Source organism: Cervus elaphus, chromosome 17, assembly GCF_910594005.1.
Source record: "Cervus elaphus chromosome 17, mCerEla1.1, whole genome shotgun sequence".
NCBI classification, from domain to species: Eukaryota; Metazoa; Chordata; class Mammalia; order Artiodactyla; family Cervidae; genus Cervus; species Cervus elaphus.
Window position 1 is genome coordinate 20,598,524 of NC_057831.1, and position 288,358 is coordinate 20,886,881.

The following is a 288,358-nucleotide window of genomic DNA, read 5'->3' on the forward strand; positions in this document are numbered from 1 at the left end:
TTCGAGTTAATCACAACAGTCAAATCCATCAACAAGTCAAAATCAGATCACCCCCGAGTTTACCATTTGCACGAGTGTTATCATTTACAAGATTCTTTCCTAATATAGTCTCCAATTTACAGCTTGTTTTCATAAAGTTAATTTGTAAATGGCTTTTTTTAGTATGCATTATACTTTATTTTCCATTAAAAACAAGATTACAGCTGGTGGTTATTCTCTCAGGCTAGTCCTCAAAAATGTACTTAATATTTAATATTATCTGAACTTCTAACACAAATCTATAAAGTGCTTCTAGGAGAAAGAATGATACAAGTTCCAACTTGAAACAATATCTCTATTTCTCTGCATGATCCCCTTCTATCCTTGTGGGTACAGGATTGTGAAGTGGGAGCATCAACAATCAGGCTGAGTTTGGAAGTTAAGCAAAAATCGACACTTCCCCAGGGGTTGGTGGCTCACTGACAGAGAAACAGATTTGAGGCTGAGAAGCTGAAACTACAGTGACTCGTGAAGAACAGAGTGGAAAATTGATGTTCGAAGTCCATGATACTCTTCATGCATGTGATGTCAGATAACTCTTCATAGAACACAAACACTTGTTAGTCTCAGGAAAGATATGTGGTGGAGAATCATTAAGGATTCAAGATCTCTGAGGCTGGAGTAGTGCTGTGTCTTCTAGTTTCAAAGAGGAAGACCTCTGTGATGTTCTTCCCTGAATTAGTTTAATTTGTATACACACACACACACACACATATATATATATATGTTTTACATAAATCCCTGAATGTGATATTATATATTTGACTTTTCTTTAGCAATCTTATATTTTGCTTTTTTCAGTTAACTTTTTTACCTCTCCTCCTTTTCAAGCAAATCAGTCATGACAGATAGGTCAACAAAAAGCATGGTATACACTACATTTTCTGCATGGCCAGATAATCACATACGTACAGTATGCACATACACATAAACAAATATAGGGTTTTTTTTTAAAGTTTTCATAGTATACGATTGTTTTTTTTTTTTAACATCACCTTATATAAATTCCTGCAACTCCAAAATGTAGCTTAAACTCACTGTTTTTAAAGGTTGCACAGCAGGATGTACATTTCTGGGAGAATATGTAACAAATTTATGTTAACTATTCCTCCATTTATATGCATTCCAGTTTTCTGCCATGCAAAGTCATGCTCCAACATGTTCCTGTACATATTTAATATTGATTTCTCTTCTGTAAGTTATGTTCCTAAGAGTGAGATTTAGGCTGTAGTATATATGCACTTTAATATATCTTTTAAAATATATCTTATGCAGTTCCTATTCATAAATGTCACAACAAACTTAATTTTCAACAACAGCATTTGAGAACCCTTTTCCTATATGCAGGCCATCAGTGTCATTATCTTACACATGAGCTTGGTAAAGAAACTCATACCTTGCTTACCGTTTACCTTAATTTGCATGTTCCAGACTACTATCTAATTAAAGCATTTTTATAAGCATGTTGTCATTTACCCTTCTATGAACTGCCTCTTCACATTATTTGTCCTTTTTGTCATTTTCTATTCGATCACTTCACACAAAGTTTCTTTGTTTGACAAAAGCTGTAGTCAGGCTCCTGAACCTGCCAAGCCAAGCCCCTCTGTGCCTAACTTAGTTTTGGTAAGAACCTTGCCAATAAGCCGGTTATCAAAATCTACCCACAATATCTCATCAGGTTCCTTGTCTAATCACCCTGGTCTGTCTTCAGCAAAGATTCTGTTGGGTGGGTTTACCCAGACACACTCTGACCCTTCCTTGTCTTCAGGATTTCCCTCTTGGTAATTTCCCAGCCTGTTCCTTGGCTATAAATTCCCACCCGCCCATGTTGTAGTCAGAGTTGAGCCCAATCTTTCTCCCTCACAATAAATTCCCATTCCAGTAGTTCCTATACCTATCTTGATGATTCTTTCTTATCATCAAGTGTCACTGAATATATTTCCTTTAACACTTCCTGCTTGGTAAGTAGGAAGAACTCTACATATATTACAGATATTGGCCCAGTCTTTCATGTTGTAATTTTTTTCAATTCTGTTATTTGTCCTTCAGTTTTGGTTATGGTAACTTTAGCCAACGTGAATTTTCTTTAGTCATACATTTCTGTGTACATGCTACAAAACAGTTTTAGATTCATTTCCTTGTAGATGGGTTACCAATGTGTATATAGATATATAAATATGTATCTTCTTTATTTCTAGATCTATTCTAGATTCTTAATTCTTTTCCATTATCTATTTGATATATAATACTATCAATACCATAATGACTTAATTCAAATGACTTTTATATCCTTCTTTGATATCTATGAGGGCAAGTTTCCCTTGTTCTTTTCTCAACGTATTTTCTGACTGCTCCCAGTCATTCATTTATATTTATTTTAGATCTCATTTTACTTAATTTCAAAAAACTTATTTTTCAGTGTATTTATGACAAATGATTTTATAATATTAAAAATGACATTTTGTAATGATTGCTCCTATCCAGCATACAAGATGTTTCTCCATCTTATGTTTATTATTTTAATATTACTGAATTTCTTACATTTTTCTTTTCCTTAGTTTTGCCCATTTGATAAAGTTGCTATTCAGTTTTTCCTCTCAATAGGAAGTTCTACTCTAATTTATATCCATTAAGAATTCTTTGTCTCTGAATTCAGAATCAAGTACTTACTTCTCTACCATTGTTTGGTAACAAAGTAAGAACTATTTCCCTAAGAACTCTATTCCCAGTGCATTATCCCCTCAACTTATTTAAAGACCTTTAGAGCACTTCCATTTCCTCCCTATCCTTTTCTCTTAACCTCATTTTTCCTATGGAAGAAGTCTTTGGAATGCTTTTCCTTTCCACTTCTTGCTAGATTTTCCTAATTATTTAACTCAGGATTTCCCCTTACAGATCACCCCATTGTATTTCAAAAGTCCCTTCTTAGCATTTACATCGAGCAATTGTTTACATTCTTTTACTTACTTAATACACAAATATTAGATGGTCCATTCCTCACCACTGTTTTCTTTTCCCTCATCTTCCCTCATCTTTCTAGTTAGTGCATTTTCCTGAAACACCTGCATTCTAGCGTAGTATTCCAGAGGCATTAATTCCACATATGGTCTTCCATGAACCACTCTGCAATAGCAATTCTAGCTCCTCATGATAATCAACACAGTGGATGTAGGGAAAAGACTGCTTAGTTGGTACTGGGGTTGTTAAAACATAAGATAGCAAGACACTGAAGCAAACGCCTGGCTGCTGCGCCACCTAAAGCCGACTGGCTTTTTCGGATGAGAGCACGTGCACCACCGGATAAACTTACACTGTCTTTGTTGCCAAGTCTAAGTCATGTCCTACTTTTGCTACCCCATGGATTGCAGCCCACCAGGCTCCTCTGTTCATGGGATTTCCAGGCAAGAACACTGGAGTGGACTGTCATTTCCTTCTCTAGGGGATCTTTCCCACCCAGGGATCAAATCCACCTCTCCTGCATTGGCAGGTGGATTCTTTATTGCTGAGCCACTTGGGAGACCCGTAAACTTAACAATACTGGAGATAATTACAACTCACAACAAAACAACCATGTGATCAGAATTTGCTCCAGGTAAAATAAATGTTTAGAAAGCTCATCTTTAGTACATTGCCACCTTTCCTATTAAGAGTCTGTAATTTATAATCTTTCCTCACATCTCTCCAGGTGGCCTGTCTGTATGCTATACTCACTTGGAAGATGAAAATCTCTACTAAACTTTATATGTGGAAGTGCTTTGAACATTTTAGATAACTGGAGGTTAATATACTTGACATTTTTGTGCACCTGGGGTTATAACCTCATTGGTACATACCATCCTAGAGAACTAGAAATTCACCTCTAATAATTCACCAGCTCTGACCCTTACTAGGTTTGTTATCTAGATACCATTAACTCAATTAGTAATTCCAGATTTCCTTTTTTAAGTTGTTTATCTATACTCTGCCTTTCTAAAAGATAACTTGCTTAGGTTTTCTCTTCTACTGATTTTCAGGCAGATCACAATTCTTTTACAAAAGGCTAATGCTTTAAGTGGCACTGTTATTTCCCAGATTCTCACTCAAACTTTAAGAAGTTTCCTTTCACAAGCATCTAAAATTTTTATTATCAATTCATATGCTTTAAGAAAAAATGTCATCCTTTTATATGAAAAATGAAGGCTATGGAAAACAGTTATTTCAACCAAAATCATTCTTTTGCTAAACTTAGTAAAAGTGACTTTTGGTTTGCATTTTTCATTAATCTTTTTCAAAGAAATCAAATTGTGTTGTTGAGTTTTGGATGACTTCTGCACTGTTCTTTCCAAATTCCCCAGGTGTGAAAAGTTGAGTGGGTTTTAAATTAACAAGTATCAGCCAAGTATCTTAGAGCTGAAAACTTAAGTGTATGCATATATTGAGAGTCTATCTCTACTGGGATATATGATGCTCTAATGAGCCCATTTACAGAAACAAATGTAAAACTTTGTCACAGCCTTGATGTGAAGGCTCATCATGTCAATGCCATTGTAGAAATGAGCAGACGTTAGTAACTGGTACTTGAACAACTCTACATGCATTATGCCAATAGGAAAGTCAAGAGTAGTAGTCAGCCTTTTCATTTAAAAGGATTATTCTTTTTTCCTGCAATTATTGAGCCCATGGCTTGTTTCTGCTGCTGTTGCTAAGGACAATAGCCTACCAGATAGGAAATGATGTTGATGAAGACATAAAATAACACACACATATTTTATTCAAAAATCCAGAGAATTGGGAATAGGGTATGTTAGGCGGGAGGTGGGAGTAAGGAAAGGGAAGAAAAAAAAGGGGGGACACATAAGGGTGAAAAAATAAAATATACAATAATCTGCTGAAATTCCAGATGGCTCACTTTCAACTAACAATTATTTCATTGTTTTGAGTCCTCTAATTTTTTCTTTTACTCCTATGAATTATCTGTGCCAAAATCACACAAAGTTAAAATCGTAAGTAGTTCAATAAGTAACAATGTATACATAAATTACCAATTCTTTTCCATTCCAAAGAGTTGCTATCTGAAGAAGATCCAGTTTTGTATAGAGGCATATTAGCCATCAGCAACTACCTTTCATTGTTATCATAAAACTTTGGGTTATCACGCAAAAAGTACTGCAAGTGTGTACCGTTGCAGAAGTGCTCCTGGTTTAAACACTTACTTTATCTAACCTACCTATTGCTCTAACCTGAGTGATGTCTTCACAGGCAGGCTTCTGGGACAGACGTCATCACAGGACCACACCCTTGGTAGCAAGCAGCACGTTCACAGAATCAAGGCACAAAATGGTTCTTTAGAAAGGCAACAGCCGCCAACAGCAGCAGCCTAGTTTTGCCAAGTGATTCTTCCTAATCACTTCCTCAGCAAAAAGAAAAAAACAAATATATATATATAAATTCTTTGTAACCACTCCAAGGGAGTGCTTAATGATCTCCTCTCCTTTTAAAATCTCTTAAATGCTCCACTAAAGGAGCTGCCCTAACCCCTTTATATGAACTACTGAAGTTTAGATTTTTTTTAAAATTTATTATCATCTTTCCCTACAGTTTAAAAGAAACAGAAGTTAAACCTCTCATTCAAATGAGAGAAATCACATTACTATTTCACTGAGAAAGAGAAAAGTAGACTATTAGTAAAATCTGTTTTATATCTTAGCATTTATGTAAATTATTGTTTCCTTGGGGCAAATGGCTGGCTTACCTCTAGGGAATAAAACTGACAAGACGTGTTGAAAGTACTTAGCTAGCTATGAAGGATTAAATTTTTTTACATATAATTCTCTAATAAAACCCATGACAGTAGACAGATATGGGCTTCCCCCGGGGGCTCAGTGAGAAAAAAATCTGCCTGCAATGCAGAAGATCCAGGTTAGATCCTTGGGTTGGGATGATCATCTGGAGAAGGAAATGACAACCAACTCCAGTACTCCTGCCTGGGAAATCCCAGAGGAGCCTGGTAGGCTACAGTCCATAGGGTCACAAGAGTCGGACATGACTTAGCAACTAAACCACCACCACAACCCATCTCACTTTCGTTAGAAAAGGAAATAGGCCTTCCTTAACTGAAATTTTGGAAAGCAAAGCTTTCTCCACAAAACAGCGATTAGCAATGTTACTGTTAGATAAGTTAACATTAATTTGCTTCACCAGTTTATGTTTTATATCTTGGTGATAGTTTATATAGCACTGCACAGCATTTAGAACCAGGACTTGTGTCATAATTTAAGTAGCCAAAGTATACAGCTAATACGGTGCACTTTGATATTCTTATATTTTTACAGGTACAACATATAACTTCCCTAGAAAATTCAGTGAGTATACTCATGCCCGTTTTAACACCCCTGTCATAAGCAATAGTGAGTTGCTCCTCCACCCAACAAGAACCTGAAAGGACAAGTGCTTTTATTTATGTTACACTAACACACAGTAGTTATTAACAGATGTACTGATTTCCAGTTTAAGAAAATTGCAAAACAATTTGAAACTTTATCAGTTACATTAAACCAGTGAAAGGGCATCAATGAACAGGGCTGACCAGCATCGAAACACCTAAAGCAGGGATTTCAGTGGAAATGTAGGGAGAGACGAGAAAGTTTCCATAAAGAATATCTCTAATAAGGGGAGAGATACTACATCTGGTACAGAGGAACAATCAGCTTTGTTGAAAGACAAGGTCTGTTCATTTCATACATACCAAGGTCTGTTCATTTCATATATACCAAGTAATCTTCTGAACAAGAATTCAGCCTCTCAGGACCTCTGATACCATGAAATGGGATAGAAGAGAACACTAGTTTCTGTGTAACATAATATACATCCTCACAATTCAATGAGGTAAGTACTATTATTACACCCATTTTACAGATGAGGAAAGTAAGGTATACAGAGGCTAAACAGTTGTTCAAGATCACACAGGCATTTAAGTTGTATAGTTGGAATCAAAACCAGGTAATCTGGTTTCAAAACCAGTATTACTAAGATCTACAGAACTGTCAGCATCTCTAAGAGTCATAAATACAAGTCCAACTTGCTAATGTGCTTATTAAACTTCATTGAGTTACTCTGAATATTTTGTAAATAGTATAAATGATAATTTACATGTTTTTTTAGAAAACAACAACAAATTATCTACTTGGTGGACACAGTGCTCTTGTATTCACAGAGCACTTAAAGCTCTTCATAGAAGCAAGGTAGAAAAAAATTTCCAATTTTATATTAACATGTCCTGAAAATGACTTATAAGAATAATACACACGGAATTTCTACATATACAAAAAGTTAGTACTGTCAATATTCACTATAAGATATACTGGGTCAACACTGCATGAGAAATTATCTTGGGGGAAGGTCAGCTTTTGTTTTTCCTGATTTAGTTTGCAATATATAAATAGATGCCAAGAGGCACTAGCTGTTTAGTCTGTGACCTAATATCATTTCCTACTGTTGAAATTCTTAAAGGGCTGAATATCAGTCAGAGACCACAAGAGTTATTTTTTATTGATTTTCTAAGAGGTCTCATTCCAGCAACGTAAGTAAAACAGAATTAACTTTTCTGTAAAAATAACAACTAAATGGGGTTACGTGGATAACTTGATTGAATAATGCTTTCATGTAACTTGAAAAATTGAGAATAAATATTTCAACTATCTAAATAGTTGAAATAGTCTTTAAATTGTATTAGAATTATTTATAGAAATGTAATATAATTGGGAAAAATCAGAAAATATTCATGAAGTCTTTTTCCTGGAAGAATGTACCTTGAGTACAAAACAACTTTGGAAATTCATTTGTGTTATCAACAAATGTTAATGATTCTGTTAATATTCAGATTTTCATGAAGAAGATAAAAATCTCTATGATGGTAACACGACTTAGCTTACCAGAACTCCATGGACGTAAATGAATACTTTTTATAGCTCAGCATGCAGGACTCTTTTAAACTTTTTTACTTTGTCTTTCCTTCTTATCATCAGCTATAAACAGCGACAGTGTTAAAATATTGTGTGTGATTTTTCCTTTAAAATAGATATTCCCACCTCCATAGATGCATCTCTTTTTTGGTAACTCAGTCATCATCTCAAGGTGGGTGAACTTGAAGTTCATAGTGCCTAAGTTAATTTTCATTGTTCCTACAATATCTGAAAGATAAGTGAAAATAGGCACTTGACATTTTAAACTTATGCATGTTAAACTTTTGGCTACAATTTATTTTAATATATACTCTTGAAATATATTTCTTTTAATGTGTTTAATATATATTTAGTATGATGGTACATGAAAAAATAAAATGTACCAATCTTAAATGTTCTTCTAAAGATAAAAGCTATAAATAATCTTCTATTAGGTATCTAAAGAATCTTTGAAGTCACCTAGGATAAAAAGTGGACTATTGCGTTTATGGTCAGTTTAATGGAAACTACATTAGCAACACTTTACAATGTGTTTATTCTTTAGAGTTAGTCAAGATTTATTACTATTATTATTTAACATTTTATTAGATGCAAAAAATAAGTTCACTACACAGCTGGAAGTTTCAGTCTTTAAAAAAAAATCACTGTCGCCACTATGGAGAACAGTGTGGAGATTCCTTAAAAACTTGGAAATAGAACTGCCATATGACCCAGCAATCCCACTGCTGGGCATACACACTTAGGAAACCAGAATTGAAAGAGACACGTGTACCCCAATGTTCATCGCAGCACTGTTTATAATAGCCAGGGCATGGAAGCAACCTAGATGTCCATCAGCAAATGAATGGATAAGAAAGCTGTGGTATATATACACAATGGAATATTACTCAGCCATTAAAAAGAATACATTTGAATCAGTTCTAATGAGGTGGATGAAACTGGAGCCCATTATACAGAGTGAAGTAAGTCAGAAAGAAAAATACCAATACAATATACTAACACATATATATGGAATTTAGAAAGATGGTACCGATAACCCTGTATGTGAGACAGCAAGAGAGACACAGATGTATTGAACAGTCTTTTGGACTCTGTGGGAGAGGGTAAGGGTGGGATGATATGGGAGAACGGCATTGAAACATGTAAATTATCATATGTGAAACAAATCGCCAGTCCAGGTTCGATACATGATACAGGGTGCTCAGGGCTGGTGCACTAGGATGACCCAAAGGGATGGGATGGGGAGGGAGATGGGAGGGGGGTTCAGGATGGGGAATACATGTACACCCATGGCGGAGTCAAGTCAATGTATGGCAAAACCAATACAATGTTGTAAAGTAAAATAAATAAATTAATTTAAAAAATAAACAAAATTTTTAAAAATCACTGTAAGTATACAAATCTGGGTTACTCTAGCAAGCAATAACAATAATGTTCAAATGCCATGTCTCCTAGTTTTTATGCTGTTTGGCTCTTTAGAATCAACAGATGGTCATTTTCAATACCATTACAATATGACTAGTTAATGAGCCTGACAGAAATTTTAACTTGTCTTTTTAAAGAGAAGACATTTATAATCAAGATATTAAAAAGCCAAGGGCTTCAAATTGCATGCAACATGTGCCTACAAATGAGAAACTAAATGTTAATCTGAAGTTTTCTAAATGTATAAAAAAAAAAGCAATGTGCTAGCTAACACAATCACTGAACAATAAATCATCATGAAACACAGGCAAATTGCTCCTTGTAGGCTCAAAAACTACAGGTAAAAATGTAGTGTTTCTCTAACCAATGGAAAACAATACATACCAGGTAAAAGACTACTCAAATCTAGAAGAGAAATAACCACAAAAATGAGCCAGTTATATTTTAGGTATGAGTGACAAATGTATTTCTTTTTATTGCTTTCTCTAAAGTATTTCAGAAACTGAAGTGTTTTATTTTATTCCACTGTTGGCCATAGTTTGAGCCCTACACACTCCCTTCCCTTTCACCTCAAAGGGAGCGCCTTTGTATGTAGCCACGCATACATCATTAGTGTAAAGATCAGGCTGGATCTGCTCCCAAATCTTCTTCTTAGGATTCAGCTCCTTGTCAGGCTCTCCTGTTGGGAGAAGGAAAATAATACATAGCTAACATATTAACAAACTGTCGTCAGAGATTTCTAGTGAATTGTCCTAGATACAATCTCTGATCTTTAGATATGATAAGAATCTCAACATTTACTTTTAACACTTACCTTATTTTTATGACATCAGCACTTTTATACTCTTGATTGGTAAAACATCTTGTCATTTCCTTACAAATGTTAAAGGTATTATTTTTTACTCTTTTAAGAAACAGCTGTATAGCTAATTTATTCCCCAAATGATTAGAATGAAAATACAAGATACTCATTTTATCACTACATATAAAAAAAGAAAGATTTTGAACAGATGAGAGCATAATTTGATGTGTTGCATTTTTATACATGGCAGAAGCAGCCTATGCTGTACTATATGTGTCTACAAAGAAATGACTAAATTGCTGCTACAGTACTTAAAGATATCCCACAGTGCTGGAATAACTAAGTGTTAGGGTTATCTAGCTACATATGGTAACTACTCTGAATTTCATCTGCTGCCCATTCTACTTGGCGAGGTAGAAAGAGAACCAGCTGAATGAGAAAAGACGCTTGCAAACAATTTGGCTGATAAGGTGCCGATATCTAAAATAGATAAAAAACTCATACCCCTCAATACCAAAAAAACACCCCATTTTTAAAGAGTAATTGGATCCAAAAGCTAAAGAGTCTTGCACTTATACATGCTTTGAGATTAACCGTCAACTCAGATTTATTAAAAAGACTCAAAACTAACTGGAATAATGATCTCAGAAAAGTCTGAATGTAAATTTCCATTTATTATGAGACTAAAACCAGTGCATTCTCAAAAAAAAAAGGAAAAGAAAGAGGAGGGAGTGTCAATGTCTTTGTCTTCTTGCTGTAATATTGTGTTCAAGTTATTTTTGGTTGATACTTTAGGGACTAGATATTGAAATAATTGATTTAGACTAAAAAAGGAGTGGGGAGGGGTTTTAGCCATTATTCTAAATATATTACGTGGCATCTTCTAAACTTTATGGAAGCAATGGTTTTGAAGTTGGAAAATCGTTATTCAAAGCCAATTAACAATTCAAAGGTTTGAGCCCTAAATGCAATTTCTATACCACACTTACTATAACATGAAATGTAAATCTCTAGACATTGAGCACATCAAATGAACATCAAAATGTACCAGCAGACACCTTAAGCTTTAAAATGTAAAACATATGCTGAAAAATAAAGTACGGATAAACCATGGCTCTCTCTGGGAAAAGAAAAAAAAATACAGTAAGACTAATGATCTGTTGCATACACAGTATTAACTGTTATTTCCTTTCAGATTTACTGCTACAGAAGCAGTAACTGATGTGCTTAAGCAGGATGAGAATTAACAGACCTCACGTCCCCAAGTTTATCAATTATTTGATGCTGTTCAGCTTGGTCAAGCATTTTATAAATTATAAGAGTATAATTCAAACAACTGCATGGGCCACTTAAATGTTAGGTTTTTCCCTTTCACTTTAGAAAATTTTTTATATGTTATCTACATATTCATTTACTAAAGCACAAGGAGAAACTATCAATACGAAAGGAATTTTAGACTGCAATGATGTAGATATAAACACACACCAACAGCCAAACAGATTGAAAGATTAAAAAATATGGTAAAGGCGACAGCCCACTCTGGGCTGTTAGCATCTCTAAGCTAAGTCACTGAGTATCTTAAAAAAACTCCACATGACTTAACAGTAATGTCCAGATAATAACAACTGATTCAAGTGCTGAAATATTTACCTGACTTAACAATTTACATAGAAAAATAGAACTTAAAATGCACTCATCTTAAATATTTAAGTAAAAAGTAGGCAAATAACCTGAAAAGACAAACCGAGATTTTTTCTTTTTCCTCAGCGTATGCTGAATCTTAAAAGAAAAAGTTCACTTCTATTTTCATTCCATTCCAATTTAGGAAAATAAAATTTCAGATGTGTCAAGTATAAACATGATATCCTAACCAAAAGCACAAGGTTTGGGGAAGTGTTTTGATTTCCCGGTAAGCAGTGGTGATTGCGTCCTCTTAGAACCAAAAGGCAATACAGTCTTTTAATTTCTGTTTTTCCTCTTAAGAGGTCTTCCACTTTTATGAAAGAAATGTTTATTCTACATCTGCGAAGCATCCTTTCTTTACTGCTTCAAAAGACCTATTTGGAGAAACTTTCTCACATATTAGGAAGCTTCATCTGTCTCAGGAGCACTTTACTAGAGAGAAGAAACAATATGAAATGAACCTTCCTTTTAGATTATTAAAAAAAAAAATGAATTTCAACTTAGAGATTTCCTCTAAATCCTAAAGGCTAGTAAAAGCATATGCAAGTATATTACTAGGTTGACTTTGAGAATTATACATTTTTGGCTCCCTGTCTGAACTTTTCATCTCTTCATTTTTCTGTTGCATTCTGAGATAATCTACACTTAAATGATTTTGTAGCACATTAACTGGTTCTCTATTCATATCACTCTTATGTAGGTATCAAAATTAGTATTTCACTTAGGGTACAATCTCTCTGGTGCTTTATGCAATTTGAGTGTTTTATTCAATTTGTTTTATGCAAATTGAGGAATAATTAGACAGTTGTGCTTAATGTACCATCTTATGTCAATCTCAATAAACAAAAATATCACTAACAATGCTCATTTAGTGTAGTCTTACAAGTCATATATAGGAGTGATTTTAAATTTAAACATTCCAAACATAGCTTTCAGAACCATGATTCCCAAACTACAAACAGTAACTAATAAATACTTACCAGGGAAAGCATCAAAAGTAATTCTGTCCCCAGGAACAGATCCATTAGGAGGTGCCAAGATTTCTACTTTCTCTGGTGAACTTGCACACATCACCATTGCCTGAGATACTACTCCCCTCATCTTTGCAGGTTTCAGGTTACAAAGTAAAACCACCATCCGATTTTGCATCTGTGTGAAATATACATTGATGATTAAAGATGTAAAAAGATTTAGAATAATCTTATCTAGAATACATTAAGGTACATCTAATATGCTAAATATGAAATGTTCTATTTTTGTGGCTGTTTTATCCTTATCTATGTCCAAAATCTTTTATGTTGTTAAAGAAGCCTTATATCAACATGAAAAAAAAAAATTCTACAAACTGACAATGCATTATAGATCAAACAGCAGAGGCAATCATATTTCACTTAAAAATAAAGAAATGACTGAGTGAAACAGATTTGGTTTTAAATTTCATTGCTAGTTCTCATGTACTAGCAATGAGACTCATAAAGTTGATCTCCCTGTTTCCTCACAAAATGAGGGAAATGATATAAAGATGCCACAAGGATTAAATCACAACATATATATAAAACATTTAGCTTAGCAATAGCACTAAAATAAATGCATTTTTTTTTCTCCTATATGCTTGATCACTTTCAATACTATGCAAGATTCATTTCCTAAATTAAAAAACACTGATCACTTAACAATTTAAGCTTTATGCACAGCATAACAAACAGTGACAGCTATTTCTATAATTTGTTACAGAAGTAAATAGAAATTTCTTTAAACTTCAAGAGTTGAAGTCTCAACTTTTTCCTCAATGAGCAAAAATAAGGGACACAGTTGTTTAAATTCTTTCAGTAGGTTTAAAACAAAATAACATACAAGAAGGGTCACTGCATGTGGGGAACAAGACACATTCTAGATGAAACATGGTTTTATAAATAAATGTTATATACAAATTTATCCCCCACATTCTAAGATTTAAAAAAATGAACCTAAGGTTCAAATGGAAAAGGCCCCCTTTTTGGTGATCTTCATGAATTCTTATTCTCTTCAGACATTAAATGACATTAAGATGCCACATATATGGGAATGTAATAAAAAAAAGTTACATAAAAAATGTACAAGAAAAACAACAGGGTTAGCCAGATGCAATCTGTTAAGAATCAGATGACAGCTGTAGACTTTTACCTTAGAAAAATAAACAAATGTACAAAATTTGGTATACAGTTTTAGGGAGCTAAGTGCAGTTACATTATAGACTGCTGACTAGTACTGACTTGATGGTTAGAAACAGATACGTATATAAATCACTTTGCATATGGCTGTGAATGACAGCTTTTGGAAGAGAAGAACTAGTCTGTAACTTAGGAGAACAAAAAAGTTGAAGCCCCAATGAGGAGGAGTTTTTTGAATTTTAGCTGGCTCAAGATCAATTGGTTCTTTCTCCAGGGCTCCACATGAACCTAACTTCATAAGTTGTTATGAGAGGGTCCTGGTCCTATACAAAATGAATGTTCAAAAGAAAAGGCACACACCAGTGTCGTCTATCTTTTTTCATAGATAAGAGAAATTTCTTCACTGATCTCCTTAATTCCATCTTTCTTCCCTCAACAAAGCAACCAGATGATAATATTAATATGTGAGACAGACCATATTACCCCTTAGCTCAAAAATCCTCCAGTGGCTTTCATCTCATTCAGAAAAAAAGCCAAGGTCTTTACAATGATCTGTAGGACCCTACAGCATTTGGCATCCTTATCTCTGACTTCATCTCCCATGACATTTCCCGTTATTTAGTCTGCTACAATGACACTGGCTTCCTGCTGTTCTTTGAACATCCTAGAATAACATCTGATTCAGGGCTGCCTGAAAATGCTATTCCATAAGACAGAACAATTTGTTTTCTTCATTTTCTTAGACCTTTACTTAAATACCACGTTGCTCTTTCCTGGCCACTTTTTTTCCCTAGCTTCAGTATTTTCTAGATTCTTTCCTTACTTTATTTTTTTCCTGATATCAACACACTACATATCACGGAAGTTCTGATTCTCCCATAGGGATATGAGCTTCACAAGGGATATGAGCTTCCCATAGGGATATGAGCCTTTTGTTTATTTTATTATTATTATTGGCAGTGGTGGGCCTTTGTTGTGGCACGCAGGCTCTGAGCTGCGGCGTGCTACCTTTAGAGCACACAGGTTTAGTAGCTGCTACACACAGAGTTCTTTCTAGTTGCCCCATGGATGTGGGATCTTAGATCCTCAACCAGGGATCAAACCTACATCCCCTGCATTGGAAGGCAGATTCTTAACTACTGGACCACCAGAGAAGTCCCAGGGTTTTCCTTTTTTTTTTAAACAAATCTATCATTCATCTATCTACCTATCTTGCTTTCTTTCTTTCCATTCATTTGCCTATAACAGTTCCTGGCTGTGCAGATTCGCAGTAACTATCAGCATCTAGAAATAAGAATGAATTAACGTAGGGATTCGTACAAGTTCACAAAGTCAATCAGCAACAGAGTTGGCAAAGAACCGAGAGGCAGAACTATTTTAATGTTGGAGACTATGGTCTTTGCAGTATCTCTGAAGTACCATGGAGCAGAGGAAATAGGTAGATGATGCAAATTACTATAGAAGATGTCTAGAGAGAGCAAGTTAAAAATTATTAATGTCTTTGACATTGGAAATATATTTAAATATCTAAATAATAAAATTTCAAAACATGCCATTTTTAATGAATAAAGAAATACCATTAAAAAATTCAAGTTCAATCTTCACAATCCCCTCTCCTCTTTCTTCTTCCAGTATGAAAATACTTGAGTTATAAAGATAAAAAGCTTGTTTTCTTAATTGTAGATTAGTGCTTTCTGAGCTTATATAATGGTGATTTTAAAATTAAAATCAGGGAATAAAATTCTATGATGGAACAGTGATGATAAAATAACAAACTAAAAATACTTTTAAAAATTGAGAAAAAATAATACATCATTTCTTCTTTCTATGGTCATGACTTTGATCTTAATTTACAGATCTTTTGCAAGTTTTTGATAGTTCTGTGCATTTTTTGGTGGATTTATCATATTCAAATAATCAACTGAATTAATCAATATTGACTCATGTTGTGTGGTCTGATACAAAATTATAGGAAAAAACATTAAGAAAGAGGGACTGACACTGAAATACATATGTAGAAATAATTTTAGTTATATAGATTACCTGTTCAAGAGGAACATGATTCACCAGGCCACTGACCACTGTTCTTGGGGCTGTTTCTCCAACATCTACTTCTTCTACATACAAAGAATCTGCATCAGGGTGTTTTCTGGCAGTGATGATACAACCAATTCGAAGATCCAGACGGGAAACATCAACAGGCTTAGAGTCAGCACTTCCTGCTACTGGTTGCTGTTTTTTCTCCTTTTTCTCTCCTAAAAAATAGTTACAAAGGGTAAATTTCAGAAGTAAAACAAAAATACAGTATGAAAATCTCCACAGTATTGATTCTGATGAGTTTAAAAGAAAAAAAAAAAGAGGGTTTATCTTCTATCTTCATTTAAGTAACGAAAAGAATTATCCATGTCACAACATCTTGAATCCCCTCTAAGCTATTTCTCTGTTGAACTATCTATATCTCTAGTTAAAGACACAGAGTTGGTAATCTATGGCTCAAGATCAAATCCAGCCTGCTGCCTGTGAAATAGTTTTACTAAAACAAAATCATGTTCATTAATTTATATATTGTCTATGCATGCTTTGGTACTCTGGCAAAGTGGAGTAATTTTAACAGAGACTTTATAGCCTATAAATAACCCTCTACAGAAAAAATTTCCCTTTCCCTGAAACAGTGGGAAAAAAATCCTTTAAGATTTACTGTGACTCTATAAGAGTGAAAAATTCTTTAGAAAGAATATCATAAGTAGCCAACTGACAGCATGAACTATGGTCAAATATAATTTCACTGATAAAATGTGTCTCTCACCACTTAAACATACAGTACGTATACAATGAATTTCTCCATTTCTTATACTCCTCTGAAGACTTAGTAGGAGTGTAGATCTGTCTACAGAAACTACTTGAGTGGAAGAAAACATTTTATTACAATTATGTTTTCAAAATTCTACTTTTATTTACATGCTGATAATATAACTCTTACAAGCATAAGCTCACTTTAGCCATTCAGTCAAAATGCAACCTGAATACAGTTCAAATTCCTAAACTTTACATTTATCTTCTCTGGCACAAAAAAAAAGTAAGACAAAACATAAACTTATTTACCTCCTAATCTGTAAGATATAAGCCGTTATGACTTGAAAGCATTGTTTCTTAACTACTACTTTGTTTCATCTTTGGATAAATATTTACTGAGATCTAAAGCACTGAAAAAAGTAAGATGAGTGGCCCACACTAGCCAGGCACCAACAGTCTCTCATCAGACAGACAGATGTGGGCTTCCCTGGTGGCTCAGTGGAAAAGGATCCACCTGCCAATGCAGGAGACGTGGGTTTGACCCCTGAGATCCAGGAAGATTCTCCATGTGGTGACGCAGCTAAGCCTGTATGCCACAACTATTGAGCCTATGCTCTACAAGTGAGCCTGCGCCCTGGAGCCACAACTACTGAACCCACAATCTGCAACTGCTGCAGTCCTGAGTGTCCCAGGGCCCGTGCTCTGCAACAGACAAGCCGCTTCAGTGAGAAGCCAGTGCACCAGAACTGGACAGCAGTGCCCACGTGCCACAACTAGAGAAAAGTCTGCACTGAAGACCAAGCATGGCCATAGATAAAATAGTGTTAAAGGAAAAAAAGATATACATAATGAACACGTGATAAACATTACAAATAAAAAGAAATACAGAAGCACAGGGAAGAGTAATTCTCTCTGTCAGAATTTCTCTGACAGAGAAATCACTCTGTCTGGAGTGGAAATAGATGATTTTGCATAAAAGACATTCACAATTTTCACAAAGATTGCTTATAAAAGAGGAGGTAGAGCTAGTTCAAAATAAATGACAAAATTTTTAGTCTCATTAGCAAATATTTTAAAAAATACCACTTTCTATGTAACATATCAGCAAAGATTTTTTAAAATAGTTAGAGATCTAATGATAAAGAAATATATATATATAATTACTACAAAAATCTTAATAGTTATCTTTGGGTAATAAACTATGTATTTATTTTAAAATACTACATATGGCAACACACTCCAGTATTCTTTACTGAAGAACCCCACAGACAAGAGGAGCCTGCCGAGCTACAGTCCATGGGGTCACAGAGAGTTGGACACATGTAAGTGACTAAACAACAATAACATACATACTACTGTAACAATATGATATAGCTATATTCATGAATTTTAAAACTTTAGTCTCTAGGCATTTGAAATACCTTTTCCAAAAATCTGCATTACACAGGTGATTGTAAATATGAAATTCCATACCAAGAACTTTGTTAGTCATCATAAAGAGACTTTAGAAATGCTTCATTAACAAATGAGTGATGCTCCTAAGTGTAGTCCAGAAAGACTGTATGGGTGCCAGAGCCCTTGCGAGAGCAGAATTCTGGAATCTGGTGACCCTGGCAGCCAACACTGATGAAACAGCCCTCTATCCCAGCACTGTCCCATACAGTAGTTGCTGACTCCATCATAGAGTTTTTAACATTTAAATTTAAAATAATTTAAAATTCAGTTCTTTAGTCATACTAGACATGTTTTTAAACATTCAGCAGCCACACATGGCTATGTCTACTGTGTCGGATAACCCAGCTATACAGAAGAGAAAGTTCTACCGAACACAGGTATTCGAGACCTAGATCTCCATTTGGTCTTGGATGCTCCCTCCTCGAATGGAAGACTTTGTTGTCTCATTTAACCACGAGGCTGACTGATCTTGCGGCCACAATACTGCATCCTCTTTGAGGCTGGACTTTTTACCAAACTTATAAAAGCAGTTGCATGAATGTTTTGTGCCTACTTAATAAAACTCATGAAAAGAATCAGTCTGACCTGCTTTCACTGTAACCACACCACCTAGTGGTGAGGTGATGTAGGAGAGGATGCACTGCACCGAGAAGCTATTCATGCTTATCAAAAGGAACTGACAAGAGTTAGGCGCTAAAATGGCTTAGATCAGTTCACCAATCCCTCAGCCCTTTCATATTTTCCAAAAAAATTTTAAAGAGTTTAAGTACCATGAGAAGCATGTGTAATGATTTATAAAAATGTATTTTTTGACATTTGGGAACATGAAGTCTAGAAAGGAATAAAGGAAAGTTAATAAATAAGGAGTCAGGTCCTTGGCTAAGAGGAGACTCTGCCTTGGGCCCGCCGGTGTAATAAACTGCACTCCACTATCTGCATTGTCCTTCTGAGTGAGTTTGTTTCCCGGAACGCGTGGCTATAACATTTGGTGCATGGGCCGGGAAACTCCTCACTTTGAGGAGACAGGTCTCATTTGAGGCCACCCCAATGCTTTGTAGCTTGAATCTCCTAGAGAGGGGAAGGCGCCTCGCCCCTCTGGAAGGATTCTGCTTCTCAACGCCCGGACCTTTCACGTCAGCAGGTAGTGGACGGCAGCAGGGGAACTGAGCGCTCAGTTGCAGGTATTGTCCCTTGATCCATCACACCAGAGCAAAGAAGGCATACCACACTGACCCGGAGGACGCCAAGTGGATCACCCAGAAGGACCCCACCAACCCACGGGAAACCAAGATCATTCTGAGGAGGAAGAAGAAAACTAGGTCCCAGACGAGCCCTCTATAGGATGGAGCTGGGTAAACGACTCCTGCTGCTCGGCCTCACCAATGCAATTCTGAACTTGGGTATGTGGGGCTATGCCCCTGTCAGTAATAGACAGACTCCCCTGGTGGGTATCGTCACTCCGTTATGGGGACTTTAACAACAGAAAGGAACTTTCCTCTCTCTCACCAACCATAACCTTTCTTTGCCCTCTGGTGTTAGAAGAAGCCATCAATGGGCCAGGGACATAGGGTTACATTTAACATGAACACCAGCCTTATGGAGATAACAAAGGCTTATACCTCATATATGAGAATTAAAGAGGAAAAGGGCTCCCTTACAAAAGGGGGACAGGCCTCCGGGTGCCTTGAGCAATACTACCAGGTCTGGGATGAATATTTCTGGATGACTCCTGAGAAAGGACAGTTGATTGCCCCTGCTACTATTTGCTGGGAACAAAAAGAACAGAAAGTTGGATTTGGAGACCATCCCCTAGACCCAAAAGAATTGTTATTTGTCCCCTGAACAAAGTAAACAAATCTTGGAAGTTACCTATCACCCCAATCAGTCTGCTCAGTGGCCCGGTTCCGACTGGAAATATAATCCTGGAATCCGCTGGGTAGCCCCCAATGGGACCCAGTGGCTCTGTGGGCTTAACTTATGGCCATGGTTACCAGTTGGCTGGGTGCGGCGTTGCACATTAGGATTTGCTTTCGCCCATGGCAGAATTAAGCCTAGCCTACACCAGCCTCCAGTAAACCTGCCTTATCTGCATGCAAGATGGACACGATCTGTGTTCCAATGGTATGACTATCTTGCTGCCTTGTTTATACCCTCTGTAGGGACAACGGATATCATGGTTAAGGTAGAGGCCTTAACTAATTTCATTAAACAGGCCCTCTTAGACAGTACTAAAGCCATTCAAGCTTTGAATGAAGAACAGATTCAGATGAGGAAGGCAGTAATTCAAATTAGGATGGCATTAGACATACTCACAGCAGCCCAAGGAGGGACTTTGGCGAATGCTGTGCACATCCCTGACCTGTCTGAAGATGTATCTGCTGCCTTGGAGGATATGCAAAATCAAGTGAAAGCCATGTCTAATGAACTGTTGTTATAGTAATCTTGATCATACTGCTTTGTGGGCCCTGCTTCCTACAATGCCTCGTGAATTTTGTAACCCAGAGGTTGATAGCATTCTCTCATGTGGGTGGCAGGAGGGCTAAGGTACAATATATCTCAATAAATGATGCTCGTTATGGAAACTAAGAGCATCAAGAGGGGGGAATGAAGAAGGAATTCATAGGGCCTGGACTCCATCTCAGGCCTGTCTGTGCTGATCGTGCGCGGCCACCTCTCCAGTGGACTCTGAACTCTGTGCTTAGCGCCTGTGGGAATGACAATGGAAGGATAAGACCCCCCTCTGGGCAGGGGAATCTTGAAGAAGAGAAAACAGACACTAATCACCCCTGCCTCCAGACACTATCTATCAGAATGTAAGCACAGGCTTATCGGTTATTAACTATTTGGAATGTAACTGCGGGCTTATTGATTATTGACTGTTTGAACACATAACATGTGAATGATGGGGTTATTGTAGTTGTATTTACCCTTCCTTTGTTTATGTAAGTCTCAAGGGAATTGGGGTAGTGGGTTTGGACGCGTACACATGGGGTATAAAAGATTTTCACAAATGCTGGTCGGGGTCCTTGGCTAAGAGGAGACTCTGCCTTGGGCCCGCCGGTGTAATAAACTGCACTCCACTAAAAATAAATAAATAAATAAATAAGGAGTCAGACTTATGATTAGAAAAATAGCTTTAGCAGCCAGGTAAGGACAAACTAGAAAACATGAGGCTTTAACATTAATTCAGATGAGATCACGAGAACCTGAACTACCTGGTGTCACACCGTGCTGAGTTGCTCCATTTGCGTCGGACTCTTAGTGACCCCATGGACTGTAACCCACCAGGCTCCTCTGTCCACGGGATTTGGAATACCAGAGTAGGCTGCCATCTCCTCCTGCAAGGGATCTTCCCAACCCAGGGATCAAACCTGCATCTCCTCTGTCTCCTACACTGGCAGGTGAATTCTTTACCACTGAGCTACCTGGGAAGCCTGAATTACCTGGTAGCACCTAACAAAACGCAGGCACAGAACTGGGCTCCAGATGGGTTCTGGTGGCAGGAATCACAGCCAAAGCTGATTTTCCTGTGCTTCCCTTTACCGTGCTCTGCAGATAACTGCATTATTCACAGACTGAAGGCTTGTGGCGACTCTGCATCAGGCAACTTTCCTGACACCTTTCTTTCAACAGCACTTGTCACTCTGTGTCTTAGTGTCACATTTTGGTAATCCCCAAAATATTTCAAATTTTTTCATTATTATTTTATTTGTTGTGGTGATCTATGGTCTTGAGATCTTTGATGTCACTATTGTAAATACTTTGGGGTACCACAAACCATGCCCATATAAAATGCTGAACTTAAAAATTGTGTGTGTTCTGACTGTTCGACCATCAGCCAACCCATCTGTCTCCTTCCCTTTCCTCGGGCCTAAATTAAGCCAATTAAGAACCCTACAATGAAGAAAGAGAATGCAAATATCTCATTTATAATTTCTATTTTGGTTATATGTTCAAATAATATTTTGAATGTATTAGATTACAATGTATTATTAAAATTAATTTCACTTTTTTTATATTAATGAGATTGCTCAAAAATGTTAAACTATATATACACTTCATGTTATATTTCTATTGGATAGAACTCTTAGAACATTATGGTCCAATAATACCAAAAATGAGTTTAAATGTATATGTTTTTGTTGCATAAAGGTATGACTAGGACATCAATACAAGACTCTGAAGTGTAAAAGCAACAACAAAACTTTAAAAATCTTTGTCACTAAAAAAAAAGAACCCTACAATGGCCTTTAATAAGTGATCAAGTGAAAGGAAGAGTCACATATTCTTCACATTTAAAAGCTAGGAATGATTAAGCTTAGTGAGGCAGGCATGTTGAAACCCAACACAGGCCAAAAGCTGGATCTCTTGTGCCAAACAGCCAAGTTGTGAATGCAAAGAAAAAAGTTGTTGAAGAAAACTAAAAGTGCTACTCCAGAGAAGACATGAATGATAAGAAAGTAAAACAGTCATGTTGATAATATTTAGAAAGATTTAATGGCCTGAAGAGGAAACCAGACATAATATTCCTTTAAGCCAAAGCCTAACCCAGAGCCAAGCCTTAACTCTCTTCAATTGTGTGAAGGCTGAGAGAGATGAGAAATTTGCAAAAACAAAAGGTTAAAGCTAGCAGCGCTTGGTTCATGAGATTGAAGGGGAGAAGTTGTCTTCATAACATAAGAATTCAAGGTGAAGCAGCAAGTGCTGTAAAAGCTGCAATTAAGAAGGTCCAGTTAAGATAATTAATGAAGTGGTTACATTGAACAACAGATTTTCAAGCAGATAAAAATGGTAAGCCTTCTATCGTAAGAAGACGCCACCTAGGACTTCCATAGTTAGAGAGGAGAAGTCAATGCCTGGCTTCAAAGGACAGGCTGGCTTTCTTCTTTAGGGGCTAATGTAGCTGGTGACCTTAAGCTAAAGCCAAGGCTCAGTTACCATTCTGAAAATCCTCTGGCCCTTACGAATGACACCAAATCTATTCTGCTTGTGCTCTATAAATCGAACAACAAAGCCTGGATAACAGTACATCTGTTTACGACATTGTTTACAAAATATTTTAAGCCCACTTTTGAGAGACTTTCACCTCACAAGAATGATTTATTTCAAAATGTTACTGCTCACTGGCAATCCACCTGGTCACCCAACAGCTCTAATAAAGATGTGTAGTGAGATTAAGCTTGTTTTCATGTCTGTTAATACAACATCTATTCTACAGCCCATGGATCAAGAAATAAATTTGACTTTCAAGTCTTATTCTTAAGAAATATACTTTTTAAAGCTATAGCTGCCACATATAGTAATTCCTCTGACAGAATGATGCAAAGTAAATTGAAAACCTTCTGGAGATTATTCACCATTAGAGTTGCCATTAAGAATTCATGGAAAGAGGCCAAATATCAACATTAACAGGAGTTGGGAAGAAGTTGATTCCCACTCTCACGTATAACTTTGAGGAGATCTAGACTTCAGTGGAGGAAGAAACTGCAGATTGAGCAAGAGATCCAGAATTACAGGTGGGGCCTAAAGATGTGGCTGAGTTGCTGCAATCTCATGATGAAATATTAGTGAATAAGGAATTGCTTCTAACGAATGAGCAAAGGAAGTCGTTTCTTGACATGGAACCAACTCCTAGTGAAGAGGCTGTGAAGATCGTTGAAATGTAATAAAGGATTTAGGACATTACATAAATTTGGCTGATAAAGCAGTTGGCAGGGTTTGAGAAGACTGACTCCAATTTGGGAAGAAGTTCTACTGTGGATAAAATGCTATCAAACAGAATTGTGTGCTACAGATAGTTTGTGAGGAAGATTCAACTAATACAGCAAACTTCATTGTTGTCTTATTTTAAAAAACTGCCATAGCCAGTCAACCAATAGCAACCATAAGCTTAATCAGTCAGCAGCCATCAACACTGAAAAAAGACTCTCCCCCATCAAAAAGATTATGATTTGCTAAAGGTTCAGGTGATGGTCACCATGTTTTAGCAATAAAGTATTTTTAATTAAGGTATGTACAGTTTTTTTTTTAAGGTATACTGCTATTGACCACTTAATAAACCACATTATAGTGTAAGCATAAATTTCATATGGAAACCAAAAAATTCTTGTAACTTGCTTTCTTGTACTATCTCCTTTATTTTGATGGTCTGGAAATGAACCTGCAATATCCCTGAGATATGACTATACAGGTTTTGGTAGTCAATTACATACGAAAATTGAGGAACAGTGTTAAGGGTGACTACAAGATTTCTACTCTAGTTGTCTAAGTGGACAGTGATATACTTTCTACTTCAGTTCTTACAGATTCCTAAAACGTTAACACCCCAATGCTAGTTCAGACACTCCACTTTGACTGGAATATTGTTTTCCTATCTTCATGACTACTTTCTACCTGTGATTTCTCTGACACTCTTCTCTACAAATACATTCAAATTCAGTCATACCAAACTACATATGGTTCTCTACTTTCTGGCTTTAGTTACGCTAGTCCCTCTCCTCAAGGCATGCTCTTACCCTGCCAACCTGGTCAACCTTTACACACCCCTGAGGGCCCACCTTTAATGTTCCATTATCCTACTGTTCTTAAACTTTATTCTAATTCATAAAAGTTTGAACTCTCTTCCTGACACCATTATAAACAATGCTGACATTTGGTAAACTTATCAAGTGCCAAATAAATTTAACTATTAAAAAATACCTTTCTTTTCAGTTTTCTCTTTCATCTTCTTTTCTTCTCCTTCTCCTCCTCCTTTTACTTGCTCTTTAGCACCAGAAGATATGGTTATTGGTATAGACTGTATCTCATTTTCAGAAACTGTGGAATCAGTTTTTAGTGGAGTACCAGATGGAAATGGTATTTGTTTTACTGACAAAGAAAATGAAATAATGTCATTTATGTTAAACGAACAGAAAACTATGAAACTGTGAATCATAAACTATTTTGAAACAAATATAGTTGATATACAATATTATATGTTACAGGTGTTCAATATAGTGATTAACAATTTTAAACGTTACACTGTATTTATAGTTATTATAAAATATTGCCTATATTCCCCATGATGTATAATATATCCTTGTAGCTTATCTGATACACAAGTATTTGTACCTCTTAATCCCCAACTCCAATATTGCCCCCCCCTTTCCCTCTCTCCAGTGGTAACCACTCTTTTGCTCCCTATGAGTCAGCTTTTTAAAATTGTATTCACTAGTTTGTTGTAATTTTTAGATTCCATCTATAATATTTGACTTTTTCTGTCTGACTTATCTCACTTGGCATAATACCCTGAGTCCACCCTTGTTGCTGCAAATGGCAAAATTTCATGCTTTTTTATGGCCGAATAGTACTCCATTGTGTGTGTGTGCGTGCGTGCGCGCATGCATACATATGCCACATCTCCTTTATTCACTCATCTACTGATGGACATTGAGGTTGCTTCCACATCTTGGCAATTGCAAACAACACCGTTGGAAAATTGGGGTGGATGTAATCCTTTCTAATTAGAGTTTGGTTTTTTGGATATACATAACTGGGAGTGAACTGCTGGGTCATATGGTAGAATATGAACTCTTCTTAAAAAAGAAAATTCAGCATATATGATTATCAAATCTCATATCTAAGACTGTTAAAAGGCTGCCAGGAAATTAAGTATATTTTAACCATAAAAGAATAAATGCATTATTCTCCTTCATTCACTAATGACTAAACTGAGAAAATTACAGATAACAAACACATAAACTAATATTTATTATGAACTTACTGTGTCCCAAACACTTTTCAAAATGCTTTATCTGAATTTACTCTTACAATTCTTATAAATACCCTAAGCAGTATCCACATTTATAGATGATCAACCTGAGCCAGAAGGTTGACCAGAGAGATTAGAAGTGCAGCTTTTAATTAAATCACAGAGATTAAAAGTGCATCTTTCTAAACTCCAATTTTGACACTTTCTGCATGATCTTAGGCAAGATCACTTATTTGCCTTTTCTAAGTTGCTATTTTCTCTTCAGTATAAGATGATAAATGCATGCCACCTTTCTCATGAGTAACCAAGCATAAAATCTAACTTAATAATACATGAAGTTAAGAAGCTGGTTCATCACATACATAGTGAATCAGGGATATAAGATTTTATACCCAGGCTGTCTGTTTCCAGAGACTACACCTCTCATGGTTTGGCAAGATGGCATGTTTTTCACTCAGGTTTTCTCTTAACCTGAGAACAATCAGTTGGAAAGATGTTTTAGTAATAGTCATTTTTATATCAGAATTAATAGACAGCAGCATTACTTGTTCATAATTTTATTTCAAAAAATGTTTTAAAGAACACTGCTCCAGCAATGTGAAAAACATATTCACTGCCTAGTAAACATGTGAGAATATAATCTTGTGAGGGATTATGATGTGGCTTATTTTCCAGCCAATATTCAAACCACTTTTCTGAGGTATTTGTAAAGTTCCTTGGAAGTTACTGCTTCATTTACTAATGAGAAGCTCCATCTATTCCTATTTTATTAATGTCATTTTATAATAATATGACTTTATCTAGACACTTTTAAAATAATTCAATAAAAACTTTCATTTCATTTACAACATATCAGGTGAAATGATAATTATCTGCCGATTTGGATAACTTAAAAAACAGTATTTGATTTCAGGCAAATTACATCTCTAAGCTTCAATGTATAAAACAAGAATATCTGTGTACATAAGATTTTAAGGATAAAATACATAACGTATATGAACCACTTGGTAGTGCCTGGCATACAGCAAAACTTAATAAATGTTAACTAAATACTATCATGGCTTATTTTCAACAACTATTCAATAGGGAACAGTGACGATTGAGTTTAACAGGGAATCAGTGATGATCACAGTAGAGATTAAAAGTGCAGCTCTCTAAACTCCAATTTTGGCACTTCTTGCATTACCATAGGCAAGATCATATATCTGCCTTTTCTAAGTCTGTATTTTCTCTTCAATGAAAGAGGATAAATGCATGAGAAGGGCAGCTGTGAGGATGAGATGAGTAATCAAACATAAAACTCAACTTAATAAAGAATGTAATAGTTATTGTTATGAATCAACCTATCATTTCTATAATTAATCACCTCCATTTTGAATTTCTGCCTTAATTAGCTCTTGTTTCAATCCTTCAATTTCCTTCTTCAATTTAGCATTTTCCACTCGAAGTTTCTTCTCTTCTCTCAAAGTTGCCTGCAAAACTGGGATCAAGAACCACCAGTTAAGATATAGCTGTGTTTTTTAAAAGGTTTCTTATGAATACTACTTGATAAAAGCATAGCCAGTATAAACAAAGCTAGAACCATGTTTCACCAGTTCCTTTGTATGAGTTTAATATTTATTAAAACAACATGATATTTAAAAGAGAAAGGGAGAAAATCTGTGAAGTAAAAACAACAGAAGAGGTTTTATCAATCATTTTCCTAGCTTTTATGAAAATGCTATGACAATGTAAGAACCTCATTCAGTGTTAGTAACAGATTAACTGAATGATAAATATCAGATATATTAAACTTTTTTCAAAAGTCTAAGATCTAATAATGATACCAAACAATAAAAAATTGTTCTCATTTCTTCCTTTTTAATCAGTATCTTGTGAAAGGAAATGAAAACTCTTTAATTTCTAATGTCTCAAAAGTAGAGCTGGTGAAACATTAAATGAAATGATTTGCCCAACATAGTGTGTTAAACGTGAGCAACAGGATATACAAAATATAAAAGACAAGTATTCTCAGGGGGGTTGGCACCGCTCTCTAGGTGGGACTTTGAAAATCTGTAAGGGAATTTTTGGCTGTCACGAATAATGGGAGCCAGTACTGGCATTTGGAGGGCAGAGGTCAGGAATTTTAGATGTTCTGCAATAGGTTAAATACTCCTGTGAAATGAAGAACTGTCTCACATCCTGCAGGGTTTTGCAGTGACACTGTACAGATGCACAGGTGAAACCCTGTTTATTATTTGAGCCTAATTTCTAGTTATTTTTTACATTTAAACATTTTTAAACATTTTCATTACACTCTGAGTTTCTAGGAATCAAGAATCATGCAAATCAAGAGTGGACTGTACTTTGTTTTGTTCAAGAATTCTACTAAAGAAACATCACTCATCATTTTGAGTAAGTCAAAAACATGACTCAAAGCTGATTTTGGTATCTGAGTTGCCAACACAAAGGCACACTATTATATCAATCTGTACTACGCCTGCTGCATTTTTGCTGATTCCCTGTATGCAAATCCCACAGCATGTGATTTTCTAGTGTCAACCAGTATAGTCCTGCCCATGTATTTACTTACATATAATATTTATTATGACTACTCTCCATAAATTACTTCCTTTTTAATTCTCTTCTATATTACATACATCTCTATAACCTCTTCATCTTTCTAATGGAAAGAAATATTAAGAATTTTAAAAAATAGTAAGAAAAATCCTTTTTAAATTTTAAGAAAAACAGTAAGAAAAAGTATTTATAAAATATTATAAAAATAAATAAAACAGTATTTAAAAAGAATAAAAATTTGATAAAGGGAAAAATTTTTAGATAGTAAATGTAGGATTCTGTAAGTCATTCAGTTTTATGTAGCAGAGAAAAGCATTTATTTAAATAAGTGATGGTAAAAGATTTTGGAATTTTCATAGCATTACCTAACTGGCTATTCAGAAATAAAATATACAAAAAACAACCTAAATTCTGGAAGCAGAAATTTAGATTTGATATTTTTTTGAATACATCATAGCAATTTCGAGGTAAAACGTAAGCACTGGAAAAACTATAAAAGTCAGTTCAGAAAATACCCGAAAAGAGAACAATGTGAAAGTAAAGATTTTCTTTTACATGAAGTTAAAGGAGATATTTGAGTTTCTATTTGATTTTACCCAGCTTTCTTCATTTTTAGTGTCTAGCTCTATACCAACTTATTTTAAATATTAATTTTTCTTTATTAGTCTTGAATTAATACCTTGTTTTCTCTAAATATTACGTGTTCACCATACACCAATTCTAACTTATCTTAATCCCAGAATATTTGTTCACTCACAATTGCAATATTAAAAGAATACAGAAGTCATCATCAAGACTGTGAAGTAATACTGTATCTGGTAAACATACTTTTTTTGCTGTCACTATATGAATTCATTTTAAGTATCTCCCTAGAAAACTTAAATTTTCAAATTTTCTTACTTGCTTTCTCCTTAAGAAGAGCAACTTGTTGCTTAAGATATTCAATAATTTGATCTGCTTCTGCACCCTTCTGCTCCAATCTCTTCAGAACAGCATCACTGGTTGCCATTTTTGCCAAGAAACGGCAGAAATTCCTAAATGAAAAAATGAAAGAGATACATTATACTGCAGAATGAGTAAGTTTATTGTATAGGACACCATGAACAAGCAGTCTGAAAGGAAAAACATTTTCTACTGCAATAGAACCATATATTAGAAAAACAAATCAATTAAGAGGCAGAAATGTTAACAGATTAATTCCTCACTCTGATTGGAGAAGAAAATCAATTTTTTCCCAAAAGCAGAAAATATGATATTTAATCATATTTCAGGTTGGAAAGTTTTAAAGCTTATGTCACTTTAAGACAGGAACACTAAGAGACAAACTAATAACAACCTTAACTAAGAGATAACTGAATACTATACCTGAGTTCCAAAGTAAAGACAATTACTGAATTTCTTCTTTATATGTTTCTTTTTTATATTTCTTATATTTTTATATTTCTTCTTTATGTTTCTTTCATATATATATCTTTCATTGGATATTTCTACTGTCTATTCAATTATGTACAAACTTACATGTAAGGAAGAACATGTAAATTAGGAAAGACAATATTAAAGGAAAAAGATCAATAATTAGGAAAATATCAATATTAATCATATACACACTGAGATATAATGTCAGTGTATATTATATATATATATAGAGAGAGAGAATTCTATGTACATAGACACTGACACTATATATAGAATTCTATATATTATAAAATTCTGTATGATAGAATACATTTTAATATAATATCTATTATATACACATACACTGACATGACATATATAGAATGCTGTATATTATATAATTCAATTTTCTTTTGTAGAATAGAATTTTAATTTTATAATAATTCATAGAAATTAGAAGACATCCTATCAGTATGCAGATAATGCATATATAAGCAAAATTCTGAGATTAATTCATCATGTTCAAAAGTTCAAACCTTTGAAGCCAAATTCATAAAATTTATACTGCCAAATATTAAGACAGTCACAATGACAAAAAGTTAATCATTAACAATATTAAAAATTGCTTTTTACCTAATTTAACATCAGTTTACAGTTCAAAGAATGACATAAACATTGTTGAAATAGTTCTAATTTTAAATAAATGATACACATTCAGTGGTGAAATTTTTTTATTAAAAAACTGTCTAATAGTGGACAAATAATATAAGATTGTTTTAAATTTCAAATTATTAGGCAAAGAATACTGAGATTTTTTTTATAAAAAGAAAACCAACCCTCAAAAATCTTTATGCTGACAGTGACAATGTATGATATAGAAGCAGTTTTAAAAACCCTATAAAAATAAAGTTGCTGGTAACAAAGAAAATATAAATGGGACAAAGGTGGTTAATCTGGAAAAGCCACAGTAAACTGCTCTAATAGCTTAGAAAAATAGAGGGAAAAAAATGTACAAGAGTGAAAATGAAGATATAACTTCTTAAATTCTGCCAATTTTTTTTAACCAAAAGTGAATACGCAATAACCCTGTTACTGTTCCTCAAATGTCTGCAAAGCCAGAATTTTAAGAGAAAAATACACAGACACATGATGAAATTTTAAAGTTAAAAAGTTATGTTTTTTTGAACTTTTAGGATCCCAGTTACAGCATTCTTTTAGTTTGACATCTATTTCAGTTTAACATAAGTAATAACCAAATATTACATATTTCAATAGGTGAAAACAGCTATCGCTAACGAAACAATGATTTGATTTGGCGTAAGTTATTTGGTGTAAGTTGTAACTTTTGCTTCCATACCAATGAAAAATTTGATGAGTGATACTAAGATAAATGTGAAATTAGTGATACACATTAGAAAAAACCCTAGTAAAGTTATCTTAACAGATATGAAATAAATAGATTTAAGTGTAAAACAGTTCTCATAAATTGAACAGTAGGTCCACAAAGTCATCTCATAAATACATCAAGTTGCTTAGAAAACCAAATATGAAACATGTGCCCTAACTTACAAAACACAGCTTCAAAACTTAGACTAAAAATAATTCACAAAATACAGGTAATAAATCCTAGTCTACAAGCAAAAATGATCTATAATTTTACTGAAATAAATCTATAAACTACCTGGAAAACATAGTTATAATAATGAGTTAAGTAAAATATAACTTTTGTGATACATAATGAAGCACAGGCTAAGTTTAGGAAAAGAGAATGCTATGTTTCAAAACACAGAAATACAAATAAGTTAAACATATAAATAGATGTACACATAAGAGGAAACAATGAGATAAAGGGAGATGAATGAATAATCCTCAAAATCTTTGTTGTCTAATGGTGAGAAGTTAGGATATATAAAGTGAAAAGACGAGCCATTCCAGGGAAACCAATATATTATTATCACAAACTGAAAACAGGAAAAAAATTACAGCTAGTTAAGACAAGTTGATAATTCATTTGGTGGAAAATGTTTTAACATCAGCTTTAAACATATCTATAAGCAAACTATTTTATAAGTAAACTTTAAACATTTTTATAAGAAAGTTTTTCCTCAATAAAATGTATGTATCTCTCACTCAAATACAAACAGATAAAACACGATCCAACTTTTCTTATAAATACTGCAGGACACTAATATACTATCCATATAAAGATAACATATATATGTTAATTTAGTTAATATATTATAAACATAAGTATAATTTATATCCTTAGCCATAAGTGTAAAAATACTTGCTTAGATTAAGGTCTAGTTTTAAATTGGTAAAAAGCAGAACTTGGAAACATAAACTACCTGAAACATTCAATAAAAATGAATTCTCTAACTACTAAGTGGATAAACAAAACAGGAGAAATAAGAAAGAAAAAAGAAAACAGTAAGAGACAGAAATGTTACTGGAAAACACTTATGTGAGCCATGAAATCTTAAAATACTTAGAATACAGAAGGATCCTATTCAACCATTCATACATAAAATAATTGTGGATGAAGCCATCTCGATTTTCTTCAGGTACTGGTCAAAGAAGCGACTGGCTACCCACTCCAGGATTCTTGCCTGGAGAATGGACAGAGGAGTCTGGTGGGCTACAGCTCATGGGGTTGCAAAGCGTCAAACACCACTGAGCAACGAACACGTCCACTTTCCACTTTCATGTTCAGGGCAACAGTGCTAGCTTAACAACATCACTGCTTTAAGTTCAGACAGATGTTTTATCATTCAACCCGGTGCTCATCTCACTGCCGTGTGACGACTGCTCCACAGTGTTCCATTTTACTCTGAGTATCCACTGGATTTCAAAATTTGAGGCCTGCTTAGTCTCCTCAGAGTTTTTAATATGCTAATACATATAGGATTTCTCACAGATGATAAAGTTAATAATAGGTAACTTCTGCAGAGCATTTATTGTGGGCTGGCTAAATGCTTTACACAGATCAGCCACAAATACAGTGATTATCTCCATTATATATAGAAGAAAAATAGACTTAAAATTAATTTGCCTCAGGTCATGTGGCTAGTTAGTAAATGAGGATTAAAACTTAGGTCTGATTCTGGAGTTAGCTCTTTTAATGCCCAAGCTATAATTTCAATAAAGGATATGATTATGAAGCACTTCCCAAAGTATTTAGCCATGGAATACTAACCAACGACAAGCTATTAAAATTTACTTGAACAAGTATTTTCTACAACAGTTTGGGAATGCTGACTTACTCTATGCCAAAATTAAAAAAAAAGAAAAGATTATGTGATTAAAATAGATATAATACTTAACTGCATGCACAGTAATTACAAATCTAAAACATTTACAGAGAAGAAAACAGTATACCCAGTATGTTAACTGTATTTGGATAGTAAGAGTCAAAGTTTTTTTCCCTTTTCCTCTACTAAATTTTAAAAAATAAATTTTTATGATAAAAAGCTTTGAAAAGTATTAGCTAAGTTACTCTGCCCTTTCACATTATTTTTTTCAACATAACCACCATATTTCATCAAACCTAAAATGCTGCTGTAAGATGTCACTAATCATAAAATCAGGTGAAGCTGGTTTTATGAAATACATGAACTTAGATTTTATCTTAATCATTAAAACACATACAAAAAAGATTATTTCTGAGATTCCTGTTTTTAAGCTTTTTTTTTTTTAACTGGACCAATTTTTTTTAAAAAAATTTTTTATTGAATTTGTTACAATACTGCCTGTGTTTTATGTTTTTTTTTTTTTTTTTTTTTTTGGCCACGAGGCTTTTGGGATCATAGCTCTCTGACTAGGGATCAAACTCACACTCTCTGCATTGGAAGGCGAGGCCTTAACCACTGGACCGTGAAGGAAGTCCCTGAGAGTCCTATTATTTCTAAACGGCTTCCCTTTACTTCAGCAACCTCTTTAGTAGTCTTCCCACTCTGATTTTACATTGCCAGTATTTTAAAAATTAACAAATCTTCTACCCCAATCTCTCAATGTTAGGAACCAAACAATCAAACAATTGCTTTGAAATGGAAGTTTTAACTGCAGATTTTCATTTTTACTTTATAGTATAAACAATTCCACAAAAATTTGGAAGTGATTCTCTATTTCTCAAAATATCTGATTTGGCTGTTTCAGAATTGCAATTAGCTAAAAATTTATATTCTCCTTAGACACTCTAAGTATTGTATCTCATCAAATATAAGATGCCGTCAATTGTAAAATGGCTCCAGTAATTAAGGAAAAAACCATAGCTGATTTAACTGATCTAACGCTCTCTTACATTTAGTCACATCCTGTATTATGTACTGAAATATCTGCTTTGAATTTATTGCTTTTGGCTTTCAAGTATGTGATCAGGGAATGAATTCAAATTTCAGCTCTGCCATACATTCCCTAGCTGTGACTTTATTACTGAAGTATAGCTGATTTACAATGTTGTGTTAGTTAAAGGTGCACAGCAAAGTAATTCAGATATACACAGACACACACACTCACACGTTCTTTTCTAGATTTTTTTCCCATATAGGTTGTTACAAAATACTGAGCATAGTTCCCTGCTATACAGTAGGCCCATGTTACTTAACCCATTTTATATAAAGTAGTGAAAGTTACTCCCAAATTCCTAATTTACAGCCCCCTGCCCCATCTTTCCCTTTTGGTAACTGTAAGTTTGCTTTCTACATCTATGAGTCTGTTTCTATTTGGCAAATAAGTTCATTTTTAGATTCTACATATAAGTGATATCGTATAATATTTGTCATTCTCTCTCTGACTTAACTTCACTTAGCATGATAATCTCTAGGTTCATCCATGGGGCTGCACATGGCATTATTTCATTCTTTTTTATGGCTGAGTAGTATTTCATTGTGCGTGTGTGTGTGTGTGTGTGTGTGTGTGTGTGTGTGTGTGTGTATGTGTGCATGCGCACACGTGTGTTTCTATACATACCATATCTTCTTTATCCATTCATCTCTTTGATGGACATTTAAGTTGCTTCCACTTCTTGGAATAAATAATGCTTAGGTAAACACTGGGGTGCGTGTATCTTTTCGAATTACAGTTTTCTTCAGCTATCTTCCCAGGACTGGGATTGCAGGATCATATGGTAGGTCTAATTTTAGTTTTTTAAAGAATCTCCATGCTGTTATTCACAGTGGCTGCACCAATTTACATTCCCACCAACAGTGCAGGAGGGTTTCCTTTCCTCCACAGCCTCTACAGCAACGGTAATTTATAGATTTTTTTGATGATGGCCATTCTGACTGATGTAAGGTGATAACTCACTATAGTTTTGATTTGCATTTCTCTAATAATTAGTGACGTTGAGCATTTTTCATGTGCCTTTTGGCTACCTGTATGTCTGCTTTGGAGAAATGTCTATTAGATATTCTGCCCATTTTTTGATTGGGTTGCAAGGTGAGCACCACAATAGTCCAGTTAACATCCTTTACCATACATAGTTACAATTTTTTTTCTTATGATGAGAACCATCAAGATTCAGTCTCCTATTTTCTAACATGCAAAATTATTATTAACCATAGTCACTATGGTGTACATTACATCCCTGTGACAATCATTTCACAAGTGGAAATTTGTATTTATTCTTGATTGTTTTTCTTTACTCACCAGAGACTTCTTCCCCTTTACGAATGAGGACACAGGGGATGCTGTAGGGCGTAAGGGATGGCTATGAGAATATGGCTAAGAGAAGACAGTCCATGTATTTCAAACACTATGGCCATTAACACAGAAAAGCTTTTTGTCCAGTGATATGTACATAAAATTTTAAAAGGGATATGTCTTGGTTTCCCAAGACCCTCTACCAAACAAGGTCATCTTTTATCTGGTCAGATTTTTCCCTATAGGATTTAACCAAACCTTTACCTTATAGGTGCACTCACCACTATTTTTTTTTCCATTTCTAATCCAAAAATACAGTTAATAATAGTAGCCACTATTTTAATGGGCCTGGCATATTACATACACTGTCACTTAATCTTTACAACCGTGTGACACAATATTTCCAGTTTATAGATAAACTCAGAGAAATTATGTGACTTGTCTAAAACCATTCAAATATCAAACAGTAAAGCCATGATTTTAACTTATGTTTGATACTCCTAACCTCACACTAGGAGTCATTTTAAAGTGCTCCCCAAACAAAATTTAAAAAGATTAACTCATCATCCATTAAAATTCTTGCATAACTAAATTATGAGGACTGAAAATCTCACTAGCCATTTCTTACCACCCCTAGTTAAGCCACCATCATATCTCCCCAGAATCTGTGCACAGGTCTCCTACCTGGTCTTTCACCCTATTCTCTCACCCTATTCTCTCCAGTCTATTCTGTACAGCAGCCAGAGAGGTCCTTTCAAAAAGGCAGTCAGGATATAACACTTCACTGCTCAAAACCCTTCAATGACCTAGATGCCCTTCAAAATCCTTCATGACCTGTTCCTGCTCGCTGATTCTTTCTCTAGCTTTAACTCCTTCACTCAACTCTGACCTACAGTCTTCCTTGCTGTTCAGGCGAGTTTCTGCCTGACGGCTTTTGCAGTGTTTGATCCCTCAGCCTGACTCCACTACCACAAAATACGGTTGGTGTTCAGTCACTAAATCCCATCTGACTCTTCGTGACCCTATGGACTCTAGCCCGTCAGGCTTCTCTGTCCATGGGGATTTTCAGGCAAGAATACCGGAATAATTTGCCATTTCCTTTTCCAAGTGAGCTTTCTGGACCAGGGATTGAATCTGTGTATCCTGCATTGGCAGATGGATTCTTTACAATTGAACCACTAGAGAAGCCCGCCCCCCGCCCCCCCAACTAGTCTTACAATTAACTCTCTTGTTTCTGTCACCTCTACTTGAGAGTGACCTTTTCAGTGAGACCTTCACTGGCCACACTAAAATTTCAAGCCATATCCCCCTTCCCTGCTTTACAACTTTTCTTTTCAGCACTCATTACGGCCTAAGACACGGTCATGTTTTAAACTTTGTTTAAGAAATGTCTTCCTCAATTAAACATGAACTACGGGAGAAAGGAATTTTTATCTGTTTTACCCAGTCTTTTTTACCAACGCCTAAAACGGTGCCTGGAACACGGTGGACCTGTGCAAAGAGCGAATTCCTATCACTGCACCCAGTGATCTCTCTCACACACAAAAGTAAACATGTTTGCGCATATACTTTTTCCACTAACATCCTTTCCCTCGGCCCCGCGTCCCGTTTTTCAAACTTGGCTCCTTCAAGAGGTCCCAAGCTCGTCCATGTTTCCTCAGGCCTAGATCAGCGCTGTTGTGCTGGGGCTTCCCACCAGTACCCGCAGGCCAGGTCCTATCTCCCGAAGGCCAGTAAGGGAACGAGGACTCCTACGATCGTAATCTGCCCTCCCTGGGACCTTCTGCGGACAACACTCACATGTATTGGTGGTCTGATGCACCTCAGCAGCCTCGGCCGGGAGCAGGTAAGGAGCGCCACCGCCTCACGGAGGCAGTGAGAAAGGACCCAATAAGGTGTCCTCGTTAAACGCCCGAGCGGTCTACAGAGTCCACTCCAAATTCTCTGTCCCCCGCTTTCCTGTGCGCAGCCACACCACATTCCCTGTCGTCCATTCCCTCAGTAAATAACGCCAATCATCCTGCACCTCTTCCTCGGTCTCTACATTTTCTCGCCAGGTTGGGCAAGAGGCAAGATGCCAGACGCCGGGGTCTTTCCTTAGAATTCCGTCGCAGAATCTGTGATGTCAGAGGAAAGGGCCGAGCTGAGGGTAGCTGGGAGAGCGGGGAGCTGTCAGCGGAGAGCGCCGGGCTCGTTCTCCTGGCCGGATTCCGAGCTGGCAAGCCCCGCTGACTTCGCTCGCGGGCAGAGGGCAGTTTTGGAGCTCCCGGAGCTCCAGGAGCAGCCTCTTTTGTAGAAGTACCTGCAATGCGCGGCCTGGTGCCCTAAGCAATAGCGGCAACGCCAGCCACAGCGACAGCTCTGGGGCCCTGTGTAGCAGCTCCATTCCCTTATCTTTGTGTCAGCCTGCGGCCCCAGACCCAGAGGCAGGTATTTGGGTTTCCCAGTTTTTTATGGGTGGGTGTGACGGGAGGTAGAGGAAGGTCAGGTGCAGCGAATGGCCCCGCACTTCCTGCTGTGATTGAAAGAGGTCACCGGTGCTGCTTTTGGTTACTGATCACAGTTTCCAATCCCCACCCACAGCCCTCCTCCCTACTCACCTGGGTCCGTTGAGAACTGTAGGCAGCTTTTAAAAGGAACTGCTGCCTGACTGTTCCAAAGGAAGGTTGAAAGAGGAGCTGAGAGAATGTGGATTCGGCTCTCCACTAGTCAACGTAGATTCGAACTCTTGCTTTGGAGTTTGTTTCTTGTTTTCAAAGGCTTAGTCAGTTATCGACATGTGACATTCATTTGTGAAGTGGAAGAATGTAAAAGAGTTGTCATTGGTTGCTTTTCAAGGACTCTTGCCCCTGTTTTTGTTTGGGCTAGAAAGACAACTGTTTGCAGAAAAGTATATAAAGTAAATGGACTAGTGTTATTAACCCATTAAAAATGTGTAAACATTTATAATGAAATAAGCATCTTTTGCCCAATTTTTGACCTTTTTTGCCTATGATACATTTCCGCTTCAGGTTCTTTGAGGGCAAATATTGTCGTGTTTGTTCACTGGTGGAGCAGAAGCTGGAAAAGTGCCTGACTTAAAATAGGAACTTAAGGATATTTGGTGAATGAATGAATGTTCAAATCCAGCTTCTTATATTGTTTTTTTTCTCTCTCTCTCTCAACTGATCTCTCATCTCAGCTGTTTCCCGCCCCCCCCCCCCCCACTGACCTTCTTCCACTCACCAAATGTGAGGAAATCTATGTGAGTGTATTTGTTGTATGTGAGCCTTTTTATGTATACCCAACTTAAGACGTTGTTGAAGCAGAACGTTGATGATATGGTCTGTGCTAACTAGTGTTTTATCGTTTTGAATTATTTGCGTTGTATTTGGTGATTTGATCTTTAGTTGTCTAAGTGATAGGTGTGTCTGATTGAAAATCAAAAGACATAGTAATAATAAAATGCAGCGGCTCAGTGTCTTCCTGCCCTCAGTCCTGTTCCTTCAAAGATAACCACATTTAATCTTTTCGAATTTTAGGTATGTATGTTGAATGATATGTTAAACTGCTCATTCTTTTTTTAAAAATTGACTTCTTAAGATAGCCCACACCATCCACAACCTCTCTTCTATAAATTTTTGAGTGGTTATCACAATTTTTAGTTTTAATACTGGTTAATTTCATAATTCCAAGTAATATGTAAACTTTATTTTTTCACATCAGCTTTTGAAAATACATATATTTGGCTCCTTGTTTAGTAAAACAAGGAAACTAGTGACTCTACCTTTAGATGGCAGAAACCACATCCACTCACTTCTGCCTTTCAGTAGATGGACTTTTCCTTATACATTGACAACCTTATTAATAGTTACAGTGTATTTAACTCCAATTGTTTTTTGCTTTGTTTATGTTTATAAAAACCAGTAAAATGTTACAATATATGGTTTTGTAAATAAAGTTCAGTGCATAGCCAAGAAATATGCCATTATACATTTTCTTCCAGGTGTTTAATTTCATAACCTATGTACCACACTAATAAGATTGTAATATTAATGTCAAATGGATTGTTCTTTCTTCCTCTGCAGTAACAAAAATTATGCCATAGTTAAGTGTGCTTAATTTTTTCGATTATATACTTCTTATATAGTTTTTGACCCTCCTCACTTTCACAGAGGACTTTGTACTTTCTTCGAGGGAAAAGATTCATGTGCTTTATTCACCAAGTCCTCTTATTCTTTGTATGAGAACCTCCCTGCCATTTCTCTGCTTGAAGACATTCCCCTTGGAGCCCCATTACTTTCTTTTTGATTTGAACAGATTACCTTCTGGTCCTATTGACAACTTCTATACTGAATTATATTCATTGAAATCTTGAATAAGGTACAATGTTACAATATTGTACAAAGGTACAATAAGGTACAATGTCTTTTACTACTTGGTTTTCTCCTCTGTTTTGGTAGAATACATCCTTAAAAAATTTATTCATAAAAATATATGGGTAGTGATTTTATTTTTTAATGTTTGCATAGTGTAAATTATTATTTTACTATTATGATTGATAGTTTGGCTGGGTATAGAAACTAAATTATGTTTCTTAAAGTTTTTCAAGGCGTCACCATCTTCTAACTTCCGTTGATGCTCTTGAGGACATGAGAATGAGTGTTGGATCTTGATGTTTTGATGCCTGAACTATTTGCTTTCTCTCTAAAATGATTAACATTTTTAGTTATACTTGAAGCTTTGAATATCTGTTATGACATGTTTTGTTCTAAGTTTGTTCTCCTTGCAATGAACTTATTCAGTGAAGCCTGAATAAATATCTCTGGTTAATTGAGTCTTCTTAAAATTGGAAGCCTCTTTAATTTCCCTTCAACTGTGGGTAATTTTCTCCTGGTCTTTTATAATTTTTTCCTCTTTATTTTTCTCTGTTCTCTTTTGTTGAAATTCCTGTAAGGTGGTTGTTGAATTCTTGGCTTGATTCACTGTGTTTGTAATCTTTTATGTTTTTATCTTTTGTGCATTTGCTTCATGTTCTGAGTAGTAGTCTCAACTTTATTTTCCAACACTTCTATCTAGTTTTTTAATCATATGTTTAATTTACAAGCACTAATTTTTAAAATTATTTTTCTCATATTCCCTTAATTTTGTTTCATTGTTCTTTTTTTAATGAGATAAAATTTACATATATTAAAATGCACTGATTTTAAGTGACCAGTTTGGTGAGTTTTTATACATGTCAACAAACTTGTAGCAATCACCACCCTAATCAAGATGTGAAACATTTGTACTACTCCACAAAGTTCCTCTCTGGTGACTGCAGCCATGAAATTAAAAGACGCTTACTCCTTGGAAGGAAAGTTATGACCAACCTAGATAGCATATTAAAAAGCAGAGACATTACTTTGCCAACAAAGGTCCATCTGGTCAAGGCTATGGTTTTTCCAGTGGTCATGTATGGATGTGAGAGTTGGACTGTGAAGAAAGTTGAGCGCCGAAAAATTGATGCTTTTGTGTTGTTGGAGAAGACTCCTGAGAGTCCCTTGGACTGCAAGGAGATCCAACCAGTGCATCCTGAAGGAGATCAGTCCTGGGTGTTCATTGGAAGGACGGATGCTGAAACTGAAACTCCAATACTTTGAGCATGAGCCACCTCATGCAAAGAGTTGACTCACTGGAAAAGACCCTGATGCTGGGAGGGATTGAGGGCAGGAGGAGAAGGGGATGACAGAGGATGAGATGGCTGGATGGCATCACCGAGTCGATGGGCATGAGTTTGAGTAAACTCCGGGAGTTTGTGATGAACAGGGAGGCCTGGCGTGCTGCGATTCATGGGGTTGCAAAGAGTCGGACATGACTGAGCAACTGAACTGAACTGAACTGAACAAAGTTCCTACCTTTCCCTTCCAAGACTGTTCCCACAACCCTCCTCCCCACCCCAGGCACTACATTCTCATTCTTATCACTATAGTTTAAAACTGTAGTTCTGTAACATTTAAATGGAGCCGTAGGATATGAACTCTTCTGTGTCTACTGCTTTCATCAACATAATATTTTTGAGATAGATCCATATATTGGCATATTTATTCCTTTTTTGTTTTTTAGAAATAGTGTTTCATTGGATGAATATACCACAACTTGCTTAGCAGTTCACTTGTGTGATGTTTACATTGCTTCCAGTTTGGGGCCGTTATGAATCAAACTACTGTGAACATTCTCATACAAGTATTTTTATGGACATTTTGGTTTTTATTGGGTTGATACCCAACAGGAATGGAATTTGAGTTGTAAGGTGTACTATTAACTTTAGGACAGTTTTTCAACATCCTTGTGTCATTTTAACACTACCATAAGCATCAGAGAATCAGCTCCAATTCGCATTTTTCTCAATACTTGGTATTGCCAGTCATTCCAATTTTAGCCATTCTGGTAGTTGTAAAATGGTATGTTGTGGTTTTAATTTGCATTTTCCCGCTGATTAATTACATTGAGAACTTTTTCATGTGTTTATTGTCTATTCGTATTCCTCTTTTGTGAAAATACACATTTCAGATTTTTACCTATTTTGTGTTGACTTGTCTTTCTTTTTATTATTAAGTTGTAGGCATTCTTTATATATTCTGAATGCTAGTGTGTTACCAGGGAAGCCCCATTATCATATATACAAACATACATGCATATGTATATGTGTGTGTGTGTGTGTATTTGATAAAAATGTCATACATATATATAGATAGATATGGCATAATTAACTTTACCTTGGATTTGTATTTTCTCAAGTGTGGCTTTTGATGTGCAATGTTTTTAATTTTGATGAAGCCCACTTTAGTTCATCTTTTTAAAAAAATTCTCATTGCTTTGTTTTTGATTGGCTCAGATGAGATCTGTTTTCATTTTAATTTCTATTTGTTTGTTGCTAGGACAGAGAAACAATAGATTTTTTTAAAGTATTTTTTTAAGATTTATTTATGTTTGGTTGTGCTAGGTTTTCATTGCTGTGCACGGGCTTTCTCTAGTTGCCGCAAGTGGGGCAACTCTTTGTTGTGGTACTCAGGCTTCTTATTGCTGTGGCTTCTCTTGTTGCAGAGCACAGGCTCTAGGACTCATGGGCTCAGCAGTTGTGGCTTGTGAGTTCTGGAGCTGGAGCTTGGTAGTTGGCGGTGCATGTGCTTAGTTGCTCTGCGTCATGTGGGATCTTCCAGACCAGGAATCGAACCCATGTACCCTGTGTTGGCAGGTGGATTCTTAACCCTTGGACCACAGGGAAGCCCCTAAAGTTCGTTTTTTATGGCTTTTCTTATCTTGCTTGAGAAATCTTTGCCTATTCTAAGGTTGCAAAAAATCCTCTTTTTTTTTTAATCTTCTTGTGCAGAAGACTTACAGTTTTAGCTTTTACATTTAGGTCTATAATCCATATCAGACTTCTGTGGATGTAGCAGTAGGAATTGAGGTTAATCTTCTTCCCATATGAACGTCTTTTTGTAGCACCATTTATTAAAAAGACTGTCCTTTTCCTATTCTATTCCTTGGCCTTTGTTGAAAATCAGTTCATTGTGTTTAAAAATGTTTTTCAGTTTAAAATGAAAAAAGCTTTCAGTTTTATGAAATATATTGTATATAGCACATATATATAGATAGGTGGAGATACAGAATGTGAAATTATGGAGAATAATATGAACACCCTTAACCCATCAATTAAGAACTAGGATATTACTTTGTATTTTTGAAGTTTCTTATGGATTCTTCCCTAATCTCATGACTGCGTTTCATACAATTGTGCAGTAGTAACCTTATCCTTGGATAGGAGGATAAACAACTTGCCAGTAATGGGGGTCTGGTGGCAAAGTTGTCTTCTATTCTTCAGCCTTTCAAATGCTATATTTCTCATTTCAAATATTCTTCTGACTGCTGTTGTTCACCACTGTTCCCTCCTTCTCTGAATCTGAAGCCTCTGATCTGAAGAGGATGAGCACAGCTCTTAACTATATCACAGATTGTAACCTCCTCCTCTCTGTTTCTTGTGGCAGTGCTCTTACCTATTCAGAATGCTTTATAGGAGTTTCTTGAAATCAGCTCACAGCCTCTTTCTGCCCTCTTCCTTATTATGAGTTTACACCTTTTGAAACAGTTCTTTTTAATGTTTTAATGAAGTTTCTGGACAGATATATGAAAAGCAGCCTATTGTCTTGATTTAGAATTCCAGGTTTTATTGTGAAACCTGGAAGGGAAGAATGCAGTGCCTGACCAATCAGTGTCTTTTTAGTGAGACACCTAGGTGAGAGAGATATTTTTTGTTGGGAGACCTTTTTTTATTGTGGTTGTCATAATGTGATACAGATTTTAAACTAAGCTTCTTAATCTTCAGGCCACTTCATGATAAAATACTGGACTCCATTTGCTTTGGAAATTATGCTGCTAGGACCCCTCAGGATCTTCAGGTAGAATATCTGTTTCTAACCTGGAGGCAATAACATCTGTCAAGATCAGTGAGGGCAGTAAAGCACCACTTGCAAAGCAAGCACCTGACTTTAAAACAAAAATTTATTAGTTATTTAAGTAACATTATAAGGCTGTTTGCTATCTAGTTTAATTCTTTTTATTTTTAAAAATTTATTTATCTTTAATTGAGGGATAATTGCTTTGCAATATTGTGTGGGTTTCTGCTATCAACATGAATCAGTCATAGGTAGACACGTGTCCCTTCCCTCTTGAACCTCCCTCCCACCCAATCCCACCCCTTTAGATTGTTGAAGAGCCCCAATTTGAGTTCCCTAAGACATACAGTAAACTCCCATTGACTCTATTTTGCATATGGTAATGTGTATGTTTCCATGTTCTCTCTCCATTCATCCCACCCTCTTCTTCCTCCCCACCCCACCCCATATCCATAAGTCTGTTCTCTCTGCCTGCATCTCCATTGCTGCCCTGAAAATCTGTTCATCAGTACATCTTTCTAGATTCCATATATATATATATATATATTAATACACATATGCATTAATAATGATATTTGTTTATCTCTCTCTGACTTACTTCACTCTATATAATAGGCTCTAGGTTCATCCACTTCATTAGACCTGACTCAAATGTTTTTTTTATGGCTGAATAATATTCCATTGTATATATGTACCACAGCTCTTTATCCATTCATTTGTCAGTGGATATCTAGGTTGCTTCTGTGTCTTAACTATTACAAATAGTGCTACATTGGACATTGGGGTACATGTGTCTTTTTCAGTTTGGTTTCCTCAGGGTATATGCCTATTAGTGGGATTGCTGGATGATGTTAGTTTGATTCTTAATACTGTTAGTAGAGTCCTTGATTATTTAAAGTTCTGGTTGGTGTCCTTATTTCCTCTTTCCCGACTCCTTGCACTATGAAAAAGAAAAGTACTTGTAGTCTGTGGTATATTCAAACTTTAGGTAAAGAGAAGAGCCTTATTAATATGAACGTACAATAACAAGCTTCTTCTAAACTCTTAAAATTGTCAGGCATCCTTGCAGAGAGAGTGTTCTATCTTTTCTTTTATATGCCATTGCAAATCTTTGATTTTGATTTAGAGCTGCAATATAAATTCATGATTGGGTGGTTTTTCCTCTTTGATATTATCTTGAAATTTTCTCACATTGATAATTTTGCTGTAAAATGTACACTTTGACATATCCCTCCAACTTATATATGGTTAATCATATTTAAGGTGAGAAAACACTGGCTTAATGCTTAGCTGATCTATCAAAAAATTCTCTCCTTTTCTAGATTACCAGGGAAGATTTAGGACTCCAAGAATGTTTCCCTTGAAGGATGCCGAAATGGGGGCCTTTACCTTCTTTGCCTCTGCTCTGCCCCATGATGTCTGTGGAAGCAATGGGCTTCCTCTCACACCAAATTCCATCAAGATTTTAGGGCGCTTTCAAATCCTCAAGACCATCACTCACCCCAGACTGTGCCAGTATGTGGATATTTCTAGGGGAAAGCACGGTGAGTTGTTTTCGCATATTTTGTGTTCTCTACCCTGTTACCCTGATTAGGTTATAATATATACAGTAAGTGTTAGTCACTCAGTCCTGTCTGATCTTTGCAGCCCGATGGACTGTAGCCCACCAGACTCCTCTGTCCATGAGATTCTCCAGGCAAGAATACTGGAGTGGGTTGCCATTCCTTCTCCAGGGGATCGTCCCAACCCAAGGATCGAACCTGGGTCTTCTGTACTGCAGGCAGATTCTTTACCATCTGAGACACCAGGGAAGCCGTAATAATAAATAGTAAACATATAAAGTAATCAGAGTGTGTATGTTTGCTTGCCAGTACTTTTCACTCCAGCCAAACAGTCATTTGAGTTTTCCTGACTGCATTTGAATGATTCATATTTCTCAGATCTGAGAATCAGGATTTTTAATATTCTTTTTCAGGGAAGCCCCTATCCTCAAGCATATTTCTTCATCTCTCTAAAAAGGAAATGAAAATTATAATGTTAGAAACTTTGTGTTCTGTCACTCGTCATGTCCAACTTGCTGTGACCCCGTGGGCAGTAGCCCACCAGGTTCCTCTCTCCATGGAATTTTCCAGGCAAGAAGACTGAAGTGGGTTGCCATTTCCTTGTTCAGGGGATCTTCCTGACCCAGGGATCAAGCCTGCATCTCTTGCATCTCCTGCATTGGCAGGTGGATTCATTACCACTGAGCCACCTGAGAAGCCCAATAGAAACTTACAGAATTGTTTATTAGAATGTATTTGATGATTGAAAGTAATAATTTGGGCTAAGTTTCTTCCAATGAAAAGAGGGTCACTAATGTTTTTACCTCTTCGTAGCTGCATTAGTCTTTTTATATAGGATTTCATTTAGTAGAGTTGAACTCTATTGGTTAAAAAGTCAGTATTTCACCAGGAAGAAGTTTACTGCCTTTTTAGTAGTATAGTCCAGGCTTTCCAGGTAGTAAAGAACCTGGCTGCCAGTGCAGAAGATGTAAGCGATGTAGGTTCAGTCCTCTGGGGGAGGGCATGGCAACCTACATTGTTATTCTTGCCTGGAGAATCCCATGGACAGAGGAGTCTGGCAGGCTATGGTCCATAGTGTCACAAAGAGCTGTATGTGACTGAAGCGACTTAGCATGCATGCGTGCAGGCGTAAAGTCAGGTTCTTCTATACCTTTATCTTAGCCCATTCTCCTTGCTAAAATATGACACTATAAACCGAGTGGCTTATAAACAAGAAGAGTCTGTCCCTCACAGTTCTGGTGGCTGGGAGGTCCAAGGTTAAGGCAATAGCAGATGCTATGTCTGGTGGGGCCCACTTCTTCCTCACCAGTCATCTTCTCCCTGTAACCTCACTTGGTGGGAGGGGAAAGGGAGTTTTCTCAGGCTTCTTTTACAAAATAAGAGCACTGGTCCTGTTTGTGAGGGCCTTACCCTCATGGCTTCCCATGTGGGGCTAGTGTCTGTCAATGCAGAAGATACAAGAGACTCGAGTTCAATCGCTGGATTGGGAAGATCCCCTGGAGAAGGGCATGCCAACCCACTTCAGTACTTGTCTGGAGAATACCCATGAACAGAGAAGCCTGGTGGGCTACAGTCCATGGGGTTGCAGAGTCGGACATGACTGAAGCGACTTAGCATGGACACCCTCATGATCTAATCGCCCCCCAAAGCCCCACCACCGGACACCATCAGACTGAGGGTTAGGTGTCAACAGGTGGATTTGGAAGGTGGGGCACAAATGTTCAATCCATAGCACCCCTGAAGGTGCTTATGGTGGCAATCTTCTAACTATTTTAAAATTATTTTTGAAAGCTTAATTTCGTGCTTAAAATTATTTTAAATACATTTCAGTGAAATATATTTAATTTTTCTAACAAAATGAATTGTGAAAGTTAACCCCATATTCTTACTGATATTTTACTGTTTTTATTCCCTTAAAAATCACATTTTCAGATGTTTCAACCTAATATTACAGGTGCTGAAAAAAAATGCAAACTCTTATTTCCTTAGTTTTGCTGAAAAACAGGCTAAATGATACTTTCAAGTAGTCTAGGTTATGCCTCTTGATAATAGTTTCTCTGAAAGTTTTATAGAATTTGAATAGGAAATGTTTTTTGTAATGTTATTAATGGCTAACATTTATTGAGTGTTTATTACTTATTAGGCAGTATTCTAAATGCTTTACATATTTTAATTAACTTAATCCTTACAACATTACCATGAAGTAGGAACTCCTACTGTATTCACATTTTACAGATGAGGAAACTGAGGCACAGAGCAATTAAGTAGCCTAGGAACTTTTGGCAAGTTTGTTGTTTACAAACAAGCAAATTTAAAAAACCTTTTTGCTAAAGTTTTTGTTTGCTAAAGAGCTTCAAGACAATAACTAAATTATAGATATCATTTGGGGCTTTTATATAACCAAGTAGTTGATAGATATTGTCAAGCCCTGAATGCCTCAAATACCACCCCACCCCCATCCAATTACAAATTCTGAAGAATTTTGGCTTGTGGAATTGGCCTAGTTCCAAAATCACTCCAGGATGGCCATATGGTAGATCATTATCATCTGTAATGAGTAACCGAAATTTGCTGTTGTATGTCTGGAAATTTGGACTATGCTTATCTTCCCAAATTCTTGCCACTTTAACTCAGTTCTTGGGAATTTTTCATTTCTTTTTTTTTTTTTTTAAGATTGATTGATTGATTTTTGGCTCTGCTGGATCTTCACTGCTACTCGGGCTTTTCTCTAGTTGGCAGCAGGCGGGGGCTGCTCTCCAGTTGTGCGCTGGCCTTCTCATTGTGGGGGCTTCTCTTGTTGCAGAGCCAGGGCTCCAGGGCACGCAGAGTTCAGTAGTTTCAGCTCCCAGGCTCTAAAGCACAGGCTCGACTCTTGTGGAGCATGGGCTTAGTCTCTCCTTGGCATGTGGGATCTTCCTGGGTCAGGGATGGAACCTGTGTCTCCTGCATTAGCAGACCAATTCTTTACCACTGAGCCCCCAGGGAAACCCAGGACTTCTTTATTCTTGTATCCTGAAGTGCCCTTTATTCTTTCCCACTGACTGGAAGCCTATTTGGAGCATCACTTCAGATGACTGGGGTCTTGCCTCTGTCCAGTTTTCCCTAGACTTTTTGGAATAGGCTTTTTGGGATAATTGACTCTATAGTCCTAGAGTCAAGAGTCTTGAGCTCCTTTTTCATCCTTCTACCTAAGTGAGCCTCTGTAAATACTGAACTAGGAAAAACCTTATGACATAATCTCTCTGGGGAACCCTACTGCTAACTGCATAGGAAACTTCTTTTTAGTTATAAATGTCAGGTAGGAAGTAATCTCCTTGGACACTGTTAAACTCTGTTAATGTTGAACCCAGCTCAACAATGTGGGTAGTCTCCTTAGGCCCAATCACCATATTCCTGGTTACTCTGTTTCCCCTGACTGCCCTGCTCCTAGGTCTCCACAGCCCTCTCTTCTGGGGACACACAGATTATGGATGTGTATAAGATTCATATATTTTAAGTTTGACTGCCTAGAATGAAAATGTCTGTTATTGTCAAAAGGTTAGGGAATTCGATTACTTTTTTCCCCCCCACTATTGGCAATCTTCCTTGTCCTGAAAAGTCATAAGCATAAGGAGTAACTAATGAAATTAGAGTAAGTGTTGTTGTGAAGGTCTGTTTGTCCCAAACATCCCAGTCATTTCAGTTACATTTAGTTTGAAAAACTTGAAAAGTCAACAATCTTCTAAGTGAACAATGCATATTTCTCAATGATGTAATCATTTTGGTTTGGACTGTACTTGCCTCCTCAAAGAATCTTGATTTTGGTTCCTTTATTCTGTTCTTGCTACACAGATATCTCTCATCTTGTCATTGTTAGTCCCACACTCTCCTCATTTTACTTGGAGTAAAGTGTAACACATGGTTCATTTTAGTAACATTGTTTTCACATGTTAGGTTAGCTCAGAAGTCAAGCTTTCACTGTTTCCAACAGATCATTCAGAACTGATTCAAGATGATATTAGTTTCTTGCTAACTCAGCAGGTTGAAGGAGAAGGCAATGGCAACCCACTCCACTACTCTTGCCTGGAAAACCCCATGGACGGAGGAGCCTGGTGGGCTGCAGTCCATGGGGTTGCGCAGAGCTGGGCACAACTGAGGCGACTTAGCAGCAGCAGCAGCAGCAGGTTGATGTATTTAATCTCAATAGTTTACATTCGAATTTTTGAACTTGATTTATCAAAAGAGAAATTGAGTAGAATATCTTTAAAAGAAAAAAAGGTCAGTAAAGCATGAAAATACTTAAGTTAGCAAACTTAATCTTTTTCTTTTGAACTTGAAATCTCAGCAGTTTTAGAAGCATAGAAATGATTATAAATGGTAATATATTCCAATTGATTTGGTATTGATTACTCAAAAATTTTTTTTATTGCTAGGAAAATCAAGAACAAAATTATTTTAATTAATAGATTTGAAATTTAGGTAGAGAATAATTGAATTGTTAAGGGCCTATAAGATAATTCTGTATCTCTAGCTGCATATGTATATTTCAACCTGAGTGTCTGTATCAGTTTAGAGTTCCATCAAAGAAATAGAACCAGTAGGAGATAGATGGCTAGATAGCCTGATAGCTATAGATTAATTGGTTGGGGTTCGTTTATGTGATTGTGGGGGCTGGGTAAACTAGCCTGAAATCCATAGGGCAGATCATCAAGGACAAGGTGAATTTTTATATAATAGCTGAAGTCATAGTCCCAAGTGTGGAATTTCTTCTCCAGAGAAGACTGGATTCTGCTCTTAAGGCCTTAGTAACTGATTGAATCAGGACCACCCAGATTATCTAGGGTAATCTTCCTTACTCGCATTAAACTAATTGTAGATTTTAATCAATTATTTAATGTCTTCGCAGTAACACCTAGGCTAGTGTTTGAATAACTGAAGACTATAGCCTAGCCTGTTGACTCATAAAACTGACCATCACAGTGACCTAGTAATGATAGTGTTTCTTTTTTTTTTATTATGATACTGTTTCTTAAGCCCAGAATTACCCTTTATCAGTTTGACTGTATAAATATTTATTTAGAGATTTTATTTAAAAGGTGATGAGCTAATCTCAGTTTTTACTGTGAAGAAAGAATGATGCAGTAACTGTTTTCTAATAACCTTTCATATTATCTTAACACATTCACAATTTACCTTTCTCTAAGTTAAAAGTTTTTTAAATCTTTCATTTAGTCCCTCTTTTTACTCAACTACTTTATTATCTGTCTTGCTTAATACTGTACTCTCTTACATTTCTTAGCCTTGACTTAAAACTTACAATTCAAACTGTATGTACACTACAGAGATATGTGACACTCATCAAATATTTCATATAGGGAAGATTAAGTAATGGTTCTTGTATGTTCTACTCTTTAAAGTTCATCTTGGTGTCACATTTGTTTTTTATAAATAATGCCACTATATTGCTGACTTATATTTGGCATATTATTCTCAAATATTTTTGTCATATTTTATTCTGTGAAACTATATTGTTTTATAACAAGCAAAAGTTATTTTCAAACAGTTGTTTAGAGTTTCAGGATGAAGTCCCTCTAATGATTTTTTGGGAAAAAAACCTGGTTCATATTGGAAACATTGTCTTGGTATATATTCCATTACCTCTGGGAGAATTTTTGATATTCTGCCAGGATTATGGGTCTGCTATATTAAAGTAATATTTACTTTAAGGTTCCATAGGGTCCTGAAGCTTTGGCAAACTCTAGTTTATGAAGTTTTGAAGGAGTTTCCTGAAAAAACTTGATAATTTTTTTTTTCCAAATCATTGTAAACCTGACAAATTTTATACTAATGTCAGACACTTTAAAATCTTTCATCGATATGGAGACTTGTGAATATCTAATTTAAAATTATTAATTAATGGAGTATGCACATTTTAGCATATTCTGATGGTCTTTTACATTAAAATCAGTATTATTGTGATATTATTATGCCTAGTTTACAGAGCAGGCATATGCTTTTCTACACAGGACAGATTTCTATTGAGAAAATGACAGTCTTTACATGAGACTTATTCATTTCTAATGGCCACATTGAGTCTTTGCTCAAGTTAACTAATTTATCATATTTTTAAGTTAGATGTGTATGTTTGAGATATCATTTTAGACACTGGTGATGCATTTTGAACAAGACCAAAATCTTTCCTGCTATCAGGAAATGTATTATCTAGTAAAGAACAAAGACATTAGGTAAAAATGTATACCGATCCTTAGGATTTCAAATGAATGCTACAAAAGAAAAGTACATTGTGAAATGGATTATATTACAGGAGGCGCGAATTGATTTGGGGGGACCAGGAAAGTGTTTCTGGAGGAAATCACATTTAACTGTATAGTAATAATAATAGCTAACACAGTGATTCTTGTATGCCAGGTCCTTATTTTGTATTAACTCATTTCAACCTCACAACAGCTCTATGAGGTAGGTCCTTATTTTTCCCTCATTTTGCAGAAGAGGAAACCTTGGCATAGAGAGGTTAGCAAACTAATGAGTGTTAAACCTAAAATTTGAGCCCAGACCAAATAGTCTGTGCTCTTAATCACTGTGTTTCATGATAGGAGTTCACTGGGAGGAAAACAGGGAAGATCATCTTAGGCAATAGAAATCCATATAATAGTACTTTAAGGTAGGAAAGGTGAAGGAAGACCAGTGTAACTGGCAGTTGGTGAGCAATACACAAAATAACAAAAAACAAGGCTAAACAGGGAGTTGCGTATTCAGTTTTATTAATTATTATTTTAGCACTTAGATTTTAGCATGAAAATATGTTGGAGGGCAGTAACAATTTATTGGAGATGATTGGTTAAGAGATTGTTTTAGTAATCTAGGAAGAAATGATGTTGGCTTGGACCCAGATTGTGGCAGATGAAGCAAACCACAGATTCTGTAGACATTTGAAAGATAGAAATAGCAATGCCTTTTCTTTGGATTTGAGAAATGGAGATTACTCCCAAGTTTGTAGCCTGAGCAGCTAGCAGGATAGTGGTACCATTTACTGGTACTAAAGGGAAAGGCTTAAGGAGCAAACTATAAATTCAGTTTGAGTTCTGTTGAGTTTGAGGTGACTTTTATATTAAAGTGAGGAATTGGCTATGGAGTTTAAAAGAGAACTCTGGGCTTGAGGTAAAATTTAGGGAGTTTTTCAGCCTTGGGAGTAAATAAGGAGAAAACACAGGTGAAGACCCAGAATCAAAAGTGGAGGAACTAGAAGCATTTAAATTTGGGTAGAGGGGAAATTCCCTGGTGGTCCAGTGGTTAAGACTCAGTGCATTCACTGCTGTGGGTCTGAGTTCAGTCCCTGGTTGGGGAACTAAGATCCCACAAGCTGCGTGGTGCAGCCAAAAAATAAATAAATAAATAAATAAATAAATTTGGTTAGAAGAGTTACCTGTCTACCGAGGAGACTAAGGAGAGGTGGCCAGTTAGGTGTAAGGAAAACTGACAGAAATGCTGCTTCCCATTTTGGTTTTCGGATGGTATTATTTGCTTTTTCTTTTAGATCTTCATATTTGTGCTAAATCACTTGGAATTCAACTTTGCATGCTCTTTTCTGTATTGAATTGAAGATCTAGACCTTTTATTTCACAGCTTTCTTTCCTATTAATTTTCCTTTTTTTCTCTTCATTTCATGGTCTTTCAAATTTAATTTTCTTTAGGTTCCTGTTCAGATCACCTGGAGCTTTATTTTTTTCCCCTGAAAGTGATGGTATTCATTTGTAGTAGTTTAAATTTTGTGTTTCACGTCATTCTATATAATGCCACCACCTCAGTTTGCGCTTCCAAGAAGTGATCCATACAGCATTCCGCCCTCACACTTCACATGGTTGCCTGTATACCATTGTCCATCATCTCTTCTCTCAGCAGGCCAAACCTGACCTTACCTTCAACCAGTGTTTACTGAGAGTATTTCCTTTTACTGGATCTCCTCCTCTGAAATTTTCCTGTCTTCTGCTCTCATTTTTCTACCTTTGCCATTTTTCATTTTCAGCAAACCTCTATGTAGTCATCACTATTTCCAGTCCCTTTTACTTTACTTCTTTTTCTTGTCTTAGTTTGCCATCTGAGAAGGAAATGGCATTCCGCTCCAGTATTCTTGCCTGAAAAATCCCATGGACAGAGGAGCCTGGTGGGATACAATCCATAGAATCAACAAAGGGTTGGACATGACTTAGCGACTAAACCACCACCACCATTTTGTGTTTACTTTCTTCCTTGTCTTTTAGAACTTATTTTGCATAGATATACATAGTACTACAATTTCTTTTAAAAACTTTATCTCTCCTGAAATAACCTTATCAAATACCCAGCCACTTGTGAGCCCAATTGTGCCTTTCTCTGGTTCCTCCTATGTTGTTTCATCTAAAAAGAAGGAGTTTGTTGATCTGCTACTGTGTCAGACAATGCGTCAGTCAATAATTAACTAATGATTACATTAAAAATGTATGGACGGACCTTCAAAACTGTGCGACTTATTCTTAGACAGTTGATCTGTTGGAAAATAAAAATTCCATCATACTATATATTGTGCTCATGAAAATTTTATATTATTACTAATCTCAGCAGGCCTCATGATATAAACAATCCCAAGTTGATTTTCAGTTCTTTCTCCATAATTGTGATTCATAACATTTCTACTTTTCTCCAGTTTCTGAATTCAGTTTCAGAGACCTTATGTTTGAGGTCAGACTGTCAAGACAGCTTGTCCCTAGATCCCAGTCTCCCCTTCACTTCAAAATTTCTTTATATCTTCATCCAAGCTTTTTCTTCTGCTAGCCTGTGTCAGAAGAAGGATCACTTCTTTTTGCCAAAGGTAAACCTTTCCAGCTGTTTTTCCTAATGCACAGGGGAGAAATCGTAGAGAAAAAAACAAAATGAAGATTGTTATTTGCTGTATTGTTTTCTAACACATTTATCTTGTTATTCTAGATATCTGATTTTTATGTAGTTAATATAGACTTTGAAAAGCTCTTTTCAAATATCATTTGTACTATATGTTAATATCTTTAGTGGAGTATATTGTTACTAAAACATTGTATTAATCAAATATAAAGTGCATTTGGTTTTTTCTTTTTTTTTTCACTCAGAGAGATTGGTGGTGGTAGCTGAACACTGTGAACGGAGTCTAGAAGACTTGCTTCGTGAAGGGAAACCCGTGAGGTACTGTGTGTAGTATCAGGACAGTTAAATGAAAAGCAGAAATTGACAAACAAAAAGGCATTTTACCTAGAACTACAGGGACTTAGTTTCTTCTGTTACTTTTCTAATGATAAAATCTAGTTGTAAATTTTCATATTAGGAAAATTAATTCATAGGCCTCATAGAAATTCAGCATTGACATCATCCAGTGTTCAGCTTTTGTAGGCATTCTGCAAAGTACTTGGTAAAAAATTACCTAAGAGGATATATGTGAAAACTTGAAATCTTTTTACTACTAAGCTTTTCTTTAGCATAGCTAAAGTTAAGAGTATTTTCCAGAGACAAGTACATGGTAACTTCTCACAGGGTACTGGTGTTCCTAGGAACATGGTGAACTGTATAAACTAAGGCCACATTGAAGAATAGAGAGAGATAATATTCATGGCTTGTGTGTAATCTAATCATACAGTTTAAATTCAGTTATTTTCAATGACATATGAAATTTGCTATCTATCTCAGGCATTTTGGGCAAGAAAAATATGTGGTCTAAATTTTATTGTAAATGTACTATTAAATGAGCTTCTTCACTGATTTTCTGAAATTATCTTAAAATTATGAAAAATATTTTTAATGAATAAAATTGTACTAAAATATGAAGATGGGTTGCCTTGAGCTTTTATATGATTGTAAGTATCCATCCTACATTTAAGAAATATTCTTATTCTTGGTCAATACTTTTTAATCATTGCTATATTATAGATAATGATACATCTTTTTCAAGGGAGGAAAAATATGTGTCTTAATAATTGGTAGTAATTTAATAGCAGCAAAAGAAGTAAGTTGAATAAAAGTACTTTCATTGCTACTTTAAATGGTTTGGTTTAAGTGGTCTCTGGAATGCAAGATGCAGATATCAAATCCACTATTGCCTCCCTTGCTTTTTTATAAAAATCTAATGTGACCATAGTAATAAAAGAGAATTTTCTGTTTATTAAACATAACTTAGTAAATATGTTTTTACAGATATAACTTTTTCATGTCACAAATCTTTGATTGTATTTGTAAAAGAGCATATTGCTCTTTGCTCACCAATTTAAATTTATACTTTAATTTGTAGGCCACCTATTCAAAATTTTTAAAAAAAAGAAAAAAAAGAAAAATCTTCATGAAAGTTCAGTTCAGTTGCTCAGTCACATCCGACACTTTGTGACCTCATGGACTGCAGCACGCCAGGCCTCCCTGTCCATCACCAACTCCCAGAGTTTACTCAAACTCATGTCTGTTGAGTCGGTGATGCCATCCAACCATCTCATCCTCTGTCATCCCTTCTCCTCCCAGCTTCGATCTTTCCCAGCATCAGGGTCTTTTCAAATGAGTCAGCTCTTCGTATGAAGTGGCCAAAGTATTGGAGTTTCAGCTTCAACATCAGTCCTTCTAATGAATATTCAGGACTTATTTCCTTTAGGGTGGACTGATTGTATCTCCTTGCAATCCAAGGGACTCTCAAGAGTCTTCTCCAACACCACAGTTCAAAAGCATCAATTCTTCAGCACTCTGCTTTCTTTATAGTCCAACTCTCACATCCATACATGACCACTGGAGAAACCATAGCTTTGACTAGATGGACCTTTGCTGACAAAGTAATGTCTCTGCTTTTTAATATGCTGTCTAGGTTGGTCATAACTTTTCTTCCAAGGAGTAAGCATCTTTTAATTTCATGGCAGCAGTCACCATCTCCAGTGATTTTGGAGCCCCCCAAAATAGTCTGTCACTGTTTCCAGTTTCCCCATCTATTTGCCATGAAGTGATGGGACCGAATGCTGTGATCTTAGTTTTCTGAATGTTGAGCTTTAAGCCAACTTTTTCACTCTCCTCTTTCACTTTCATCAAGAGGCTCTTTAGTTCTTCTTCACTTTCTGCCATAAGGGTGGTGTCATCTGCATATCTGAGGTTATTGATATTTCTCCCAGCAATCTTGATTCGAGCTTGTGCTTCATCCAGCCCAGCGTTTCTTATGATGTACTCTGCATATAAGTAAATAAGCAGGGTGACAATATACAGCCTTGACGTACTCCTTTTCCTATTTGGAACCAGTCTGTTGTTCCATGTCCAGTTCTAACTGTTGCTTCCTGACACGCATACACATTTCTCAAGAGGCAGGTCAGGTGGTCTGATATTCCCATCTCTTTCAGAATTTTCCACAGTTTGTGGTGATCTACACAGTCAAAGGCTTTGGCATAGTCAATAAAGCAAAAATAGATGTTTTTCTGGAAGACTTTTGCTTTTTCGATGATCCTGCAGATGTTGGCGATTTGATCTCTGGTTCCTCTGCCTTTTCTAAATCCAGCTTAAACATCTGGAAGTTCATGGTTCATGTATTGTTGAAGCCTGGCTTGGAGAATCTTGAGCATTACTTTACTAGCGTGTGAGAATAGTGCAGTTGTGCAGTGGTTTGAGCATTCTTTGGCATTGTCTTTCTTTGGAATTGGAATGAAAACTGACCTTTTCCAGTTCTGTGGCCACTAGAGCTGCATGGTGCTGGAACGAGTGGCATTGAGAAGATACCCCACGTCCAAGGTCAGGAGCGGCAGCTGATCCTAGCTGGAATGGGTGTGAGGAGATACCCCACATCCAAGGTCAGAGAAACCCCAGTAAGATGGTAGGCACTGGAACAGCTGTGAGGAGAAACCCAGGCCCAAGGGCAAAGGAGAAGCCCCAGCAAGATGGTAGGAGGGGTGAATTTGCATTTAGAATCAAACCCCGTTCCTGCCAGAGACACTCAGAGGGCTCAAACAAACCTCATGCACACCAGGACCCAGAGACCCCACAGAGACTAAGACTCCTAGGTAGAGGAGCTCCTTAAATTTGTGCCCAAGAGGTATCTCATTTGCCTCCTTGTAGTCCCAGCCCTGCCTTGGTATTCAGTCAAGAAAATGCGTGTCCAACAAAATATTTGCACAGGAATGCTTCCAGAAACATGGTAGCCCCAAACTGGGAAGGACTCAAATGTCCATCAATCGGAGGATAGGTGAGCAGATGGCAGTATGTTAATCAACAATAAAATGGAATCAACTACTGATATACACAACATGATGAACCTTAGAAATATTATGGTGAGCAAAAGGCAGATACAAAATCATATTCTTCTATTTATATGAAGTTCTAAAACAATTAAAACTCATCTACGGTGGTAGATATAAAAACAGTGCTTGACCCTGGTTGGGAAGTGGGAATACAGGAACTGATTCCAAATGGCCTTGAGAGAACTTGCTGGGGAATGGAAATTTTTGCATCTTCATTGGGGTATTACTTACATAGTACATATTCTTGCAAAACTTGTCAAAATTCACTGACATATATACCTTAAGAACTTGCATTTCACCTATGTAAATTATACCTCAAAAATTTTTAAGAGCCTGTTGAGATATTTACTTGACTTGGATTGTGAGTCTCATATAGCAACAATATTTATTGTTAATGAAGGTGCTTCATCCAGGAACATACTATTGTATTTTCTTGTTTCTATAAGAAGAATTAGTATGAATTAATTATTGTTGGATAACAAACTACTTCAACACTTAGCAGCTTAAAACAGTAATAAGTCGCTCAGTCATGTCTGACTCTTTGCAACCCCGTGGACTGTAGCCCACCAGGTTCCTCTGTCCATGGGATTCTCCAGGCAAGAATACTGGAGTGGGTTGCCGTTTCCTTCTCCAGGGGATCTTCCCGACTCAGGGATCAAACCCAGGTCTCCCGCATTGCAGGCAGATGCTTTAACCTCTGAGCCACCAGGGAAGCCCAAAACAGTAATAAGCATTTATCAATTTATATAGTTTCCCTGGGTCAAGAATTCAGGAATGTTTAGCTGAGTGGTTTTTTAGCTCAGGATCTCATGTCATTGCAGTCAGTGTATCACCTGGGGCTGTAGTCATCTGAAACCTCTATTAGGGATTCAGGATCTGTTTCTAAGTTAGCTCACTTATTTGGTGCCAGCTGTTGACAGGAGGTTTAATTTCCTCCCTATCTTGAGGGCCTTTCTACAAACCTCTTGGCTGAATTCTCACAGTATGGTGGTTGGCTTCTGCTAGAGTGAGTGCGTGAGCGATCTAAGAGATGAAAGGGAACAAAGTGGAACCTGCAATGCCTTTTATGACCTCGCCTCAGGAGCCACACATCACTGTATCTTATTGGATACAAAGCTCAGCCATTAACTCTATTCATTTGGGAGAAGACAACACAAGAATGTGAATCCCAGGAATCCATGGGCATTGGGGGTCATCTTAGAGGCTGGCTATATGTCACCCTGCTTGTTTAACTTATATGCAGAGTACATCATGAGAAACGCTGGGCTGGAAGAAGCACAAGCTGGAATCAAGATTGCCGGGAGAAATATCAATAACCTCAGATGCAGATGACACTACCCTGATGGCAGAAAGTGAAGAGGAACTAAAAAGCCTCTTGATGAAAGTGAAAGAGGAGAGTCAAAAAGTTGGCTTAAAGCTCGACATTCAGAAAACTAAGATCATGGCATCTGGTCCCATCACTTCATGGGAAATAGATAGGGAAACAGTGGAAACAGGGTCAGACGTTATTTTTCGGGACTCCAAAATCACTGCAGATGGTGATTGCAGCCATGAAATTAAAAGACGCTTACTCCTTGGAAGGAAAGTTATGACCAACCTAGATAGCATATTAAAAAGCAGAGACATTACTTTGCCAACAAAGGACCATCTGGTCAAGGCTATGGTTTTTCCAGTGGTCATGTATGAATGTGAGAGTTGGACTGTGAAGAAAGCTGAGGGCCGAAAAATTGATGCTTTTGAACTGTGGTGTTGGAGAAGACTCTTGAGCATCCCTTGGATTGCAAGGTGATCCAACCAGTCCATCGTAAAGGAGATCAGTCCTGGGTGTTCATTGGAAGGACTGATGTTGAAGCTGAAACTCCAATACTTTGGCCACCTCATGCGAAGAGTTGACTCATTGGAAAAGACCCTGATGCTGAGGGGGTTGGAGGCAGGAGAAGGGGACGACAGAGGATGAGATGGTTGGGTGGCATCACTGACTCAATGGACATGAGTTTGGGTAAACTCCAGGAGTTGGTGATGGACAGGGAGGCCTGAAGTGCTGCGATTCATGGGGTCGCAAAGAGTTGGACACAACTGAGCGACTGAACTGAACTGAATCACAGAAGTCTTGAAGATCATACAAGTATTAAAAAAATCTGGGGGTGGGGAATAGAAATGAAATACTAAGTCAACATTAACACTAACTGAAAAATAAAGTTCCCAAAATTATTCAGTACTCATTTAGAGCACTTGGGATGGAAGAAAGGAAGAAGTTTACACCAGGAAGAGGGGATAAACAAGGGAATATCCAGAAGTACCAGAGGACATAGCTCTGCTACAACTGGAATTGCTTTACATCATCTAAATTGATGTTACCCAAGGTCTTATGCTCCCAGCCATTCCTGAGAACTCTGTAAACCATGGGCAGAGTAGTTCTCTGTCATCAGTAACTGTAGATTACTGATGCTAGTACCTGTAGGATATTCCTTCTGATCTCCACGTTTCCTTCTCTACCCATATGCTGATACGTCCTTCTTGGACTTACTAAAAGAACTGAGGGAGAGAGAAGCTGGTGACTTAGAAGACAAATTTCCGTTTTCATCATTTTATCTCAACTCTGTCCTTTTACTTTATTTACACTTGCACTGTGTAAGGACACAATTACCATCGTTTTACCAATAAGATTAAATCCATTAACTCATGAAAAGTTTTACTTTTCTGTTCCTGTCATTGTTTATCCTGTTTTAGAGATAATAAATCTCATAACGTTACATACCATTAGTCTCAACAGTGTACAGGTATAAAGAAGTCACCTTTCTTTAATGCCTTTGTATATGTCTTCATGAGGATAAAATGTTATAGGTGGCTGCATATTCTTTGAGTAGTTAGTGGAACATCAGTAGGATTAAGTGCAAATTTCATATTGTCTTTCATGCCATTTACATCATCTTTCTCATTTATTTAAAAGAGAGTCCGTGATAGTCTTACAGGTCTTTGTAATTTCTTCAAGTAAGATATGTTTAAACATTTATGTAAAGTACTTTTAAAAATAATTTTGGCGCTAGTTAAAATTCAATATTTCCCTTGCTTGTTTTGAAATATATCATTCAGCACTTGCCACCTCTGAGTAAAAATGCTTCTGTCGGGTTCAGTTCCAAGTTGTTATCTGATCTATCCATCTAAATTAGCTTTGTTGTAAACTATTTGACTTTCCACATATTTGGATTACTTTTGTCTCCAGTAACAGAGCCATTTCATGTGCAGAGTTGATGTGCTGCAATTTTAATTAATTCTATAACTTGTTTATGGAAAGTGAGAAGATGTTCTTATGGCTTATAAATCAGTTCTTTCCCTTAACTGCCAAAAGTAAGCATCCTGCACCTGTAAGAAAGGCTGATGTAAAGTAAACAGGAAATCTATTTAGATGGGTTTGCTATTTGAGACCCATGATTTTTACTTGTCCATCTGTCTCTGTTGCAAAACTGTTAAGTTTTCACTTGTTTGGTAGCTATTTGCAGTTAATTATCCAAACTTAAGCATCATTTAAGGCATAGATCTTACTGGATTTATATTTTAAAGAATATTTTGCATCTTCTGTAAAATCATTGGTTCAGGGGATAGACTAATGAAAACTGGAAACTTAGAGTAAGAGTCTGGTGTCAATTTATTCACTAATTTTTTTCACAATAAATTTAGTATCTTTAAAGCAATATGTGTACCAAAACATAATGGTAGTAATTTGTATCACAACTGTATTATAATTTAAGACTATCTGGAGTTTTCAGATCTCACTAGATAATTGTGTTCTCTTTATAATTTTAATAGCCATAAAATGCTTTCGAGAATTCATGTTATCCAAACCAAAGATAATAATTTTGTCCTATGACTTGGAGCTAATTGAGTCAGTCTTTTATGAATTAATGTTATTTGTGAGGTTAGTTTGCTAGCTTGGCTTGAAAGAGAAAACTCATAATTTTCTTTACAATCTGTTCAAGCTTAAATCTAAGGAATTAATTTTTGGAGTTTGCTGCTCTCTTTTCAGTGGCTTTTATATGTTACTTGTGCCAGAGTTCTCTCTTGCCAGTATTCTCTCCAGTTTCAGTTAAATGATCAAAATTATTTTCTGGAAACATAGAAGCATGGAATTCAATTAAACTCCTATAACCAGTACGTTTCAAGGAAAAAAAAATAAATAGTGTTTGAAAGATTTGTTTGAAGTCATCTCATATCTAGTGCCTGTGAATCTATTTAATTGCTACCCTAAAGCCAGATTCAAGATACTGAAAAGTGGAAAATTTTAAACTATATCTCATTTCTAAAATATTTTCCAGAGAATGTTAAAAAAGAGATAACACCTTTGTCACTCCCATTAAAATGAGCATGAAGAAAATGGTTTGCCTTTTAAGTCTAGGTGTTATTTGGAAAGTATTTCCCGTTTGTGTTATTCAGATCATGTACTTTTTCTTAATCTATAAAAGCGCCAGCAAGTAGAGTTCATAGACAGATATTCAGCAGAGTTTTGGTGCTTGAGGTAAAGTTCCCGCATTGTCCTTAAATTTGCAAGTGAAGTCAGGGTAAGTAGTGCAGGCATATTTCTTTAATAAAAGGTAGTTTGTCATATGTTTTTAGGGTTATGGTTTTGAAAATTTACCAGAGAAACATCAGCATTGCAGAGGTTATACGTGAAACTTTGATGGGAAGCAGGCTATGTCTGCAGTTGTTCACTAGCTTGATGGAAAACATGATCTGACTTTCTCGATGAGTAAGTTTTATTTGCCCATATTAAAAGACTGCTTACTCACTGACTTAGATACTCCAAAAGTTTTTTGAACACATTCTAGAATATGTTCCACAGATGGATGAGTGAGCCACAGGTCATTGTCATCAGAAATAGGTAGTAGATACTTTTATTTTAGAATATAACCTGATAGTAGAAGTTAAGACTTCTGTATACATTTTTTGCCTTCAAGGGCCCTAGTTTCAGAATGCATTAGAAATTACAGTACAGTCAAGTAACTAAGCTGCTGCTGCTAAGTCGCTTCAGTCGTGTCCGACTCTGTGCAACCCCACAGACGGCAGCCCACCAGGCTCCGCCATCCCTGGGATTCTCCAGGCAAGAACACTGGAGTGGTTGCCATTTCCTTCTCTAATGCATGAAAGTGAAAAGTGAAAGTGAAGTCACTCAGTTGTGTCCGACTCTTCGCGACCCCATGGACTGCAGCCTACCAGGCTCCTCTGTTGATGGGATTTTCCAGGCAAGAGTACGGGAGTTGGTTGCCATTGCCTTCTCCAAAGTAACTTAGAGATTTATATAATTGATATATATATATTTTTCTAGGTTTACTTGTTTTGTTTAAAGACATATTCTCCAGGCAAGAATACTGGGGTGAGTGGGTTGCCTCCTCAGGGTATCTTCCTCCAGGGGATCTTCCCAACCCGGGAATCAAACCCAGGTCTCCTGCATTGTGGACAGATTCTTTACCATCTGAGCCACCAGGGAAGCCCAAAAGACAGAAAATAGTGCCCCCAAAAGATGCTTTTCACTCAGGCATGGCATCTTGCTGCTATCTTTCATTTTCTCTCTCTTTTGTACTGTTTACCCCATTTGTCACTGAGTATTGTTCATACACCCTTGGTGATATTTCTTATCACTGCTGTCCTCTACATTCTTTAGTTCAGGCCTTAATTAACAGAGTTTGGCTATTGCATTGCAGCATTCTCTCAACTGGTCTTACTGCCTTTAGTTTTGCCACACTCCAGTTGCTTCTCCTTTCTGCTGCTGTCAGAGCATTGTTAACGATGAGTTCATGCTACATGGCTTCCGTTGTGTCCAACTCTTTGAAACCCTGTGGACTTCTGCTTGCCAGGCGCCTCTGTCTGTGGGACTCCCCAGCAGGAATACGGGAGTGGGTTGCCATTTGCATTCCTGCTAAAAACATCTGGTGGCTCTGCGTGTGTGTGTTTGTGTGTGTGTGAAGAAAATGCATATTGTAGCCACTGGATTTGCCTTCAAACTCTCTAAATTATTTCCAAAGAGTGTCTGAGTTTCTCAAGTAGTTTTTACTGTTGCCATTATGTGATTGAAGAGATTGAGTGCCACAGAATTGAAATGTACCAAGAATACCAAGCTGTCTTTTTGCCCAGTGGTATATCTCCAGTCTTTGGCACAATGTACATAACACTTCTTCAAGTAATTCACTTACCTCTGTCCCCTTCTGTACCATATCACTGAACCAAAGCAAAAACTATGTTTTCTCCAAATTCTTTCTTTACATTGTATCTCTAATTGTAAGGTACCTTTCCCCTTCTAGCTTATAATTATTTTCCTGCAGTTGTTTAATTAAGGAAGGTATAGCTTCCTTTAATTTTCTGTACATTTTAACATGCATACAATATTTTTAAATTTTTCTGTTTTCCAAAGTTGTTAGCATAAGAGTTTACGTATAGTTAATGTGTTATAAATTAACTGTTGAATGAACTAATTTTTTAGTTTAGTCATGCAGTTGAATTCTGATTTCCGATTATTTTCCTTTTAATCGTGTATCATAATTCTGCTTCCCAAACAAATGGGTTTCGGTGAAAGTATGATATAAATGTTTCTTAGCAACTTATTATTTTATTGGAAACACATTTATTTCCAAGATTTATGGTTTTCTTTAAAAATGGAGGGCTTCCCAGTTGATGCTACTGGTAAAGAATCTGCCTGCGATGCAGGAGACATAGAGACGCAAGTTTGATCCCTGGGTCAGGAAGGTCTCCTGGAGAAGAGAACGACTACCCACTTCAGTATTCTTGCGTGGAGAATTCCATGGACAGAGGAACCTGGCAGGCTACTGGGGTCATAAAGAGTCAGACACAACTGAGTGACTAAATTTTTTTTTTACTGGAATGATCAGAGAAGACAAACTGTCGATTTCCTTTCTCATGACTCTGGAGAAGAATTCACTTCTAAGCTTATGCAGGTTGTTGGCAGAATTCAGTTCCTTGCAATTGTAGGACTGATTTCCCCATTTTCCTTGATTACTATCAGTGAGGGGCTCTCTCAGCTTCTAAAAGTCATCTCATTCCTTATCATGTGACTGTCTCCATCTCCAAAGCCAACAATGGAGAATATCCCTTGTATCACATCTTGCTCATTGCACGCTTATTCCCATTGTTGGTAGAGTTTAGTTCCACACACTTGTAGGACTGAGATCCCTGTTTCCTTGCTGGCTGTTGGCCTAAATCATCTTAACTTTCAGAGGCTGCCACCATTCCTAGGTCTCTAACCTCTAGATCCAGATTTCAAGGACTCCTGTGATGAGTTCAGCTACACCATAGAATATAACATGATCATTAAAGTAAAATCTACCCTATTCATCATCTTGGGGATTATGCCAGGTGGACATCAGAAAGTTTGCATTTGGGGAACCATTTAGAATCCTGTCTACCACAATTTTGTTAGTAAAAATTTGAGAAAAAAATTTTAATTTTATAGCAAGTGTCATTTGGCATTCTCTTTTGTATTAGTAAGACATTTTGGCTGAGATGGTGGGAACTGTGATGTGTCCAGGGTCACCATTTCCCAGCTTCAGTGATTCAATAGAAGCACTCGCAGAACTCAGATGTTATTTTACTCGTGGTTTCATTACACTCACTGCAGCAAAGCGGTACAAAGCGAAATCCAACAAAGAGAAAACTATAGGGCAAGATAATGGCAGAAACCAGGCCCAAAGCTTTCCAGAGTTTCTCTCCCAGGAGAGTTGTAGAAGATGTACTTAATTTCTCCAACAAAAAAATTGTGATAGTATGTGCAAACTACTGCCTATTAGAGAAACTTGTCTGAGCCTAGGAGTGAGGAATTTTATTGGTGGTTGGTCACAGAGGTACATAACACCTGTGTGACTGATTGCAGTTAATGATGCTCCAGACCCCCCTCCCCAGAAGGAAAGCAGGTGTTTAACATAAATCACAGTGTTTGCACATGCTATTTAGACAAGCCAGAGTGATTCAAGGCCTCAAATGGGCAAAACTTATCAGTTAAGTATCCCAAGAGCATAATTCCCTGAAGCACACAAAGGGCCAGCTAGGAAAATAGGCACCTTTGGGAGAATGTGCAAGATTTGAGATTGATGAGAGATTCCTTTATGGGGAAGTATTAAAGTAGATTTTATAGCTACTCCAGTAATTCATGAAATATGTTGTGACTGTAGACCAATGGTTGCTGGTCTTGCTCAGTTAGGGTTTGTGTAAAGACTCTTTTTTCACTCATCAGCAAAGTATTAGCTCTCCTTTGTTACTGAAACATATTGCCACAAACGTAGCTGCTTAAAACAACACAAATTCATTATCTCATGGTTCTGTAGATCAAAAGTCTGTTGGGTTTGGGTGGATTCTCTGCTTCAGGTCTGGCAAAGCCAAAATCAAAGTGTTGACAGGGGTGTATTTCCTCTAGAGGCCCTAAGGAAGAATCCATTTCCAGGCTTATTCCCGTTGTTGGTAGTATTTAGTTCCACACAAATGTAGGACTGAGATCCCTGTTTCCTTGCTGGCTGTTGGCCAGGAATTGTCCTTAGCTTCTGGAGGCTACCACCATCCCCTGGCTTATGGCCCCATTCCATCATCTTCAAAGCTAGTAGCATCAGGCCCACTTCTTCTGAGGCTTCGAATCTCTGATCTCTTTGGCCACTCTGTCTGACTTTTCTGCTCTGCTTTTCTACTTTAAGGGTTCATGTGATTACTGTGGCCCACCTGGAAAATTTGAGGTACTCTCCCTATTTAAAATTAGCTGATTAGCAACCTAATTCCATCTGCAAAGACCCTTTACAGCTGTATCTAGACTGGTGGTTGAATTAAAACCCTGGTGACAAGAATCTTGGGAGGATTCTGCGTACTACATTCTTTAAACAAGTAATTGCCAAAGTTTTCCCTCCTCGTTTGTATCTGAATTCCTATTGTATTCCTCAATTGTATCTGAGTTCGTATTGTTAATTATACCTCAATTTCTGAAAAGATAAATGAGGAAATTCCATGGCAGTCCAGTGGTTAGAACTCTGTGCTTTCCCTGCTGTGGGCCCAGGTTCTGTCCCTGGTCAGGAAAGTAAGATCCCACAAGCTGTGTGGCATGGCTAAAAAAAAAAAGATAAATGGTTAATTAATTAATTAAGCAATAATGCTTTCAACATGTATAAGCATGTTTAACTTCTATATTGTTGTCAAAAGAATTTTTTTCTGAGTCATTCAAGTTGTCAGTTATCTTAAGGGAAAAAAAAAATCAACCTTTAATAAGGTTTAAATTCAAACTTTATTATATGCCATTTTCTAGAATTATAGTCAAGAGTAAAGTAAACCCTTTGTTAATATAAAATTCCTTTTGTGGAGAGGGAGCTGCTTCAGTGTCTGTGTACAAAAAGGCTGGCCAGATACCATATAAATATGTTGATATAGAGTGCTGACCTGTTGTTTTCCATTAGAAACATTTTTTTAAATTTTTTAGACGAAATATATCTTCAATTGAAAGTTTTAGTGAAGTAATAGGTGCATGCTATTTTTTTTTTCACTTATTTTTATTAGTTGGAGGCTAATCACTTTACAGTACCACAGTGGGTCTTGTCATACATTGACATGAATCAGCCATGGAGTTACATGATTCCCCATCCCGATCCCCCCTCCCACCTCCCCCTCTACCCAATCCCTCTGGGTCTTCCCAGTGCACCAGGCCCGAGCACTTGTCTCATGCCTCCAACCTGGGCTGGTGATCTGTTTCACTATAGATAATATACATGTTTCGATGCTGTTCTCTCGAAACATCCCACCCTCGCCTTCTCCCACAGAGTCCAAAAGTCTGTTCTGTACATCTGTGTCTCTTTTTCTGTTTTGCATATAGGGTTATCATTACCATCTTTCTAAATTCCATATATGTGTTCGTATGCTGTAATGTTCTTTATCTTTCTGGCTTACTTCACTCTGTATAATGGGCTCCAGTTTCATCCATCTCATTAGAACTGATTCAAGTGAATTCTTTTTAATGGCTGAGTAATATTCCATGGTGTACATGTACCACAGCTTCCTTATCCATTTGTCTGCTGATGGGCATCTAGGTTGCTTGCATGTCCTGGCTATTATAAACAGTGCTGCGATGAACATTGGGGTGCACGTGTCTCTTTCAGATCTGGTTTCCTCGGTGTGTATGCCCAGGAGTGGGATTGCTGGGTCATAAGGCGCATGCTATTTTGATAGAAAGCATGAGCGAGTGCACAAGAGTAAGGAACTAGAGTGAGGAAGAAAGAGAAGACTGGATTTGGGATGGGGAATATTTGTAATAGAGATTATAAACTCATTTGAGGTCAGGCAGGTAATTTAAGTGAGTAAAGTGTACCGAACTTGAAACTGGGTTAAACTGGGAAGCAGGTAACATTGAAAAGAGGCATCTAATCTTCATTCAGGAGCTGCAGCCCCATGTTACCTTTTGAGAATGTGTCCTGGTGTTACCTTCTCTTTCAGATTTTCTAAAGGACTTAGATTCTGGATTCTTATATGAGAACCTCTGAATTTCTTAACATTTTCAACTAGTTAAAAAGTTTTGAAACACCATGATCCAAGCAAAACAAAGTAATAAGCTAAATTTGGCCAATGGACAGCCAGTTTACAATAGCTGATCTAAGAAGCTAAGTTATTGCTGGCAGATACTTTACGCTTTATCTGATTTAAATGAATGGGGGTCATGGTGAAAAGAAGGGAAAAGTACGGGGTTTTCTTTTTAACTTTTAAGAGTTAAAAGTTATTTAACACATTGGAAAGAAAAGGTGAAATATCTGGATTTTCTGATTTTACTAGTGTGGTGGGAATTATATGCTTGTAAAAGACTGTTTTTTCTTTTAATAATAGAATGATCTGAGAATGATAGGACCCATCTGTGTTGGAAATTATTTTCACCTATGAAAACTTTCTGCTTTAAAAAAAGTCTGTATAGCTTCAGTGGTCAACTGTCACAGCATTTTTCCCATTTACTCATTGTTTTGGCTCCTATTAAGCAAGTTAATTCCTTCAGTGAGTGAGGACATTTCAGTAAACTAACTCAGGAAATAGGAGTTACACTGACTTTAAGGGAACACCTTTAATTTTATTCTGTGGTATTATCTATACCCATGAAAAGCAAAAGAAGGAGCAGATAGTAATGAAATTAACCAGTCCAATTTCCTATTGGGAAATGTTTGAAAACCAGAAACTGCTGAGTTTATAAAGTTTATAAACTGCTGAGTTGATAAATTATAAGATGTCAACACAAAGGAAGACAAATAAGTCTCTAAGAAGCTCAGAGGGTACTTTTTATTGTCTTTATTTTTATCTTTGTTTTTTTTACTATTTTTTTAAAATGACTGTGGTAGTGGTTATAATATACATCCTTAATTTATCATAGTCTTCCATGAATTAATATTATGCCAGCTCATATATAATGTTGGAATCTTACATAACAATATACTTCTATTCACCGTTCTCCTATCCTTTGGTATTGTTGTCATACATTTTACAGTCTATATTAAAGACCTTGAGAAATGAGGAAAAAAATTCTTTTGCATTTAATCACATATTTACCATTTCCTGAACTCTTAATTCCTTTCTTTTGATCCATGTTTCCATGTGGTATCATTTTTCTTCAGTCTGAAAAACTTCCTTTAAACTTTCTTTTAGTTCAAGTCTGACATAGGCAAATTCTTACAGATTTCAGTCACCTGAAAATGTCTTTATATCACCTTAAATTTTTTACTGGTTAATATTTTATTATTAAAAATTTAAAACATAGCAAAGTTGAAAGAATTGTACAATATACCTATATCCTACAATTAACATTTTTCCATCTTTTGCCTCATCATATAACTGCCCATCACACTACCTGCTCATTAATTCGTTCTGTTACTTTGATGTGTTTCAAAGTCAGCTGCACTGTAAGTGAACTTTAACCCTAACTCTTTCAGCATGTGTATCACTGAGTGTAATTCAGTATGTATTTATGATTTCTTTTTAGGTAAAGTTTATACTCAGTGAAGTATGAACACTTGTGTATCATTTGATGGGTTTTGAACAATAAATGCATCTCTGTAACCCCAATACACATCAAGATTAGGTCACTACCATCACCCTAGAAATTTTCCTAGTGTCCCTTCCCAGTAAATCTTTGCAATTAACCCTACCCTTACCTCCCAGAGGCAACCACTTTTCTGATTTTTCCCCCTAAGATTAGTTTTGCTTATTTCAGCACTTTATAAAGTTAGAATTATACAGTATATACCTTTTTATGTAAAGATTCTTTCTTTTACCCAAATGTTTCTAAGAGGCATCTAAATGGTTTCATGTACTTATCTCATTCCTTTTTTTATTGTTGAAATGCATTATATTTTATTAATATGCATTTAGCAATTATCCCTTTATGAACTCCTGGGAAATTTCCAGGTTTTTGGCTATTATAACAAGTTGCTGTGAATGTTCTCATAAGTCTTTTTTTTTGTGGGCAGATGTTTTCATATCTCTGGGTATATATGTAGCAGTAAAATTGATGGCTTATATATGTATAAGCATATGTGTCTGTATATGTATTTATATAAGTGTATAATTAATACTATTAGAAACCACCAGACCTTTTCCCAAAGTTTTGTACCTTTTACATTTCTGCTTATGGTGTATGAGGGCTCTAGTTCCTCCATATCCTTGTCAGCAGTTAAGGTTTCATTCTTTTAGTCATTGTAGTGAGTATAAAGTGGCATCTCACTGTAGATTTAATTTGCATTTCCATGATGACTAAAGATGTTGAGCGCTTTTTGTGTACTTATTTAGCATTCATATCTTGACTTAGATATCTGTTCAGTTTGAGGGATCCCATTTTTAAGTGGATTATTTGCCTTTTTATTACTGATTCATAGTCATTCTTTGTACCTTCTCTATATTCTCCATAAACATGCTTTGCTAGATATTTTATGCAGGTATTTTCTGCCAATCTGACTTGCCTATTCTTAAGGTGTATCTTGATAAACAGAGTGATTATTTATAATGAAGTGTAACATATTGATTTTTCCTTTCATGGTTATTGTATTTTGAGAAACCTTTACCTCTTCCCAAGTCATAAAGATATTCTCATATGTTTTCTCCTAGAAGCATTATAGTTTTAGATTTTATGGTGGATCTTTGATCTTTCTCAATTTAATATTTGTATATGGTGTTCAAGTTCAGCTTTTGCCATATGGATGTACAGTTGTTCCAACTCTATTTGTTTAGAAGATTTTTCTTGTCCCATTGGATTGCTTTAGTGTTCTTATTGAAAAATAAATGGCCATGTAATTGTAGTTCTGTTTCTGGCCTTCTATTTTGTTTCATTTACCTCTCTTTCTATCCTTATGCCAGCACCATACTGTCTTAATTATGCTAACTTTATAGTAAATCTTGAGTCAGGACATAAAAGTTTCCAAACTTTGTTCTTTTGTTTCAAGATTGCTTTAACTATCTTTGGTTGTTTGCATTTCCAGATATATTTTATAATAAGTGTCTCAGTTTCTGAAAATGTCTGTTGGTATTCTGATTGAGATTGCATAGCATCTACAGACCAATTTGGGAACAACTGACATCTTAACAATATTGTCTTCCAATAAATGAACATGTTGTTTCTCTCCAAATTTTTAAGTCTTCTTTAATTTTTCTGAGCAATATTTTATAGTTTATAATGTAGATTTCTTGTTCTTTTGTTAAATATATTCCAAACTATCTTAGGTTTTGTTGTGATTATATTTATTACAAAATTGTTTTATCTTCCTTGTTCTGCTGACTCATGTGTAAAAATGCAAGCAGCATAGAAATAATATATAAAAATACAAACATGAAATAGGTCAAGAAAAACATAAGGCATGAAGATTGTAAAAAGAATGAAGCAGAGGAAGGACAAAAAGGGAAGGAAAAGTTGGAAACATTTCTACTTAATGATGATATAGTTCTTTATGTGGAAAATCCTAAGGAATTAAAAAAAACTACTCTTTGAATTAACAAGGAGTTTAGTAAGGTCATAGGAAAGAAAGCTGATATGAAAATATCAGCCATAAGATGTTCGAATATGTTGCTTGCTTAGCAGTGAATTACCCAAACTGCTTAGTCTCTAACTTTTTTCTTAAGTGTTTTCGATTAAATCTTCCTTTTGGAAGATTAAGGAATCCAATGAGGTAGGAAATGATTGTTTAATGTAGTCTTTGAATAATATTAAGGTCTAGGATAGATTCAGCTTATAGAACTTTGGTGAAACTATTTTAGATAGGGTGCCAGAAATCACCAAACTGGGCACGTGTACTGCAGCAAAGACAAAATTGACACACTAGTTTCTGTCTAGTGATCATCTGAGATGAGACAGTTGGAAAACCGAGATAGCCAGTGTGTTTGAAGATACTTCCTTAATGTTTTAAGAAAGGACAGTTATTTGTGACTGAATGGAGGGTGATCTTATCTCTTTGTGAATATGGGTTGCTGTCATAATTGCTAGGAGGGTCAGGACTTTTCTCAGAGAGCAAGCTTGGATCTGATCAATTTCTTGAATACATACTCGATTTGAGCCCCAGTGGATAGCAAAATAAAACATGGGATAAATTATCTTTGTTTGAAAACAGATTGAGAGTGGAAGCTGTCAAATGTCCTTCTCTCTCGTAGAATAAGCCAAATGTGTCCCTCATAAAATTTTAAAATTTGAGCAAGTCTGCAAGGGTGAACTTGTCAAAATAGCAAAACTATCCCCCAGATACCTAGAAGACTTAACTTGTCGAAAGGCGTTCTTTAAAATTATTCATCTGGATGTCACCTAGACTCTCCAAAACGATTTCAGTTTTGGCATAATTAAAGGTTAGAAGTTCTTTCAAACAATGATTGGCCAAAATTTCTTGAAGCTATTTCTGGATGGAGGGTCATGTCATCAGTATGTAAAAGGACCACTCTGTACAATGTCAGCAGGCACACACCTAGTTCACATAAAAGCTATTAAGGTTAAGAAGGGGAGGGCTATCCCTCGCTCTTTGTCTTTTTCTCTCAAAACAGATTTTTGCCCTGACAGAGTGGACTATTTTTGCTAATTCTTAATCTTAGGAATATATTTCCTTAAAGGCTTTTTGAAGAATGTTAAAAGTCTTGAGGTAGTGTTTATGTTGTACAGTCTGGCACAGAAGTGGTGATCATCTGTGTTGTCAAAAGCAGATGGTGTGTCAAAAAAATCAATCAAAAGATTTATTAACAGACACTGTAATAGACAGTAATTATGACAATGGTCAGTGGTATGGTAGTTATAACTTTTCCTTTCCTCCTTTAAATGTTAGCCTGTAAAAATTATGTCTTTAATTTTTAATTAATAGGCAAAAATTAATTTATAGCAAATTATTAGGTAATTAATAGGCAAAAAGTTTTAGGAGTCTAAATGAGCATTCTCTACATTTTTAATAGGATATGTTAACGCTTAACATCTTAACCCTAATCCTTGATATATACTGAGGGAATGATATATAAAGAGTTGAATAAGTTAATGTTGGCAGCACTTTTAAGAGCTTTGGGACATTCTTTAAGTGGGGCAATTTTAAATTTAAAACAATCATGTCATTCATAAACAAAAGGGATACAAAAAAGAAAAGGATACAGTATTTATTAAATATATACTATATTCTAGTTATTTTGCTACATACTTTTTATAGGTAATTTTAAAGTTATTGGGGCTTCGCTGGTAACTCAGAAAAGAATCCATCTGAAATGCAGGAGACCCGGCTTTAATCCCTGGGTTGGGAATATCTCTTGAGAAGGGAATGGCTACCCACTCCAGTATTCTTGCCTGAAGAATTCCATGGACAGAGGAACCTGGTGGGCTATAGTCCATGAGGCCACAGAGTTGGACACGATTGAGTGACTAACACTTCTACTTTTCACTTTCAGTTTATTAGTCCTGGTTAGTGAGTAATCTAAGTTTTATAGAATATGAAATGTCTGCTGAAGTCACAGTGTAGCATAAGTGAACTGTACTTCTAAAAGTCCTGTTCTTACTGTAGCCTTTCTTAGAGCAAGTAAACCTTACTTAATACTCCAGAATCTCTTTATGAGGGGTGCTGTTCAAAAAGCACAGTTTTTTGAGAGAATAAGCAATTTTAAATTTCCAGATTCAGCGAGTCCTGTCCATTAGTTATTAGACTATCTTGGTGGCTCTATGAGGATTTCTTTGTTTCCTGGCATTTTTATCAATCTGGAAACCAAAGAACCCTGTCTTTCCACTTTGTCACACAAAGCAGCAAGCAAAATTGATTTCTTTATGACAAAAATCGAGGTATAACTCATGTCAAAATGAGTTCTGTTGTAAGATAATTGGAGTGGAGAATGAAAACTGCATATACTACCAAAGAATATGCATATAGAGTTCATGAGTTTTTAATTCCATCTTGGCCTCCTCAGTCACCTATTTTAATAACTTATTCATGGGGTCGCAAAGAGACGGACACGACTAAGCAACTGAACTGAACTGAACAAATGCAAAGTTTAAATCAAATGATTTCTTTATCCTAAATTATTCAGGACCTCAAAGGGGAAGGACTAGATAAAAATAATAATGATGGTAACAATATTGCAGCACGTTGTGCTAGACATTAACCTAAGCACTCTACAGTGGTTATCTTTTTCTTACAGGAGCTCTATGATGTAGTTTATTAATATTCCGTTTGATGTAGGACGAAAGTTAGGCTCCTATGAGGGATCCTAGAAGTTTAGTAATTTTCCCTTGATCATAAAGCTAATAAGTTGTAAGAGTTCTAGATTCTCCCCTAATGATGGCAAAATGGTCATCTCTCTTAATTTCATATCCTCTCAATCTCCCAGAAAGGAGCAAGCCATTGTTATTGGTTGCTGTGTAAGACCTGAGATTTTCAATCAGAACGGTTATTATAGCCAGAAGATGTCTGGCTGCATTTTAAGAATAAAGTACTTGCTCTAAACTTCAGTTATTATCTCATTACCTGGAGCTCAAACTCTGGTTTGATTTCTCCATCCATGCTGTTAAACAGAAGCAGTATGTGTGGTGGTTAAGGCACGGACTGTAAGATCAACAGCTGGATCTGAGTCAGCTCTACCATTTACGCACTTCCTTGGGTGCCTCTGTGCTTCAGTTTTCTTACCTTCTAGGACAGTGGGGAGAATTAATGAACTAACAGATGTGAATTATTTATAATAGCATTTGGTATAGCATATAGATATTGTACTTGATATAATACAGATTATCTGAGTGTTCCTATTAGTAGCAGTAGTGGTAATAGTGTTGTTATTATAGCTACTGTGCATGTGTGCTAAATCACTTTAGTTATGTCTGGCTCTTTGCGACCCCATGGACTGTAGCCTGCCGGGCTCCTCTGTCCATGGGATTCTCCAGGCAAGAATACTGGAGTGGTTTGCCATTTCCTACTCCAGGGGATCTTCCCGACCCAGGGATCAAACCTGCGTCTCTTAGACTCCTGTATTGGCAGGCAGTTTCTTTACCACTAGCACCATCTGCGAGACTTATTGGATATTGTTATCAATAAGCCTTGCCTGTGGGTTATAACCTTTCTATGATGACTAATTATGATGTAAATTATGATTAATCTACTCAAGGATTATTCTATACTTCTTCATTAACTACGTATATATTTCAGATACTGGGGTAAGTGCTGGTGTGTCTGAGATGAAAATATAGTGTCCTAGTCTTTAAAGAGATTGCTAGTTAGTAAGCAGACAGAGTTGTAACAAACAGTTACAAAATATCACTTTTTGAGAAGTACTTATGAGAGGTATATGCAAGTTGTCTTGATAGACAGAGTTCCTTGCAACCAGGAGAATCCAGAAAATTTTTACTAAGAAAATAATGCTTGTATTTTTAAGGATAGTTAAGTTTTATCCAAGTGGGCCGACTAGAAGCACAGAGAAAATACCATGTGCAAAAAGACATTGATATGAATTGCAAGCATATGAATAAAGTAGGGCAGAGGGTCCTAGTAGCTAAGTACCCTAGTAGACGGTCCATGAGAAAGCAATGAGAGTGTTCTCCTTATTTTCCTTTATAAAACAGTTTTGGAGGGTAGGAGTGGGCAGTCTTGTTTAAGATGATGAGTCTTAAATATCGGTGCTATTTCAGACAGTGACTTAAGATGAAAAAGTAGTGATCATATGAAGAATGAGAGATTTCCTACTTATAAGCTCTTCCCACATTACCTAGAAGAGAGATTATGATTTTTCTCTGCTCTAGTCATCTAAATCAATGAGAGTTTTAGCTCTTTTCTATAGGCAGTCTAGTCAATGCATTTGATGTGAGCTTGCTATTAGTACCTAATTGTACTTTTTCTGTTCATATGTTAGTTTATTCACTAACTAGTTATTTTGTCAGTTGTCAGTATTGTTTGTCTTGGTGATAAGCCATAAAAAAATTCATTTCTGTTTTTTACACCATTTACCTCAGTTTCAAATGTAGATAAGTACTTCAAAATTGTCATGATAATGACAGAGCATCCCCAATTCTGGCACATACATCTTAGACAAACCTCAGATCCTACTTTTCATGTTCTGATATTCTTCCTTATTAGTTTATGCCCACAAATTTTAATTACTTCTCCCATAACAACAATTTTAAGAATATGAGACTCCTCAGAAATCTGGGACTCCTTCTTGTTCTTGATTTTCTTGTGAAATTTTATGTTTAATGTGTCTGCATTTTTCCTGGTAAAATACTATGCTGAGCTGTGAAAAGTCTGAAAGAGAAAATGTCCTTCATTGATGTCCTACAGATGAGCAGATAAATGTATGACATATCCACTCAAGTGAAGTACTATTCATTAATACAAAGAAACAAATTGCTAATGCAGGAAACAACATGGATAAATCTTAAGACCATCATGTTGAGTAAAAGAAAACAGGTTTGACACAAAATAATGCTGTATCATTCCCTTTATTTGAAATTCTTGAAAAAAAGTACTTAATCTGTAGTAATAGAAAGCAATTTGTTTTCAGCCAGGATTAGGATATGGGATTGGCTGGGAAGGGGAACAGGAGAACCTTTTGAGATGATCGAAATGTTCTGTTTCTTGATTGTGGTAGTGCTTATGCTAGTATATATGTTTGTCAAAACTGTTCTGATGGTACATTTAAAATGAGTATATTTTATTATACATAATTTGTATCTAAATAGGGGCTTCCCAGGTGGCTGAGTGGTAAAGAATCTACCTGCAATGCAGGAGACACGGGTTCAATCCCTGGTCGAGAAGATCCAGTGGAGAAGGAAATGACAACCCACTGCATTATTCTTGCCTGGGAAATCCCATGGGCAGAGGAGGCTGGCAGGCTACAGTCCATGGGGTTGCAGAAGAGTCAGACATGACTTAGCAGCTAAACAACAACAAAGTTCACTTAAAGAAAAGTGTCAAGCAGGAACCATCCTGTTACAATCATGCCATGATGAAGAAAAACAAGTCATCTTGATGTCCTGCACATCTTTCTAGCTAACTGTTTGTTTCCATAACTGCTGCTACAAATTCCCAAAAATTGAGTGGCTTAAAACAACAGAAATGTATTATCCACAGCCCTGAATGTCAGAGGCAGAAATCAAGGTGTTGGCAGGGCCTACTTTCTCCCTTTGGACTTTCCTGGGAAGAAGCTCTCCTTGACTTTTCTAGTTTCTGGTGTCAGTATTCCTTGGCTTCTTTTTGGCTTATGGCCACATCACTCCAGGCCCTACCTCCATCCTTACACCTCCTTCTCCTCTGTGCATCTCTCTCTTATAAGGACACTTGACATTGGATTTTTGTATGCAACGAGATAATCCATGATGCTCTCCTCAAATGCAAAGACCCTTTTCCCAAATAAAGTAACATTCCCAGTTTCCCGTGATTAGATTGTAGACAATTTGGGGGAAGGGGGAATACAATTTAGGCTACCTCAACTAATATTATTATTCATTAATATAATGCTTCTCTGTGGCTTGGTAAAAAATATAACTGTCTTCCAATTTCTAAACGGTATTCTCGGGTCATTATGGGATTCCTTGAGTGAAAGCTTTCTCTTACTCTCACTTCTAAAAACATTGTGAAATGAATCTGATCTTTCTTGCATCATAGTAGTAAGACCTGTGACTGTAGTTTAAGGTTAGGAGAGACAGACAGAACTGACTTATTTAGGCAATCTGACTTAGGACAAAGGAGTTAAGTAAGTAAACAGAGCTCTGAAGAGTTCCGTTAATACATTGAGTTTGAGAACAAAGCCCTGGCTATTAAAGTCATCATGCCTTGTTCTGTCTTCTCTATGGATGAAAAACCTTACAAAGTGATAAAAGTAGTTAAGAATAAAATTTGATTATTTTTGGATTCTTTGATCAAAATATGATTACTGTATCACTTCAACTTCTGATAAATAGGAAACTTTCAAAAGTCATATTTCTTATAATTTCAATGCAGACCAATGTAACATTGAACTAAACATTTCAGTTTGGTAAATTTGTGTTTGCAGCAGATATTTTATTAAAGTGTATACACAATGCAGGCCCTCCCCTGTACACTGGTGTGATGAATTGGGGGTGGGATGACAGATTGTCTAAAAAATGTGAAATGTTGATCCACTTAAAAAATGTGAATTGTTCTCAAATCAAAATTCTGAGCAGTAATAGTAATATATTCATTCTTTGTTCACAGTTATATGTAAATCAGTTGGAAGTTTAATTAAAAAAAAAAAGCCTTTGGAATGAACTAGGGTGTGTGCATGCATGCTAAACCACTTCAGCCGTTTCCAGCTCTTTGCAACGCTATGAACTATAGCCTGCCAGGCTTCTCTGTCCATGGGGTTCCCTGGGCAAGAATACTGGAGTGGGTTGCCATGCCCTCCTCCAAGGGGTCTTCCTGCCCCGGGGATCAGATCTGCATCTCTTAGATCTCCTGCATTGGCAGATAGGTTCTTTACCACTAGCACCACCTGGGAAGTCCAAACTACGGTGCAGATTCAACCAAATATGAACCATCATTGGTTCTGTCTTAGAGAAAAGTTACAGCTTTATATCATCCCAAATGCTGCCTGGGCTTGGCAAGTGGAACTTATTACCTTGTGGCAGTATCAGTAAACGCTGATGAAAAAAAAAATGGTTTTGGAGTTTTCTGTGTCAGGATAGTAAAGCTGCTTGGGAGAAGAAAACACTGATGGGGCAGAAATATACCCAGATCACCCTGGGTCCTCCAGTTCTGCTTATCAAATGGTGATTTTATTCTTACAGAGAAATTAGAAAAGCTTTCTTCTGATTGTGCTGTGTTTTGGAAATAATTGGTGAGGCCTGTTTATAATCTTTGTTAATTTATACAAATATATACGTAGATATATTGTAACAAAATGGTGTTATATAATTTATTATAAACACCCCAAGGGTGCTTGCACTTTGTTTTGTTCTACTTTTAAGATGGTCAGCATTCTTTGTAGGGCCAATAGTAGCTCACTGATTTCCATTTAGCCCCTGTTTGGTGTTATATTTTCCACTTTATAAATTTGCAAACTGAGGCAGGATAAAGTTGGAACACACTTCAAGCATAGCAAATCAGTGACAGAGTCTCCTGGCTTTATGTCTGAACCTCAAACCACTAAACTATGCTTTCCACATGTATTTTGATCTTCTCAAAGTAATTTTCTGCTGAGAAAGGAAAGTTATCTAGTATTCAAGTTAGAAAAAAAATTTCTCAATTTAGTGTAGCCCATTGAGAATTAGTCACATTCCAGACTTATAGCTTTCAACCTTGTTTTATTCTGGAGTGAGAATTGAATTATAAAGTATGCTTAGTCTCACAAGTTATGAACAACTTATGGACAGATGGACTTTTTTTTTAGATCTATTAAAAAATAATCTTTTGGTAAGCAGTTAATCAATGCAACTTCCTTTTCAAAACATCTGAATCTGAAGCAAATTAATTCTTAAGTTTTATATCCTTTTAGGCTCAAACATGTGTGCCAGTAGTGAAATGAGTTATTTCCTTTTTCAATTCCAAAAGCTTTCTTTTTTCTTTTTCCTTTAGAAGAAAAATTGCTGTTAAATGTTACGATATTTTAACAAAATTTTAAAATTTAGTAATTGATAAAAGACAAGTTAAAAGCATCAAATGCAGTAATTCAGAGCTGTAAATACCCCTCTCCAAATTCTGAATTTACACACCAGTGAATCATTAAAAATTCTGTACTAGTTGAGCTCTTTTACCTTGAAATTATAGGAGGAGAGTTTAGGTTAAAGATAACACAGAGTTATGCAGTTGTTTTATTATCTGAACATTAATCCCTAGTGTTTTATTTTTCCTTTCCATTTCTTAAATCACACAGTAGCTAACTATATTTCATCTGTGCTTCCTCTTTCTAAACATTTTACTTCAGGCTAATACCTAGTAAAGAAAGCTTTAGACCAAAAGGAAAATTTCTGTGGGAATGATCAGATTTTATAAGGTGAAAGAACATCTTGAACTCATAGAATCCAGAAGTGTGTTTCCTCCTTTGGTTTGCTGACAGTATGGGTATTTTGGCTTATGGAATGGCCCTTAAATATCATGGATTATGGATCTGAGGAAACAGCATGTGTGATTTTAGTTACCATCCATCTGTGAATCCAAATCCATGTCTGGGAGCCTGACCTCTCCTTCTCTTTCTTGGCCTCTGTTTCTTGCAATCTGAATAACATCTCTTCTTGGAAACTTTGCAACTACTGTAAAGAACTGATGGTTTGAGGCTGATAGGAATAAGACTTTCTCATTTTATTTATTTTTTAATATTTTTATTGGGTTATAATTAATATACAAGAAAACTGTAAATATTTTAATGTATATGTTTGGTGAGTTTGGATATATGCAGGCACCCATGAAATCATCATGATGGCTCTAAAGAATCCACCTGCAGTGGAGGAGACACAGGTTCACTCTCAGTGGGGAAGACCCCCTGGAGAGGGAAATGGCAACCCACTCCAGTATTCTTTTCCTGAAGAATCCCATGGACAGAGGAGCTGGCGGGCTACAGTTCTTAGGGTTGCAGAGTCGGACATGACTGAGCACACACACACTCACACATAGCAGAAGTTTCCTTGAGTCTTATTTATTTGTGTGTGATCTCACTTAACATGAGATCTACCCTCTTAACAAATTTTTAAGAGTGCAGCACAGTATTGTTAACTATAGGCATGATGTTGTATACCAGATCTCTAGGACCTAATGATGTTGCATAACTGAAACTTGAACAACTCCCATTTTCTTCTCTCCCTGCTGCTGCTAAGTCGCTTCAGTCGTGTCTGACTCTGTACTACCCCGTACACGACAGCCCACCAGGCTCCACCGTTCCTGGGATTCTCCAGGCAACAACACTGGAGTGGGTTGCCATTTCCTTCTTCAATGCATGAAAGTGAAAAGTGAAAGTGAAGTCGCTCAGTCATGTCCGACTCTTAGGGACCCCATGGACTGCAGCCTACCAGGCTCCTCCGTCCATGGGATTTTCTAGGCAAGAGTACTGGAGTGGGGTGCCATTGCCTTCTCTGTCTTCTCTCCCTAGCTCCTGGTAACTACTGTTCTATTCTCTGCTTCTGTAAGTTTGACTATTTTTTTAGATGCTTCATGTAAGTGGGATCATGCAGTATTTGTCCTTCTATGTCTGGCGTATTTCCCATAGCATCATGTTCTCCAGGTTCATCTGTATTGTCAGAAATGGCAAGATTTTCTTTCTTTTCTTAAGGCTGAATAATGTTCTATCATATGTATGTACCACATTTTCTTTAGCCGTCTGTTGATTTACATTAGGGTTATAAAAGAATCTTCATGTCATGTTTAAATCTGATAGAATCAGACACCTCATTAATTTTTCACCCTGTGCTCTCTTACATATTTTTGAATAGTCATTACTTATATCATATACACATAAAGGGACACAAAGAAACTTTTGAAGGTAATGGATATATCTATTGCCTTGGTGATGGTTTCATGAATGTATCCACGTCCAAACCCATCAAATTGTATATGTTAAATATGTGCAGTATTTGTATGTCAATTACACCCCAATAAAATTGCCTTTAAAAAATAATAAAACTCTGCAAGACACTAAAGTAGACTTGAACAAATATTAGCACTTCCTTTTTTCTTGGATAGAATAACTCAAATTCATAAAAATGTTGTCTCCCTTTGATATATGCAGATTTAATGTGAATGCAACTCAAATACCAAATACTAACAAGTATTTTTTTGAGCTAGAAAAATTGTAAGAATCTAACAACTTAGTCTAATTTTCAATTTTAGCTAGATGATAAGATTATTATAAAAGCCACCATATGGTGGCTTATTCTTTTCTCAATAAATAAAAGACTAGAGGGAGAGGTATATTCTTAACAAATTATTGATAGTACTTTTTGTGTATAAGCATTTTTGAACTTAAGCAATTCATGCTTTCTTGATGTACTGAGGAGTTATATACTCTTATAAATGAAGTTTACACTGTTAACCCATTACTAGGCTAACATACTTTTTTTTGAGCTGTTATTTCCTTAATGGTGATAAACTTGATCTTCACCCTCTTGTATCATCATGGATGCCACTGTATACATTTATGAAACACCTATTATTTGATACACATTTATTGAGCACATTCCTTATAGACACTGTGATAGGCATAGGGATTCCAAGGTGAATAAGCTTCAGTGTACTCAAGGTACCACTGCCTCAAGGTACAGCAAGAGAGACAAACATAAACAGAAATTATTACCATAGAATTAATAAACCTTGCAACTATGTATAGTTGCAGAATATAGAGATGTACAATTCTACCAGGGCTAGAGCCATTGAGTGAGAAGCCATTAAGGATCCTGGCCAAAAGAAAAAAAAAGTATTGAAGTTACAGAATAGATCTAGAATAAAGAAGGATGTAAAAAAAAAAAAAAGAATGGTTGAGATAACAGTGGAGGCTTAGAGAAAAGGGACCTCAAGGTCTTAATGAGATTAGAGAGCAGGTTCTCAGGAATGGGAAACAGAGAAAAATAAGATTTTAGTTGAAAATCAAGACTTTTGAGTAAGTAGCCATTGAGCAATGTCTCTTGACAAACTATCTGTATTTCAGGATATTGGCTGGAGTTAGATGAAAATCTGTGGCTGTACACATGTGAAGCTAACTAATCCTTATAGATTTTAAACGCATGGTCTTGGCCTCAGTATATTTTAACCAACTAAGCTAAACAGCTGCAGATAATTTACAGATTGTCTCAGAAGAGCACAGTATAAATTTCCTTTGAAATACATCTGGAAAGGGATAAACAAAACATACTTTGTATTGTACTAACTTAATAGATTTGAAATTCATTAAGCCATATTTAAAATCCAAATACACCCAAGTTGACTCATGCCTAGAAATTATCAACATTTGTTCTTGATGGTAGTGGTGGTGATGGTAGTCATGTTTTTCTCTTTTAGTTTTTAATCTTACTTTCCCAAAATTTATGATTTTGTAGGCCATTTTGTTCTAACCAATGTAATAAATAAATTTTTCTGTTTTCTTTTCCTCTCAAGATTGAGGAAAAGGATGATTAATTATCATCTCCTAACTTATCATTGAATTACAAGTGTATCAAAATTCTGTTGAATTCAACTATATTAAAATTGTCAGTTTTTAAATCTGTCTTTTCATTTGTGGAAGATCAGTTTTTATTCTTGGTGTTCATGGAGCCTAAAAATGCAGAGGCCTAAAATCATAATGCCAAGCAGATAATAGCCACTTAATTGACGTATTTGAATGCAAATAAAAGTATCTCAAAATGTCATCTTGCTTAATCAGAAATTATCAATCATTATTTTAAAGCTGTCTTTAGTCATATCTATGTGTTTATAACAACCAAGGATTCTTATGCTTATTAAAACTTTTCAGATTGTCAGAGACAATGGTAACAAAGTAAATGTTTACCCTCCCAGTCTCTGAAAGTGGCTAATAATTAGTAATTTCAAAAGGAAGAGAATATTTTCCGACCTGATTTAATTTATGTTTTCCAGGTTAGTGATAGATTTCTTTATTAACAAGGTTCAAACTTAGAAAATGTGTAGAATAAAGTCCTGTTATCCCCTACATTTTTTTTTAAATTGTACAAGTCCCATTCTCTTCATCCTAACTCTCCTTCTGTAGTCCGTTTTCAATTAAACTGTAACATATTGTTATTGAATGTATGATGTTTTGCTTTGTTGTTGCATTACACTGGCTACTTCAAAATAAGTTTTAAAAGCATTTCATAATTTAAGTTCTTGGCAGTGTTAAATACAGCTTTAAAAACAAGTAAGCATACAAAATTTCACAAGTACTGATTTCTTCTTCCCACTATAGAAAAGAGCATCAGCTTCTTATTCTCTTTTATACTTATATTTTAAAATAAATTTAAAAGTTAAATCATAAGAGTACAACAGGCAGAAAAGCAAATCTGATTTCCTGTCTGATTTAAACTGAAAAATACTGGTTCCATTAACCATAATTCATGTATAGTCTTTAGTAACAGCTAAGAAAAGATGTGTCATGAGCTTCGGTTTTATAATTCATACTTTAAAAAATTGTGTCAGTTGTAAATGCTTATCAGCTCAGTAATAGCATGAATGCTATTTGACATGCAGGTGTTTTCCAGTTATATCTTAGAATCAGCTAAAAAGCAGGTAGATTAAGTAGAAGATGTAGTCTTCTGTTTTCAGCTGTTTCAGAACTGGTTTAATAAAAAAGTCATTTTAGAGATTTGGTTTCAATCTCATGAGAAAGTCATCTGTATTGAAATAGTGTGCAACTGAGGCCCTCTAGTGTCGCAACTGAATATGGCATCAGCTTCTAAGATTCTGTGAAGCGTTAGGTGTGTTTGTCTGTGTGTGAGCGAGAGACAGAGACAGAGAGATACAGAAAGAACAAAGATGAGAGATTACTGCCTGAAAGCTGACTCAGACAAATGATCACAGGAAACTCTGTTCCTGTGTTTTATTTGTTAATCAACCTCAAGGAAAATTTTCCTTTGTTTTTAACAGGGGAGGGGTTTGCATTCTTTCCTGTGCACATTTTTATCAATATTATTGTAGTTGTTTTAAAGTTTGGAATCTTTTCGTTTTTGTAGTTGGTTTTTGTTTTCATTTTTTGCAGATGTTAATGAAAATTATAACTTCTACATTGTTCTTGTGCCACAGATTCCTTATTGCTTAATACTGGCTATTGTGGTGCTTTAACATGGGAGGAGCTATTTGATAAATTAAAATAGTTTATAGATCAGTTTAATAAGCATTCTTTATAAATAGTAAATTATATTGTTTTATTTACATACTTCATGTAGAATATCAACTTATTGCTTTATTCTAAAGTATGGTTGACAACTGGAACCTACCAGACATACAAGGGAAGAAATAGTTTGAGAGAAGGAGAGCCGAGGGAGAAAAAATTTTTTTAAAAAACTTAGCCCAGAGGAAATGAAGATAAACACACTTTTTTGTTTCCTAAATTAAAAATATTTCTAGTAATTATCCTCAGAGAGACTCAAAAGAATAATAAATTCAAAGCCAAAGAACGGGATGTACTGAAAAGGAACGACTAGAGACCAGAAGAGAAATCTTGGAAATTAAATAATAGGCCATGCTCATAGGAAATAAAACATCAAGTTGATATAATAAATCTAATTTTCATCTGCCCCCTAAGAGTTCTGACTAAAAGATACAGTAGAGGGAGAAAATAATCAAAGGTACAACAAATCAACTTTTCCTTGTTAATGTCTTTGTCTTGATGGAACATGAATTTTTAGATTGAAAGGGCACACCTAATACTTACAAACACAAATTCTCAAATGCCCACACACTGGACATATTGGACTAAATTTTTTATAGGTCTAAGAATATGAAGTGTAAAAGAATCCTGAAAGCTTCCAGAGAGGAATAACAAGGTATCTACAACAGAATTAAGATCAGACTGATATTACATATATCACTATCAATAAAGAACATTTGAAGACAAGGAGAAATTCTATGTTTAAATACAATAGTAAGACATTTTAAGACATGCCATGCTTTAAAATATCTACTCCTGCCACCCTTATGAAAAATTTTCTTATGAGTGTATTCTAGCTAAAGAAAAAAACACAAAAATGAGGTATAAAAATGGTGGTAGCTGATGATAATCTTCATGAATAGAGTTATAATTATAAAATTATAGCATCTAGAGTTATAATTATAAAATTATAGCATCTATTAATCCTGATGATGGAGATATCTCTTGAGAGCTAGGGGTTAAGTTGGCTTAAGTTTTTATTTCCTTCTCTGCTTAGTTCTACTGCGAATTTTTCCTGTATGTAGTAGAGTGGCGTCCCAATCACTTCCCATCTGTCTCAGAGTAAAAGCCAAAGACCTAAATGGCCTAAAGTGATCTAACCCTCTGACCTTGCTACCTCTGACCTCATCTGCTATCAGCCTTACCCTTTGCTCACTCTACTGCATACACAGTAGCTTCATTGTGTTTTTGATGTTTTTCCCCTAATTGTTACATTTGTTCTTTGTTCTTTTCTCCTTTTATTCTACCTGCTTTTAGGTTAACTATTTTTAAAATTACTTCATTATGTCTCTATTATTAGCTTTTTATTTATACCTTTTAAAAATTAATTTAGTAGTTACTCAGATATTAATTTGATTTTTTAAAGTATGATTTAAAATGTTAAAAAAAATGAGAATAAAAGAAATCTATACCCTAATATTAGTGATTTTGGGGATTGGGTTTGAACTAGTCTCCCCTACTTTTCTGTATATTTTTCCTAGCTTCCTATATGAGTGATGTTTTATTAAAAAAAAAAAAAAAAAAAAAGGACAGGGAGAGGGAAAGAGAGAGAGAGAAAAAAAGAAACTGGGCATCCCTATGGAAGTTGGCTTAAGAGAGCATAGGAAAAGAAAGAAATATTTGATAAATCATAAATTTCTGGACATTGCCTTGCAGATTGATATAGAAAGTAAGCTCATGTCTCTGCCATAAAATATAGCTGTTTTTCAGGGACATAGGTGTTTTTGTCTTGACCAGAATCCATGGTTTTCATTGATTTGGTTCTGCCATATATCTGAAATTTCCTGATAATTTGTTAAAGCCCAACCTGCAAAAGGTCATTTGCACCCTGCCAATATTAATCTCCCTTCCTGGAGAACGGGACTGCAGTTGGAGTAGTTTGGAAGCTGTAGGTTCTTTGTAAGATCAATTCTGCTGTAATTGTAAAATCAAATATGCCTGAGTAAATATTTTAGAAAATGTATAGAGTCTATTTTCTTTGATTAGAGGCGATACAATAAAAAGAAAACCCTTTGGGAAATTCCCTGGCAGTCCAGGTACTCCATGTTTTCCCTGCTGAGGGCCTGCCCAGGTTGGGGAAAGGGAACTAAAATCCCACAAGCTTCATGGTCAAAAAAAAAATATATATATATATATATGTGTGTGTGTGTATGTATAGGTAGATCTTTGAATTTTATCATTGAACCTTATTTTATTTCTTAAAACAGGTTCTAAAAAATAAAACAAAAAAACAGGTTCTATATCTGCTTTGTAATCAATCTATTGATCTGTGACTTTTTGTTTTCTTTGTAGCTATTCGAAGGTTCTGTGCATAGCATTTGAGGTACTTCAGGGCTTGCAGTATATGAATAAACATGGTATAGTGCACCGGGCACTGTCTCCTCATAATATCGTTTTGGATCAAAAGGTAATCATCAATAGTACATTAAATATTTGGTTTTTTATTTCAGGTTGTAGCCTGCTGAAAGAATTAGAATGTCTTAAGAGTATTCGTAATGAAAAGATTATATGAACGTTAATGTACTTGTGGTTGTTTAAAAAGAAAGTATCTCTAATTATATAAATCCATGTGTCTTTTACATGCACTATTCTTTTTTCCCTGGACTCATTTTCTGCCTTCATGTTTTATTTTTCCTTTCACTCATTTTGTGAAATACACATTGAGACTTCCCAGTCCACTCTTTCTGTGAATTTGCTTTTATCTTAAAAAAGATTCTCTGACTATTTACATAGAATATTTTTCTCATAGTACAGCTGAATTGTGTTTTCTCCATTTTATTCTTCTTTTCTACTTTCTTTTTTCCTTTGTCATTTATTTTCAAGAATTTTATTATTTTTTCATAAGCATATAAAATAATTTGAGGAAACTTTTTCTGCGGAATTATTTTTTATATCAGTAGGATTTTTCTTTTTCTTCTAGACTTTCAGTATATGCTCTATGGTATTAAAAATAAAGATAAAATGGTGCTTATAATTTCATGGTTAAGATAGTAGAGTAACTAATTGAAATTGTTTTTAAAATATAAATGTTTTGTAATTCTGGGAAATACAGCTCTTAAGCAAAAGAACTTCTAAACTGAAAAAAAATTTAAGTTCTAAACATCTAAAAGGGGAAAAACTTAAGAGATTTATACAATATGTATTTGCCTTTTAAGAATCTTACTTTTGTGGTATTTATGATTATTCTAAAACAATATAAAAATTGTTGGGAATAAAGCAGATTCACTAATATCTTGATTTGTGAACATGCCTTTTCAAGTTAAAAACTTTCATATCAAGTTTAAATCATAACGTTGTAAATGGACTTGCAATTCCTGTAAACAATTTCTTTTGTGAAAATCAACACAAAATATTTTAAGCAAGGATTCAAGACAACTAACAACATATTTTGTTTTTTAAAGGAGCTCGGGAAGTACAAGCAGCAACAATTTTTAAATGTTATTTATCGTTCTGATATATATATATATAATATGTTGTGTTTGTATATGTTGTAATGAACATAAAGCAGATGTCAAACACGCACAGATTTTTTAAAATAAATTTATAATAAATCAAAATATAATTTTCCTTAATGTATCTGACTATATGATAGTGTTACTTATAAAATGTATAATCATAATTTTCCCTGCCAGTAGTATTAAAATATTTTATGTGATTTTTTTTCTTCCTTTATTATTGTAGGGACATGTTAAATTGGCTAAATTTGGACTTTATCACATGACAGCGTATGGTGACGATGTTGATTTCCCAATTGGGTAAGAATATGTTTTGGGTTTTGTTTTTTTTTTTAGTTCTATCTTAAACTTTCTAATCTTTTATTAAGGGTGTATTTGTTAATTTGTTATTTTTGACATGAAACTACCTTTTTAAAATTAAAAATATCTTAATTCTCCATATACTTTTAAGAGATGACAATGAGTTTTTGCTAGCATACAAAAGTTCCCTGACATTCATATTTCATTGAATTAGTAGTGAGGCTAACAGATTATTGAATTTCTTCACTATATATTATAAAAATTAACTTTACTTCATTCAGAATTAGGTAAATTTAAGGCAAAAAGGCTGACAAATGATAATGTGTGTTCCTGAAAAGACTGAGAAAAATCACTCTCATGTTATTCTCTGATGTTTTTAATTTAAATCCCTGTTCTCTAAGATATAATTGGATATTAAGCCTCAAGTCAGGTCACTGTAACTATCAGTAATGGGGTGGATTCTATAACTGAAAGTCTATGTAAATTTGGAGAGTTTCTTTATATGGAATTCCAGATTTATATTGGCCTCCAAAAAGAGAATGAAAGTTTACTTCATCCTGGACTCAATTAAAGCTTTTAATATAGATATTTGTATTATATTTATTGTGTGGTTGCTTTTAAAATATGTTAATAATATAATACTTTTATAAGTGTTTAATTTTGACCTTATTTTAGGTACATAGAAGTTACAAAATAGTACAAAAATTTCCCGTATAGCCTTTACTTAGAATCCCCAAATGTTAACATTTCACAACTTTTGTTTTCTCTCTTTCTTTTATCTTATATATATATGTGTTGTTGTGTATAATATAATTTTTTCTGAATTATTTAAGAATTATTCGTGTATATAATGGCCTTTTACCCTTAAATATTTCAGTTTGTAATTTCTGAAGTAAGGAGTTTTCTTTCAGAACCACAAAATAATTATCAAAATCAGGAAATTAAAGTTGATATAATACTATTCTTTAAAGACCTTAAGAATATTTTTTAATTGCTGTGTGATATGCTTAATGATATGCATTTGTGTTTTGCCCTTTGGGCTCTCTAAAGTCAGTTTTTGTCACTCCATTATTGGAAATTGTGGTTTGGAGTTGTGGTGTATGTTTCTGCAGGAAATGTTGCTTGAAAACTTAAGTAGATGTTTTAAATTTCTTTTTTTTTAATTGGAGTATAATTGCTTTACAATGTTGTGTTAGTTTCTACCGCACAGCTCTGTGAATCCGCTGTCTGTGTACATATATCCTTCCCCTTTTGAGCTTCCCTCCCCCTCTCCATTCCACCATCTAGGTCATCACAAAACACTGAACTGGGCTCCCAGTGCTATAAAGTCGCTTCCCACTAGCTATCTGTTTTAGGCATAATAGTGAATATGTACCAGTGCTACTCTCCCAATTTGTCCCACCCTCCCCTTCTCCTGTGTCCACAAGCCCATTCTCTATGTCTGCATCTCTATTCCTGCCTTGCAAATAGGTTCATAAAAATGATCTCATTTATGAATTTTTTTAGCTCTACAAATTAACTTCTAGGTTTCTTAAAATTTTCTGTTTGAATATAGCTGATCTTAAATTGTTTACCTTCCTTTATTTATTAAGAAAATATTTATTAAACACCTTTTCTTAAGGCTTCTGGATATACGAAAATGGATAAGATAGGTCCCTAACTTCAAGAAGCTCATTATTTAATAGAAAATTTTCTGTTTTGATGACTTACTTATTAATGTGCATGAATTCATAGTTTATAGTTTTGAATATCATGTGGCTATAGGCAACAAATAGCTGTTCTCACAAGCACAAAAACGGTATTTTATAAAAATAGCCTATGCTTTATTTGTTAAAAGAAAGCCTTTTCAAATAATAAAGTTAAATTTATAGTAGCTCTGGTATCATCATCATGTGTGATAATTACCCTTTGAAATAGCTTTTAGGCAGCTGTAGTAAGCGTGATCCTTCATTTTGTCTAACTTTATATAAGTGAGAACTCCAAAAACAAGACAAACAAAAATTACTTTAATTTTTTATCTTTTACTTAAAGGTGCTTTATGTTATAATGATTAATAGAAGAAAGGAAGTGATTTTTTTTTAAAGCATATCAAACATTTTAAAGAGTTACATTTGAATTTAAAATGCTTGAATAGAATTGGTCTCATGTGCCATTTGGTTTGGCTTACTTTGAAGTCTTGGATGCAAAAGGTCTGACCAGAAAGTATCAAAGAGCAAAATGTGAAACTTTAGCCAGGAAAAATAAAGTGATCAAACAGCTAAGTCATGAAAGAAAATATTTACACCAGACGAAGCTTGCAGTTGATTCAAAAGACAAATATTAAGGAACAAAAAAGTAAAACATTAACATCTGTTTCAAAATACTGTAATGAGTTAGAAATTGGACATTCATTTCAGTTGGCCAGTAGCTTAATACCTTGTTAAAACATCAGACAGATGGTGAAAACCACTTATATTTATCTCACCAGTCATACTCATGGCAGAGTTGTGGTAGTTTTCTCTGAGTGTTAAAATGCAGTGCTAAAGAAGAGGCACTTGTTGGAAGGAGATAACCTATATTAAAAAATAAGCCTAATGTTTACTGTTTTTATTAATTAACTTAACATGTCCTTGATTAAAAAGGAATTTGGAGCATAAGTCACCACATATAAAATATGTGATAGGACTGGAATTAGAATACAGGCTTTATGATATCAAGGTCATTGCTTTTCCACTAGACTTCACTTATCTGAAGAGATTTCACACATTCATTTACAAGAGCAATGTGATCAACTAAGGGTAAAATGGCATCATAGTGCCAATTTTAGTCTATGGAAATGTGCCTCAACCTTTTTAGTTATCAAGGAAATCCAAATGAAAACTATTGTACAATGGTTTGTGAGTCTCACCCCCAGATGGCCAAACATTAGAAAGTCTGTCACTGCTGTCCAACAAGTTTTGGAGAAGTAAGCAATAGAATCTGTTGTACACCGCTAGTAGGAGTATAAATTGGTACAACCCCTCTCAAGAAGCATTTGGTGTGGTGTTATGAAGTTGAAAGTGCACATGTCTTATGGCCTAGAAATTCAGTGCTAGCTGTATACTCCTGGGGAGACTTTTGCTAGAAGTGTTGCTACACAGCAACATACTATGTGTAGAAATACACGTACTACTTCTAGCAACAGAGTTTATAGTACAAAAGAAAGGAAATAAATGATCATTGACATTTGAATGAATAATATATTCACAAAACAGACATAAAAATGACTTAAATCTACATACAGCAATGTGAATGGCTCTTTTAAATAAATAATGTTGACTAAAGAAAGCAAATCACAAAGGAATAATGGCAGCATAACTCCAGTACTATAAAGTTCAGATATGTGCTTGACTGGGCTTCCCGGGTGGCTTAGAGGGTAAAGCATCTGCCTGCAGTGCGGGAGACCCGGGCTCGATCCCTGAGTCAGGAAGATCCCCTGGAGAAGGAAATGGCAACCCACTCCAGTATTCTTGCCTGGAGAATCCCATGGAGGGAGGAGCCTGGTAGGCTACAGTCCATGGGGTCGCAAAGAGTCAGACATGACTGAGCGACTTCACTTTCACTTTCAAACAACATATTAATAGTTTTAAGGGTTACAAACATGGTAAAACTGTAAATAAATGGAAGACAATTATCAACACAAAAATAGGGACTTTTAGTGATAATTTCATATTCATTATTTAAACTGGTTGGTAGGTACATGAGTGTTCTTTTAAGCTTTATTCTTTATACCTTATTCATATTTAATAGTCTATATTTCATATTTATTAAAGTAATTTTTAAAAAAACACTTATGTTGGTGAAGGTTAAGGAAAAGAGGCAGCTTTATATACTGCTTATGAGAATATAAATTGCCATAACCTGAAAGGGCAACTTGGCAGTATATATAAAAATTTAAAATACATCTACCTTATGACTTTGTAGTACCATGTCTAGGAATTTGTCTTTCATCTATATATTTATGGGAAATGGGATATCTGTAATATATCCATCTGAGCATTTAAAGTAGTAGTCAACTTCCAAATAGCCTCCTTCAGAGTTGTATCACATAAATTAAGTGTATCAGTGCAATGAAATTATTGACAGTTTTCAAAAAGAATGAGACAAATCTATACTTATAAGAATGATCTCTAAAATATATTTTGAGTGAAAAAAAGTACAAAATAGTGCATATACTATACTTCCCTATACAGCAATGATGATAAGTGGTCAACTTTATTTGTGCATAAATATGTGTGAGTGACTGGTGTACAGAGATCGGAAAGAGTCTTATGTTTCAATTTATATGTTTTTACAGATTTTGACATTCCTACTATTCAGAAGAACAAATATATTTTCAAAGATAAAATTTAAATAAGAGTTAAGTATAAAGAGAAGATAGGCAGTAAGGAAGAAGGAAAAACACCTGGAAGCCTGGAAGTCTGAAAGCAGTGTGTTAATACAGAGGAAAACAAAGGAGCTGAAGGCGAGATAGGTTTAACATTCCTTGAGACTCGTGTATTTCCTCTTGATTCCTAGACATAAGGCCTGTATTATGGTAGTTAAGAATTCTTCCTAGCAAGAATTGTTCATTTAACCTCATTGAACTTTTGTATGGATTATACTGTACTGATAGTAAAGACGTGCCACTACATACATATTTCCCCCTTTCTAGCTCATAGTAATAAATTCATTCTTAAATTATACCATTTTAGGTATCCATCATACTTGGCACCTGAGGTAATTGCGCAAGGAATTTTCAAAACCAGTGATCATGTGCCAAGTGAGAAACCATTGCCTTCTGGCCCCAAATCAGATGTCTGGTCTCTTGGAATCATTTTATTTGAGCTCTGTGTGGTATGTATAAAGAAATATTAAACTAATAAAAATAGTGTGTTTATTAGAAAAATATTTTGGGGTAGGAAAGCTATTTAGTAATAGCATCTTTTTATCTTTTTTTTGCAAATTGACTAGATATGGGGATAAAAGGCTGAAATCTCAATTTGATTTTTTAAAAAATTCCTCTTGACAATTTACTTGTATATTATTTTGGTATACCTAGAAATATTTGTACCTGTACTAAGTATTAAAAACTTACACTATATTAAGTGTAAAAAGCATATTTAGAAATATTTGCACTAAAACTGTTACACATTTTGGTATATTCATGCTCTCTCTCCCATCTATGGTATTCTTTCTTCCTTAAATATCTTTTTCTCCCCTATTCTGTCTTCATTAAGACTCACTTATTAAGAGTTGGCTTTTTATGAGGCCTTCCTGAAATATCCTCTATATTTATTTGTGTAATAAAGACTATACAGCTATTGTAAACAAAGGAATTAAAAATGCAGTAGCTTAGAGAGTTCCCTGGTGGTCCAGCTGGTTAAAACTTCGAGCTTCCAATGCAGGGGGCACAAGTTGCATCCCTGGTCAGGGAACAAAGATCCCACGTGCATGCAGCCAAAAAAATAAAATGCCAATATCATCATAATAAAGATTTTTTTTAATGCAATGCCCTAAAGAACACAGATGTTTTTCTCCCTCATATAACAGTCCTCTGAAAGAGTGGGCTCTGTTCCACAATGTCATGCCAAAACTTAGGCTATCAGAGATCGCTCTGAAAGAGGCTGCTTTATCCTCCTTTTTAGCCATAAGAAAAGGAGAGGAGTGATTCTTGGTAACTGTCTTTAAGAAAATGATATAAAAGTTATAGGTATCCACTCTACTTTCCACTTGACAGTTTACTCGTGTGGCCATAGAGAGGTGCCTGGTAGGTAGATGAGGATGAGTTTGGAGGGACAGCTAATATTTTGTTGATTCTGCCTCCAAGTACCTACCATGGTTAGTCTCTGTTTTCTTTGCTCTCTTCTATTTTAGCATTTGTTGTATTTGTCTACTTGGGCAATGAGGTCTTTAGGGGCAGACAATTTTATTGCTTATGTGTTGTTCTGTCTTCCAGTGGATTTTTAAAGTATTTTTGAAAATATTAACTCATTGATCTTTACCATATCTAAGGATTAGGATGATATTATTTTCATTTCGTGTGTTTTGTGTACCAGTTCAACAGCAGCAGTAGTAAAAGCACAATAGTTAAGAGACAGGCTTTCATAGTCAGAGAGAACTTGGTTTAAAATCTTAGGCAACAAAGTGTAGTTGTGTGGCTTAAGGTAACTAATGTAACTTCTTAAGGCTTTGGTTCTACTTTCAAAAATAATCATATCTATATTGTAAAGCTATTGGAAAAATTAAATGAAAACCATATATAAAGTACTTAGTATAGGGTATTATATCACAGTACATAAATGTTAGCTTTTATTATTAACACTTAAATGTTAACAATAACTTGGTAGCTTATACATTGGCATTGTTTTTTGTAAGGGAAAATGCCAGACTTGCTGATTCTTTGCTGTCCTTTGTCTAGACCATCTTACTTTTCATTGGTATGAAATTACAGTAAATCTCATTTTTGTTTAAAATCATAGCCTAAATGAAGAATTTTCTTGGAATGTAAAGTATACATAAGTGTAAATGTGACAAATGTAGCTTTTCCTTTTTATTACCATTACTTATAGTTAAACTACTTATGATCTGGGTATTTCTTTTTTTTTTTTTTTTTCTTCTTTTTTTTTTTTTTTATTAAGCCGCCCCTGGCTCCATGTCCTGTCTGCAAGGGACCACACTGGAGGAGAGACTGCCCCCAGAGGCGTAGGTCTCAGGGGTCGGACTCTCAAGACCATCAGGACTGAAGGTGCCGGGGGGTCCCCACACAAGCTCCCGTCCTAATTACACCTGAGGAACCCCGGGTATTGATAACGGTGGGAGGCCAATCCATCAATTTCCTTTTAGATACTGGGGCAACTTACTCCGTGCTTACTGAAGCCCCTGGCCCACTTTCTTCCCGATCCGCTTCCATAATGGGACTGTCTGGACGAGCCAAAAGGTATTATTTCAGTTATTCTCTATCTTGCAACTGGGATTCTGTGCTATTTTCACACGAGTTTCTTATTGTGCCAGAATCACCCTCACCCCTTTTGGGGAGGGATATACTGAGCAGGGTCCATGCCTCTGTTTTCATGAATATGGAGCCCTCGCTTTCTCTCCCTTTAGTTGAACAAAATGTGAATCCTAGAGTATGGGCTGATGGAAAATCTGTGGGTCGAGCACAAAATGCTATTCCTGTGGTTGTCAAACTCAAAGACCCGCACTTATTTCCACATAAGAAGCAGTATCCCCTGAAACCTGAGGTTAAGGAAGGGTTAAAGCCCATCACTGAGAATTTAAAAGAGCAGGGAATGTTAGTTCCCTGTAACAGTCCATGCAACACTCCTATTCTGGGTATAAAGAAATCAAATGGTAAATGGAGACTAGTTCAAGATTTATGAATAATAAATGAGGCTGTGGTTCCTTTACACCCCGTGGTGCCTAATCCTTATACTCTATTGTCTGACATTCCTGAACGAGCCAAATATTCCTCGGTAATTGATTTAAAAGATGCCTTCTATTCAGTGCCTTTGGCGGAGGAAAGTCAATTTCTATTTGCCTTCGAGGACCCCACGCAGCCAGCTTCTCAGTTAACCTGGACAGTTTTGCCCCAGGGATTTCGTGACAGGTCTCACTTATTTGGACAAAGTTTGTCACGAGATCCACAAAACTTTAATAGCTCTGAAGCGGTGGTGTTACAATATGTAGATGATATTTTGCTCTGTGCTGAGACAGAGGAAGCTTGTTCACGAGCCTCAGAAGATTTCTTAAACTTTCTGGCAGGCTGCGGTTACAAGGCATCAAGAGAGAAGGCTCCTGGGTATTTCTTATATGAGTAATTCAGTTCAACAAATGTTGATGAGTATTTTCTGTGTGTATAATAATACAACAGGAATAAACTGTGATTAAAATGTATTGTCAAAGAGCCTATAATGTAATGCAAATCCATAAACTTTGAAGATAGGCACAAAGAACTGCATGAGTTATAAGAAAGGAAATATTAATTCCATAATAGGGGCTTTATGACATTTTAAGAGGTACTCAAAGTTTAGACAGTCCAGGTTTAGGATGGTTTAAATCTTCCTCTACCTCATCAAACCTTTAGATTTCATACAAGATATTAAATATAAATTAATAAGTAAAATGGATAGGAGCCATATCCTAGGAGACTTTGAATGCCATATTGAGAGGATTATTTTTATATAAGGTAGGGGGGACATTTAAAGTTTTTAAGCAAGCTGAAATCAAACCTGCAGTTTTAGAAGATTAGTTTTTTTAAAGGTGGGTCTTTTAAAATTTAATTTCTATTGGACTATAGTTGTTTTACAGTGTTGTATTAGCTTCAGGGGTACATCAAAGTGAATTAGTTATACATACACATACATCCACTCTTTTTTAGATACTTTTCCCATATAGATCATTACAGAGTACTGTATAGCACTTACTGTGTTTTACAGTAGGTCCTTAATAGTTATCTGTTTTATATATAGTAGTGTGTATTATATATGTCAACCCCAGTATCTCAATTTATCCCTCCGTCCCCTTACCCCCAGAAACCATAAAGTTGTTTTCTACATCTGTGACTCTTGTTTTGTAGGTAAATTCATTTGTACCATTTTTTTTAAATTCCACATGTAAGCAATATTATACAATATTTATGACTTTGGTTTCACTCAATATGGCAATCTCTAGGTGCATCCATGATGCTGCAGATGACATTATTTCATTCTTTTTCATGACCGAGTAATATTTCACTGTACATATCTTCTTTGTATTTCATTGTACCACATCTTCTTTATCCATTCCTCTTTCAGTGGACATTTAGGTTGCTTCCATGTCCTGGCTATTGTAAATAATACTGCAGTGGGCTTCGGGGTGCATGTATCTTTACAAATTATGGCTTTCCTGGGATATATGCCCACTTAACCATATGGTAGCTCTATTTTTAGTTGTTTAAGGAATCTCCATATTGTTCTCCATAAAGGCTGTACCAGTTTACATTCTCACCAACAATGTAGCACTGTTCTCTTTCCTCTACACCCTCTCCAGCATTTATTATTTATAGATTTTTTGATGATGGCCATTCTGACCAGTGTAAGATGATACTTCATTGTAGTTTTGATTTACATTTCTCTAATAATTAATGATGTTTGGCATCTTTTCATGTGCTTTTTGGCCATCTGTGTGTCTTCTTTGGGGAAATTTCTATTTGCAAATATTTTCTCCCATTCTGTGGGTTTTTTTCATTTTGTTTATGATTTCCTTTGCTGTGCAAAAGCTTTTAAGTTTAATTAGGTCCCTTTTGTTTATTTTTGTTTTTCATTACTCCAGGAGGTAGATCAAAAAAGATCTTGCTTCAATTTATGTCAGAGAGTGTTCTGCTTATGTTTTTATATAAGAGTTTTATGGTATCTGGCCTTACAGTTAGGTCTAGAAGATTAATATTGATAGTAATAAAGAGATTGAAAAGAGAGAGAGGAAGGGCAATTTGTTTTCAATGATCTCTCCACCTGTAGTTCTAATTTCATAAGACTTTAAGAAAGTTTTTTCTTCTCTATTAAAAAAAAGAAAATCAGAGCCTCTTTCGCTGCATAAAGACCAAGCTGTCTTCTTACACCTTCTCCTTCTAAGTCTTTTTAAATGATCATACAAGTTTACTTTGTTTATAATAATAGAAACATAATAATAGCCAAAATTTATGAAGCATTTTCTTTATGCAGAAAATGCTAAGCAGTTTTTTATACATCATATAACCTTCACCACAACCTACATGGCATGTATAGTTAATATTCCAATTTATAAATGAGAAAAGTGAGCCTTTAAGTGGTCAAGTAATTTACCCATAGTATATAACTCATGGTGGAAAGTCCAGCTTGACGCACAATAGTTGCTCAACGCATAATCATTGAAGTTGTGCCTGATTCAAGACTGTTTTTCAAGGAGCCCTCTGAAACCCACTAATAAGGAAACAACTAAAATATAACATATGTATCTTAAAATAAAGGAATATACCAGTTACTATGGAAAACACAAAGATGCTTGTCTTAAGTCATTTTGAGAAGAGGAAAAAATGTTGTGAATATTTCTTAATGGAGACAACAGATTACCTGGATCATGATATATAAGTAAGAATTAGTTGGGTAGATGAAAAGGTAATAAGACATTTTGGTCTCTTAATCAAATAAGACTCCTGGAGTCCCTCTAGACAACCAGATATATGTGGGTCTCAAAAATGAAGAATGCTTGAGATCAAACTAAAATGTAATGATTATTAGATATACAAAATGTTTAAATGGTAAGCATTATGCAACATTTAAAAAATGTATGTCACCAATGATTTTTCTTTAGAGGAGCCAATTCAAAAAAATCTGATAAAACCTCTGAAGAGAAATAGAGATAATTAAAAAATCATTTTCAGCAATGAAAAATAAAACCTCCCTGGGAAGAATATGTAAATGTTAACAAGAATTTCTTATATCTTTTATGTAGGGAAGAAAATTATTTCAGAGTTTGGATATTTCTGAAAGACTAAAATTTTTGCTTACACTGGGTAAGTGTCTCACAATTGATTATCTTTCAGTTATAAATATAATCTTTAGTGAGAGTAATTATGCACATAGAGAATGTGTTCATCAAAATAGTGACTACACTGAAATATCTTCACTTTCTTCAGTTTTCCAATGATCAGTGATAAGCATTAACAGGACAGTTTAAGCACCCTTGAGGTACTATAGGAGAGCTTTTCCTTATTCACTGTAAGGAATTATAATGTCCTGGGGTGTAATCTTAGCCTTATGATCTAGCCAACCAAACTAACTTTTGAATCAAAATATGAACTTATAAAATTGTACTTCTCTGTAGCAGTTACCTTCAATGTGCTATAACCTTTGAGCTTTCCATTTAGTGAATTATATGTAAGTAATGACCGAGGAAGAATGTTTATTTTTCCTTGTAACAAGCTCATATATTTCACATGTGTATAATCCAAATACTTGTAATTCACATTTATAAATATTTGTGTAATCCACTTTAGAGTAGACTAAGTTAAGGACGTATGGTAAAAAAAGGAGAGAAAAACAGTGATAGAGCACTTTGTATAAAAGAGTGTCAGATTGGTGTCCAGGTTAATAAAGTCTACAAATATGGATGTGTATAGAATAATATTAGTGAATATTAAATAACAATGAATTGTAAATAAAATTGTATAAAATTTTACAATTTTATCACTTTTATTTCAAAGATTGGTAATATGGCTATTAAGGAGTCTTGGAGATCTATAAATGGTGTCTATAGGCTAAACCTTATAGTTTAAAGACCAGAAAAATGTGTGTACATTCTTCAATTGTATTTAATAAAAGCAGTCTTATAATCATAAAAATAAAATAAAGCCTTTTTTCATTTATTAAAACATATAAGGAAACTTGACAAAGTCTCAAGCTTTTTAATATTCCAAGTTCCAAAATTGCATTATACAATTTAAAATAATGTTATTAAAGTTTAATTCCCAGTCTGGTAAGTTGTAAAAGCAGCTTTAATTCATGTAATTTTCCTCTTTTATAGGCTGTGTAGACGACACTATAATAGTTCTGGCTGAGGAGCATGGTTGTCTGGACATTATAAAGGTTTGTCATTAATCTGTTATTGAAAATTTATTTTGCATACTTGGGATCCAGTAGCAAACTATTTTAAAGCAAAGGCTTACCGAAGAAGTCAAAACTTCTTAAAGTAGAAAATGATGTAAGAAATATAAATTTTTAAGTGGATTGTTTAAAATAATTACTTTCTCTCTCTGTTTACCAGGAGCTTCCTGAAACTGTGATAAATCTTTTAAAGAAGTGCCTCACCTTCCATCCTTCCAAGAGGTTGATATCAAGATTTGGGGATTATTATTGAGATCTTAACATATAAGTACTTAATTTTTTAATACTAATGGATTAAATAAGAATATTAACATGTAATAATGTATGATTGATATTAGTATCATAAATGTTAGTTTTGGCTTTAATGTATGGTCATAAGAGAAGAAAAAAATAATTAAAACATGATCAGAAAGCTGGCATATACCAAAGGCAGCCACTAGTTCATTTTCTAAACTATGGAAGGTAGATATGCCCTAGATACAATGATACGAGAAAAGTGAGAACAAAAGTTTATTGCCAAATAAACATTGTAGAAAAACACTTAGTGAGTTAAGTTAATAATTGTTGATAATGTAAAAGGATTTCTTAGAAGTTTTATTATTTTCATTTGATGATGTCACTGTTACCCATTCATTTGTCCCTAAACTCTGTAAGTATGTAATATTTGGAAATAATAGATTCTAATTTATCTTTATGAAAACATCTTTATCAAGACATGTTCGAATGAGAGGAATGGTATTAAAAGCATAGTTTTGGGTAAATATACCACATGAATTTAACTCAGACCATTATATCTACTACTGTGGGCAGGAATCTCTTAGAAGAAATGGAGTAGCCATCATAGTCAACAAAAGAGTCCAAAACGCAGTACTTGGGTGCAGTCTCAAAAACGACAAAATGATCTCTGTTCATTTCCAAGGCAAACCATTCAATATCACAGTAATCCAAGTCTATGCCCTGACCAGTAACGCTGAAGAAGCTGAAGTTGAATGGTTCTATGAAGACCTACAAGACCTTTTAGAACTAACACCCAGAAGAGATGTCCTTCTCATTATAGGGGACTGGAATGCAAAAGTAGGAAGTCAGGAAACACATGGATTAACAGGCAAATTTGGCCTTGGAGTACAGAATGAAGTAGGGCAAAGGCTAATAGAGTTTTGCCAATGTTTCTATGACACACGGGTCATAGAAAAAAACACCCTCTTCCAACAACACAAGAGAAGACTACACATGGACGTCACCAGATGGCCAGCACCGAAAGCAGATGATTATATTCTTTACAGCCAAAGATGGAGAAGCTCTGTACAGCCAGCAAAAACAAGACTAGGAGCTGACTGTGGCTCAGATCATGAACTCCTTATTGCCAGATTCAGACTTAAATTGAAGAAAGTGGGGAAAACCACTAGACCATTCAGATATGACCTAAATCAAATCCCTTATGATTATACAGTGGAAGTGAGAAATAGATTTAAGGGACTAGATCTGATAGACAGAGTGCCTGATGAACTATGGATGGAGATTCATGACATTGTATAGGAGACAAGGAGCAAGACCATCCCCAAGAAAAAGAAATGCAAAAAAGCAAAATGGCTGTCTGAGGAGGCCTTACAAATAGCTGTGAAAAGAAGAGAAGCGAAAAGCAAAGGAGAAAAGGAAAGATATAAGCATCTGAATGCAGAGTTCCAAAGAATATCAAGGAGAGATAAGAAAGCCTTCCTCAGCGATTAATGCAAAGAAATAGAGGAAAGCAAGAGAATGGGAAAGACTAGAGATCTCTTCAAGAAAATTAGAGATACCAAAGGAACATTTCATGCAAAGATGAGCACAATAAGGCACAGAAATGGTATGGACCTAACAGAAGCAGAAGATAGTAAGAAGAGGTGGCAAGAATACACAGAAGAACTATACAAAAAGATCTTCACTAGCCAGATAATCACAATGGTGTGATCGCTCACGTAGAGCCAGACATCCTGGAATATGAAGTGAAGTGGGCCTTAGGAAGCCTCACTACGAACAAAGCTAGTGGAGGTGATGGAATTAAAGCTGAGCTATTTCAAATCCTAAAAGATGACGCTGTGAAAGTGCTGCATTCAATATGCCAGTAAATTTGGAAAATGCAGCAGTGGCCATAGCACTGGGAAAGGTCAGTTTTCATTCCAATTCCAAAGAAAGGCAATGCCAAAGAATGCTCAAATTACCACACAATTGCACTCATCTCACACGCTAGTTAAGTAATGCTCAAAATTCTCCAAGCCAGGCTTCAGCAATACATGAACCGTGAACTTCCAGATGTTCAAGCTGGATTTAGAAAAGGCAGAGGAACCAGAGATCAAATTGCCAACATCCTCTGGATCATCAAAAACACAAGAGAGTTCCAGATAAACATCTATTTCTGCTATTGACTATGCCAAAGCCTTTGTGTGAACCGCAACAAACTGTGGAAAATTCTGGAAGAGATGGGAATACCAGACCACCTGACCTGCCTCTTGAGAAATGTGTATGCATGTCAGGAAGCAACAGTTAGAACTGAACATGGAAAGCAGATTGGTTCCAAATAGGAAAAGGAGTACGTCAAGGCTGTATATTGTCACTCTGCTTATTTAACTTACATGCAGAGTACATCATGAGAAACCCTGGGCTGGAGGAAGCACAAGTTGGTATCAGGATTGCTGGGAGAAATATCAATAACCTCAAATAGGCAGATGACACCGCCCTTGTGGCAGAAAGCAAAGAAAAACTAAAGAATCTCTTGATGAAAGTGAAAGAGGAGAGTGAAAAAGCTTGCTTAAAACTCAACATTCAGAAAATTAAGATCATGGCATCCGGTCCCATCACTTCATGGCAAATAGATGATGAAACAGTGGAAACGGTGAGAGACTTTATTTTTTTTGGCTCCAAAATCACTGCAGATGGTGATTGCAGCCATGAAAGTAAAAGACACTTGCTCCTTGGAAGAAAAGTTATGACCAACCTAGACAGCATATTAAAAAGCAGAGACATTACTTTGTCGGCAAAGGTCCATCTAGTCAAAGCTATGGTTTTTCCAATAGTCATGTATGGATGTGAGGGTTGGCCATAAAGAAAGCTGAGCACTGAAGAATTGATGCTTTTGAACTGTGGTTTTGGAGAAGACTATTGAGAATCCCTTGGACTGCAAGGAGATCCAACCAGTCCATCCTAAAGGAAATCAGTCCTGGGTGTTTTTTGGAAGGACTGAAGCTGAAACTCCAATACCTTGGCCACGTGATGTGAAGAACTGACTCATTTGAAAAGACCCTGATGCTGGGAAAGATTGAAGGCGGGAGGAGAAGGGGATGGCAGAAAATGAGATGGTTGGATGGCATCACTGACTCAATGGACATGAGCTTGGGTGAATTCTGGGAGTTAGTGATGGACAGGGAGGCCTGGCATGCTGCGGCTCATGGGGTCGCAAAGAGTCAGACACGATTGAGCGACTGAACTGACTGAACTGATACCACATTAAGAGAGTAGGAAGAAAATCAGAAGATAGTATTGGTTTATAATTTTATTATTCAATTAGGATATTCAGTGAAGCAAGTTTATAATGGTCAAGCTGAATGTAAAAAATGGAGATACTCATATGTAATAATATTTGATAAGTTGTAAAGTACAAAAAGCACAAAAGAGCTAAAAAAGTCAGTATTTATTTATAATCATTTGATTCTTTTTTAAAGGTGTATATCTAGACTCTAATAAGGAGAGCTTTATTATTTTCTATGCTAATGAGGTGTTCATGACTTTTAATTATTCCCTTTTAGGTGTAACATTACTCAAGGAACATTTTAATGACTTTCATTCATGTGCTGTATTTTAAATGTGTTTCTTAAGGCCAACCCCAGATGAGTTAATGCAGGACAATGTGTTCAGTGAAGTGTTACCCTTATACCCTCCCTTTATCAAACCTGCCAGCCTGTTTTCTTCTTCTCTGAGATGTGCTGATTTGACTCTGCCGGAGGATATCAGTCAGTTGTGTAAAGGTAATGATAAAGAATACTAAGAATAGAAGCCATGTGTTTAAAGGAAGTACCCTTATCCTAATTTCAGTTTTGAATTTGTCAGCAATATATATTAATATTAGTGAGACTTTTTGGATACTTATCTGAGAATTAAGTAATTTTGGAAGTGGTTAAAATATAACCTAACATTTTAATCCTTTAAATTTAAATTACTTTGGAGCAAGGACTTCTAAGAATCAAAGAAAGGAAGTAGTATCAAACAAAAAATTTTTTCTTATTATGTAAACCAGGGTCCTAATCAGATCTGGTTTTCAATGGAATTTCTGTTACCTCAATATTTACATAGATTTCATAAAATTTATTATAAATTATCTAAAAATCATATTATTGTTAAGTGCATTATTATTATATTCCATGTTTGTAACAGAATACCACCTTTTCTCTTTTCATTCCTCTCTAAAAATTACAGCTCTCAAAATGTGTTTTTTAGTGACACCAGTTTATATAAAAAATTATCATGACATAATCATGGTAGGAAATACTAAATATTCATTCAGTCAGATACTTACTGAGTTTCTACTATGTTCAATACACTATATCTTCAAGTATCATTTGTGCCAACTGGGGAGGTAAACAGACATTCAATCACATAGTTTCTTTTGTAAATGAAGATCCAAGACTTCCTTGGCAATCCAAGTGGTTAACATTCTGCACTTCCTATGTAAGGGGGATGGGTTCAATCCCTGGTGGGATAACTAAGGTCACACATGCTGTGTGGAGTGGCCAAAAAAAAAATTAAGTGAAGGTCAGTATGAACATAGTACAATGGAATCAAAGCCTCTGTGAGACATCAAGACCTTTAAAAGAGGCAGAAATTGTCTCAAGACAAAGCATGGGACAGGGTGTGCTGGTTGCCTACTCAAGTGCTTTTTTTTGCCCCTATTTCTTTCCTGCAGGGCTTGGTATATCTAGTGTGTGTGTGTGTGTATCTCCCATATATATATGCCTATGTATATATATCTCTGATATAGAGGATAAAAATCACACTTTTTTCTCAAAAGAAGCTGGATGCACAACCAGTATGCATTTCTGCATTTAATCCTCTATGCATTTTGTAATATGAATATTGTAAAGGGAATCTTACTGTGTTCTTCAGATTTTACTTTTTTAAAATGTCAGCTATTATTGCCTGTTGCCTTTTAATAAAAACAGAAGGTGTAAGAGCTATTTTTAAAAATTTTCCATTAATAGATATAAACAATGACTACCTGGCAGAAAGATCTATTGAAGAAGTGTATTACCTTTGGTGTTTAGCTGGAGGTGACTTGGAAAAAGAGCTTGTGAACAAGGAAATCATTCGATCCAAACCACCTATCTGCACACTCCCCAAGTAAGGAAAGAAAACATCTCTTGGAAATGAGAGAAATCTAGTAATAACTTTTTTTAATTTGATCGTTTTTCCTTTTGGTAGGTATACATTCTAGCTAAGTGATTGTGAAAACAATTTGAAATCAATACCTTGCTTTCTTGTCAGGAATTTCTTTTTTTATTCAGTTTTTCCATTTTTTAAAAATTTTATTTCTTAATTGGTAGAAAATTGCTTTACAATTTAGTGTTGGTTTCTGCTGTACAACAACACAAATCAGTCATATTTATATATATATATATATATCCCTTTCCTCCTGAGCCTCCCTACCTTCCTCCAGTCTCACCTATCTAGGTCATCACAGAGCACCAGGCTAGGTTCCCTGTGTTATTTAGCAACTTCCCACTATTTTACAGATGGTAATATATATATGACAATGCTGCTTTCTCAATTCATCCCACCCTCATCATCCCCCTCAATGGACATGAGTTTAAGTAAACTCTGGGAGTTGATGATGGACAGGGAGGCCTGGTGTGCTGCAGTCCATGGGGTCACAAGGAGTCAGACACGACTGAGCGACTGAACTGAACTGATTTTCCCCTGTGTCCACAAGTCTGTTGTCTACTAGGTTCATTATTACCATTTTTTTTTTAGGTTCCATATATATGCATTAATATACAATACTTGTTTTTCTCTTTCTGACTTAGTTCACTCTGTATAAGAGGCTCTAGGTTCATCCACTTCACTACAGCTGACTCAAATTTGTTCCTTTTATGGCTGAGTAATATTCCATTATGTAAATGTACAACTTCTTTATCCATTCATCTGTTGATGGACATCCTGGTTGCTTCTTTCCTGGCTATTGTAAATATTGCTGTAATGAACATTGGGGTACATGTGTCTTTTAGAGTTCTGGTTTTCTCTGGATATATGCCCAAGAGTGAGATTGCTGGGTCATATGGTAGATTTATTCCTGTTCTTTTAAGGAATCGCCATACTGTTTTCCATAATGGCTGTATCAGTTTGCATTCCCACCAACAGTGCAAGAGGTTGACCTTTTCTCCACGTCCTCTCCAGCATTTATTGTTTGTAGATTTTTTGTTGATAGCCACTCTGACTAGTGTGAGGTGATTCAGTATATAGTTTTGATTTCCATTTCTCTAATAACAAGTGTGAGCAGCTTTTCATGTGTTTCTTGGCCATCTGTGTGTCTTCTTTGGCAAAATGTTTGGTAGGAGTTTCTAATTGCAGAGTTCTTATCAGTGCTTTTGTTATTTTTAAAACTACTGTTTTTAATAAATTATTTGTTTTATGATCTATTTGAAGTAAAGGTATTATTATGGAACATCTCACAATAGTTGGTGATCAATAAAAAAAATAGTACAAATAGAACGGTAATATTTAAGGGAGTTAATATACTAGGCCAGTATGCCCATTATGAGGAACTATTTTTTTTTTTTTTACTTCTAATGATATTTTAAAATGTACTGAGAGACCTCATTGCTTGTCCTAGAGATATCATGGTACTAAAGCACTGTTGAAAAACTGCAGAATTGTATAAGGTCTTAGACACAATCTTGTAAATTACTTAGAGTTAAATGACAATACAATGCTAAGAGCCAAAACTGTTAATTGTTCCATTGCTCATCATATTCGTTCATAAAAATGAGAACCTACATTTCTTTCCATCAGTACTTTAAAGTTTTAATTTTAGGTTTTAGGACTAGATTTGATCTTTGTAGGTAACTATAAAAACCATCTGCTGATCGTTTTTTTCTTCGTATGTAAATTTTAGGTTAATTGTTTGAATACGGCACTAATTCTGTACATTTCCCCCCTCTTAAACTGATTCTTAAATATTAACTTCAATTGTACTGTTCACGTGATGAATTAAGTAGAAAAATCAGAAATAAGATGATGGCAATTCCAAGAGCAAATGCTTTGAAGGATATAAAAATTAATTCTCTAAAATTCTAAATATGTTTATTACTCAGTAATCTTTCTCCTGAGAAGTTATCATCATTATCATTTTATTTTCTTCCTCCTTTTATCATTTTTTACCTATATAAAGTTGCTCAGGAACATGTTACATACTGTCAGTGTAATTTTATCATTGCACCTGCAGGAACAGTGTAAATCATATTCTTGTATCCCTAAAATGCTTTGTATTCATATACTGTATTTATAGGGGCCTCCCGGGTGGCTCAGTGGTAAAGAATCTGCATGCAGGAGTCTTGGGTTCAGCCTCGGGAAGGACCCTGAAGGAGGAAGTGGCAGTCCACTCCAGTATTCTTCCCTGTAGACATGGGCAGAGTTGCCTAGCAGGCTGCAGTCCATGGGGTTGCAAAGAGTCAGACACAACTGGGTCACTGGGCACACATGCACTGTGTCTATACAAACTCAACATATATTTAAAAATGATTTTTTTGGAGAAATTTCAACCACCAATTACAGATTTTATTCAGTCTAAAATTTCTTTCTTTCTTTTGATAAAGAGATTTATGATTTAGAGTGAATTTTATTTTCTAGAAGAAACAGTAAATTGGATTTCTGTGCTCATTAAACTAACTTATTTTTTAAATCTCTTTTCAGTTTTCTCTTTGAAGATGGTGAAAGCTTTGGACAAGGTCGAGATAGAAGTTCACTATTAGATGACACCACTGTGACTCTGTCATTATGCCAGCTAAGAAATGTGAGAATGGAATTTTGGCAAATCTGCTTCAGACCTTTTTCCTTCTTCCCTCCCTCCCTTAGTGGCTTCTTCTTCTTTTTTTTTTTTAATAAAACCTTACAGATACACATGAAGCCTAGATTTCTTCCTGGTATCATAAAATATGTGAGCATTTCTTTAAGATATGTGCCCAGGAGTGACATTGTTGGAAAATAGGATCTGCGATCAGTCTAGTATCTATTGTTGTGTTTTCTGTTCACAGAAATGATCTTATCACTTTATCTTTTTACCATCATTGGATAAGGGTTCTCATTTCTCCATATATGATCCACATATGATCTTATCAAATTCTTAAAAAATTATTATTCTAAAAGGTGCAAAATGGTATTTTGCTGTAATACTAATTTTTAATTACCAGATTATTGTACAGTTATGAGCCCTTTTATATTTTTTGTGATTTGCTTACCTCTTCAGTATATTACTAGTTTTTAATCTCTTGCCAGTGTTTTTGAATGATTTCTTATTGAGGATTTTAAAAATGTATTTATTTACATAGTCTTTGTTGGCTATACAGGCATACCTCAGTTATCTCACTTAGCTTTATGATGTTTCTTGCTCTAAAGTTAGTTTTGTTTGAAATTAATCTAGCTATCCTAGTTTTCTTTTAATTAGTGTTATTCATGGTATATCTTTATTCCTTTACTTTTAATGTATCTATTTATATTTAAAGTGGGTTTCTTTCAGATAATGTAGAGTGTGTCTTTCTTACTACTTTTGAAGGAAAATTTTGTTGGATACAAAATTCTAGTTTTTTTTTTTTTCTTTTATACTTTAAACATTTCACCCCACTCTCTTGCTTGCATGGTTTCTGAAGAGCTGTCTGATGTAATTCTTATCCTTTTGCTCTATAGGTAAGGTTCCTCTTTTAGTTTCTGTCAAGGTTTTCTATTTGTTATTTGAGTTTTTGCAGTTTAAATATGATATGCCTAGACATAGATTTTAAAAAAATTTTTCCTGCTTGATGGTCTCTGAGCTTCTTGGGATTTTTCATTTGGTGTATGTCTGATTTTAAAATTTCTGTCATTACTTCAAATATCTCTTCCATTTCTTTCTCTCTCCTCTTGGGTATTCCTGTCACACATAGGTTACATCCTCTGATTATTCCTTAGTATTTTCATCTTTCTGCTTATATTACCTACCTCTTCTTGCATGTGGTTCATTTTTTCCCTTATAACCTTTAGCATTTTAATCAGTTATTTTAAATTCCTGGTCTGATAATTCCAAAATCTCTGCCATATGTGAATCTGGTTCTGAAGAGTGCTTGGTCTCTGCAGAATGTCTTTTTTATACTTAGCATGCCTTACAATTTTGGGGGTGGGGGAGAATGCAACATGATATATTGGTAAAAAGAACTGTAATAAATAGATCTTCAGTGAAAGATTTCATGTTTATCTAGCTGTTTACTATTTGTGTAGCTTTTTTGTCAGAGTAAAATCCTCAAACGCCAATGTTCTTATCTTCCTTACTGTCTTTAGATTTCTCTGGAGACACAGAATCTGAGGCTTGCAGTTCTTTCAGCCGGAATTTCCTGTATCATACAGAAACTTTGTTGTTGCTCAGTCACTCAGGGTCCAACTTTGCAACCCCAGGGATTGCAGCTTGCCAGGCTTCCCGGTCCTTCACAGAAACTCTACATATGGAAATAAGATAGGGGAGGGAAAGTCGATTGAAGGGCTAATCCTATCATTAGGTCTCAGTGTTTTAGTGAGGCTGTGTCTCTGGGCTGTGGAACTCTCAGCTTCCCTCCTGTTACTTGAGGTGAGACAGGAAGGCTAGAGAGAGCAGTAATTGGGTATTTCTCTTCCCCACGTCAAGACTAGAAGGACCTAGAATTTTGTATTTCCCTTACCGCAAGTCATTTAGGCTCTGGTAAAATAGTTTCCCTGAAGAGCAGGCCTTTACTTAAGACAACAAGATACCCTAGGAGTAGTTCAAAATGGTTATTTTGCCCCTTCTCATGCAAGAAACAGGAGGGGATTTTTCTTAGACCTTCACCCTGAGAATATGTTGGGATTTACGGGGGTAAAACTCAAAGAAGTGTGAAGTTTCCCTTAGGTCTGGGCCTCCACAGGCTTTTATCTCTCAAGCTCCTATTATCTCTCAAATTGCTCAATCTGCAGCAGTCAGTTACCCTGCAAGTGTTTTACCAGGCTCCAGCAGTGGCTTCTGTTCCAGCTTAGTTGTGATTCTTTATATTTGTCATTGCTCCAGTTTTCTGGGTAACATTTTGCCCTGATTCTGATAGTTCTAAAGAAGGTTGTAATTTTCAGTTTTTTCAGCTTCTTTCTTGTTGTTAGGGCAGAAAGGATGACTTCCACGCTGATGGAGTATTGGTCTGAGGACCAAAATTTCTAGCCTTTTTATTTTTAATCACCTATGTGCATCCTCAACCGTGTCCAACTCTAAAGATAAAATAGGTAATTTCCCTTGTCTGTCTCTAGGCTAGCAGTTCAGCACCCTCTCCCCATGCACGCACGCGCACGTCCTCCCGGAGTTCTTTCTTTTCCTGGATGTAGCAGGGTCTCCCTCCAGTTTGACTGCCTGTGAATTAAGTGCCTGAGGCTTTATCCTGTTGTACTCTGAAACCCTTGTCCACAGTCCTCAGTGTCCTTTAGGACTAGCTTAGCCCCTTTCTCTCTAAATACAGTTTTGTGTCTTCTGTCACTGCATTTTCATTACTCTTATAGGCGTTTCCTCTCACTTAATATTTTAAATGTTATGGAGTAGGAGGATATTAGAATCTCTTTCCTGCTTAAATGCCAGCAACAGAAAATTAAAATATATAATTATTACATTTGATATTCTAAACTTACCATCCCTTTGAAGTGAAAGCCTGTGTACAGTGGATAAAATAAGTAGCGATGCAAGGTGGTAAAAAATAAAATGTATCCAAAATATATGTTTCAACTACTTTTATTTAACTCTCATTTTGTTTCTTTAATTTAAATCTGATACAAGTGATATGAATACAAGTTAAATGAATGTGGACTTTAGTTTTATTTCCCCAATTCCCTTACAATTCCACTTTTGAAATTTAAAATACTTTTTTCTATAATTATTAAGAGAAAATTTTAATGTTATTAATTTTTAAAATAATATGGAAATGAATAATAATTTTACCTTATGCTTCTCTGTGTAAGAAATTTTGCCTTTTGTAAACCTTTAATATGCTAAATTTTTAGCTAGAAAAAAAGCAGAAAAGATATTAACTATATTTATGACTTTCAGGACAGTAAAACTTAAAAATGTAAGTTAATAATACAGTAAAATTTGTGAAAATTTTAGTTTTCAACTTAGAATTTTAATCCATGAAAGAAATACCTAAACTCTTAAAAGCAAAATGGGAAATGCATGTTCAATTTTAGAGAAAGGCTAGGCATAAAGTCACTTTTTATCAGATTCATAGTGTTGGGGTTTTTTTGGCTTTTAAAAATTCTGGGAACAACTTCCATGGATGAGTGCATAGACGCTAATCAACTGAAGATCACAGCTCCATCTTCTACATCAGTCCCCAGAGAAGCAGATACTCTGCCTTCCAGTTGGAAGTTGAACTGAGCAGCAGACAGGATGGCAGTAACTTTAATCACCCTGCTTACAGTGTATCTAAGATTTTACTTTACTCTGACAGCCTTCTGTTTTTAAAGACTATCTATAATTCTGGCAATATTATTATTTGGAGTAACATTTATTATAATGACTTTGTGAAAAAAATAAATTGATTTCTGTTAGTTGATTTATCAGCTCTTTGAATCATTTATCTTCAAAGTATGATATGAGAAATTCTTTTGAATCCTTTTTATTATCCTCTTACTTTTGTCTAACTTTTTTATTAATGTCAAAACAAAAATCTGACTTTAAGTAATATGTATTCAAAAGTACCTTTTAAAATAATCTTCATATAATTTTTAAATAGTTATCCATTTGTTAAAATTTATACTAACTTTAGTATTTCTGAATACTTTATTTAGTATTTACATTTGGAAAACTTTTATAACAGGTATCTAATCTTTACAAGAGGTACCTAGAGGTAAAAATATCAAAAAACAAAAAGCAATTCTTCACAGATAAATTTAATCACTGGAGGCATGGCTTATTTTCATATTTGTGTTAGGAATGAATTTTAGACTCTATACTTTTCTTGTTACCTTTATAAATTCATATTTTTATGTTATTTTTTTCTTTTAAATATGGGTCAGCATTTCTGTCACAGATCCTAAATATCAAATATTTTCTCTCTCAATTCACAGAGATTAAAAGATGTTGGTGGAGAAGCATTTTACCCACTACTTGAAGATGAGTGAGTATATCATCTCCTTTTACATTTATTTTTCCTATCTGTTTATGTTATTCTGGTGAGAAGCTTGTACATTTTCTTTGCAAAGTTTTTCCTAAAATGAACACAAAAATGTGGTATTTTAATTTTTAAAAATTTTATACCTTTTGTCAACTTTTCTGCTTTTGTTTCTCTTTTACAGTCAGTCTAATTTACCTCATTCAAACAGCAATAATGAGCTGTCTGCAGCTGCCGCCCTCCCTTTAATCATCCGAGAGAGGGACACAGAGTACCAGCTAAACAGAATCATTCTCTTTGACAGGCTGCTAAAGGTAGAGATTCTAAAGTGTAAAGTGTTACAAGTGCCCGTATCCAGTCCTTTTCTTTTATTCATTCATAATTCTTAGGGAATCTTGATGTCATGAGAAGACTAATTCTTATGACTTATGTTTTCTGATTAATGTTAATTATAAATGATACCTGTTCATAGTATATAAAATTAAAAAGTAAACAAGATGCAGGAATCTATGCACAATCATATTAGATATTAATATCCTTACTATTTAAAGAACACCTAAAAACCAAAAGAAAAAAGCACTATTATCTAAACAGGGAAGTAGATAAAGAACACAATAGAAATACAACTAGTCAGTAAATCTATTAGAGAATGTATCCTTACTATTAATAGAAATGTAAAAAAGTAAAATAGCCTTTTCTTGCATACCAAATTAGCAGAGTAATTAAGATATATTAAGATTGGAACTCTCATTCTTTTGGAATAAGTGTAAGTTGATAGAAACATTTTGTACAATAATTGAAGGTATATATCAAGAGCATTAACAACATCCATACCGTTTATCCTAATATTTCTCTTCTAGAAATTTCTCATGACATACAAATTTACAAATAAATTTGTATGCAAAGATATAGGAGAAACTGTAATAATATATTTATGTAATACTTTCTGTATCATCAGATATTTTACAAAGAGCCTTACTTATATTACTTTACCTGTATGAAACTGATATTATTCTCAGAATGAGTCTTTCTTAATTCTTGCAGAGCACAAGATAGAGAGGTATGACTAAAAACAGTAGACTCAACTCCTCTCCTTGATTGTGTAATATGAGATTTACAGAAGATACAGAACTATTTCACTGCTAACTTTTATGTATTAATAACATCACAGTAATTTCAGGTACTTAGAAACGTTACAGTTCACCTTCAACTTTTTCACTGGTGTATTGAGAACTGGCTAAAGAGATGGCACTGGTAATTTGAGGTATTTTTCATATCTTTTTTTTTATCTGTAGGCTTATCCATATAAAAAAAATCAAATTTGGAAAGAAGCAAGAGTCGACATCCCTCCTCTTATGAGAGGTTTAACCTGGGCTGCTCTTCTGGGAGTTGAGGTAAAAAAGAAGAGAGAAGGTTAGAAGCTGATTAATAGTACTAGGAAAAAAGAATGAAAGTGCCTTCTGAATGCATACTTTTCAAGTTTTTAGAAAATTATTTAGTAAAATATGAGCATTAAGAATCTTTGGCAATTTTAAGTGAAAAGAATAAAGGAATAGACTAGATAGAGTAGAAAAACATAATTGAAAGTTTATTTACCCTAATAGTGTATTTAATGAACTCAAATTGTCTTGATTATTAATTTTAAAATCAGAATATTTTAAGAATATATATATCCATCATTTGTAAGTCTATAGACCTGCATATAAAGTATGTTCCTCTAGGAACAGGTTTGCCTATTTATAAGCAGTTCTGTCTAAGTTTGGAGAAGTCTTCCACTCTAATTTGAACCTTGTCAGAAATCATTAACATAATTTAGTGCCTTTTGACACATCTGTCTTGTCAGAAGCACACTGCTAAGAGAAGTAGCAACTTTATCTTGTACAATACCCTATCTGTGGCAGTGAGGAGAGGAGAGGTGGCACAAAAGTATTAGGGTGACTTGCAGTGCTCACAGAGAACAGCAGTCATGATAATGAGCCACACCCCGCCAGATTGTTCCCTTTTCTGTCAGTTTCCTTGGCCTCTTACCTTCATCTGTTCTCTTATAGATATCTTATGGCTGTCCATCACCTATTTTGTGTGTGTGAATTTTCCCAAATATTTTTAATCCTTTTCACTCTCTGTTGAAAGATTTCCTTTCTTCCTTTTTTATTCTTTTGGTGAGAATCTCTGAACACTTTTGAGTTTGGTTGCTTCTTTTATAAGAATGTCTAATGTTCTATACCATACATCAGTAGGTAGAATTGTAATTCTTTAAGCATATAAAATAACTTTAAGCATATAATGTCACTAAGGACTTCCAAGGTCCAAGTCTTTCATTAAATAGATGTACCAGAGAAGTTGATGCAGCACATAATGTCAGAATTTGAACCCCAAATTCCTGGCTCTTTCTCTACTGTTAAGGTTTACCAGACCAATAAGAATTGTTCTGTGCTTAGTCCTATAGAACATGACCAAAATTTTAAGTGGTTTATTCAATTGTTCTTTCTATAATGGTATAACTGAAAAATGTAAATGATTCCTCTAGTCTCTTAATGATTTTATAACTACATGATACTCCACTCTGATTCATCCCAAACTTCTGCTTCCTTGCGCTGAACTACCACTCCTGTAAACAGTTTCATTTTATTTTTGCTTTCATGACCAACTTTTAACAGGAATATTTCTTGTGGGATGAACCCCACTCCCTTCCCCTGAATTTAAAAAAATTTTCTCCTTGAAGTTTACTATGCGTGACACACAGTGATAAAGAACAGGAAGGCTGTGTTTTGTGTCATTGTGGAGGCTGGGAGATTGGCTAAGCATATTCATCAGCCACGTGACTCATTCAACATGTATGTCTTACAGTATGTATGATTCAGACATCTGCCTCAGCAAAATGGTAAATTGTTTCAGACTTTTATCACAAACTGTCAAAATGTAGAAAAGTTTTCTAAGGGTATACTTTGAGCTTGAGTGTGCCTGTCTATAACTGAGTGTGCTTTCAAAGACAGATGTTTTTAAGCTGATTTTGCCTAAATTTATAATTTATTAAAGGTATGATGAAGTCATTTATCTTCTCTTTTTTTATTTGCAGGGGGCTATTCATGCCAAGTATGATGCAATTGATAAAGACACTCCAATTCCTACAGATAGACAGGTATGATATAGCCTTTCTTTTTTTTTTTTTTTTTTGATATAGCCTTTCTTAAACAACCTAGATAAGTTTGCCAAATCTTTCAATTTTAGAAAGGCATGAGAAATTTTCTTCCTTTCATCATGAATACTCAGCAGCCTTTATATGCATATATTAGAGAAGCATAAGTCTTACCTCTCTCAGATATAGTCTTAATTTATTAGTGAGTCAGAACTATTCCTTTAAGGAGTTTAAGCCAAGTAATTTTTCCTAGTATGTACCTTTTTTGTCTGAAGAATTTGTGCTTTATTTAGACCAGATTGTAAAGTAAGATTTTTTGAAAACTAAATTAATATATACTTTTTCAAAAGAAATGATCTGCTTTTCTTATTTAAGTATACTTAAAACTTTTTAGTGTTCCTGGAGGATTAGTATAAAGTTCAAACACTTCAAAACATCAGGATTATTGTAGGCGGCCAATTCTTGAATTCATAATACAATTTCTCCTCTTCCTTGTCTTGGGATTTATTGGTGATCTGTCTATTATAGTTCTACCATATTGTTTTGCTGTTTCACAGATTGAAGTGGATATTCCTCGTTGTCATCAGTATGACGAGCTGTTATCCTCACCAGAAGGTCATGCAAAATTTCGGCGTGTCTTAAAAGCCTGGGTCGTGTCCCATCCTGATCTTGTGTATTGGCAAGGTAGCTTTTTCCCCCAATTACTAAGACTTTTTGAAGTGTTAGGAACATGTTGCATAACTGATAATTTTTAAAATCAAAACAAACTATCAAATTATCTTTGGCTTTAAGAAAAGTCAATAGTAAGCTATGCTCCATTTTTTGAGATGTTTATATGAGCACTTTTTTAAAAAACTTTGTCTAAATGTCTAGTGAATATCATATAAATGCATAACATTTAATGAGACAACTTGTCATCATGTTGATTAGCAAAGTATAAAGAATATTTTATACTGTTATAGTCTTTGTGCATACATTTTTAATCCTTGATGCAAATAATAAAATAATTTTGTACTGTAAATAATTTGGGGCTAGTTTATATTCTTGATACTTAATGATTTATAGCTTTTGCTTATCAGATTAGGATATTATTAGGTTATTAGGAATTGGGGAATATATATCACCCTGAAGTTCTCATTTTTTCTCTTTTTAAAAAATATCTATAATGCTCCATCTCCTTGATTTTTACCTTTTCTCATTACTCTTTTTGCTGTCATTGATAAATTCATGAGTGAGAAATCCATTCCACCTAGTGTTAGTTTTTAATTTGTTGTTATGAATAGTAATCTTTATATTTCAATTCTGTGTCTGTTTCTGGCCAAACTTGAAAATAAAGCTATTGTTTTTTTCTAGCTCTATTCATTTTAGAGTTCCATGTCTCCCTAACAGTTATAGATAAATTTATATACATTCTTTTAGCATGACAATGTGTGAATAGCATTATTATCAATAAAAGAAATGTCATGTATTTATATTTTACTTCACAATTTTTTAAAGAATTTTTTTTCATCTAATAAACATGTAAGAAGAGAAACATGTAAGAAAAATTTTCATCTCCTTGACAAGGAAACCTGTTTGGAGTTAAGTGATTACCAAGATCACACAGTCAGGGACTGTATTCAACCTTTCTATCATTTGTACATTTTTCTGTTACTATATTTCTCTCTTCAACTTATAATAACCTTAATAATAATAATGGTTGATTTATATTGGATGTTTACTATATGCTAGTCACTGTCGTTTACTCCTCACAATAACCCATAACATATTTCTGAATGGATCAAATGTATAATACTGAATCTATATGGAAGTAATGCAGAGATCTGAATAAGGTATGTATCTACAATTCTGCTGGATTATGTTTATTTTAATTTTTTCCCCAATCTCTCTCCATCAGGTCTTGACTCGCTTTGTGCTCCGTTTCTATATTTAAATTTCAATAATGAAGGTAAGCCTATTTATCATTTAAATAATTATTGTGTTTATTGTTCTAAAATATTTTATTCAAACATGAAAGCTTGCTCTCTTCCTAGTAGAGCCTGTAAATTTCTGTGAAATAATCTGTTGTGACTCATTTTAGAGGATGTGAAGGATTAATTTATTTCTGGAGGTTTTTAGCTATAACTAGAGATTTAGAGAGAACCTGATGGGTTATTCTAAATGCATTCATCTACTTTGGTGACCATTTTTATGAAACTTTGGAGAAAATTCTGTCCTCCAAAGAAGACTTTTTTAGAGATTAGTCTTCATTTATATATACTTTGTAAATGATTTGTAAGGAAAACAGTATTGATCTTGCATCCTCCGGAGTCTTTTATTTCACCTACTACTTCCTTTTTTTTTAAACCACTGCTTCCTTAATGAAGACTGAACCCTCTTGAGATTTGTATTTCCAGAAATTTGTCTTCTGTATGTTTCATATCACAGTTATTTATATACTAATTTAAATATATATTGAAGGACAGGGAAGCCTGGCATGCTTCATTCCATGGGGTCACAAGGGGTTGGACACAACTTGGCAACTGGACAACAGCAATATACTAATACAGTAACCCTTCTTTTGGTTAGTGGCTTTTTTCTTAATGACAAGGGTTTTTGTTTTGTTTTTTCTGTCCCCTGATATAATTCCTTTTTTATAGTAGTCTTTTGATAAATATTTAAATATTTATTATGAATATCCCATAGCATGAATCCTTAGAAACCTTAATCTCAGAATCTCCATCTCTTCAAATTCTGTTTCATATCAGAATTTGCATAGATTCCTGGAATTGAGTACTGGTAGCATAATCCCAGAGAACTAAAACTTCACTAAATGAATGCTTTTTAAAAATGCCAGTTCTCTAATATTACTTTTTAATCTAGACAAGAGGCCTTACTGTGTTTAGTTAAGCATAGTTCATTATGATACATGTTGATCTAAGAATGGCAAAGGATCTGTATTTGAAAGAACAATTATTACTAGTGTTTTTAAATCCAATGTTCTCAGACTCTTTTCTATGCATCAGTAAAAATTATGGATATTGAAGTTTATATAGCACAATAATGATTATTATGTTTAGAGATTTTAAAATGCATAAAGTTCTGATAATAAAGAATTTTATTTCTTGTAGGATAACGATTTCTGCAGTATTTTTTGTTTTTTGGTTATTGCTTTTTCTTTTTGCTGCTGCTACAGTAGTTTGAAATTGAAAAGTTACTGGAGTGGTTATCTCTTGTTGTGCACAATATTTTCTGTAGGGTTTCCCCCATATAATTTTGTGCTTCCATCAGTTATTAAGTAATTCCTATTTAAAAATAGATTCAAGGAATGTGTGCTGAGTGAGTGAATGACTGCTGATCTCTTACCTCATTAACTAATTTTTTATATTTGCCTTACTCTTTCTTAGCTCTGGCTTATGCCTGCATGTCTGCTTTTATCCCCAAATACCTGTACAACTTCTTCTTGAAAGACAACTCACATGTAATACAAGGTAAGGAAATGTTTCTTTGCCTTTTTATAGGGAAAGTTATATGTCAAATGTGATCAGTACTCAGTTAAATTTATGGTTTTGACTCAACAAAATATGGTGACAGTTTATCACTAAAACACATGAAGAAATAATTAAGTTTAATCTTTTCTCCAAGTCCACAAAATTATGGTGTTTTCTAATAATTGTTTAATATCTAATCTGAGTTTGGTTCAAATTCAGGTATGCCAGTTTAAGAAAATAAAAGTCCAGCTGTTTGTCTCTGTCACAATTAGCATTGCTAACAAAAAGTTTGCCATGGAACAAGCCTACTAGGAATTAATAAAAATGTAGTGTGAGCAATAATAATAAAATTTTCAAAATATGTAATAAAAAAGCTATGATGTAGGAGAGGAATAAGAATTTTAATATGATCTTATTAGAAGGGAGAAAGAGTATTCATTTTATATTTCATTGCAGAAATTTTTAGAAATACAAAGCTTCATTAAATCAGAAAATTGATGAGACATGATTGTGTGGCAAAGAACACCATTAAACCTCGCTTGAAATTTAAGTGCAAATTTCATAAATATCTTGATTCTTTTTTTTAAATGACTTTTACCCCAGATGGTGCAGTGTTAAAGAATCCCTGCCTTTGCAGGAATATCAGAAGACATGGACTCAGTCCTTAGGTCAGGAAGATCCCATGGAGTAGAAAATGGCAATCTACTACAGTATTCTTGCCTGGAAAATTCCATGGACAGAGGAGCCTTGCAGGCTGCAGTTCATGGGGTCACAAAGACTCAGACGCAACTGAGTGACTGAACACACACACGCTCACCTACATAGGTCACCTATCAGAAAATACTATTTTGGGAGATATTTTATCTCTTGATGGAAATTTTCATTATTATAAACCAAAATTAGAGTATTTTATGAACATTTTAAAAGATTCAGTAGTGAATCTATGGAATCTATTGTTTTAATTTTAGTACTAGTTTGTTTTTCAGTAGCTTCTCTTAAATTCTCTTAGATTGGTTTACAAATCAAAAGACACATGCATTTCAATTTGTTTCGTTTGTCCTAAGGAACTGTTAAATGCATTTTTGAAATAACTTGAAATTTGACATAATGCTGATATGACAGTGCTGGTATCATCAGTTCTGCCATATCTTTTCCTTTAAAGAAATTCTTCTGAATGTAACAAGCCATACTGTATCTCATTCTAAAGCCTATCCTGAGCAACCAAAACTTATGCCAGCCTTATAATGTATATTTACATATATGAAATAATATATGGTATATAATAATATGCAAAATAATTATACCTATTTTTGTGTGTATTATATATACACATATATATGTGTGTGTGTGTGTGTATATATATATATATATATATATATATTTTTTTTTTTTTTGGACATGAACTTGAGCAAACTCCAGAAGATGATGAGGGACAGGGAAGTCTGGCATACTGTAGTTCATGGGGTCAGGAAGAGTTGGACACAACTTGGCAACTGAACAACAGCAACGTATGTGCAGTTATAACACATATATAAATCCAGCCATCAGTGTTAGGCAGAACACAAGGAAAATGTTTTCATGATGGATTAGGTTTCTTCAGTAGATTCTTAATTAGCCATGTAATCCACCATAGTAGTTATCTTCTATCAAGCTCAGATAAGAAAGACATTTAATACACTGGACCATAGCTGTGGAGAATTGCCTGAGGTGTGACTTTCTGGTTTAAAATGAAGCGTGCGTGCATTCTTAGTCACTTCTGTTGTGTCCGACTCTCTGAGACCATATGGTCCATGGCCTGCCAGGCTCCTCTGTCCATAGGATTCTCCAGAAAAGAATACTGGAGTGGGTTGTCATTCTTTCTCCATTTTATTAATAAAAGTTAATAATCATATGCTTTCATCAACATAAAGTTGAATGTGTATGATTGTTGATGTAGCATACCTCTGGCTTCTAGGTAAATTGGGACTGTAAACATACCATCCCTAGCTGGAAAGAGAAAAATGAAGTTAAAAGTTGAATCCAGAAGTTCTCCCTTGGGATCTGTCCTGGATCTTCACTTTACTGGAACAAATTTCTATATCTGTATATGTAAATAAAATTGAGGTGTAATTATTCTGTATGTGACAGTGTTATTCCTTATTTCAGTATCTGTTTACAGTTTCTGAAAAAATGATAAATGTGAGACAGGTTTAATATCACTAGAGAAAATAATTTGTTGAATTTAATACGGAAAAAAGTCATTCATCATTTGAATAATTTGTGATTCAGGAAATGAACTGACAGCTCTAAAGGTAGAAAATAAGTTGTGACATAGCTTTTAACAAAAAGCTTTTCTTGTTTAATAATTAGCCATAAGTGATTGAAATAGTAACAAAACAAAATTATTTAATAAAATGTGTTTGCTTCGTGGAAAACTAAATCTAATTCAAAGTGTAAATAAAACTGTAATTTATGTGCATTTAATGTCTTCATTTGATATACTATGTAAAAGCAATGATTGTTTTAAACTTTATTGTCATTTCAGAGTATCTGACTGTGTTCTCTCAGATGATTGCATTTCATGATCCAGAGCTAAGCAATCATCTCAATGAGATTGGATTTATTCCAGATGTAAGTACTTGGTGCATTAATAGAAATGATGTTAGGAAAAAAAAAAAGCAGAAATTGGCAACACAACAGAATAAAACTGTTTTTAAAGTTTTGTTGTCATAAGAAGTCCATCTATCTAAACAACTATAGACTTTTATTATAAAATTTATATGGTTACGTACCATGTCTTCACTTAGTAAAGGGAAGTATCTTGTTTTTCTTGATGCTATCAAATTAATTTGAAAAACCTGTTAGTGGAATGTTGTATCAAATTGTGCTGTCAGCAGTTTTCACTTGGATTTTATGATATTCAGGCTTGTTTTGAAGAAGTAGGAAATTGGAACCTAGTGAATTCTTAAGTATTAATAGCTGCTTCTGTGTTTTGCTTGAGATATTACTTGGAAGCTTTGCCAGATTTTGGCTTACTTCATTAGCTTCTCAGGTTCTTTATCAAACCAAAAGTCAGAGCTGACTCTTGTTAGTCAGAGTGTAGCTTAGCCTGTTACTCACATGTAACTTGTGGCATGGAGTCAAACCTCTTTTAAAAGGCAGTTAGAGTACAATGTCATAGGTTTTTGTAAAACTGAAAAACAAATCCTTTCTGAGTTAGAGATCTCATTATTCCGTCTTAACCTTCTTTGTTTCCTATTCATACTGAAATGGGGAACTGAGTTCTGTTCACAGAGTCAAAGAATACCTTTCCTTTTAAGGCTTATATCCAGAAAACAGTATGTTGATGGTAAGATTAGGAGTGAAAATGTTTATATTAACACTATAAATGCAGCTAAAGTGTTAACACTTCAACAGTATAAATACTGGGTGATTTGAAGTTTAAAAATACTTTCATAAACATTTCATTTGATACTCAAATCAAATATGTAAGGTGTATAAAGCAAGTAATTTCATCATTTAATAGATAAGAAATTTAGTTTTTGAGAAGGTAATAAAACTAAATCTCAGGACATAAAATTTTAACATATCATTGGACAGCCCTCTGTCCCTAGTGTGGTTCATCTTTCAAGGGGAGAACAAAGACAAGACATAAGTGTGCTAATTCTAGCTCATTGCTCTGTGTGTTGTCCTGTGACTCTGTGGTGTGATCATCAGGCCTAAAGTAACCATCCTTAATATCCAGTGGGATTTGCTTCTAGGCCTGTGGAGAAATACCTTTTAGTGGAGTACATGGCTTATTCAATGAGGGCTCCAAAGTATATACACATATTATAAAACAAACAAATAAAATAAGATCAAACCCTACAATTATGTATGGTGATGAAAAACTATAAAAAATTAACCAATATAAGTATATATTATCATATTAAGTATTTATTTTTATATAACTCTGCCTTTCTTGCTTCACATTATAAATGTGATATATATTACAAGACAATACTAGATTAAATCTTATGGCTGGAATTGAAGAAATTACAGAGGAACTGATTGCCTAATTAGTAATGGTGTTAGATTTATGAGGGAAAAAAAACTAAACTGTAGACTTTTAAAAAGGGATTTCTTTTCAAAAAATTCCCTTGAAAGCACCACTGACCACTTGTGACTAAAACAGAAAACTATATTAATTTAGTTATACAGGTGGCGCTAGTGGTAAAGAATCCCCCTGCCAGTACAGGAGATGTAAGAGACATGGATTTGATCCCTGGGTTGGGAAGATCCCCTGGAGGAGGGAATGGCCTGGGAAATTCCATGAACAGAGGAGCCTGGTGAGCTATAGTCCATGCAGCCACAGAGTTGGACACAACTGAGCAATATACAAAAATATGTATGAAATTATAAAGACAATCTAATAAAATCCTTAGATAAATATTCTTGAACATAGGTAGAATGAAAAAAATCACATATGGAGAAATAGTTTATCTTAGTTAATCAGAATAATTAAACTCTGCAAGATGGTGGTATATGAGAGGAGGCAAGCAAAAAACAGTATCATTAAAAAAATAATACTGTAAACATAACTTAAGTGCTTACTGTGCACCAAACACTGCTCTCACCCTCTTGTAGCACTCACCTAATCTTCACAAGTTTGAAATCTAATTAAACAATGACTGTTAAATATTTATGCATAATATCGATTTGGGAAAGGCTAATAGCATGGCAGAAATAAAAGTCTAGATAACTATAACATGAAAGGTAAGAGTCATTGGCATTTCAACTTAAAAGTTTTCTAATGATTTTGCATCATTTGAGGGGAAATTAAATGTGCTCTTTGTAATATAGAAATCAAGTCAGGGAATCCTTTCAGATCTTGGATTTGATTTTACCCTACTTAAACCTAATAAACGAGCCTCTTACTGTTTCATGGATACTGGGAGAAAATCCAAGACTCCTTTGTCAGAGATAAAGGGCTTTCTCACTCACATCACAGCAAGCAGTGTGAGCATTAGCGCGTTTCTCTTGATTTCTCTGGGGCTCCCCTGGTGGTTCAGTGGTAAAAAATCTGCCTTCAATGCAGGAGGAGCCTCAGGAGACCGCTTTGGGTTCCATCCCTGGGTCTGGAAGATCCCCTAGAGGAAGGCATGGCAACCCACTGCAGTGTTCTTGCCTGGGAAAGCCCATGGACAGAGGAGCCTGGTGGGCTAAAATTCCGTAGCCTTCCAGAGTCGGACAGGATTGAAACGACTTAGCACACAAGCATGCACTTGATTGCTCTTGTTGCCAAGTCCCATAGAGATAACCCAGAAGATCCACATGCTACCTCCAGTTGCTGTGGATTGCACTACAGAGGGGAATCTTTATTATTAATTATTTAATAATTCACTAATTTTTATCAGTTCAGTTTAGTTTAGTCTCTCAGTTTAGTTGTTTGTCGCTCAGCTCTTTGCGACTCCCATGGACTATAGCATGCTAGGCTTCCTAGAGCTTGCTTAGACTCATGTCCATTGAGTTGGTGATGTCATCCAACCATCTCATCCTCTGTCATCCCCTTCTCCTCCTGCCTTCAATCTTTCCCAGCATCAGGGTCTTTTCCAATGAGTCAGTTCTTCGCATCAGTGGCCAAAGTTTTGGAGCTTCATTCAGCATCAGTCCTTCCAATGAATATTTAGGACTGATTTCCTTCAGGGTTGACTGGTTTGATCTCCTTGCAGTCCAAGGGACTCTCAAGAGTCTTCTCCAACACCACAGTTCAAAAGCATCAATTCTTCGGTGCTCAGCTTTCTTCATGATCCAACTCTCACATCCATATGTAACTACTACAAAAACCATAGCTTTGACTAGATGGTCCTTTGTTGGCAAAGTAATGTCTCTGCTTTCTAATAACACTGTCTAGATTTGTTGCTTCTCTTCCAAGGGGCAAGTGTCTTTTAATTTCTTGGCTGCAGTCACCATCTGCAGTGATTTTGGAGCCTAAGAAAATAAAGTCTGTCCTTGTTTCCATTGTTTCCCTATCTATTTGCCATGAAGTGATGGGACCAGATGCCATGATCTTTGTTTGCTGAATGTTGAGTTTTACGCCAGCTTTTTCAATCTCCTCTTTCACTTTCATCAAGAGGCTCTTTAGTTCCTCTTCACTTTCTGCCGTAAGAGTGCTATCATCTGCATATCTGAGGTTATTGATATTTCTCCCAGTAATCTTGATTCCAGCTTGTGCTTCCTCCAGCCCAGCATTTCTCATGATGTACTCTGCATATAAGTTAAATAAGCAGGGTGACAATACCTTGACACCTTGACATACTTGACATACTCCTTTCCTGATTTGGAACCACTCTGTTGTTCCATGTCCAGTTCTAACTGTTGCTTCCTGACCTGCATACAGATTTCTCAAGAGGCAGGTCAAGTGGTGTTTCTATCTCTTTAGGAATTTTCCACAGTTTATTGTGATCCACACAGTCAAAAGCTTTAGCATAGTCAATAAAGCAGAAGTAGATGTTTTTCTGGAACTCTCTTGCTTTTTCTGTGATCCTGCAGATGTTGGCAATTTGATCTCTGGTTTCTCTGCCTTTTCTAAATTCAGCTTGACATCTGGAAGTTCTTGTTTCATGTATTGTTGAAGCCTGGCTTGGAGAATTTTGAGCATTACTTTGCTAGCATGTGAGATGAGTACAATTGTGCAAGAGTTTGAACATTCTTTGGCATTACCTTTCTTTGGGATTGGAATGAAAACTGACCTTTTCCAGTCCTATGGTCACTGCTGAGTTTTCCAAATTTGCTGACATATTGAGCACTTTCACAGCATCATCTTTTAGGATTTGAAATAGCTCAACTGGAATTCCATCTCCTCCACTCGCTTTGTTCATAGTGATGCTCTCTAAGGCCCACTTGACTTCGCTTTGCAGGATGTCTGGCTCTAGGTGAGTGATCACACCATCATGGTTATCTGGTCATTAAGGTCTTTTTTGTATACTTCTGTGTATTCTTGCCACCTCTTCTTAATATCTTTTGCTTCTGTTAGGTCCATACCATTTCTGTCCTTTATTGTGCCCATCTTTGCATGAAATATTCCCTTGATATCTCTAATTTTCTTGAAGAGATCTCTAGTATTTCCCATTCTATTGTTTTCCACTATTTCTTGCATTGATCCCTGAGGAAGGCTTTCTTATCTCCTCTTGCTATTCTTTGGAACTCTGCATTCTTATATCTTTCCTTTTCTCCTTTGCCTCTAGCTTCTCTTCTTTTCACAGCTATTTGTAAGGCCTCATCAGACAACCATTTTACCTATTGCATTTCTTTTTCTTGGGGATGGTTTTGATCACTGCCTCTTGTACAATATCACAAACTTCCATCCATAGTTCTTCAGGCACTCTGTCTATCAATCTAATCCCTTGTGTCTATTTGTCACTTTGAATTCCATGGACTGTATAGAGTCCATGGGGTCGCAAAGAGTTGGACATGACTGAGTGACTTTAGCTTCACTTCAGACTGTAATTGTAAGGGATTTGATTTAGGTCATACCTGAATGGCCTAGTGGTTTTCCCTACTTTCTTCAATTTAAGTCTGAGCTTGTCAATAAGGAGTTCTTGATAAGAGCCACAATAAGCTCCCAGCCTTGTTTTTGCTGACTGTGTAGAGCTTCTCCATCTTCGGCTGCAAAGAATATAATCAGTCTGATTTCGGTATTGACCATCTGGTGATGTCTATGTGTAGTGTCATCTCTTGTGTTGTTGGAAGAGTGTGTTTGCTATGAACAGTGCTTTCTCTTGGCAAAACTCTATTAGCCTTTGTCCTGCTTCATTTTGTACTCCAAGACCAAGCTTGCCTATACTTCAGGTATCTCTTGACTTCCTACTTTTGCATTCCAATCCCCTATGATGAAAAGACAACTTTTTTTGGTGTTAGTTCTAGGAAGTCTTGTAGGTCTTCATAGAACCATTCAAATTCAACTTCTTCGGCATTAGTGGTTGGAGCATAGACTTGGATTACTCTGATACTGAATGGTTTGCCCTCGAAACGAACAGAGATCATTCTGTCATTTTTAAGATTGCACCCAACTATGCATTTCAGACTCTTTTTTTTACTATGAGGGCTGCTCCATTTCTTCTAAGGGATTCTTGCTCACAGTAGTTAGTAGATATAATAATTTTGATACAAAATCTTTATTTATGCTTCCCTCTCTATTATGACTTCCTTCTATAATTACTGGGGTATTTTTGTATAACATCTTGCAAAAGCTTTAATTCTAGTAAGGTAAAGTATTAGTTATTTTTATATATATATATGTGTGTGTGTGTGTGTGTGTGATTAGTCTTACGAGACATTCATAAGTCATGTTGGATGACGACAGTTCCTTGTGGGATGAGCATGTCCAGTATATGACAAATACTGAGCATCCCTAGCCCTTATCCCCTGGTTGCCTGCTAATAGCCCCTGATCATTATGACAATAAAATGCCTACATGTTATTTCTGAAAAATGACTACACGTATCTTCAAACATCCTCTAGGGAAGACTCTGTCACTATCGAGAATCCTAAAGTTAACAACAGAGAAGTGAGGGAAAGGAAAAATATCTTAACTTGGAAAAATCCCTTTTCTATGACTATTCTTCTGTCACAGAGAAAGGGCAAAATGAAAGATTTAACAAAGTTAAAATGTTAATAGGAAGGATGGTTTTTGGTTTTTGAAATCTTGATTTCTTTTATTGTGTTTTGTTGGCCTATTTCTCAGGTGTGTAGATAATATGAAAATGTTGAGACTATTTTTAAATTTAAGTTTGAAAACATTTTATATTTTTAATATAGAGATTATTAACAGTGAATAGTGGTGGGAGAGGTGTGATGAAATAGAGAATTTTTCTAACATTTTCATTATTCTGTTAATAATCACACACTTTTAACTGCATGTTACCAGTTTGTACATGCAGTCTTTCTTTCTCCTCCCCCACCAGATCATAGCCTTCAGTGCTCTGTCTGTAAGATAATTGTTTAAGTGAATTTCTGTACCTCCAACAAAACTACAGGCTAGAATTCATCAAGGGCAAGGGTGGGCATTTTCATAATGAGATCCCAAACTGAGTTTCCTACTGAATAACTAATCCTATTAAAGCAAGCCCTCATTAATCTTCCATCATTAAAATGCAGACTCCTATTGCAGAAAAGATTGTGATTTCTGGCTCCTTTCCATTTGCCTTGGGTCACAGAGCTCTGAATACTGAGTACTGCTGTAGCTTGAATAGTTGGGAATATTGTGCATTAACGTGATGCTTAGATTATATGTATCATGGTAGTTATTGCGATTTACGTATAAATAGGGTGAGAAATGTATATTTGGCAAAATTGGGGCTGCGGTGATTTTTATCATTTCTGTCTTGCTATATGTTCCTACTTCTGAAAATATATCAGGCCTTTGAAATGAGAACAAGAAAGTACACTTCTTCATTCTTCAGTTCAGTTCAGTTCAGTCGCTCAGTTGTGTCCGACTCTGTTACCCCATAGACTGCAGCACACCAGGCCTCCCTGTCCATAGCCAACTTCCAGAGTTTACTCAAACTCATGTCCATTGAGTCGCTGATGCCATCCAACCATCTTATCCTCTGTCGTCCCCTCCTCCTCCTGCCTTCAATCTTTCCCAGCATCAGGATCTTTTCCAATGAGTCAGATCTTCGCACCAGGTGGCCAAAGTATTGGAGTTTCAGCTTCAGCATCAGTCCTTCCAATGAATATTCAGGACTGGTCTCCTTTAGGATGGATTGGTTGGGTCTCCTTGCAGTCCAAGGGACTCTCAAGAGTCTTCTCCAACACCACAGTTCAAAAGCATCACTTCTTCAGCACTCAGCTTTCTTTATAGTCCAACTCTCACATCCATACATGACTACTGGAAAAACCATTGCTTTGACTAGATAGACTCTTGTCGGCAAAGTAACATCTCTGCTTTTTAATACACTGTCTAGGTTGGTCATAACTTTTCTTCCAAGGAGCAAGTGTCATTTACTCTCATAGCTGCAATCACCATCTGCAGTGATTTTGGAACCCCAAGAAAATAAAGACTGTCACTGTTTCCACTGTTTCTCTATCTATTTGCCATGAACTGATGGGACCAGATGCCATGATCTTAAGTTTTCTGAATGTTGAGTTTTAAGCCAACCTCTTCACTCTCCTCTTTCACTTTCATCAAGAGGTTCTTTAGTTTGCCTTCACTTTCTGCCATAAGGGTGGTGTCATCTGCATATCTGAGGTTATTGATATTTCTCCCGGCAATCTTGATTCCAGCTTGTGCTTCCTCCAGCCCAGCGTTTCTCATGATGTACTCTGCATATAAGTTAAATAAGCAGGGTGACAATACCTTGACACCTTGACATACTTGACATACTCCTTTCCTGATTTGGAACCACTCTGTTGTTCCATGTCCAGTTCTAACTGTTGCTTCCTGACCTGCATACAGATTTCTCAAGAGGCAGGTCAGGTGGTCTGGTATTCCCATCTCTTCCAGAATTTTCCACAGTTTGTTGCGGTCCACACAGTCAAAGTCATTGGCATAGTCAATAAAGGAGAGATGTTTTTCTGGAACTCTCTTGCTTTTTCACTGATCTGACAGATGTTGGCTGATCTCTGGTTCCTCTGCCTTTTCTAATCCAGCTTGAACATCTGGAAGTTCACGATTCACATACTGTTGAAGCCTGGCTTGGAGAATTTTCAGCATTTTTCGCTAGTGTGTGAGATGAGTGCAATTGTGCAGTAGTTTGAGCATTCTTTGGCATTGCCTTTCTTAGGGATTGGAATGAAAACTGACCTTTTCCAGTCTTGTGGCCACTGCTGAGTTTTCCAAATTTGCTGGCATATTGAGTGCAACACTTTCACAGCATCATCTTTTAGGTTTTGAAATATCTCAACTGGAATTCCATCTCCTTCACTTGCCTTGTTCATAGTGATGCTTTCTAAGGCCCACTTAACTTTGCTTTCCAGGATGTCTGGCTCTAGATTGGTGATCACACCATTGTGATTATCTGGGTCATGAAGATCTTTTTGTATAGTTCTTCTGTGTATTCTTGCCACCTCTTCTTAATATCTTCTGCTTCTTTTAGGTCCATACCATTTCTGTCCTTTATTGTGCCCATCTTTGCATGAAATGTTCCCTTGGTATCTCTAATTATCTTGAAGAGATCTCCCATTCGATTGTTTTCCTCTATTTCTTCATTCTTAAGTAAACTTTATTTACTTAATTTTAAATAATAAACTTTATTTACTTACTTATTTACTTAATAGCATTAAGTAAATAGCTATTTATAGCTATGAATAGCATTCAACCTGAAAATTATGAAAAGTTACCAGGTGAGCAGTAAGAAACACGACAAAGGCCGTATTCCAGGACTGTACCTGCCCCTGGAACCTACTGTCCCTGCTAAAGATGACGTCAGCAAATTCAGTGATAAATATGCTGGCAAAACCGTTGTCATTTCACTGCAGTCTTAACGGATGTTTATACCACTGCTGAGTTTCTCCTTCCTTAAAAGTTTATCACCGTCATTCTCCAAACTTCTATTTAGCTGAGTTTGTAGTAACTATGAAAGTATTTCTCAGAAATATTTATATAATTTATTTATTTGCTTGGTTTGTTCATTTGTTCCATCATTCATTCCTGGCCTTTATGTTATTGTTGCATAAAGAAATTTTATATTTTAATCTACAGAGATTGGTGACAATGAATTTTTTAGAATTTTTTTTTTTGTTTTTAGATTTTTATCTAGTGTGGTTACAAGTGGAGAAGGAAATGGCAACCCACTCCAGTATTCTTGCCTGGAGAATCCATGGACAGAGGAGCCTGGTGGGCTGCTGTCCATGGGGTCACACAGAGTTGGACCCAGCTGAAACAACTTAGCATGCATGCATGCATTGGAGAAGGAAATGGCGACCCACTGCAGTGTTCTTGCCTGGAGAATCCCAGGGACAGGGGAGCCCAGTGGGGTCTCGTCTATGGGGTTGCACAGAGTCAGACACGACTGAAGCGACTTAGCAGCAACAGCAGCAGCATCAGTGGTTATAAGGTAAATTAGAAAATTGCATCTTATTTAGAATCTCCCATAATAGGAGTCCCCACCAACCTGTCCTAGACCATCCTAGAGTGCTATGATGTGTCCTTTGGCTGCTGTGTTTTCCTTGTTGTTGTTCAGTAGCTAAGTCGTGACTCTTTACAGCCCCACGGACTGCAGCACGTCAGGCTTTCCTGTCCTTTACTATCTCCCAGACTTTGCTCAAATTCATGTCCATTAAGTCAGTGATGTTAATCTAACCTCTTATCCACTGCAGCCCCCTTCTCCTGCTGCCTTGAGTCTTCCCCAGCATCAAGGTCTTTTCCACTGAGTCAGCTTTTCATATCAGGTGGCCTAAGTGTTGGAGCTTCAGCTTCAGCATCAGTCCTTCTAGTGAATATTCAGGGTTGATTTCCTTTAGTATTGACTGGTTTGATCTCCTTGCAACCCAAGGACTCTGAAGAGTTTTCCCCAGCACTACAGTTCAAAAGCATCAATTCTCCAACACTCAGCCTTCTTTATGGTCCAATCTCACATCTGTACTTGACTACTAGGAAACCATAGCTTCCCTGACTTGACTCCTAACCCATTCTACTGACCTTGATTCTTTAAAGTGTTTGAATACAAAGGGCTTACTGAGCTCTCTTATAGTAGAGGTTAAATTACCTTTCCGAAAGCACTCATATCATAGAAGCCCAAGACTTACTAATCCCATAGGCAATGACAAAGTAATGTTTGGTATCTTCTTGCTAAGAACATATACATAGAAGTTAAGCATCCACCAGGTTTCCCTTTATTAAGTTCTTTTCTGCTTTCAATCTAATGTATCATTATACTGATAGACAAGTAAAAGGAAGTATATACTTAGTAAAATAAGTCAGACAAAGAGAAGTGCTGTATGATACCACTTATATATGGAATCTAAAAAATAATATAAATGAATCTATGTATAAAACAGAAACAGACTCAAAGAAAAAAACAAATTTATGGTTACCAAAGGGGAGAGAAGGAGCAAGGGAGGGACAGATTTTACAGAGTATGGGATTGATGAAGGCTGGTCACTATACATGAAATAGATAAGCAACAGAATTTACTGCATAGCGCTGGGGATTATACCTGATACCTTATAATAACATGTAATGGAATACACTCTGCAGAAAACAAAGCAAAGCTGAAACACTACTGTGTACCCTGAAACAAACACAATACTGTAAATCATCTAAACTTAAATTTTAAAAAAAGTGTATAATATGATGCAGTAGGTCTCAAACTTTTTGGTCAGTCTCAGGACCCTTTCACATTTTTAAAAATTAGCCAAGTATCTCAAAGAGTTTATAGGTAGGGTTATATCTGTCAGTATTTACTGAGACATTTTAAAAATTATGTATTAATTTTTTTAATGAAAGTAGCAGAACCATTATATGTTAACCAAATAAAATTTTTCAGAAAAGTAATTGCTTTCCAAAACAAAATAATGGAAGAGTAATATTGTTTTATATTTTTGCAACTTCTACTTAATAGAGGAAAGTTAGATTCTCATATCTGCTTCTAAATTCAATCTTATTGCAGTTCATTGTTCTTGTTGAAGTACATAAAGAAAATCTGTTGGCCCTACACAGACATATAATTGCAAAAGGTAGTTTCTTAATGCTTAATTGAAATATACAATCTAAAACTATGTCAGTGAACTTTTCATATTCTTTTATATTCAAATCTATCAGTCTGTCTTACACTTTGAATGGCCTTTTACCCATATGTGATATTGTGATGTTGTACATTGGTCATTTAGAAAATATCAGTGCATTGAATTACGCAGATCTTTCAACTATGAAATAGTTATATATATCAAAAAATCACATTCATTAATATCACCAGTGATCTCATCCTGAAATTCATTAAGTATTGAGAAGCTGCCAAGCTCACACTGGCAGATACAATTTTCCAAAATTCTAATCTTCACCTGACAGCTGGAATTTTTTATTGAAGTGACAGGCTCACTTCATTTTCGAGAAATGTCCACCAAATATCCAAGCATGTTTTTATTTTATTTTTTCAATACAACATTAAACTTGGCATTTCTTGAAAAAGTCACCTACAATGGCTCATAGCTCAAACCATTGCCCAAGTGCTTTTTCCTCCAGGCAATCTTTTTTTTTTCTTTTTGGCTGAGCCACGTGGCATGTGGGATCTTAAGTTCCCCAACCAGGGATCGAGCCTGCAACCCCTGCACTGGAAGCAGGTTTACCACTGGGCCATCAGGGAGGTGCTTTCACCTCCCTGACAATGTTTTACTTCAGTACACAGTACAGGTGCTTTATACATACTTCCCATTTTGTCTCATGGAACATTTTAAAAAATATTTTGCAAAATTAATCATTTTTAATTTTTAACCTTCACAAGATTATGACTTTTATACTTTAGTGCTCCTACTTTGATTTGTGATATTGTGCCAGCAGTTTTATCCACCAATGGTTTTGTACCATTAGCACAAGTATGAACATAATAAAAAAAAAAAAAGAGTAAAAACATCTTAGTATTGTGATAGACATAGTTTTGAACTTTGGGGCCCTGGCTCTTGAAGATCCCCAGGAGTCTGTGAACACAATTCAAGAATAAGCACTCAGACACAGGTGTGAAATGGACAGCGTTCTAGTCCTGACTCCTCCACTTAGTAGCTCAGCAGTTAAGTTAGTTTCTTTCATCCATAGTCCTCTTTAATGTTGATTATAATAAATCTTATGTCTTAAGATTATTGTGAAGATTAAATGAGATGATATGTGTAAACGGTTCAACACAGTTCCAAGTACGCAGTAAATTTTACAGAGTTAGCCATTATTAGTATTCTTGTTTTATTTATTAGAGTCTGATCATGTTGCACTGTTTCTTTGGTCATATTCATAGGATCTATATTTAGAAAAGCATTCTATTACAAACTTTAATAGATATAGTATTTTACTGTATCAGTTAGCAAACACTTTGCTGGGGTAAATAATGATACCAACAACAGTGAAGACTTTATTTTTGAGTTAGTAAGATTGCCACTCCATTTTAGATTTTAGCATTTTTTATTTGCTGTATTTTTAAGGTACTTTTCTGTCTCGCAGAAAGTGCTGCATAGCATGTTTTGTAGCCTTTTGAAGGCAATGGCAACCTACTCGGGTACTTGTGCCTGGAAAATCCCATGGACGGAGGAGCCTGGTAGGCTGCTACTACATGGGGTCGCTACTAGTGGGACATGACTGAACAACTTCACTTTCACTTTTCACTTCCATGCATTGGAGAAGGAAGTGGCAACCCACTCCAGTGTTCTTGCCTAGAGAATCCCAGGGACGGGGGAGCCTAGTGGGCTGCCATCTATGGAGTCGCACAGAGTCGGACACGACTGAAGTGACTTAGCAGCAGCAGCAGCACTCAAATTAAAATTAATTATTTGAAATTTTTAGAAAGTTTTTTCTTTTTTAAATGCTCAGTAAGATAACTGAAAGGTACTTTGGATGTATAGCTAATCTTTTCCAAAAATGATAAATGTGGATTTCAGAACCATTAAATTGCCCAAATGATTTTGTCATTGATTTCTATTTTATAGTTTTTTGGTTCAGTATTGTAAGTCAAGTAATAATTAATAGAGAAGGTATATTTATGCAGTTATTTTTTTTTTAGTATTATGGAAATCATTACTTACAAAAAATATAACTAATATAACCTTTGGTGTACAAGGGAAAACAAGTTAACCATTTAACATCTGGGTCCAATGGATCTTTTAAATTATTTTTGTATGTTTATTTTTTTGAATAATTTGTAGAAGTAGCATAAAGATATAGTAAAAACAAAATAACTATTAAAAATTTTAGAAAGCATTTAAACATAGAAAATCCCAAGTTTTTTTCCATATAATGAAAGTGTATGTATGTGATATGTATGGTGTCCTTTTCACTTACTCCTTGTCTGTCATGCATGAACCTGGAGCATATCTATCCTGTAAATATTGATTCTAGATTTCAGATAAACATCTTACAGGCTCTAGCTTATTTCTGGTTCTTCTTCTTGTACTTGCACAGTCCAGACACAATTAGAACAAAATATTGACAGGACTCTTAACTTTGCTGAAGAACAGCTAGTCTACACTTTAAATTTTTACAGTACTGTATGTCAATTGTATCTCAACAAAACTGGAAGAAAAAAAAACTGGAAGACTGTAATGATGTCTCCATATATTTATTGTATCTTCTTAAAAGATGATGTAACACTTTGGATGACATAGTACAAAAAATGAAATATGGTAATAATAATGATGTGTTTTAGTACTGTGAAGTGAAGTGAAAGTCACTCAGTCATGTCCGACTCTTTGTGACCTCATGGACTGTATAGTCCATAGAATTCCCCAGGCCAGAATACTGGAGTGGGTAGTCTTTCCCTTCTCCAGGGATCTTCCCAACCCAGGGATCGAACCCTGGTCTCCCATATTGCAGGCAGATTCTTTACCAACTGAGCTATCAGGGAAGGCCAACACAGATAAAAGCAGTAATAAATAGTTCTCTTTATTTAACAGTACTCTTGGTCTTCTATCTTCTTAGCATCTAGGGGAAAAATTCTTATGTACAAAATCTGCCTTTATGTCCTTTATGTCCTTTATTATCCAGGCAAGATCCCCTGGAGAAGAGAAAGGCTACCCACTTCAGTATTCTAGGCTGGAGAATTCCATGGGCTATATAGTCCATGGGGTTGCAAAGAGTCGGACACGACTGAGCAACTTTCACTTACCTGTATTATGTGTTTTTAAAATTTATGTTCAACCCTTTCCCATTCCACCTAATTTATCCTGATTTAGCATAACCCATCATCTTTGTTCATTTTTGAGAATGCTGGTAGTCTTTTGAAAATGAAAAGCACTTTGTAACAGTAAACTCTTATGGAACATACTCTTGATTTTCAAGAATTTTTCTTTGTTTCAACACATATTATTCTGTACATGGTTAAGAAGGCAATAGCAGTCAGATACAGACAAAATAAAGTATCTTCTAGAATTTGTAAAGTTGAGGGAAAAGATTTTATGTAAGCAAAGAGTCAGACACGACTGAGCGACTGAACTGAACTGAACTGAACTGAAGAATATTTAAAATTTTATGACCTCAGAGTAGCTGACATGGAATTGAGGAATATAGATCTTGAGAGCTAGCAGAACTGTTACTACTTTATCATTCATTGTCTGTGCCTTGCTTTAACTGAGTCTCCCTCAATCTATGAAACAAGTATACAGTTTCCAGTGCCCAGAATTCTTTTCTCTTTACCTTCTACTCCTGTCTCCTAGTTCCAGAACATATGTAGCTTTTGTTAGATGTTTTCATGAGTTTGACTCAGAATTTTGCATCAAAATACTTCAACAAAAGTATTTTGATGAAATACTTTCCTATTGTAGAAACTTCTGAGCTGTTATGAAGAAGAGTAATTGTACTTCCTATACTGACACCTGAAATATGTCACATCTTCTGCCAGGTGTTTTAAAGTCTTTAATTAATCTTCACAACAATCCTGAAGGTTTTCGAAGAGATTTGTAGCTACCAGATCACAAAGGTCATAGTTTCAGGAAAATATATGGTCTACTCTGATGCTTTGAAAATCTTGTTTTTCAAGAATCCTTTATTTGAATGGCTAGATGTCCATTGCCCTGTTACACAGAATCATTGCAAGATACTCAGCTTGCATTTTACAGAGGTGGCTGACATTAACTTAGATATAAAAGTGTTTCTGACTTGAGGTTAAGAGAAAATATGCTCATAAAAAGATAAAAGTCAATTAGAAGGTACTCTCTTCTGTATTAATAATTTTTATTATTACTATATGTGTGTATATAGAGAGGTGAGTGAACATAGTATGTATGTAAATAAACCCATTTGACAAAAGATTCATCTAGAGTTTTAAGAAATGTTTCCTTTTTTAATCTTTTACATTTTATACATTTTTAAGTTTTTTAACCATAATTTATGCTCTTGAAAGTCAAATTAATGAGCCCCTGCCTTTGTTTTTCCTATTGATGTTTCTAACATTACCAGACCTATAGAAAGATCTCATGAAATGGTAAATATCGCTGTTCTTTCTTGATATTGCTAGGGGGCAGTATTTACTCAGCTGACTCTTTAGCAGGCTAGCACTAAACCAAATCAACAATATGCAATTTTATGATCTGGACAAAATAATTAAAGGATGTATAATTTCTTTTTATTGGGTTTGTTTCCAACTTTGAATCAGGAAAGAGCTGATAATATCTCCAACTTAATTAAGACTAATTATATTTTTTTATATTTGTAAGAAAATATTTCATTATTTATTATTTTTAAAATTGAACCCTAAACCACCATACTATTCTGTATGGTGTCTTTTTGTGTATTACATTGTATTATGAACATATACCAATATGCTAAGAAATTATTTAATATGAAAATATCAGTTAAAATTTTAATAGGGAGAAATATAGAAGGAAAAAATAACAGGCATTCAGTCTCACAGAGGATATCACCGATTTATTTACCTGACTTCAGTTGGTAAGAGGTGACTGGTGTTAATGAGCACCTATGGAGAAAGCAATGGCACCCCACTCTAGTAGTCTTGCCTGGAAAATCCCATGGACGGAGGAGCCTGGTGGGCTGCAGTCCATGGGGTCGCTAAGAGTCGGACACGACTGAAGCGACTTAGCAGCAGCAGCAGTTGTTATATTAAAGAAATGTATTCTGCTTGAATTATTACTTTTCAGTATCCATTAGAATGTGCTTCATTTTACTAACTTCTAATAACTGTTTTCATAAAGGTTGTCAAGCTTTAGGTATTAGTATATAGTTTAACATTTCAAGTTTAATATTTTTTCAGTATTCACCACTATTTAATATGAAGGATAAATACATATATGTGCACGCACACACACACATACCCCTGCAAGGAAGATTAACTGATTTTTTCATTATTACATATTTATTAAAAATTTCTTAAGAAATTATGTAATCTTGTGACTAATCTTTTAATCTGTCCCTTTCAGTTATCTTTATTATATATTTCATTCTTTCTTCAACAAATATTTGATTGTACCAGACATTTTCCTAGGCCCTGGGTACGTTGATGGAAAAAGAAGACAAAATCTCTACCCTCATTCAACTTACATTTAGTGGGAAATAAAAAATAAAGATCAATATACTAGGTGATAGGTAGGGGTGAGTACTAAAGAAAAAAAAAAAACCAGCTTTAGCAGGGACATGGAGTTAAGTGATCAGGAGAAGAAGGAATTGAATGTTTAAGTAAAGTAAAGCCTCACAGGTTAATTTTTGAATAAATGTCTTAATGAATTGCTGTATTATCACATTTACTAGCCTTTTCTTCTGCAGTATCTGATCTGCTCTTAATCCAATTCATTTTATTTTTTGACTGAAATATTGTATTTTTCATCCCTAGAAGGATCTTTTTGGTTCTTTTTTTAATCTGTTCTTTCTCTACATAGCATATTCAGTCATTTCTTAGCTTTTTGAACATATGTAATACAGATATAGAAAACATTTTGACATCTTTGCCTGGTAATACAAACATTTATTCTAGTTCTTTGTCCATTTTGATTGAATGATTTTTCTCCTCATTATGATCATTTTTTTCCTCTTGCTTTACTGATATTTTTTAATAGATTTCAGTCATTGTGAATTACTTTGTTGCATATTGGATGTTTTATGTCCTTGTAAATATTCTTGGGGCTTCTCAGGTGGCTCAGTGGTAAAGAATAAGCCTGCCAATGCAGGAGACGTGTTCAATCACTGGGTTGGAAGATCCCCTGGAGAAAGAAATGCCAGCCCATTCTTGCCTGGGAAATCCCATGGACAGAGGAGCCTGGCAGGCTACAGTGCATGGATTACAAAAGAGTCAGACATGACTTACCCACAAAACAACAACAAAATATTCATGAACTTCATTTTGAGATGCAGCTAGGTTGAGATGCAGCTCGGTTACACTGAAACAGTATGATATTTTCAAGGCTTGCTTTTAAGGTTTGTTAAGTGAAACCAGGCAGCATAATTTGAGAGCATAATTTTGCCCCATTACTAAGGCAGTATCCTTGTGAGTACTCTACCTTGTTTATTACAGGGTTTTTTAAAATTCTGGCTGGTAGTAAGATGAACTATACCTGGCTTTGTGTGAGCCTGGCCTGTTTTTCCCCTAGGTTTTCAAGTGGTTCCTCCCCACTTTGTGTTTTTCCTCATATACATGCCCCCTTCGATATGTGGGGAAAAGTGAAAGTAAGTAACTCAGATAAGATTCGTAATGACAGTTTCCTTTGATCAGAAGAATAGAGGATAATATAATTTATGTTCTGTCCTTTAAGAAAAGAAAAGTTAAATAATAGTGTTGGAATTTATATCTACTCACTGTATGTTTAAATTGAAATTAGGCTGAAGAATTTAGATTTTGTCATAGTTTTACTGTTTTCTGCAATCCATTTGTTGTTCAGTTGCTCAGTCATGTTTGACTCTTTGCAGCCCCATGGGCTGCAGCACACCAGGCTTTCCTGTCCTTTACCATCTCCCAGAGCTTGCTCAAACTCATGTCCATTGAGTCAGTGATGCCATTCAACCAACTCATCCTCTGTCATCCCCTGCCTTCAATCTTTCCCAGCATCAGGGTCTTTTCCAATGAGTCAGTTCTTCACATCAGGTGGCCAAAGTATTGGAGCTTCAGCATCAGTGCTTCCAATGAATATTCAGGATTGGTTTTCTTTATGATTGACTTGTTGGATCTCCTTGCAGTCCAAGGGACTCTCGAGAGTCTTCTCCAACACCACTCTCACATCCATACATGACTACTAGAAAAACCATAGCTTTGACTAGACAGACCTTTGTCACCAAAGTAATGTCTCTGCTTTTTAATATGCTGTCTAGGTTTGTCACAGCTTTTCTTCCAAGGAGCAAGCATCTTTTAATTTCATGCCTGCAGTCACCATCTACAGTGATTTTGGAGCTCAAGAAAATAAAGTCTGTCACTGTTTCCTGTATTTCCCCATCTATTTTGCCGTGAAGTGATGGGACCAGCTGCCATGATCTTCATTTTTTGAAAGTTGAGTTTTGGGCCAACTTTCACTCTCCTCTTTCACCTTCAAAAGGCTCTTTAGTTTGTCTTCGCTTTCTTCCATAAGGGTGGTGTCATCTGCATATCTGAGGTTATTGATATTTCTCCTGCCAGTCTTGATTCCAGCTTGTTGTTCATCCAGCCCAGCATTTTCACATGATGTGTTCTGCATATAAGTTAAATAAGCAGGGTGACAATATAGAGCCTTGACGTACTCCTTTCCCAATTTGGAACCAGTCTGTTGTTCCATGTCCAGTTCTACCTGTTGCTTCTTGACCTGCGTACGGATTTCTCAGGAAGCATGTAAGGTGGTCTGGTATTCTCATCTCTTTAAGAATTTTCCACAGTTTGTTCCACAGTCAAAGGCTTTAGCCTAGTCAATGAAGCAGAAGTAGATGTATTCCTGGAATTCTCTTGCTTTTTCTATGATGCAGTGGATGTTTGTAGTTTCATCTCTGGTTCCTCTGACTCTTCTAAATCCAGCTTGAACATCTGGAAGTTCTTGGTTCACGTACGGTTGAATCCTAGCTTGGAGAATTTTGAGCGTTACTTTGCTAACGTGTAAGATGAGTGCAATTGTGCGGTAATTTGAACATTCTTTGGCATTGCCTTTCTTTGGGATTGGAATGAAAACTGACCTTTTCTAGTGACTTCACTTTCACTTTTCACTTTCATGCATTGGAGAAGTAAATGGCAACCCACTCCAGTATTCTTGCCTGGAGAATCCCAGGGATGGGGGAGCCTGGTGGGCTGCCATCTATGGGGTTGCACAGAGTCGGACACGACAGAAGTGACTTAGCAGCAGCAGTCCTGTGGCCACTGCTGAGCTTTCCAAACTTGCTGACATATTGAGTGCAGCACTTTCACAGCATCATCTTTTAAGACTTGAAATAGCTCAGCTGGAATCTCATCACCTCCACTAGCTTTGTTTGTATTGATGCTTCCTAAGGCCCAGTTGACTTCATACTTGCAATCCATACTGCATAGTGAAGTGAGTACTCCATACTGAGTACTCCATACTTCCATACTTCTGTCCTCCTCCCTTTCCCCACTTGTAGTGGCTGTGTCCATGTATATAAGTGATGATCTTGTATAGAGCAGTGGGTTTATTTCATATACAATACTTAGATTTTAATGTAGTTCGGTACACAACTGTACTTACAGTTCCTGACTGGCATTTAACAATGTAAATACTCAACTGTGTACAGTGCAAAGAAATATGGAACTTTAATCATAAATTCACAATTGATAGGTGCTGAAAAAACTATTCATTTAAAACCCCATAGGTAGTACAAAAATTTTTGTCTAGTAGGAGCCGCCATTGACATAAAATACAAAATATAAGTAGAGCTTTTTCAGATTTTTCTATAAATTACTATGGTTTTTGATACTTGTTAACAAAGGAGATTTTACTGTACTTTTAGAAATTAAGAATGAGTTCTTACTTCAAAATCTCACAAAATTAATAGGTGTGTGTGTGTGTGTGTGCTTCATTTCTAGATACTGTTAGGAAGATAAATTTGTCACCTTAAAAACCATATTATTTCATTCCTAGGTCTCACAACTTTTAGTCTCTTATGAAGCTTTCTGTTAATTTAGAAAGTGGTAATAGAAAATATAAGCTTCATAAAACCTTTTTAATGAGACATTTTGGACATTTTTCAAATATCATCTCATCACGTCTTAAAAAGTACTCAGTAAAGGTAGCTCAACGCTGATGAAGACTGTTCAAATCTCAGGAATATTTTGTTCCTAATAGCAAAAGTTCTTCTTTGAAAAGTATGCCATTGAAGTTAACGTGTTAATATTGTGTTTGGAATAGGCATTGTCTTGAGTGTATTCCTTGATGAAATGAAAATACTGTGTAGAATAAGTCTTAGCAGAAGGGTCATCTGCAACATTTGTAATAGATGTCATTATGTAATAAAGTGTTTGTGATAGTAATTATATTTTCTGTTATATTTTTCATTTTTATTGAAATACAATTGCTTTACAGTGTTTGTTGTGTTAGTTTCTTGAATATATATATGTGGGGGGTATATGTATAAATATTTTAGATTCTTTTCCATTATAGGTTTTTATTCAGTATTGTGTAGAGTTCTCTGTGTTGTATAGTAGGTCCATATTGGTTATGTATTTTATATATAGTAGTATGTCTATGTTAATCCCAAACTCCTAATTTATCCTCCTTCCTTTCCCTTTTGGTAACTGTAAGTTTGTTTTCTATGTCTGTGAGTCTGTATCTGTTTTATAAACAAGTTCATTGTATCCTTTTTTTAGATTCCACATCTGAGTGGTATCATATGGTATTTGTCTTTGTCTAACTTACTTCACTTGGTATGATCATCTCTAGGCCCATCCATGTTGCTGCACATGGCATTATTTCATTCTGTTTTATGGCCAAGTAATATTCTGTTGTATGTATATACCACATCTTCTTCATCCCTTCATCTGTCAGTGGACACTTGGGTTGCTTCCATGTCTCAGCTGTTATAAATAGTGCTGCAGTGAGCATTGGCGGAGCATGCATCTTTTTGAATTAGAGTTTTCTCAGAATATATGCCCAAGAGTGAGATCACTGTGTTTTTAGTTTTTTAAGTGACCTTCATTGTTGTTGTTGTTTAGCCTCTAAGTCATGTCCAACTCTTTTATGACCCCATGGACTGTAGCCTATCAGACTCCTCTGTCCATGGGATTTACCAGGCAAGAATACTTAAGTGGGTTGCCATTTCCTTCTCCAGGGGATCTTCCCAACCTAGGGATCAAATGCACGTCTCCAGCATTGGCAGGAGGATTTTTTACCATTGAGCCACCTGGAAAGCCCAAGGAAGCTTCATAGTCTCCATAGTGGCTATACCAATTTACATTCCCACCAATAGTGTAGGAAGGTTCTTTATCTCCACATCTTCTCCAGCATTTATTATTTGTAGACTTTTTGATGACTATTCTGACCAGTGTGATGTGATATCTCCTTGTAGCTTTGATTTATATTTCTCTAATAATTAATGATGGTGAGCATCTTTTCATGTGCTATCTGGCCATTCGTAGGTCTTCTCTTTAGAAAAATGTCTGTTTAGATCTTCTGCTCATTTTTTATTTTATAGTATTAAGCTATGTGAGCTATTTGTATATTTTGGAAATTAATTCCTTGACAGTCACATCATTTGCAAATATTTTCTCTTGTTCCATAGTTTGTCTTTTAATTTTGTTGATGGTTTCCTTTGCTGTGCAAAAGCTTTCAGTTTAATTAGGTCATGTTTGTTTATTTCTCTTTTTATTTTCATTACTCTAGGAGGTGGATCAAAAAAAATATTGCTGCGATCTACGTCAAAGAGTGTTTTGCCTATGTTTTCCTCTAGGATTTTTACAATATCCAGTCTTACATTTATTTTTATTTTTTAATTTATTTATTTAAATTGGAGGATAAATACTTTACAGTATTATGATGGCTTTTGCCATACATTAGCATGAATCAGCCATAGGTATACATGTGTCCCCCCATTCAGAACCCTTCTCCCACCTCCCTCTCCACCTAGTCTTACATTTAGATCTTCAGTCTGAGTTTATTTTTGTATATGGTGTTAAAGAATATTTTTAAGCAGTGGAATAGATTAAAACATAGAACTCGTTTTTTACAATTCAGTTTATTGGAAGTCATTCTAATTACCCCTTTTATTTCCTCTTTATCCATCCCCTGCATCCCTTTCTTTTTCCACTCACAGCTCTATGCCATCCCTTGGTTTCTTACCATGTTTACTCGTAAGTATCCTTTTCCATTTTCTTTCAATATTGTATTAGGAAAAGAACAGGTCCATTCTTCCCCAGGATATTATCAGATTTAATTACATAAGCATCCTTATATAATTCTAAGGTAATATAGTTGGGTAGAAAATTTTTTCAATAGTTCTGACTGGGGAATATCAAAAAGAATATTCTGTAGGATGAAAACCTGTATGTCATAACATTGATACAATCTCTGCCCTCTATTGAAACATAATATTAACTGTACCATTTACATAAAGTTTTAGAAGGCAACTTTTACAACCAAATCAGACTCAATTTTTAGAGACTGTCTAATAGCTAATACTTCTGTTATTTCCTAAAGTAGAATTCTTCTAGAAATAGAAAGTTAGTGTGAATATGTAATACTTTAATCTATTACACCTATTAATGCAGTAGATATCTGGGTTAAATATGCACATATGATAAATGAAATACTATACTTGAAGTAGATCTGCATGCACTGGCCTGGAAAGGTGTTGAGAGTACCGATAAATGAGAAAAAGAAAGTTTCAGAAAATAGAAAACTGTTAATCAGATTCTTTATGGGAATTTCAAAAAGTGGTTCTTAGAGTGCATAATAGAAATATAATGATACAGAAATTATAACAATACTAAAGTTCTTCTAAGTAAATGAGCTTGTTAAAATAATATAACCAGAAAATTCTAGGAAGAAATTGAATGTAAGAGCTATATACCAAGACTGATAATAGAGGGTAGGAAAGTCATCTCTTTGATCAATTAGATTATCAATTTTTTAAGCCTATCAATTTTACTGCCTTGGGAAGCAGTGAACCTACAGAGCCAAGTAAACATTTTGTAAAAATAGTTTTCCAATATTTGTTCTTTAACAGTTTTGACCATAAGGGAATTATCTTGACTAGTAAAGCAGCTTGTTGTTGATTTAATTTTTATTTTGTTTTAAATTTTTTTAATTGATTTATTTCTATTTGTCACTTTACAGATGTATTTCCACTGCACAAAATTTTCCACCTCTGGGATACCTTACTGCTTGGGAATTCCTCCTTCCCATTCTGTATCGGAGTAGCAATTCTTCAGCAGCTGCGTGACCGACTTTTGGCTAATGGCTTTAATGAGTGCATTCTTCTCTTCTCTGACTTACCAGGTATAGATATATAAAAATGGAATCACTAAGTGAAATTTAATTATGGGATAATGAGACATCCTTAAAACAATTTTCAAAAATAATCATCCAGATCTTCAGAATCTCTTCTGCTTGAGCCACATCCTTCCTCTCTGAACTCTCTCCCTTGTGTACCACCTCTTTAGCCGGACCAGCGTTGTAGATACAAAGTGGGTCATACTAGCTCACTGTCATTTATTTTCATGTCGGTGATGACGCCAAAAGGTGAAAGACAAGGGCATGGGAAGGGGGAGAAGGGAGCAGTGTGTGACATATTTGCCTTGCTTAGGATAGGCCTGTTTACCTTCAGCAGACAGATAGTAAATAAAGGCAACTTGGGAAGGTGTTTGAGAACCCAAGTTTTTACAAAGATGTAATTCCCATTGAATGTTGCTCTCTCCTATCCATAGTTAACTTGCTAACTATTTAATAGTTTAAAGAAAAGAAACATTGTCCTCTTGAGAGAGCAAATCATACTCCAGGGGAATTCTGTGTTATGCTGGATAGTAAGTAAAGTTATATATTGTATTCATAAATGAGGAACTTGTAAGTCTAGGAGTTGGTTAGTGTAGAAATATAGAATGCAGGTATAGTTTAAGCTTTTATGCTATGGCTGAAAAGATGGAAGTAATATGGTTGCATAGGATATAATTGTGGCAGAAAAAAGGAAACTAAACTACATTTTTGCAGAAACCAAAGTATTTTTCAAGTAGAAAAACTCTATTTCAAATTGCATTTCATTGGCTCCAACCCATCTATGGGTTTATTGCTATTCTTCATATTTGCAGGCAACCAAGGTGATTACTGAAAATAAACACACTTAAAATTATCCAAGAGATAAATTTGTCAAAAAAATCAAAGAATAAAAGAGGTCTTAAGATTTTATATTCAATATGTACTCTCAAAAGGAATAATAAACTGCTGCCTACCCCAGTTTTTATTTTTAGTGGCTCATCTGTACCTCATATTTCAGCATTTTTCTGTTGTTGAAAATCTTCATCCTTTTTGAGAAACTAATAAGAAACTTTATGGGATTTATTTAAAACTTCTCTTTCTACTTTCTTCCCAAACTAAAAGTATCACCATCAGCTTCCTAACTTATCAAATTTTAATTAAAGTTAATAACTTCTCATATGAACAAGTAGTTTAGTTCTTATATTTTTTTTCCTGGGAGATTCTTAATGTAAATCAAGTTATCTCTAGTTTTCCTGTTGATGTTGAACAGTTACCCAAAAAAAAGCTGGTTTCACAAACTACAAATACTGTCTGTAACCCTGCAGATGTTTTCTTCTTGTTCCTAACCTGCCAAAGTAAACAGAGGATGATTGATTAGGATGAAAGGAATTTTTCTGGTCATGTCTAAAAAATACATGTTAGAAATGATGATTGTGCATTTTTAAGTAAAGCAAATTTCTTGCCTTTCCAATTACATGCATAAATGTTCCAGTTATACACTGGTGAAGGAATCTATTTTTATATTGAACAGGCAGATTAGTCGTAACTCTGCATGTATATTAAAAGTCATTATTTCTGAAATCAAAACGTAAGAATGTGTGTTGGTTAGCACTGACTCATTGAAAAGGAAAACACTACTTAGTTTTGAAAGTAGGATAGGATGCTTTCTATTGATGTGATTTGCATGGATCCTCAGTGCCATTGTTCTGGCTCATCATTTACTTGGCCACTGTATATGATTCCAGTTGGGAAAGAAAAAAGTTTATAAGAAAAAATGTGAAAAAGAAAAAAGAAGGGCAGAGGGGTTAAATGTAAACCTTGCCCTTAAGTATATCTATGTTTCTTTTTATTTTTAATCACAGTGCACTTATTTGGGATGTCTTTCCTACTTAGATTTAAAAGATGTCTCTTTTCATCATGTTGAGCCCCCTCACTATACCTGATGCTTGAAGAAACTCAGAAGTGGTCATGGGAAGGCCTAAAAAGTGAATCTGGATTAATATACATACAAACACACTGAATATGCCTTTTCTAATCAAAATATTATGTGACATAAACTTAAGACATATTTGAAAGGAAAAAAAGCCATTTTCTTAAGACTGTAAAAAAAGAAAAAGAATAGATAGGCTAGCTCTATATTTTACCTTAATTCTTGAGATAGACTTTGTAGATAAAGATAGGTTAGGATTAAACATTAATTTGAACTCGTTAAACATATTGTGCTTTACTGAAACCCCTACTTAACTGTGTTTAAAAACATAAGTAAGCAATCAGAACAAATTTAGCTAAATTCTTTTTTGAAGCAGATTAGCAAATTCACTGTTCAAAACATCTGTTGACAGTAATATAACGGAATCACCATCCAGTTGGTAACCTTGTAAACCAAATGCCCTTGCAATTTTTTTTTTAATTGTCCCATTCTAGTTGCTTCTTTCTACAAAGAGAGGTCCAAAAGCCTAGTGACTAAGAGCATGGAATGTGGAGCCAGATCATTTGGGTTTTAGACACTAGCTCTACCACTTTCAATTGTATAACCTCAGGGACCTGACTCAGCCTCTTTGTATCTGTTTCCTTAGCCCTGATTTTATGTAGATGATAATTGTACCTACCTCACAGGATTGCCGTCCTAAGTAAATCAGTGCATCTAAACAACTTAGAGCAGTCCTTGCAAAGAGCAAGTGCTATGTAAGTGATTACTATTATTAATGTTATCATCATCATTATGATTTCCCTCACTTATTCCTTTCTATCCTGACTGCTTTCCTATTGATAGAATAAATGAAGCAACCACCCTATTTGGCTTTTTCTATAAATTGTTGAGATTGATATCAATCATATAGATTTCCTTATTAGCAAAAGCAATTGAGGAATTACCTGAGAAGCCAAGTAAGCCTTCAGTCTATGTGTATGTATGCATATTATGACTAAGAAGAGTATCTCTTTTCATTGCTCAGAGAGAACATAGTCTAATGGATAGAAAGCACAGTCTTTGGAGTCAAGACATAAGAGTGTGAGTCCTAACTGTCCACTCACTACCTGTGTGATGGGAAACTTTCAGTGTGGTTCTTTTGCTGAGAAGAGTGATATGTAGAGTGAAATAGATATGAGTTCACCCCCCAACTCTGGCATATATTAGCTGTGTGAACATGAACAAGTTGTTAATCTCTTTGGAAAGAGAATCCTATACGTTATGAAAGCTTTAGCAAAATGAAGCTAAAAATATCTGTTTTGGTGTTAGAGTGAGCACAACGGATAATATGCATAGTGTACCTGACACAAAACCTGATACCAAATACTCATAACTATGTATAGCTTTTAATGCTTAAACATACAAAGAATGTGTGACATTCAGTCTTTGTAAATTCCCTCCCTTTTCTTCCTCCTTTCCATAACTTTGTACTAACCTTTTAATTCTTCAAGAGAGAACACAGGAGAAAGGCATTATTATTTTTGCCAAAAGCTGCTTCCAAATTCTTTCCCCTTTAGTAAATGATATAGTGTGATGTCACATTCCAAGGAGGTACAAGTGGTGCTAGAAAATTTTGCTGGGAGTTTCTAAATATGTATTGGTATGTGTGTCTTTTAAGTACTCAAGGAAGTAACCATGAGAGCAGTATATTTGGCATTTTTCATACAGTCTCAAAGTAGTAGTAGTAGGGTGTTTTGGAAGAAATACTGGGTTTTTCAAAGCACCGTTCAGTACTGGATATTGGCCACTGGTGTTAAGAGTATCGTTTCCAAAGCTACCACCTGTTCAACCCAACTACAGGATGAGGTCTGTCAGCCTTCACCATATTATTCTGCTATCGTGTCCATCTAGCTGACAAAATAATTTCTTTGAGGATACATCTAAGCAGTTCCCAAGATGAATATGACAATCTGACTGAAACCAAAATGGTAATAATTTTAGAGTGGATTTGTAATAGCTCTAATGTGTAATTGCTTTTTTGCTTTGTTGGTGTATATCCTTTTTACGGTTAAAAATTAATGCAACATATTTATGTAATTATGGTTGAAATAAATTCTCAGAATGCATAACTTTGTACCTCTGAACATCTTCAAAGATAGGAATCTTTTAAAATAAGACGTTTTTCTTAGAGAATCTATAAAAGAAATTAGGAAATCTGTATGGAAGAACACTTCACTTACCCTCAGAGATTAAAATGTTTACCATTGAAAGAAATAAGTATGTATAAAGTATTTTGAAGGAAATACTGTATATATTGAAGGAACTTGAATGTGTGAAAAGTAAATCCTTTTTGCAGGAAGAAATCAGCAGTTGGTTGAAACATCTTAGTTGTCTGATGTATGTTTTATTACAGAAATTTAATTAAAACATTTTAAATAAAACTTTAAGATGTTATCTCACTATTACCTACATACTTTACAGTAGGATTCAACACATACATGAAAAATACTGGTAGTGTCTATCATGTACCACTTCACTGGTTCCTCAAAAATATTGTAGCTCAGCAAAGTTTGACTTAAAGCAGTTTTGTAATGCAGTCTTTAGGGTTATTTAGCATAGCAAAGAATATGTCACGAAAATCACACTTATTTTGAGCAACACAGTTATTTACCAGGTTACCTAAGATGTATGCTGAGAAATCATAGCCATTTATTTCAAATAACATGCACATATTTTGAGACCGAGGGAAATGTTATTAAAGTTATTAAGAACTAAGAAATAGAGCAAAGTACTAAAGTATGTAGAATCCTTAAAGCTATGTCTTATTATTTTCCTGTTTGTCCACAAGATGAAACTGAAAATCAATGATAATGAGAGAGTGAGGAGGAAATTCAATTTAGTTTATGAAATCATAGATTTAAGGTACTGGTGATAGTCCCTGTCATAGTAAAGTGGGAAAGAAGATCAATAAGAACTGATCTGGGTTTTTCTTTCTTTTGGATAGGGTTCAATGAATAATTTCTTGCTTTCATTTAGGGATAAGTATAAATTAAATAGGGTTTTCATAGTATTTATGTATAATCTCCCAATTGTAAACAGTGGCCCAGATTTTTTAAAGCTATACTTGTGACCCCTTTATTAAATAAATAGTTATAATGGCGATAAGTGCTACAGAAAGTAATAGGAATTTATCACAGAACACTACCAAGTCTGAGGGAGGTAAAGAACCTTCTCTAATAGAGTGATGGTAAAGGTAATATCTGAAATTAATTGACTTTGGGAAGTAAGAAGTGGAGAGAGGGGAGCATCTTCTAGACAGAGGAAAGAAAGTGCTGCGAAAGCCCCAAACAACTCAAGGAACTGGGCTGATATCCTTGGTGCAAGAAGGAGAGTGGTCAGAATGGAGAGTGAAGAGGTAGACAGTGATCAAGCAGGATCTTACAGGCCACGTTAGGGATATCTTTCAAATAGGTCTGTAGAGGTATTTTCTTTCTTTTCACTGTTTTTAAAAGAATGAAAAGTATCCTTGAAAAGATACTTTTCCTTCAATACAGCATTCCCAAAATAGAATGCTGTACTGATATTTGAGGAGCATTCTAGTCTCTGAACATTCCTTTCAAGAAGCTCTATAGTGAGCAAAAGGCAAAGGATTCTTAACACGAGTATTCTCAGTAGGTATCCATAATTCCTTTTTTTCTGGCTCGTGGAGAGCTGATGAGATGAAAAAGTAGAGCAATAATAGTATCCAGTTATTCAGTGAAGGTTTTGTATCGTCAGCCCTCTAAGATTTTATACTGTTTTACCTGAAGCTGAGAATTCATAGTTGTTTACATTTTCTGCTTGTAGCTATGTAATGTTAATGCATGTCTATTTCTAAGCACATCTTCATGGAATTGCTAAAGGACAATCGTATTGGAAATTAAATATGGAGATTTAAACCCCACCCATAGAGATTACATGTTAACATTAAGATTTAGATGAAAGATTAAATTCTTCTGAATTTAAATTGGTTAAGGAGAAAGGAAAGAGTAATGTGTTTTTATTGACATGATCACATCGTCAGTGACGTGAAAATCATGAAAATGTATTTTCAAATATCTTACTAAGTTACCTCCTTGTTGGGAAGGGAATACTGCATTATTTTATGGAAAAGGGGAAAATATGAAAGCAAATGTTAGAAAACATGACTTCCAAGCTGAAAATAAATGTCTATGAAAAAACACAAAGCCAGTAGAATAACTCGTAAATATTCCAATGGTAAACTGTTTTTCGGAAGCTGGATAAATTCCTTTAACACTGAGCTAGTTGTTGCTCTTAGCACACCATAAATTTTGCAATACGTTAATACTTTATAAAATTAAAGGTTTCTTATGTATTGCGAACTATAATGAAAAATAAGGTTAGGGTTGATCAGAATTTTCTACTTACCTTGAAAGTTGAGAATAGATTAGAGTCCTTAATACACCTTAAATTTGGTCCCAAGGTTTCAAAGCTCTTTTCCATACGAAGACTCTTCTCCATAGGAAAGCAGTCTTTTTTATGATTGACAGGGATTCTGCTTTCTGAATTTTTTTGAGTAGTCCAAAAATTATCTTACAGTCTCAATCAGGTATTAAACGTATTTTGTTTCAGGACCTCAATGATGGAATTTGTTTAATTTTGTTTTACTGTTGAGTATTTATGTGTGTGTTAGGTTTTTAAAGTATTTTTAAAATATATAGAACATTTTACACTTCTGAAGTATCTGAAAAGTAGTCAACCTCAAAATTTTTTTAGTCAGAAGTTTAAAATTTCCCCCATATATACTGCTGATGGATAATGAAAATAATAATGTAAGGACCAAAATGAGCATATACATATCATACCTAAAATGACTTTTAGCATACATTGTTCTGTATGTCATTTTTACTTTAGAATGAATCATACTTTCGGGCCGCACTCTCTCCAGTCCTCTACCTAGCCTTCTGCATGCGTGTGTGCTGTCGCTTCAGCCGTGTCCTGCTCGTTGAGACCCCATAGACTGTAGCCCACCAGGCTCCTTTGTCCATGAGATTTTCCAGGCAAGAATACTGGAGTGGCTTCCCATTTTCTTCCCCAGGGGTTATTCCCGAGCCAGGGATCAAACCAGCTTCTGTTACATCTCCTGCATTGGCAGGTGGGTTCTTTAGCACTGGTGCCACCTGGGAAGCACCTCACCTTATATCACTATTCAAAAGTGGAAGTACAGTTAGCCCTTCAACAGTGCCGAGGTGGGGTCCTTTGCTTGCCACAGTTGAAAATCAAAGTATAGTTTACCATCAGTCCTTTGTATACCAGTTCCTCTGTATCTGCTGTTCCTCCACATCCGCTCTTCCTCAGTATCAACGGTTCTGCACCTACAGATTCAACCAACCGTGAGTGGTGTAGTGCCGTGATATCTACTATTGAAAAATATCTATGTGTAAGTGGACCCATGCAATTCAAAACCTATATTGTTCAAGGGTCTGCTGTAATCTGATGTCTTCTTATTGTCTTATCGTAAATGATGATCCTCAACAGAATGGAAAAAAACTCCTGACTACATATCCCCTCTAAGTGTGAGTGCGCTGAGTCAAACAGAAAACATGCCATATGCTTATAGGCTAGTTAGTAAATATTATATAACATAGAGGAAATAACCAAAATTTTCTTACTTTTATTTTAAAAAGCTACATTGGATTACCTTGAAAAATGTAAACCATTCAGTCCTTCAGTAAAAACATGTATCAGTCATATGAAAAGATGCTTACTGAACTTGAATACAAGGTTCTATTGCCAAGGAAGAATCAGATTTCCAGTTTTGTTTTGGATTCACTGTTAAGTATAAAAGAAAAGGAGAAAACAACGGCTACTGCTGATCTGGTGCTGGGTCTTCCAAGCTGCTGCATTGTTCGTTTTTTCTGCAGCGAGCTGTGTTCTATTAGCAACACCAGCTGCTTTGCATCATAATATGTGTCTGCTCAACTGCTAAATGATCAAGACAATTAAGTTAAGAACAGAAAACAGTTTAAGTATCCGAGTGTCAGTAATGCTTATTGCATTTCCTATTTTATTTCTCACTTCATTGTAGGCGCTAAGCAGCAGAGATGATAGATGCTTAGCAAAACGTGCCAGTAAGCACATGCACACATGTCAGGGATGTGAAAGTCTGAGTGAAGTAAAGTAGGCGCCCAGTAATGTATTGTACCATCCTTTCCCCCTCAGACTGCATAACCAAGATTGTGCTTATAAAATGTGCTCAGTCCTTCGTTCAATGAATGTTTATGTGTGAGTGTATGTAATGTGTACATATATGTATGTGTATAATTCATCTTATTACTGGTTTATCATTCTTGTACTGGCCCAGAGCATTTTTGCCTAACTATTTAAAGGTGAGTCAATGGTACCTTGTAACTATGACTAACACATCTAATTTGAATTATGTTAATTCCATGTAGTATTACTTCCTGGTTCCATTAAGTCACCTGACCAAGGAGGGGTTAAAAATGACAATATAAAATTAGGCCTTTAAAAGAATATTTAGAATGAGTAAAGAGATCACAACAAATTACAAAACAAAAATAGCATAATATTTTTATTCATTAAATGTCTGGCATATCTCTATATTTGTCCTCCTCTTTTGCTTCGTATTCACTGATTCATATAACAGTAGTTGTACATTATTTTCTATAGAAAACATGAATAATCAGTCTTTTCACAGGCTTAGTTGGTTGAAATTTGTTTTTTAATATTGATAGGAGTAATGCATAAAACATATCACTTACCCGAGGTGTGGCTTCTGTTTGTTTGCTTCAAGTTTGTTTCCTGTAAACACAGAAATGCTATTTTTTGTGACATTCCTGTCAAAAAAAGAAAAAAAAAGTTAATGGTGCATTTGTAATTGTGTATATAGCATTATTGAAGTATATTTCTAGAAGGAAATATTTCTCTTTTGATCAGGCATCAATGAGAACCTAATTCTCTGCTTACAGTTTCACATGTTTAATGTTTCGAATTTTTCAGTCTTATTTTTGGCTGTGTACATGTCAATTGTGTTTTTCCTGCACATAAACTTTTGGTGCTAAAACACATTCACATTGCTCCTATATAGTAGGCATTGGGGATATTCCAGGAAATCATTTCTAGAGTTAGCAATAATTTTACTATATTGTCAAAGATAAGCAATGCCAGACACTAATTAAAGTGGTAAGCACAGGTTTTAATCAGTATATAATACCACAGCATGAAGTGAAAAATTGTAAAATATGTGAAGGAGAGCATTGGGTCCATGTGAAATATATCTGCATTTGCTAACAGACACCAAAGTTAGGCTCCTACCTTCCCACAGAGGTACCTATCTTCAGACAAGGATCCTATCTTCAAGTATTTCCTGGAACAAATAGTAAATTCTTCTGACAGCCTTGATTTTCTCCAGAAGGCATTCATAGTGTGTTAGGGTCATCTGAGGGATGTGGCCTTGAATTGCTGTATGTTATGTTGAGAGTTTTGTTCAGGCCAACTATTTAGGCCAAGATTGAGACATAGTCAAGAAAAGGCTTAGAAGAGTCTGGCTAGACTTGGTCAAGGAGAAAAATCTATGTCAATACCCAAAAGTGACTTCACATAACAGAAAAATACCCATTAAACCATACTAAATATATCTCTAGTTTAGCTTAGTTATATCAGAGTATTCACAGCCACTATGTTGTCCAACACAAGAGGAAGTGTAATGGAGTTGAAATTGGTATAAATAAAGACAAGTTTTCACTGGTTGTGATTTAAATATTTTTACTTTTGCAGATTTTACAAAACATGACCATAGAATCAGTAAGTTTGGAGGTACATTCTTTGGAGTAGTAGAATTGTAAGAATCAGCAGCATAGCCAAGAGCCAGAGTGAGGAAATGTATATAGTTACAATTTCCAGTCTTCTCCACGGTTAGTTCCTAGAATGCCGGCAAGGATTAGTTTAGACAAGTTAAAGAATAATTCTCTGGAGAAATTCAATGTTCCCCCGAAGAGAAATACCTTACTTTTGGGGATCCTCTAACAAATGACCATATCCCCAAGTTACCTATAGTGAATCCACCAGTAATAAAGCTCTGCCCACATATTCAAAATTTCCAATCTAATTTTTAGTGCTGTTCTTTTAAATATGTATATCACCAAACCTCTTGGGAAAGTCTCCAGCTAAAAAACACAGAATAGCACCAACTGAATAAAGGAATATCCTCAGAAAAACAATTATGAGAAGATATGATAGCTATGAAAATTCAGGATTTTTTAAAGTATTAATATGACAAAAAAGATTTACTGGAAATTAAAAATGATGTGGAAATGCAGTGAGCTTTATATGAAAGAGTTGGATGATAAAGCTTAAGAAAGCCCTCAGAGAATACAAGAAAAATACAGATGGAAAGTAAGAAGAAAGGGCAAAATTATTAGAAAATCTATTCAGGATGTTCAGGACTCTTCTAATGAAACAAGAGAGAAGGAAAAAAATGAGAAATTATTACAGATATTACACAATAACTTTTTCTGCAACTGAAGGATTATAATAAGACCATCATTATGAAATTTCAGAACACCAGAACTCCTAAAAGTTTACAGAAAAGAAGAAAATCACATATATGTGATCTTAAATTTCTCAGAAGAAAGACAATAGAGCACTTGCCTTATATAACTTTGAAGAAAAATAAATCAATCCTAGAATGTTATGACTAGCCCAACTATCAGTCAGGGGCAGAATAAATATATTCAAAACATGGACAGTTCCAAAATAATTTGCTTTCTGTGCATCCTTTCTTAGAAATTACTGGGAAATGTGTTCCACCAAAATGATGCAGTAAATCAAAAGGGAGAAAATAATATCTTAGTACCCAAATTAGGGATCAAATATGGAGGGAATTAGGTGATGGTAAAGAGAAGTGCCATGTAAACAACTATTTACTACATCTGAAAAGCAGGTCGTACTCATTTTTTTTTTCAGTATTTTTAAATTTTTTATTAGTTGGAGGCTAATTACTTCACAACATTTCAGTGGGTTTTGTCATACATTGATATGAATCAGCCATAGAGTTACATGCATTCCCCATCCCGATCCCCCCTCCCACCTCCCTCTCCACCCGATTCCTCTGGGTCTTTCCAGTGCACCAGGCCCGAGCACTTGTCTCATGCATCCCACCTGGGCTGGTGATCTGTTTCACCATAGATAATATACATGCTGTTCTTTCGAAACATCCCACCCTCACCTTCTCCCACAGAGTTCAAAAGTCTGTTCTGTACTTCTGTGTCTCTTTTTCTGTTTTGCATATAGGGTTATTGTTACCATCTTTCTGAATTCCATATATATGTGTTAGTATGCTGTAATGTTCTTTATCTTTCTGGCTTACTTCACTCTGTATAATGGGCTCCAGTTTCATCCATCTCATTAGAACTGGTTCAAATGAATTCTTTTTAACGGCTGAGTAATATTCCATGGTGTATATGTACCACAGCTTCCTTATCCATTCATCTGCTGATGGGCATCTAGGTTGCTTCCATGTCCTGGCTATTATAAACAGTGCTGCGATGAACATTGGGGTGCACGTGTCTCTTTCAGATCTGGTTTCCTCAGTGTGTATGCCCAGAAGTGGGATCGCTGGGTCATATGGCAGTTCTATTTCCAATTTTTTAAGAAATCTCCACACTGTTTTCCATAGCGGCTGTACTAGTTTGCATTCCCACCAACAGTGTAAGAGGGTTCCCTTTTCTCCACACCCTCTCCAGCATTTATTGCTTGTAGACTTTGGATAGCAGCCATCCTGACTGGCGTGTAATGGTACCTCATTGTGGTTTTGATTTGCATTTCTCTAATAATGAGTGATGTTGAGCATCTTTTCATGTGTTTGTTAGCCATCTATATGTCTTCTTTGGAGAAATGTCTGTTTAGTTCTTTGGCCCATTTTTTTATTGGGTCATTTATTTTTCTGGAATTGAGCTTCAGGAGTTGCTTGTATATTTTTGAGATTAATCCTTTGTCTGTTTCTTCATTTGCTATTATTTTCTCCCAATCTGAGGGCTGTCTTTTCACCTAACTTATAGTTAAAAGAATGGAGGGCTTCAGGAGAGATGTCTTTTCCACTTAACCTTTGCCCAAATGTAACATGAGTTGCATTTTATAATTTTTAAAATAGTTCAGTATTTATGAGAGGGAACAATAACAATGGATAAGATAAAGAAACTATGATTTACAAAAGTTACTTTTCTGAGTGTACCTCATGGAGCTTGGAATCAAACCTGGGAAAGCATAATCCAGGGTACATACTTTTTCACAAATGCATTATATCAAAATGAGAATGCAAGGTAGAATGTAGTAGTCCTCTGGGATGAGAGGTTATTTTTAAAAGAATAATTGCATATTTTAATGTACAGTTTATAAAGTACTTTTCATAATATTTTGGTTATGATAAAGTACTTTGGAAGGATTTTGAGATGGAAGGATGACTTGGGTCAAGTGAATGGAGAATGGGATATTTGCCAGTAGTAATAATCAGGCTCAAATCGGGGTGGATGCCAGTGAATTCTCACGATTCCCTGTAAACCTTTTATGGTATTGGTAGGGTGTTTTGGAAGCAGATATAAATGACTTTTCCATTGCCAGTGATTTAAGGACTGAACTACAACCTCTCATCTGCATCAGTAACTTGACCTCAAGCTTTTAATGGGTGACAGATGTGTCAAACTGATTTGAGCACTACGGATGCAAAATTTATGGTCCAAAATTCTTTTCCTTTGGAAATTAAACAGTGTGAAGTAAATTAACTTGTTTTTTTAAGATGACAGAGTTTTCTCTCTTTAGCTGCAAGTTTTTATCTTAACGATATTAATTGGAAATGTTTTAAAATGAATTGAACGTATCTCTTCTGTCTCAAGTGAAGTAGAGGAACGTATCTGAACTCCTATTTTTCTTCTCATTGGTGTTTGTATTCTTCTCTTTGTAGAATATTAAGTTGATGATGTTAAAGAGCTTTTTAGAAGAATACATTTCACTATATTGACAGTTTCTCAAATAAATGGGCCCATGCTTCAAAACATGTTTAACTCTTGTTTTATAGATTTTATGTTAAGAATAGCATATGATCGTGATGAAATCTGACTTCTTTGTGCAGCAGTGGAAGTAACCAACTATGAAGTTGGCAAGCATCACTAAGAGCAGATAAAAGAATGTTTAATTGAGTAACTGGTCTTTCTAGAGCTGCTGGCTATTGTTTCCCAAATCTAAATAAATTGGGAAATGAAAGATGCCTTATAACACTTTAGTAACTTCAGAGATTCTACCGGTGGTAACAACACTTAACACATCAATCACTTAACTTCATTATGTGTTAATTTCTTCATCTTCAACAGAAATCAGGGGATTACATTACCTGTCTACAGGAATCACTGAATTAAATGAGCTAAGTAAAAGTATACAACACCTGTCACATAATAGATGTTCAATAAGTGTCCATTTCTCTGCCCTTCTCTAAGAGTTTTCCACCTTATAAAAGCAGACAGTTCTATAAAGGCATGACTCATGCACCATTCACAGAATCAATTTAAGTGCCTATTTCCTTTTTCCTTTATATATAAGCACTTCATTCCAAACAGGGAAATAGGGACCTCATCCCTGTATAAGGGATTTGATGTATTTTTCTCCATTCCTTATCTGAATTGACACACTTGGACTTTTACAGAGGAAATGATGATAACTACCATTCACTATATTAGGAATATAGAAAGGAAAAAGCTGATCCATGCTAAACTCCTTCGTCCTAGCCAAATTCTTCAATTTCTATTGCCTTTCTGTGATAACTCCATTTTCCCCATAGAGTTACAGGTTTACTCTCCATCAGGAATGTTAATATTAATCTCCTCAAGGGTTTCAGTCTTATTGAAACACACACACAATAATTTGACATTGTAGTAAATTCTCTGTGTATATTAACTCTATATCAAAGGTGTTTAAATTTCTTTCAGATCAGAAAAAGAAAAGAACATTTTCTTTGAAAATATTTTCTATCATTTTTAATTGGGTGCATTTTATTTCTCTATATGTGATACTTCACTTAAACTTTTCTGCACTTAAATCAAGAAATTCTTTTTATAAAGGGGATAAATTACTGAATTTAGATTTTGATTAATTTTTTTCCTGATTATTTTATATCTTCAGTAATAGGTAAAAGTGAAACTATTAGTACACTTTACTTGAAATCATGGTATATTAACATCTGAATCTTTTGTTTGCCCACTCCCAAATTCCAGCCTTCTTTCTTCTCAACCTTTATTTTAATTTGAGAAGGTGAAAATATCATTAAAGTTAATGAAGCAGATTCTCTAATAAGATGTATGATTAATATATTTAAATTTTTGAATAATGATATACTGAAATATAATCTATATATGTATCATGTATCTACATAATAATACCAGGTACCATCTATCATTCTAATCATATGTTGATTAATATCCATATTACTTTTTTACTGACATCTTTTCTAATTAGTTATCATTTTAGCCATATTTGTGCATATGTATTTAGGATAGTTTGTGGTTCTTACATAACGAGAGCAATAGCTTCTGTATTTGCTTTTTTTTTTAATATTTTTTTCTATCTAGAAATTGACATTGAACGTTGTGTGCGAGAATCAATCAACCTGTTTTGTTGGACTCCTAAAAGTGCTACTTATAGGCAGCATGCTCAACCTCCAAAGCCAACGTCTGATAGCAGTGGAGTCAGAAGTTCGACACCTTATTTCCCCACTGAGTGTCCAGATCCTCCAAAAACAGACCTGGTATGTATTTGCTTGACTTAATTTATAAACTCTAAAAGAAGATGGATATGATATTAATACACTTAGTATCTTTATTGTTCATAATACAATAATCACTTATGTTCTTTTAACATAGCTCCCTTCTAGTATGTTGCATTCAGGCAGCTGTTCCAGGTCTTGAGGCCAACCAAAGGTGAGAGCTTAGTTAAGGCCTTCTCAGGTCTTTCCTGTGCATGGAGACATCCTGTGTGTGCACAGACAGACTTCTAGATTCCCAGGATCCTGTTAGCACTTTCAGATTCCCCTGTGGACGTTGAATTCCTCAGCTTTTCATTTTAGTGAGGTTTTTTTTTCTTCATTGTCTGCTTATTCTTTGCTCCTACTGTCATGGCCACTTCAGGCAGCCACAATATTAAACAATTGCTGCTGACTCTTTTTGACAGATATCTTCAGGGAAATGTCTCTTTGCACTGAGAGGATTCTGAATCAGGTCAAACAAAGGCAAGCGTTGTAAGGAGAGGTTTCTAGGAAACTGGAAGATAGGTCAAATAACCGTAACCTGCTGAAAGGACACCTCTTGGGAGCTCTAAAGCCATTCTGTCCTGTCCAGTGGCTGCTAGATTTCTGGTTTGTGAGACTGTTGGTTTTTAAGGTGACTGTGGAACTGAGAGAGAAATGAGAGTAGGGAAAATTAAAACTCCACAAAGCTCACATTCTTACTGAAATTCAGGTGTTTCTTTTGACCACCTACTCTATAGATTGCAGCAGACAGACCTTTGTTTAACTTCCAAATTCTAAAAAGTTTATTTTGATAATCTCTGCCAGTATTCTCATTATGTTTTGAAGGAGCAGCTCTTCTGAGATTCTTACTTTGCCATTCTCACTGATGTCACTCATATTCTATGCTATTTGTCCACTACATTTTAATTTCTCAGTGAAACAAAATGATTGAGAAATAGTTGATTTTAAAACTTCAAAAAGGAATAGTGACAGCTCAAGTAATGTAAAACTTTCATTTTATGATTAAGTGAAATTTTACTAAGAAAAATTGCTGTTTATTTTAAATTTGAGTAAGTGGTTTTAAATCTTTGCCCTTACACTCTCATCTGACATGAGATTTTTGTTTAAAGTGTTTAATAGTTTGAATGTCACTAAATCCCAAGTCCCTTTATACATTGCTGATTATGGTAAGTCTCAGAGTACTGGGTCAATTTGCTAAAACTTTGTAATACAAAACTAACTTTTTTTGTGTACTCAGAAATCTGATATATTATTCCCAACAACAATACTAAGAATGAAAGAGAAAAATATATTATTTACGTAAAATGTTGCTACCTGAAGAATATTCAAGTTTTGGTTAACTTTTGTTTAGAATTTATTTCATTCTTTTTATGTTTCAACCATAAAGAAAAATATAATGAATAGTTAAAACAATATGTCTGAATACATACTGTAAAACAGATGTCATTCAAGTTACTGAATTAAGAGTACCTACATTCAAAATTTGCATTTAGTGGAGGATATACTGACAGTAAGCAAAAAAAGTAAACATTCAGTGTGTTTTCTACAGTCCACATATAAGTAAGATCATCTGGTATTTGTCTTTCTTTGTCCAACTTATTTCACTTAGCCTAATATCCTCAGGATTTCTTTTTTAATGGTTGAGTAATATTCCATCATATACATATACACAACACTTTCTTTATCCATCCGTCTGTTGTTGAGCATTTAGTGGCATTTAGGTGCCATTTTGGAAATTAAACAATAAGGAAAAAATAAATGGGACTGCATCAAACTGAAAAATTGTTACACAACAAAGAAAACTATCAATAAGACAGAAAGGCAATCTAATGAATGGGAGAAGATATTTGCAAACTATATATTCAGTAAGGGGTTAACATCCAAATTACACTAAAAACTCATACAACTCAAAATCAAAGAACATACAACCCAATTAAAAAATGGGCAGAGGACCTGAATAGACATTTTCCAAAGCCATAAAGTGTATGTTAATCACTCAGTCATGTCTGACTCTTTGCAACCCCATTGACTGTAGCCCACCAGCCTCCTCTATCCATGGAATTCTCTAGGCAAGAATGCTGGAATGTATTGCCATTCCCTTCTCCAGGGGATTTTCCTGACCCAGGGATTGAACCTGGGCCTCCCACATTGCAGGAAGATTCTTTACTGTCAGAGCTACCAGGGAAACCCTTCCAAAGGCATACAGATGACTAACATATACATGATCAATATCACCAATCATCAGGGAAATGTAAATTAGAATTCCAATTTAATATGCACTCATACTGTTCATTAAAAAGACAACAAATAATTATTGGCAAATATGTGGAGAAAAGGGAACCTGTGTGCACTGTTGGTGAGATATACATTGGTCCAGCCACTGTGGAAAGCAACATAAAGGTTCCTCAAAGAATTAAAAATAGAACTGCCATGTGATCTATGGCAGTTTCACTTCTGGGTGTTTACCTGAAGAAAGCAAAATTAATTTGAAAAAAATATCTATACATCAGTGTTCATAGCAGCATTATTTACAGTAACCAAGATATGGAGGCAACCTTAATGTCCATCAATAGATACACGGATAAAGAAGATGTGGTATTTTCATACACACACAATGGAGTATTACTGAAACAAAAAAGATTGAAATCTTGACATTTGAAACAGCATGGATGAAACTTGAGGGTATTTTGGTCAGTGAAATAAATCAAAGAAAGAAAAATATCATGTCATCTCACTTATATGTTGAATCTAAAAGACAAAAGACTAACCGAACAAAGTGAGACCGTACTTACAAATACAGAGAACAAACAGGTGGTTGCCTGAGGGGAAGGATGTGGCAGAGGGGTGTGTGTGAAATAGGTGAAGAAGATTAAGAGGTACAGACCTCCAGTTATTAAATAAATAAGCCATGGAGATATAATACACAGCATAAGGAATACGGTCAATAATATTGGTATAATTTTGTATAGGGTTAGATGGCTAGTAGACTTATGGTCTTCCCTGATAGCTCAGTTGGTAAAGAATCCACCTGCAAGGCAGGGGACCCCAGTTCAATTCCTGAGTTGGAAAGATCCCCTGGAGAAGGCTTAGGCTACCCGCTCCAGTATTCTAGGATTCCCTGGTGGCTCAGCTGGTAAAGAATCCACCTGCAACACGGGAGACCTGGGTTCCATCCCTGGGTTGGGAAGATCCCCTGGAGAAGGGAAAGGCTACCCACTCCAGTATTCTGGCCTGGAGAATTTCATGGTTTGTATAGTCCTTGGGGTCACAAAGAGTCAGATATGACTGAACGAGTTTCAATTCACAGACTTATGGTACTGATCATTTCATAATGTCTACAAATGTCAAATCACTGTCTAGTACACCCTAATCCAATATAATATTGTATTCCAGCTATATTTCATTTTTTAAAAGGAGAAGAGGAAAAGGACAATGGAAAATGCCAAGAAGTAGGAATCTGGAGAACATTAGAGAAGAGTTCCTATTTTATGTGAGAGATTTAAAGAATATCTAATAAGGAGACCTTTGGGAAGAGAACCTAAAAGAAGTGAGAGAGTGAGCTATATATATTTCCTGAGGAAAAAATGTTCCATCCTGCAAGTGCAAGGTGGTAGCATTGCTTTGAATGTTAGAGGAACAGTAAGGATACTATACATAGAATGGAATGAGTGAAGAAGAGTATAGCTGTTTTTGTTGTTTAGTCACTCAGTCGTGTCTGACTTTTGCAAACCCATGGACTGTAGCTGACCAGGCTGTTCTGTCCTTTAAAGGTATACAAACTTACTATTACAGTAGTAAATATTAATATATTTTGAAAGAAAAACCAACAGATATTGCTGACTCATTGAATGTGAGGTACAAAAGAGAGAGTGTGTGAAAGAGTCAGTTGCTCATGTCTAGTTCTTTGCAACCCCTGGACTGTAGCCTGCCAGGATCCTCTGTCCATGGAACTCTCTAGCCATTCCCTTCTCCAGTGGATCTTCCTGACCCAGGGATTGAACCAGCATCTCCTGCACTGCAGGCAGATTCTTTACCATCTGAGCCTCCTCATGGTTATCCAGGTCATTAAGACCTTTTTTGTATAGTTCTTTGTGTGTATTCTTTTTTTTTTTTTTGCATGGCTTGAACAACATTTATTTCTTATAGTTCTTGGGGATGAGAAGTCCAAGATCAAGGTACTGGCAGATTTGGTTCCTAGTGAGAGCCTGCTTCCTAGTATACATGGCGTTTTCTCTGTGCATGTATGTGGTGAGAGAGGTATCTGTCTTTCTCTTCTTGCTGTTATTCAGTCACTAAGTTGTGTACGACTCTTTGCAACCCCATGAACTTCAACACACCAGGCTTCCTGTCCTTCACTATCTCCCTGAGTTTCTTCAAACTCATGTCCATTGAGTCAGTGATGCCATCCAATTGTCTCATCCTCTGTCATCCCCTTCTCCTCTTGCCCTCAATCTTTCCAAGCATCAGGGTCTTTTCCAATGAGTTGACTCTTTGCATCAGGTCCTTCCAATGAATGAGTATTCAGGGTTGATTTCCTTTAGGATTGACTGGTTTGATCTCCTCACTGTCCAAAGGACTCTCAAGAGTCTTCTCCAGCATCACAGCTCAAAAGCATCAGTTCTTCAGCACTCAGCCTTCTTTATGGTCCAACTCTCACACCCATACCTGACTACTGAAAAAACCATAGCTTTGACTATACAGACCTTTGTCGGCTAAGTGATATCTCTGCTTTTTATTTTATTTTATTTTTGATGTACTCCTTTCCCAATTTTGTTTTTTTTTTTTCATTTATTTTTATTAGTTGGAGGCTAATTACTTTACAATATTGTAGTGGTTTTTGCCATACATTGACATGAATCAGCCATGGATTTACATGTGTTCCCCTTCTGTGTATTCTTGCCACCTCTTGAGATGGCAAAAAGTTACAGAATATAAAATAAAAAAGAAAATAATAGAAATAAAAACAAAGTTTTCTTACTACCCAGAAGTTAAAAATAAACCAAAAAATAAAATAAACAACTTCTTTTTTAATTCTTCAAACAAGGAATACATTTCCAATAAAAATTCTAGAATATCTAGAAAATAATCAGAACCTATTAGTACAGCGCAAGTAGACATTTCTCTTTCCACTTACATGATACCTTATGTATATTAGATATTGATTGATTGTCCCTACCAAGTCATTTTATTTCAGCTAGCTTTTGGAAGATTGACAGGGTTTATATAAGTAAAGAAGATAAATAATTTCTTTTTTATCACCATGATAAATCCTAACACCATTCTAAAGACTTATGGAAAGTAAAAATAATATTCCATATTCACCTAATTGTGTTTTACTTACTCTTTCCAAAGCATACTCTGCTTGGGTAAAGAGCAGGTTCACCGGAAGAGGCCACATTTCCTCTGCTAAGGAGGGAACTTGCAACACTGTGGAGTTCCACCATTAATGTTCTGAAGTGTTAGGTATGCAGAGGCTAAGATTTTATAACACACGTATTGTGACTTTGTGAATATTAAGTATGTAACGAGTTGAAAGAAACTGGGTCGTTGTAATTATTCACAGTGAAATAAAGGAGTTCTTAAATACACAGATTTGAAATTAAAATTTAATTTACTCATTACAGTTTTTCTGCTTATACATTTAATATCCTTTTAGTTTGAACATACCTTTCTTGAGTTCTATTGTCTAAACCTACCAGAGATCATGTCTTCTTGTTAACTATTGATATCATGGTAATTTGTGTGTGCAAGTTGTATTTAATTGTTACATTTTATTTAAGTGATGAATTTAGTGCTTCCAGAAATCACTCTGTAGTAAATACCATGAGGAAAAATGTATGACTTCATATTTGTAAAATGTAGCTCTGTAAGTTGCTGAAGGAGGAAAAGGGAAAAGCGGATTAAAAGAAGTGGCAAAGCCAGGGAGGCATACTCTTAAACTCTAATTTAAGTTGCTTTCATTAGTACTGTATTTTAATTAATTATGAGACCTTATACAGAGAAGAATTATATTAGGGGAAGCTCAGTCCTTGGCAAGAAATATCTTGGTTAGGTGAGAGGACAAAAACTACCCCGGCAAGACTTCTGAAGTCTCTCTAATGTTAAAAGGGGAATCTTGATATGAATAGTCATTCCTAAGCAGAGCTAATGTTCAGAGGGAGAGTATCTTTGATCTCTCTCTAAGCTCAGTCAGATTTTTCCTCCCATTAGTCAAAGAGAGAACTCCTCCAGATTGGATAGAGCTAATGCGAACTTGTTTCTGAGGTTAAGGAAGTGAACGTCTCACATTGAGTAGTCTGTCAGAGTCCGACACTTAGGACTGGCTGGATTAAAATTACACGGCAAAGCTGTATCTATTAACATAATAAGGAGAATGAAGTGTAATAGGTAAAGGCTTCCTATTTTTGAAGTCCATAGTATTTTTCTTTAGTGTTTAATAATATAGCTGATTGTTTTCTATACATATAATTTATCTTGTTAGTCATTATAGCCTAGCACTATATTTTAATCCATTTAGCATGATCATGAGGGTGCCAGATTATTCAGTTATTCAGTCTCTATGTGCCTACATTTCCTTTATTAAACTAAATTCCTGAAGAGTAAGAACTAAATAAGGAAAATGAAGTGTAATAAACTAAATTCCTGAAGAGTAAGAACATAATAAGGAAAATGAAGTGTAACAGGTAAAGGCTTCCTATTTTTGAAGTCCGTAGTATTTTTCTTTAGTGTTTAATAATATAGCTGATTGTTTTCTATACATATAATTTATCTTGTTAGTCATAATAGCCTAGCACTATATTTTAATCCATTTAGCATGATCATGAGGGTGCCAGATTATTCAGTTTTTCAGTCTCTATATATGCCTACATTTCCTTTATTAAACTAAATTCCTGAAGAGTAAGAACTGCATCTTAATGATTTTTGTGTTCCTGTTGCTTGGTATAATGCTTGATGCATCGTAGCCTCTTAATAAAGGAAATAATAAGATACATCTCTGATAATTTACGTGTGCATTAAAGATCCCCGGGGCCCAGTTCAATGACCAGGAGATAGTGTGCTCTCAATATGCATGTGTTTAGTTGAAGTAATTACCACAAATAAGGTTTTACTAGTGAACTTCAGCTGAACAAAGCGTTAATCCACAACTCATTATTCATCAGGCATGTTAACTGCATTGACTTTTCCTTTGTAGCATACATTTTACTGATAACTAACTATATACTTATTTATTTTATACTTTATCTCTTGTATCCCCAAAACCTGTCACTCTGCCTGGCTTATCAACAGATAAATAATACCTAGTAATCAATAAATATTTTTGAATGAATTAAGAAAAAGTTAGTTCCAGTTAATCAATTTTACTCCATTTCCTATAAGATACTTGCATCTAAAAAAAAAAGGTCTTCAAAGTCTTCTATAATACTTGCTGTAAATGATATTAGAGGCTCCACAAACATCCCATATCTACTAAATCAATCTCTGAGGGCTGGTGCCTAAAATCTATATTTTACTGAAGTCTTTGGGTGATTCTAAATGTGACATGTGCATATAATTTTCTCATAATTCATATTTTTTAGTTAAACAGAAATGTTTATTCATGGGGGAGGGGGGGAATCACAGTGATAAGATACTCATGGTTATAGTGTTATTTTGTTTTCCATGTTGATTTTTGTATTATTTTTATACTAATCTACTTGTTTTATAGTTATTTATCTCTAACCTTTTTGGCAAGTTAACTTTCCTTTCATGAACCGAAACCATCACCTGTTTCACTACTCAGCAAAGTCTGAGCCTCTCTTGTCTTTACTGCCAACGGCCAGCCCTCTTTTTAAATCTCTGTCTCACTGGCTACTCCTCCCCTGCTTGCTCCTCTTTATGAAAGCAGTTTTTAATCAATGGTACTGACATACAGCATTGGAATTCCAAAGTCCTTTCATGTGGGAATAAAGTAGAGAAATCCATCTTGAACTCAAAAAACTTATGTTCTGTACTAACACTTTACGTTTTCTCTCTTGAAATCAGTAAAAGGTAACCCTGTTAAATCAACTCAGACTTTATGTCATTATTCAAGTAATAATCATAGGGTATTAATATATGAATAAGTATGAGTATAAATGTACTTGTCATATAACATGAAAAGCATCCAGAATTGAAAGTGACAAACTGTTCTCCTTCCTGAAAACTTGAAAATATAAACAGTTTTGCTTCAAGAGAAGAAGTGTAAAGAAGTGAAATGTTGGTTGGGATTAGGGGAAAAACCAAGCAAAAAGACATTGATTTTTTTTTTAATTATTTAATTTTACTTTGCCTTTATTTCCCCTTATCATTTTAAGAGAATTTTTGCTGTTTTATTCATTCAGCAAACATTTGTTGAGCACCTACTAAATGCCAAGCTCTTTTTAATTCAATTTATTAAGGACTTTACAGTTATAGAGAGGTTTTCACAGTCCTCATTTAATAGTAGTATGGGCTGCATCTTTTCAAAGTACCTTGCTGACTGAGGGTACATGAGGGAAAGGGGCTGGGCACGTACATAGCTTCAGTTCAGATGAAAGAGATGATCAACAGTGCCCTAGCCTTGTCCCCATTACAACCATCCTGTTCATTTTCACATCTCAAATGTTGTTCAAACAGAGCCCTTCAAATCTAGTTAGCAAGATTATTTTCATTTTATATAAACTTACTTTCCTATGGTATATCAGTTGCAAATTTGGGGTGTAATTTAATTCAACACACCAGAAAACTATTTTGGCGGGTGGAAATAATGTATCAGGAAGGGATAAAAACATATATTAGATTGTTTGGAAGGGAAAGCTAAACCAAAATCTCAACTCTTTTGCTGAATGAAGCAGAGTATAAATGAATAAATATAACAAAATAACTCCAGGATAAGTCTTTATTTCCAGGTCAAGAATATGAAAATTAGTGGTGCATGTTTGCCATTGCTTTCCATCATTGACTGTTCATATTTTTTCTCATTTTAAAATTTCATTTGTTTCACAGCAGCAGTCTAAAACTTGAAATATTTACATATTGAATATCTTAAACATTTACTGCTACCCCTTTTTTGTGAAGTGTGAGAAATCAAAATTCCAGTTGCATATTAAAGATATATCCTCTTCTTATAGAAATCCCTGGGTCTTCTTTTGCTAAATCATTAAATTAGTAAATGCCTCTTTTCTGACTGTAGGTACTTCAGTGTTCACAGTCTGTTCTGAATGGAACAGCGCCCTCTTAATTCAGTGAGTGAAACAAAGGCAGAAAAGTGCCCAGAGCCAGACAAGAATCAAATAATGACTAAAGGAGCACTGGATTACTCAAGTGTGCTGTACTGAGGGAGGCTGGGCTATGGTGATGGATCTTGGGAGGGAAAAGAGATGTTTACAAGTTTGGGATAGGAGGGTATTGAGGATGGAGTTCTTGATAGAAAACACAAAAGAAGAAAATAAATAAGAAGTCTTGTCATCTTTGGTGGAAATAACACTTGTCGTGACTTAGGGTAGAGTATCCTGTTTAGAATAGGCCCAGGCCAGCAGCTGGGCTGATCTGAGACACAGCACACTTCGCCACAGACATCAGGGTGAGACTTTGACACAACGTTACCGTATCAGTTAACAGGAAGGTTGTGCTGGTGACAGTTTTCATTCCTTTGCGGTTTGATTTAGTTCAGTATGGATTTGAGACAGTTCCTAAAGCAGTGTTTTTTCACGAGTGAGTCTACAGAATACATTTTCTTCATGAAGACCGTTGGGTGCAGGTAGTGCAATTCCAACTTGCTAATGAACATCTGGGTGCTTGCACTGAGATCTTTCTTATGCGTACTCAAAGTCCAGGGATGTCATTTCATGTATCAGTGACATTCCATGGCATTTAAAGAGAAATGGATTCTGGCGCTATTCTACAGAAGGGCTAGCAACAAGAGACACATACAGGATTCTGTGAGTCTAATGATTTTCACAATCCCAGGGCATAAATGTCTTGTTTTTTTCAGCTATCCTTCCAGTATATCCTATAAACTATGCAAAATAAATACACAAGCCTTGTTATATGATGTATACTACCAAAATTTCAGTTAACCCAATTTGTATATGTGCTGACAAATAAAGGTGAATAATGAAAAAGAAAAGGCAGCTTTTTCTGCAATATCCTCATATCTCCTAGAGAATTAATGTTAAAGTTTATTTGTTTCTTCATTTCTCCCCAAAGCCAAAATGAGCAACTAAACTGGAATTATTCCAGATATGTCTATCTGAATTATAGGTTATTGCTCCTAAATCCTATAGAAATTAAGTAATACAAACACTAGCAAAGAATATATTAGAATCCTGACATACTTCATTTAATTAATGCATTTTAAACTCTCATGCTTATTAAATAGATACTTGAAATAGTTTAAGATTAATAAAATGTTTGTTTTCTTGAAGAAACTAAATTGTTCCCACTGAATTCAAATAGCCCTCTTACAGAAAACTAGATTCCCACATGTACTTATATCCATTTCCGAATCCTATTTTCAGTTATAGTCATCTGTTTCAGTTTCTTTCTTTTCCAGTACCAGTACCAAGAGGTTATTAGAATTATAATTATATCATACGTTTGGCACTGTGTTTCTACAGGAATTATAGAATTGGCTTGTCTTTTTCCCTCCTCCCCTGGGAAAAATATCATTTTGGTATTTATGTTGTGATTAAGTTTATAAAAAGTAGAGAAAATTTATATACTACAATGAGTTTTATATTGTCCAAAATCAGAGTGTACCTTTCTGTTTATTCATGTCTTGCAGTTTCTCTGTGGTGTTTTATTTCTTATGTATTTCTTATTTGGCTTATTACTATTTTAACCTTTCTCTTGCCATTATTATTAGGATATTTTATTTCATTATATTTTCTAGCTGATTATATGTAAAGAAAGATTGCTGGCTTTACAGTTTAATGTAAACAACTACATTGTTTAGAACAGATTAGAATTTCAAACCCCAGCTCTGCCATACCAGCTGTATGACCTGTCTGCTTATCCATAAAACAGAGATTAATAATTTTACATACTTCATCAGATTACTGGGAGTATTAAATTAGTTAGTATATTCAGAACATTGCTGGCACATAGTAAACACTCTGTAAGTTTTCTCTTTCATCCTCATTATTATTATCATTTATCTGCCATGTAATGTTCTCTCATTATTTGTAAGTTTTTCAGTTGATTAAAATTTTCCAGTTGTATATCATCTAAAAATTTTAATTTTGCTTCTTTCACAATTCTATCCATCTTATATCTTTCTGTTGTTTAGTTAATTCACCTCAGTCTCATGTTTAACATATTCATCGTGTTTATCTCAACCAAGGAAATTTATCAAGTTCTGGTTTTATTTCAAAAGTATTTCCAGAAGCTTTTAGAAAATTGTAGAGTAGCACCAGCACCACCACTGCCCATATCCATCACCATGTTGTCCATGTTTTTGATCCCTAGATCACTATGAGAGTTCTCCACTTAATGCCTCCATGTCTTTCACCCTCACTTCAACCACTTTAAACTAAAATATTTCCCAGGTACCTATCTTTGAAATGCATAAGTTCTTATTGATCTAAATTTGTATGTATGCTTATACATACAAACAGTACTAAGCCTCATAATTAGAATCATTCCTGAATCTCTTTAAGTAGAAACTCCTCTGATGTCATTAAGTGTTATGTACATGTTTCTAACTTTTGTCCTAAGAGATACGCAAGAAATTTTCTGACCTATTAACAGTTGAAAATCAATCAGAAGAAAACTGTCACAGAATTCTAGAGCTGAAAAAAACATAAGATGTCTGCTCCTGGCCCTTCACTTTATACATGAAAAAGCTAAGACCCAGAGAGATGAAATATCTCCAAAATATTGATATTGTATATCAAAGAGAAAATTACTTTCTTTACAGAAATTTAGCTTACACACAATTTTTTAGGAGCACATCTGTGACAATTTTAGCATAAAATCCCTTATCACTGAAGAAGTTCTTTCTCCATATGTTTCATATTCATGTACATTATCTCACTTATTTGAAGGAGAAAAATATTCTCTCTAATATTAAAGCTATGTTATGCAGCTTCCAGAACATAACAGTTTTATTTCAGACTTCCATTTCATATACTATGTTTCTGTATCTTAGAAATAGTAACCTTTCCTAGTCTCTTTACAAGCAAGAGGGATAAATGAAAATACTATAATGCCATTTAAACAATTTATTTTTTAAATATCTTTGCAAGTTGATAAAGTTTTTGAGGATTGTTTTTCTTTGTTAGTGTTCCTTTGAGAATGGTAGTTAATGGCTCTGCCGGTCCCTCCTCATATGTTAGCTAGAAATATCTATCACTAAGAAAGCAGAGTCTGCTTATTGTGGACATTTGGGAAAATAAGAGTTACTGGATATTGCTCTAAAAACTCTCAACTTTATGTATTCTAAGTCTTATTAATAGTTTACATAATGTAAGATTTACTCAGCAGTATATGGATGTACCTAACAAAAGTAACTTTTTTCCTTTCCCTTTTTCTTCAAAAATCGTTTATTTCTTATGACCTAATCTGCAGTTTTTATGCTGATAATTCCAAACATATGATCCTCTAGCCATTGTTGTTCTGTTGCCCAGTCGTGTCTAACTCTGTGATGCCGTGGACTGCAGCGTGCCAGGCCTCCCTGTCCCTCACCATCTCCCAAAGTTTGCCCAAGCTCATGTCCATTGCATTGTTGATAACATCCAGCCATCTCATCTGTCATCCCCTTCTCCTGCCTTCAATCTTTAACCTAGCCACATCTTCTCCCAAACACCAGTCTCTGTCTCCAGCCGCATCTCAACACTTCAGCTTGGTAGATAGACCCTGTGCATCCTGTTTCACAAGTCTAACTCAGAACTTGTCTTACCCTTGTCTGCTGTCTGTCACTGTTACTGTCTTCTTTTCTCCCTTAACCACCCATGTCCAAAACATAAATGCCATCTTTGCTCATCCCTGTCCTTTATCTTTCATAAAATTTCCTACAGTGCCTCTCTTGTATTCTTCCTTTACCTTTAATCAATACACCCAATTTTACTGAACAGCTACTGAATTTCAGGCTCTCTGCTAGGTAGTGGAAGTGTAAAAACAAGACCTAGTCCCTGCTTTCAAGGAGCTCATGGTATATTTATTGGAAGAGACCAGTATCAGTATGGAACAGGGTCTGTAAGCCCGAGACACTCTGGTTGGATACTTGTGAACTAAACTTTAAAAAAATTCTTTCAAAATGAAAATAGCTTCCTGACAAATTTCCACCTTGTTCATAGCAGGATGAATTGAAACAAATGTGGAAAGGATTTTAAATGAGAAATTTATTCAGCATACCTCCTAGAGGTAGAACCAAAGCTTTAGAATCAAAACACCTTCCCAGTGTGTTTGATTGAATTGCTTCACACAAAATATGCATGTAAACCTCCACTTCTTTTCTTCACAAACTCCTATTCATCCTTTTAATCTTTGCTCATATGTTACCTTTTTAAGAAAATGTTTCCAAATTGTCCACTTGCTTCTGGGCAAATGAACCACTGCTTTTCCTGTATCATGACGGAAAGCAAACTTCAGTGAGTTCAGCAGTGAAAGAAAAGAAAGTAGAGGTGAGAAGATAGATAGTAGCTAGGAAAGTGCTTGCCCCTTGGAGAGTAATTGTATTATTTAGTATTTACTTTTACATTTAGCTTTCACTATGGATTGGAGGGAATTGGATGTATTTGTAGGCCAAGGGAATGACTGAAGGAAAGAAAGATAATGAATAGAGCAAAACTCTTGGTTTCCAGTGTCATCACTTAATCTAGATCTTCATAAAATCCACTTTATTACAAGACTTTCTGCCTATTATTTTTCCCATCTCTAATTCATCCTGCAAAATATGGCCAAATTAATCTTCCTAAAATGTTGCTGTTAACATGTGACGCATTCCTCCAAAAATCCTACAGTTCTCATCTATTTCTTATGTCCTTGAGCTTCTCTGTCTTCAGAGCCCTCATGGTCTGTCGCCTACCTACTTATTCAGTACTATTTCTCTCTTTCTCAGGACAGATGTTCATTCAGTAAAACTAGTCTCTTCATTACCATTTTCATACCTATTGACTCTAAGTTCTATCAGAACAAGTATCTTTGTTTTGTTCATGAATGTATCCCAAGCACATTGTATATACCTAATAGGTGCTCAGTAATTATTTATGGACTGGTTCCTTGCTCATTCACATCTTAGAACTCTTACAATTATCTACTTATGTAACATTCCTCTTCCTCTTTTCTACTTTCCTAAACCTTACTGATTTTTCCTGACTCAAGTCCCACTTCTTCCACCTATTTTTTGCTAACTACTTCTCCCCATATTTGTGTTTATTCCTTTCCCTGTGTTCTCATAGTATGTAGCTGTGATTCCATACACTGAATCTTATGAGAGAAGCAGTGTAATAATATGGTTAAAAGCTCAGACTCCAGAGCCAGACTAAAGTTGAATCCTGGCTCTGATTATGTGGCCTTTGTTATTTATCCTTTCTCTGCCCCAATTTCCTCATCTTTCAGTTCAGTTCAGTCGCTCAGTCATGTCCAATTCTTTGCAACTCCATGAACCGCAGCACACCAGGCCTCCCTGTCCATCACCAACTCCCAGAGTCCACCCAAACCCATGTCTATTGAGTCGGTGATGCCATCCAACCACCTCATCCTCTGTGGTCCCCTTCTCCTCCTGCCCTCAATCTTTCCCAGCATCAGGGTCTTTTCAAATGAGTCAGCTCTTCAGATCAGGTGGCCAAAGTATTGGAGTTTCAGCTTCAACATCAGTCCTACCAATATTCATCGGTAGCATGATCAAAATAATAAAATCTACCTCACAGAATTGTTGCAAGATTGAAATGAGCTCATATATGTCAAGTGCCCATCACAGTGACCAGCACATAGCAAGCACAATATAAATGTTTTCTGTCACTATTGTATAGTTTTATTATTGCTTTTATGTTAGTATTTTCCAATCAGATTAGGGACTCTTTGAGGTGAAAATGGTATTTTATCTCCATCAAGATGGCTCAGCACAAAGCTGGTTAATTGAATATTTTTAATTGATGATTTATTAAAAATTTAGACCATATTAAGAATACCATGAAATTCAAGCTGCTTCTTTTAGGATGTGATTTTTAAAAACAACTTATTTCATATAAAGATATGCAGTCTACCAAACATTTTTACCCTTATTATATCAATGGATCCTTACAATAAATTGGTGAGGTGTCATTATTCTCGTACAGCTTAGAATTGTATGGTCAGAGAAGGTTAAGCATCTAACACCCTCTCTCTCAGCACTACCACATCCCCCTACTTCTTGCCTGCTCAGACAGGTACAGGACAGATTATTAAGTCTTCTGTATAAACAGACATTCTGCTACCAAAGAGAATATCACTACCCCTTCTTTCAGGTATGCCCAAATCTCTAAAAATGTCTTGGGCACTCCCCTCCACTTGCCTTGTGAGAGAGCGAGAGGGAGTGATTTGAGTGTCCAGAAACACCTACTTCTCTACCCTGCAGGATGAGAAGGGAGGAGCATCTTATCTTGAACACTGTGCTTGCCATGAAGTTGACCCACACCACCTCCAACTAAAGCTCCTTATGTAGCTTTATAATAATAATTGGATAATAATAATTGGAAGTTGTAATTTCAGTCACTTCTCGCCTAGCCCCGGGCAAGGGCGGGCGGGGGAGAGTTGGTGGCTTTGGCTGGCAGTTTCTGTTTCTCGTTAGTGTGTTAGAGCCTCTTTGTTTCAACCCAGGAACAACATCATTCAGCACCCTGTTACACATGCATACATTCATTTATCAAACATTTCAGCACCTTCTCTGGGCAGAGCCCTCTCATCTCTTGCTATGAGAGATATAAAAGAAATCTGAGCAATTTAAGCTGTTGATATACCTGGCTCTGTGTTGTCATCAGCATGTTTGTATTAATCCTGTCTCTCTCCTCAAAACATGATATGTCACTTGAAGGATCTTTGGAGTAGAGTTTTCCTTAAGAAAGTGTATTTAAAAAAAAAAGTATTTTCATTGTGTTGAAATATACATTATTTAATACATAGATAGCTGGCCCTGTGATGTTCCCTGTCTTATAAACATGCCTACTTTTGCTCTTCATGCTTTCTGATTTCCACCTTTCTTTTAGAAGTTTATCTTTAGTATTCGTTGGTGTTCTAATTCTAAATGTTTTTGCTCGAAATAAGGTAGCTCTCTCTCTATAGGAAGTGTATACAATGTGTATCACTGTCTGTGCTACCTCATTTTAGTTTCTTGAATTAGATATTTAATAAATGCTGCTTTGCTTCCAAAATGAAGAAACTTTAAATTGACTCAAAGAATCAGTACTATAGACCTTCTAAGGCCATCCTGTCCCAGAGAAAAACCCTCAGAAGCTCCAGGAAACTATCCATCTATCATGTATTTCCTGAACATCACTCCTGGCCTCATTTATACCCAGGTACGACTTAGCAACTAAACCACCACTGTAAATGTCATTTGAAATCCTTAATCTCCAAGTGGCTTTAGAGAAGCTAATTTTTTATATTAAGATTTTATCTTTCTTTCTCACCCTCCCCCTAAACACACACATACACAAAATAATATAAGAAAACTGCTTCCTTCCATAGGGAAGGGTGTTTGTTGTTTTTAACCTTCTAGTATACATTATGAGTATGATCACATAGGGAGTTGTTTCTAAGTGCAGGATCAAAATATCTTACTCTTAAAGGAAATGCAATTCTTGCTAAGAAAAATAATAGCCAGTAAGCAGTAATCTAGTAAATAATTTCTAATATCTTATATTAAACTAGGAAAACCTGTATAATTATTTAGTGATGGTAATGTAATTGACATTTATGTTGATAGAAGCTTGGAAAAGTATATTAAATATTCTTCCATGTAGCCAATAGGCCCTTTTCTCTAAATTCTTCATACATTTGATGAAGCGGTGGATAAAGATCAGTTTATTCAAATATTTTTTCACATGGAAAACAAGGTAGTCCTTACCAATGAAACATGGAAGTAAACCTCAAACATTTTTTCTCCAATTGTCTGTATTAACGTTTGTGTGTCTCCTTTCTGAATGCATGAAAGCTTGCCCTACTTGCTGAGGTTTTTTTTTAATCATTTAAAAACTTCATCTGAATTTAAGCATAATAATAATTTTGTTTTTCTTTAACATATTTTAAACATATTTCTCTACATATTTTCTAGTGCTAGATCTGGTTACCTACAATGGTGACCATAAGGCATGAGTTTTCATTTGTGAAGCCTTTTTATATTGCTGTAAATATTTGGTAAGAATTATCTTCAGACAGATTAGATTCATAGTTGTGAAGTATTTAAGAGAAGTATATAATAGTGCTGGTTGAAAATAAATCTCACATTTTTATAAATGTTTAATTAATGATTAAAACTTAAGCACAAAAATGTATTAAGATAAAAAGTTGTTAATTCCACTGATTCACAGACTTTTACAATTTCTATGCATCATTCTTATACCTATGAAAATATATTTATATACACAGGCATGTGTTTATGCACACACACATATTCACTGTGATATATGTCACCAAACTGGTATTGTAGTGAATTTATTGTTTTTTTTTTAAGTATTTATTTTATTTATCTACTTATTTATTTATTTGGCTAGGTCGGGTCTTAGCTGTGGCACAGGATCTTCGTTGTGTCATGTGGGATTGATCATTCATTGTGGTGCACACACTCTCTAATTATGGTGTGTGGGCTAGTTGCTCTGCAGCATGTGGGATCTTAGTTCCCCAACCAGGGATCAAACCCTCTTCCCTTGATTTGCAAGACAGATTCCTTAACCATTGGACCACAGAGGAAGTTACAAACTTATTGTTGTATAGGATCTTTATCCCCTTGATAATGTTTCCTCTATTAAGAAATATTTTTCTAAAATGTGGTTTTAATGGGTGAATGGTATTTCTTTACATGGATCTATTGTTATTTATTTATCCTATCACCTTTTATTATGTGTTTACAGTATCCCAGTTTTTCATAATTTAAGAAAAACAATATATTTAATAAATATTTTCCCATACTGCTTTGTACAATCTGTGATTATATCCATGGAACAGATTTCTAAAAAGAAATTTCTGTTGCATTCATATTTGAAAGTTTTTTTTTTGTTGTTAAATCAATAAATATTTATTAAAGTAAAACCTAATTTATAAATTCTGGGAGTCTTCAGAAAGTCTATGTTGATTCACATATCTAAAACATACGTATTTTATTTATTTTTATGGAAGTATAGATAATGTGTACTACTGTACAGCAGAGTGATTCACATACATATTTACACATTCTTTTTAAATATTCTTTTCCATTACGGTTTATCATAGGATATTGAACATAGTTCTCTGTGCTATACAGTGTGTGTGTGTGTGTGTGTGTGTGAAGTCACTTCTATTGTGTCTGACTATTTGCAACCCTATGGACTGTAGCACCCCTCCCCAGGCTCCTCTGTCCATGGCATTCTTCAGGCAAGAATACTGGAGTGGGTTGCCATTTCCTCCTCCAGGAGATTTTCCTGACCTGGGAATCGAATCCTTGTCTCTTGTGTCTCCCACACTGGCAGGCAGATTCTTACCACTAGCACCGCCTGGGAAGCCCTGAACTATACAGTGGAACCTTGTTGTTTATCCATTCTGCATAATGAAAGTTTATGTAGAAGCTCCACTCCTTCCCTCTCCCAGGCCCCACCCCCTTTGCCCCCACAAATCTGTTTTCTGTGTCCATGATTCTGTTTCTGCTTAACAGGTTCATTTGTGTTATAATTTAGTTTCCACCTATAAGTGATATCATATGGTACTTGTCTTTCTCTGGCTTGCCTCGCTTACTATGATAGTCTCTAGTTGTATCCATGTTGCTGCTGCAAATGGCATTATTTTATTCTTTTTGTGGCTGAGTAGTATTCTATCGTATATGTGTACCACAGTGTCTTTATCCATTCATCTGTCAGTGGATATTTATGTTGTTTCCATTTATTGGCTATTGTGAATAATCCTGCCATGAACATAGGGGTGCATGTATCTTGTTGAATTATAATTTTTTCCAGATATATGCCCAGGATTACTAGATCATATGGTAGCTCTAGTTTTAGTTTTTTGAAGAACCTCCATACTATTTCCACAGTGGCTGCACCAAGTAACATTCCCACCAACAGTGTACAAGGGTTCCCTTTTTTCCACACCCTCTCTGACATTTAATATTTGTAGATTTTTTAGTGAGGGCCATTCTGACAAGTGTGAGGTGGTGCCTTGTTGTAGTTTTAATATGCATTTCTCTAATGATTTGTGATGTTGAGCATCTTTTCATGTGCCTTAAAACATAATGTGTTTTTGAGTTCTTCTCTACATGCTTACTGTTAGAGTTCAACCAACAGCAAAAGATTATATGCTCATGTTAGGATAATTCAAAATGGTTTATTTAGAGAGATAATAATTACAAAGATGATGGTAGAATGTTGGTCAAAATATGAGAGAGAATGCAGTAAATTATGAAAATTAGCAATAGCACTGTTACCACCTAAAAGTCAAAGGGATGAGGAAGGAAGAGGTTATCAGAACATGGGAAATGAGAAGCAGATTGAGAAAGCCATCTTGAGAGGAACAGTGACCTTTGGTCAACAAACATAGCTAGATCAAGGTGAATTTTCAAGTACGGAACCAAGGGATTATGTTACCTTAATCTACTCTCTCTATTGTCTGAACCACCTTGAAAGCCAGAGGACCTGGGATCCCTCTTCTAGGTCCAAACAGAGGCCTCCCACCAGTAGAGAACAGGCAGGAACCAATGGAGAGTGAATCTGGAGGGACAAGCAAAAGATATCCAGAATGCTTACCTACTTTTTCTATGTCTTGACTGTACATATAGTTTTTATATATCTGTGATTGAGGTAAAAACTTTTTCTTTACTTATTTGTGTTTATTTTTCCAAGTATATGTGTATATCTCCCCTCCCTTCATTTTAACTAAGCAGGCTGTTTTTTCTTATTGGTTTGTCTTATTTGGTTTAAAGCATTCTTTATATATTAAGGGCATCTTAAATTTTTATTTTCACATATATTTCTCTTATTTAAGGGTTCAGCTTTTGCTGTATGCTTGAAATTAATTGAAGTCATCATTTCTTACTCTTTTGTGATTCTACTTTTTACATATAATTTTTTGTTCAACTTGCAAATCATTTTACTTTGTAGTATAAGATAGAGCATGATTTTATTTTATTCTAGGTAATAAATGATGCCTACACTATATCCTAAATAATACACTATTTCCCCCGGTTGATATGGAATCCTATTCTTTTACAGCATTCTTTTATTTATTGAGGTCTTTCTATACACCCCATTATGGCCTGTTAGTCTCCTAGTCAATTCTGGTGCAATATCATGTGGTGATATTTTATACGGTTTTAGCATATGACAACGTATTTTATTATTTTTCACTGTTTTCTTGACATTCTTATCTATTTAGACAAATGAACTTTAGAGTTTTTGTTTCAAAATCAGAAAGAAAGATCCTTTTAGAGTTTTGATTAAATTGTAATGTATTAATACATTGTTTGAAGAGGAAATAAAGATCTTGTAATACTGAATCTTTCTTTCCAGATAGCATTTTATGTGTCTCAGATTTTTCTAATGCCCATCACAAAACAGTTTAATTTTCTTTAAATATTATTATTTTATTTCTAAGTATTTTGTTTTGGAGGAATATTTTGACATTGCGATTGAAAGCTTATGTTCCTTGGGTTTTTTGACTGGCTTCTGCTGCTATTGAAAATAGCTAATGATTTTGTTATATATATATTGTGACTAAAACTTTACCAAATTCTTACCAGTTTTTAGACTTTCCTCTGATTAGTCTGGATTTTCTAAGACTATTGTATTATCTAAGAAATACGTTTTTTCCCAATAAGTCTGCCTGTATGGTTCATCATTAAGTAGAATGTCAAATATTTGAAATGAGGAACATCTGTCTTAATGAAATCTTTCATCGTTCAGATTAGCTTTGCTTCTGATACGTGTTTACCATGAGTTTTTCTTTTTCTAAGATTGGGGATAAATGTGAAATTTTATCACGTATGGCTTTGTGTCACCTACAATGATGAATTACATACTTTGTATCCTTTGACTAATTAAAGGTGATGAATTACTTTTCAAATTGTCCTTATATTGAACCATCCTTCATTCCTGGAATATCCCCTGCTTGGTCATAATATGCCATTCTTTTGAATTGCTACTGCATTCAATTTTCTAGTTTTGAGATTTTTTGAAAGAATCTATATTCATAAGGAATATTGAGGGGTTGTGCATGCATTTGTGTTTGATGCCATTTTTGTTAGATTTAAGTATTAGGTTAAGGTCGCTTCATAAAATGATCTTTCAATGTTTTCTTTGCCTTGGAATAGTTATAGAAGTGCTTGGGGAAAAACTGTGTTTGGCACCTCTCTTTAAAGCAATTGTTTAAAAACTTTAAAATCTTACCCATTTTTACACAGTCTATTTAGTTGTTTTTACAGTCTATTTAGACTTTGTAAATAGTCTATTGTATTGTATTGTAAAGCACACACACGCACAGTTCATCATTCTCCTGAACTTTACCTTGGTCTATGAATATATAGGTCTATGCAGATTTTCTATTCTTTTGAAAATATTTGGAATCAATTATTTTTTCAAATAATTTTACATGCTTATATTGTTCTCATTTATAGATAATTAGAAAGTATAAAGAAAGGAAAAGAGAGATATAAAGAAAATATAGAGAAGCAAAAAAAGAAGCATATGTACTTATATTTCTCTCATTTATTATCAGGCACATGGTTCGTATACAGCTTTTCCAGTTTTATTGATATTCCCCTAAGTTTCATCTCTGGTATTCATCTATTTTTTCCTTCATTCATATTTTTTATTATCATTAAATTATCATTGCTTTACTAAGGATAGTTTTGTATGTGTGCTTATTTTTGCCTTCTTTATATTCACCTAAGTCTTTCAATTAATTAGAGGATGTTTTGTAAGCTTATATGGTAGCAGCTGTCATCTCCAGTTTTCCAGTTGAGGAAAAGAGAGATGGCTGTGAGAAATCACTGAGGCAGACATAGGTTTCAGTATTCTTGATTAACCATCACAGTGCCCAGAGGCTAGAGAATCTGATGATTTGCCATCCCTGAAGAGTCTGTCTAGTGATCCAGACAAATAGCTTTGCTCTGTAATGTTATTTAATCACATTTTTATTCACTCATTCATTCATTAAATACCTATTAACAATTTTTGGTGCCAGACCTTGTGCTGTCTCTTGGAGATACAAATATGAAAAGACGCAGAACCTGCATTTAAGGATTTTGTAATTCAAGTGAAGAAACAGATAATGTATTACAAGTATAGTAATTACTATGATGCAGCACAAAATTACTCAGGGAAAGTAATAGAAAATTTAGAAATACTATTTTATTCATTCGTATTCAACAGATATATTATGTGTCAGATAATATGCTGAAACCTGGGGAAATCATAGGTGTAAAAGTAACTTTGCTTGTCTTTGAGGAGCTCTTAGTCTGGTGGAAGTAAATAATCCTATTACAATAAAGACATGTACCAGATACCTGTGGGGACGCAGGAGAGAAACTAAATGAGCCTGTCAGAGGTTAAAAAGACTTTCTTCACAGAGAGAGTAATGTTTGAACTGATACTTGTAAGGTGAGCAGGTATTTATCCAGTGGACAAGGTGTGGCATTCTAAGCAGAGGAAGCAATGCGGGCAAAGGTGGCACCGTGGTATAAAAAGGCAGATAGTCTGCTAGCGCCAACGCACAAGGTACAAGGCGGTGAGGGGTGAGAAAAAAGGCGACAGATACCAAGCATTTATTAAACTCTGACCGTGTGTCAGACACTATTCTAAATGTTTTATATAGACTAACATTTAGTTCTTATAGCAGCCCAGGAGGATTTAGATAACTGCTGTTATCCCACTTTATAGATGAAGAAATTAGGTAGAAAGTTTAAGTATCATGTCCAAAATCATACACTGTGAGTGGGCTGGCCAAAATTTGAGTCCTGGTAATCTGACCCCAGCCTACAGTCTCTTGCCTAGTATAGACAGATAGCAATTCATAAAAGACTTTATATTCTATACCAAAGAATTTGGATTTCACTCCATCAATGTCTAGAAGCCAGTGAGGTGTTCTTAATTATAAAATCTACATGATCAGATTTTTAAGTGTATGTTAGCTGCTCAGTTGTGTCCGATTCTTTATGACCCCAGGGATGGAACTTCCCAGGGAAGAATACTGGAGTGGGTTGTTCCTTTCTCCAGGGGGATCTTCCTGACCCAGAGATCAAATCCAGGTCTCCTTCATTGCAGGCATACATCTTTACCATCTGAGCCACCAGGGAAGCCTGATCAGGTTTTTATTTTGACTCAAGTGGCATTTGGAATATGGATTAGAAGGGATGACTTTATGTGACAAGAATATTAGAAGAAAAAAAGAAATACAAGAGGGGCAAACAGCTTCTACAGTCCATTTGAGCAGTGGCAGAAGCCCTGAAGTAGGGCAGTAAATCAGGGAACAGATTCAGATTCAAGAGTTATTTTGATGGAACTTGGGGATTTGTTATATAGGAATGAGAAATAAGGAAGGATGAAAAGTCTGCAGTGCTTTTCAGATTTCTGTCCTTGGTAGTAACTAGATTGAAGTTAGTGCCAGGACATGTGACAGAAAATATGGGAAGAGTGTTCTAAACACCAGTTCTTTATTCTCATAGTTAATATTTCCAGGGATACAAAGATTTTTAAGTGTCTGCAAATCAATAAGTGTGATAATCACATTAGCAAATTAAAGAATCATATGATTTTCTCAAAATATACAGAAAAAGCTTTTGATATAATTCAATATCCATTTATGATTTTTTAAAAAAACCAACTCTCCAGAAGGTGGGCATAAAGGGAAATACCTCAACATAAAAAAGGCCATATATGACAAACACACAACTAACTCAATGGTGAAAAGCTAAAAACATTTCCTCTAAGATCAGGAACAAGACAAGGATGCCCACTCTCACCACTTTTATTCAACATAGTATTGCAAGTCCTAACCATAGATATCAGACAAGAGAAAGAGATAAAAGGAATCAAAATTAGAAAGGAGGAAGTGTCACTGTTAGCGATGACATGATACTCTAATAGAAAATCCTAAAGGCACCATCAGAAAACTACTAGAGCTCATGAATTCGGTAAAGTTGCAGGTACAAAATTAATATATAAAAATCTATTACATTTCTATACACTAACAGTGAACTATCAGAAAGAGAAATTAAGGAAACAATCCCATTTACCACTGAATCAAAAAAAAAATAAAATAGTGAATAAGGAATAAACCTACCTAAGGAGGTAAAGGACTTCCCTGGTGGCTCAGACAGTAAAGCATCTGCCTGCAGAGACCTGAGTTCAATCCCTGGGTCAGGAAGATCTCCTGGAGAAGGAAATGGCAACCCACTCCATTATTCTTGCCTGGAAAATCGCATGGATGAAGAAGCCTGGTAGGCTAGAGTCCATGGGGTCACAAAGAGTCAGACACGACTAAGTGACTTCACTTTCACTTTTCGCTTTCTTTCAAGGAGGTAAAAGACCTGTAGTTGAAAAACTATAAGACGCTGATGAAAGAAATTGAAGATGTCACAAACAGATGAAAAGATATACCATGTTCTTGGATTGAAAAAATTAACATTGTTAAAACGATCATACTTCCCAAGGCAGTCTACAGATTCAATCCCTATCAAAATGCCAATGACATTTTTCACAGAACTAGAACAAATAATTTTAAACTTTGTATAGAAACACAAAAGACCCCAAATAGTGAAAACAATCTTAAGAAAGAAAAACAGAGTTGGAGGAATCGTGCTCCCTGACTTCAGATTATACTGCAGCGTTACAGTAGTCAAACCTGGTACTGGCACAAAAGCAGACACATGGATCAATGGAACAGAATAGAGAACCCAGAAATATACCCAGGCACCTGTAGTCAGTTAATCTACTACAAAAGGGACAAAAATAGAGACACTTTCTTCAATAAGTGATACTGAGAAAACTGAATAGCTACATGTTAAAAAAAAAAATCAGAACATTCTCTAACACCATATGCCAAAAAAAGTCAAGTCTACCATTTCAGACTCTAAGATACCATGACAGAGTGATTCTCCTAGTAGTTTAATGGACACAGGAAACTCTCATGTTACCCAGTTTTGGAGTTTTGCTTGCTTGCTCAGCATTATCACTAACACATTTAGATACCCTTTCAGAGAATTCACTCTACTGAAAGATAGTTTTGTTTTTTTTTTGTTTTTTTTTTTTTTGAAAGATAGTTTTTGTCAGTAACATTGCTAAATAAATTTTGACTCTAGTTTGGAAATGAAATATTATTTTTTTTAAAGTCATTCTCATACCAATTGATTTCTGACATTTGGACATCTAAATTTAATGTGCGTTGTATGTACAGGGTCTTGGGCAGAAATGATAATAGAAATTTTCAGAGTTGTTCTGCAGTTACCCTCAATTTTTGTCCATTGTCCATAAACAATGTTCTGTGAATTTGAAATCCTACTCACACAGGAAAATACCAATATCAATGATACTAAAGAAGATTTAAATTTTATAAAGGAAGTTTTACTTTTATGCCTCTTAAGTGGAAATTGTATAGTGAATAGTGAAATTGTGAATGAAACTGTCTAATAAATGAAAAACTAGATTCTGAATTTTTTAGTATTATAATTACTTTTTTCATAAAGCAAGTTGTATAATTTGCCCTGAGTATAATTTACTAATCTCCTAAAATTAATTTGTAAATGAACATGCTTGTAACATATTAAAGTCCTTTGATGATGCACACTCAAATTTCAGAAAGTTACGAACTTGTCAGTGACTCCTGTTTTCTTCTTTTCTTACCATTTCATAAAGCAATCAGTCTTTTCTTTGAAGAAGCTCCTCACAAATGATGCATTTGATTGGAACTAACGCCAAGGTCAAATCTTTCTTTCATCAATCAGTTCTTCATAGAGAATACTTTGGTCAAATTCTTTAGTTCATCAGTCAGTCAGGCACGCCTTCCATTCAGACAAAACCTCTTTTAGCAATGCCCCATTCAGCACTGAATGACTGAAAGCAGAACTAGAGTAATCAAGAGTTCTTTATTTTATCTTCATAAATGTACAGCTTCATGTGAAGGCTGAGGAAAATACCTGTAGAGCCGGCAATCTAATGAAAAAGAAGATAGAAGCATTGATTGTATGACTTGCTGATTTTAAAACTAATCTTTCTGAAGCAGTTTTAATTTGAGAATGTTTATGTAGATTTAATTTCTAATACTAAAAAGGTAAAATTCCTAATCCCTATTACTTATAAAGTGCAATAAATTCATAAAACTTAGCAACTTCCATTTCTATTTAAAAGCTAATAAAGTGAGAGAACAAGTGCTTTACTGTTACTACTAAAGAATTTATAGCAGACATAGTTACAGAAACCCAAGGCATTCAAACTCCAAAAACAATTGAGAACAATTTTTTTTTTTTTCAAAATAAGTCTGTCTGTTACATGATGCATAGGCTTTATTCTCTCCTGCCTAGAAAGTCTAAATTGGAAATTATATATGTGGAATCCCACTATGAAATTGAGGAAAAAGAGAAAATAAGCAAATGAGATAATAGTTAGACTCAATCTTGAAAGCATATTAAGCATATAAGTAAAAATTTTTTGAATCCCCATATTTTAAATCAAGTGAATTTTGAAAGTTCTTAAATTTTCTAATTATGTTAAATAAGTTTTCAGGAGTGACTACTAGTATTCAACAAGTTTATGTTGAATTGAGATGTATTGTGTTGCCTTTTGTGAAGGGTAGGGGATCCTACTGCCCACCAAATAACATGAAGAAGAATTGTGAATGGCCCTTAGTCTGAATTGGGCTTCCCTGGTGGCTCAGCTGGTAAAGAATCGCCTGCAATGCAGGAGACCTGGGTTTGATCCCTAGGTTGGGAAGATCCCCTGGAGAAGGGAAAGGCTACCCTTTCTAGTATTCTGGCCGAGAGAATTCCATGAACTATACAGTCCATGGGGTCACAAAGAGTTGGACACAACTGAGCGTTTTTTTTTTTTTTAAGTCTGAATCAGTATTATGACATGTAACAAACATATGCAGACAAGTTCGGTGGTCTGGAGTCTGATTTTACCTCCTTTACAAGTAAGATACACTGTCAATTTGCTTTAATTATCTAAGAAAGCATTATGTTGTTCTTCATTTCTGAGAATCTACTTTCCACCCAACCATTCATAAGTAATGAATGGTTCTAACATAAATCATGTTAGAAAAGTTCAATACTGAGTCACAAAACAATTTTCATATTACCAGAGCTTTAATAAATGCAATTTACAACAACAGTAATTATACTTGAAGAAAAATGAAATGTGTTTAAAAGAGCTGTTTTTAAAGATAAACAGTGCTCTCATAAGGAAAAGTATACCTCATTTCTTTCCATCATATTTGAGCCAGGAAGTTGTAGTGAAGGAAAAGGTTAATGGTTTCTTATGTGTGCTTTCCAGGTGGCTCAGTGGTAAAAAATCTGCCTGGCAGTGCAGGAGACACAAGAGACAAGAATTCGATCCCTGAGTTGGGAAAATCCCCTGGAAAAGAAAATGGCAACCCACTCCAGTATTCACTTCAGTTCAGTTCAGTCACTCAGTGGTGTCTGACTCCCTGTGACCCCATGAACCGCAGCACACCAGGCCTGCCTGTCCATCACCAACTCCCGGAGTTTACCCAAACTCATGTCCATTGACTCGGTGATGCCATCCAACCATCTCATCCTCTGTCGTCCCCTTCTCCTCCTACACTCAATCTTTCCCAGCATCAGAGTCTTTTCCAATGAGTCAGCTCTTCGCATCAGGTGGCCAAAGTATTGGAGTTTCAGCTCCAACATCAGTCCTTCCAATGAATGCCCAGGACTGATCTCCTTTGGATGGACTGGTTGGATCTCCTTGCAGCCCAAGGGACTCTCAAGAGTCTTCTCCAACACCACAGTTCAAAAGCATCAATTCTTCAGCACTCAGCTTTCTTCACAGTCCAACTCTCATATCCATACATGACCACTGGCAAAATCATAGCCTTGACTAGAAGGACCTCTGTTGACAAAATAATGTCCTGCTTTTTAATATGCTGTCTAGGTTGGTCATAACTTTCCTTCAGGAGTAACCATCTTTTAATTTCATGGCTGCAATCACCATCTGCAGTGATTTAGGAGCCCAGAAAAATAAAGTCAGCCACTGTTTCCCCATCTATTTGTCATGAAGTGACAGGACCAGATGCCATGATCTTAGTTTTCTGAATGTTGAGCTTTAAGCCAACTTTTTCACTCTCCTCTTTCACTTTCATCAAGAGGCTCTTTAGTTCTTTTTCACTTTCTGCCATAAGGGTGGTGTCACCTGCATATCTGAGGTTACTCATATTCCTCCCGGCAGTCTTGATTTCAGCTTGTGCTTCTTCCAGCCCAGCGTTTCACATGATGTACTCTGCATATAAGTTAAATAAGCAGGATGATAATATACAGACTTGATGTACTCCTTTTCCTATTTGGAACCAGTCTGTTGTTCCATGTCCAGTTCTAACTGTTGCTTCCTGACCTGCATACAGGTTTCTCAAGAGGCAGGTCAGGTGGTCTGGTATTCCCATCTCTTTCAGAATTTTCCACAGTTTATTGTAATCCACACAGTCAAAGGCTTTGGCATAGTCAATAAAGCAGAAATAGATGTTTTTCTGGATGTTTTTCTTGCTTTTTTGATGATCCAGCAGATGTTGGCAGTTTGATCTCTTGTTCCTCTGCCTTTTCTAAAACCAACTTGAACATCTGGAAGTTCATGGTTCATGTGTTGCTGAAGCCTGGCTTGGAGAATTTCACGCATTACTTTGCTAGTGTGTGAAATGAGTGCAGTTGTGCGGTAGTTTGAACATTCTTTGGCATTGCCTTTCTTTGGGATTGGAATGATAACTGACCTTTTCCAGTCCTGTGGCCACTGCTAAGTTTTCCAAACTTGCTGGCATATTGAGTGCAGCACTTTCACAGCATCATCTTTTAGGATTTGAAATAGCTCAACTGGAATTCCATCACCTCCACTAGCTTTGTTTGTGGTGATGCTTTCTAAGGCCCACTTGACTTGACATTCCAGGATGTCTGGTTCTAGGTGAGTGATCACACCATCATCATTATCTGGGTCGTGAAGATCTTTTTTGTACAGTTCTTCTGTGTATTCTTGCCACCTCTTCTTAATATCTTCTGCTTCTGTTAGGTCCATACCATTTCTGTCTTTTATTGAGCCCATCTTTGCATGAAATGTTCCCTTGGTATCTCTGATTTTCTTGAAGAGAGCTCTAGTCTTTCCCAGACAACAACAATATTTGTGACTAATAAAAAAGTAAACATCAGCCTCCAACTAATAAAAATAAATGGAAAAAAAAAAGTAAACATCAGTGGTAGGAAATAGGTACACAGTACACAGCTAAAATGAGATATAGTTTTCTATTCTCCCATATGCTATAGTGATTGATATCAAAAACTTGAAGACATCCTATACTGGCTATCGTTTGTCTCTCTATAATATTCTCAATATTTGTATTGTTTGTTCATTTTTTTCAGTCAAGAGAATCCATTCCGTTAAATGACTTAAAGTCAGAAGTATCACCCCGGATTTCAGCAGAGGACCTGATTGACTTGTGTGAGCTTACAGTGACTGGCCAATTCAAAACACCCACCAAGAAGACAAAGTCCAGTAAACCAAAGCTCTTGGTAGTCGACATCCGGAATAGTGAAGAGTATCCTTTACACATTTGGTTTTAAAGGGTGGTACTGCTTTATTCACATTGCTTCCTTTTCATTTAACGGGCATGTGGTAAAAACAATGAACATGTTTGGGATTCCTCTGAATTCAGATAGCTAAATAGTTCTCAAACTGGATGCCAGAATAGACTTGCATAATATTAATATAATGTTTCATAAGATAACATTACATACCAGAGACCTTAAAATACTTTCCAAACACCACCAGAATAATGGGCTATTTTCTTGGTTTTTGTGTTTCTCTGGTGTATATTGGTGCTCCTGGGGGAATTTGAATCCTTCCTGGCATAGATAAAGCTTTGGCAGAGATGAAGAGTAAGTGTTTACCTGGTGTACCTCATAGCCTCAAGAGGAAAGTTCACCAGATCTCAACACTGAACTTTTATTTATTATAATTTTAAAAATATTGGCTTATAGGAAACATGTTATTTTCCACTGATATTTTACTATTAAATGTACCATAACTTCTGGTGGTTTTGCTTGACATTAAAATATGAAAAGTTACAAAGTAGTAATAGTTTGGTCTTTCTCCTTATATTTTCATCTCTATCAGATTTTTGTAAAGCGTGCCTTGATTGTCTATACTCTTAAATCTAGGTAAATGATTTTCTGTTTTTGTCTTTGTTTTTTTTTAAACTAGGTAACTACCTCTTAAAATAAAATTTTTCTTAGAAACTCAATATATAAAATATAAATGAAGACATTTTTTACAATTAGTTTTCTTTGTAAGTTAACATTTGTAGCATTTACTAACTATAAATAAGGGTTATAGGTAGATGAGGGTTGGCAAGTTGGTGGTTTCTTATATGCTGAAGTTGGCATATAAGTTTTCATGTGCATATTTTCAATCACAATTTTTGAAATGAAATTTTAAAATGAAATTCAAGCCATACATTTCCAGAACTCCTAAAGCAATCCCTAGAATCTTAGATTACTGAAAATACACTTTGAGAGCCTTCTACTTCAAATGATACCTCAGCATCTGTTCTGTGAAAAGTTTCTACTTTCTCTAGACTATGAGACCCCGAGTTTGGGGAGAATATAAGTATTCATGTTCCTGGTGTTAGGGCTTTAGGGGTACTAAGAGTTCCTCAGCAGAGTAGAGTGGACTCCCAAAAGAAGCATTCAGTTCCAAGTGACTGATCTGGGACCCCTGATGTACAAGTTCTTCTTATCTATTATTTCTAACGTTTTAAGTACTTTTAGTTTCTTAGTGTTTTAGTTTATGTTTCTTTTGGTTTATCCTTTAGTTATTGACTCGTAAAACCATCCAAAAAAGCGTATTTTACAGTGATCTATTCTAATGTTAAGGACTATTAGTAAAATAATTAAAACAGTTTATGTATACGCCACACTCCAAGGTAAGAGAAACCCAAGTAAGATGGTAGGCACTAAGAGAGGGCATCAGAGGGCAGACAGGCTGAAACCACAATCACAGAAAACTAGCCAATCTGATCACAGGACCACAATCTTGTCTAACTCAATGAAACTAAGCCATGCCATGTGGGGCCACCCAAGACGGACGGGTCATGGTGGAGAGGTCTGACAAAATGTGGTCTCCTGGAGAAGGGAATGGCAAACCACTTCAGTATTCTGCCCTTGAGAACCCCATGAACAGTATGAAAAGGCAAAAAGACAGGACACTGAAAGATGAACTCCCCAGGTCGGTAGGTGCCCAATATGCTACTGGAGATCAGTGGAGAAATAACTCCAGAAAGAATGAAGTAATGGAGCCAAAGCAAAAACACACCCAGTTATGAATGTGACTGGTGACAGAAGCAAGGTTCAATGCTGTAAAGAGCAATATTGCAAAGGAACCTGGAATGTTAGGTCCATGAATCAAGGCAAATTGGAGGTGGTCAAACAGGAGATGGCAAGAGTGAACGTCAACATTCTAAGAATCAGCGAACTAAAATGGGCTGGAATAGGTGGATTTAACTCAGATGACCATTATATCTACTACTGTGGGCAGGAATCCCTTAGAAGAAATGGAGTAGCCATCATAGTCAACAAAAGAGTCTGAAATGCAGTACTTGGATGCAGTCTCCAAAATGACAGAATGATCTCTGTTCATGTCCAAGACAAACCATTCAGTATCACGATAATCCAAGTCTATGCCCTGACAAGCAACACTGAAGAAGCTGAAGTTGAACGGTTCTATGAAGACCTACAAGACCTTTTAGAACTAACACCCAAAAAAACTGTTCTTTTCATTATAGGGGACTGGAATGCAAAAGTAGGAAGTCAAGAAACACCTGGAGTAACGGGCAAATTAAGCCTTGGAGTATGGAATGAAGTAGGGCAAAGGCTAATAGTTTTGCCAAGAGAATGCACAGGTCATAGCAAACACTCTCTTCCAACAACACAAGAGAAGACTCTACACATGGACATCACCAGATGGCCAACCCTGAAATCAGATTGATTATATTCTTTGCAGCCAAAGATGGAGAAGCTGTATACAGTCAGCAAAAGCAAGACCGGGAGCTGACTGTGGCTCAGATCATAAACTCCTTATTGCCAAATTCAGACTTAAATTGAAGAAAGTGGGGGAAACCACTAGACCATTCAGGTATGACCTAAATCAAATCCCTTATGATTATACAGTGGAAATGAGAAATAGATTTAAGGGACTAGATCTGATAGACAGAGTGCCTGATGCACTATGGACGGAGGTTCGTGACATTGTACAGGATACAGGGAAGGAGACCATCCCCAAGAAAAAGAAATGCAAAAAAGCAAAGTGGCTGTGTGAGGAGGCCTTACAAATGGCTGTGAAAAGAAGAGAAGCGAGAAGCAAAGGAGAAAACGAAAGATATAAGCATTTGAATGCAGAGTCTCAAAGAATAGCAAGGAGAGATAGGAAAGCCTTCCTCAGCGATTAATGCAAAGAAATAGAGGAAAGCAAGAGAATGGGAAAGACTAGAGATCTCTTCAAGAAAATTAGAGATACCAAGGGAACATTTCATGCAAAGATGGGCTCAATAAAGGACAGAAATGGTATGGACCTAACAGAAGCAGAAGATATTAAGAAGAGGTGGCAAGAATACACAGAAGAACTGTACAAAAAAGATCTTCACGACCCAGATAATGATGATGGTGTGATCACTCACCTAGAACCAGACATCCTGGAATGTCAAGTCAAGTGGGCCTTAGGAAGCATTAATAGGATCACAACAAACTGGAAAATTCTGAAAGAGATGGGAATACCAGACCACCTGACCTGCCTCTTGAGAAACCTGTATGCAGGTCAGGAAGCAACAGTTAGAACTGGACATGGAACAACAGACTGGTTCCAAATAGGAAAAGGAGTACATCAAGTCTGTATATTATCATCCTGCTTATTTAACTTATATGCAGAGTACATCATGTGAAACGCTGGGCTGGAAGAAGCACAAGCTGAAATCAAGACTGCCGGGAGGAATATGAGTAACCTCAGATATGCAGGTGACACCACCCTTATGGCAGAAAGTGAAAAAAGAACTAAAGAGCCTCTTGATGAAAGTGAAAGAGGAGAGTGAAAAAGTTGGCTTAAAGCTCAACATTCAGAAAACTAAGATCATGGCATCTGGTCCTGTCACTTCATGACAAATAGATGGGGAAACAGTGGCTGACTTTATTTTTCTGGGCTCCTAAATCACTGCAGATGGTGATTGCAGCCATGAAATTAAAAGATGGTTACTCCTGAAGGAAAGTTATGACCAACCTAGACAGCATATTAAAAAGCAGGACATTATTTTGTCAACAGAGGTCCTTCTAGTCAAGGCTATGATTTTGCCAGTGGTCATGTATGGATATGAGAGTTGGACTGTGAAGAAAGCTGAGTGCTGAAGAATTGATGCTTTTGAACTGTGGTGTTGGAGAAGACTCTTGAGAGTCCCTTGGGCTGCAAGGAGATGCAACCAGTCCATCCTAAAGGAGATCAGTCCTGGGCATTCATTGGAAGGACTGATGTTGGAGCTGAAACTCCAATGCTTTGGCCACCTGATGCAAAGAGCTGACTCATTGGAAAAGACCCTGATGCTGGGAGATATTGAGGGCAGGAGGAGAAGGGGATGACAGAAGATGAGATGGTTGGATGACATCACCGAGTCAATGGACATGAGTTTGGGTAAACTCCGGGAGTTGGTGGTGGGCAGGGAGGCCTGGCATGCTGTGATTCATGGGGTCGCAAAGAGTCGGACACGACTGAGCGACTGAACTGAACTGAACTGAACACTCCTGATATTTCTTTTCAAGCTACTTAATTAACCACTTGAAATTTTTAAAATACACACAGTATGAAAGGAACGTTCAATCCAAGTTTTCCAAAACTTATAGTCTGACTTTAATTTTTATTAATACTCTCCTTTATTTTCTTCAGAATAAATATAAATAGAACAGCAGCAAGCAGAGCAACTCACCTGAAAATTGTGCTCTGATAAGTATAGGTGAGTTGCCCCTCGTAGGAGTGTCGTGATGTCATCCTACCACTCTTGGTTCAAGGTTGGAACTCGGCAGAGACCTGGCTTCAGTGACTTTATCGCCTCTGATTTCCTCTCTTACTTTACTTGCTGGTTTCTTACTGGTCCAAAATGGCCAAGCATATTTATACATCAAGGCCTTTGCCCTCGCTCCTCCTGCCTAGAATATTTCTCCCCACATCTTTTATAGCCCACCTCTTTACATCATTCAGCTCTGCTGAGATATCACCTTTTCTCAAAGGAGATAAAGTCACTGAAACCAGAAGGTATGGGGCAGTCAGAAATCTCTACAGTGTGATTAGAGTTACTAACATGCCTTTAATTACTTGACTACCTGTAATCACTATTCCAAAAAATCCACAATGAGAGATTTATGCTGTTGGTTAAAAACTTTTCACTGTCCTGTTGAAGATATATAAATGTACATGGTGTCAGTATTATGCCTGACCTGTTTCTTTAAAATGAGAGATACTTAGAATGAATAATTTATTAAGATTCAATAGATCTAAGCGAATTGACTACCAATAATAGCAGTCATTAAGCTCTCACAGTGTGCCAAGCGTGGCATAAAATAATACCTCTATTTGAGTGATGAAGAAACTGAGGCTTGAAAAGGCTAATCAACTTTTGCAAGGGCACATAACTCACAGTTGGTAGAGCTAGCCTCATGTTCCATCCTTTATTCTCCAAGATTTATGCAGGTGGCTGTTTGGTCTTTTCATAGGACTGTTCAGCAAGCATAAACAAGATTGAGATATGTCACTTAATATAAATTAATGACTGAATGAGATGTGTGTTGATTCCAGATTATGTGTTCACACACTGTATGTCCGTATGCACTCAGTTGTGTCTGACTCTTTGCAACCCAGCCTGTGAGGCTCCCCTGTCCATGCCGTTTTTCCAGGCAAGAATACTGGGTTGCCATTTCCTACTCCAGGAAATCTTCCTGAGCCAGGGATCAAACTCACGTCTCCTGCCTTGGCGGGCGGATTCTTTACCGCTGCACTGCCTGGGAAGTCCCATCCATGGTATACATTCCTTCAGATCTTACACACACACTCAGCTATTAAGATTTCAGTATCTCTGTATGTAGGGGGCTTAATCCAAATTAAATACAACTAATAGTTATCTTTATACAGACACAGACACAGAATCAAAGAAAAATGAGTTATTTTAAATATTGTAAAGAAAATTTGGAATGCTTTGAGAGAGGAAGCATTTTAGAAAGGTTCTTTCCTACTGTAGTAACTTAATTTATAAGATCTAATGCTTTCAAAGTATGTTTTATTAAAATTTTCCAAAACTGTCACTAAGACGCTGTAATTTTAAAACTAACGAATTAAGCCTATTGAAATCTTCATATTTTTTGAAGGAATCATTTTTGTAGACAAACTTAATTTTTCAGTTAAACTCTGGGATTAACATGACTTTTCCTATCTGTTTAAGAAATGAATAAATATTTAACACTAGTATATTTTTTAAATAGTTTTATTTCTCCACTGCCTACAAATTAGTCCTGTATAGTATAGAGGGGAGGAAAAAGAACAAACCAGAAACTCTGTAACATCTTTTTCTTCCCCTAAGAAAGTTATTTTTTTAAGTGTTGTGTATAATATTAATTGTTTATAGTCTTCTTATGTCATTTTTATGCTTCCCAGGTGGCTCAGTGGTAAAAACTCCACCTGCCAAAGCAGGAAACGCGGGAGACACAAATTCAGTCCCTGGGTCAGGAAGATCTCCTGGTGTAGGAAATGGCAACCCACTCCAGTATGCTTGCCTGGAAAATTCCATGAACAGAGAAGACTGGCGGGCTACAGTCCATGGAGTAGCAAAGAGTCAGAGATGACTGAGCACACACCCAATCATTTTTTATCCTCTCTTTTGCTTTTATGAATCATTTAAGCAGGAAAATTTGGCTAATACAGTTCTTCATATAGGTGATACATCTTTATGTCGGTGAAAAATTTGTTTTCCTTATACATTTACTCTCCTGAAAACAATTTCAGGAGAGCAAATGTCTAGAGTTAAATTTCATGTCATCTTTCTTCATCAAGGTAAAATAATTAAAGTGATCATTTATGAAAAGGAAGGAGGCAGTGTTATCCTTCAGCAAGATAAGTTACCAGTGAATTCAGAGGACAGCCTTACCCCTCCCTAGAACTCTGCTATGCACATAAGGAAAGAAAAGTATCTTTTTCCTCTACTTTTCTAAGTTCTTTTCTATAGGGGCCCCTATAACAGAAAAGTATACAGATTTTATTTAATAAAAGTTTTATATGACATGGGAGCCTTCATAAGGAACACCTGAAGAATTGACTAAACCTGAGTGTTTTTAAGCTAGGTCTGATGAAAAGTGGACAGCCATGGGAAAATGTGACGGAGCAAAAGGAGTTTGAGCTAAGTGTTGTAAACGTTTGTAGTAAACCAAGGAAAGCTTAGCAAGGCCTGTCTATTCAGATTCCTCTTAGTATTCCTCAGTCTTGAAGATAAGGATGTTCCTATCCTCTAAGTATTAACATAAGGAGCGTGCGTGTGTGCTAAGTCACTTCAGTCGTGTCCAACTCTGTGCGACCCTGTGGACTCCAGCTCTCCAGGCTCCTCTGTCTGTGAGATTCTCCAGGCAAGAGTACTGGAGTGGGTTGCTACGCCCTCCTCCAGGGGATCTTCCCAACCCAGGGATCATACTTGAATCTCTTATGTCTCCTGCATCGGCAGACAGGTTCTTTACCACTAGCGCCACCTGAGAAGCCCAATATAAGCACGGCATCTCTCAATTGAAGGTTTTATGACCTGATGCATGGGGAGGTCAGAAAGTCCTTCCTGCACATGACATTTCTCAAATTCCTTCGACTTAAAATATTCAGTATGTCAAGATGCCGTAATTTGGGGTGGCGTGTCCTGAACCCCATCACCTGAAGTTCTGTTAAAGCTTTAGCTATTCAACTTATGATATAAACATTCCCAGTTAAAATAAAAATACCCTGCAAGAGATAATATTTTAATCTATTATCAGTTTTTGTGATTGTAGGTGAGAAGAAACATGTCAAAAATCTGAGAGAACTGCCTCTAACCTTGGAGGAGACCAGGAGAGGAGGGGAATTTAGACAAGGAAATCTGGAGGACATGAAGACAGACTTCATACACTTGCAGTAGAGATATAATCCCAGCTTTAGAATACGAAGGAATCCTAGAGATAATCTAGTTCATATTCTTAATGGTAGAGCTAAATGGCTTATATCAGGGAGGCTAAACAGCTAAGTTTTTGTTGAAATCTGATTTTATTTTTGTTTTTGTGAGAAGGAAACATGAATTGTTAATCTAGGTAAAGGTTCAGGTCAGTTATTTTTGTCTTTCAATACATAATGGAGATTTCAGAGCAAACAATAATTGAATATTTTAAAGAGGCAATAGTAAATGTTCCTCAGGTAGTACATAAATTTCATAAGTACTTAATAGTTTTAAAGGTAATCCACAAGTTAAACTGCTGTTTTCTTTAATACTTCTAAATATTTCATTTCAAATTCCCTAGAGTTCATATTTAGTGTGGTCTTAGTCATATAATGTGGGTCCAACTGTTATCTATGAACAGAAATACTTTGAAGATCTGTTCTCATTTGCTTCAAGTCAAGATTGGTTTTGAAGCTTTATTTTTAAAACTCTTAACTTTTTTTAAATATCAGAAGCTATAAGAAAGACCTCAAGCTTACACTTTTTAATTTAAAAAGCACATAAATTCAGTTGTTTTCATTAGTACACCACGTTATTCATCCTTAGTAAATGCTAGAATTGCTCTTGTCTCTGTGTCCTGAAGAGTTAATTTCTAAAAAAGTCTTCAAAGTACTTGTGAAGGTACTTGTGAGGTACTTGTGTTCAGAGCAAAGTGATAATAAAGAGGCTTAGTAAGATTTTTGTTTGATCTAGATTTAACATACTTAAATTACAGTTTCTATTCAAGTATACTACCATAGCTGAATGGACCTTGTATAATGTGGGCGTATATGGTAGCCACCACCGAAGAATGTCTCCACTGTCTGGATTAATAGTCTTGAGAAGTACATCAATTGCTGTTCAGTTGCTCAGTGGTGTCCAACTCTTTTGCAGCCCCATGGACTCTAGCCTGCCAGACTCCTCTTCCCATGGGGTTTCCCAGGTAAGAATACTGGAGTGGGTTGCCATTTCCATCTCCAGGGGATCTTCTTGACCCAGGGATCGAACCCACATCTCCTGCATTACAGTCAGATTCTTTACCATTGAGCTACTGGAGCAGGAGAGCTCCTAGTTTCTCTGACACCTATCCATTGCCCCAGTTCGTGAGTTCCATCAACCTTATTTAAACAGCCAGTCAGTCCTGCTTTATTGGTTAAATCAGAGCCCCTGCCCAACAGGAACTCACAGTCTAGTGGCTGAGGCAGACAAGTGAGATAGATAATTGCCATCCCGTGTGAAATGCTCTATGTCTGAGCCATACTCAGAAAGCCATGGGAATATAAGGATGGTCATCTCAGCCAGATAATGCCCAAAATGAGTCTTAAAAGACAAGTGGAAGTCACCCGAGCAATGAAGAGAAAGAGGGCACTTGAGACTGAAAAAACACAGTGCATGGGTGCAAAGAATGTGAGGAAGACACATTAAGGGAATTACCAGTACTCTGGATATACTTGGCTGAAATATATGAGGTTAGAAAGTGAGACTAAAGTAGGCAAAGGCAACTTACAGAGAATGTTGTGTAATGTGCTAGGAAGTCCAGGTTTTATTCCATAGGTTGTGAGAAAATGTTAAAGAATTTTGATCAGTTAAGTGGCATGCTCAGATTTGTGTTTCAGTGAGAAGAATGACTATGGAAGGAATGATGCAGGCAAGACTAGAAGGATGGAATCACCCAGAGATTTGTTGTACTTAAATATTCCTTCATATTTCCAGTCACAGAGTGAGGTCTCTAGCTTTGCCCTAAAATAAACTAGTTTTACTGGGCCCTTTGGGTTGGTATCTATGCTGGAGAAAGTCCAAGGAAATGACTCCTGTTGCTATTTCTTTTTCCTCATACTGTATTTTTGACAAAAGATAATTATGTATCATGACACTCACAAGTATTGACAGGTAGTGGTGCCACAAGTTCGGAAGGCCAGGAGGCATTTAGTGTATTTGCCCCTGACACTAGTTACTCTAGGTTAGGCACAATTCTGAAATTTGTTTACTCAGCAAATATGTTAGATGTATTCTAGACACTGAATTAAGCATTGTAAGAGTTTCATAGATGAGATAAATGCAGATCCTTTATATAAATCATTTAAAGTCTTGATGAAAGTCAGGTACATTAGTATGTGTTAGTGGTTTTAGTCGCTAAGTCATGTCTGACTCTTGCGGCCCTCTGTAGCCTGCTAGGCTCCTCTGTCCATGGGATTTCCCAGGCAAGAATATTGGAGTGGATTGCCATTCACTTATCTAGGGGATCTTCCCAACTCAGGGATCGAACCCATATCTCCTGCATTGACAGGCAGATTCTTTACCTTTGAGCCACCAGAAAAGCCACATTAGTCTGTGTTATAAAAGATCAAAGGGCTGTCATGAGAGATGTACAGAGACTGTAGGAAGGGAAACTTTCATGGAGGAAATCTCAAAAGATAGGTAATATTTGAACACTAAATATAGAGAAAAGCTATTTAGGTAGGGAAAACGACAGGAACTAGGCAGAATGTGCACTGGAAACAGGTGTGATCCAGTTTGGTTGGAATTGAAGTAGTTTGGTTCTGTTCATAAGGGCCGAACTGAAAAATCTGGACTTTGTCCTGTAGGCAGCCATGGAAGGTTTCTCAGCGTCGGTGTGGTAATCAGAACTTCGTTTTAAATGTTTTAGTATAACAATATTGTGAATAAAGTGGATTTCCAAAGGAAAAGAGAGTTAGAGAAAACAAAAGGCTATTGCTATAGTCTAAGCCCAAAGTAATGAGTGTCTGAAATAGGCAAGTGATAATGGGATAGAGATAGGGCAATGGGATTTATGAGTACAGTATAGTTGAATGTTACCACTAATAGGATGACAAAAATGAGGTTTTAGAGTGACTTGGAGATGGTGATCCTATTCAAAGAAAGCAGCAATAGATTTAGCAAAGAAAAATGGTGAAATCTCAGGGTATAATTTTTATAATAGGAAGCTTTTGACTTTTGATATACTAAAGGTATAGCCTTTACTTTGAGGTCTTTGACACTAACTGTAATTTGCTAACATAGCAAACAAAGAAGCCAGCATATAACTGAGCCTACCTTCTTGGTCTGGTAAGCTATAATTATGCTTTGTGTATAGAAGTGTGATATCAGCAAGTGAGAATTGCTGTGCACTTTTAGAATTTAGAAAACATGAGATTATTTCTGTACTGAATTTTGAACCATCAATTACTTAAAGGAATTTTTAAATCTTTTAGTAAAGAATTTTTCTGGAATATGAAAATTTGCCTATGTAACTTACCTATATCGTGTATCCATATTATTCTTAGAACTGATATTTTTTCTGCATTCTTCATTAAAGTGTGATTCATCTTCTTGTACCATCATATAGAGTGACTTGTAAGAAAGTCTTCATATCTTAGAAATGTACAAGATAATACACATCATCCTTACCTATTAATATTGTTCTAATAACCCAACTCCTTTATCATACACAAAAATATTTAAGGTGCAAACGCACCTGACCCAGTGACTGCTATAGTAATCAGATGCTTTTGTGTTATTATAGCTACTGCTATTCCATAGAAGAGATTTCATTGTAATTCCTATCAGCTTCTTTAATCATGTCTTATATCTTTTAACTCCTTCAAATTCATCATTGAAAATCCTAATAGCAAAAATGTCTTATAAACACTGAAAGGATAATAGCTAGTGTTTATGTGTGCCATTGTTTTTATTGTGTTTTTTGCCAAAACCAATCTTAAAATTATGGTGGACATTATTATAAGTACACTATCAAGATGTATATATGATTGAGGCTAATTACCACATAAATACTTGGGCTTCTGTAATCTTGGTTTCTAAACCAGATACATGACTTTTTAAGTTTATTGTTTGTAAAATAGTATAGTGTCTGTTGGGTAGTACACCCACTATAGAACCTCTTTGAGTGTAGGCAAATTCTTTACCACCTGAGCCCCCAGGGAAGCCCAAATGCAACAGGCAAATGCAGTGAATTCAAATTTTTGTCTAGAATATGAGGAAAGCAATGAAGTAACAGTCACAATTCTAAAAAATATATTGTTGCATGTTCGTCTCTCAGTTCAGCTCAGTTGCTTAGTCGTGTCCAAGTCTTTGCAACCCCATGGACTGCAGCACGCCAGGCTTCCCCATCCATCACCAACTCCCAGAGCTTGCTCAAACTCATGTCCATCGAGTCAATGATGTCATCCAACCATCTCATCCTCTCTTGTCCCCTTCTCCTCCTACCTTCAATGTTTCCCAGCATCAGGGTCTTTTCCAATGAGTCAGCTAAAGAACTTACACATATTTGTCCTCCACTGCAGTTCAATGAAATAAAAGAATATGAAGAAAGTGCATATCGCAGTGTATTCTTATATCATTTTGCTCTCCTTGCCATGTTGTGCCCAGGATTAATCAGAGTCACTATATGTCAGAAATCGTCTTGTGTTTCACTGTACTTAATTTGTCCTATTAACACAGAATATACAGAATCTGTTTTTTGTTCATTTTTCAAACACCTAATACTTTATTATGATTATGAAAGACTGAAGATTTTAAAAAATCTTTGACTACCTGCCTTTACAATACAGTCTGACAGCCTCTCATGTGTTTAGAAATTGCCTTAAAAAAGTTCTACTTCATCATATGATGTTTGCGTCATATGAGAATTTATGTTGTAGGCAGTGAAATGTAAATAATTACCAAGGAAACAAGATCTTTAAATAACCAAAATTGTCTCATTGTCCAGCTTACTTAAGAAGAGAGTGTTCATTGTAAATGTATTAATGTGTAACTAGACCAGTCTCATTCACCTCTGCTATTTGCCAGTCACACGGTTAACAGCTATTTAGAGGTTTGACCGTTCTGTCTACAAGCATCCATGTTTACCCAATCTTATTTGCACTATAAGTTTTATGACAAGAGTGTTCTTGGATGAGTGCTTTTATATGTTTTCCAGGATTTTTTGATTGAACTAAACTAAAAATGGGTTTTTAGTGTGGTTTAAGATTTTTTTTTCTTTTGTGTCTTATTGTCCAAAATGTTAAAATAGTCTTAAAAAAATTTGAAATAGTTTTGTATTTTGTATTCTAACTTTTCTCTTACCCAAAGGACTCTGTTGCCATCATACTTTGTCAGCATTTTAACATTTAATCTAGTGAATTTTTTTTTAAACATTAAACCATAAAGCACAAAAGCAAATTCTAGAATGATAAATTTATGACATAGTGACTAAAAGGCAACTTGGACTAAAATCTTCTTTAAAAGCCCATAATAAATTGGTGATATTGAACCCAGAAACTCATCTAGATTCTTGTCTATGATTTTAGATACAGATATTAGATATTGGGTATTTGGATACAGGTGGGTACTTTTTTTAAACCAAATATTTATAGATTTTTATCTTGTAAAATAAATAATTTTATTTAATTCTTTAACATGTGGCTGAATAAATTATGTGTAGAGAAGGCACTCAAATAAGTTTAACACAGTCTGAGCATTGTCTTTTATCTTTGATTTTGAAGAGAGAGAATCTAGTTGGCTCAGCCTGTGTCAGACATCCACCCTCACCCTTGCCCTCCCTACTATCCTGTCAGTCTTGACTGTGGCAGCGTCACCTGACTCAAACATGACAGCCTAGGCTCATCCTTTCATCAGGGTCAGGGGCTGAGGTCCTTTCAAACAAGAAAGCAGGGTTTGGGCAGGCAATGCAAACGTGTCTGCTAGAGCATTTAACTAGTATAGATTTGTATTGTGTTTGCTACTGAAAAAACACTAAAAAGGAAAAATGTCCATGGTTGACACTGGCTATTCGATAAACACAGAAACTCTCTCTGGCAGCTGACTCAGGCTGGCGGATGCAGATTCCTTTGCTAAAAACAGTTGAGTTGTCCTGTTCACAGTTTGAGAAAAATCAAAAGTTTTTATTTTAAGGTATGTCCTTATTAAAGATTAAAGTGCTATTGTAGTAATTATATGCTGAGGACAAAGTCATTTCTGTTCATGAATACTGAAGCCGATACTTTAAATACTGAGTCATTGTAAATGTTCAAAAAACTAGAGCTGATGAAACTGAAGGGTGATCTGCCTATGATCATAAATTCTCTGTTCATTCTAGAATATTCTAACTAAACAGTGTACCTGGAATGATATTTATTCTATTTCTCACTTCATTTTCCAGAACTTTTTACATCCTTTCCCTCATTATTAGTGCCAAATGCTTCTCTTTAAAGAAAAATGAAATAACAGCTGACTAGAAGTTTAAGATATGTGTTCAACCTCCACCATCTATCTTGAGAGTAGGAGCCTCAAATTTCTCCTCTCTGTGTTAATGAGGGAAAAAGAGAGATTGAGAGAAACAGAGAAGTAATACCCTAAAGATGAACCTACAAACTTGGGCAGTAGAGAAATTGACATGTCAATAAATAATTATAACTTTTGCCCTTCTAGAGCAATGACTGATTAGTTTTTTGTTGGGGGGGGGGGCAGATATTCATTGCTTGTGATATAACCTTTTAAAATGCTGTGACTTTTCTATTTTGTAAAGAATATATCTAAAGTGGAAGTTTAGGGGGAGATGCTTCTATTAAACATAAACATCTCTTCATGATCATCATCAGTGATTATAAGGAGGAGACAAGATACAGCCTAGACAGACGTCTCACAAGCTAACCTTCACATTCACTCTCCTAGCCTTTCTCCAACTTGTTGCCAAAGTGCAAATGTGATCTGTTACTTATCTGCTTAAAATACTTCCTGATTTTCATTGCTCTAGGAGAAAGACCAATTTTAACAACATGATCTGCAAGGTGCCTTATGATCTGGCCTCTGCATTCATTTCCAGGCTAGTATGCTATCTTTGCTCTCTGCATTCTACTATACTGGCCTTCCTTCCTTTCTCTTGATTAGTCATGTGCCTCCCCAGTACACACCTCACATTTCTGCCTGAAATGTTTGTCCCTTCCACCACCCTATACCACCTGTATTCTGTTCTGTTGCCTAACTTTTATTAGTTATTCAAATTTTACCTCAGCCGTCACTTATTTCCTTGGTGGAAACCTTCCCTGTCCTCCTCAAATTGACAGGTCCTATCAAAGCATCAGATACATCTCTTTCAGAGCAGTTTTTGTAGTTGTTAATTTATGCTTTTTAAAAAAGTGACTGATATAATATCTTTCTCTATAGACTCTATAGGAAGAGTCCTCTTTTTAATTGCACTCTTTTGTAATAGAACTTTAAAATAATCACAGTAGTAGTAATAATAGTAATAATGAATTGAAAGCCATGAATGTTGTACAACCTATGTGATTGCCATTGATTTGCTGCATTCTGATCACTTTCACAATATTTCGTTTAATCAAGAAAGTCTCATTTACACCTTTGGCTAATCTTTTTCCTTTCTGTCAGAAGTTCAGGGGAAAAAAAGAAGTGAAACTAATGAATAACTAAAGTAGTAATTAATAAAAGTTAATTAATAAAGTAGTAATTAATAGAAGTTTATTGTATACACACCAAAAGACAGTTTGCAAACCAGGAGCAGTTGAGCCAAAAAATGGAGTAAGGCTCAGAGGTATATTGTTAAAAAGCAGCAGTGACTATTTTTCAGTGACTGGTTATAATATTAGAATTTTCTTAAATGAAAGGGAAATGGTTAGTGAGCATCAAACATCAATTTAGGGAGACAGTTTAAGTTTCACTTACGATTTTCAGAGGCATAAACAAGAAGTGACCCAGGTCAAGTTAGCCTCGCTTGTCTTGCAAAACAAGCTAAATTTAATCTTTGCTTGTATGACTAAACTGGTTTTGTCTGTTCAGGGGATTTTCAAGTCTTCTCTCCATTTCTGTTTGATTTTAATGGTACTCTCTTCTGAGAATTAATTCCCTGTGAGTTCTCTCACACATTCAAATCTGCACACAAATAAATGTTTCCCTTAACCTTTTTTCTCAGTTTTGTTCGGGGTCACATTTCAGGCAGCATCAACATCCCATTCAGCACTGCATTCACTGCTGAAGGGGAGCTTACCCAGGGACCTTGCACGGCCATGCTCCAAAGCTTCAAAGGGAAAGTCATTGTCATCGTGGGGAATGTAGCAAAGCACACAGCAGAGGTGAGTGTACGCAGAAATGTCGTGTGGACCTCATGATGAGTTATTTACCTGCCGACTGCAACAGGTTGTCTAAATGTCATTTCTTCAGGAGCTGGTTGCAAATCAAATGAGCTTTGAATCTCTCTATATTCTTACATCAAAAAGATTGTCTACCTTTTCCCCGTAAAAGAATTCAAGCTTGTTTTCCTCACTGTACAGCATTAGGATCAATGCTAAGCTTGGGAAACTTCAAATGATAGCCTACTATGTTTTGTTTTGGTTTTGATGTCTTGTTTTTTAACTGTTTTCTGAAATTACAAGAAGTAAATTCAGCTCCTTTCATTGGAGAAAAACAGTGGGACTTGATTGGTGGTTCTGAAAGCTGATCATGATGGAATTTGTTGGATTTGTGGGTTTTGTTTCTTACAGGCTCAAAGCTTTATGGTAATAGAGAATTTGGGAAGGAGATCAACTTGCAGCAATTGAGTATATGAAACAGTAAAATGGCTTTGCTCTCTTCTGGCTATGTTCTTAAAATTTTTGAAACATGAAACAGAGTAGTTTCTGGATGTCAAAAACTTCACATTTATTTTTTTTAATTTATTTATTTTTAATTGAAGGATACGTACTTTACAGTATCGTGTTGGTTTCTACCAAACATCAGCCTTTATTTTTCATAAAAGACAAGTTAGAGGCTACATGGACTATGAGAGCCAAATGTACTTATTTAGAAATCCCTCAGTCAAACATTAAAATGTACACTTTGAATATGTATAAGTTATTGTATGTCGATCAGAGCTCTATAAAGCTGTTTTTAAAATGACATATCTAGATGGAGGCAGCATTGAACCAGGACAGGCCCTTTTTCTAAAAGGACAGAAGAATCTGCTCCTGAAAAAGTAGCAGAAATAGTTTGCTCCCTGAAGATAGCTTATGTAAATAAACTGAATAATCCAGAAAGGACATCTATGGAAATGTAGTCAAGTGAGAACTTTAACACTGTTGTCATAGGCTGTTTTAAGTATCTAATAATCTTGTTTCAGAAGTATTGGCTTTTGACACTAAATTAAAGTCATCCTTGGTAAAAAAAAAAAAAAAAAAGCTTAATTGACCAAACTAAAGAAATATCTGGGTGGATAATAACTATATAAGTCTTAAATTACTCATCTCTCTTTTTGTCACTGTATCTAGTACCTGATAGGGAATCTAAATATACCTATTTCAGAGAAAGTCAGTGTAATAAATGGCTATATGTGCAATTTTAATAAGTAACTGAGAACATTTTAGAACTGAAGCCTTGGTATCTCAATTATTTTTATGTAAATTGGCTTTTATTATTATTATTATTACTATTACCCAATATTGCTGCTACTACATTAATCCATATTGCCATATCACTCCAATTAAAAATATCCATTTTCCATTACAATGCATATCAATACATTCAACTCACAGAAATAGTATTCAGAATTACATATTTCTGGGTTGCACATAATACACAGCCTTAGGAAGAATTGTTTTTTATTACTCCAAATGAGCTGGACTTTTAAAAATAATTTTATATTTTGGCTGCACCATGAGGCATGCAGAATCTTAGTTCCCTGACCAGGGGTATAACTCACATCCCCTACAGTGAAAGCACAGAGTCTTAGCCACTGGATTGCCAAGGAAACTTTCAGGAAGAAATGTTCACAGTGATAATCATCCCAATTACTGACTGGTGATTGTGTGCTTGGCACTGTGACAAGTCCTTTTATATGTTATCTTTTCTTATTCTTCATAACAGTTCTATGAGGGAGGCATTATTTACACATTTTATGTACAAGGAAAACTTAGATTTGCAGTTTATCTAATTTGCTTGTGTCTGAGCCGGGACTAAAACATGGGTCTATATGACTGTAAGGCCATACTCTTAAGTTAGTGAGCAAGTAAGTCTTTTGAGTCTGAATGCTGCCATTTGCCCTGTTTTTTCAAAGTAGACTTGTTCTAATTTTTTATGGATCACAATAGTTCCTCCCAATTATGCTCTAAGTGCTAACAAGCTTAAGGCTCTACTTTCAGAAAGCATTAACCATTTGAAAGATGGTATCAAGTGGACCTGTATAACTGAATCTTCTTAAATGTGTCAAATGCCTCCAAACAGCCCACTCATTGTATTAATCTCTAGACTTATGTTTATTCTAAGTTTACTTTATCATAAAGGTCAAAACATATATACCAATAAGTGGGTAACTCATTTCTTTCATTAAATAATAAACTATAGATCATATGTCATGTTGTGAAATGTGTGTATCACAATGTGAATAAATTTAAAAGTTCAACAAATGAAGGAAATCTGGAAGCAAGACTATTTAGATGAAGTAATAAGAATATATGATAATAATGGTATAAAGCACCATCACATTCCTAACAAATTAGCCAGTGTCTTCCTTATCAGAAACCAGATGCTATCATAGTAGTTCCTTCTTCCTCAGACTCTACATGATTATTCATACTTGCAGATAAGTGACTGAACAGATTGTATGCTTAGCTATTAATGCTTCAATCCAATGTCAGAAAGTAATTTTTGAGGAACAGTTTTAAATATTTGTATAGAGATGTGTCAACTAAAAAAATGCACAATCTAAAATTTGAGAATCATGTTTTATTCAGCAGACTTAGTGAGAACTTAAGCTGGAGATACAGCCTCTCAGCTCTTAGGGAATGTTCCAAAGAGGGAAGGGAGGAGCCAGGATATAGAGTTTTTGCTAAGGGGGAGAAAAAATATAGTCAAACATCAAAAGATTACTGCTGATCACAAAAACAGACATCTCAGTGGTACTAATGATTTTAGTACCTTTCTATGTGTGGCAAGATGCAAGAGTCTGGACTTATTGAAATTATTCCTTTGATATGCATCTTAACTATCTAGGGCCAGTATCCTGCTTTTCTCCATCTGTAATTGCCTTCACCGTACACCATCAGTGGTTGATGGTTTTATGGCTGCAACATCCTTTGTTTATTGAAATGGCTAATGACATTCTTTTGTCCACAGATGTACTTTTAATAATTTTTCTCATCTTGGAGCTAAAGAGAACTTTTGATATTCTTTTGCTTGTATTGTTCCATCATCTTTTTGTCTGCTATATAGATCTGTATGACTTTACTAATGCTTCCTCTCCCCTCACCCTCCTCTTAAGTTGGAGGCATCTCAACTTAAAGCATATTTGCTAGAATTCTGCTATGTATCCATGGTACTAGATATCTTTTACTTACCCTACCTCCCATTGTAGATCCATTCTCCACACTTCTTCACCCTGCTCTCTGCACAAGACGGCAGACTTCCATGTCTTCTGGCTTCCAGTTATTGAGCTAATGGGGACCTCTGACAAGTTTGGGGAGGGAGGGAAGGAGGTCAGGATATTTATCCCCCTGGTTTCTCCCCTCAAAGTTGTCTCAGTTTTTCAGTGTTCCTCTACTAAAGGTTAACGCTTCTTTACAATAAACCTTCTCTATACTCACTTTCCAGCACCTGGTCCCATTAGCTTTAGGGGTGGCAACAGCTCTGCTTTCTGGTAGTTGCGGGGTTACTACATCATCCTATATGGTTCTCTTACATTCCATAATGTTGTAATTAATCTTACTGTAAGTTAAAATCCCTCAATTTATCCTGAGGACTTGTTGGAACCCTGACTGTTAGAAGGATGCTATTTAAATGTACGATTTTTCAGTCAGACTATATTAGCTGCTCTGTTCTGTTTCTTACTAGCTGTTAAACTGTGCACATGGTTTAACCTCCCTGAGTCACCAGTGATTCCTTTACAAGAGGGGGGAAATACCTACCTCATGGCATTGTTGAAAAGATTGCAGATTAGGCAATAAGGGGTTCAGTATACAGCCTGGTAATAGTAAGCACTCGATTAATTTCAGCTATTAATTTTATTTTCCACTAGTGTATAATTTGCATATATGTGAATTTGATAAGTACTCTTTTATATATGATGATAGTATAAAAGTTCTAGAGTTTGTGAGTAACATCAGCAAAATGGCAGAGTGAGCAGTGCTCATCTCCCACTCTTCCGCAGAAACATTGAAAGAAAGTAGATTCTATACTTTTTTGAATAGAAATGGCAAGAACAGGCATCCTTGTCTTCTTCCTGACCTTAGGGAAACAGCTTTTGGTCTTTCACCATTGAATATGATGTTAGTTGGATTTTTTTCATACATAGCTTTTGTCACATTAAGGAAATTCTCTTCTATTTCAGTTTATTGAGTATTTTATCATTGAATGGTGTTGAATTTTATTAAATGCCTTTTCTGCATCAGTGGAGATAATTGTAATTATGATTTTTCCCTTTCTTCTATGAATGTGGTATGTTGATTGATATCCATAGATTTAACTATCCTTGCATTCCTAGTGCAAATTCCATTTAGTCATGGTACATAATCCTTTCAGTAGCCTCCTGAATTCAGTTTGCTAGTATTTTGTTGAAGTTTTTACATCAGTAGTCGTCAAGGGTTTTTGTCTGTAGTTTTCTTTTCTTGCAATATTCTTGTTTGACTTTGACAGGAGAATGATGCTGATTTGTAGCATGAGTTAAGAAGGGTTCTCTCCTGTTCAGTTTGTTGGACGGGTGTGAGAAGGATTTGTGTTAATTCTCACCAGAGCAATTAGGCAAGAAAAAGAAATAAAAGGTATAAAAAATGAACATATGTTAGTTTCCTAGGCCATTAAAAATAATACAAACTGGGTGGCTTTCTACAATATAGTTCTAGATGCTAGAAGTCTGAAATCAAGGTGTCAGCCGTGTTCCCTCTGAGGCTGTGGGTTGAATCTTTCTTCGTCTTATCCTGTTTCTGATGGTGGCCAACAATCCTTGCCACCCACAAAATGGGAGAAAGTATTTGTAAATTATGTATCTATAAAAGATTATTATTGGAACACAAAATCAACACACAAACATTAGTTTTATTTCTGTTCACTAACAACTCCTACAACTCAACAAAAGAAAGGCAATCAAATTTTTAAATGCACAAATTTTGGGACATTTTAGACATTTCTCTGGAGAAGATATACAAATGGCCATAAGCACATGAAAAGATACCTGACACCATTTGTCACTGAGTTCAGTTCAGTTGCTTAGTCGTGTCTGACTCTTTGCGACCCCATGAACCGCAGCACGCCAGGCCTCCCTGTCCATCACCAACTCCTGGAGTTCACCCAAACCCATGTCCATTGAGTTGGTGATACCATCCAACCATCTCATCCTCCGTGTAGGGAAATTCAAATCAAAGACACAGTGAAATACCACTTTGCACCCAAATGTTGGCAAGAACTTGGAGAAATTGGAACCCAGGTGCAAGGCTTGGGGGGGCGGGGGGAATGTAAAGTAATGTAGCTTATGTAGAAAACAGTTTAATAGTTTGGCAGTTCCTTCAAAATGTGAACATAGAATTACCGTATAATAAGCAATTCCACTCTTAGGTAAATACCCAAAAGAACTGAAAACATGGACTTAAACAGGATATTTGTATGCCAGTTTTCATAGCATTATTTATGATGTCCAAAAGTAGAAACAACCCAAATATCCCTCAAGACATGAATGAATAAACGAAGTGTGGTATATACATATAATGTACTTTGGAATGAAGTTCTGATACACACTACAACATGAATGAGCCTTCAGTTCAGTTCAGTCACTCAGTCGTGTCCAACTCTTTGCAACCCCATGGACTTCAGCACACCAGGCTTCCCTGTCCATCACCAACTCCCGGAGTTTACTCATACTTATATCCATCACATCGATGATGCTATCCAACCATCTCAATCTCTGTCATCTTCTTCTCTTCCCACCTTCAATCTTTCCCAGCATCAGGGTCTTTTCCAATGTGTCAACTCTTCACATGAGGTGGCCAAAGTATTGGGGTTTTAGCTTCAGCACCAGTCCTTCCAGTGAATATTCAGGACTGATTTCCTTTAGGATTGACAGGTTGGATCTCCTTGCAGTCCAAGGGACTCTCAAGGGTCTTCAACACCACAATTCAAAAGCATCAATTCTTTGGTGCTCAACTTTGTTTATAGTCCAACTCTCACATCCATACATGACTACTAGAAAAACCATAGCTTTGGCTGGACGGACCTTTGTTGGCAAAGTAATGTCTCCGCTTTTTAATATGCTGTCTAGGTTGGTCATAGCTTTTCTTCCAAGGAGTAAGCATCTTTTATTTTCATGGCTGCAGCTACCATCTGCAGTGATTTTGGAGCCCCCCAAAATAAAGTCTCTCATTGTTTCCATTGTTTCCCCATCTATTTGCCATGAGCCTTCAAAAATAGTATAAATAAGACAAACACATAAGAGACAAATATATTATGATATATATTATGATTCCCCTTACATAAAATATCTAAAATAGGCAAATTCATAGATTCAGAAAGTAAATTTGTACTACAAGGGGGCTAAGGACTGAGAGAATGGGATTTTTTATTGCTTAATGGGTACAGAGTTTCCCATTAATGATTTAAAAAAAAAAAATGGAAATGACCAGTGGTCACGTTACTGGGTCCACGCTTGCTCTGCTCACTGCACGCGAGGCCAGTGAATGCGAGAGATGAGGTGTTAAGGCAAGGAATATGACTTTATTCAGAAAGCCAGCTGACCAAGTAGATGGCAGACTAATGTCTCAAAAAGACCATCTTGTTGGGGTCTGGATGCCAGGTTCTTTTATGGATAAGAAATGGGAGGAGGTGAGGAAGCAAAGTAAAAAGGCCATTTAATCTTCTAAGTATCTCCTAAAATGGCAAGCCTCAGGCAGGGGGACATGTTAATTTCTTCCTTCCTGCCATCTACAGGTGCACAGGGTTCTGAACAAAGGCACTTCAGCTTAACAGTCAGGCAGAGGGGCAGGATTCTCTGAGGCAGGCCATTTTGTGTGTTTATAATAACAAAAGCTGCCAAAGACACAGATCTAGCATGGAATAGTCAAAATAGACTCTTCCCTATTACAGTTATAGTTATACAGCATTGTGAATATACTTAATACCACTGAATTGTACGCCTAAAATGATTAAGATGGAAAATTTTATGTTATAAATTTTTTATGTTGATTTTAAGTTCTAGAGTTTGTTATCTTCAGGATACCCCCACTGTCCCCAGTTCGTATGAGCTCTACAATTTTTGGTCAAACAGTAGTGAGGATCTTTCATAAAAGCTGTTCTGATCAGGTCTAATATTTTTCCTCTGTGTGTATCAAAACCAAAACAGTGATTTCTAAACAAGTAGCAGCTTTTCTTCTAAGCTGAAATCAATGCACTGCAACTGGCACAGTCCTGTTTTGAAAAGATTAAGAAAGCCATAGTTGAATACTGGGAAAAGATAGCAGAGGTACCAATTCTAGTTAGTATGGTTACAAATTATCTTTGCAGATGTTTATGATTTTATGTCAAACACAAAATGTTTATGATTTGGACTTGGGAACTTTCTGTTTGCAAAACAGTAGGCACTGATTATAATTTTTCTAGTTTTACATCTGCTGTTAAAACCTAGTAATAAAGTTAGACTGAAAATTCATCAAATGAAATCAAGTATAGTTCAGTAAAAGAAAAATCTCTCAGTAGTGGATTTACAACTAGCAAAATATCTTTGAACAACTGCAAGAGAGAATAAATGAACCACTTATCTAGAATATGACAGTATTAAATCACTCATTTGACATAGCAGTTAGGACTAGGGTATTTTTTGTAATACAGGTATGAAGGAAGTACTCTACAGTGACCAGATGTATTGAATGTATTGTCTAAAGTCACATAGAAGACAGAACAGATCTGAGAAATATCACTTATTCATGTACCTGGGAAACTATAATCAGAAGATATATGATTCCATTTTAATTATGTATTCATGAACTATTTCCTGTAATTACAACTGATTAGCAACCTTTTGCTATGAGATAGCTTCTTTACAATTACCACTTCATAAGGCTTTTGTTTTTGACCTTGCTCCCACATTAAATACATCAAAAAACTTTTAGAATCTGACTTTTCTTATCTGGATAAAACATTACTCTTCACCCCCACCCCCCTCAGAATAGGACAAAAAAGGAGGACTACAAAGATCTTAGCTTAATTAGTATTCTATGTAGAGGCGTCTTCATACTAGAATTAAGTCCTACTAAACCTCACTTGTCAGTAATCTTTAATTCACCTTAACCTTCAGGTTAAATAAAGCAGTGAACCATGATAGAATCAAGCATTTCCAGATATTTTGTGAACAAAGTTGTCAGCATCAAGGAAATTCAGATAGTCTCCAGTGAGTGGAATCCCTAGTCTCTGAAATGTATACTGCTGTTCAAGGGTGGATCAGATTTTGTGCTGATCCTTGCTGCTGTATAGTCAGCAAGCATTTGACAAGCCAAGCATTAACAGGCCGCCTCTGTTGCTGGGGTTTATGGGAGTACGAAGACCCCTGTATGAAAAGAAGGGTAAAGTCAATTCAAGCTTTGTGTCGCATTTAAATGAAAAACATGGCAAGGTCTCACTCTTGTCTTCTTGCAGAAATAATCATGTCTTTGAAACTCACATGAGAAATTGCATCTTCGATTGTTAAACTAGAATTAGATTCCCTGGGCATACAAGGAAACATCCTGAATTAATCTCAGAGAGCTAGTATGTAAATCTGAGAATTAAGGCAATAGCTTTTCAAATCAATAGGGAGAGGCAGAGGTAGTCTACCATCCATATCCTCAGGAAAGTTCATTGTTATATCCTAGAGTGGATTACTCAATTTTAACAGAAATTTTTATTTTAAGCACTAATCTAATATTATCCATGGGCAAATGTATGATTTGTTTTGATTCTCTTAGCAACCATTACTCACACTGTCCTACCCCCAGCCTAAGGTCAAAGTCTTATACATCTTAGCTTGACAAAACATCATGGTGAATCCACTTCTTTCCTAGAAGTACATAATAATGTTTAGCAAGAATGATGACAACACAGCAACATGCTTTAAAGCATTACTGGGTCTCCTTTTTTCCTTTGTGGGAAAATAATGCAGTGGGATCCAACTCAAACTAGTGATAAGTCTTAGACAGGAAAATAGCCAACAACATTGACCAGAGCAAAATGACACTCCAGTCAGTGTTAACTTTCAGTGAGTCCTTTCAGCAGTACATCATATTACTATGTTAGTCATGTTTCATGAAACACATGAAACTCTAAAAATACTCTCTATCTAGATTATACTTAGTGGTTATAAGACCATAAAGATTTCATGACTGCTAGTGTACCACATCAAAAAGTTATCTAAGAAAGAAATTGAAGGAATCTTTGCATTTCACTTTGACTTGTCAACAACCCTTTGGATATCCTCTTGGCATGAAATCAGTGCTTTTCTTTTGTCATCAGAAGAAATATTCATCTGAGAACATACGAGCCATCTTCAGTAATAAGCCATGTGTGTTATTATTCTTTTCTTTAAAACCAAAACAAAATAGCAAAACATAAACACTTCTGAATAGCATTTGATTCAGAAGCCTAGACAAGAGATGATTTTTGTGGCAATTCTATGACTAAACATTGTGTGTAGCTGTTTTCTATCCTTGACATGTAAGGATTAAATTTAAAATGTGGCATTTGTTTTCAAGTGAAAATAAGCAGATTTATAATAAGCAAGGCATACTGGTGCAACTGTTTTTAAAAATAAGATGATTCTCCAATTGTGTTCATTTACAGTGCCCTGGAGGGCAAGGTTATTTGACCTTTCGATGTCGGGTTGGAAGTTAATTTATATTGCAGTAATTGGAGGCTCCTGCCCTCCAGTCCCACGCCACTACTTTTTGGATCCCTTAACCAAGCTAAACCAAGGTTTGTGATACTGAGATAATCGCTAGTAGCCCTTGCCTTTTCCATTTTTCTCTAGCTCCGTCTCCTTTCTTCCTCTCTGCTCAAGCTTTTCCCTTAGCTTTTGGCCTCAGGCATTTGAGAGTGTCCTCCTCCAAGTGTGATTCTGAAAACTCCTGAAACCAATTCAGCGTATGTGTCATCCCTATAGTAAATTTCTCTAGTTCCTGACAGTATCTGTCTAGTTTGTCCAACTAATATAATACCTTTACTTTGTATGGAACCTTCTGTCAAAAAATATATTGGGTCTCTCTTTAATTGTACGTTAGGCAGTTTGAAAATAGGAAGTGAATCTCCTTTATAAGTTCCAAATATGTAAGGAATTCTTTCTTGGTCTTGTTAGAACTGTAAGCACTGGTTATGGTTAAACTTGGCTTTTCTCCTGACCTTTTCCTTGCCTTTTTGTCAGCAGTTTTTTTGGTCTGTGGGTTTATATCAGATTATAAAGAAACAGTTTAGATATTAATGCAACTTGAAGACACTAGACATCATATGAGGCTTAAGAGTAACAGTGAAAACTCTTCTATATAACTTTACATTTGTTAAGCGATGGAGGATAATTTACTTTAAAAAGCCCATGAACTAAAATAAAACCTGTCCTGAGAATCCCTATTCTTATAACCTTTCAAAAACTGTGTGAATTGAAAAGCAATGTAGGTGAAAAAAAAAGAAAAAAAAAAAAAAAAAAGAAAAAAAAAAAAAAAATGAAAAGCAATGTAGGAGTTGCAGTAATGGGAACCCTAAAACACCTAACCCAGACTTTGGTTTTTTAACATTTTTATTGGATGTATTATGTATATAAGCAATTTTTTAAAAAACAGAGGGAGCTCATTTCCGATTTCCAGAAAAAAAAAACCTGCCAAGTCATTATCTGAATCTTGTGATCTCTGGCACTATATTCATGACCTGTCACTGGACAAAAGTTATTTTGTCTTAGTATGTGTTATTCTGTATACCTAAACCTGCTCTCTGTAGCCTGCCATTTAATTAATTATTCCTTACCACAGGAATGTGTGGCTGAATGAGAAACCAACCATATTCACCCTCCCTCTTGACCTACAAAGTTTGGGGTTTGGCCGTGACCCATCACAGCCCTTGCTTTTGAATCTGCGTTTTTATTGTGTACCTCCTTTTCAGAGTATGGTGTACTGTGTGTAACATGACTAGTGCCTTGGACGCAGTATGGGTTTACTGTTCCCAGTTGTCTAGTATAAACAGAAGTGGATAAATGATTGTTGCTGAAATTCTGGTCCCCAGTATTGCAGATCATAGGAAAATGTGCCACAAAACTCATTAGAGCTCCTGATACATTGATGGTATTAGATGATGGAATTTTACCAAAAGAGGCTTATCCTCTAATACAAGCCAGTATGCTTTTATGTCATAAAAACAAACTTTTATATCATATCCAAAATGTTTCCCCCTCTTTCTTTAATGTCAGCTTTTCAGAAAACTTCCACATAGCCATTCCTAAGAGAAGTTATTTGAAAGTATAAGCTGTTTTAAACACTAATCTGTAAATCTGTAGAAGGATCCCAGTTTGCCTTGTGTATAAATACTAGGTCACTATTAACGATCATAAATTTTTAAATTAAATGAATTAATGTAAAGGAAAAATTTTAAGCTAGAATTCATGAGTTTTAGAAATTCTTTGAATTAATTAAAATTTTGTTCAAAGTGTTATATACATATGTGCTGTATAATATATTTTTTTCAGAGAATAGGTTCATAAGCTTTCTTCTGATTGCCAAAACTATATGTGACCCAGTAAACTAGAAGAGTCACTAGTATAAATTACTGCTCCAACATAAACAGTTCACCATTTGCACTGTGAAGCCCTACATTACATTCCATATGGGAAGAACTCTGCTTTTTTAAGTTTGAATCTGTACAGTTGCAGGATGTTGTAAATGGCTTTCCTATTAAAGGATCATTTGGGGAAAGGAAAGAGGAGAAAAGGAGGAGACTAGCTTTATAGAAACTATTTAGTATGAATCAAGCACTTACACATGTAATATCGAATTTAAACCTCTCAACAACACTTTAAGTACACTAGTAAAGTGTATTATTATTACAGATTTAATAGGTGAAGAAACTAAGGCCAAAAAGGCTAAGTGACTTACCTAAGATCCCACAGCTAACCAGTGGTATTAATAGAACCCTTGTTCAAACTCTGTGCTGTCCAGTACAAAGTTCTACACCTTCCTCCATACCACCCAGCCTGTTTGATTGAAATAGTGAATTTTCTCTCCTTCTTTACTGGTGGAATAAACTTTACGGAAAATTACTATTTGTCTTATCATCTTGTTAAGTAGGTCTGAAATTCCCTCATATTCATTTCCAAAGTGTCTTCCCTGAGATCAAAATCTCTTGCCTAACCTACTACAGTTTCCCACTGTCCCTACCTGGTAGCAACCTTCTTCCCCCAGTTCCACCCTACAAGCAATGAGATTTGTGAAATGGTATCTGATCATTGTCAGAATGCCTGTATGACTTCCCATTACCATCACAATTCAAACTCTAATCATAGTTTATAAGGCCTTTCTTGAACTGGATTCTGTTTTCCAAGCTCACTCTCACTGCTTGTAGATTCCAGCCATAATTAAACTACTCATAGTTCCTTACATACTAACTGTCTGTTTGTACTTCTCTCTATTTGAAGCATTCTTATTTCTGTTCACCCTTTTGTCTTGAAAAGCTGTTCATATAGCATTTCTTCATAGAATTCATTCTTAATTCCTCAAGTCTGTAACTAAGTAGCCTTTCCAAGTGCTCATAGAAAATATTTTACTTACTCTTATAGTGGCATTGAGACTACTCTCATATACAGAATTTCTGTGTGCATTAGATAAATGTTCATTTAGGAACACAGCACTATGTAAGGCCACAAAACTTGGATCGGAGAGGATGGGGCTACATTTCATGCTTCACTTACCTCTTTTCCATGTTCTCTCATGTCAGGCACAATTTGTACGACCTTCAATAATGGTTCTGTGTAGCATTTATCAAATGGCCTTGTAGTCACCTGTCCACTTACCTGTGCACTACTGAACTCCAAGCTCACTGAGGACAGGGATTACACTGTATTCATTGTCATACCCCCAGCCCCTAGCATAGTGCCTTTCAAGTAGCAAGCACTCAATAAATATCTGATGGTTAAATTAATGACTAAGTTAAGAATGAACATCTTAAAAATAATAGTTCGCAGGAGGCAGAATGCACTTATAGAAATTGGTAAAAAGAAGACAATAGAAAAAAAATGCTAATATCAACTACAAGTTTAAGACAACAAACATTGAGTGTCTACATGATGGAAACTATTATGAGGAAGCAGAAATGAGAAAGGCAGTCTTTGGCCATATAAAACTTGCAATCTAATTAAGATAAGACATGTGTGAAGTGAAAAAATTCTAATTAAAAAGATAAGACACATATACAACTGATTAAAACTCAAAAATGGAATACGGCATTTGCTATGAGATTTATAGTTAAAGTTGTAGAAAATCGGTGAGAAGGAAGGAATTTCTTCAAGTTAAGTGAAGGATTCCTAAAGTTTCATGGGGAAGGTGATAATAGACCTAGATCTTGAATTATCAGGAGGATTTCAGTAAGGAGAAGTGCTGAGAGGAAGGCGTAGTCAGGAGGGAACATTCCAGGCAAAGAAAATAACACAGGCTGACTAGAAAGCACAGGGCTTCTCTGAAGAGCGTTTTAACCACAGATAAGGCTGGAAAGATAGTGGGGTATTTGGTCATAGAAGGCCTTAAATGCTATGCTAGGGAGTTTACATTTTAGCCGTGGGGAGCTATTAGAGATTTTAAAGAAGGAAAGTAACATTCTCAGCTGTAATTTAGAAAATCATTTGGAAAGTTATTTTTAAGTGTCTCCCTCTCTTTTGCCCATGTTCCCAATGAAATTGAAATTTTCAAATACCAAGAACTAGAGACCAGTTAAAGAATTTCACTCTTCCTATATTCCCAGTCTATTTCAGTGCCAGATTCTATCCAGATTCTACCTTTAGCTGACCTTCTGTCTTAAGCTTGCAGTCTCCCACTGTCTAAATAGTTTCTAAGGCCCCAGTATCAGCAAAGCTCAAATGGCTGTTGAGAAAAGACAACAGAAGGGTTTGTCTGAGACTGACAGCCAAAGCTCTGCAACTTTCAAGAGATTGCAGGAAATGGCCTCCCTGATATTATTATGTGACTCAAGGCATCTGGTAACATCCTGTCACTATCTTCTCTTACCTTATTTAAGATACTAAAGAACAACCTTCTCATTAACCTTTAACCTAAAGAATAAGCAAGTATAAGTCTAAAATGAATTTCTTTTGTCATTCTCAAAATTCAAAGAAACTTTAGCCTTAATATTATCGAAATGAAACTTTGAATAAGAACTTTTAGGTACGACAGATTACCCTGACTGACTATAAATAAGCAAGCTATTCCTTATAAGAAATCCACAGATCTTGCTGAAGGGCAGTAACCCTACGAAGGAACATATCTCTACACAACAGTTACTGGGGATTTCCTAAGGGTCCTCCATAATGTTACCATGTAGGGAGCAGGGTACTGGGTAAAATGGAACGGGAAGAACTAAAAATGCAAGAACCACTGAGGGACTAATTCAAGAGTAATTGGGGTCTAAAATGAAATATGAGCTGAGGAATGGAAAAGAGGGACTAATCACAGAACTAACACAGTTTTGTGCCTAATTGAGTATGGAGCCAAGGTAAAATATCACCTTAAAGTTTTCAGGTTTGGTTTTGGGGAGGTTGCCGATACCTTTAACAGATAAGGAAGAGGAAATAAAGTAGGCTTGGAGGGAATGTAATGATGTTGGGATATACTGAGTTTGAAGTGCTCATGGGACACTAGTATTAAAAATGTCAGTCAAGTATGTAGAGGTTCAGACTGGAATTCAAAGCAGAGTGAAAACTATATGGGTATGTAATGGAATCCTTCCAGTTATAAGCACTCAGTATTCCACAACACAAAACAAAAAGATGTAGGGCTTTTCTTTGTGTGTGCTCACTCAGTCGTGTCCAACTGTTTGCAACTCTATGGATTGTAGCCGGCCTGGCTTCTCTATCCATGGAATTTCCCAGCAAGAGTTGCCATTTCCTTCTCCAGGGAATCTTCCTAACCCTAGGATCAAACCCACATTCCCCTGCATTGCAGGCAGATTCATTACCACTGTGCCACTTATTATAAATGTATTGTTTTAGGAGAGGAGACAAAGTCCAGCTTATAGCCTGAAAGGAGATTGTCAAAAGACCATTAAAAGATATAACTTGTATTTGTTTCAAGAAATTGTAAAAATCCTTTTGTCTCCATTGCAAAATATTAATATCTTACATATAAGAAAACTTTGCTTTAGTGCAAGTGATTGGATTTATTGTTGTTGTTCAGTTGATCAGTTGAGTCCGACTCTTTGCGACCCCATGGACTGCAACATACTAGGCTTCCCTGTCCTTCACCAGCTCCTGGAGCTTACTCACACTCATATCCATTGAGTCGGTGATGCTATCCAACCATCTCATCCTCTGTCATCCCCTTTTCTTCCTGCTTTCAATCTCTCCCAGCATCAGGGTCTTTTCAAATGAGTCAGGTCTTCACATCAGGTAGCCAAAGTGTTGGAGCTTCAGTTTCAGCATCAGTCCTTCCAATGTGTATATTCAGGATTAATTTCTTTTAGGATTGACTGTTTTGCTCTCCTTGTAGTCCAAGGGATACTCAAGAGTCTTCTCCACACCACAAAAGTTCAAAAGCATCACTTCTTCGGCGCTCAGCTTTCTTTATGGTCCAACTCTCACATCCATGCATGACTACTGAAAAAAACATAGCCTTAAGTAGACAGACCTTTGTCAGCAAAGTAATGTCTCTGCTTTTAAATATGCTATCTAAGTTGGCCATAGCTTTTCTTCCAAGGAGCAGACGTCTTTTAATTTCATGACTTTAGTCACCATCTGCAGTGATCTTGGAGCCCAAGAAAATAAAGTCTCTCACTGTTTTCCACTGTTTCCCCATCTGTTTGCCATGAAGTGATGGAACCAGATGCCATGATCTTCGTTTTTTGAATGTTGACTTTTAAGCCAGCTTTTTCACTCACCTCTTTCACTTTCATCAAGAGGCTCTTTAGTTCCTCTTTGCTTTATGCCACAAGGGTGGTGTCATCTGCATATCTGAGGTTATTGATGCTTCTCCTGGCAATCTTGATTCCAGCTTCTGCTTCATCCAGGCCGGCATTTCGCGTGATGTCCTCTGCATATAAGTTAAATAAGCAGGGTGACAATGTACAGACTTGATGTACTCCTTTCCCAATTTGGAACTAGTCCATTGTTCCATGTCCAGTTCTAACTGTTGCTTCTTGACCTGTATACACATTTCTCAGGAGGCAGGTAAGCTGGTCTGGTATTCCAATATCTTGAAGAATTTCCAGTTTGTTGTGATTCACACATGTCAAAGTCTTTGGCATAGTCAATAAAACAGAAAATATTTTCTGGAATTCTCTTGCTTTTTCAATGATCCAATGGATATTGATAATTTGATCTCTGATTCCTCTGCCTTTTTTAAATCCAGCTTGTACATCTGGAAGTTCACAGGTCTTGTACTGTTGAAGCCTGGCTTGGAGAATCTTGAGCATTACTTTCCTAGCATGGGAGATGAGTGCAGTTGTGTGGTAGTTTGAACATTCTTTGGCATCCCTTTCTTTGGGATTGGAATGAAAGCTGACCTTTTCCAGTCCTATGGTCACTGCTTCATTTTCAAAATTTGCTGGCATATTGAATGCAGCACTTTCACAGCATCATCTTTTAGGATTTTAAATAGTTCAACTGGAATTCCATCACCTCCACTAGTTTTGTTCATAGTGATGCTTCCTAAGGTCCACTTGACTTCACATTCCAGGATGTCTGGCTCTAGGTGAGTGATCATACCATCATGGTTATCTGGGTCATTAAAATCTTTTTTGTATAGATATTTTCTGTATTCTTGCTACCTCTTAATATCTTCTGCTTCTGTTAGGACCATACCATTTCTGTCCTTTATTGTGCCATCTTTACATGAAATGTTCCCTTGGTATCTCTAATTTTCTTGAAGAGATCTCTAGTCTTTCCCAATCTGTTGTTTTCCTCTATTTCTTTGCATTGATCACTGAGGAAGGCTTTCTTATCTCCCCTTGCTATTCTTTGGAACTCTGCATTCAGATGGTTAAATTTTTCCTTTTCCTTTGCCTTTCGCTTCTCTTCTTTTCTCAGCTATTTATAAGGCCTCGTCAAACAACCATTTTGCCTTTTTGCATTTCTTTTTCTTGGGGATGGTTTTGATCACCACCGCCTATACAGTGTTACAAACCTCTGTCCATAGTTCTTCAAGCAGTCTATCAGATCTAATCCCCTGAATCTATTTGTCACTTCCACTGTAAATTGTAAGGGATTTGATTTAGGTCATACCTGAATGGTCTAGTGGTTTTCCCCACTTTCTTCAATTTAAGTCTGAATTTGGCAATAAGGAGTTCATGATCTGAGCCACAGTCAGCTCCCAGTCTTATTTTTGCTGACTGTATAGAGCTTCTCCATCTTCGGCTGCAAAGAATATAATCAGTCTGATCTCAGTATTGACCATCTGGTGATGTCCATGTGTAGAGTCATCTCTTGTGTTGTTGGAAGAGGGTGTTTCCTGTGACCAGTATGTTCTCATGGCAAAACTGTTGACCTTTGCCCTACTTCGGTTTGTACTCCAGGACCAGATTTGCCTGTTACTCCATATATCTCTTGACTTCATACTTTTGCATTCCGGTCCCCTATGATGAAAAGGACATCTTTTTTCATATTAGTTCTAGAAGGTCTTACAGGTCTTCATAGAACTCTTCAACTTCAGCTTCTTTAGCATTGGTGGTTGGGGCATAGACTTGGATTACTGTGATATTGAATGGTTTGCCTTTGAAATGAGCAGAGATCATTATGTCATTTTTAGATTGCACCCAAGTACTGCATTTCTGACTCTTCTGTTGACTATGAGGGCTACTCCATTTCTTCTAAGGGATTCTTGCCTTCAGTAGTAGATATAATGGTTATCTGAATTAAATTTGCCAATTCTAGTCCATTTTAGTTCACTGATTCCTAAAATGTCATTGTTCACTCTTGCTATCTCCTGTTTGACCATTTCTAATTTACCTCGATTCATGGACCTAACATTCCAGGTTCCTATGCAATATTATTCTTTACAAACATTGGACTTTACTTTCACCAGAAGACACACCCACAACTGGGCGTTGTTTCTGCTTTGGCTCAGCCTCTTCCTTCCTTCTGGAGCCATTTCTCTACTCTTCTCCAGGAGCATATTGGGCGCCTACCTACCTGGGGAGTTCATCTTTCAGTGTCCTATCTTTTTGTCTTTTCATACTGTTCATGGTGTTCTCAAGGTAAGAATGCTGAGGAGGTTTGCCATTCTCTTCTCCAAACAACCACATTTTGTCAGAACTCTCCACCATGACTCGTGCATCTTGGGCGGCCCTACACAGCATGGCTCATAGTTTCATTGAGTTAGACAAGGCTGTGATCCATATGATCAACAAGGGAAACAAAAGTCAAAGGAAAATGGAAAAGGAAAATATGATTTAGACGTGTGAGAGAAAAAAAAAATCTGCTATTGAGCTGTAAACAAAGCCAGCAATGGAGCAGAAGTTGCCTTGACTTCTGTTGTGCTGACATATCTTGTGACTTTGGGAAATATTTATTTTTCTTGTCATTTCTATTCAAAATGTATACTTTAAAACATTAAAATTATTTTCCTTTCCTTTATTCCTCTGAGATTTTGTTAGAATCACATTTGACAGTAAAACAAAAGAGACAAGAGAAATTTATAATTGTACATGAAAATATTAACATATCTTTTTTTTCATATACCCCTTGAGTGGCCCACATACCATTAAAAATTACCAAACCCATTGAGAGAAAAGGGACTAAGAATGGAGGCCAAGAGTAGAAATGAAACTTTCACTGTATCATCTTCATATTCATTCATCTGCTTTGGTTCCTTAACTGTGGAAATGACAGAGGACATTGTCTCTCATCTGACCTCTTTGGATTCTACATAAAAATTATCACAAAGTTTATTATTTCTATATAAACTTCATCATAATTGCTTTTTTGTATAAATGTTTTTATATTGATAACTTTTAAAGACATTTTTAGAAATCACCTTACCTCTTTCAACTTATGCAAAATTTGAAAGAATACCCTATTAGTAAAAGATCAAAAAAATAGCTAACTCTTACCAGAACCAATTTCCTTGCTGTTTGCCCAAAAGTCCTTTCAACCTCCTCCATTGGTAGTAAGGCAACTTAACCAGGACCCAGCATAATACCTGATACATAGTAGGTATTCAGAAAATATTTGTTGAATAAATGGATCTGTTATTCAGCTGATACTAGAGAAAATGCTATGGACTAGACAGTGTTCTGGGCGTTGAAGAAACAGTAATAAGTAAAACAAAGTCCTGACTTTTATGGAGCATGCAGTATATTGGGAGAGATGGATGAGAAGGTAACATGTGAAATAATAGAAATTTGAACACTTACTGAATATTTAATTATATTAGGGATTATTGTTAATATATTGAGTGTGATAGTTGTACTATGGTTATATTTTTCAAGTCATTTTATTTCAGAGATACATATCTACGTGCTAAATGATATATGGGATTTATATCAAGACGATAATTGTGGTTGAGAGGCTTGAGTAGGAGGAATAAATGAAATAAATTGTCTATGAGTTACAGTTGTTCAAGCTGGGTGTTGGATACCTACAGGCTGATTATACTCATGTATGTCTATTTTCATATTTTTAGATATTTTTCTTAATGAAAAGGTAAAGAGAAAGAGAATGGGAAGAGATGAAATGGAGACAGAAAACATTGGCAACAGCAAAGCAAAATGAGAAAACACATTGAGTTAGTGCACTACAATTATTTATATGTCCTCTTACACAAAACAAAGCAATTAAAAATGTTTTTTAAGATGAAATTTTTATACTATCACATTTCTTAATCCCCAAAGATTAGTTCCAAGAATAGAAGACTAATGTATACCATAGCATGGATTCTGAATATCCCAAACACCATCAGGATAGTTATCTCTAAAAAAAAAAAAAAAACCGTGGACCAGAAAGCTTAGACCATATAATATCTGTTTTTGTAAATTCTCATTTTTTTTTCTTATAGCATGATTAACCATATTTCAGTATATAACATGCTAGACTAATACCCTGGAATTACCTGTCCTGCTCCTTACTTGTCAAAGGTACCTTTGATAAGGGTGTAAGATGATTACTGACCTTGTGTTCACCTTCTTGGTTTTACCTTCCTGCTGATTTCGCTTCTGTGAATGAAATAAGAATGTAAAGTAGCCACTGCCTAATTGTTTTTAAATGTTAATACCGTGGAAACCTGTTTCACACCTTATATAGCCCTCTTTTTGTTTCAGTGTTAATAAAGTATAATTGACCCAGAAGAATTGTATATATTAAATGTGTACAACTTGATGTTTTGATATATATACATTATTAAATGATCACCAAAATCAAGCTAATTAACATATCCATCACTTCACATAGTTACCACTTTCTTTCTTAGCAAATTTCAAGTATACCGTGCAGTACTGTTATACTTTGTATATAGTAACTGTAGTCACTATGATGTACATTAGATCTCCAGAATTTATTCATCTTGCACAACTGAAACTTTGTACCCTTTGACCAACATCTGCCCATCTCCTCCCATTGATCCCCTCACTCCTGGCAACCACCATTCTACCTCTGCTTCTATGAGCTTGACTGTTTTTAATTCCACATGTGAAATCATACAGTATTTCTACCTCTTTCTTACTAATACTTGTCACAACTCATGTTTCTAATTGGGGTCACTGAGTTGTACAATTTAAATGATCAGGACATTTATTAGTCACCCCAGAAATTTCAGGGGTCAGGACAAGACAGTCCTTGATTTATATTTGACCCAAGGCTACCCTGTTCTCTAGATGGAGAAATCACCTGTATTTTGTTCATATTAGATTTCTCAGTTTGACTTTCACCAGGGAGTTGGTCAATTCATGACCATTATCAAGTCCCTGCTATAAACTTAAAGCTCACAAGGCCAGACTTTCACATTAAGGAACTTAATTATCTGCAATGTGCTCCTTGCGGAATCTTGTAGAAGTCCAGTTTTCTTAAATTCCTGCTGCTACTATGCGTTCTACTACAGAGTTTCCTAGGATACTCAGTGAGAAACAACATGGTCCTGCTCTAGTCCCCTCATACCTTTCACCTGTCCTCAGCTGTGGTTTCTTGGCCTTGGTTAACCTGCGCTGCTCTGTGGCAGATCAAAAATCCCTCTTCTCTACCCACTCTCCTCCTACAGTAGAACTTGATTTCTTTGGACAAATATGCCAGCCTCTTATTGCAAGCTAAGATGCAAGATAAAGAGAGAAAACAAGATGAGTGGCACCCACAAGAGCCTGCCATTTTCAGACAGGGCTGATTTGAAGTGTGCCTACCCTAGAAATGAATACCACTGCCAGATCCCACTAACCAGAAGAATGATAAAAATGCAAGAGCTTTGCCCTCTCCACATGGGCGTACATCCCACCAGAAATGCAGCTGCCATTGCTGTCGTAATTCCCAAAATTCTATCCCAGAAAATACTACATCCTGCCAACTCTACATACGATGATGTCTTCTTGTTGTTGTTGTTCAGTCAGTAAGTTATGTCCGACTCTTTGTGACTTCATGGACTGCAGCATGCCAGGCTTCCCTGTCCTTCACTTTCTCCTGGAATTTGCTCAAAGTCATGTCCCTCGAGTCAGTGATGCCATCCAACTGTCTCTATCTCTGTTGCCCTCTTCTCCTACCCTCAGTCTTTCCCAGCCTCAGGGTCTTTTCCAAGATCTACACTGATTGTGCAGTTTGAGGAACCCCATTGTCTCCACACAAGACTTGGTCTTGCAAATTCCAGTCCCACAAAATGGCAGCCTCTTTTAGTGCAAAGTGACTTGCTCTCCACACTGGACTATACTTACAAGAATTACAGTTTGAGGTCCCAAGCAAACATGAGCAGCAAATGAATCTCGTTATCTAATAAAGCTGTCATCAATCTGGTTACACAATAAAGTCACATTGGATTCTAGGTGAATAAAACAAAAATGATACTGGAGCTTCATCCCGAGAAACTCTACTTCTTACTGATGTAGAGTGGGCTGGGTCTCTCTGTTTACTAAAAGCACCTAGATGAGTCTGATGGCTTCATAGCACTAAGTCTAGGTTTGTGATTTCTGCTTGAAGTCAGGCTTCTCCCAGAGTTTCAGTTGCAGTCTACACCAGGCCCTTCACACCAAAGCCGGCCGGACAGAGAGCAGAAGATGGATGAAACCTGAACGCAGTACGCCTGGTTCTCCTCTGTTCCACCATGTGTCTTCTCCATAAGTGACGTGGCTGTTTTCACACAGTGAACTCATAGCCCTTTCTTTCCTCCCTAACCTGTCCAGCTGTAGCCTCAAAGATCGGTACAACGCCTGTGGCATCACACCTGGGTTCTCATTCCCTCCAGGTATCACTAATGAAAGAGGAGTGGGGAGAGGGCCACAGCTCCCCCTCCAAACCTCTGATAAATACAGAAGTACCTTGAACTTCTGCTTGTATAATAGCAATGCTGCTGAATATTGTTACTGTCTCCTCCACTGCAAGCGCTGCAAAAACTGCAACAGTGCCTGGTACTTCGTGGGTGTTCAGTGAAATGTTTGATTGATACATAAATGAATGGACGAATGAATGGATGGAGAAGAGCTGTTTCTATCACAGAAGTGAAAAGATGCTGTCATGGCTTCACTGTTAGGGCCAGTATGTTACATGGATCACTGGAACAACATGCAGAGGATTGGGGGAGCAGAACTCATAATCTTAACCTGAAAACTCAACACTTGCTCTTTTTCTTAAGCACAGGCTTGCCTCTTTTCAAGGCACCTAAACATGTGCCATCTCCTTGTGCTCCATTTCTGCTTTTCTTCTTAGACCTCCCACATTGCAGTGGCCTGATTGTTATAAAACGCTCAGTTCTGCTCGCTTCGCCTGCACCATTTTCCAGCTCAATAGTAACCTACTTGTTATGTCCCTCCTTAAAATAACAGTGGGAGCTTTCCAGCTCTACAGCAGAGTTTCAGAGAGATTAGTTAAATGTACAGTAAGTCCTGTCTTACTCATTTTCTGACTTCTACAGTGTTTTGAAAGTACTGAACACTAAGACTGCTTATCCACAAGACCTTTTGAGTAATGGTATGTTTATTTTAGAATTTCGACCTAAATGGTAATTATATCACTGCATGTGGGAGAATGAAGCCACGGCGTTTCAGCAGTCATACAGTGCCAGGGGCTTGCTGCCTGCAACGACTCAGGGCAGATGAGTCTGGTGCCTCTGTTCTGAAGGACTGGGGTTCAAGGAGAAATAAGCAGGAAGAACAGGATGAAGATCAGCTCCCTTTGCACTCTACTCTAGCTCACGTGATAACTTTTGGATGAAGGGGCACTGTTTCTCTTCAAAGTTAACTACTCTTAAGGAGACCCTCAGTGGCTCTGGAAAAGTTTAGGGTCTGAAAGGTACATGGTCTTTGAATCTCTTAAGGCTCTATAGAAATGGAGAAGATAAGTGGGATCAGCAATACTGAGGTCCATTTCTGTGAGTTCTGAAAATTGCTAAGATCCAAATCCAGCAACATCTGTTTCACCTACTTACCAATACCTTTATACTTTGGGCTTAAGATAGTATTTTTGAAAATATTGTCCACAGACCTGCTTTAGAATCATCTAATGGTGTTTGTTTAAAAACAAACAACAACAACAACAAAAAACACATTTCTGAGCCCTAGGTCTGTTGCTTATTAGCAGAATCTCTGAGTGAGGCCTCGAAGTTACCCTGACCAAACCACTCAGCTGATTCTCTTGAACCATAAAATCAAGACTGCTGGCTTGAGATTCCACCAATGTTAAGCTTCAGATAAGCTTCAAATACTCCCAAGAGACAATAGCATTGTGAGCAAGTATTAGTCATTTTTCTTGAAGGATCTGAGATCAGCTTATGATAAAGTAATTGAGATGAAGGTGAGGACGCAGACACCCAAGAAAGAGGAACAGGATACCACATAAAGAGAGAGAATGCCAGAGAGCCCAAGCAAACCTTGTCTACTTCACTCTTTTGCCCTCAGTTATTTGTCCTGTATCATAGTTTACTTCAGATCAATAGGCGTATATTGAGTCCCTGCCATGTCCAGGGCATTAGAGATAAAAAGATTTGGGGAACTTCCCAGGTGGTCCAGTAATTAAGACTCTGCACTTCCACTGCAGGGGGCACAGGTTCGATCCCTGGTCAGGAAACTAAGATTCCACATGCCATACAGTGTGGCCAAAAATACACAAACATAAACAACACTGTCACTGTCCTAGAGGAGTTTACAGTTTGCTAGAGAAGCAGACTCTTAAATAGGCAATTTACACTGATGTAAGCCAAAGATAAAGATTTGCACAAAAAACCTGGGGGCTTTTAGGAGCAAAGGGTCTCCTAATGCAAACTTGGCTCCTAGACAAGGAATTGCCTGAGTAGGGAAATAAGTAGAAATTAGGCAGGTGGGAGTGGGGGTTGTTCTGAGGAGAAACTAAAACCCAAGAGTTGGTGGGAGCTGGAGACTGTTTCCAACAGACAGTGTACAACGAAAAAGACTCTGAGTCCTAAAGTGATCCTTATCAGGGGACTGATTACAGTCCACAACTCAAGTACAAGGAGTAGAGAAAGATAATCAACGATCCTGGATACATAGACGTGGGCAATCCAGGGAGATGTGTGTATGTCTTGATAATTTTTCAAAGCCCTGCTTTGCTAGGCATCTAGAAGACTTCTTAGAGCAGTCCTTCCTATTTATTACAAGTTTATAGTCTCAAACTGTTCATTGCAGTTGCTCCAAAAACATGTTAGATCCAGTTTATGGACCCTCCCTTCCCTGCTGGCTCAACAGTAAAGAATCCACCTGCCAGTGAAGGAGACATGGGTTCTACCCCTCATCCAGGAAGATCCCCTGGAGAAAGGCATGGCAATGCACTCCAGTATTCTTGCCTGGGAAATCCCATGGACAGAGGAGCCTGGAGGGCTACAGTCCATAGGGTCACAGATGAGTTGGACACAGCTTAGCAACTAAACAACAACAACGCTGGCCCTCTCTGGGATATTGTGCACATAATTGCAGTAAGTAGTATGTTGAAAATACTATAAAAATTGTTCAAAATATAGATTTGAGAATGTTTTGGCAATCACTGGAAGGATGTAGGAAAAATAGGAATGTTAATGATTTCTGGGGGTGGGGAACTAAGAAGAAATGTAAGAGGAGTTTAGATCTCACTGCTTACCCTTTTATATTGTTAGAACTGTTTACCTTGTATATTTACTGCCTATTCAAACAAGTTTAAAAGAGAACTAAAGAGACACATTTATACCATAGCATGAATACGTTTGAAAAGAGGGATTTTAATGTATATTAAAAACTAAATTAATGATTCATTGATAGAACAGTGGCAGCAGTGATATCACTATTGTTTCGTCTGTTACAGCTTGAGAAAAAAAATGGGATTAGACAGATATCAATTTTGTGTGTCCTTTATAAATTTGTCCTTTTTTTTTTTTTTTCCAGTTTGCAGCTCATCTTGTGAAGATGAAATATCCGAGAATCTGTATTCTAGATGGTGGCATTAATAAAATCAAGCCCACAGGCCTCCTCACCGTTCCATCTCCTCAAATATGAAGAACAAGAGCATGGCTGTTAAAAGGACAGAATAGCCTCACCCCCCACAGCACAACTGTCCACAGCCTTGCCATTCTGACAGAACTAGACTTCTAGACTGTTACATCTTCATAAAGTTTTGTCATGAGACATTTATTTTTTAAAACGCATGACCCAAATGTTCAGCTATCCAGGAAACTTGACTGTACATGTATTGCTGAAAGAATTTTCTTCATGGTGAAATCCGATCATGTATTTTTTACCACATCAACACAAAGCCAGAAGAATTCAACTGACGAGGCAGGTTTAGCATTATCAAGAAATCTTGTTGCACTGAAAAGGCTGTCTTCCACAGCACTGAGCAGACAGCCCTAACAGAGGTATTCTTTAGAAATATAGACTGAATGTGGGCTGAGATCATTCTTCCATGATAAAGAAAAGTGAAAAGCTATTCACCATACATTCCTTATACGTACATGTTACATTTGGTAACTCATTTTTGGCCCAGACATGTGTATGTGTGTGTTTAGAGGGAGCATTATTTAGCCCATCAGAGAAAGTAATAACAGTTCTGGAAAAATGAAAGTCAGAAACTATTCATATTATATAGAATATTGTTCAGCTTCTGTAGCTGAGACACTAAAAATAAGAGTGACTTAGACAAAATAGAACTTTGTTTTTCTCTCATGTGACACCCTTGCAGAGTCAATGTAGGGCTAGTGTATTGGATTCATAGTGATTCAGAACTCAAGTGTCTTTTTTCACTGCTCCACCACCCTCAGCACTGGGTTTCTATCTCATAGACCAAGATGGCTGTTCAACTCCCTCCGTCACATCTGCAGTTTGGAAGGAAGGGAATCTCAGAGGAGGGAGGGGGAAAAAGAAGAGAAGGTAAAAATAGGGAGGAAGAAGAGAAGGGAGGGCATGTTCCTTCTCTTTTTTTAAGGGCACAAACCAGAAGTTGCACATGTTACTTCTGCATACATACTATTAGCCAGAACTTAGACATGCGGCCACAACTAGCTATCAAGAAAACTTGAAATATAGTTTTGACTGGGCAGTCATTTACCCAGTTAAAATTTTTATTACTGTTTAGGAAGAGAACACATTGAAGGACAGCTGGCAGCCTCTGCCACATAATTCTAAAAATCAAGAATTTCGTTGAACCTAAGATATATCACAACTTTATGCACCATGAAGAAAGAAAAATGCAGCCAAATAAACTGTGACACCCTATCAATTATAGGATTCATTTCCATTTCAGAAATGTGAAAAAACATGCATCTTAGAATTATTAAAATACAGTATGTTTTTTTGACTATGTTCAATTTTGTTTTAACTAAAACATGATCTTTTATCTTTAACTTGTATTCCTCTTCAGTATTAGGACTACGTAAGTAGAACATTTCAATAAGAACCTCAGTCCAACTTTCCGGACTATGGTTTTATCATTGCAGTTTGTTTTGGGGTTTTTTGTCATCTATATTTTTAATTCATATATAATTTATATACCTTAAAATTCAGCCTTTTAGAATGTATAATTCATGTTTTTTAGTAGGTTCACAAACCTGTACAACAATCACTGTTAATTTCAGAACATTTTCAAAACCCAAAGAAGAAATCCTCTACCTATGAGCAGGCATTCCCCATTGATCCCCTCCCAAGATCTTTAATTTGATTTTTATGTATGGAGTGAGATAAGTAGCCAACTTCATTCTTGCACGTAGATGTCTAGTTGTCCCAGCAGCTGTGTTGGGTTTTTTTTTTTTGCTCAATTAAATTATATTCAGTCATTCACTAAATAAAATACCACTATTTGCAAGACACTGCCATAATCAATGGTTGTATCATTCTGTGATCTCCACAGAATATACAAAGAAAAATGTGAGAATTAATGAGAAAAGAAAATTTTACCATGATTCCTCTAACATCATTCACCATCATCTACCCTGGTTAGGAAAATAAGTCATCCTATCCATTCCTTCAGTCTTTGATGACTTATTTGACTGCATAATCAGTGCAGCACTGATGATCGTTTGGGAGAAGTGCTTCTGAGTCTTAACTTTGCCTTCCTGAAAAGGCAGAGAAAGATGGAGGAGCAGAGATGTGGACTGAAAAGGGTTACAGGTAGGGAGAGAGGGTGAAGACCTGCGTTGTGAGGGTGGCTGTGTGAGAACGTAATAGCAGCCAACCTCCATTACAGCTTTGCATTTGTTCTTTCTTAAAGTGATACATTTAGGCTTATTTTGAAAAACTTGGGAGTTGTTTTTAAAACATTCAAATTATTAACAATATTTAATATTCTCAGCAGTTAAATAAGCAAGCATACAATCCCTGCCACATCTACATGCAGGGTATGTTATTCAATGGCAGATGATTTCAACAGAGTTGACCTCACAACTATTTGTTGAATTAAACCCTATATAACCCATGACTTGTAGAGGTCCTTTTTAATTTATTATTGACTCCTGCACAGTCACTATCAGCGCTGTTTATTTTGGCATCAGCAGTCTCTTCCTTCTGCCTGGAATGGCCTTATTACCACCACCAGCTCCCCAGACACACACACACCCACACGCACACATACATCTACAGATTCTGCATAGTCTCACACCAGTAGCATGGTCTCCAGTTTTCTCTGACTTCTGTGTGCTGCGCTGAGCCTCAAGTCTATCAAAGCATTCCATTCATACTTCTAGTAACAGACTTATTACATCACTTTGCAATTATCTGTTCACATTTGGAACCCCTATTTTTAAAATGTGATCTCCCTTTAAAGTTAGAGTCTATAATTTATACCTTTTGTTATCTTCAGCAACCCAGTACACTGGCAATGCTTGATATATGTAGAATTGAATCGCTAGCTTAGAGATTTTATATGAATATAAGAAATCCAGGTAATTTTTTTCAAGTGCCAAACTCATCTGGGACCTGATGATATATAAATAGAAATTTCAATTCATGGAGTAAAGATAGGATCTCTAATATTTTACCCAACTCTAAAATTCTATACAACAGGATAGACTAAGCTAGTTGCATCCACTTTCCAAAACATAGAAATGCTAAATTTAGAAATATTAATAAAAATATATCATACTTAACTAAGACTGAAAGAATAAAACAAATTTCTGATGTCAGCTATGAAGAGGAGCTGGGATATCAGATATCAATATAAGCCCTAGGAGCTGAAGTTCAAGGGATAGAGGCCTTGGGTCTTCTGGTAAGGATTTGGTGCTAAGACTCCTTTACAAAGTGGCAGTTTCAGAGAACTCTTTACTCCATGAAATGACTAGTGATGGCTTTGAGCCAAATCAGGGAAACTATAGGGAAAATGGTCATGGCCTGATATTTTGGGGAAAGACATCTGTTATAGACAGATGGAGACATTCAATGGAAAGGCTGGATTAAGTCCCCAGACTAGGACAGGCCTTAGGGCATGTGTTATCTGACTGTTTAAAAATGAGAATAATGGACCTTCCCTGGTCACTCAGTGGTAAAGAATCTGCCTGCCAATGCAAGAGACACAGGTTTGATCCCTGATCTGGGAAGATCCTAGATGAGTGCTCCACAGCTACTGAACCTGTGCTCTAGAGCTCGGGAGCCGCACCCACGGAAGCCCTCGCGCCCTAGAACCCTTTCTCTGCAACAAGAGAAGCCAGCACAGTGAGAAGCCTGCATTCCACAACTAGACAGCGCTCTGGCTCACAGCAGCCGCAGAAGAGCTCACTTGGCAACAGGAGCCCAGCACAGCCAAAAAATAATAATTTTTTTTTTAAATGAGAGCAATGAATTATATCAAACTTCTGGGAAACATAGTACCAGATATTTGTTTGACTCCTTTGTTTCTTCTTCCAAATAATTACTGAAAAATACTTCTTTAGAAATTAATAGCAAAAGTGTGGTATAGTCTTTGAAGAGGACCTCCGGCAGTAGTCTCCCTGGTGAAATCCACTACAAGAGGGAAGTGTCTGCCTTGACTGCCATGGCTTGTGGTTGCTTCACTCTGTCAAAGTCATAATAGTCGTCTCACTGGTATACTTGCTGGCTCTACATATGCCTATTGTTAACCAAACAATGCACTTTTCTTGATCACTCATTAAGCCAAAGAGTGGAAGCAAAATGAGATTATAATAGATTTTTCTTTTTGAGTGTTCAATGTGTACTAGTTCTGATAGAAATAGTACACATTGTAAATTAGCTATTTAAAAAGTTAGCCGTGTTTTTTTTTAAGTTACATGTATTTTTATCTTCTCTGAGTAATTTTCTTGTTAATATCTTATGATAGGTGCTTGTCACATGAAGACTAAACTTGGATCTTGGCAAATTCCATATTCTATAGATAGACTATTATATTTGTAGCTGGTACTAGTGACTTTCCAGCCTAATGTCTCCTCTTGGAGTGATGATCTTTGATATCTTTTTTCTTCCCTTTGAGAGGACTCATTTTTAGTTTCCATTGTTTGCAGCATTTCAATAATACCACTCTGTTCTAATGTTCACAGTGCCCAAAAAGCAGTGCATGCATAGGTACCCAGGTACAGTATTGCCAGCATTCCTTGATATCATGTACTAATCCTCAGGGTGATGGAGATGTAAACATCTTGGCTTAAGACTAATCTCGGAGCTATAGCAAGTGCATTTAAAGCTTTAGATCAGATTCTAAATACTGTTTCTTGCCACACTGAAAGAGTCAACTTTTGAAACTATTATTGTCATAATAGGTAGCTGTGACTTTTTGAAAAACATTACATGGTCTACCAATCTTTTAAAAAGCTGTTATAGTGTGATCATTTAAGTATTAAAACTCGAGACAGTTCATGCATTAATTTTCTTATTAATGCTGGAAACTCTTAATTTTTTATTATTAATTTCTTCTCAACTATATTTGCATACTCTTCAGTCTTTTATGGTAGAATAACTTACTGTTTTCAGGCTTATAGTTTGTTAGAACTGTTCCTGGTGGCTTGGAACTGCTGAATGTGCCCATTTTTTCCCAATTCCACATTCAGTGACCTTGGTAGCTTAAGACTGGCCATGGCAGGAGTATTTAGAAATAGACAGACATCATAAAACATGGCTTTCTTTTCACTCATTTTTATTTTTTTGAAAGCCAGTTAATAATATTTACCAGAAAGCTACTGATTTTAACCATCCTATGCTCAGTAGATTATCTCTAGATTATAAATCATGAATATAAATTTAAAGATCATCCAATCCAAACATCATTACCCAAACAATAATAACAGTGAAATGATTTTGTACAAATCACATAGCTAGTAAAAGAGCCAAAATTACATTTCTGCTTTCCTGATTCTTAACACATTTCTCTGTCTACAACATACAGATGGAGAAGGTAAAAAACACCAATTTTGACCCATTACACACTTATTACAGCAAATTTAGGTCAGGCTTGTGTTATATTATGCATAGGATATGAAAATGAAGCACAAAAAAGTGTTAACTAAGCTCACTGTCAGCTCTGTGATGTGGAAGTCTCACTTAGGGTTAACTCCTAGCAGACACCGCTCTCACTGCCCCTTCCATATTCACTCACAAAACAGTAAAGATTTCCAAGAAAAGAAACACAATTAAGTGTCTGCATTCCCCCAAACTGAGGGAAGAACCACTGTTCTCGGGAACTCCTGCTATATATTAAGTTACCTCTTCAACTCCAAGACGGTATTACCCAGAAAACACTTCTCTGGTGGAGAACAACAGTGTTTCTATAGACAGTCAAGTCCTTGATATACCAGGTCAAAGGTGGCCTTTAACCTTTGCCTTCTATGTCTTGGCTAGGCACCAGGCTTGAAGAACTGGAGAAGTCCTTGTATCAGCCTACCAGTCACAAGTGGAAAGCCAAAGAGAGGCACTACAAGGAGAGAGGTTATTTAGCTAGTTTCTAGGTCTATTAATCATAAAAGAGAAGAAATAGACTTTAGTTAGGTCAGAGGTCAGTTAAATCATAGTCAGTTCAGTCACAGGTCAGATAGTTTGCTATCTTGAAAAAATTAATTTTATGCCTGAGGTAAACAATCTTGATAATTTATTACTTGTCAGATATATTTTTTCTAAAATTATCTTTGAGATCATTAATAATCTCATGTACCATGCATTCATTCGATGAATTCCACATTGGGTTATTAAGGACCTGAAAGGCATGGGAGGAATATGATCACTGGATTGAGCCCAAATGACACAAAGAGTAATTTGCATACTAATGTACAACCAATAAAAGAGAATCTTTTATTTCAATATGTAATACGGATTAAAAGCAACCTCTGTGCTCACACACCATCATTCATTATGTATGGCAATACAGGATTACAGGATAAAACATCTAATGCAGTGGTCAGTATGAACATTTGTTTTTGTTCAGTCTCTAAGTCATGTCTGACTCTGTGACCCCATGAACTGCAGCACGCCAGGCTCCTCTGCCCTCCACTATCTGCTGGATTTTGGACAAATTCATGTTCATCGAGTCAGTGATGCTATCTAACCACCCCATCCTCTGTCACCCCCTTCTCCTACCATCAATCTTTCCCAGCATCAGGGTGTTTTCTGATGAGTAGGCTCTTTGCATCAGGTGGCCAAAGTTTTAGAGCTTCAGCTTCAGCATCAGTCCTTCCAGTGAATATTCAGGGCTGATTTCCTTTAGGATGGACTGAGTTAATCTCCTTGCAGTCCAAGGAACTCTCAAGAGTCCTCCAGAACCACAATTCGAAAGCATCAATTCTTCGGCACAGCCTTCTTTATGGTCCAACTCACATCTGTACATAACTACTGGAAAACCCATCACTTTTGACTAGATGGACCTTTGTTGACAAAGTGATGTCTCTCCTTTTTAACATGCTGTCTAGGTTTGTTGTAGCTTTTCTTCCAAGGAGCAAGCATCTTTTAATTTCATAGCTACAGTCACTATCCACAATGATTTTGGAGCCCAAGAAAATAAAATCTGTTACTGCTTCCACTTTTTCCCTTCTATTTGCATGGAGCTGCCTGTGGCATAGATCATGAACTCCTTGTTGTAAAATTCAGGCTTAAATTGAAGTAAGTAGGGAAAACAACTAGACCACTTAGGTATAACCTAAATCAAATTCCGTATGATTATACAGTGGAGGTGACAACTAGATTTAAGGGATTAGATCTGGTAGACAGAGTATATGAAGAACTGTGGTTGGAGGTTTGTAACATTGTGCAGGAGGCAGTGACCAAAACTCAGTTTGATCGTATTAACTCTTATTCTGAGCCTGATTCTTCTTTATAAAGGAGGTGCTCGTCCCAGAAGTGTTGTCCACACCTGTTGTCCACATGCTCTGCAGAGGCCTTCCTGAGATATGGCTTGGCATGAAGGCCCCACCATGAGAAACTAGTAGAAACAGGAAGAATCAACTTCCAGTAATTTATCTATTTATCTCTGTGTAGAAAAAAAAAAAAAAGACATCAGAAAAGACTGATTCAGAGCTAGGAGGTTAGTTTGAGTTCTGTACTTTCTCAGATTAATCTGGTGGAGGCTGATCAGTGTTGAAAAGTTTTTCACCCCTACTTTGGGGCTACTACAGCAATGACTGGACAATGACCCCCTAAACTGTGGTTTATCTATATTTAGTTTGTGACAAGAATTTTTTTCATATCAGCATGCCCTACTGTTGATATCAGGTAGTCTTGATTTATATGACCATTTGGTGCCTAAAAAGAGGCCTGAGGTGAGTGTTTTCCTGGTACCAAGATAAATTTTAAAACTAGCCCTCCCACTTTTTACATTAAATTAACTAATATGAATCCTACAGGGATTAAGTCTAACAGCATCCCAGGTGACAGAAAAGACCTATTTCAGAAGAACTAGTTCAGAAATAAATATACCTATAGTATTTATTTATCGGGCTGCTGGTTAACTAATACTTTATGAAATCTATTGAGCATGAAATGTGCTGATTAGGCATTTAAGCACATTCCAAAATATGCTTACTTCTAAATCACATATTTTTTAAAAAGTGCGTATGTGTAAGTGAATGAAATAAAGGAGATGATTTTAATAAATAATTTGCATCTTAACCAACTCATTTCATTGTAAGTTCTGGAAATTTAATTTTAACATGAATCTTATGCAATAATATAACAACTATTTTAAAATTTCAGTGGTGACTTTTATAACTTAACATAAAGCAAGACGTTACATACTTATACAGAAACTATCCCATAAGATGACAATAGCTCAAAAGGAAGCTGACTTTATTAAGTGCCTTATAAATAATTAATTCTTCAGTTATTATTAACATCCTGAAATGCCCCTTTTGATTAAGTGAAGTAATATTAAAATTAATATTGAAGTTCATTACTATCAGCTAAATTAATTCAATTAAATAAAAAACATAAATTTATGAGGAAATTATTGCAATTATTTAGCCCTTTTAATTACCTTGTCCTGCCTGGGACATTAACTGAGCCTTTTAAAAAGGTGCTAGGCACTTACTTATTGTACAGCCTGATTCAACTTTTATTAGAGCATTATTACTTACTAAAAATGAACAAAAAGATGATTTCTAGGATCTGAACAAAATGCTAAGTTAAATATCTGATACAAATTAGTTATATAAAAATTACTAAAGGATCCCACTGGCAGCTCTAAAGTCTGTCATTCCCAACATAGATGCTAAACCTGACATGTCTTGGCCCCAGTCATGTTTTTGTTGCCCCATGAAAGCACATGAGTGATTCAGCTATCAATATCTAAAGGGTAGGTGGTATCTTAACTCCTCAGGGGCACCTTGCCCCTGACATGGCATGTATATTTTTGTTTACCCAGATCTTGGAAGACTGGAATGAGGAAGAATTCTGGGCTGGGGCTTCAGATTGGCTGGCAATTGTTTAGTGCTTACTGTTGAGATGCGGGTTGAACTTTCTCAAGGATCTTTCCTTTCACAACACTAAGTACCCTTAAGCCCACCAGAATTCTGGTAAATCTCACTTCCTGCAGCACTATTTAGGAAGCTCAACCTCCATCCTCTGTGGCTGTCCTCAGAGCAGGGCCTCCCAACCTCCCATAAGAATTTAACCTCCAGATACTTGAACAGTAAGAAATATTAATATGTTTCAAGATCCCAACACTATCGCATGAAGAATTGTCAGAAGACCACCCTGAGAGAAAGTGCAAGTTCAGAAAGAGGAAAAGAGAAGAGTGAAGAGTTTTCCTCTCCGTTAAGAAACCACAGATTAGAGGGAGCCTGCAGGGAGACCAGGGCTTCCCAGGTGGTGCTAGTGGTAAAGAACCCACCTGCCAATGCAGGAGACATAAGAGGTGCAGGTTCCATCCCTGGGTCAGGAAGATCCCCTGGAGGAGGGCATGACAACCCACTCCAGTATTCTTGCCTGGAGAATCCCATGGACAGAGGAGCTTGGTGGGCTACAGTCCGTGGGGTCACAAAGGGTTGGACACTACTGAAGCAACTTAACTCGCACAGGGAGACCAAGAGTAAGAAAATCTGGAATCTTCTGCCTCTCCACTGTGGCTGTCGGCATGTCCCTGTTCAGTTCACTTAGGCTCTCTAAGGCTCAAGTTCCTCATATATGAAACAGGAATAAGTGCTGATCCAGCCTGTCTCCCAGGCTTATGCTGGAGCTCATGAAAAAGCATTTTATAAAAGGAAAAGTGTTACTCAAATGTAACATGTTTACAATTTTTATAAAAGTCCTAACTGTTCTATAAAACCATCAAGCCAAATTTTTTATCTACCATGTTGTTTTTAAATAAGAAATTTGACACAATAATGATTACTCTTAACAATCCATAAATATGGTCCTAATATACAATATACACATAGGGGAAGGCTCTATGAATGGTGATAAGATTGTACACTACACATTGGCTACTGTTTGGTGAAAAGCAACCATTTTTGCTAAGTCGAAGAGTTTTATCCAAGATCTTTTCAGATTTCTCTTTGTTTTCTACAACACCCCCCTTCCCCTAACCCAGTTTTACCAACTTAAAATACCCTCTTTTAAGAATAATCTAAATTATTCTCTCTTGATAAAATCTGGCAGTTTCAGCTTTGCCAATAGTCATCTACACCTCGATGATAGAGATTAACTGCATTTCAAATCCACTCTTCCCTTCAGTTTTATCTCCTTCTTCCCTTGCAGCTCTCTCCTGTACTTCAAAGCAGCTTTGTGGTTTGCCTTGCAGAAAATCAATGGTCGGGAGATGAAAAGCAGCTCTTGTTTATCTCTACCCGCTGAAGGTCATTCTGCTCAGTAGCATCCGTGTGAGACCCACAACCATTTTTCCTTACAGAGGAAAGAAGTAAATTGAATACATCCCTGACAGCCATTAAAAGGAGAGAGTGGTGCCCATTTTAAATGAGTAGGATCACAAGAGAACAAGAATATATTAGTACGAATAAGTAGTATAATGGAGTACTGGTGTTTGGAGTACAAATTTAGACTGTTACTGGATATGACCCTGATTTAAAAAAAAAAAAAAAGGAAAAGCTTTGACTGGACTTAGTTATGAGGCATAAAATTATAGCAGATATGGCTAGAGTTGTCGGCCTTGCTTACCCAGGTTGTGTATTAGTCCCTTTTCAAACAGAGATGACACATTCTAACCCAACCCTGTCTTATGTATTGCTTAGCTTGGAAGTTCTTTTTGCTCCAAAGTCGTTTCTTTGAGGGCAAGTTGAGTAGCATTTTCATTCTGCTATTCCCCACAGAAACTAGTACATCATCAACACAGAAGTGGCTTCAATGTGTGTCTACTGAATGAATGGAGAGAATCACTGTTGACAACAAGAAGCATCAGTCAATGATGATCGATTAAGTGCCAGGTATGTGCCTGCATCCCAGGATAGGCAGAGAGTGATATGAAAGAGGGAGACATGGTCCCTGTTAGAAGGTTGGCACATACAAAGGAGTTTGAGAAGGGACGGATGATATAGCCTTGTGGCACACGTTATACACTTGTTCTGTGTGCTCAGCAAAGCTGGGCCAGGCACGTCCCTGCGAGCCAGGGCTCTCCGTAATGAGACCGCTTCTCAAGGTTGGGGCTTGGGGGGCTCCAGTACTTTGGGCTTCAACACTTTGCCACTTGCTGAATGTGTGACCTTGAATAAGTTCTGGCTCAGCCTCAGTTTCCTAATCTGTTCAACAGGGTTGATCAGTGCCTGCTTTGTGGGCTGGCATGAGGAATAAAGGGGAAAATGATTGTGAGGCTCACAGTGCTTAGCACCTAGAGCACATAAAAATAGAAGTAGCTATTTTCATACCTTTTATTGTTAACCTGCCAGAGGAAAGCTTTTTACCTCATCATTAGCTCACCTTTAAAAGCACAGTTTCATAATGTCTCCATGCTTGAGGTCTTTTTCCACTCATTATGTGGGAATTAACTAGCCAAGACAGAAAAGATTGTAAGGCTTACAGTGGGCATGACCAAGGCCAGAGAAGAAGAAGGAAATAGGGTCCTTTCTTTTTGAAGCTCACTCTGAAATGAGGGCCATCAGGAAGCTGTGTGTGTTAAACTGCCATGCACTGGGCACCGTGGAATTCTGTGCAGTTCTTGCTGATCCTTGGGGAAACAGCACCTGCTTGCTAGAGTTATTTGCCAGGCGTCCTGAGAGCCATCAGGCAATTGCCTGCTAAAAAGAAAGACACGGCAGCGGCCAGCTGCTGCTGCTCCCGCACTGAACCCTTATAGAACATCTGCCCTGCGACTGTGAGGAGCTGTGCAATCCTGCCTCCAGAGCTAGCTTCCCCCTAGCTCTGACTTCCCAATTTCAGGGATCCTATTATGAGTCAGCTGTACTCAGGGGCAAGCTGAAATTCCCTTTTAGCCTCTGCCTGTTGACAACATTGTTCTTGCCTTTGTCCTCAACATGCATCCATTTCCTAAAAGCACTGCAAGTTAATTCTGCTGCAGGTGGTGATGGCACGCCTTCCTGGGCACCTCAGTTCTTGTGCAGATTAGTACATAATTCTGAAACCACTGAGCACATAAGTGCCATGATAAATCTTTCCTCTGCTGCTTAATTATTGATATCAGTAATAAGTTATTATTATATTATTTCTAATATTAGTAATAAATTGGGACTTCCAACTTATTACTGCCACCAATGCAGTGGTAAAGAACCCTCCTCCTAATGCTGGAGACGCAGGTTCAGTCCCTGGGTCAGGGAAGATCCCCTGGAGCAGGAAATGGCAACCCTCTCCAGTACTCTTGCCTGGGAGATCCTATGGATAGAGGAGCCTGGTGGGCTACAGTCCATGGGGTTGCAAAGAGTCAGACGCAACTTAGTGACTAAACAACAACAAAGTAATAAGTTAGTATTTTGACTGTCTGAGGATTCATAGGCTCTGTAAAAGGAAGAAATTTTAACTCAGGACATTGTTACTCTCTTTCTGTTTCTGTTCTAGAAGCAGTCTAATTGCTTAATCTAAAAAAATATATACACAGTGATTCCTTGAAACAAGTTTTCTATTGGGATGTTTAAGTGTAAAAACTACCTTAGATGTATCTCTTATTACAAACACCTACTAAACTGGAGCTAAAATTTAGCAGGTTAATTGTTTATTGTTGCTCTATATTATTTCCTTAAGAAAACACACTGGCAGATCATATAGGAATTTCTTCCCTAAGTATGCCTCAATATGTTTAAACACATCTGTAGTGACTGGAAGAGTGACCGGACATTTCATGTGGACAGGATGCTCTGAACAGCAGGAGGGGCTTCAACAGAGTGTGTATGGAGTCATTAGGTGGGAACCTGACTTTTCCTTTCCCGGCTGTGACCTGGGACATTTAACATTGCTGAGCCTTGGTTTATGTCTCTGTCAAGCAGGTTTAATAATCATGTGTGTTTCACAGGGCTATAGTGAAGACAAATGTGATCACGTATGTAAAGCACTCACCAAAGTGCCTGGCACCCAGGAAAGACTCAGTACAGGGCAGCCAATAGTGTTAATAACAAGATGCCACGCGCCCATCCCGGTGTGGGCTTTTCCTGAATTCTCGTGCTGCTGAAGGTAAGCAGTGGTGAAACGGGGCAAGCAAGATGCATTTCTCGGCTAATAGAAGCAGCGTCCTTTGTTCACGGTGTCTGTGGGCCCAGGAGGGGCTAGAAATACAAAGGAAAGGGGCAGCTGCCAGCAGTGCCTACAGAGGAGTTGGAAGATGGCCACAGGAGGCCGGTCATTGCGGAGCGAGAAGGCAAAAGAGGCCTGGGTTTGCCGAGGCGACAGGAGACCAATGTTGCTGAAACCTAGTGAGGGATAGACAAGGCGGGCAGTGCTGGCAGCCGGAAAAGAGTGCCCAGAGCTAGGAGAAGAGGGGAGCAATGAAGGATGCGTGAGGGGCAAACTGCCTGTGCTGAGTACTTACGGGGCCTGTGCACAGATGGAGGCCCTTCTGCACTGTTCTAAAGGGCACGGATCCAGTGGGGTCCCTTTAAGAACTATGTGCATGATACAGTATTTCCCAAATGGAATGCTACGGAGTGTTACTTCTACCAAATGCTGAGGGGAAACAAGAAGCTGTCTACCATATCCTCTCTTAGATCCTCCCCATGTCTCATACTAAAGCTTAAGAGGACTCTACCAAAAAGATACTCATTTAACGATTAAGCTAGCATTTGCTAAACTGATCTCACCTAGCACGTGCTAGCGTCCTCAAGCCCCGGTGGGCCACTGGACTCTCTGCTGGAGGCAGCTCCACGGCTAAAGCCCCAAACTGGTTCCAGGTGGCCACACTCAGGCCGCATGGTTGTTGACTCTCTGGATGTCAGCTTCTCATCTACAGTGTGAAGTGAAGTGAAGTGAAATGAAGTCACTCAGTCGTGTCCGACTCTTTGCAACTCCATGGACTGTAGCGTACCAGGCTCCTCCGTCCATGGAATTTTCCAGGCAAGAGTACTGGAGTGGGTTGCCATTTCCTTCTCCAGGGATCTAGGAATTAAATAAAATGACCTTGAAGATCCCAGGGGTTCGTGACACTGGGGAGATTCCATTTTCACACACTTCCTTTCCCAGAGCTCTGTGCCTGTCCCATTGCTGCCAAACTCCAAAGTTGGGACAGACCAGAAGAGCAGACTTCACACTAGATAAGCTGTCTCCAGGAGCCTCGCTTTTCCATCCTAACTTCCGCTTTGATCCATCGCAGGCCCAGCAGATGCCTTAGTGATGAGCTCTGTAATTCCATGGGAAAGACATGGGAAACCCAATCATGACAGCCATAATTCAACAGCCTAGCAAGTGCCAGATTTAATGTGTGCTTCTCCCATAGCATGACAGATGATAAATATATGAGAGCAACAAAATGTTCATCTCTGACAAAAGAACTTCAACACATTTACTGAAATCTCTAATTTGCAGCCAGTTGAGTTCTAGTCTGTAGGTAAGTTAGTTTGAATCTTCTCATAACACAGAAACATTTGACGTGGTTTAGACTCCCAGGAATGCCCTTTGCACTAAGCCCATTTAATCCACAATGAAACAATAGCTCTGAGTGTATTCCTCAAAGACTGGACATGTGAAGGCATCCATTTAGTCCTCTTCCCCTCTTTCCTCTCCCTGGCTTTACAGCTTCTCTTATTTCATCATTCAGACCTCCCACACATCACTAACTTTACCAGTTCACCAAGAGAAAAACATGGCTATCCCCCAAATTAGTGCTCTTTGTAGTGAGAAGGAGGAGGCCACACAAATGGTTGTCTTCAATATTTAAGCAAACCCCACACACCCCACCCCCAGGATGGTGCTGTTCAACCATTCACACATATTGTTCGTTGTTATCATATCCAACTTTTTGTGACCCCATGGACTGCATCCCGCCAGGCTCCTCTGTCCATGGCATTCTCCAGGTAAAAATACTGGAATGGGTTGCCATGCCCTCCTCCACGGGCTCTTCCCAACCCAGGGATTGAACCCAGGTCTCCCACAATGCAGGCAAATTCTGTACTGCCTGAGCCGCCAGGGAAGCCCCATTCGCACATAAATCACATGCAAGTTTGAAATTCCTAAGTCAAATCCTAAATTGCCATAATCCAGGCAAGTAATGTCGCTTTAAAAGCAAAAATAGGAGTATCAGCATTTTCTCCTCTTCTTTGACGGTACTGGAGCTTGAACCTAAATTGGACCCTCTCCAAAGATCCACGTATGTCCAGGCACGTCTGTCCTGTTGGTGGGCAGGAGCCACCAGCAAGACAGTGGTTAGGACAGGAGTCCTAGGTCAGCCCAGTGCCGATCTAGAACTGTGGTTCTCACAGTGTGGTCTTCAGACCAGCAGTCTCAGCACCGTCGGGGAATTCATTAAAAATGTAAATCTTGAGTCCCACTCCAGACTTGCAAAATCAGAAAGTCTGGGCTTCAAACCCAGAAGGGGCTTCACAAAGCCTCCAGGTGATTCTAATAAATGCTAACGTTTGAGAAGGCTGATCTGCCTGCCTGCCTTCTGAATTCTTGTCTGCTCTGCATGAAAAGGCAGGGCTACAGGCAGAAGCTGAAGGATACATTCTCATATGTGATGCAGCCTGAGCATCGCTACCTAGGAGGCAAAAGTGATAGAACGGAGGAGGGGGTGAGGTGGCATCACCCAGTGAGAACTTCGGGAAGTGCAGCAGCTCCTCGGCCTCCTGCTGATTTGGGCCGTGAGGAGCTGGAGACCCTCGGGGGAATCTGGACTGTCGGGCACATTGGAGCCGTGAGGAGGTGAGGAGGCCAGCCACCCTCAGGTGGCTTCTCGGTCCCCAACCAGGGAACCCTGAACAGAAGACCATAAAAGGGTTGTTCCTGAGGTCACCGGAGACCCCACTGGGGAGCATCTGAAACTGGGTGAGACTTTAGTGGGGGCCGTGAAGCTGGCAGGGGAGGGGGTGTAGGGGAGGGGTGGAAAGTGAAGGGAGAGGGGAGAAAGCCTGTGATATTCAGGCTATTGCCATGAATCTAATCCTGTTAGAGGGGGGAGGCCTGGGGAGGCTTGAGTTACAGGAAGAGCAGAAATTCATCTTCAGCATAGGCTTTAGTACAGAGAAAATTTTGATGCCTTTACCTCTCTCTGATGACTCTGTGGTACAAACACCAAGCCAAGAAGACTCTTAGCTTGGGTTTAAAAGCACAGAGGGGCCATCCCTTCCCCTACACCCTGCCCCAAACACATGCGCAGAGGGCTCTGCGTGGCACATTCTGGTGGGAAATTACCGAGGGCTTCCTGAATGACAGGGAAAGACTGCTTGCCCAAGCGTCAGTCAGACCCATAGCTTACCCCATCAGCTTCAGCCCCTGGTAAAACAAATGAGCCCTTTCAAGTCTGCTGGAAGCTCCAGTCCTAAGCAGTGCCTCCTCGGATGCTGCGGTTTGGCAATTTGGGGTCTCCCTGGGCTCTCACAGAAAGGATATCACATTTCTGACCGCTTTCCCTGTGGTTGGACTTATTCCTCCTCCTCTGAACCAGCTTCTCCCTTTTCTTTCTTACTTGTTTACCCTCTTATAACTTTGAAGGCAATGAAGTCCAAGTCACGGAAATTGTTAATCGCACCCTTTAGTTTCGTTGAACAAAAAACTGTGAGGACTTCGGCTGGGGCTGCCAGGAAGTTCAGGGCCTGTTTATTTGGCCTGGGGTGCCTGGAACCCACGCTTATCATCTTCTCACCTTATGGAGCTGCCTCCTTCCAGAGATGTCAGCTTAATACTCATATTGCTACTTTTTAAGCTACTGTGTATCTGGGGGCACTCTCTCTCCTGAAGGTATTCTTTTAGAAAATTAACATTGGCAGGAAGGGTGGGGGGTGTGTTCATGTGTTATATTTATTCATTCCAGACTCCATCAGCCTAGAAGTGCAGTCTTCAGGCATTAGTCAGCACTGGTTCCTAGTGAGTATATCACTTCCCCCAGGGCATCAAGACAGGAGACAAGGACTCTAAAATTCCTCTCAGTGGCTCCGCCCTCTGCCTCTTGTCTCCTGTGGCTTTGTGCCCCTGGGTCGTGTAATACAAACCCCATCAGGTTTGCTATCTTTCCTTCCCAACTTGCAACTGGATTTCCTCCACCAAGTAGCAGGCGAGTCAAAGAATACAAATGTTTTCCAATGCCAAGATCTGTGTGGAGCTCAGTCTCCAGGGAACTCAGCCTCAAGTACCTTTCCAGCTGCCCACCTGCCAGAGAATCCAAAGCAACAAAATCTTCCTGCTATCTGCCTCTCCGTCAATTTTGATGAGGGGGCTTTAATGCTGGAAAACTGACCACATAAAATGGAGCGGGGGGGAGAGAATAAGTGGTCCACCACATCACATGTTCCACTGTTTTGACATAGAGACACAAGAGTTGTAGGAAGCAGTGAGGCCACCCTGAGGGGTGCAGACCCACCACGTGCGATGGAGATTCACCGGAGCCCCTGTCCCAGCAGGGGCTGGCCGGGCATGTGTGATCTCCAGGCTCCCCTGGGTCAGGATGGACTGCTTAGTTCTGTGGTGGAAATAAGCCTCTAAACTGAGATCACGTGTCTCCTGTGGAGGCGAAAGCAGAGTTGGTAACAATGGCTTCTTTGGTGTCCTGGGAAGGGATGGCTGTTGGCACGGCTCACCCATCTCCCTTTGTGAGGGAGGTCGCTCCATCCTCCCTGTTTCCCTTCCTTCCTCCCCTCGTGCTGGGTGATAAACAGGCCAAACGTTATCATCCATTTCACCTTGAACGAGCTCTCTTATCCTCCTGTATCGATGTCACTGACATTTGATGCCAGGTACTGCAATAGATGATAAACAACTTTACCTTTTATCTTACAGAGGACCCAAGAAGAAAGGATAGTGAGAATAAGCAGGTTCATTGTTGACAGAGAGGAGGCTATTCACTAGGATACTGTTCCTTCCTTAGAAATGGTCTCACTAATCTGGCAGAGCACAGTGATAGAGGTGGGGGGTAGAGGATGTAGGGAGGTATCTTAGAGTTTGAGAGACTTATTTAAATTGGCTGTGCTGCCCCTAAGTTGAAAGGTTTTCTGGCCTGATGTCAGTAGTGGTAATGTTAACTATTGGGCTGGGTTCCCATTCTGTGTTTCTCTTCCTAATCAATCCTAATCATATTTTGCTCATTCATGATCTCATATAACCTAGTGGTGAGATTCAGCATCCTTCATTTTCAGACTAATAGTGGAAATAGTTATCAAGTAATGGATATTTCCAGTTACAGCTTCTGTTGCCCATTTTGTGAATCCAATCTAGACCTTTCCCTGGGTCAGAAAGCTTTACCTCATAAATAAAGAAGTGAGCCTTGAGTCCAAAAAACATGGTGATTCTGTTTAAACTAATTGATGGGGAAGCCTTGTAGGGTCATTGGAAGGACCTCACTCTAGAGTTAGCCAGACTGGGCTTTGATTCCCAACTCTACAACTTACTGACTCTGTGACGTTCGGCAGGTCACTGGACCTTTTTGAAAGTCAGTTTTCCAATCCATAAAATAGAGGCAATAATACTCATCTTGTGAGGATTTAATAAACTAGTAAACTAAGGATAAATTCCAGACACTTGCTCACCAACCATTGCATTTCCTAGACCTTAATTCCATTCTATTCTTAGCCCCGTGAAGGCAAGGACATTTTGTTCAATCCTATGTCCTCAACACATATTAGGTATTCAGTAAAAAATGTTTAAACAGATTATTTGGAGGACAAAATCTCTGGGATTTCTTTCTTCCTCATGCCATACACTTTTTTATTACCCCATCCTGTACTTCCTCATCAATGTCTTCTGCTTCTGGACAAAACGGAAAAACAGGGGCCTAATCTATTCTTCCACCTTGTAATAGGATGAATCATGTCCACCCAAAGATATCAAGTCCTAATCCCTAGGCTAGTAAATGTTACCTTCCTTGAAAAATAAGAAATGTTACCTACTTTCAGATGTATAAACTGAGACTTTGAAGATGAGGAGATTATACAGGTGGGCCCTAAATGTCACATCTGTCTTTATGAGAGAGAAACAAAGGGAGTTAGCACAGGCACTCAGAGGGAAGGTGGTGTGAGGATGGAGGCAGAGATGGAGGTGATGCCAGAACATTGTAGGAACACCAGGACGGCCCCAGAAGCTGGAAGAGGATTCTCCATGAGAATCTTCAGAAGGCATGTCCTCTGACACCTTGATTTCATATTGTTGGCCTCCAGAACTATGGCAGAGTAAATTGCTATAGTTTTCTGTTGTTTTTAGCCACCCAGTTTGTAATTTTTTGCAGCAGTCCTAGGAAATGAATATACATCACAACTGAAAAAGTAGACAAAACACATGGAAAAAAAAAAGGATTTTCAGATATTGGCCAATGGACACTGCCAGACACTGACCTCTGAGAGAAGGGTAACTCTGCCCCAGCTTACCTCCCAGAGGGTTTCCAGGCTGCAACACAGCTAGGAGACCATGGCTCTCAGAATTTGGCGGTTCGGCTAGGCATGCGTGTGGAAGGGCTGGGTTGCTTTCCCAACATTGGTCTGGCAAGTTGTTTATTGTATAATCTCCTGATGCAGTTCTTTTCTTTTCTTTCTTTGCTTGAATAGTTTTTTATTTAAAAAAAAAAAGCCTTTAGTTAGCTTTATGAGATTGTGAATCTCATTTAACTTAGATTTGTGTTAAATTTGGCAATTTTTAAAAAGAGAAGAGAAAGGGTTTCTTCCCATTGGTTGTGTTCTTGATTAACATGGTCATAGAGATGTTCACTGATCTGTTCCTTTAACAGAAGGGAAAGTGTCCTGGTTCCTTTCTCCCCCACTAGGATATAAACTCCCTGAGGGTAGGATATGGTCTTATTCTCTGCCTATCCCCAGAGTCTAGACTGATTCCTGGCACATAGGCAGAGAATGAGACCATATCCTGCCCTCAGGGAGTTTATACCCTAGTGGGGAAGAAAGGAACCAGCACAGATGAGGGCACTCTGGTGTCCCAAGACAAGTCATATTTCACATGAGAGATTTAAAATTTCTTTCCCTTATATTGCTTTGTTTAATAGATTTTGAATTGTAGGAGAGGGGGAAACTCAAGGCTTATCTCCAGTTTTATTCCTAATCTGCACAAGTAAGAAGCAAAAATATAATCTGTCAAGTGGCCCTCCCCAGAGGACTCTGGTTAATGTCTCCAGGTTCCTCTAGAAACGACTGTCCTCATTTCAGGAACACACTGGTTCTCTAGTCCATACCAGATCCCACCAACTTGTTTTGTTCTCAAGAAACAGTTAACAAAGAGGAAAACTCTTCCCTCCAGCCCTCTAGCCTGCTTGTCAGAGAATTAGAACCAGATTCGCTGATGTATCTAAAAACAAGCCTTTCCTGGTTATAGCAAAACCAGTGGTGCTCAAAGGTCTTGAATTTAGAGATAAATGAAGCACTTAATAGAGGCTCTTGGAGAAAGATTTTCTCTCTGGAAGTTCATTAGAGAATGATTTTATTAATGATTTGCTCGATAGGCCACCATTTGTTCAGAAGGTCATAGGATTTATTTTTACATTTTTTATATACAGATAAGTATGTAGAAAACATAAATATATAATTTAAAATAATTATAAAATGAGCACTTACATTACAGCAAGACTCCAGAAATTTCCAGGGTGTCCATCCCCAATCATAGCATCCCCCTCCCCACTCTCCTGACTTTTGTTGTAATTCCTTCCCTATGACCTTCTCCTGTGCATATACAATACTTCACTTGGTTCATATCTCAAGATGTTATCCCCAGAACAGAATATTGTCTTCCTGTAATAATCCAATGAGTGTACAGAATCAGATTCAGGGAGAAATTATTCTGAAGCATCATAAATATACACCAAGGTGCAGGCTACTTGCCCAGAGAGCAGAAGCAAAACCACACACCCTTAGGCTTTGTCTGTAGGGTGAACACGAGCAGAACACTTAACTATTATAAAAGTCTATGCCTTCTCTTCCTGTCTGATGAACTGAAAATTAATGGGACCATTGGTCAAGGGAGTCATGGATGTGTTTCTGCAACCTCAGCAAAAGGCCAACCTTCTTTATCTTCACTTACTGAGGCTTTGTTCTCCCTGCCACTTACTTTCTATGAGGAAGGGAAGAAGGGCATTCTTTCCCCTGCTGCTTGAAGACTTCAGAAGATGGCTTGATTTTTTAGGAGAGCATCTAAAGTAATGCTTCCAAGAGTCAGAAAACCACTGCAGAGTTAATGGAGAACATTCATTCTGAAGCTAGAAATGTGAGTAGAGAAATACATGCATTTCAAGTGTTATAAAATAAGGAAATTACCACCATTTAAAGTGCAGAGACAAATTGCTGGCACTATATTAGCCAATTCTTATGCATTGTCATACTTTAGAGACCCAAGTATTCTTTGCTATTTCCCTGTGCCAACTTCAGCCTGGAGCCCTCCTGCTCACGGTTCAGTGCTCACCTGAAAAGCCCCTTCCTCAGGGAGCCGCTCCTGACCCTCCACGCCAAGGCTGAATCTAACTCACATGCAGTTCACTGAACCCTGAATTTCTCCATCTTAGAATTTCATGAAAGGAGAAAAAAAAAAAAAGACAAGAAAAAAAAGAAAAGAATTTCACGGACCATATTGCTGTCTGCTTTTTTGTCTCTGTTTCTCTACTAGAGTATAATTTCTAAGACTGTTATCTGGAGAATAAATATATAGAGAATAGTATAGAATCAACTCATTATAATCTCAGTTTATTGTCCAGAATAGAGGTCAAATATATATAGTGGATAATTATTTTCATTTTAGGGAGAAAGCAGGAAACTAAGGCAAGATTAGAATTCTGGTCAGCCTGAACTCCCAAGCCTGGGTTCCTAACCAGCACAGGACCACGTTTTCCAGTAAGTATAATACCTTCTTCTCTTTAACTGGCTAGTTTTTAACTAGCTAGTCTTAGTGCTGGGTGCTTTATGCACTGTAAAAGTCTCCATGTTAGGAGATGGGTCTCCCCTGCCGCCCCTATCTCAGATGATAAAACTGAGGCTCAAGAAATTTGATACCCTGCCCGAGAGCCAGGAGTTGAACTTCTTGGGCTGTATCCCTCCCTACTCACCTCTGTCCCCCTCCCACCCAGCATCTCCCTCTAAACAAACTAGATGCATGGATTTTGGCTTTTTGCAGAGGAGACAAGAGTGCATGAAGAAGACAACGTGCTTTGAAACTGGCTCAATACTTTCTTCTCACTTACCAATAAATCCTAGGTAAAATACATCAACTGAGCAATGCACATGTTTACCTAATTAAACGTGAGGGTGAATAGAACCACTGTTGAGAGGCTCAGATTGGGACTCTCAAGTCAACTAGTCCGCGTTCAAACAAACACCAGCCTCTCCACGGTTATGTAATGGGGGCACGTTCCTAAACCTCCCCAGGCCGCCCCTCCTTGTATTCCAGCAGAGGCTGACAAAGGTGTGTTTGTCATGGGGCTGTGTAAGGACCGAATGAAGTAATACATGCAGAGCTGAGACAATGCCTGGCACACACATGTGCTCATTAAGTGTGGGTGGGTTCGTTAGGAGGCTTCTCTTGCCAGGAACAGAAACCCTTGGTTCTATGAGTTTAAACAACAGAAAGCACCACATCAAAGAACAAGGCCAGAAGTCAGGTGGGGCCACCGTTAATTCAGGGTTAATCCCTCAAGCGCTCCTACCCAGTCCAGCCTCCATCTTGACACACCCCCACCACTTCCTCACAGAGGTTAATCCCTTGGCCCCAGACTCTGATTAATTCTGCACCGAGGTCCAGGGCTTGACTTTACCAGCCTAAAGACATGGTTCCACTTACACTGACTTCGCTAACACTTAACAGTGGCTCAGGCCAGCTGCTGAGATGGTCTGTGGGTTCATCCGGTCCATCCGGTCATCCCCGCTCCCTCACCAAGAGCAGGAGCATCACTTTTCCTGCTTCCTTTTCCCATCTCCTTTTACCTCCTTCTGAGATCCAGGAGTTTATACTTCTCAGGCCCTCCCTGAGAAGCCCTGTCCTCCTTGAGAGCTGCCCCTGTACTTGGGGCAAATGTGAATTTCCTGCAAGACCTGCTCCAGGCCTCTCTTCATGGGAGTTGGCTCACCTGTCTCTAAGCCACGAGGAGGTGAGAGTGGAAATTAGTGGCACTGCCCCAGGAATATATGTCTTTTGAAATAGCTGTGATCCAAAAAGTGATAATGGCAGAAATTCCAAATGCTGAGATAAATCTTTGGAGTGATCATTTTAGTGCAGGTAGGCTCTTAGCTTTTCCTGTAGAATTTGTCTTTTTCATTCTTGCTTTTTTTGTTTTGATTTTTAATGCTTATTTCAAGGCAAAATCTCAAACCAGAAAAATTTAAAGATAACAAAAATCAGAAAAAGGTAAGCATAAAACACCCGTAATTCTACATTATTAATGATCTTTTGATTATACTTGGATACATCATTGGTTTTTGTTTTGTTTCTGGTATGCAAATATTTTTTATTTTCAAATAGATAACCCACATTTGATCAGTGGCTGCCTTTCTAACTCAGCAGTATAGTATGAATATCTTTTTATGTTAATAGACATGGGTCCTCAGAATAGATTCTAATGCTAAGTATTCCACTGTCTAGGTGTACTGTAATTTATTTCAGAAAGCTACAGTGTGGGACAACATTCTGTCATTATAAATAGTCTCTTGGTATGTGGTTAGGCAGATGTACTCTGAGGTTTGTTCTTAAATCTCATTATAAAAATGGGTACTTGTCCTTCCAGCTAGCGACTTTAATAATAAGGAATATAAGGAATTTATTTTCTCTGACACCTGTTTTGTTCATCTTAAAATGGATATAAGGCCTACCTCTCAGGGTCATTGACTTGATATCAATGAAGGAATATAAACCATAGAGCATTTTAGAAAAGAAGCTGATATTATTATGGGTACTCCTGGATACAGTTCTCTTAGAATATTTGACTCAGATGACCATTATATCTACTACTGTGGGCAAGAATACCTTAGAAGAAATGTAGTAGCCATCATAGTCAACAAAAGAGTACAAAATGCAGTGAAAGTGAAGTCACTTGGTTGTGTCTCACTCTTTGCAACCCCATGGACTGTGGCCTTCCAGGCTCCTCTGTCCATGGGATTTTCCAGGCAAGACTACTGGAGTGGGTTGCCACTTCCTTCTCCAAAACGCAGTACTTGGATGCAATTTCAAAAATAATAGAATGATCTCTGTTCATTTCCAAGGCAAACCATCCAATATCACAGTAATCCAAGTCTATGCCCCGACCAGTAATGCTAAAGAAGCTGAAGTTGAACAGTTCTATGAAGACCTACAAGATATTCTAGAACTAACACCCAAAAAAGATGTCCTCTTCATTATAGGGGACTGGAATGAAAGAGTAGGAAGTCAAGAACTACCTGAAGTAACAGGCAAATTTGGCCTTGGAGTGCAAAACGAAGCAGGTCAAAGGCTAACAGAGTTGTGCCAAGAGAATGTGTTGGCCATAGCAAACACCCCCTTCCAATGACACAAGAGAAGACTCTACACATGGACCATCACCAGATGGTCAGTACTGAAATTAGATTGATTATATTCTTTGCAGCCAAAGATATAGAAGCTCTACACAGTCAACAAAACCAACACTGGGAGCTAACTGTGGCTCAGTTCATGAACTCCTTATTGCCAAATTCAAACTTAAATTGAAGAAAGTATGGAAAATCACTAGACCTTCAGGTATGACCTAAATCAAATCTCTTACAATTATACAGTGGATGTGACAAATAAATTCAAGGGATTAGATCTGATAGACAGAGTGCCTGAAGAACTATGGATGTAGGTTGGTAATATTATACAGGAGGCAGTGATCAAGACCACCCCCAAGAAAAAGTAATGCAAAAAGACAAAATGGTTGTCCGACAAGGCCTTACAAATAGCCAAGAAGAGAAGCTAAAGGCAAAGAAGAAAGGAAAGATATACCTAGTTGAGTGCAGAATTCCAAACACTAGCAAGGAGAGATGAGAAAGCCTTCCTCAGCAATTAATGCAAAGAAATAGAGGAAAACAATAGAATGGGAAAGACCAGAGATCTCTTCAAGAAAATTAGAGATACCAAAGGAACATTTCATGCAAAGATGAGCACAATAAAGGACAGAAATGGTATGGACCTAACAGAAGCAGAAGATATTAAGAAGAGGTGGCAAGAATACACAGAAGAATTATACAAAAAAGATCTTCATGACCCAGATAACCATGATGGTGTGATCACTCACCTAGAGCCAGACATCCTGGAATGCAAAGTCAAGTGGGCCTTAGGAAGCATCACTATGAACAAAGCTAGTGGAGGTGATGGAATTAAAGCTGAGCTATTTCAAATCCTAAAAGATGATGCTGTGAAAGTGCCCCGTTCAGTATGCCAGCAAATTTGGAAAACTCAGTAGTGGCCACAAGACTGGAAAAGGTCAGTTTTCATTTCAATCCCAAAGAAAGGCAACGTCAAAGAATATTCAAACCACCTCACGACTGCACTCATCTCACATACTAGCAAAGTGATGCTCAGAATTCTCCAAGCCAGGCTTCACCAGTATGTGAACCGTGAAGTTCCATATGTTCAAGCTGAATTTAGAAAAGTCAGAGGAACCAGAGATCAAATTGCCAACATCCGCTGGATCATCAAAAAACCAAGAGTTCCAGAAAAACATCTACTTCTGCTTTATTGACTACGCCAAAGCCTTTGACTGTGTGGGTCACAGCAAACTGTGGAAAATTCTTAAAGAGATGGGAATACCAGACCATCTGACCTGCCTCCTGAGAACTCTGAATGCAGGTCAAGAAGCAACAGTTAGAACTGGACATGGAACAACTGACTGGTTCCAAATAGGAAAAGGAGTACGTCAAGGCTGTATATTGTCGCCCTGCTTATTTAACTTATATGCAGAGTACATCATGAGAAGCACAAGCTGGAATCAAGATTGCCAGGAGAAATATCAATAACCTCAGATACACAGATAACACCACCCTTATGGCAGAAAGTGAAGAAGAACTAAAGAGCCTCTTGATGAAAGTGAAAGAGGAGAGTGAAGAAATTGGCTTAAAGCTCAACATTCAGAAAACTAAGATCATGGCATCCAGTCCCATCACTTCATGGCAAACAGATGGGGAAACAATGGAAATAGTGGCAAACTTTATTTTCTTGGGCTTCAAAATCACTGCAGATGTTGACTGCAGCCATGAAATTAAAAGATGCTTACTCCTTGAAAGAAAAGCTATGACCAGACTGGAGAGCATATTAAAAAACAGAGACATTACTTTGCCAACAAAGGCCCAAATAGTCAAAGCTATGGTTTTTCCAGTAGTCACATATGGATGTGAGAGTTGGACTATGAAGAAAGCTGAGTGCTGAAGAATTGATGCTTTTGAACTGTGGTGTTGGAGAAGACTCTTGAAGAGTCCCTTGGACTGCAAGGAGAGCCAACCAGTCCATCCTAAAGGAAATCAGTCCTGAATATTCATTGGAAGGACTGATGCTGAAGCTGAAACTCCAATACCTTGGCCACCTCATGCGAAGATCTGATTCATTGGAAAAGACCCTGATGTTGAGGAAGATGAAGGTAGGAGGAGAAGGAAATGACAGAGAATGAGATGGTTGGATGGCATGCCTGACGCAATGGACATGAGTTTGAGTAGGCTCCGGGAGTTGGTGATGGACAGGGAAGCCTGACGTGCTGCAGTTCATGGGGTCACAAAGAGTTGGACATGACTGAGCGACTGAACTGACTAACTGACTTAGGAGTCTTTGAGAAGCTCTCTGATTATTCGTGTCAACTTTAAAAATGATTGTGGGAGGCATTCCACGTTATCTGAGTGAGTGCGTTTGTGGTGTTTTGAATGCATCTTACTCTCACGGTTTCTCCCTCCTCTTTCTACTGCTTCATGTCCAAATGATCTCATTTTAGCAGCCCAGGCTGTGTTCACAGACCAGGCTCATGGCTGTTGTGTGTTTCCTCCAGAAATTGTGTGTAAGCTGACTTGGGCACCCTTGATTAATATTTAACCTAGCAGTACAAGCCGTAAGTCATTGTCCAAGGCTGGATGGATTGATCTGGAATGTAAAGGTTTATTTATTTACTGGCTCCCTAATGTGTGGGTTATGTTACTGGTGGTTGTTGCATTGCCATGCAGGAAATGTGCACATTCTGAGGCTAAGGCTTAAGTCAGAGTCATAATAGTCCGCCCTGGTGATTTTCCACAGCACTGAAAAAAAGCTTTAAAGATACAGTAGCGGCAGGAGTCCCAGCCTACTAAACCGGAGGCCAAGGCAGAGCAGAGACTCAAATATTAGATTTCATCTTCCTTGAGCCTCTTCTCTCACACATGTGCATGCGTGATCACGCGCACACACACACACAGACACACACACACTCCAAATGCTTCTTTTTGAGGATCATCTCAAGTCCTTCATCTTCCATAAACCTCCCCTGACCTTTTCCACCCTCTAAGAATCCCAGCCCAATAAACACTTTCAGCTCTTCACAGTCTCTGTCATCCACAACAGCATTTAATTGTGAACTGTCATGTCTGTTACTATTTCACACATGTTGGGTTTGTCTCTGCAAACACACCACCAATCCGAGCTGAGGGCCAGGTACACTTCCTGCCTCCACCCTTAGCCAGGGTAAAGCACAGAGGGAGATGTCAAGCAATGCTTTGGATAGATTGGTTCAAACAGAACTGGCCCTTCCCTTCTTGTTTAAATTTCCTTCCACTGACTCTTTTTTTTAAGATTTATTTATTTGGCTGCACTGGGTCTTTGGTGCTGAGTGAGGGCATTCTCTAGTTGCGGTGAGTGGAGGCTACTCTAGTTGGCGGGGCTTTCCTCTGTGGTGGCTTCTCTGGTTATGGAGCATGGACTCTAGAGCACACAGGCTTCAGCAGTGGCGGCTCGTGGGCTCTAGACCACGGGTTCAGTAGTTGTACACAACAGTCATAGAGGCTCCATGGCATGTGAGATCTTACCCAAGCAGGAATCAAACACATGTCCTCTGCACTGGCAAGTGGATTCTCAACCACTGGACCACCAGGGAAGTCCTCCACCAACATTTATGAAGGACCCATGTGCTCCAGTCTCCAGACAAGGCATGTCATGGATGAGGGCAATTCCAATCCCTTCTGAGTCCCTTGGAGAAAACACCATTGGATATTCAGAATGCCAATTTTGCATACTAAACCGCTAAGTGATATTAAAACAGAGAACTTTCCTGTGACCCACTCTTGTATCTTACAGAGGAAGATCTGGCTCAATGAAGTTAAACAACCCACTCAAGGTGACACAGGTGTTTTTCAGGCATCAAAATCATAACCCTTTATGCAAAAAGCTATAAAAGTTTTTGTATTCCTCAGAGATGGGCACTAAAAAAATACATCATTCAGTAAAACAGTTGTATGTAATGATTCCACCATAGCAATGGATCATAAGAATTTATTCCCTTTGGTTGTGTATAAAATTCTAATTAATTAGAAGTTTTCCAAGGAATTCTTTTTAATGTAACAATTCCTTCTAGGGTGAAGGAATAGGAAACAAATAAAAATTCATACCTTTCTCTGAAAGGCTGAAAGGCTGCAATAGTGCTTGACGGACCAAAATCATTCCTGTTTAGAGTAACACGATGCAGCTCACAAATCTCACTTATCTTATCTGCTCTCTGCCTGCAGCATTTGGTGTGTGTTAGAAAACTGTAAATATTTTCAGCCTCATCATGGCAGATTAGTGCACAGGTCTAGCTATGAAAAATGTTTGTGTGTCAAGGAGTGCAATAAGTACCATAGTACCACAGGCTGGTTTCACAAATGCATTGAAAGATGAATAGTTAAGTATTTTTACTTTGCAAAAGCATGTTTGCCCCTAGTCTGAGCAAAGCAGTGTTAGCAGATATGGAGGAAACACAGACAAATCAGTCATGGAAGCAACTTTCAAGGACAGGAGCACAGTCCTCTGTGTTACAGGGACAAAAAGCTGGCTTAGACTACAGAGAGACTTGCTTGGTTACATAACTCAAAGGCCAGAAGAGTACTGGCTTCAGGTGAGGCTTGATCCAGCAGCTCAGCCATGTCTCCAGGAACCCAGATTCTCTCCATCTTTTTCTGCTTCCCACAGGCTCAAGTTTATCCTCAGACTCCAAAGTTCTTTTGGCACCTCCAGATGTTCCTCTGATGGTGGCAGGTGGCTGCCGTGGCCACTGAACTGTCACGCTCACACTACATTGTCTAGGGAAGGGAGACTTTCTATGTTCATTTTCTCAGAAGTAACTAGGAGATCTACTTGGTGTGAAGGAGCATGGGTGGAGGGCTCAATTTTGGATCAAGGGGAGTACTCTGCTCAGCCCAGATCTGTGTAGCAGGCCAATGCCTGAACAACTTCCTGCTAATTGATCAGCTAAAGCAAGCAAGTTCATGCTGGAGCTTGGGTTGTGGGGGTGGGGGAGGGTCCAGTCTACCCAAATCCCTTTCATGACTGGGGAAACAGTGTTTTAACTAGTTATCATCAGTCTTCTGTCATCTAGGGAAGGGAAAACAGAAGTAAGAAAACAACCAACAAATGCCCAAGAGTAAACTCAGGGTGTGATAGACGTGACAATGCTCCAACCAGAAGCTATGTGTCACACCTTCAATGATGCTTCCACCGCGCCCTGTGCAATCAGCAGTGCCCCGTGAGCTGTGGTGAAGGTACTCACTTGTGAGAAAACTGCGTGATCTTTCAGCTAGAGGATTAATTTTGCAGGAAGTGGCTGTGCTACAAAAGACTCTTCACCCTGATTGAAGTGATAGAGGTTAGGAGCTAAAATGCCAGAGCAGTTGGAGCCGTCTGAAGAAACTCAGATATGGGGCTTCTACCAGGGCCTGGACCCCATGGTTCTACATCCCACAGCACCTTCCTTGGAAGTTACTTCCTCACACACATTAGTAAAACACTCACAATGTTGGCACTGAGATGTGTTAGAAAATGGTGACTCAATGTTCAGTTCATCTCAGGGAGGGAAGCAGTGTAATGACTGGAAAGGGCTTTGAAACAGAGGCAGAAACATTACGCTTCTAGTCTGATCTGTGCCCCTAACTCAGTCGAGGTAGTGTCAACACGTGGGCCCTGGAGTCAGGCAGATAGGCAGGCAGCACAGTTCCCAACAGGATGCCCTCGGGCAAGTCACTTAACCTCTCTGATCCCAAATTTTCTCCTCTATACAATAAGGATGATAATAATCCTTGTTGCTAGCGCAAAAATCTTGCTATGTCTCAGTTTGTTCCCATGCAAACAAATGAAGGAATGTTTTATGTGCCAAGTATTATGTCTGGTGGCCACTGGAGGTGGTCAGTCTGTGGGGTGGAAATGAGAGGAGTTAATTGCGGCTCACACAGAGGGAAGGTTTTGAGGTGAACACAAACCTTCTAGCTCCATGTGTAAGTGACCCGACTGCTCTGCTGTAGCTGGGAGGACAGGACAGGATGTGGCATGTGGCCACGCACCTGCCAAGCAGGATTCGGGGCTGGCACAGTAAACCGAGGGGATGTCCTTATGTCGTTGGAAGATTTCCTGCTTCGCTAATAGCCACTCTTTCTACTCTGAGAGTACGGAGGTCCACTCATGTGGAAGGAAACATTTTCAAGCAATTAACAGGAGAAGTTAATTGGGAACCAGTTAACTGGGAACCAGGCTCCCATCTATTCCCCACCCCCCAGGTTCTTGTCCACCCAGGAACATACCTGAACCTTTGTAACAAAGGCCAGCGGTGTGAACAGCACCCGCAGGGCCCATGGCTTGGGTTTCATTTCTGGTTCCACCCACTGACTTTGGACAACTCTCTGAGTATCACTTTCTTTCCTTATCTGCGGAAGAGGATGTGGGTAGTGGTTTCTTGCAGGGTGGCCATGGGGATCATTCAGTGGAAAGCACTTCACTCCATTCCAGGCTCACAGGGTTGGGGAGCAGGGTTTTATTCACTGAAACCCTGAGAGGTGAGGTGCTTAAGTGGAGATACTTCAGACCTATGGAATCATCGCTATATTTTAGAATTTGAACTCTGAAAATTACACTATCTTTTAAATAAAAAACATATTGAAAATTAGAAATACAGTTTGCCCTCTGTGTCCTTGAATTCCATGTCCATAGATTCAACCAACCATGGATCGGAAATATGTTTTTAAGAAACTGCTTCCCAGGTGGTGTAGTGGTAAAGAATCCATTTGCCAATGCAGGAGGTGCAAGAGATGTGAGTTTGATCCCTGCATTGGGAAGATCCCCTGAAGGCAGAAATGGTAACCCACTCCAGGATTCTTGCCTGGAAAATTCCACGGAATTTTCTGAGCCTGGCAGGTCACAGTCCATGGGGTTGCAAAAGAGTCAGACGTAACTGAGCACATGCGTGAAAAAAATATTTATTTATTTGGCTGAGCTAGATCTTGGTCACAGCACATAGGATCTTTGATCTTAGTTATAGCATGTGGGATCTAGTTCCCTGGCCACATATCAAACACAGGCCCCCTGTCTTGGGAGCACAGAGTCTTAGCCACTGGACCACCTGGGAAGTCCCTGAAAAAATTTTGTTTAATTCTAGAAAGTTCCAAGAAGTAAACATGAATTCACTGCACATTGGCCACTATTTGCATAGCATTTACATGGTATTAGTATTATAAGTGATCTAGAGATGATATAAAGTATACAAGAGGATGTGTGTATGTCATATGCAAATACTGAGCTATTTTATAGGGGATTTGAGCATCCTTGGATTTTGGTATCTGCAATCCTCCTCAGACACTGAGGGAGTGCCAACTTGTTAAAGTGCCCAGGCATTATTTTGAAACATAGCCAATGAGATATGTGTGAATGGAAAGCACAGTTCAAGAGCCCATCACAGGATTTCTAAGAGAGACTCTGAAGGACCAGTTTGAATGTCTTGTCCATGTGCTCTCTACCCCCATCTCCCACATTCTACATTGCCTCATTTACTGTGCTTTAAAATGGCACTGTCTGTATACAGTACAACCAACCAGAGCAGTTATGGTGATGACACTGGCTTGGACAAAAAATTCAATCAGATTGTTCAGTAAAATAGTATGGAAAAACCCAAATGGACTTTTTGGCCAACCCAATACAATGGATAATGCAGGGGCATGTAGTTTATTTGAAAGAGGGCCACTTCAGAGTCCCACTGCCACTCACTACCAAGTTGATTCTGCAGGAATTGTTTAAACTCCCCAGGCCTCAGTTTCCTCATCTATAGAGTGGGGATAATAATATTTCTTTAGAAGTTGTGATGTGGTTTAAATAAAATATCTCAGCAGCAGTAAATAAATAGCTTTTACTCTTTCTTGCGGCTTTGAGACTTTATAACTTTTCTCTGGTTCTTTGCCAATTGTTGGGTGCATTCACCTTATCCCTGTATTAACTTTTCTAGATTCACACAACAAGAAAAGTGTATAACTCATTTCTAAAGCCGTGTCTTGTCCTTTTGGTTAATTAATGATTTTTGTTAGTTTGGATGCCAAAGGTATATGCTCTTTAGGAATCTGAGCCTGTCAGCCTAGATAAGGTTTGAATTCCACATGCCTTTTGATGCATGGATATTCTAAGGTGACTGAACATTCAAAAGTAAACAGTCATGGTCTCCTGACCACTAGCCAGTGAATTTCTTTGCCCTACATCTATTTCCTGAAGAGAATGCATTACATAATGCTATTTCCACTTATGTTGCATTCGCCGTCTTTAAAAATACCCAAATCCTTTGCTGGACTGATCTATGTGTAGGTTGGAAACAGGTGAACAGAGACGAGAACAAGATGTTGGAGGAGTAGGTGGACATGGAGTACATCTCTCTCCATGGAAACATCAGGAATACACCTTCAGACACGGAAATGCATGAAGAACACCTGCTTAGAGCAGACAGGAGTACCTGACCAGAGGAAAGGAATATATAGAACCGCACAAAGCTTGGTAGGATGAAGGAACTAGGGGGAAAACAGGAGTGTTAGCAGGACTGGACGTGCCCTCGGCCAGTGGGGGACCAGAGAACTAACCCTAGGGAGAGTCAGAGAGTGAGAACTCACACAAAGGAAACCACTTGAATACAAGACCCGGCATCACCCAACCACCAGTAGCACCCTGTGCAGGACCCCTCATCTAAACAACGAAAAACACAAAAATACAAACCTAACCATCAGCAAACAGGATTACCCCTCACTTAGCCTTGTCTATCTGAGGGAAAACAAACAAACAAACAAAAACTCAGCACAAATCTCACCCTATACAAAGCTTACACAAACCACTGGACCAATCTTAGGAGGACAGAAACCAAAAGGAGGAAACAACTCAACCTTGAAGCCTTGGAAAAGGAGACCTCAAACACAGTAAGTTAAAAAAATAATGAGAAGGCAGAGAAATACTACACAAATGAAGGAACAAACTAGAAGTCCAAATAAATGAAGAGGAAATAGGCAAACATCCTGAAAAAGAATTCAGAATAATGATAGTAAAGATGATCAAAAACCTTGAAAATAAAATGGAGAAAATGCAGGAGTCAATTAACAAAGACCTAGAAGAATTAAAGAATATACATACAGAAACAAAAAACAAAATTACTGAAAGTAAAAATACTCTAGAAGGAATCAATAGTAGAATATCTGAAGCAGAAGAATGAATCAGTGAGCTGGAAGATAAAATGGTGGAAATAACTTCTGAAGAGCTGCTGCTGCTGCTAAGTCACTTCAGTCGTGTCCGACTCTGTGTGACCCCATAGACGGCAGCCCACCAGGCTCCCCCGTCCCTGGGATTCTCCAGGCAAGGACACTGGAGTGGGGTGCCATTTCCTTCTCCAATGTGTGAAAGTGAGAAGTGAAAGTGAAGTCGCTCAGTCATGTCCGACTCTTAGCAACCCCAGCAGAATAAAGTAAAAAGAATGAAAAGAACTGAGGATAGTCTCAGAGACCTCTGGGACAATATCAAATGCACCATTTAAATTATAGGGGTCCCAGAAGAAGAAGAGACAAAGAAAGGATATGAGACCATTTTTGAAGAGATTATAGTTGAAAATTTCCCCAAGATGGAAAAGGAGTCAATCAAGTCTAAAAGGCACAGAGTCCCATTCAGGAGAAACCCAAGGAGAAACACACCAAGACACATACTAATCAAATTAACAAAGACTAAACACAAATAAAGAATATAAAAGCAGCAAGGGAGAAGCAACAAGTAACATACAAGGGAAACCTCATACACTTAACAGCTGATCTTCCAGCAGAAGGGAATGGCAGGATATATTTAAAGTACTGAAAGGGGAAAATCTACAACCAAGATTACTCTACCTGGCAAGGATCTCATTCAAAATTGATGGAGAAATAAAAAGCATTTCAGAAAAGGAAAAGTTAAGAGAATTCAGTGCCACCAATCCAGCTTTACAACAAATGTTAAAGGGACTCATATATGTTAAAATGTTAAAGGGACCTCTTCAATAAATGGTGCTGGAAAAACTGGACAGCTACAGGTAAAGAGTGAAATTAGAATACTTCCTAACACCATACACAAAGATAAACTCAAAATGGCTTAAAGACCTAAATGTAAGACTAGAAACTATAAAACTCTTAGAGGAAAACATAGGCAGAACATTCGATGACATGAATCAAAAGATTCTCCATGACCCACCTCCTAGAGTAATGGAAATAAAAACAAAAGTAAACAAGTGGGACCTGATTAAACTTAAAAGCTTTTGCACAGCAAAGGAAACTATAAGCAAGGTGTAAAGACAACCCTCAGAGTGGGATAAAATAATAGCAAATGAAACAACTGACAAAGGATTAATTTTCAAAATATACAAGCATCTCATACAACTCAATGACAGGAAAACAACCCAATCAAAAAGTTAGAAAAAGACCTAAACAGACATTTCTCCAAAGAAGACATACAGATGGCTAACAGACACATGAAAAGATGCTCCACACCACTCATTATTAGAGAAATGCAAATCAAAACTACAATGAGATATCACCTCACAACAGTCAGAATGGCCCTTATCAAAAAGTCTACAAACAATAAATGCTGGAGAGGGTGTGGAGAAAAGGGAACGCTCTTGCACTGTTGGTGGGAATGTAAATTGATACAGACACTATGGAAGACAGTATGGAGATTCCTTTAAAAACTAGGAATAAAACTACCATATGACCCAGCAATCCCACTCCTGGGCATATACCCTGAGGAAACCAAAATTGAAAAAGACACATGTATCCCATTGTTCACTGCAGCACTATTTACAATAGCTAGAACATGGAAGCAACCTAGATGTCCATCAACAGATGAATGGATAAAGAAGTTGTGGTGCATATACACGATGGAGTATTACTCAGCCATAAGAAGGAACACATTTGAGTCACTTCTGATGAGATGATGAACCCAGAACCTATTATACAGAATGAAGTGAGTCAGAAAGGAAAAGATAAATATTGTATTCTAACAGATATACACAGAATCTAGAAAAATGGTACTGAAGAAGTTATTTACAGGGCAGCAATGGAGAAAGAGACATAGAGAATAGAGTATGGACATGGGGAGAGGGGAGGAGAGGGTGAGATGTATGGAAAGAATAACATGGAAACATATTACCAAACATAAAATAGATAGCCAACAGGAATTTGCTGTGTGGCTCGGGAAATTCAAACAGGGGCTCTGTATCCACCTAGAGGGGTGGGATGAGGAGGGAGATGGGAGCAAGGTTCAAAAGGGAGGGGATATATGTATACCTATGGCTGATTCATGTTGAGGTTTGACAGGAAACAACAAAATTCTGTAAAGCAATTATCCATCAATAAAAAAATTTTTTTAAAGAAACAGCTAAACATGCCTGCCATGTATTGAATTATGTCTCCCCAAAGCCATATGTTGAGTCCCTAATCCCCCTCATCGTGGTGGTGGTTGCTGTTCAGTTGCTAAGTCATGTCTGACTCTTTGCAACCCTGTGGACTGTGGTACACCAGGCTGCTCTGTCCTCCATCATCTGCTGGAGTTTGCTCAAATTCATATCCAGTAAGTCTATGATGCCATCTAACCACCTCATCCTCTGCCTTCCTCTTTTCCTTTTGCCTTCAATCTTTCCCATCATCAGGGTCTTTTCCAATGAGTAGGCTCTTCACATTAGGTGGCCAAATATTGAAGTTTCAGCTTTAGCATCAGTCCTTCCAATAAATATTCAGGGTTGAGTTCCTTTGGATTGACTGATTTGATCTCCCTGAAGCCCAAAGGACTCTCAAGAGTCTCCTCCAGCACCACAGTTCAAAACCTTCCATTCTTGAGCACTCAGCCTTCTTTATGGTCCAACCGTCACATCCATACATGACTACTGGAAAAACCATAGCTTCAAGTATATGGATGTTTGTCAACAAAGTGATGTCTTGGCTTTTTAATACGCGGTCTAGGTTTGTCCTTCCCAGAAGCACGCATCTTCTAATTTCATGGCATTTGGAGGTTATTAGGTTTAGATGAGACCATGAGGGTGGGACCCTCATGATGGGATTTGTGCCCTTGTAAAAAGAGATACCAGAGAGCTTGGCCATGTGAAGACACAGTGAGAAGGTGGAAGTCTGCAAACCAGGAAGCAGGACCTCTTCAGGGAACCCAGTTGGCTGGCACCTTAATCTTGGATTTCTCAATCTCTGTAACTGTGAGAAATAAATTCCTGTGTTTAAGCCACCCAGTGTATGGTATTTTATTACAAGAGCCTGGTTAGGCTAAGACAATGGCCATCCATACAGTTGGTCAAGCCACCTATACAATGAAAATGGAGAATTAAAACCTAAATATTGCTCTTTTATCTCAAAGCTAGCTATAGGAATAAAATTCCAATGTATGTTGATCCTGTTGTCCTGAATATAACAGATATATTCTATACATAAATTGTATGTGCTATGCCTCATTATACAAGTGCTGGCCGTGCAAAGATGTAAATGTTTGGATGCAGAAACTAGTATGTATGTTAATATCAGGACCCTTGAACAGCAAGGGTTTACGGACACTTAGCCTCCATGCAGATCAAGAAGTAACAGTTAGAACTGGACATGGAACAATGGACTGGCTCCAAATTGAGAAAGTAGTACACCAAGAATGTATATTGTCACCCTTCTTATTTAACTTATATGCAGAGTACATCATGCGAAATACCAGGCTGGATGAAGCACAAGCTGAAATCAAGATTTCTGGGAGAAATATCAAAGACCTCAGATATGCAGATGACACCACCCTTATGTCAAAAAGTGAAGAGGAACTAAAGAGCCTCTTGATGAGGGTGAAAGCAGAGAATGAAAAAGCTGGCTTAAAACTCAACATTCAAAAAACTGAGATCATGGCATCTGGTCCCATTTCATGACAGATAGATGGGGAAACAATGGAAACAGTGAGAGACTTCTTTTCTTGGGCTCCAAAATCACTGCAGATGGTGACTGCAGCCATGAAATTAAAAGACACTTTATCCTTGGAAGAAAAGCCATGATAAATCTAGACAGCATATTAAAAAACAGAGACATTACTTTGCTGAGAAAAGTCCATATAGTCAAACTCTGGTTTTTCCAGTAGTCATGTATGAATGTGAGAGTTGGACCATAAAGAAGGCTGAACATCAAAGAAATGATGAACTGTGGTGTTGGAGAAGACTCTTGAGAGTTGCTTGGACTTCAAGAAGATCAAACCAGACAATCCTAAAAGAAATCAATCCTAAATATTCATTGGAAGGACTGATGCTGAAGCTGAACCTGCAATATCCTGGCTACCTGATATAAAAGAGCCGACCCACTGTTAAAAAAAAAACCCTGTTGCTGGGAAATATTGAGGGTAAGAAGAGAAGGGGATGACAGAGGACAAAATGTTTAGATGGCACCACTGACTCAATGGACATGAATTTGAGCAAGCTCCAGGAAATGGTGATGGATAGGGTAGGCTAGCATGCTGCAGTCCGTGGGGTCACAAAGTCGGACACCACTGAGCAACTGAACAACAACAAAGCCTCTATGCAGTCGAAAATCTGAATATAATTTCACAGTTGGCCCTCTTTATCTGAGATTCCTCAGCTGTGGATTCAGCCATCCATGGATCATGCAGCCCTGTAGCGTGTATTTAGTGACCAAAGCCTGTGTATAAGTGGACTCCTGCACTCCTGCATGGTCCTGTGGACCATGTTGCTCAAGGGTCCACTGTATATACATAGAGGTATATGACAAACACATTAGCATAGGCAATCTAAATAAGCTACCAGTAATAACAACAGTAACAATGTTTATGATAACACTGGAAATAATAATAATAATGACCTCTTACTCATCGAATGCCTATTATGGCCAGATGCTGTGTTAAATGCTACCAAAATATACTGTTCAAATTCTCTGATGGCTCAAGTGGTAAAGAATCTGCCTGCAATGCAGGAGACACAGAAGACACAGGTTCGATCCCTGAGTTGGAAAGATCCCCTGGAGGAGGAAATGGCAACCTACTCTAGTATCCCTGCCTGGAAAATTCAGTGGACAGAGGAGCCAGGCAGGCTACAGTCCATGGGGTCACAAAGAGTTGGACACAACTGAGCATGCCTAAGTACATAAATCCTGAAAGAAGTATTGTATCTCTTTAAGATAAGGAAACTGACGATCAGAGAGGTTGACTAATTTGCCCAAGGTCACACAGCTGGCAATGAGCAGAGATGCACATCCTGGACTGTGAAAAAAGGCTGTGCCAATGATGGTAACAATAAGCCTTCTGGGGCCAGGAGCCAGGATGACCTGGGCCGTAGGATGAGGACAAGTCACTATCACATACAGGTAAATGACCACACAGTTAGTGCCAACTGGGGCAAGCAGTCCTGAGACACCTTTTCACCCACTCCACCTACCCACCTACCCCACACTCCCTGAGGCAAGCACAGACCCACAGGAGGAAGAAGGTGCTGCAGAGAGAGAGTCAGAACTGTGGGTCCCTTGGTGCTAGAGCCACTGCTCTTGGTGATATGGTTGTGGTGACAGGGTCCACTGTTTCTCTGGGGTCTTGAAGAGGCCTCACTGAAGCACTCAGGATCAGACACTGCATTTCCTTTGGTTTTAAGGCATCTCATTCAACAAACTTGCTCTCATCACCAAAGAGGGGATAATAAAGACCTTCCTTTCCCTTCCTGCCTGCCAAAGATACTTATCTTCACTCACCCCAAGTGACTGCTAGCAGGGGGATGTGGGAGTTCTTCATGATACATACCTGGGTGAAGCAGGACGTTTTAGCTTCTGTGTGCATACTCCATTCTCTGCATCCTACCATGGCCACACCAATTTCCTAGTCAGATAGGGCCCCTCCCCTATTTTTAACAGAATCCTTGAGTTCACCTCACTGAAGTCTGGGTTGGTCAAAGTCATGATTCTTAATTTGGAGGAAGTGATCTGGGGACACATTGTTGTTCCTGCCTCACATACACTGGAAAGCACAATCTAGAAGCTGTGAGCAAGCCTGCTTCCTCAGGGCCATGACCAGCTTGCCCATTTCTGTCATCATGACTGAGGATGTCCATCTTTTGGGTCTCTGAGCCCTTGGTACTCGCTGGGTGTGTTTTTAGCAGGTTTCTCCAGCCTGGCTTCCTGCTCAGAGTCTCCACCAAAACTTTGGCACACCTCCTGCAATTTGGCTGGAATCAGGAAGAACTAAACTTGGCTTGGTGGCCCACATCACAAATGCCCTCATTTCACAGGACATCCGGCTTTTTTTCTGCTTTCCTGAGCAGGACCCGTGAAGTTGCTCTGAAGCTCTGATGCCCACGAGACTCCTGTTGCCTTCCTCCCAGTCTCTCTCCCTGGGAGGCAGATCTAGGTTGATAGCACCTTATTGGTATTTGAGGATATGAACTGTTAGCACCCCCTTCTCTGCTTGATGAGGAATAAATTTAAAAGTCTCTGTTGTCAGAGACCAAAACACCAGCTGTATCACTGCTAAGCAAGATTTAAGAAGGCAGCTTGGATCTGCAACCCAAATGGCTTCCTTCCCAGGTGGCTCGGCGGTAAAGAATCTGTCTGCAATGCAGGAGATCCAGGTTTGGTCCATTGGTTGGGAAGATCCTCTGGAGAAGGAAATGGCAATCCACTCTAGTATTCTCATCTGGAAAATCCCAAGGACAGAGGACCTGGCAGGCTAAAGTCCATAGGGTCACAAAGAGTCAGACACGACTTTGTGACTAAATGACCAATCACCATTTGCCTAAGAGACGTTCTTAGCCAAAGCAGCTGGACAATTATAGGACTGTACCCCACCGCCCTCCAGGAGCATAATCTTCCCTGAGGGGGCTTATAAGATTGAGAAAAACATGTGGAAACTACAGGCAGGCAAAGAGAGACAGGCGTGAGGCTCCACTAGCCTCACCCAACAGTAACTATGGACCAAAAGCATAGCCTGACACCATTCACTGGTCCTGGGAAAACAGAGGGAGAGTAAAGAAAGGAGAATGCAGTGACTTCCTTGCTACTTCAGAAAAGGAAGAGCTCCTAAATTTGTGGATTGGTAGGAACCCAGAGACAGAGAAGGCAATGGCAACCCACTCTAGTACTCTTGCCTGGAAAATCCCATGGACGGAGGAGCCTGGTAGGATGCCGTCTATGGGGTCTCACAGAGTCGGACACAACTGAAGTGACTTAGCAGCAGCAGCAGCAGGAACCCAAAGAAGGGGGAACAGCAATCACCATCCACCCCTCTCTGAACCCCCTACCCTACACACATCCAAGAGTTGTATGGACAAGCAATAAAAAGAAAACTCTAGAGGGAAATAAGAATGGCAAGAGAGAAAAAAGGTGCCCCCCACCAAAAGTGTAAGGATAGAAGGAAATTTTAGAAATATGAAATATCCTAAAGAAAGATTCAAGGTTCTAAATATCTACTATCCTGTAGCCAGTTTTAAAATTACTGAACATTATGCACTGAGACATAGACACACTAAGGTTATAGAGGAAGAAGTGAAAGAGGAGAGTGGTTGACACGTTCAGGTCACAAGCTGTACACTCAAAAATACATCTTTCATGAGTTTTGCTGGGACAGAAATTTTTTTAATGAATGATGCTTTTTAATTAAAGCAGTTAAGATCATATGTTCATTATGCAATGAGTTTAGGATTTTAAAATTATTGAAACAAACAGATTAACCCATTTTGCAAGATGGCACTGTTCACCTCCTCTGAAAATGCTGTGAGTTTAGAAATGGCCTTGCCAGGTCAAAGGGAAATGTTTCACCTTGGACAAAATAGCCAGTGATCTCATAACAGGGGCTGCCAACCACTCCCACCAATGGGAGGATTTCCTTCATGCCCAAGGAAATCACAGATTTTTTATAGAAGAAGGTCAGGGGGTGGGAATCAAGCCAATATTTAACAGTGAGCACTGCTAGTTAACCCCCCACCCCAGGGGTGTCCTAATAAAGTCACACAAACTTCGAAGCCAAAACAAAATCTTGTTTAGGACAGCTGGCTAATCTTGGATGAATCAAGTTGCAACCAACTTGAAAAGATATAGACTTGGTAGTAAGAGCAGTGCACACTGACAGAATTCCCCATTAACACTATTTTTTAAAAATACTTAGAGACTTAACATTTTTGTAAAAATAACTTGGTATTCTTTGCATACAAGTGTGACCCTTTAGAGGAGAAATTTATGGCAGCTCCATTCCTCAGTGATTTCATAAAAATAGGAATAGAGAGACATTTGCGTTTGAATGTAGGGTAAAAGCGAGCACATCAAAGTGGGAAGAGTCTTTTGCAAAGTGTTCCTCCCAGGATTAGCATAGCTCTTTGAAGGTTTGTTGTATGCAGAGGAACTTTCTTCTGATCTTGGAGGAGATAAATAATTCGAGGCTTTTGACTGCCATGCAGGAACAACAGACACAAATCACATCTGTGCATATTATAGGGCAGGATAATCTCTGTGCATTACAAATTAGATGTATTTAAATGGACCATTGGATGATTACATGCACATGATTTTGTGATTACATCATAAAATATTTTAGCGCCCATCCTGCTGGTGTCTCTCTCTTCTTTGCTGGCTTTGAAGAAGCAAGTAGTCATCTTGAGGAGCCCCATGTGGGAAGAAACTGCGGGAAGCTTCAAGGAGTTAAGGGAAGTTGATAGCCTTCATCCAGCAAGGAAATGAAGCATATGCAAGGATCTGAATTCTGCCAACAATGACATACCTAGCTGACATCTTGCTTGCAGTCTTGAAAGACACTGAAGCTGAGAACCCACTTACACCTAGAATCCTGACTCATAGTATCTGTGAGATAATAAGTGTGTGTTGTTTTAAGCTGCTAAGTGTGGAAATATGGTTAGACTAATAGAAAACTAAGATAATCTATTTCCTACAATGGAATGATAATCAGCCATTGGTGTCAGGGGATATCTTTAGGGAAGTCCATGAAAAAGTCAAAAGGGCAGGGGGTGGTGTAAATACCTCGTTACCATTAAAATGATGCCAGGTGTCTAACTCAAACCAGGACCTATTCACCATGTAGATGTAGAAGATTCTTGTTGCTGTTCAGTTGCTTAGTTATGTCTGACTCATTGTGACCCCATGGACTGCAGCATACCAGGCTTCCCTGTGCTTCACCATCTCCTGGACCTTACTCAAACTCATGTCCATTGAGTCAGTGATGCCACCCAACCTCGTCCTCTGTCATCCCCTTCTCCTCCTGCCTTCAATCTTTCCCAGCATCAGGGTCTTTTCTAATGAGTTGGCTCTTCGTATCAGGTAGCCCGAGTATTGGAGCTTCAGCTTTAACATCAGTTCTTCTAATGAGTATTCTGGATTGATTGCCTTTAGGATTGACTGGTTTGATCTCCTTGTAGTCCAAGGGACTCTCAAGAGTCTTCTCCAATACCACAGTTCAAAAGAATCAATTCTTCAGCACTCACCTTCTTTATGGTCCAATTCTCACATCCATACACGACTACTGAAAAAACTGTAGCTTTGACTAGATGGACCTTTGTCAGCAAAATAGTCTCTGCTTTTTAATATGATGTCTAGGTTTGTCATAGCTTTTCTTCCAAGGAGCAAGTGTCTTTTAATTTCATGGCTGCAGTCACCATCTGCAGTGATTTTGGAGCCCAGGAAAATAAAGTCTGTCACCGTTTCCACTGTCTCCCCATCTATTTGCCATGAAGTGATGGGACCGGATGCCATGATCTTCGTTTTCTGAATGTTGAATTTTAAACCAACTTCTTCACTCTCCTCTTTCACTTTCATCAAGAGGTTCTCAAGTTCCTCTTCGCTTTTTGCATAAGGGTGGTGTCATCTGTGTATCTGAGGTTATTGATATTTCTCCTGGCAATCTTGATTCCAGCTTGTGCTTCATCCAGTCCAGTGTTTCACATGATGTACTCTGCATATAAGTTAAATAAGCAGGGTGACAATATGCATCCTTGATATACTCCTTTCCCAATTTTGAAGCAGTCCGTGGTTTCATGTCCAGTTCTAACTGTTGCTTTTTGACCTGCATACAGATTTTGCAGGAGGAAGGTAAGGTGGTCTGCTATTCCCATCTCTTGAAGAATTTTCCTTGGTTTGCTGTGATCCACACAGTCGAAGGCTTTAGCATGGTCAATGAAGAAGAAGTAGACATTTTTCTGGAATTCTCTTGCTTTTTTCTATGATCCAGCAGATGCTGGCAATTTAATCTCTGGTTCCTCTTCCTTTTCTAAATCCTGGAAATTCTCGGTTCACGTACTGTTGAAGCCTGGCTTGGAGAATTTTGAGCATTTATAGGGTCTTCTTAGTTTGACAGCAATGTATGCACACCTTGCAGTTACAGAACTCTATACTCTCTGAAAAACCAAATGATTGACTCTCTGCAATAGGTTCTCATCAAGCTTTGAAAGGACATTGAAAAAACTTCAGTTCCCACATAGTTCTTAACAGACCAAAAAGATACCTTTAAAAATTAACCATAATGCAAATGCAGGATCAGTAGGTACATCTTTTTCATTCCTTAAAATGAAGAACAAACTTTTTCAGAACAGAGCTTCAAAGGTCATTTTTTTTTCTTCTTTGCTAGCAACATAACATGATGTGGAGTGAAGAAACTAGAAGAAAAAACTTAAAGAAAATTCTCTTTTCCCTATTTTGTTTTCTGCTTCTGGATCATGACTTCTCCACATTAATGGTGTTGCTGATCAAGAGGTCCTTGGGCTAACCCAGGACAGGTGCAGACGGCTCTCCCAGCCATACCCCACACCCCCAACCCCCAGTGATGATGAAAAAGAGAGAGAGGTCCACAGAGACCTAATGTCACATTTCCCTATGGGAGAACAGATAGCCAAGCTTTTTTCCTACCCTGAGGGTGCATATATTACAAAGCTTGACTGAATTCAACTTCCCAATGGGACCCAGGACCTTTGACTTGTTAAGAGATACCTACTCTGCTTGGAAAAGATCAAACTGTATGTGAATGAGGGAGAATTGTGTAAACTGCCAGGACCACCCAGAATCCAAAGAAACACTGGAGGGTAGGATGGGAACTCCTAGGTCTTTGAAAGTCACAAAACTGTTTAGAGCTTTGTTTGAAAATCAAAGGATAGACTAGCTCTAGGGTGGCTCAGCCTGCAATCCTAGCTTGAACTGATGGAAATGGACTGCCTGACTGTGGGCCAGAGAAGGGGCTTGAAAGTCACTGGGACAGAGGAGTGATATAGGCAGTGTGTCCTTGGAAGCCTAAGGACAGTGAGCCAGCGGTGCAGAGGTATGACAGCCTCCATGTACACACAGGAGCACTTGCTAAAGTAGCCCTACAGGAAGGGAACAGACTCACAAAGAGTTTTAACCTCTGTTGAGAAAAACCTTCTTTTGTTCTGTCAGGGGAGTGTGTAATTTCCTTGGTTCTGTCTCACTACAGCAAAAATTTGAAATGGCGGGCCAGTGTTACAGCTCAGTTTTATTCGGCAAGCAAAGGAAAGTACACCTTTGAGGTGTGAGGGTGGGCCAACCCCAAAGGAGAGGCCTCGATCTGTCTTGGCTTCCTCCTTTTATAGGTTTGTCTCCTCCCCGCCACCTTGAGCCTGCCTTTTGCAAACTGGGCTGGCCAAGAAGGGGGCATGTTTGTTTCACCTGAAGTTCTCACTCTGGTCCGCAGGGTTTTTTTGTTCTTTTTGTGGGCTTTTCCCTTTCTTTATCTTTTAGCCACCTCCATTTTGGTCTCCTTTCTCCTATTCTAACTACCTAACATTCCCCCCTCGAGAGATGGGAGGCCCAATTCTTCGGGAGTAGGGCCATCAAGGTCCCTCTGGCTACTTCCTGCTGAGCTGGGATGGCGAGGGGCCTTGGGCCTCCCCCTCTTGCTAGTCTCAAGCCTCAGAGTCCTTACAGCAGTGCCCGTCTAAGGGTGAGTGATACTTTATGTGGTCAGGTGTAGTTTTGTATATCCTTGTTGAACAGGCACTGCATGTTGTAGCTTGTTGACAGGTGTATTGAGTGTCCTCTTCTGTTTTTTTTCCAGGGCTTGACTTGTAAATAGTGAATCCAGGAGTTGTGTCCTGCTACCTTGACTGCTGAGGGGGTAGAAAGTATTACAGGGTAGGAGCCCTTCCATGTGGGCTGGAGTTGAGCCTTTGGAGACCCATCTTTGGAGACCCAGGTTTTAATAAGGACTTGAGCCCCTGGAGCATATAGTCATGGCTCTTTAGAATCTTTTGGATCCTGGTTGATACCCTTACAAGTGTATATCTTGTTGGAATTGCCCAACAGCCATAGTATAAGACCAGATGGTCTGAGCCTCTCGATCTAGAAAGAGGTCATTGACATAAACAAAAGGTCTCTCACATAGTATCTCATAAGGACTAGGACCAACCTGTTCTTTAGAGGCAATACAGGTATGGAGGAAAGCTATTGGTAAAGCCTCCTTCCATCCCAGGGAGGTCTCGTGAGTTATCTGTTTTATCACTGATTTTAAGAATTGGTTGAAAATGAAAAAAAAAAAAAAAGAATTGGTTGACTCTTTCTACTTTTCCTGATGATTGAGGCCTCCAGGCACAATGAAGATAATAAGTAATGCCCAGTGCTTTAGAGACCCCTTGGCTAACATTAGAAGTAAATGATGTCCCATTGTCACTTTGTAATGACCTGGGCAGACCAAATCATGGTTTCATGGAGTAGTTTTTTTTTACCACCTCCTCAGCCTTCTCAGTCCTGGTGGGGAGGCCTTCAATCCATCCTGTGAATGTATCTATCATGACTATTAGGTATTTATACCCTTGAGAAACTGGCATCTGGGTGAAGTCCATCTACCAGTCTTCTCCTGGGTATGTCCCATGCTGTTGGACAGGCTGGGCCAGCTAGGGTCTTCGAGCTCCATGGGGGTTGTTTAATGGCAAGTGGGACAAGAGGAGACCATGTGCCTTATAGTTGTTTGGAGGCCTGTTCCTCTGAAGGACCTTTCTAGTAATCTTTGGAGGACCTTTCCCCCTAAGGGAGTTAACCAACTTCCATTGGAGGTTCCCAGACAGAAAAAGAATCCCTCCTTATGGGACCACCCCATATGATCTTGAAAGCCCTCACTCTTAGCTTTGGGAGTCTCACCTTCAGTATATGAAGAAGTTTCTGGCAAATTAGCCTGTGGAACTAAGGTGGCAACCCCTATTAGGTCACTGTTCTGTAATGCTGCTCTCTTAGCTGCCTGATCAGCTACTTGGTTCCCTCTGCCACTTTGATGCTCCTTTTTTGGTGTCCTTTACAATGGGAGACTGAAACCTCAGCGGGTAGATGGACTGTCTCCAAGAGCCTAAGGATTTGATCACCATATTTGATTGAGGACCCTCAGGTGGTCAAGTGGCCTCTTTTTTCCAAATAGCAGCATGTGCGTGTAGCTCTAGAAAGGCATACTTGGAGTCAGTGTAAATGGCTACTCTTTTTCCTTTTCCCAGCTCTAAAGCTTGAGTCAGGACTATGAGCTCAGCTAATTGAGCCGAAGAACCTGGTGGCAAAGGTTTAGCTTCTAAGGTCTCACAATTGGAGACTACTGCATATCCAGCTCTTCTTTTTCCATCCATGACAAAGCTGCTTCCATCAGTACATCAGATTTCCTCAAGATTGGTCTGGAGAAGGAAATGGCAACCCACTCTAGTATTCTTGCCTGGAGAATCCTGTGGATGGAGGAGCCTGGTGGGCTGCTGTCCATAGGGTCGCACAGATTTGGACACAACTGAAGCGACTTAGCATGCATGCATGCATTGGAGAAGAAAATGGCATCCCAGTCCAGTATTCTTGCCTGGAAAATCCCAGGGATAGAGGAGCCTGTTGGGCTGCCATCTATGGTGTCACACAGAGTTGGACATGACTGAAGCGACCTAGCAGCAGCAGCAAGATTAGTCAGAGGATCTTATGAAAATCCCTCTTGGGGGTTTGTCCAGTGGTCCAAGGTTTCTAGGCAAGAGTGAAAGGGGAGAGAGCCCTTGGGGGTAGGCAATAGAGTAGCTGGGTCAAGAACCTCACAAGGGGATATAGTCAGGCCTGGATTTGCCATCAGCACTACTTAATATCTGAGGATCCTTTAATCAGACATCCATAAATGGCCTTTCCCATTCAGAAGTTGTTTCACTTGGTGGCTGGTAAAAATAGTTTGCCCCTAAGAGAGTTTTAAAGCATCTTCTATCAAGACTGCAACAGCTGCAAGATTTCAAAGGCAGGGAAAGATCTCTTCCCACTAAGGGAGTAGTACACCTAGGGACCACCAGAAACTGGTAGGAAGATATTTGTCCATCCCATCAACAAAGTGCTCAGGTGAATCTTTGTGTAATTATTTTTCCTGTTTCACTCAAAATGGTACAGATTTTGGAGAAGAAGGCTCTGGAGCAGGAGGTCAGGACAGTGTAGGGAGCCCCTGTGTCAACCAAGAAAGTCTCAGACCTGCCTGCCACATCCAGTTGCGCTCTTGGCTCTACTCCCATGATGGTTATCTGTGATGGGTCGGCTGACTGGAGTGGGCTGCTTCAGTCCTGTTGAACAATTGTGAGGGAAGGTTTGGCACTTGACCTTGAGATCCTTGGGTCCTGAGGGCAGAGTGCCACCCAATGTCCCAATTGATGGCATTTGTAGCAAGCCATTTTAGGGGACTTGTCACGGTTTGGACACACTCTGGCCCAATGTCTCGCGTGTCTACAGATTAGGCATTTGCCTCGTGCCTTGTCCTTCAAGGACTTGGGGCTTGCCATAGGGCTTCCCTGGAGAGTGGCCAGCATCTGGGCATGCCTTATCTCTTTCCTTCTCTCCCTTTCCTGGGACTTGGCCTCCCTCTCCTGTTCTCTGTTATAAAAGGTATTGGTGGCTGTCTGGACCATCTCATCTAAAGAGGCAGCAGGGTCCTACTGCTGTAGCTGATGTAACTTTATCCTGATGTCTGGTGCATATTAGGAAAGGAATTTGTCCTTTAAAATCACCTGTCCCTCATAAGAGTCTAACTCCAGATTAGTAAACTTTTGGAGGGCCTCTTTTAGCCTTTCCAGAAAGGCAATGGGGTTCTCGTTGGGCTCCTGAGTTACTGCTAAGACTGGGCATAGTCCCACAACTAATTGGCTTCCTTCTATTTCCATGGATGGACTTCCTTAGGGGTGAGTCTTTCTGAAGCTTATCCTCCCAGAACTGTTGTAACCTGAGAGTTGGGCCTCCCCAGGTCAGGATGCAGATCCCCAGGCAGGTTGAGGCGTGACAACCTCCTGGAGACGGAATCACTGGGCAGGTCAAAGTCATGTCAGCCTCCAGAGAATTGGGTCCCTGAGCAAGTTGGTCATGTCAACCTCCGGGGACCCCTAGACTGGTGGATCCCCAAGCAGGTTGAGGCATGACAACCTCCCAGAGACCAGATCCCTAAGTAGGTCAAGGCAGGTCAACCTCCTGGGACCCCAGGCTGGAGTTGGGCATCTCCAAGTTCTCCAGCATGACTAGTGCTGGGTAGGATTAAGGGGTTGTAATCTTAACTCATTGCTGGTTTGTCCACCGTGGATGGGAATAGATACCATGATGTAAAGCAATCCAAGCCTGTGCCCTGAAACTGGGAATTTGGTGAAACAGCCATAAGCCTTATCCTCTTATTGCTCTGAGGGAATAAGTCACTGATTTCTTCCCCTAATCTTCCATAAGAGCAATTTAGGGTGTTTCCAATGGTAAACATTTCATTGTCATAGACCAACTTAGGTAATAACAGAAGTAATGACAAAGGAGTGGGTTATCTGGTCCTGTTAGGGGCTTTAAGAGTATTTTAATAATAAGCTGGGTAGAGCGATGTTGCCTATAGAGGGGGCAGAGTCCTGGTTGTAGGAATTAGTAAGTGGCTTAAGGACAGATTGATAAGAGGCAATACCAGATTTTCCATTAAAATGGAGTGGAGATTTGTAACTTTAGAAGAAGGGTGGTAAAGGTTTGGGCCCAAACAGCCTGCAGGGATAACTCCCAAAGTGGCAAACATTGTCCCTGGAAACCTGATTGCCCTTGAAGGGATGCCACCAAGAGATGGACTTCTAGCAGACATTGTGTGCCTGTCACCCACACTAGCGGGTCCACTGAGAGGTGCTGTTGTTGCACATGTTGTAGGAAACATGGAAGATGAAGGTCTGAATATCTAGAGAGATTGGATAGTATACAGTATTTCCCTCCCAAGTGCCAGCTATTTTCTGGTTGTCCCTTCAAAAGATTGTAGCGGCATCATTGTGGGTCCAGACAGGGCTCAGGAAAAGAGCATGAAACAGGGCATAAGGGGGCAGGACACAACTTTCGGAAGAGTGATACAGGCCAAGGGCATAACATAAACTGGTTAAAATCAAATGGGTCCAAGATGGCGACAAGTCAAATTCAGCTAAGCCTTGATCCTCAATCTGCAAACTAAATGATACACCCAGAGGCACCATGACAGTTCCAAAACACTATCAAAAGACCAAGGAGTGGGTGGTTCCCCAATTGTTGGAATGATCCTCCAACTCATTAGCATATGACATCACCCAGATCATAAAAAACCAACCACACCGCATTCCATGGCCACGGCACTCGCCCTCTGTGATGGCCCACACTCTTGGAGTGGGCTTTTCTCTGAATCCGAACAAATCTACCTCTTACCTATTGCTATGTCTCTCACCAAATTTTTTTTGCAATGAGACATCAAGAACTTGAGCTTCATGGGTCCCAAAACCAGGCAACATGGGTTTTGACCAGGCTCAAGTCCCAGCCGGACATAACTGAGTGGCTAAGCATAGCACAGAGTCCCTACCACGTGGGTTTGAGCCCCAACCTTAGATAAACAGTTTCAAACACAACTTTCAGAAATGGAAAGATGATGACCTGCCCAATCAAACAGTGCCATAGATGGAGAGAGGAGCTGAAGGATGGGAGGAAAAGGCAGTGGGAAAAAACATGCTGAGGAACCCCTTTCATAACTTGCCAGAAAAACTGCAAAATGCCTGACCTGTGCCCACAATTTTCATTGGCCTGATCCTTGGCACAAAGGAGGTTAAGGACAGAAGAACCCTCACCTGCTTGGGCAACAGCTACAGGGCACAGAGGATAGTGGAGCCTTTGGGACACACTGGGGAGTAGCCCCTGCCAGAGTCCCTCAGTTGCACACACTGCCACTTGCTTGCTCTCAGGGGGTTTAAGGAAATGAGAAACAAGAGATTGTAAAGGAATTAAGGTTTTGTTAGCCATATGTCCTTCCAGCTACAGGGGCAAGGACCTCCTACCTTAACCAGAGATCTTCTGGAATTTGAGACTGAGCCACGTGAGCTTTCTACCAAGTTTGTTTTTGCTGTCCTGATTTCCAGCATGCTGGGCTTCTTGTCACGTCCACTATGCTGGGTTTTCTTCGTGTTCAGCTTCCACCACATGAGCTTTTGCCAAGTTGGGCTTCTGCTGTGCTTGGCCTCCACCTTGTGGGGGCCGAGCCAAGATTGTTTCAGCCAGGTTAAATCTAAGAAATGGCACCAGATATGTCGGGGGAGTGTGTAACTTCCTCAGTTCTGTCTCACCGCAGCAAAAATCTGAAGCAGTGGACCAGTGTTACAGCTCAGTTACAGCTCGGTTTTATTTGGCAACCAAAGGAAAGTACACCCTCGAGGTGTGAGGGTGGGCCGACCCCAAAGGAGAAGCCTCAATCCATCTTGGCTTTCTCCTTTTATACGTTTGTCTCCTCCCCGCTTTGAGTCTGACCTTTGCAAATTGGGCTGGCCAAGAAGGGGGCATGTTTGTTTCACCTGAAGTTCTCACTCCGGTCCGTGGATTTTCTTTTGTTCCATTTTTATGGGCTTTTCCCTTTCTTTGTCTTTTAGCCACTGCCATTTTGGACTCCTTTCTTCTAACTACCTAACCATTCAATGAACACAGTCAAAGCTAAAAAGCAACACCTTTCCAAGCAGAATTGGGCAAGGTGCTTGGTTTTGTGTTTGTTAGTAGTTTTGCTTGTTTTGTTTTGACGTATCACCCAGAAACCCCTGAACCAGTGAGGTTTTATGAAGAATTCTTACAGCATTTAATCCCAAGCAATGCAATTTTAGCTGACTTACAGCAGTTTAAGTAGTGTTGAAGTAAAATTCCATTTTAAACAAACCAGCATAGAAAATAATGTACGGTGCTTCACTTATCCAAAGGGCACCACAGTCATCTAGAGACATGACTGCAAGTTATTTCTTTCAACACTGGAATTGGTATGGCCACAAATTAACCAGATTTTCCACCTTCCATGTGGCTCATAGGCATTTTTGCCTTCTGCAGTAAACTTCCAGAATGAACTGGTTATCTACAAAGGCATCTAAACTCTGACTCTAGCCTCACTGTTACAATGCTTTAATTACCAAGACTTTAGAGGAATAATCCAGTGAGCTCAACTGCAAAAACCTTCAGATCTACAAATTTCCCTTACTGCCCACTATAAGTTCCCCTGCAGGTGGCCTGCAGAGCAGCTGGGAGGGAGCAGTGAATTTTGTTGCCCATTTTCTTATGTTGTTTTTCAGTGAAATGCTTTTGAGTCTAAAAGATTGCTATTGGCCTGTGTCTTCCCTATTTCTGTTTCTAAAGGACTACCAACCACTCCGGCCCGGCTTTTCTGGGAATCTAACCTCCTGCACTTGGTCCCAGGCCTCCAGGGAATGTGGCCATGGTTCACTGGAGCAAGTGAAGGGAAGGAAACAGGCCAGCAATTACTAACAGCTTGTGGCTCATTTTCAGCAGCATAATTGGGCTCACAGAGTCCCTACAGGGCCTGTCCACTGAAATAGTCCAAAGTCCTGCAGAAACAAACGTTTATGGTTTATCTATTCAAAAGAATGCTCAGCAGCCATTCAGACGAGGTGGTAAAGGCTTGTCCCACTCAGGGAAAGCTGTCCGTAAAGTGTTGTTAATTACAAACCTCTGCTTGGAGGTTTGGAGGTGAGTGTGGGTTCACGCAAAACAAAAGTTCTGAAAGAAGACATACCTAAGTAGCAACCACGCCTATTCCAGGTTGAGGTATAATGTCTTCCTTTGTTACTTCCTTCCTTTCCTTCTTTTCTTTCTTATTTCTTTTTGAATTTTCTCAATACTTTCCAATGAGCATTTATGACCTTTGGCATTTCCAGAAACGTTCATTGGGTTCTCTGTGTACCCCTGAGTACATGCTCAGACCCTAAAGCCTCTTCCTGCTCTGGCCTCGCCTCACAGCCCTGTAGGGCCCCTGGGACTCGCTTCTCTGGCTCTGCAGTAAATGAGAACACTTGGAAAATCAGGCCTGTACCTATTGTCCAAGTGATCCTCACAGCCCTGTAGGGCCCCTGGGACTCGCTTCTCTGGCTCTGCAGTAAATGAGAACACTTGGAAAATCAGGCCTGGTACCTATTGTCCAAGTGATCCTGGGAAGTTTTGTTACTCAGTGGCCCTCATATTTCTTGTCTGTGAAATAAAAGATTTAGTAATGCCGGTAGTCAAGCACTGTGGTCATACAAGGGAATTGTATGTTATCCAATGAGGCCAAATGAGATAATAAATGGAAAAGTGTTTGTTGACTGTAACTCATGTGCAATTCTTAGCTCTTATAATTTCCTTGCTGTCCACACAGGAATAGGAGAGGTCAAGAGGACCCAAGCCCAGGTGACAGGACTGCTCTTTCCAAGTGGCTTATGGGTGTGTGGTGGTGTAATCATTCATTTTTAACAGAAATGCTGTTACTGAAATCAGATTTCCCTACTTGTCTCAGTAATGTCTTTCTAGTCATTGTTTTCATGTTTTGATATTTAATCAAAATTTAGAAACTCCAGCTGTGAAATGTGAAGAAAGTGGTCTACAAGTGTGAAATGTCCTGAGACATAGCTGACATAGGTCCTGGCTCTAGGGTTGGAGGAATAGAGCCCCAGGGCTGCAGCATGGTCAATAGCCAGATTCTCTAAAGACATCCCGAGTCTCTGGTGAGACTGATCTTATGCCTGGGGTTAGATTGAAACAAACATATTAATAAAAATTGTGATTCAGAATTGCCCCTTTGACAGTGAATTATTGACCCCATAAAGAATATTGGCATACATGAATGATCTTTCACTCCAAAAGAAAAAATGTAAATACATTTTGCTTGTTACTTAAATGTCTATTCTCAAATTTCTCACAATGCAGACATAGTTAAATTCTTTTATACTTAGAAGTTTTTTGACCCAAGTCTTAAAAACATACACAAAGACAGATAAGAAGTATAGCATCTCATCCACTTTATTTTTTTAATTTTTCTTGGTGTACTGCTCAGCATGCGGAGTCTTATTTTTCCCAACCAGGGATGGAACCCTTGCCCCCTGGAATCTTAACCACTGGACTACCAGGGAATTCCCACATCACATCTACTTTAGCACAGACACACATTAAAGCCCTGTGGGTATTATTTTTCAAAGAAAAGTTGCCAAAATTGTGTAATGAAAATTCAGAAATCTTTCCTCTGTAACACTCTTCCAAACATCAAGATTTTGCCTCATTTGCTTTATTGCTTTGTCTCTCTATATTCATGTTTTTGCTGTTGAACCATTAGAAAGTTGTGAATTTTATTTTTTATGTGTATTTCTTCATTAACCTGAGTGTATGGAATTTGTTTTCCAAAAGGTAAAAACAATTTGGCGCATTCAGCCACACTGAGACAACTCCTCCATGTAACTTGCCAAATAGCTGGTAGAAGTTCTCTCTGCAATTTGCTATTGGCTTCCAAGACTAGCTCTGCCTCTTCACATCCCGTGCCCTTTAAAAAGTCACCGAATCTTTCTCACACTTAGTTTCCTTATCTGTTGAAGGAGGCAGTTATATTTATGTCCTTGTATTGCAGTAAAGATTAAATAGCACAGAAAGCGCTTTGTAAATCGTAACTTTTCTGTGTATACCTGAAATACTATTCACAGTGCCGGAGAACTAGCACTGACTCAGGTTCTCCTAATTATGAATTAGCCCTAAACCACGTTTTAGGTATTTGCTGGTGCTTGCAGGCACTCATGAAGCTATTAGGGAAGGCAGGGAGCTTCTCCAGGCAACTATGATCCAGAACCATCCTCCCTAAGGCGGTGATTCTCTAGAATTAGCATTGAAATCTCTGCAGGGCTGCCGAAACCCAGACTGCTGGGCATCCGCCCTTGGATTTTGATTCGGTAGCCTCGGGGTGGGCCTAGGAACCTGTATCTCTGGCCCATTCCCTAGTGATGCTGATTCTGCTGGTTCCAGGACCACACTGTGAGAACCTACTGTTCTCGAACACGGTCAGCTGGGTAGGCTTGTTGCACAGGGGCTTACATGTAGGAAAGGCTCAGGTCTGTAGAAAATTTTTATATGCTAAAGTGGTGCTTTGAAAACCCGAATGGGCATACAGGTCACCTAGGGTCTCTTGCTACTTGTGGACTGTGCTTATTAGGTTTAAGATGGGCTCCTGAGTCTGTTTCCAAAAGCACACAGGTGATGCTTGTTCTACTGGTCTGCTGACCATACTTTGACTAACAAGCTGAAAGGTGCAGCCCATGGGTATGCATCTGATTTCTGTTAAAGAAGTAGCAGAGACTGGTCCCTTTCTAATTCCAAAGTATCCCAAGCTTCCTACTCTCAGCCAGTTGACTGCGTGTGCTCTTCGCCTAGTGTGGCCCACGAGTTCAACCCTGCGGGAACCAAGGTATGTCCTAAGGTTTTGTGTTACTCACTTTATTGAATAATATATTAGAAAGAGCTTGCAGAAGTGCATACAAGAACAAAACTGAAAAAAAGTCTGTATTTGTGGCTGTCGCCTGCCAAAAAGACTAAACTAGTTCATGAGAAAGGACTGAGCAGTACTACTGACCTATGGTTTAAAATGCTTTGTGAATTAAATCATTCTCTCTTAACTTCAAATTTCAAAGTGTCATCTCAAATATTTTGCATTTTGTGTGCGTGCGTTGGGGGGGGGGGCACACTCAGAACTGTTCAGAAGCAGAACGATTAGAATTTGTCAATGATTTGAATAAACAGAAAAAATATGTAGGTTAAAAAAAACAGTGGCAGATTTCAAGAATTAATAATGTTGATAAGATGCTGCTTTTATGCAGAGAAAGGGGGAATTAGCAACAGGGAGCAGGTTTCAGGGAAAGAAAAAAGGGGAGGAAAAATAATAAACTATAATTCATACAGTTTGGGACTTGGTAAGTTTGGGGCCCCTTGGGTTTTTCTAGTAACTGGTTGGAAATGTAGGAATGTCTTTTGTGGAGCCCAAGGGAGAAGAAAATTTCAGAGAAGTGGGTACGGCAACCCCCATTGCCAAATGCTGCTGGTGTGATGCTGCATGTGAGTTGAACAGAGGGACCGAGTACAAGAGAACACGTAGTTTTGAAAAAGCAATTTTAACAGATAGTTAAATTTCAGAGTCGAGCAGTGGAAGGTGAGTCTCATGTAAGTCACTCTTCTAGGTAGTTGGTGGAAAGTAGAAAGAGAAAGGAAATTTAATCTCAAACCAACATTATCCGAATCCGTTGGGGCGCTTGTAATGCCAGTTTTCTGGGCCCCACCACCAGAGTTCCAGACTCTGCAGGTCAGATATGAAGCCCAAGAATGTGCAGTTCTAACATAGTCCCTGCACTGGGATTACATGGTTGGGGGCCACTTTTTGGAAATCATTGATTTAAATCAGGCTTTTGTAACCTTGGCAATATTGCCATTTTAGACAGATAATTCTTTGTTGTACGGAGCTGTCCTGGGCTTTACAGGATGTGTACCAACATATCTGGCCTCTATGCACTCGATACCAATAGCATCCCCAGGATAATATGACTAAACGTGCTTGTGGGCATCACCAAGTGTCCCCTGAGGGTCAAAACTGCCCCCAAACGGGAACCCCAACTTTAGATGATTCAACAGATCTGAAAAGACTGAGAAAATCCAGAAATGATGAAGGGGCTTGGTCTGAAAAATGAAGACCCATGTGAAACAATCCAACAGAGTAGTAATCCATGCTCTTCAAAATTTAATGACCAGGTTATGATGAAGGCTCAGTGTTTGGCTTGTAAGTGAATTAACCCCAGATAACTTGGAACTAACTTGGGCTGTAATTCCAGGCTGCTTTCAGCTTTCCTCATCCTGGACTCCTGCAAAGCATTTGTAGTCAACTGTCCCTAATACATGAATGTCCCTTTGTTTTCTAAAATGTGAGCTTTCTGGATGGCTGCCTCACTTATGTTTAAATGTCCTCAATTACGACTTTCTTATTCTGAAGCCCCTGCTATTTATTAGACAAAGGGACATTTTGTACCAGGTTATCAAGTTTATATATTCTGTGCTCCAAAGTTGTTTAATGTGTTTTTTGGGGCGGTCTTCTAGCAGCATATCGTTATCTTGCTTTTTTTAAAATCCAATCTGACAGTCTCTTTAAATGGGGTGTTTAGGCCCATTTATACACATTATGATCGTCAT

General features: G+C 37.1%; 2 protein-coding genes across 5 annotated transcripts; one reads left to right on the forward strand and one right to left on the reverse strand.

Annotated features, from left to right (window-relative positions):
* Positions 1 to 9,844: 9,844 nt before the first annotated feature.
* On the reverse strand, positions 9,845 to 37,730 carry AIMP1 (aminoacyl tRNA synthetase complex interacting multifunctional protein 1). Of its 2 annotated transcripts, XM_043870832.1 has the most exons (8): positions 37,432 to 37,661; positions 35,638 to 35,678; positions 29,497 to 29,630; positions 27,404 to 27,517; positions 24,987 to 25,154; positions 16,083 to 16,294; positions 12,870 to 13,038; positions 9,845 to 10,083 (listed from the first exon to the last, which is right to left on the reverse strand). In XM_043870832.1, the coding sequence occupies exons 3-8, from the start codon at positions 29,603 to 29,605 to the stop codon at positions 9,917 to 9,919; spliced, it is 939 nt and encodes a 312-aa protein (XP_043726767.1). In that variant the 5' UTR covers positions 29,606 to 29,630; positions 35,638 to 35,678; positions 37,432 to 37,661; the 3' UTR covers positions 9,845 to 9,916. The 2 variants fall into 2 exon arrangements, with proteins under 2 accessions (XP_043726767.1, XP_043726766.1); XM_043870831.1 differs by lacking the exon at positions 35,638 to 35,678 and having other exon boundaries at positions 37,432 to 37,730.
* A 47-nt stretch (positions 37,731 to 37,777) lies between these two features.
* Positions 37,778 to 232,849, forward strand: TBCK (TBC1 domain containing kinase). Of its 3 annotated transcripts, none has more exons than XM_043870827.1 (26): positions 37,778 to 38,061; positions 45,368 to 45,589; positions 54,727 to 54,799; positions 87,439 to 87,553; positions 88,828 to 88,901; positions 93,614 to 93,755; positions 99,369 to 99,429; positions 100,440 to 100,501; positions 100,680 to 100,741; positions 104,369 to 104,517; positions 105,748 to 105,886; positions 108,455 to 108,554; positions 112,841 to 112,890; positions 113,069 to 113,198; positions 114,180 to 114,278; positions 115,961 to 116,023; positions 116,578 to 116,704; positions 117,918 to 117,968; positions 119,407 to 119,490; positions 122,015 to 122,100; positions 144,308 to 144,344; positions 145,330 to 145,491; positions 160,009 to 160,184; positions 189,916 to 190,091; positions 205,708 to 205,867; positions 231,444 to 232,849. In XM_043870827.1, the coding sequence occupies exons 2-26, from the start codon at positions 45,397 to 45,399 to the stop codon at positions 231,552 to 231,554; spliced, it is 2,682 nt and encodes an 893-aa protein (XP_043726762.1). In that variant the 5' UTR covers positions 37,778 to 38,061; positions 45,368 to 45,396; the 3' UTR covers positions 231,555 to 232,849. The 3 variants fall into 3 exon arrangements, with proteins under 3 accessions (XP_043726762.1, XP_043726764.1, XP_043726763.1); XM_043870829.1 differs by having other exon boundaries at positions 37,778 to 38,057; XM_043870828.1 differs by lacking the exon at positions 37,778 to 38,061 and adding an exon at positions 43,976 to 44,048.
* Positions 232,850 to 288,358: the final 55,509 nt, after the last annotated feature.

Bases quoted from the DNA above. Each gene is read 5' to 3' on its own strand.
- AIMP1 (XM_043870831.1), bottom strand. The intron at 13,039-16,082 runs GTAATCTATATA...TATTTCACACAG, and splicing joins ATCATGTTCCTCTTGAACAG to ATGCAAAATCGGATGGTGGT. The intron at 10,084-12,869 runs GTAAGTATTTAT...TTCTCCCAACAG, and splicing joins TACTTTTGATGCTTTCCCTG to GAGAGCCTGACAAGGAGCTG.
- TBCK (XM_043870827.1), top strand. From the start codon at position 45,397: ATGTTTCCCTTGAAGGATGCCGAAATGGGGGCCTTTACCTTCTTTGCC. The intron at 112,891-113,068 runs GTGAGTATATCA...TCTCTTTTACAG, and splicing joins TACCCACTACTTGAAGATGA to TCAGTCTAATTTACCTCATT. The intron at 205,868-231,443 runs GTGAGTGTACGC...TTTTTTTTCCAG, and splicing joins TAGCAAAGCACACAGCAGAG to TTTGCAGCTCATCTTGTGAA.